The sequence below is a fragment of the Polypterus senegalus genome, chromosome 5, assembly GCF_016835505.1.
Source record: "Polypterus senegalus isolate Bchr_013 chromosome 5, ASM1683550v1, whole genome shotgun sequence".
Lineage (NCBI taxonomy): Eukaryota > Metazoa > Chordata > Cladistia > Polypteriformes > Polypteridae > Polypterus > Polypterus senegalus.
Window position 1 is genome coordinate 29,217,992 of NC_053158.1, and position 288,358 is coordinate 29,506,349.

The window sequence follows — 288,358 nt, forward strand, 5'->3', positions numbered from 1 at the left end:
AAGGGGAAGACAGAAAGTGAGGTCATAAGGATCAGGCACGTGGTCTTCAATCATTGGATCACACCCGGACGTGACATCAGAGGGGCCGGAGCTGGTAAGGTCTACTTCCATTGGTTCGGTCCCGGAAGTGACGTCAAGAGAGCCAGGTGGAATCTTCCGGGGATGGTCTACAGGAAAGGGAGACAAAGAGTCAGTGCACTCTGCCACATCCCGGCATGCCTCAGAACTGCCTTCACTCAAGCCCTTTATCTGCCTCCCATGCGCATGTGTGTGACAAGGCCCCTCCCTTAGCCCAGACCCGTCGGGTCGGGCAAATCTAACTAAGAGGTCGTGAACCCGAGAAAGAGCATCAGCGTTGGCATGCAGAGGGCCTCGGCGATGAACAAGCAAAAACTTATACGGCTGTAGGTCAAGAAACCACTGGGTGACCCGCGGATTCGACTCCTTGTGCAGAGCCATCCACTGTAGAGGTGCATGGTCCATGACAAGGGTGAATTTCCAGCCCAACAGATAGTACCTAAGCTGAGTAATCGCCCATTTAATCGCCAAAGCCTCCCTCTCCACCGCTGCATACCTGGTCTCCCGGTCCAACAGTTTCCGGCTCAGGAACATGATGGGGTGTTCCACACCATCGACACTTTGGCTCAGCACGGCACCCAGGCCTGTGTCCGAAGCGTCCGTCTGGAGGATGAAAGGCAAAGAAAAGTTAGGTGCCATCAAAACAGGTGCAGACATAAGGGCCTGCTTTAAGTCACCAAATGCAGCGCCTGTCTCCTCAGTCCATACCACAATGTTTGGGGCCCTCTTCTTTGTTAAATCAGTCAAGGGCGCCAATCTCTCTGAGAAACGGGGCACAAACCGGCGGTAGTACCCGGCTAACCCGAGAAAGGCTTGGACCTGCCGCTTGGTTCGCGGACGGGGCCATTTCAAAATGGCATCAACTTAGGAGCACTGTGGCCTTACGGTACCCCGACCCACCAGGTAGCCTAAAAATTTGGGCTTGTTTAATCCAAAGAAGCATTTCTTGGGATTAATCCGGAGCCCGGCCTCACCAAGTGTCCGCAATACCGCTCGGACATGCTGTAGGTGTTCCCTCCATGTGCTGGAATAGATGACCATGTCATCCAGGTTGTGCAGCACTGTATGAGTTAATAGACCGGAGCACTTTGTCCACCAGACGCTGGAAGGTTGCTGGAGCACCGTGTAACCCAAATGGAAGGACACGATAGTGCCAGTGTCCACTAGGGGTACTAAACGTGGTTTTCTCCTTCGCGGAGTCCATTAAAGGAACCTGCCAGTACCCATTTGTCATCTCCAGTGTGGTCAAATATTGAGCCGATCCAAGCCTCTCGAGTAGGTCGTCCATTCGTGGCATTGGATAGGCATCAAATTAAGAGACTTGATTAAGCTGACGGAAGTCATTGCAGAACCTCCAACTCCCGTAAGGCTTACCGACGAGCACAATGGGGCTGGACCAGGGACTATAACTTTCCTCAATCACACCTAGTTCCAGCATGCGCTTGATCTCAAGCTCCACTTCATCCCTTTTTGCCTCAGGAAGACGATACGGGCGTTTTCGGACAATAACCCCTGTCACAATGTTGTGCTCAACCAGGTCCTTCCAGGGTTTTCACTGACTACCTCCTGAACGGCCCGGATAACTGTTTCCAGCTACTGCCGTTGTCTGGGACTTAAGTCCGCACCGAAGTTAAGGCTGTGTGTGTGAGCGAAGAGTGAGCGGGGCTGGCCGGAGGAGGGATCGGGGTCCCTATCCTTCCATGGTTTCAGCAGGTTCACATGGTAAACCCGCTCCTTCGGCCGACGATTTGGTTGACTCACCAAATAGCTGACCAGTCCCTTCCTCTCCTTAACTTCATAGGGGCCTTGCCAATGGGCAAGCAACTTAGAGTGGGAGGTAGTCACTAGGACCATGACCCGATCTCCCAGGTGGAACTCCCAAAGAGACATGCCACGGTTGTAGTAACGGGCCTGTGCTGCTTGAGCCTCTTCCATGTGACTTTTAAGCAGAGGCCAAATCTTTCCAAATCTATCGCGTAACTGCGCGATATACTCTAATATGTTTGTAGAGGGAAGAGCCTCTTCCTCCCATCCTTCTTTTAGAATATCTAATATGCCCCGAGGTTGTCGCCCGTACAGTAATTCAAAAGGGGAGAACCCCGTGGAGGCTTGTGGGACTTCCCAATAGGCAAAAAGGACGAGGGGGAGGAGCTGATCCCAGTTCCTTCCATCCTCGCTGACCACCTTACGCAGCATTTGTTTGAAAGTCTGATTAAACATCTCCACTAATCCGTCGGATTAAGGATGATACACCACGGTCTTTAAATGCTTTATTTTCAGTAACTTGGCAGTCTCCTTGAATGTCTCCGAGGTAAAAGGTGTCCCCTGGTCTGTCAAGACTTCCTTGCGGATACACACGCACGAAAAGACCCCTAGTAATTCCTGTGTGATGGCTTTGGAGGTAGCTGAGCGCAACGGAATAGCTTCGGGATATCTTGTAGCATAATCCATGAGGACTAAAATGTACTTGTTTCCTCGGGCTAAGGGCTCTAGGGGTCCGACCAAATCGACCCCAACTCGGTGGAAGGGAATGTCAATTAAGGGTATAGGAACAAGAGGAGCACGGTCCCTTCTAGGAATTTGTCGCAATTGACACTCCGAGCAGGAAGCGCAAAAGCGACAAACCTCCTCATTGATTCCCAGCCAGTAGAAACAGAGCTTGATCCGCTCCAGAGTTTTCTCGGTGCCCAAGTGGCCACCTAGGAGGTGGGCGTGTGCTAGCTCACAGACCTGCCACCGGAAGGTACGCGGAATTAGCAGCAGTTTTCTCTCCTGCCCATCATGCATTGCTACATTATAAAGAAGGTCGTTGTATAATACAAAGTGAGGGCCCTGTGGCATCGACTGTTAGTGCGCTGGCCATTGACAAGGACCACTACATTTTTTGCAAATTTCAGGGAGTCGTCACTCCACTGCTCCCTTTTAAAGGAGGCCGGCGTCTCTCTAAATTGGAACCGCAAAAGGGAGCGAGGGTCTGCACCGACCTCAATGGGCGTGGTTTCCTCCCGCTCTGCCGTGGCTCTGGTGGATGATGACGTGTCAGCACGTGACGGCCCGGGAGTTGCCACATCACCAAGGACGGCTGCTTCGTCTCTCTCTGCCGGCTGATTACACGGCGTGGAGGCAGCTTGAGACGGCTCATCTCCGTCCATGACTAGGCCCAAGTTAACCCCGCTTTTGATATTAGGCCAGTCCCGCCCTAGTATCACCGGGTGTGGAGGATCAGGAAGGATTTCCACGACTACTTTTCTCAACTGATCCTCTGTATTTGATGACACAAGCGGCGGTCCTGTACCAGCGGGTTTCCCCGTGGACACAGGTTATACCAGCCTTAAATTTCAACCATTGTCGAGGTAGCACAAATCGGCGGGCAACAATGGAAATGTTGCTGCCGGTATCAAATAAGGCTGTGGTCTTGTGTCCGTTGACGATCACCACGCCAGTATGTGAGACCGCTAACGGATTAGCCAGAGCACACCAACCCCTCCTCGCCCTCCACCTGCATTCCTCCTTACCTCCAAGCGGTTTGCATGCCCACAGATCCGGGGACGCTGATACAAGCTCCGGGTTTTACAGGGAGGGGCTGGGTCTTGGGACGTACTCCAGCTGAGTTCGACAAAGGGACGGTTCTGCTCCCCCAGAGTGTGAGGCCGCCCTCTGTGTCCCCAGAAGCTCTATGAGCTCTGTCATGTTCATAAACTGCTTGCCCCAGACCGGCTGGGTGAAGCCATGGGGAAGCGCTTTCAGGAGCAGATAGCAAGCTACCTGCTCTATTATGTGGTAGGGCTTGTTCTCAAGCGGCCGTAGCCATTGCCCTACCAGTGCCCAGAAGGACCAGGCTTGTTTGAGGGTCGGCCACTCTGGGTCCAACCTCCACTTCTTTACTTTTTCCACCTGCCAGTCTGGGGCACCCCTAGGTGGTACTTGGGGCTCTGGTTTCACAGGAAGGTGGGCACTCTCCTCCAAGAGAGCATATTAAGCCCCTTTTATTTCCCCCCTCCAAAGCAGCCCACCTCTGTGAGCCCCTTCCGCACACTCCCTGGCCTCTCTAGGTTGCCCGGTTATGCGTGCCGGGAGCAGAGCCCGTACCAGGTCTCGCCGAACCACGGGACACCCTCCCTGTCTGAAAACTCGGCCTGGTACGATCCCACCTGGGTATAATGCAGGTCCTGTCCCCTTCTCCTCTGGGACTTCTCTATCCTGCCGGCTACGCCAGTGTCACAAAGCACACAATGAGACATATCAAAGTTTGGGGCAGCCACACGTATAATGTGGCATCCTGGCTGCAAATCGTCTTTTTTAAATGGTAGCACTGTTGTGCTTAAAACCGAGTCCAATACAGAACTGACGGAAAAGGGAAAAGGGGCAGGCTTTTAAAGGGGAAGACAGGAAGTGAGGTCATACGGATCAGGCAAGTGGTCTTCAATCATTGGATCACACCCGGACATGACATCAGAGGGGCCGGAGCTGGTAAGGTCTACTTCCATTGGTTCGGTCCCAGAAGTGACGTCAAGAGAGCCAGGTGGAATCTCCCGGGGATGGTCTACAGGAAAGAGAGACAAAGAGTCAGTGCACTCTGCCACATCCCGGCATGCCTCAAAACTGCCTTCACTCAAGCCCTTTAGCTGCCTCCCATGCGCACGTGTGTGACAACGTTTAATAGGCTTTTTCTTAACACCTCCCATTATCCGACATTTTCGCTTATCCAACGTTCTGCCGGCCCATTTATGTTGGATAAGCGAGACTCTACTGTATATAAATGTTATTTCACTATGCAATACACAAATGTCCAATTGGTGGCACTATAGCTACACACTATCAACGTAAGGTATTTGCAATTACAATTTCAATGTGGTAACGTACTGAAGCAGGTTTATATCCATATTAATACACAACATCTCTTAAAGATTTAATGCAATATCCCAATAATTTACAGGCTGAATCTGTATTAAACAGAGTACATCATCTATGTTACTGAATGGTATTAATGGGATCTACGGTAATAATAATAAACACTAAGTAATGTAAAATATTAACCTAACTACTAATTCAGAACAATTTTCTCTCTAACATTTAACACTTGACTTCTAAATATGTACATAAGAACTTACATTTGGTCAACAAAACCACAAACTTAAACTTTCTTTAGCGGCTCCAGTAGTTCCGGCTTTCACGAGATACATCTCACAAACTCACATGCTCACTGCACACTCCACGGTTTTCACGTGACCGTGCTTCAGCGCCTTAAAGGTACACAAACCTTTTTTACACAATGTCGTGCCTAACATGCTGTGTGGTGGTGTAAGAAAGAGCTCTGCATGTTTCTCCAACATTGCCACTCTGTCTGTGCCACTCTACAGTGATACAGTATATCTACTCCTGCCCTGTGCTTTTTGTAAAGTTCATTTTGTTGTAATTCCAGCTATACTGGACTTGCATGATGCAACCTTGTGGGCAGAGTGTGCACAACCCTAAACATCGATTAAGTGTGTTAGGATATTGAATTGATAGCTTGTCTTTTGGGGCTTCACCTTTCTCCTGTATCATTATTATTATTTTTATTATTTCCAGTTTTCATAGTTGTTTTTTAGCTTGTGCTGAAACTCTGCCTGCTCAAGAGCACAGCTGAAAGACCTGGGTAGGAGCACACAATCAGGATTTAGGTCAGTCCTGGGTTATGGGAGGCTGGTCAATGCCAGCTCAAAAAAAATATTTGGTGTTGATTACTGCCAACTATTCCAAGAACTTTGCTGACAACAGATACCATGCATATTACCCCTTGTTTTTGCAGAATAGAGATGTTGGGCAAGCGCTTTCAGTATATTGTTTGATGGGTCTTAGGAATAACCCCAGTAGCTCCTATGATGATAGAGATTACTTCAGCATCTGTTTTCTAGAGTCTTTTTATCTAATTCTAGAGCTGATAGTAGTGCTCCAATTTATGCTTTTCTATTGGACCAATGTTATTGTTTGACAACAATGAGATTAGATACGTTTTATTGGTAAATCGGTTCACAAAGAAGATATCTGGTTGGTTTGCATTAATCATGACTTTGGTTTCCACAGGGATCTCCCAGAGTATTTTGGATGAAGCATTTTCCAGATTTCTCTGTGCCTCTGAGCTCCATCTCCACCATTGCCTTGGCACTTGGGACTTTTTGTCTTTGGTTAAAATCCTGTGGATGTATTTTACCAAGTTATTGTGATGCCATAAATAGGAATCATTTGCCAATGTTTCCCAAGCACTGACAATATGATGAACAGTCTCGTCACATTTTTTACATAGGTAGCACAAACAATCTTCACCTGGTTGCTTGAGGATGTGCTTAATGTAATGCTTGGTTTTCACTGCTTGATCTTGGAAGGTGAAAATAATAGCAGGATGGACTGTCACTTTATCCAGGTAAATGACTTCTGCCTATTAATGTACTCCTTCTCAGCATAGTTTCAGAAGAGTCCATGCATTGGTTTCTTCTTCCAGTGATGGTCATGTTTTTGATTTTGTCATTACTTCACGTGTATACTAGCTATCTCCTCAGTTAATTGTTCACTATTATTATTATTATTATTATTATTATTATTATTATTAATTTGTAGCAGGGGTGTCAAACACAATTATATTAAGGGACAAAAATAACACTTTATATACTCAATGTGGGCCAAAAACTATCAACAAAAACTATCACTACATTTTCTTTACAGATAAGACAAACCGTTGCCTCTCTGCTCATCACAAATGCAGCTTCTCCCTTATGTCTCTGTTTAAACTGTTTGTTCTGTTTATCAGTTTTTTTTTGGGGCACTGCAATGGGTTAGGAAAGACTGAAGTTGGCATCAAGTGAAAAAATGATCTCAGCCATAAAGTTGAATGAGAACGGCACTGCAGACTCATAGGAGAAATTGTAGTTCATTGACTTACTCCTACATTCGTGTGTGTCATGATCAGGTGACACTTGATCAGCTTACAAAAAAACAGGTATAAACACGCTGGTGATGGATCACACAGACCACATTCAGAGTTGGTCAGAAATAGATGATCACATTTAACACTACTGGAAATGCAAATGTATTTTCTGTACACATACAACAATAAAAAAATCATAACAGCACCATGGTGCACTGTAGCAGTAGTAGGGTAAGGATGGCAAGTCCTGGTACCGGTGCAGCTAATAGTGGCACCAGCAGAGCTACTATCCACATCATGAGACTGTCACATATTTGGCATCATGATAAAACACTAAAGCTCTTCATGGCAGTGTAGCATGTCACCCTCTCTTTAATTTTTCTTGATGGATCAGTTTCCATCCTAACTACAAGTTAGTAAAATACAAATTATATTAGCACATGCAAGGAAGAATTTAATGGTGTGCTGAACTCTGTATGTGATATTAATCCAGCTTCATACACTTGCTTTGTTTCTGTTACATGCCATTTGGTATGGGATTTATAAAAGCACTTTAATGTTTGTGACACTCCATTTTGTTGGAATGACGAATGCATTGCATTTAATTACTATGTGCATTACAAATAAAAGTTAACGCTGACTTTGCTGAGGTCTGCTTAATTACTTAGATTTCAACCTGTCTTAGATGGGTAGCATAGCTAGTGAGACTATAAACCTGTAGACCTATAAACTTAGAGTTGCATAAACTTTCATACTTAGATGTACAATATGCATTTTTATAAACTATAAATGTGCATAGTTTATTCCTGTGGTATCTCAATTGTTTCTGACTTTAGGCGTACAATCTATACATTAATTCCCATTACCAGCTTTGAAGCAGCCAACATATGTACCAAAATCACATATTGCTTCAGTCTGTTGCCGCTGTATTTAAAGTTTGTCACTGAGCTTTATTTACGCTCAATGAAAAAGTGAATTTAATTGGAAACAGCAGTCTTTTAAACATTAATAGAAAGTCTTGGTATGGTGGCTATCTGAGAAATAAAAGTGTTTTGACAAGTAGCTTTTGCAGCAGTAATAGTCACCTCAGTAACAAAATTATTGAGAGTTTCAATTATTAATCTGTGCCACTAGAAGGTAATGGAGGTTGTAATATATACTGTAGGTGTTTCCAATCTTTGTTTAAGTTGTGAAAGCTTGGCGGCGCCAGTCCAGTCCAGATTCAAATAAAAGGAGTGTAGTACACAAATACCTTTTATATACAAGCAAAAAAAAAAAAAACACAAGCCATCTCTCCTGCCTCTCTCTCTCTCACAACCGCACTGCTCTCCTCCAGTCGAGTGTTGCCTTCCTTCCTCCCACCTCCGACTCACCTGAATAAGGCAGTACGGTCCTTTTTATTGAGGACTGGGGAGTATTTCCATTGCCAGGGATGTTGTCCATTGGAATCACTTCCGGGTCTCACAGAAGTCCCACATAACATGGAGTACATCTCCTTGCAGCGCCCTCTTGTGGCACCCACATACCCCAGCAGGACGCTGCTGCCAAACTACAATACCCGGCATTCCCTGCTGGAGAGATTAAACATTGCCCAGAAACAGTCATTCCCTGACCTCCTCTTCTCTCCCAGCCATGAAGGGTGCTACACGTATTTCCAGATGGTATGTCTGTCCATCCATTTGGGGAGCTTTGTCCGGTTACGACACCCTTCTCTTTCTCAGCCAGGATGCCCAACTCCTTGCTGGGGTGCCCGTCCATCCCGTGTGCCACCTACACAGTATATGTAATGACAACCAAAAAGTTAAAGTAGGGTCAATAGTTTTATATTCCCTTGAAATTTTGGGGATTTTTTTCTAGGATTTTTGTGTGCCTTGAATGAGGTTTTAAAGTGTACCTTCACGATCAGCACTGCTGCCTCACAGATGAAGAATCTTTTTGAACCCTGGACCTTGTTATTTTTTGTGTGGAGTTTCTTTGCTTTCACTCTGACTGGAATTTTTCCTCTCACATCCCCAGAGATGTGCAGGTTACAGTTATTGCCAACTCTAAATTGACCCTGTGTGAGAGCCTGTCCACAAATGGTTTCTACAGTACAACCAGTACTGCCAGGATACACTCTGGAGACCAAGGCCAGAATTAAGACCCCCCATGGGCCTCCACCCAACCACCACAGGCAACTGAAGTAAAAATTCCAAACTTATATTGGGTCAGCTTCACCTTTCTTTTTTGCTCATCAGTGTAAAAAAACAAATTCATGAGTGTATCCTCACCTCCATGGTGTATCGACTTCCTTCAGAGAGTGCAGTTAACAAACTTCAATTGAATATTTTTAAAATGCCTATGCTACTTTGTGGCAAAAAGGTGATATGTAACTGAGCGTTTCCATTCCCATCACTCTTTTGCTCACATATTCATTGTCTCTCCTCATCATATGTCCATATTACTTCAACCTACTTTCCTGTACTTTCTTATATATCTCACCCACGTTTGTTGTACCTCTGATTGTCTCATTTCTTATTCTGTCCTCTTTTGTACTTCTACACATTCATCTCAACATTCTCTTTCTGTCACATCTAACTTCTTCTCTTGCGCTTCCATTACATTCCATGTCTCAGCTCCACACATTAGGGCTGCTCTTACCATTGTGTTAAAAACCTTACCTTTAACCTTTGCTATCATTCTTCGATCACACGATACCCCTGGTACCTTCTTCCAATTGTTCCATTCACACTGCACTCTATGGGTTATCTTGGCAACTAATTTTGCATCTTTGGCTACTACTGATCCTACATATTTAAACGTATCCACTCTTTTCAGTAGCTTCCCCTGCAGGCTAACTTCTGAATCCTGATCCCTTTACTTATATTAAACAATTTTTATGATATAACCTATCATTTTATTTGTCCTTTTAATTGCTTTTGTACATTGCTTGGTTGATTAAAATGTTGCGTCAACATATACCTTTAAATCCTTTTTAGAGTTTGCTTTCTGTATGACAGTGTCCCCCATCTTATTATTACAGTTTATGTGATGTTACTTTTTCCCACATGTAACACAAATGCATCAAAGTGCATTTTCCATGTGTTTGCTCATGTTCTGAACGTTGTCCATGTCTTTCTGAATTCTTTTTGCTGCCTCCTCAGTGTCTGCCATCCCTTCAAATTTAGTCAAGTTTATTAACTTGCCAGAATTAATGTCAATAATATAAATCACAATAAGTAATGGTCCAAGGACAGATCCCTGAGGCGCTCCACTGATAACCTCGCTCCATGTGGAGCATTCTCCTTATCTGTACTCTTTGTCTCCTGCTGGTTAACCAACTTGAGATCCAGGTTTGTAGGTTAACTCTGATGCTTAAAGCGTCTAGTTTCAGAATGAATCTTTGGTGTGGGACTGTATCAAAGGCTTTTTGAAAGTCTAGATAATTTATGCTGTATGCTTTGTTTTTGTCAACTGTTCTGGCTACATCTTCAAAAAAATGTAAAAGATTAGTCTGGCAGGACCTTTCTCTCATAGACGCATGCTGGCTGCTTTTTTGAAAATTATTTCAATTAGATAATGTTGTAATTAATCTTTTATTATGATTTTGCAAAGCACAGAAGTAAGACATATTGGTCTGTATTTACCAGGATACACTTTGTTTCCCTTCTTGAAGATTCACGTGACCCAAGCAAGTGCAAAAAAGTCGCTACCATGCTGCTGTTGCCGGTGTGTAACGTCAGACAACAGAATAAGCTGAGAAAGCTAGTTTTCTTATTCTAAGACCCTTATTTGGTGTTTTTATTATAATTTCTGACTGTTCTTCTACATATTTTGCCTTTATTCAATTTTTCTTCAAAATCCCAACAATTGGATGAGCACACTGATACACAGACACACGCACACAGACGCTTTTCCCTTTATTAAAGTAATTTGTACAGCAGCATTTTCATAATTTCGAAGATGACTTCAAATCTATCAGTATTGTAACAAAATTAATTCATTTCTGCCCCCTAAGAAAAGCCTCAAAAGTACTGAATTGTGTTTAAAATAAGTAATTTCTGGCATTTTATTTATGTTTATTCTTTAAAAAAGTTTTGATGGCACTAAATTAGTTTTAAAAATACTAACAAATAATGAAAACTAATATCAGTTTTGTCTTCAGCAATACTGGTAATTAATCTTCTACTTTACTTACCTCATCTTCTTCTGTTGCAGGAAGAGGGTCTCAAGGTAACTGAGGTACATTTAAAAAAAAACAGGATAATACAATTTATTGATAAACAAAAGGATTATAGAAATATTATATCTGAATGCCCTATATATATTTTGACATATAAGGCTGGACACAGACAGACTAGACATATAAAACATATAACATATAGGCTGTTATTTAGGGTTCTAACTTATCTTGGCACAGATAAAGAGTTTTACGATACCAAGTCTTTATGGATGATGTCCAATGTTGTGTTGAGTTGTTGGAAGAATCTTCATGGATTGGAGTGTAGTCTTTCTCTTTGCTGAGAGATTTTTGTCAGTGCTTTGCTGTTGGTTCCTCAGCTTCAGAGGAAGAAGTTAATTGCTCATTCTGTCCCAAGAGTTTAGGTGCTGAAGTTCTCTTCTTGATATCACGGCTTCTCAGCCTTGTCAGACTACTGCTACATAACTTTGGCTTGGCAAACTTGGTTTCAGCTTCAGATCCACAAAGATAAGAGTTTGTCAAATTTGGCTGTCAAAGGAAGAACAGCTCATAGTTTTTATTTTCAGAGATCAGGGTTCAGAGGTTTTCAGTCATTTTGGAGAGTTTCCCCCTCCCAGAGAGAATCCCTAGGGAACTTAGTGAGTGTCCTTCTCTCCTGTCTTACTTTAAAAAATGAGGTGAATGTGGTTTTAAAAGAAGGTTGAATCTTCTCCTTATTGGAATAAAGTCACTTGCAGTTACAGAATCAGTGTCTTCTAATAGGCGGGTTTTCTGTCCATTTTAGTTGTCATCTCTTGCATTACAGGCCTTTGTCCTTGCCTGAGTCCGGTTCGCACCTTATTACTTTAGAAGTCTGCAGAGGGGCCTGTGGGGAAATGTCAGTGCAACTTTGATTTCCACCTTTATTATCAGATGAAGTCCAGGTAGATCCTGGTACAAGCTGGAGTTCAGTTACTTAGTTTGGAATGGAAGTGGGGGTTCTGTGCAGCTGGACATTTGCCTCCATTTTAAATCTGCTTTCTTAACAGGCCTGGTGTGCCACAAAAGCCTAAAAGAATGAGCAATGTCCTACATGGTTCAGAGGTCAGAGCCTATCTTGGCAGCACTGAAGGCAATGTGGGATACTAAAGTGTGGACAGGCGCAAGGACATCTCAGCCCCAGAGAGCCACTCTCACACAGGGCCAGTTTGGAATTGTCAACTGACCTAACTGTACTGTTTTGTACATTGTTTTAAATGCATTCTATAATAAAATATTAATTGAATAGAATAGATGGATGCATACAGATATTACAATACTACTTTACTTTTAAATATTAATTGAATATTTAAAATACTAACTAATCTAATTTATACATTTTTATATTAACAAATAATTATACTGAGCATCTGCATTGGTTATGTGAACTACATTATCATGCAAGCAGTGAAATGTAGTTTGTATAATTATAACTCAGTCTTATTTAGTTGTGTAATTAAAAGGGAAATATTTAAATTAAACCTCATCTGACATACATTTCAGCTTAGAGGTTTCAGATTTTGTTCTTATACATTGCAAATCTCTTAACATACTGCCTCTGGTCCTTTGGAATATCAGTATGGCCACATTTACTTTTGCTTAACTTGTTTAATTTTTCATCGTGGGTCATACTGTATGGTTAATGACTGTTAATGCATTATTTTCTTCTTGAAAAAAATTAAAATGTATTTATTTAATCAGATTTTAATATAATTTCAATTAGCATTACTTGTTTTGATGAGTTGCTTTGTATTGTTGTGGACATAGCTGAAACATTTAATCAAGTCATCCTAAGGCTATACTTAATTAATTTGCTGCATGAATATTTTTATGAGATGAATCATATAAATAATATTAATTGAGTTTTTGAGTGTGCTTTGAAATGATTTTGCTTCGGAGATTTTTTACCATGTTATTCATAAAGGTTAATGAAATTAACTTTGTTTAAAAAGTGGCTTGAAGCAAAGTCTTAAAAATATTTGCATTTCTTTTTGTTATCTGATCATCTGTTCATGTTTTATGAAATATGTGTGGACATGTTGGACCTGGACACCGACAGGTTGACACAGAATGTCTTAAAACACACACGTTTATTCACAACCACTAACCCCAGACAACACACAATGTACAAATCACCAAAACTCAGTCTTTTATGACTCCTCACTGCTTCTTCGGCCGCCTCCAACTCCTCACTGGCAAGCTCCGTCCTTCTCCCACCTGACTCCGGCTTCCTGATTGGAGTGAGGCGGCCCCTTTCAATCAGGCCCTGGATGTGTCACAGGTGGCCCCTGATTAACATCCAGCAGCACTTCTGGATGTGTCGGAAGTGCTGCATATTCAAGTCCAGGGGCTATCCAGGTGCCCCCTGGCGGTGGCCATGATGGAGCATAGGGTTGAATCCCCCATCTCAGTGGCCCCCGTACAACCCAGGGGTGCTACCCCCTTGTGGCCCAGGGAAAACAGTGCCTTCCTTAAGGTATTTCCGTACGTCCAGCATCCCGGTGGGGCAAGGTCCCTGGACGTCTGTCACAGATGTAATATAGATTGTATTACACTTATGCACATTTTTTCTTTCAAAATGGCATCTGGTAGAGTAAAGGAAAGTGTCTAATTTGCTTTTCATTTCATTTTAAGTTTTATTGGAGCCAGCCAGCTGACAGGGCACTATCGAACAAGTAATGAGGAGCTCTGTTAGTGTTAGGATCCGGTGGAATGTAAACAGCTGTAACTATGAGAATAGTAAGCCCCCAAGGTAAGTAAAAGGGCCTGCATATTATTCTTAGATACTCCAAATGGGGGGAGAAGTGATTGCCAATGATCGTCATGTTGGTACACAAGCTATTATGTAAGTGAATGCAAACTTCCTCACTATTACTTTTGCTAGAGTCTTTCCTTCTGTCCCAATGGAATGCTGTACAGCCTGCTATGTCTGGTATAAGCAAATTTAGCCACTCTCTGTGAATAATAAAATGCAGCAATCACTTACGAGTTTGTGCTTGGAGATCTGTGGATTTAATTTGTCCATTTTGTTGGTGATGGATCTGGTATTGCCAAGAAATATACTGGGAAATGATGGTTTATACAGATGTTTACTTAGCCTTACAAGTACACTGTACTGACATCCACACTTTTGCTTCCTGTATCTTCTCCGCCTTCATCAATTAACTAAGCCAACAGCAACCCGTGGAGAACGCGGTGTCCGTGCTATTTCCTCTGGGGTGTCATATGAGTGCAGAAATTTGCCCATAACAGGCCTAGTTGTACTGAAATCCAATTTTTATAAGATCTAGGCAACTATACTTGAGATTTGCCAGGCTGAACTTAACAGTGACAAACATACATATAACCTAAAATACACATAATGAGCACCAAAAGGGAGAGTGTAGATCTGCTGTGCGTGCCACCATGAGAATTCGTGTTGTTTTAATTACCCAATAATTATCCAACCCTCAACCACCACTTTTTTTCATAAATATACTTTGATTGAGCACAAAGGCTTCCAACATTTTTACTAGAGAACAAAGGCTTTCACGTTCTAACAAACTTTTTAGAAATAGACATGAGGTAAGCATATATTTATACAGAATATATATATACTAGCAGAATACCCGCGCTTCGCAGCGGAGAAGTAGTGTGTTAAAGAAGTTATGAAAAAGAAAAGCAAACATTTTAAAAATAACGTAAGATGATTGTTAATGTAATTGTTTTGTCATTGATATGAGTGTTGCTGGCATATATATATATATATATATATATATATATATATATATACACATCTATACACATATATATACAATTATATATATATACACATATACACACATACATATATATACATATACATATATATACACATACTGTATATATACACACACATATATATACATACTGTATATACAACATATACATATCTACATATATACTGTATATACACATATATATACAAATCTACATATATATATCTACATATATATATATATTAGGGGTGGGACTCGATTAAAAAAATTAATCCAATTAATTAGAGGCTGTGTAAGAATTAATCTTGATTAATCGTATGTAATCGCGACACGTAAATTTGCCCCAAATCGCAAATGTTTTTTTTTTTATTTAAAACGGTTTTAGTGGGCTTACAGAATCAAATAATAGACATGGACATGAATATTGTAAACTGAAGCTGTTTTAATTTCTGAAAAAAAGCCTTTAAACTGCATTTGAATTCAAAACAGAAACAAAAATATCATCCCTGGTTAAAATTGGGCAGACTTAAAAATAAAGTGGTAGTTTAAGTACTTTAAGTACATTTGCAGAATAGTATTGTCTTTAAATAATAATAACCAAAATTTCACCATAAAGTGCAGTTTTTCTTCTTAAAAAAATAAGTCAGAAACATAAAAGGTAATTTGACCAGCTTACTCTTTAAACTCTGAGTAACATTAGCCAAAATTATTTTGTACATTAGGCTAAAACAGTGTGATCATTGAACATTTTGTAATTAGATGTATTTAGAATTACTAACGGTCACGGAAGTCCAATGATCCCCAGTAAGAGCCACAAAGTCCGCTTTCTGTAATGCATCTAATTTTGCTTGCTTTTCAGTGTGCACAAAACCATGCTTTTATCAAGGCTTCGCTCGGGAAGTCGAAATGATCAGTCGTAAGAACGCGCTTTATTCCGACTCTAACATTTTTGTAGCTGTGATGTGTGCATCAGTGTAATGGATGTACCAGGAAATCATGCATTGACAAAAGTTCCCGTTTGCTTGGAATTGAAAGTGTGATTAAATCGTTATTTTTAACGCGTTATGGAGTACATGCATTGAAGCTTCTCAGCTGTGCTTGTGCTAAGAAAGGGAAAATTTTAAAAATAACGTAACATGATTCTGCGTTAACCTAATATTTTTTCATACGTCCCAAACCAAGGAGATGCGAAGGTAAAATGAATCGGGTAAGCGCGTACATACTCAGTACACCCCCTCTCGGGAATCGAACCTCGAATGTCGGCGTTAGAGGCGAAGACTCTACAATTGCGCCACAGCGTGTGGCTTGTCTATGCTAAAGTATATATTGTAGATCGGGGTATATATATACATTTATATATATACCTGTGTATCGCAGTGGAGAAGTAGAAGTTATGAAAAGAAAAGGGAACATTTTAAAAATAACGTAACATGATTGTCAATATACAGTAATTGTTTTGTGAGTGTTATTGAATGTTGCTGTCATCAAGGATTTGATTATCATTATTTCTTTCAATCAGGCTCGTATTTGTAGGATGTGTTCAAGTTACATTCCGTGTTTGTCAATCGTTGTAAAGATAAGAGGTTTCATTCATCGATTAGTTCCTTACTGCATCAATAAACAGCTCGTCTTCCTTTTTATCTGTGATGTGACAAACTGCATGCACGGGTTTTTTTTTTACACTGTCTTCCTTTAGCAGGACATTCACTTTTTCCACCGTGTGCTTTGTTTCCGCAGTAGCTGCACTTATGAATATGATTGTATGTATAAGACGCTTCATATTTTTTGCTGCCTTCTCAATTGTGTAATTGGTTTTGTTCAGCACTCTTTGGAACTGTTGCTTTTGTCTGTGCACTGCGTCAGTTCACGTGAGCCGCTTGGTGTTCTTGCGTACTGGTGCCATCTCGTGTAATGTCAGCTAAGACCCGGCACTTAAAACTTTCTCTCGCAGTTTCAATGAGTTTGTGCCAAACACCACCCTGACCATCTCATCTTCCTCTGCATAAGCACAGTCCATCACACGTGAATATTTACCGGCAGTGTTTGTATTGGATTGCCGCTGATGGACGGCCTTATATGGGCAGGCACTAAATTACAAGCGCTAGTGGTAGCCTATGAACTTAATTTAATATAAACTTACGGTTCATGCCGTGCTTTGTTTCCGCAGTAGCTGTACTTATGAATATGCTTGTATGCATCATTTGCTTCATAATGTTTTTCTGCCTTCTCAATTGTGAAATGGCGTTTTGTGCTGATCGCTGTTTGGAGTTCTTCCTTGTGCTCTACGTACTTACGTAGGAGGCGTGATGATGTCACGAAACTCCGCCCCCCGCCATCTCCAACTCAAGACTCCATTACATTATATGGGGAAAAATAGCTTCCAGTTATGACCCTTATGCGTAGAATTTCGAAATGAAACCTGCCCAACTTTTGTAAGTAAGCTGTAAGGAATAAGCCTGCCAAATTTTAGCCTTCTACCTACACGGGAAGTTGGAGAATTAGTGATGAGTCAGTGAGTGAGTCAGTGAGTGAGGGCTTTGCCTTTTATTAGTATAGATTTACTAAGGAGTTAGACCCCTGCTTGCTTCGCTTGTCAGGAGATGCGGTCGCTCCTCCGAAACCCACTCTTAAACAGTGATACAATAGGAAACAAATACAGTTTTTTACCTCCTCTTTGCTTGATCAACTGCTGGTTTGCTGCTGCCGTGCCGTGTGATTTGCATCTCGCGCAGCACTTCGAACATTTGAAAGCCTGTACAGCAGCTGTCCTTCTGTTTGTCTTTTATTTCTGTCACCAGGCATGGTTAAATCTCTTGGCACAAAGTCTCATCTCGTGGGTCTTGAGTTCTTGATATTTTTTAGTTTATAATTTAAAAACGGAATAAGAATCTGAAAATCTAACAACATCACATTAAATTTCGATAAACTCTGAAAAGAATGATACGAAACATATACATGTAGGTTTTAAAATAAGCCCAATTTAAAGCATGACAACAAATTTGACATAAAAGGGTCACATAAAATTGTTGCACAAAATCGTTGCACTTTTAGGCTTCAGATTTTATGTATATAGAGTAGATTAAGGGAACACTTAAATCATACATCAGATCTCAATGAATGAAATATTCAATTGGAAAATCTTCACTAAGTAATACTTTGTAATTTGTTGAGAACAAAATGATGGAACAACGGTTAATGGAAACCAAAATCACCAACCCATTATGGGCTGGATTCAACATCACACCAAATATCAAAGTCAAAAATTGAAATCACAAGCTGATCCAACCTGTGTCAGTTTCATCACAACAACTCATAATGTGACTCAGTAATGTGTATGGCCCCCCACGTGGCTGTATGCACTGCTGACAGTCTGATCTTGCTCCTGATGAGATGGCAGGTGGAGTCCTGGAGGATCTTCTCCCAGACTTGGATCAGGACATCAGGAAGGTTCTGGACTGTATGTGGTGCTACTTGGCAGCATTGGATGCACCAATAAATAATGTTCAAGAAGTTCTCAGTTTGGTTCAGGTTTGGGTAAGGTGTGGGCCAATCAATAACATCAATACCTTCATCATTCAGAAACAACTCTTACATACTTCTCTGCCACTCCCGACTTTCTTATACAATAACGCAACTCCTCTCGAGGCACCATGTGATTTGCTTTCTCCTGGTCCACAAAGACACCATGCAACTCCTTCTGGCCTCCTCTATACTTCTCCATCAACACCTTCAGACAACATTGCATCTGTTGTGCTCTTTCTTGGCATGAAATCATACTGCTGTTCACAAATCATCACCTCCCTTCTTAACTGAACTTCCACTACTTCTTCCCCATAACTTGATGCTGTGGCTCATCAACTTTATCCGTCTGTAGTTACTACAGTTCTGCACATCCCCTTATTCTTAAATATCAGCACCAGTACACTTCTTCTCCACTAATCAGGCATCCCCTCACATTTCCAAAATTCCATTAAATAATATGGCTAAAATCTTCACTGCCATCTCTCCTAAATAACATTAACTAAGTAAATTGATCATTTGTTTCAGATTTCCACAACTCTTTGTGCTTCCAGGCTTTAGTCTTGCCTTTCATTTCCACTGGCATACCTCAAGTATGTGATTTGTTATTTAATTTAAAGAATTCTTCTAGGCCAACTTTAGTGATTCTTTCAAGAACCCTGGATTAGGTCCCCACGCAGCCTCCTCAGCTTGAGACTAAACATGGTTAATTTCGTAGGGCTTTCAGAGCAAGGAATGACATTACAATACATAACAAACATGTTTAATATTATTCAGGGTTGTAGGTGTGGCAAAGGGTATTCTAATGGTGTTGGTCACAAGGCTGGGTCCAGACCATAAATGCAGCACACATACATGCACACTGTCACAAGTGGCCAATTTATAGTCGGATTAACATTTGCAGATGTAGGGAGGAGAACTGGAATACCCAAAGAAAGACCCACAATTTCTAAACCCCATACTGATATAGAATAAAAGAATCTTTATTAATGAGTCAATAGCAGTAGCCACTGTGCCATTGTGCCACACCAAACGGCACTAGATCATTAGTGTTACTGATACAAGTAGAGTCTCGCTTATCTGACATAAACTGGCCGGCAGAATGTCGGATAAGTGAAAATGTCGGATAATGGGAGGTGTTATGAAAAAGCCTATTAAACATCAAACTATGTTATAATTTTACACATTATGAATCTCGGTTCATGAAACATCTCTGGACACGTACAAATCGGGTTATGAGCAAAAAGTTCGCCAAACTTTTGCATCTGTTCACGGCCACACACTAGGTATACAAACGAGCCAGTTTCCCTTTCGGTTTGTGCGGGCTGATGATTTCCGCACGTGTTCAGTCTCTCCCTGTGTAGCAACACACACACGTGCGCGCACACACACATGTGTGAGAGAAAGAGAGACACACGCACACATACACATGCACGAGAGAGACACACACACACGCAAGAGAGAAACACACAGGCGCACGCACACACAGCAGAGAGAGAGACACAGGTGTGCACACACACACACACACACACACACACGAGAGAGAGAGACACACGCGCACACACACGCCAGAGAGGGTTGGCCACTTAATACGAGTACACTGTAATCAGGTTTTACAACAAAATAACAGAAAAATTTAACTGAATAAATGAACTTAGCAACTAAAAATAGACTACGCTCACGCTCACAACTTGCAGTTCTTGTTGCTGATTGATGAGTTTTATTTGGGGGGTTTTTTCGGTGGGACGCCGGATAATACAGAATGTTGGATAAGCGAGACTCTACTGTAATTTCAAAAATGGATAATAATAATTCTTTACATTTATACAGCATTTTTCTTGCTATTCAAAGTGCTTCAGTGAGTGGGGAGCCACTTCAACTGACACTAATGACACTAATCATCCACTTAGATGATGCGACAGCAGCCATTTTTGCACCGGTATGTTCACCACACATTAGCTGTTAGGTTGTGAAGTGGTGGGAGAGAGAGACAAAGCATGATTAAGGGACCAGAATGACTAGGCCAGGTGGGAAATTTAACCTGGATACAACCTACTCTTTAGGGAGGATGCCCAGGGAACTTTTGTGACCACAAAGAGTCTAGACTTCAGTTGTACGTCTCATTCCTAAGGACGGTGAAATTTTTACAGGACAATGTCCCTGTCACTATACTGGGGCATTGGAATCCACACTCGGACCACAGGGTAAGAGCCCACTGATGGCCTCACCAACACCTCTTCCAGCAGCAACCCAACCTTTTCCTAGATGGTCTCCCATTCAAGTACTGACCAGGCCTGAATAGGCTTAGCCTCAAGTAGATGACCTGTTCTGAAGTGAATGTGGCATGGCTACTTGCCGTGTGTACTATCTAGTAGTTATCATTACTTATAAACCATAGCGTACTTTGAGATCTCAAGATACCGGCCTACTTAAGATTCCACAGAATTAATAAAATAACTGTGGGAGATGGAGCTTTTAGTAACAGGGCCCCGAAGCTGTAGAATGATCAGCCTGCTAATTCACTTTCAGCTTTTAAATCCAAGCTAAAGACTTACTACTTTAGTCCAGCATGACTAGAGCTGCTGATTAGCTGTGCATTTCTGTTTGTTAGTCATTTGTACAGAAGAATAAGTATCGCGAAATTTTTAAACCATTCTCTGCTAATCTCTGTTTGGTATCCTGATGTCTCTCCTGGTGCCACTATTCTATTGTCAGGCTGTTTACCCGCATTTGGAAAAATCAATTTGGAGACTGTCATCAGATTGGACATCCAGCACAGACTCCACTATAGAAAACTTAGGAGCAGGTAGGCGGCCAAGACGTTGATTTCTTCAGACAGGTGACTTTATTTTTGACATTCTGTTTTACAAGTTTAATCTCCACCGTTGACATCTGCCTATTGTTCATCATTTAATTCATGACGAGATATTGTTAGTTTCCACTCATATTTTAATCAGTTTTAACCTTGTTGGGGTTTTAACAATTCTGCATTTATATGTGTACCAGTTCTGTATTTAGTAATCAGTGAAGAAAGCTATGCAAAAATAAGTTGTATTGTATTGTAGTAGTTAGTACTGTGGGATAGAGGCCATTCCATGGATTAATTTGATGTTAAACTTAATGGCATCATCATATGCAAACATTAGAAAGGACAACTTTTAATTATGCTTATGTTTTATTGTAACTGGTTGACCTTAAGTTGAAACAGAAACATTAAACGAACAGTGATAGTAATAATAGCTGTGCATGAAATGAAAAGCAAAGTACTGTACATACTGTAATAACATGTGGTTTTTCTTGGCCAGAAAAATTTGTGCAGCCATTCATTACTTCATCCGTTAGCCATACAAATGGTTACTGTGGCAGGAACAAAATTAAAAAGACAGAATTAATGAGCACAACTTAATATCTTTGATATAATTATTCCTCATGGCCCTGCGGATAATCATTGTGTACATCAAACTCCGGCCAAACGGGACAAGAATCATAACCTCATGAAAATTTAGACAGGTTAATTTTCATTCATTGGAGTTTCTCAAATAATAAATCCTCTCTCCTGAAGTGGGGTGAACAGTTCATTTAGAACTCTTCTCAAAATTGCTACTGACACTGTCTCACTGGCTACTACAGCTTATGTTAGAGAACTACCCTGTTTAATTGCACTGTTTTGTCTTTGCATAGATAAAACAAGGCTACAAAATGTCCCGGTGTAATTCTTCTCTGAAGAAATTGTCAGGCAAGAAGATTAGACAGCAAATCATTACTCAACGATGTCAATTTACCCATACTCTGCATTAATTGCAGCGTTAACTCTGTGATTAATTTACACAAGAATCATTGCCTAAAGCATCTCTAACTTGCGTATATCCTTGAGGTTTTGGTAGCATACTATAAATCAAGCCTAGCTTTCTTATGTATTGAAGAATATGAAGCATTGCTGCTTTGCTTGGTGCAGGCAGGTTAAATTCCCATCCGTTAATCTGACATGCAGTATATGCAAACTGGATTACCTGTCAGAGTGGCAGAGGATTATCAAATTTAGCCAAGTCTGGAGAAAATGTAATGTCTGCAATGTTTATATGAGGAGTAATTTGGGGCAGGTCGTCATTAGAGTGGAGCAGACAATGTAAGTGTGATGTTGCCAGTCACCTATGCACCAAAAACCTGTTAATCACTAGGAAAAGAGAAATTCGTAAACTCTCATATTGAAGGAGTCTTGACATGCATGGATAATTGGTAAATTTGTATCAGTTAATTAACAATCAGATGACATTACCTGTCACGTTTCACACATTTTTATTGCCGTGTGGATAAACTATGGCCCTTTGTAAGGAGGGATTTTATTTTAGAAATTTGCCACAGAATATAAAGGCAGATGTTACAGCGACCATATCTCAGTTATGCTACTTGCTCTATCAATCTGCCGAATACTGTAATCCATTTGCTGAAACCAGTTAATCCAATAGAGGGTTTCTGGGAGACAAAGTCCAGCTCAGATGTACACCAGGCACAAAATGGGAACTGTAATAAGGCACAATCACACAAATATATTTTAAAAAATAAGTTTAAAAAATGGTAAAATGTGGTGTATGTGACTAAAAAGGTATATATAGACCCCAATAAATTACACATTAAGCCTTGTATGAAATAAAACATTCAATTACAGCGGATTCAGAAAGTATTCAGACCATTTCACTTTCTGCACACTTTATTGTGTTGTAGAATTAACTTTAAATGGATAAATTTGTCATTTTTGCCCATCAATCAATCTAACTCAATAATCCCTAATGGCAAGGCAAAATCATGTTTTCAGAACGGTTTACTAATTTATTATAAAAAAACAAAAATTGCAATTTCACATTCATATAAGTATTTAAACCCTTTGCTGTGGCACTCCAGATTGTGGTCAGAGGAATCCATCCATTGTCCAACCCGCTGAATCCGAACACAGGGTCACAGGGGTCTGCTGGAGCCAATCCCAGCCAACACAGGGCACAAGGCAGGAACCAATCCCAGGCAGAGTGCCAACCCACCACAGGACACACACAAACACACCAAGCACACACTAGGGCCAATTTAGAATCGTCAATCCACCTAACCTGCATGTCTTTGGATTGTGGGAGGAAACCGGAGCGCCTGGAGGAAACCCACGCAGACACGGGGAGAACATGCAAACTCCACACAGGGAGGACCCAGGAAGCGAATCCGGGTCTCCTAACTGCGAGGCAGCAGCGCTACCACTGCGCCACCGTGCCGCCCCCCAGAGGAATCCTGTTTGCTTTAATTTTCCCTGAGATGTGTCCAGAGCTTGACCTGCGTCTACATGTGGCAATTTGAATTGATTGGACAGGCACACAGTTGTGTATAGAGCGTGCTACAATTCACACTGTGAGTCAGGACAAAAAACAAGCAGTCTAATGAGCTCATTGTAGACTTCTGAGATCAAACAGTGGTAAAGAATGGATCAGGGCAGGGGTATAAAACTATTTCTAAAGCTTTGAATAAATATGCCCTTTGTAAAGAGTGATTTTATCTCGAGATTTGCCAGGCAGGTGTTACAGTAACCCAGTTATTGAGCACAGTGGCCTTAATAATAGTGAAGTGGAAGTTTGGAACCACCAAGACTCTTCCTAGATTAACGATCAAGAAGTGCCTTGGTCAGGAAGGTGACCAAAATCCCAACTGTCCTCTGCTGAGATGGGAGAAATTAGTCAGTAGGACAAGCATCTCAGCCACGCTCCATCAATCAGGTATTATGGTAGAGTTGGCTATCTTCCTGCTTGGAATTTGCTTAATGGCATTTAAAGGACTCTGAAAGTATGAGGAAAAGATTCTTTGGTCTGTGGAGACAAAATTTGAACTTTTTAGGCAAAACTCTAAGCACCATATCTGGAAATGACTAAACACTGCTCATCGCCCAATTAATGCCATCCCTACAGTAAAGCATAATGGTGGGTACATCACACTATAGGGGTGCATCTCAGCAGCGGAAGGGAGACAGATCAGAATTGATGAAGATGGGGATGAATCCAGCCAAATACAGAAAGGTCCTTATAGAAAACCTAGAGTCTCTGACTGGGGTGACCGTTCACATTTCAGCATGGCAATGCAGTGAAGCAAAAAGCCAAGATAATCCTAGAGTGGCTTTGGGACAAGTCGCTGGTGGGCCAGCCAATACCCAGACATAAACCCCATTGAACATCTGTGGAGAGACATGAAGATGGCAGTTTACAGAAACTTCCAAATCCATTCTAGCAGAACTTGAGACTGGGATATACTGCTTATATCCAGGTGTACAAAGATTGCAGACTTTCCCAAGAGGACATGAAGCTGGATTTGATGCTAAAGCGGCTTCTACAAAGTATGGAATTAAGGATATGAATACTTTTACTGTATGAATACACAGTATATATGTGTGTGTGCATGTGTGTGTGTATATATATCTACTCTATATGTATAAAATCCTATGCTTAAAAGTGCAACGATTTTGTGTGTTGTTTTTATAAATCAGGCTTATTTTAAAACCTACATATACTGTATATATTTGGTATTATTCTTTTCAGAATTTATTGAACTTTAATGTGATGTTGTTAGATTTTCAGATTCTTATTCCATTTTAAATTATAAACTATAAAATATCAAGAACTCACATCCTGCGAGACAAGACTTTGTGCTAAGTGATTTAACCACGCACGGGGCCGCAAATAAAAGACAAAGAGTAGATGACAAAGACAGCTGCTGTACAGGTTTTTAAATGTTGGAAGTGCCACGCGAGATGCAGATCACATGGCATGGCAGCAGCAGCAAGCCAGCAGCTGATCGAGCAAAGAGGAAGTAAAAAAAACTGTATTTGTTTCCCATTGTATCACCATTTAAAAGGGGTATGTTCAGCCCCCCTCTTCACAACACGAGTGGCAGAAACGCAAAGTGGTTGACGCATAGCGTAGGACCAGGGGGTTGGCAAGCGGAGTGAGCAGGGGGCAAACCCCCTAGTATATATATATTGTAATGAGCAGCTGGGATGCTTACCAGGCTGGGACACCTCCATAAGGGAAGGAACAGGGGAAGAAGCTTGCATGGGGCAATACTTCCCCCGGGACAACAGAGGGCAGCCCTCTTGGCATTCTACACTGCCATGGAACTGGGAAGTTTAACCCTGCTCTGGCCCATGGACACCGCCAGGGGGCATCTGGAGGGCTGCCGTCACACCCAAAAGTACAGCCAGAAGGTAATCATGAAACAGCTGGAGCACTTCCAGGTCCTCTATAAAAGGAGACAGCTGCCACAACTCAGAGGCCAGAGTCAGGAGGAAGGCAGACTGAGCTTGCTGGGAGAAGAGTAGAGACAGCTAAGAAAGAGGAAGAAGGGACTGGGCATTGTGGTGAATGGTGCACTGTGTGTGCTGAAAAGAAGCAGAAAAATTAAGGTGTGTTGTGTGGCAAAGTCGTGGTGTCTGTCTGTAGTCCAGGCTTCTGTTACAATATACAGTGGTGTGAAAAACTATTTGCCCCCTTCCTGATTTCTTATTCTTTTGCATGTTTGTCACATAAAATGTTTCTGATCATCAAACACATTTAACCATTAGTCAAATATAACACAAGTAAACACAAAATGCAGTTTTTAAATGATGGTTTTTACTATTTAGGGAGAAAAAAAATCCAAACCTACATGGCCCTGTGTGAAAAAGTAATTGCCCCCTGAACCTAATAACTGGTTGGGCCACCCTTAGCAGCAATAACTGCAATCAAGCGTTTGCAATAACTTGCAATGAGTCTTTTACAGCGCTCTGGAGGAATTTTGGCCCACTCATCTTTGCAGAATTGTTGTAATTCAGCTTTATTTGAGGGTTTTCTAGCATGAACCGCCTTTTTAAGGTCAAGCCATAGCATCTCAATTGGATTCAGGTCAGGACTTTGACTAGGCCACTCCAAAGTCTTCATTTTGTTTTTCTTCAGCCATGCAGAGGTGGATTTGCTGGTGTGTTTTGGGTCATTGACCTGTTGCAGCACCCAAGATCGCTTCAGCTTGAGTTGATGAACAGAAGGCCGGACATTCTCCTTCAGGATTTTTTGGTAGACAGTAGAATTCATGGTTCCATCTATCACAGCAAGCCTTCCAGGTCCTGAAGCAGCAAAACAACCCCAGACCATCACACTACCACCACCATATTTTACTGTTGGTATGATGTTCTCTTTCTGAAATGCTGTGTTCCTTTTATGCCAGATGTAACGGGACATTTGCCTTCCAAAAAGTTCAACTTTTGTCTCATCAGTCCACAAGGTATTTTCCCAAAATTCTTGGCAATCATTGAGATGTTTCTTAGCAAAACTGAGACGAGCCCTAATGTTCTTTTTGCTTAACAGTGGTTTGCGTCTTGGAAATCTGCCATGCAGGCCGTTTTTGCCCAGTCTCTTTCTTATGGTGGAGTCGTGAACACTGACCTTAATTGAGGCAAGTGAGGCCTGCAGTTCTTTAGACGTTGTCCTGGGGTCTTTTGTGACCTCTCGGATGAGTCGTCTCTGCGCTCTTGGGGTAATTTTGGTCGGCCGGCCACTCCTGGGAAGGATCACCACTGTTCCATGTTTTTGCCATTTGTGGATAATGGCTCTCACTGTGGTTCGCTGGAGTCCCAAAGCTTTAGAAATGGCTTTATAACCTTTACCAGACAGATAGATCTCAATTACTTCTGTTCTCATTTGTTCCTGAATTTCTTTGGATCTTGGCCTGATGTCTAGCTTTTGAGGTGCTTTTGGTCTACTTCTCTGTGTCAGGCAGCTCCTATTTAAGTGATTTCTTGATTGAAACAGGTGTGGCAGTAATCAGGAAATTGAACTCAGGTGTGATACACCACAGTTAGGTTATTTTTGAACAAGGGGGCAATTACTTTTTCACACAGGGCCATGTAGGTTTGGATTTTTTCTCCCTAAATAATAAAAACCATCATTTAAAAACTGCATTTTGTGTTTACTTGTGTTATATTTGACTAATAGTTAAATGTGTTTGATGATCAGAAACATTTTGTGTGACAAACATGCAAAAGAATAAGAAATCAGGAAGGGGCCAAATAGCTTTTCACACCACTGTATATGAAAAGTTTGTTAGAATGTACAAGCATTGTGCTGTAATAAAATTGTTTGAGATGGGAGAAAGAGCTCTTCAGAGCAAAGTTATGTTCCTAATTTAATGTTTAATGAAACTCATGATATATTACATATTATTGTATTATTTTTTATTCTTAAACTGAGTTTTTGAAATTAACATGAAGGAATTTAGCATTTTGTTTCTATCTTTTCTTTTTTGGATGCTTCAAGAAGCTATTGAGTTTACAACAATGTAATGATATACTGCATGTGTATCGATTTTATAAGTGGAAGGGCAATTGAACTCTAAATAATGTATTACATATATTTTGTTCTGTGTTGACTACTGCACATCTGCATATAAGATCTCATTATTTGAATAACAAACCACAGAGACATCATCTGGCTTTGCAGATTACTCATAGGGCCAGTTTACACCTAGTGGCTCCTGCCGATTAAATCTGTGAGTGAAGAGTTTTCCTGCACCTTCTATACTTCATACACACCCAAATGTACAGGAATGTTTCAGCTTTACAACCACTGGGAGGTAGTGTGTAACAATAAGTGCATGCGGTAAGCAAGAGAAAAATATCCTCTGAGAAAAAAATACCTGGACAGATCTTTGATCTAAATCTGACTGCCTGAAGAAACACCAAATTCATCACTTGAGCATGCAATGATGTGAAACACATGTGGGATAATATTGAAGGAGCACTGAATTTATATCCAATGCATGGGTACACACAAGCTACTTAGTCTTTGGTTACCCAATTGTGCATGGTGAGTGAGATGACCTTGTTTCGGGATACAGTAGCATCTTAAATTACCCAGCCAATTGTGTGCTTTGTTTGTACTGTATGTGACGGCTCACTCATTGAAATATCTCCTATAATTGATTTCCTTTTTTTAATTTGATTGCCTGGAGGAGAAGTCAATGTTGGCCTTTGTTGTGTTTTAAGCAAAACGTAAGAAAAAAAAGTAATCACTCTTTCATTGTTCATTTAATTACTAGATACTGAATGGAGGCAGGAAATGGAATCTGGTGGCCGGGGTGCTGTTACTTTAGGCCACAACATTGCTTCTTTCAGCTCAGTGTAAGGCCCGGTACAAATCACTTAATCTGCTTGTTCTCCAACTATACATATAGTGAGACACACACACACACATATACTTATACATATATATGGAAGAGAAGGTCTGTGATAAGGTTTGCATATTTGTAGCTAGAAATCCACAAAAAGAGGAAATTAATAACATATCTTAAAATAGTTTTTATTCCTAAGCTTTCGACTCCTACCAGGAATCATCATCAGAGGAACAAGATTAGAGCAAATAATGAGGGGAGGGTAGGTGGATGTGGTGGGGGTTCGTCGGGGATTAATTAGGTGGGATTCAGAGGCTGTTGGTCATAAAGTCTTATTTATTATGTATATGTTCTTCTTTTCAAGCCTGCATATGCTGGGTTCATGTCCAAATGTCTGTTAATGACGTTTTAATTGGATAGCCACATTTCAGCCAGTTCTCTGGCACTTTTAGTATTAGCCCTGAATTTTACTTGCACTGAGTCCCATTTAAATGTGTGTCCAGTCGAACTTGTATGTGTGTAAATCGGAGACTGTGGGTCCTTTCTTCTGACCGCATTGTGATATTCCTATATATGTGTGTCGCGTGTTTTTGATGTTTGTCCCTCGTATACAGCTGGGCATGAACTACATGGTATGCTGTAAACTGCTTTCTGTGTCTCGATTTTTTGGTTTAAACATTTAAAAAGACTTGTGCAGATTGTTTGTAGGTTTGTGTGCTGTTTCGAAGCCTGATCTGAACAGCATACATATTCTACCTTCTGATACCCTATGATGATAAGGAAATGTGTGTCCTTCAGGTTGGAGTCAGTCGTTTGCTGGGGTCTCCGGCTTCTCCTATGTAAGCATCATCTGATGAATGTCTTTGGGTAGCTGTTTGATGTGAACAGTTGGAAAAGACAGCGCCTTTCATTCTTTTTAGTTTCCTTGGTATATAAACATTTTGACCGGCATCCCAGCTAATTCACTGTCCTTGATGGCAGCACTGGTCGTGCAAAGATAGCTCAGCAGCTCCTTTGCTCCGTATTCCTATGCTTAACACCGGGTGCTGCCCGCTAATACTCTCTCAGCTGTGAGTTGACTCTTTGTAAAAACAGTAAACCAATGGCAAAGAAACACAGCTGCCGGATTAAAAACCCTAAATATACTGTACAGCCGACATTACAGAGACCATCATGAAGAAATCACACAATCTCTGTCCTTTTACAGATTTAAAACAATGAAAACAGATGGATGGAAGGATGGGTGCATGAACAGACACCAGAATGTGACAGACGTGCCATCAAAATACGTCCTGAAATGAAGTTTCCTGTTCACTTCATTGTCCTGCAGCCTGGAGTCGCTAAAATGCTTATGGATGACGAAAACCTTCAGTAACTTTAAGCCATTTTCAATGCTTAGTTTGTGTTTTATATATCCAGATTTTTGTGTAAGAAACGGAATCGACCCATTTCCGAGTGTAAGCAAGTTTTATCCATGAGGATGGTACTTGATGTTACAGCCATTTTGTTATCACTCCTCATTTTGAAAGTCAATCTTGATTTTAATTTTTCTTCACCAGTGATGCACTCTGTGTCAGAACTTAGTGCTGTTGTACCACACTCAAAATTGTGGGCACTGTAAATGCATGGGCATGCTGGGCAGTTGCCCGGGGGCTCCACGAGTATAAGGGCCCCGTGCTAATTTAGGTATGTTGTGACTTGCTGAGTGGTTGTGTAGGTGCACTGCTTTGCCCAGGGACCTATAATGCTGTTAAGATGGCCGTGACTGTAAAGCATTGCTGGATCACTTGAAACAGTTAGAATTTAACACCAGTAATGTTTTAAGCTTAAGAAACGTGCCAATTAAACATTTTTGCTGAAGCAGGTGTTTGTGCTTTTGTTGCATGTTGTGGTACATTTTGAATTTACTATTTGGTGTTTGTATGATAGTGACAGGGTGGTGCAGTAGTTAGTGTTGCTGATGTATGGCTCCTGTGGACCAGTTTGGATTCCTGACCTGTCACTGCCTGGGAGATTGTTGTGTTCACATGAGTGCTTCTTCCCTTTGAATTCCACTTTTTTATCCAAAGGCATTTATTTTATTATAATTTATTATAATTATACTTCTGAAATCTCCTTATATGACTGCGTGTGGGAATTCTGCTGAGTATATTCAGTAATGTGCTGATCTCAGATCCAGGGTTGGATTCTAACTTGGGATTAAAGACAGGCTTTGGCTGTCTGTAGTCCAAAAATTAAATTCAGTAAATGCATGGTGTGGCCTGCAGAGGTGTGGCTGCCTCCCAAACCCAACACAGAAAGATGTGGGACGCAAGTTCAGGGCACACAATTTTATTTTTCCTCTTCTCCCCGTGGGATACGCCTTCCCCCATTTCCCTTGTATTCAATGCAGTCACAAGCATAGCACGAGACCCAAAACACACTTCTCTTCTCCGTCCACCTTCACTCCTCCTGGCAAGCTTCACCCCCTTCCACCCAACTCTGGCTCTTGGAGTAGTAGCTTCTGGCTCCTTTTATAAGGAACCCAGAAGTGCTCCAGGTGCTCATTGGTCTACTTCCGGCAGCACTTCCGGGTGTGGCTCAGCAGCAGCTGCAGCGCCCCCTGGCGGCGCCCACAGAACCTAACAGGGCAACACCAAACTCCAGCTCCCATGGAGCCCTGCAGGAGTCTGAGGCACTGCTGCAACCCAGTGGCGTTCCACCTAGTGCTTTGGGGGAGGTAATGTTCTGGATACGCTCCCTCATCCTTCCAGCACAGAGGTGTCCCAACTGGGGAAGGGGCCCGCCCTTACGCCACAATGAATAAATTGAACGTATGTTAATTTTTCTTTTTTTTTTTGTTCAAATCTGATCTGAAACAAGGTCCCTCCCGCTTCCACCAAGCAACTTCATAGGCAAAAGTTTTAATGCTTTTCTGTCCATCAGAGGCAAAAGAATTACTCTGTGAAATAAGAATGCGTAACAAACACTATTTCAATTAGCAAACGTACAAAAATCAAACACCTCTCATGTAACTAATACACTGATTTTTATGTTCAAGTTAATATCATAGATTAAAAGATCCTTTAGAAAAATTAAGTGAAACTTTTGTTCTGTATAGTTTATGTTTAGAAAACAGAATCACCTACAGCTCAACATCAATAAGATAAAGGAAATAATTGTGTGGATTTAAGGATAGTCAAGCCCACTCTGCCCCAGTTTTCAATGATAGTGAAGATGTGGAAGTGGGGAGGACATAAAAATAAATGACACGCTTGAGTTGAATACTAACAGGGAGGATGTATACAAGAAGGGTCTGTTTCCGGAAGAGATTGAGCTGGTTTGATGTATGGAGGACACTCTTACATATTTTCTGCCAGCCTATGGTGGCCTGTGCCATCTTGTATACTAGGGAAATGGCATAAGTGCATGAAATGCTAACAGGCTAAATAAACTAATTAAAAATAAACAGTTTAATCTTGGGAGTCAAGCATGAACAGAACTCACTCAGGAGGCTGCTTACCATCTGGAACAATGAGTCTCACCCTCCGTATGAGGGGCACCTTTAGTCTTCGTCTTCTTCCATCTGCTCCCGTTAGGGTTTGCCACAGCGGATCATCTTGTTCCATATCTTTCTGTCCTATGTATCTTGCTCTGTCACACCCATCACCTGCATGTCCTCTCTCACCACATCCATAAATCTTCTCTTAGGCCTTCCTCTTTTCCTCTTCCCTGGCAGCTCTATCCTTAGCATCCTTTTCATATCCTTAGCATCCTTTCCAAGCATCTCTCCTCTGCACATGTCCAAACCACGCAATCTCGCCTCTCTGACTTTGTCTCCCACTGTCCAACTTGAGCTGACCCTCTAATGTCCTCATTTCTAATCCTGTCCATCCTCGTCACCCCCAATGCAAATCTTAGCATCTTTAATTCTGCCACCTCCAGCTCTGTCTCCTGCTTTCTGGTCAGTGCCACCATCTCTAACCCATAAAACATAGCTGGTCTCACTACCATCCTGTAGACCTTCCCTTTCACTCTTGCTGATACCTGTATGTCACAAATCACTCCTGACACTCTTCTCCACCCACTCCAACCTGCCTGCACTCTCTTTTTCACCTCTCTTTCACAATCCCCATTACTCTGTACTGTTAATCCCAAGTATTTAAACTCATCCACCTTTGCCAGCTCTACTCCCTGCATGCTCACCATTCCACTGACCTCTCTCTCATTTACACACATGTATTCTGTTTTGTTCCTACTGACCTTCATTCCTCTCCTTTCTAGAACATATCTCCACCTCCCCAGGGTCTTCTCAACCTGCTCCCTTACGCTCAGTACAGATCACAATGTCATCAGCAAACATCATAGTCCATGGAGACTCCTGTCTAATCTCCTCTGTCAATCTGTCCATCATAAGAAACAACTGTGTTGCTCCAAGAAGCACTATGTGGGGTCACTTCTACTCTTGGCCATCAGGCTCTATGTTCAGTCACCCATTGGCCAAGGTGGTATTATTTCCTTTGTGCTGAGTAGTACTAAGCTGGTCTAGCAAATATCTTAACGGTCAGTAATGCTGTGTGCCAACACACTGTGCCCAGGACTGACATTCTGTACTGGAAAACTGTAACTGATAAGTATGTGTAATTCTAATCGCTTTTCACCCAGTAAACACCTACAATTTGCTAATTTACTTAAGGATAATTCTTATTATATGCATATTGGTGTACTGTTAACATATTTAAGACTATTATAATTTTTGTTATGTATATATTTTTGCCTTTTAATTTCTCATGCTGTAGGCCTAATTATGTCATTTGCTTTGAGATTACTGAAGTATCTATCTATCTTTTACATCTATCTATCTATGTTAATCTATTCAAATTATTTATTTATTTAACTGAGGCAAAAATAATATGAAAGGGTTTCATGATGAAATGTGCATTTGTTTCTCTATTTTTCATTTTATTGTATTCATTTCTTTCTCTTTAGGGAAAAAGAATAACAAACAAGCAACCTGGTAGTAAAGGTGTGCAAAGCTGGAAGAATCAAGATATGCAAAACTGCATTTTCTCTCAGTGACCACATGAGGGGGCTATGGCCCCTTGAGTAAATATTGGTCACTCAAGTACTTTGAGCACATTCATCAAATTTATTGGTAATTACCTTATACTGAGTTACTCAATTTAGGATTACCATTATAAACATATTTTATTGTGGGTTCTGTTTGTATGCAGCCAAGATGTATCATATTATTTTATTTAAAAAGTACACAGTATCTCTATACAGTTTTTGTATAAATTCTGTATACTTTTCTTTTGCCTTTGTTATGAAAATGTAATGGTGAATATCATTATGCTATCCATTATCCATTATCAGATCCCACTTAATCCAAATTTAGTTGTACATGTGAGCAAAATCCTAGCCAAGAACCAACATTTCAGATATCACCAAGTGTTTAGGGTGGCACAGTGGTAAAGAGGGCAAGGTTGGCATGTTTCTTCCAGGTGCTCCGTTTTCCTCCCACTGTCCAAGACATCCAAGTTAAGTGAACTGGCAACACTAAATTGGCCCTGGTGTGTGTGTGTGTGTGTGTGTGTGTGACTGCCCTGCACCCTATGCTAGCTGGGATAGGATCCAGCAACCCTGGTTTGGATTAAGCAACGTAGAAAATGACATGACAGGACAAAGCATTTAGGTCCTGCGACTTTCCGAAAAGAGTCGACTTAAAGGCATATTTATTGCATGTGCTCCAGAAAAATTTAAATTTTCAGTAACCTAACCTCAATAGAGAGCAATCAAGTGTAATATTGTAGTACAAAAAGATAAACCTTAACTCAGAAATATACTGTGGATTCAGAAAGTATTCAGACACCCTTTCACTTTCTGTACCCTTATGTTGTAGATTTGATTTTATATGGATAAATCTGTCATTTTTACCAATCAACATACACTTAATAACTCATTATGACAAAGTAAAAACTTGTTTTCCAAAATGTTTGCAAATTCATTAAAACAATCTCTTCTTCATTGAAGTATTCCAACCCTTTTCTATGGCATTTTAAATTGTGGTCAGTTGCATCCCATTTGTTTTAATTCTTCTAGAACTTGATTGGTGTCCACCAGTGGCCAACTGAATTGATTGGATGTCGTTTGGAAAGGCACACAAAGGAAAAGAAGAGGAAGGAAGAATATCGGAGACAAGAGAGACAGAGAGCACAAGTAGAATCAGGCTGGAGACCACTGAATAGGAAAGGAGACAAAGTGGTCAGGGATGACCCGAGGGGGCATTAGGGAAAAGGTGCTGCAGGAGAACAACATTCCTGTTGAGCTGTGGAGGAGTACCAATCAATGGCTGCAGAGACCTGTGGTGACTGATGTAGGTGACAGGAAGAGGAAGCCACGCTTGGTGGGTCCCATGAGATCCAAAAAGAGGTCACTGGGACAGAAAGTGGCATCTCAGCCCTGCTGGGTGAGCATTGGAGACAAGAGAGAAGCATTGGGGAATCAATAGAAGAAGGATGATTCTGATTTTTTACCCGTTTTTTTAACTATTCATTGGATTTGTTTATGGGTTTCTATTTCTTTTTCATGTCATTTGAATTTTTATAAACATTTATTTATTGCAAATGATTTTTGAATGCACTGCCCTTTATTTTTGAACACTGCTTTATTTTATTAAAATGCACTATTGCACTTTATAACTTATTGTTCTCCCTTTTACTTGCACTAGTCCATGCCCGATAATGGCTATCGATGTCTTGGGAGATGGAAGATGCCCATGGCTGTAGGCCCCCAGGGCATCGCCCACCTGTGTATATAAAGTCCTACAATTCACACTACTTATCAGGCCCAAAAAAGAGCCATGAAGTTCAATTCACTTTTTTGTGATATATTTTTTGTGAGACAGATCAAGGCAAGGGTATAACATTTGTCAAGTGAAATAAAAAGTTTGTATCCACTAAGCCTCTTCCTAGAGTTGGTCATGCGGCCAAATTAAGTAACCTGGTAAGCCTTGGTGAGAGAGGGGACCAAGATAATGCTCACAATAAAAGAGCTTTGGAGATGGGAGGACCATCCAGAAGGACAACCATCTCAGCAACATTCCATCAATCCTTTGTTTATGGTAAAATGGCTAATGGAAGACACTCTTTAGAACATTAGAAAAATTTAGACAAAAAATGCCATTCCACCCAACAAAGCTTGCCAATCTTGTTCAATTAATTCTTGCAAAATAACATCAAGTCAAGTTTTGAAGGTCCCTATAGTCTTACTGTCTGTCGCACTACTTGCTAACTTATTCCATGCCTAGTTGCTTTTCTATGGACTTTTTGTTTAGTGCTGTTATGTCCATTTTTGTAGCCTGGAGACCAAAACTGCCCACAGAACTCCACATGAGGCCTCACCAGTGTATTATAAAGCTCGAGCAGAACCTCCTTGGACGTACTCCACACATCAGGGCTCTATATATCCTCACATTCTGTTAGCCTTCTTCATGGCTGCTAAACACTGTCGGGAAGTTGATAGTGACAAGTCCATGATGACTCCTAAATTCTTCTCATAAGTTATACCTTCTATTTTCAGACTTCTCATTGTGTATTCAAACCTAACGTTTTTACTTCCTACGTGTAATACTTTACATTTACTTGCATTAAATTTCATCTGCCACAAATCTGCACAAGCCTGTATGCTCTCCAAGTCCCTCTGTAGTGATTTAGCAGATTTGAGATTATCTGCCAATCCACCTAGCATGGTATCACCTGCAAACTTGCTATTTATATTCCAATCCAAATCATTTATATATTTTAAAAACAGCAGTGGCCCTAGCACTGACACCCCCGGGACACCACACTTAACTTCACTTGATTCTGATAAGGTTCCCTGCACCATAACTCTCTGCTTCATGTGTTTTAACCAATTCTGCACCTATCCACACACTACACCCTGAACTCCCACTTCGTTAAGTTTGATGTTCTGCATCTCATGTGTGACCTTATCAAATGCTTTCTGGAAGTCAAAAAAAGAAAATAATATAAAATGCTCCGCACTGATCATACCCTTTTGTTGCTACCTCATAGAGTTCTATTTGTTCTGAACTATACTTATTGTCATGTATTCTTATAAAACTTGTAAAAGGGAAAATAATGCTAGGGAGTTGTAGTCAAAATAGTTTCTTTACTGCAATAACTGTAATTGTGTGGCTTTGACAATGATTTGTACTGTATATCTTTACACATTTTCTAAAGAAGTCAAGTAAAATGAATGCACAGTCTCAAACCTGATCAATCTAATTCAGGGTCTCGGTGGTAGCAGAAAAGTACTTGCTAGTATGGGCATAAAGTAAGATAGGGTGCCAGTCCATGAAAAGGCACACATTCACACTGAGGCTGACACAGAGTCACCAAATAAACTAACCTGCACGTCCTTTGGGATTTGTAAGAAAAACAGTAAAAAAGTATCCAGAGAAAAAAGCCATGCAGATCACACAGAATGTACGTCTCACTGGCTTTACCAGCCATTAAACAAATTTAGTGTTGTGTCCTCTGCAGTGTGAAGAGTGGCACTAGTTTAAGGAAAAAGGAACAAAAGTATAAGGAATAAATGCTTGCCATTTTGTCCATTTACAAAGTGCAGAGGGACAACTTTGCTGATGATATGAGCGCATTCTGGGAGCGTCGCGGCGGGTCTCGTGTGGAAGTGGAAGGACGGCCGCGCCATTGACAGGCAGGGATGGCGATGTCCTTCTTCCACTCGTGCGCGTGCCTCCCGCAACCTCATGACGCTAGAAGAGTAAAAGAAATTGCGAAGCGCCTTCGTATCGGCTTGCCGCGGCTTATAAAAGGGATCTTGTGTTGGCAATTGTCTGGGCAGTAGCTCGGGGAATGAAAGAAAAAAAGTGCTTCCTTTCAGTTTTCGGATGGAAACGGAGTGGCTTCTCTCGCCCCACGCAATTTACTAGAAAAGTGCGAGTAGCCGGTGCGCGCTCACGCGCATAGCTGTACCGGCCTTTGAGACGCGACTGCGCTTCTCTCCTAAAACGTCAGGGGTATCGAACTGCAGACCTGGTGGGCCGCAATGGCTGCAGGTTTTCATTCTAATCCTTTTCCTAATTAGTGACCAGTTTTCACTACTAATTAACTTCTTTTCCCTTCATTTTAATGGCCCTGTTTTTAAGGATTCCATACTTTGAATTGATTATTTTCTTCATTAAATGATAGCCAAACAGAAATGAGACGTGAAACGAGCCAACAGATGACCAGCTGAACTGGGGCTTCAAACTCCAACCAATTTCACTCCAATCACTTTTTTAATGAGAAGCCAATTTTTGCTGTTAATTAAACCCATTATTTAATTCCATAGCTTGTTGCTGCTCTCATTCTGCCACAGCAGAAATTTCTAAAACTGTTGATTTTTCTGCTTTTTTCTAAGAACGTCGTCAAAATGTTTAGGTGACTTGAGATGATCAACCTTACTGAGACGCTCACCTTTCTTAATTTACAGATATTGTGTGATGGGCACAGGTGGCGGCTCGTTTTGTGTCCCATTACGATTTGGCTGCTAATTAAGATAAAAGAAACAACAAAGGGGCCTGTGTCAAGTTAATTAAAACTAAAGAAAAAGAAGTTACTGTGGTGGGCTGGCGCCCTGCCCGGGGTTTGTTTCCTGCCTTGTGCCCTGTGTTGGCTCCAGCAGACCCCTGTGACCCTGTAGTTAGGATATAGCAGATTGGATAATGGATGGATGGAAAAATAAGTTAATTAGCAGCAAAAAGTGGTTACTAATGAAGAAGATGGTTAGAATGAAAACCTGCAGCCAGTGCGACCCTCCTGGACCAGAGTTTGACACCTGTGGTGTATATCAGGGGTTCTCAAAATCGGTCCGGGGACCCACCGTGGATGCAGGTTTTTGTTCAAACTAGTTTCTGTTTTTAATTGGACTCCTGGGCTAATTAAGTGAACTGTTATTTCCCAGATTCTGTGTTTTGGGATCAATATAGAAATTAGAAAACTAGGTTTGGTAAAAATATATATATATATTAAAATGTACTAAGCAGTTTATATGTGAATAATTTATTTTTTTCTTTTTAACAATTCTAATTGTTGTAATGGGCGGTGCAGTGGTAGCGCTGCTGCCTCGCAGTTAGGGGACCCGGGTTCACTTCCCAGGTCCTCCCTGCGTGGAGTTTGCATGTTCTCCCCGTGTCTGTGTGGGTTTCCTCCCACAGTCCAAAGACATGCTGGTTAGGTGGATTGGCGATTCTAAATTGGCCCTAGTGTGTGTTTGTGTGTGTGTCCTGCGGTGGGTTGGCACCCTACCCAGTATTGGTTCCTGCCTTGTGCCCTTTGTTGGCTGGGATTGGCTCCAGCAGACCCCCGTGACCCTGTGTTCGGATTCAGCGGGTTAGAAAATGGATGGATGGATGGAGATACAATGAAGGGAGCAAACTGCACAGATAAGAAAAGAGAGTTAAGCATTTAAATCAACAGCAACAACAGAAATAATTCTAGGTTTTTAAAAATGTAAAGATCATGCTGCTGTGCTTTTCTGAATGTAGAATAAGGGAACAGAAAAAATACCAGCTAATTAAATGAGATCAGTGTTATCAGTTGTTGTCACTGAAGCCACAGTGGACCCCCAGGACTGAGTTTGAGAACCCGTGGTCTATAAAAACATCAGCCAAGAGTAGCATTTTGAACCCAGGATGCCAGATCTATGAAGCAGCTGTTCCAACCATTGTGTCATCAGGCTGCCCTCAAAGAATATATTTTTAAAATAAAAGACCTACAATGCTTCTGATTAACCACAGCCTATGACACCTGGACTTCTTTACACAAAATGAAGAAATGGTAGTTAGAGTCTCCCCTACTAGATGCTTAGAATGCTCATGAAAGCAGATTTATGATTTTAAATATACAGCACTGCTGCTCCTACAGATGTTACAAGTGTTTTGGAAGTATATTTTTTTGAAGGCAGTACATTAAGTTGTCTGCTGTGGCATCTTTTGTGTCACTCATCTTGCCAGTTTCCATTCTGCCAGCTACAAATGTGTTCTCGCATCACTGCCTGAAACAGCAATGTCTTACCTCTGTTCAGGTTTAGTTACTGTCTGAAGACCATCTCCGGGTGTTGTGCAGCAATAGTCTGTCTTCCTTGTCATGATCTTAAACCAAAAGCATTGCAAAATTAGTTGTCACTTATAAAAGGTCATCTAATGGACTGTCAAGTTGCTTGTTTTGAAACCAAAGCTTTTTTTCTCGACTCAGAATCACTATACCATCACTTTCCCTCAGTTCTTCTACCTCCGCTTTTAAATGAAGCACCTTAAGAGTAAGCAGCAGTACCATTTTTGCTGTACTGTATGTTCTTTTTCCATTCATCAAATGCTAATGTCATCCAAGGAGCAATCTGGTTTTTAGAAGAGGTGTTTTTGGCGTGCCCTGGTGTCATTTAGGCAACAGGCAGAGCATCTACACTAATTAATGTGGGATGCTGTTTGCATTGATACAGAGAATTTTATTACATTACAGAAAGTCTGAAAGGGCATTATACTTGGATTTCTATTGTTATGGACCTCTAGTATGGTGTTGCTGCATTGCACCGTCTTCAATACGGAAACAGTTGTGGCTTCTGCAACTCTGTTATTGATGTTAAAATATGTGTTCATTTAGGTATGACATAACCAACATTTACTGTACCTATAGAAGACCAAGTAAATTACATGTTGGATTAAAAGCAATGACCAAAATAAAAGCAGACCTTCCTTTTTAAATATTTTGATATATCCTTATACACTTCCACTTCCTCCTTCTTCTTCTTCTTTATCTTTTCCCACTTCTATGTAGGGTTGATGTGTTTGATCAACCTTCTCCAAACAGCTCGGTCCTGCACCTCCTCCCCATTCAAGTCCATTTTCCTTCAGATCTTCTCTTATTTCATCCATCCACCTCTACTTTGGCCTCCTTTGGTTTCTCTTCCCCTATACTTCCATTCCCATCACTCCTTTGTCCACACATCCATTGTTTCTCCTCATCACATGTTCATTCCTCTTCAACTTACTTTCCTGTACTTTCTAAGACATTTCTCCCACTTTTGTTGTACCTCTAACTGTCTCATTTCTTATTTTGTCCTTTTTAGTAACTCCACACATCCATCTCAACATTCTCATTTCTGCCATATCTGCCAAATATACCACATATTTTATCATTCCAACAGATGGTGCATCACAAACATTAGCAATGCTTGTATAAATCCCATGCCAGATGGCATTTAACAGAGACATTTGTCATTCCAACAGACTGTACACCACAAACATTTGAGGTGAAGCATTTTATTACTACAAATGACTTTGATGCACCATCTGTTGGAATGATAAATGCAATGCATTTTATTACTACATGCATTATTAAATACATTCCAATAGATGGTACACTGGTAATGCTGAGGTCTACATTAATTAGATTTCAGTCATCTTAGATGGGTAGCACAACTAGTTTAATACGCAAATTCATAGTAATACAGCAACAGCATGCCAAGTTACTTCACTTATTTAGATACCTCTGACATAAAAATGTTGTGGATTACTGATAGTAAGCAAGCCAGTCAGTAGTTTACTTTGCTAGGATGCAGGGCTCTTGGTAAAGGAAATGTTAACTTCTTGTGGCTGGCATGGCGCTGTGGGTGTTGTGAGTATTGTAAATATTGGTATAAATATCTTTAATAATATATAAGGATACTACTATATATACTACTGGTCAAAAGTTTAGAACACCTCCGTTTTTTTGGAAATGCATGCAGTTTAATGTCTTAATGTTTCATGAAATCAAGGCATAGAACAAATTAACAATGGCAAATAAAAAAAGTCAAGGAATTATTAAGTGCATGAAATGTTGTTCACATTTTTGATTCTTCAAAGTAGCCTGCACCTTTTGCTGATATAACAGCTAAACTGTGGCAACTCTTTTGATTCAGAATGCCAGTCACTCTGTGCAAGTCACCAACTTTGCCTCCAGCAAAAGAACCCGAGACCATCACACTTCCTCCTCCATGTTTGACAGTTGGTGTCACACTGAGGAGATCATCCTTTGCAAGATGGTGACCCTCAGAAACCTGTCTTCTGATTGGCTTATGACTTTGGATCTGCCAGATCTCCTCCTATCAGAGTTTCTTCCAGTTTCCAATTGCCTTTGGATTCTGTAGGACACCACTGGACTCACTGACACCTTCATTTTTTTTTTCAGTTTCTCCAAATAAAAGGCTTACACTTCTAACAGTAATATGTCTCTCCTTCATTTCATTTTTTAATTGTCATTTTCCTTAGAATATTGTCCAAGTAGTACTTCAGATGTTTTAGTAACAGAGTCAGTTCCATCTCTGCATTAAGACAGAAAGAGGGTTTTTAAGTAATAAACAGAAGTTGGTACACCTGTGCAAATTGTTTGCTTCAACTTGCAAGGTCCCGAACTACAAGATGCCCACTGTCTAGTCTGGTGCCAACCATGTCACCACATGGGGTGGCACATCTCCCTGTCCATGCCTTTACTGGCCTCCCAGCCAGGTATTGTTCCTTACCCCATTCCTGCCAGGATCCCGCACATGAGCATCGTCCATCACTCTGTATATAGTCAATTGTGACAGCAAAAGCACGGCGCCAAGTTTTATGTTAATTTATATGAAAAAAGAATAACAATAAGAATAAAATTTAGAAAAGGCTCCCCTTTTAAATACAGTATTTGTTATAGTGTGCAATTATATATTCAAATTTATTTTCTGCATGAATGTTCCCAGAATTGTGCAACAATTTCTTATTACAGTGAAACTCAATTCATTTTCTGAGCCCCATACAGTATTTCCCCTTCCAGTATGGACTGGCGGCAGTGGCTGCTGATTTCTGTTCCACCCGATTTGTTAATTAGCGAGCTGATTCTACTGTTAAAGGAAAAAATCCTTTTAATTGCATGCCTCTTTCAGCTCTATCTGCAGTCTCTGTAATCGCTAAAGTGTTACTTATTTCTGTTTGAAACTTAAGGAAGATATTGATTGAAGTTTCAGATTGTAATGGGAGTCAGTTCAGTTTAATTTTAATTATATTTAAATTGTAATTGTAATACGCTTTAGATTTTAATGGAAGTTAGATTTTAAGTTAAGTCAGTCTTTTCTAGTCTTTTATTAAACATGAGGCATAAATAGCAAGGTAGCCGACAAAGGAGATTAATTTCATACCATTTGCTCTTGTGATTTCCTTTAAAACATAAACTGCGAGAAATATGACTCAGCAGATCCAAGAATTGAGGGGTAATAATCCAACTCTGTTCTACTAAAATGTCTTCACGACACTGATATACGCACTTAAAAATAAAGGTGCCAAAGTAAGTCTTCAGAGTGATGCAACAGGGGAACCAATTTTGGTTCCTAAAAGAACCATCCACATGAAACATCCAGGAAAAACCTTTGTTTATTTAGATCATGAGATAGATAGATAGATAGATAGATAGATAGATAGATAGATAGATAGATAGATAGATAGATAGATAGATAGATAGATACTTTATTAATCCCAAGGAGAAATTCACATACTCTAGCAGCAGCATACTGCTAAAGAACAATGTTAAATTAAAGAGTGATAACAATGAAGGTATAAAAGACAGAAAATAATTTTGTATAATATTAACGTTTACCCCCCCGGGTGGAATTGAAAAGTCGCATAGTGTGGGTGAGGTACGATCTCCTCAGTCTGTCAGTGGAGCAGGATGGTGACAGCGGTCTGTCGCTGAAGCTGCTCCTCTGTCTGGAGATGATCCTGTTCAGTGGATGCAGTGGATTCTCCATGATTGACAGGAGCCTGCTCAGCGCCCGTCGCTCTGCCACTGATGTCAAACTGTCCAGCTCCGTGCCTACAATAGAGCCTGCCTTCCTCACCAGTTTGTCCAGGCGTGGGGCGTCCCTCTTCTTTATGCTGCCTTCCCAGCACATCACTGTACTCACCCCAACCGTCTGATAAAACATCTGCAGCATCTTATTGCAGATGTTGAAGGACACCAGTCTTCTAAGGCAGTATAGTATATGTATGTATGTATGTATGTATGTAAAGAGCTTCTGTAAAACGCCAAATTTCCCACTAGGGACAAATAAAGATCTATCTATCTATCTATCTATCTATCTATCTATCTATCTATCTATCTATCTATCTATCTATCTATCTATCTATCTATCTATCTATCTATCTATCTATCTATCTATCTATCTAGTTTGGGTTGTTCCCTTTGAAAGCAGTGGCAATGCTAGACGTCAGGCCCCACAGTAATGTAATCATCACTGGGACCTGCGCGCCCCTTCAGATCGATTGTCAATAAACTGAGCCACAAAAAACTTCAAGGGGCAAACCCTGGCACAGCTCATTGCTTGTTCTCCCAATTGTTTCCATGCCCACCCATGGCTTTAAATTTTCCTCAAGCGATTTTTACCTTGGTTATTTGGACTCACGAAACATGATTGTTTTATCGAGCCTTTGTCAGGGAAGGGGGGTGTCTGGGGGGCAGCGGGGTATAAAATAAAAGTCCCCTTGCTGTGAATGGCCTCTGGGTGCGCACCTAGAATGCCATGATGGTTGATATGCCACTGACATTAGGTAAATAACATAAAGAAAATATCATTTTTGGGTGGAGTATTCCTTTAATCCTGCCAAATGTAGTGGGCTAATATTTCCAATGAATTCTCTATCGAGAAAATAAAACCAAATTAAGAATGTAAGAGCCAATCTTAGAATGTTTAATGTTAATGTTAGAATTGCATAATTTCAATAACTTTGTCATAGTTACTTAGTGAGAACTCAAGCAAAATGACACCTTTTATAGGCTAACAAAAAAGATTACAATATGCAAGCTCTCGAGGCAACTTTATATGATATTAAGATGTAATGATTCCATCTTGCCTGAAGAAGGGGCCTGAGTTGCCTCGAAAGCTTGCATATTGTAATCTTTTTTGTTAGCCAATAAAAGGTGTCATTTTGCTTGACTTCTTACTACATTCATAACGGTTAACACGGTACAACACCCTAGTAGCATAGTTACTTTGAATAGATTATGGTATATGTAGCCTTTTACCCCCTTAAGTTAACATGAAATAGAACTTTCTTAGCTGTATCTGTAAAAGTGAGTGTTAATTAAGCCAGTTATTCAGCATGGACTGTTAGATAAATTTGCAAATAGCAGTTTGGCAAACAGTTTTCTGTTTTTAATATGAACATTTCAAAGTTTGATCAAACTCAGAGAAACATGAAACAAGACAAGTAAGCCTTAAACAGAACCTTTTTTAAACAAGAACTTTTCATTTCTTCGATATCGATTTTTCCTCTATTTTTGGGTGAATTGATTTGCTTCAAAACTTTACTAAAACTTTTAAAACAAAGATATTTGGTCTGTGGAATTATTTGAAAATGTGTCACACTACTGCCAGAACTGTCCTATGAAGTAAACTAAAAGCTGCAAACTAAAAGTTTGGTAATTTGGGACAAACGCAGCCACAAGGAGGCAATCCACTTTTCTTTTTCTAACATTCAAACATAACTTTATATACAGAACATTTCCTTCTACATTGAGGTTAACAGCAGTAAAAACGGTTCTTACAAACAGAAAAGAACATTTTTGATTAATTTCAATTATCTTACAAAAATATTGACTGCCTATAAAATAAGTGATTTCATTACAAATAAATTATCCATGATTTGAATATACATTTCATATATACAATTATTGCAACAGTGCATGCTTTTTTAAACTAAAAATACAGAAAAGGTTTAAAGACGTACCAATGATGGGCAATTAGAGGGTACTTAAGAAGAAAACCTGCTAATAACAGCATTAAGTGTCTTGGGAGACATCGGACCCTCCTTTGGGTGCCATAAGTCAGGTGCACTCAAGCTTTGGGGCACTTGGAGTTTAATGTATAAGACTACATTTTCAGGAATATAAATTATTAGTCAATTCCACATCCTTTACATTGAGATGAAGCACACCATCATTTTTTCCTTTTTTTGAAAGCATTAGCTAAAAAAATGTTGATTTGATTTCTTCCTTGTGCCCATTGCTGCCAGGATAGGCTTTGGCCCTAAAATAGCATTAAGCAGGTTTAGCAAAGTGATACACGTGTTTTTAGTGTATTCATGTACATTATTTATGTTTTCAACTGTTCCCCATAACTCCATTTTCTTGAATCCACCATTCCATTTTCTGAATTCGATTTTTCGAGGACGGTAATGGGTGCAAGGAGAAAATCGTCCATGGTCTGAGTACAGTACCACTGCAGACTACGCATAACTAATATAACATAACACAACATTCAATAACATGACTCTTCACATATTCCAATTAAAAGAACAATAAATAAATCTAAGGCAATGGTGATTACTATACTATGTTCAGTATTATTCCATATAGTTTGCTTTTGTGGATTTAATTTCATTCTTTTTCAGTCTGATTGCTCTAATTTGGTCATTTTTGAGTTTGTTTCCACCATATTTATTAAAGATTTTGTTTTTTTGTTTAAATCCATAACTTCAGTGTAAATGTATGGATTTAGTTTTCCACTTTATGAAAAAAAATAAACACATCAACCAACACAAATGATACATTGATTGGGCAAATTTCATGCATGTGTTTTAAAGTTTAAGCAAAGAAAATCTACACAAGTAATAAAATAAGTATTCTTTAAGCAGATCCCGTATATGTCAATTGTAGAAGTTTGTTTAAAGCCAGTGCAGAAGTTTACAATTCAAACTGCGTAATGATTCATTCATACATTAAAATCTAAATCAAGCATCACAACAACTTTTAAAAAATTCACATTAAATTAACAAAGGAGCATCCTCATTTGTTTTCGTGGACCCGGAAACAAAGATACTGAAATTTGTTGATTGTCTGGTCTTTTGAGAAATTGTCAGCCATCCTGAATCAGTCGAGTCCTGAGTGTAAATGGTCAAAGTTTGGCACTGGATCCTGAGGGGTTCTGCAAATATTGTTCGATCATAAGGCTTTCTGTTTGGAAAGTCCAGAGATCAACAAAGGCTGAGTGGTAGGAACTTTATACTGGTCTTGTCCAGATCCCTGTGGCGGTGATGGCAATGGTGTTTCTGGTGTAGCTGTGCAAACATAAACAAGAAAAAAAAAAGAAGAAAGTAAATGGAAATAGCATAGCCATGTTTGCCAACACTGCAAAAAATGTATATACAAAAATTAAATGAAAAAAACTTTAAATGCTTTTATTTAGCAAAAATATCTGCAAGTGGGGTAAACAAAATTACTTGACAAGGTTTCTTAAAGTACCATATATATATGCAGATAAGTTCTCCCGTAAATAAGTCGGGACTTGATTTTACCGTCTATATTTATGGTATTTTACAATGTCAGTCGTATAAGTTGAGTGCGGAAATCTCACGCTATTGGTCCAAGAGATTATGATATGCTAACGCCCACCTGAGAGAGTAACCATGGAGCACACTGTCATTTTTTTTTCTATGTATTGTGCTTATGTGACCACACGGTAATACACAAACTATTCTGAAGTGACATTTGCACTGATTCGTTTTTTTTTGTATCTTACACCCTCATACCCCTTTATCGTAAGACCATCCCTTATCTACGATGGAGTGTTCGATCAGAAGAAAATATGAAGTTGGTTTTAAATGAAACATCATTGAAGTAGCAAAAGAAATTGGTAACTGCGCCGCTGCAACAAAATTCGATGCGTCTGAGAAACTTGTGCGAGATTGGAGGGAGCAAGAAAAAAAAAAATGAAGTGTCGTATTTTTGAACAGGCGTATAAGTCGGGGTCTGATTTTATGATTGATTTTTCGGTTTTCAAGACCTGACTTATACGTGAGTATATACGGTAAGTTAAAATATCATAAATACAACTGTTTTGATAAGTCAATAATTCTTACAATAAGGAAAACAAGATTTAATGTCATGATATGAATACTTTTTATTGCAGTGAAGTCAGAGGGTGACTCCATATGTGAGCATATGTATGGTTCTCCTTGTGTGCCCGTAGTGAACTGTAAACCTGTCTAAGATTGTTTCATGGGCTGTTTCAGCAGGAGTAAGGTAACACTTTTTTTTTTTTTTACAATTTTACATCCCCTAAATAAAGTTATCCACTTACTCCTGCCACTTCCTAATAGACAGCAATTTTATTCTGATTTGTTCAGAAATCCATGGATTTAGATTGCTTTCTTAAAGCTCTCTTTTTATTTTCTATCTTCCCAATTTACTGATTCCGCTCATCCTGATCTAAAGTTTTGCAGGGAACCAAAGCTGAATTTGCCAGCATTGGAGCTAAACAAAGGAAGAAACTCTTGACAAAGGTGCCAAGCCGTCCCAGAGCAGGTCAATCCAATGTGACTCCTTCTCACCACTCATATAGTCTGCAGTTCATCTAACAAGCACATCATTAGTGAAGGACAGCAGGGAGGTGAGGCATGGACCCGTGCCTGGATGGAATGCAAAAGAACCGTTCAGGAGTTGGTATGGACCTCTGCCAAGATGTGACACCAAAAGGATGACTGGAAGTACGAGGAGGCCACACAGTGGATGGAAAGTTAAAGACTTTTGGAATGTAAGGCTGATCTGCTCAGGTCACCAAAAATATCTTGATGGTGTTCTTAGAAAAAAGGAAAACAAACAGTTTTGGAAATGTCTGCTGTGGCAAAATGATAGTAGCAACAAGCCATGAAATGAATGAATGGGTTTAATTAACAACAAGAAGCGGCTTCTCATTAAGAAACTGGTTGGAGTCTGAAGCCCTGATTTAGCTAGTTATCTGTTGGCAAACTTCACCTCTCATTTCTGTTAGTCTGCCATTTAATGAAGAAAAGAATCAATTCAGAGGACTGAATAATTAAAAACAGGACTATTAAAGTGAAAGAAAATGAAGTTAATTAAAATGAAAACTGGTCACTGATTAGGCAAAGGGCTAGAATAAAAACCTGCAGCCACTGAGGTCCACCAAGATCGGAGTTGGACACCCCTGTTCTAGATGAACTAAGCAGTACCTGCTCCTCTAATTTTGACCACACATCTGTCACAGAATCTTCATGCACTGTTAAGAAGCAGTAGTCATATACAAGTTTTGCACAACTCTAGGACTGTGATCTGGGTCTTGAAAGAAGGTCTGTTGTTTTAAATTTTGTAAATGCCTTAATGTTCAAACTGGCATCCTGACTGAGATGGAGAATGATGCCTTACTCAGCCAGGAGGACATAATGGAAGAACAGCGTTGAGCCAGGGTGCTTTCTGATCCCTTTCCCATTCAGGGTAAACAAATAATGGACAGACTAAGTAAGGTGGTAAACACAGAACAGTTCATTCCTTCCTATGAGAGATGGCAGTGTCCTTCTCAAATTGTCACACTTCAGACACAACCAGGGTTGCATGGAACGAGGAGTTCAGGAGCACAGCCCTGCCGGGGTCCTTGGATGTCACAAGAGGACGCTGTCAATTGGCTGCTTTCTGCTTGACACAGAAGTGCTTTGAAGCCAAATCAAAGAAGGCAACTCAAGGCACTTAGGGGGTCAGAGTCAACAGACAGGGGAATAACACTCATCTGGAGGACCAGAAGGAGAGGGAAAGGACTAAACATGGTCTTTACTTGTGTTGTTGTGGTCATGCCAGCTTGCAAAGGTTCTGTCTTTTAAAACAGCAAGACCTGTCTATGATTTGATTGTGTCTGGGGTTTGAGTGTTATATGGGACACAACTGTTATATGTTATTTTATTTTAGAATATTCGGTAGAAGATATTTTGTAGAAAAATTTAAATTTAGACTTTGAAAAATTATATTTGTTATAGGTTTGATTCCTACAGCACAAGCATGTTCCTTTTTAACACATTAAGCTAAATGGAAAAAAATATCATACAATATGCTGCTTCCCCTTTTAAGTGAGTTTAGCACACTTCTAATTAAAAGACTGGGGTAGAGAGCATCTGCGAAGCACTACATCCCCTGGGACGCTACAGGGCAGCCCTCCTGGGCGGCTGAGGCACCACGGATTCCTGCAGGGCACGCTGGGATTCAGAGTTTGGCACAGCCCTTTTTGGTTCTGTGGGGGCTGCCAGGGTGAGCTGCAGAGCCCTACAGTGGACTTCCATCACAATTTCGAGTGATTCCAGGTAATACTGATGAGCTACCTGGAGCACTCCCAGGAGCTGAATAAAAGGAGCTGCCTCACTCCATTCGAGGAGCCAGAGTCGGGAGGAAGTGGACGAAGCTTGCTGAGAGAGGATCGGAGGCAGAGAGAAGGACAAACAGAGAAGAAAAAGACTGTGCTTTGTCTTGTGGTCATTGTGCTCTTGTGGGGAACGAAGAAAGTGCTTCCCCAACTATAAATAAAGGTGTGCTGTGTGGCAATTTGTATCACTCTGTCTGTGTCGGGGTTAGAACGGCTGTATGCGCCCAGGTGGTCCACAGTGTAAAGAAGCCATATTCATTCATATTCTTTAAATACTTATCCACGGCTGGGTCACAGGGCAGCCAGAGTCTAATTCAGTAATCATTGGCAGGGTGAGTGCCTGTACAGGGCACCAGTCCCCTGCAGGGTGAACACACAGGCGCACACATCAACATTCAAATTAGCACCTCCAATCCACCTAACCTGCATGTCTTCGGACTGTGGAAGGAAACCAGAGAACACTGGCACAGGCACAGGGAGAACATGCTAACACCCCAATGGAGCATCAGGGTCTTGAACCCTGGTCTCCTTTTTGCAGTGCTGTGCCAGTCTAAGTGAAATCTAATAAACTTAAAATATAAAAAAAGAAATATCAAACCAAATGCACCAAAATATGCATATTTACTTTCTCTGTATTTTTAATTCCTGATTCGAGCTGTTCCCATTAAGCAGCAATCTGAAAAGTCATGCACAACACAAGGTGGGCACAATGGAGAACCTTTTTTCTGTCCCTGCTTTTGCCTAATGACATACTACAAATAACTCAACTTAATCTAAAATTACACAGCTATGTGATACACAAGGTTCATTTTTTTTTTTTGTTTATATTCCTGCAATGGGAAGCCACAAGTCTGCCTTGTATTCCCAAGGTTGGCATATCACTGATGCCACAATCAAGTATGCCATGTAGTCTGATTCCAAATGGTACCTTTAGGGAAAGACCCATCTGGAAATTCTACTGATTAGAGCTTCATGACAGCGTGAACACCACAAAAAGAAAGTCAGACAGATGTTTGTGCTCCAGAAGCCGGCATCATTATGAGCACATTACCAAACACCCTGAAAAGGCAGGAAATCTTCTCTTGAAATGCTAACAAGAACTTTCAGAGAACTTCATCCACAGGGACCAATACATTGCCAGCAAACGAGTCCTTGACAGCATTACAAAAAGAATCAATGCCGTATTGAACGCTGATTGTTAAGTGTCCTAGAATCTAATAAGGAAATATAGAACAATAACACAGAAAATAACTCACAAATCTGTTCGGCGTGGACAGGCGCCGGTATTGTACTCAGTACAATGGTGTGGCCTGTTACAGGATCCTGGGCCAGCTGAGGATGCACTGGGTGATGCAGATGAGCTGTCTCATTAACTGACCCTGTAGAAACAAAATCAACAGCAGAATGTTAAACATATTAAACCTTAGGCACTTTTTAAATAATACAGTTCAGTTCTTTATACACAAAAGTGTAACAATGTTAAAATTATGAGGCTCATGCTGTTTTAATAATGATGCACTTTATGTCATCCATATGGTCAAGAGATGAAACCAAATAATCCCATTTTAAGGTGAGGATTCTATAAATGCTCACACCCGGCCAGTCTATAGTCACCACCTTACCTAACAGGTGCCTCTTAAGTATGTGGAGGAGAAGTAGGGTAACCAGTGTCATGCATGCGTGTCTGTTGATCACCATCCTGACTCATCCTGGGTAAGTGGTCCCACTCCGGAACGAGAGGAAGCTCTGTCATTAACGCTTTTGTCTCTTTCTTTCCCTGTAGCCAGGAGAAGTCGCCCAGTGGGGGCAATTGACTCCGCCACTTCCAGTCAGAGGAAAATAAAAGCGAGATGCTCACAGAAGGTGGCATCTCATTCTGGAACCCATTTTGGACAGAAGGAGCTTCAAACCAGACCTGAGCTGCTTAATGATACCCTAGTTGATGTTTTGCTATTGTGCCATCGTGCACTGTTTTAGTTTCAAATCTCAGTTTGTTATTAAACACGGGTGGCACCACAACATTTCTCCAGTCCAGTTGTCATATCTCACAAAACCACAGCAGAGAAAGCCCCACACAAACATGGAGAGTCACAAACTGTGACTTTTGGCAGTATCCTAGTATCTGGTGCTGCATAGGGCATACGTGTAAAGCTGGGCACAAATACTCACCCAGACCAAGGTAGCAGTCTGACTGCAAAACAAAGAGTGGACATGCAATATCATGTTTTTTTTTCTAAACAATGGAATATTTTTCTTAAGATCTGAACAAAACATGAATGTATCCCAAAGATAAACATATACCATAGTGTTTATCTTATTGGATTATGTATGATGATTGGATTGTGGGGCACTTAAGATCTTGTGTGTTAAGTACATTTTATTATGTTATTATTATTATTATTATTATTGTATAACATGCTACATGTTATGTTATTATTATGTTTGGATACACAGGACATTTTGCAAAAAGATACAGGAGATTCCAAAGAACAGGATCAAATTATGTTAGGCACAGGGACAGCTATAATAAACTCACAACCTCTGAGTAAATGGATGCCCCAATGACATCTCACATCTTTTCATTTTGGATGCAAGGACATTTTTGTCATCTGGATGAATATAAATAACTAGCTGTGTAAGCCTGTGCTGTAAAAAGCCCAGGGTACTAGAAACTATTGAAATCGTCAGAAAAAAAAATTGAAATGTAGAGATGTCAGGTAATTGAAAGGAACTACTCTGTGCATCTCTCTCCTAGGAGGTTTCATTTTGCCATCATGCTTGCATCGCTTGTGCATTAGCAGATAAGTGACTTTGTCTTTTTTCTGAGCTTTCGTTTTGCCAATGTGCTCGCTTCACTTGTGTATTAGTGGCAGGAGGAAAAGTAAAAGGGATACCGTTTTGTCGATGTGTTCGCCTTGCTTCTGTATTAGCAGCTAAGCTAGTGACTCTTTCTTCAGAGGTTTTGTTTTGCCAACGTGCTTGCCTCACTTGTGTTATTAGTGGCTAAGAAAGTTTCTGTATCCTCTGAGGTGTAGCCTTTACCCTGACTCCACCTCTCACTTTCAGTCCAGACATGCAGAAACACACACTTCCATGTGTAGATGTTTATATATATAAGATAAGCTGGTTAAGTTTGCAGATGATACCAATATGATGCTAGGTGGATTTACAGATAACTTAGGCTCTGTTGAATCATTATACAGGGACTTGGATAGCATCTATGCTTGGTCATATTTGTAGAAGATGAAATTTAATGTAAGTAAATGCAAAGTATCACATGTGGGAAGTAAAAATATTCGGCTTGAATACATAATGGGACATCTGAAAATTGAAAGTACACCTTAAGAGAAGGATTTTGGAGTCGTAGTGGACTCGACACTATCAACTGCCAGAGAGTGTTCAGAAGCCATTAAGAAGGCTAGCAGAGTGTTAGGTTATATAATATGATGTGTGGAGTACAAGTCCAAGGAGGTTATGCTGAAGTTTTATAATGCACTTGTGAGGCATCATCTGGAGTACTGTGTGCAGTTTTGGTCTCCAGGCTACAAAAAGGACACAGCAGCACTAGAAAAGGTCCAAAGAAGAGCGACTAGGCTGATTCCAGGACTACAGGGGCTGAATTATAAGGAAAGATTAAAAGAGCTGAGCCTTTATAGTTTAAGCAAAAGGAGATTAGGAGCTGACATGATTGAAGTGTTTAAAATTATGAAGGAAATTAGTCCAGTGGATTGAGACTGTTAGTTTAAAATGAGTTCAACGATAATATAGGGACACAGTTCTAAACTTGTTAAAAGTAAATTTTATAGAGACATTAGAGAACCATAGATGCATGGAATATGTTACTAGGTAGTATGATAGACAGTATGAGTTTAGGAACTTTCAAAACTCCACTTGATGTTATCTTGGAGGAATTAGTGAATAGTGGTCTGAAAGGCCTGTTCCTGTATAAAATTTACTAAAGTTCTAATGCAAGCATACATCATTAAGTAAGCAAGAAGCTGTTGAAGCTTACTTCATTAGTGATGTTAGTTGTGCTGTTGCTGCCAAAAATGAAAAAAAAAAACAGTTGTGACTTCAGTACTGAAAATGTGTCTACATCACTCATTTACTTTGACACAAAGCAACGTAAAGCAGACGTGCAATAATTCAGCCAACACCATTACACCACTAGCTGATACACATGATGCAAAATAGGTGTACATTTGTATACACATCATACAAGTTTGCATCAGATATTATCATTGTAGTTATCATGTGTTAGCAAGCTTTCCAGGAAAAAAGTTACATTTTATTTTCTTAAGATTGCAAGAAAATTATTCTGTTATCTCAGGAAAACAATTAAAGAAAGCAAATGATATTGCACTTCATCGAGAAAATAATTCCATTGTCTCAAGAAAACAATGAAAAAAATATCTACTGTATATTGCATGTCCTCTTTCAACTTCCAGCTAAGAACCACATAAATACTGGAAAAGTATGTGAAATTCACACATACACTAGCCATACTGGAAGATATTTTTGACTTTTCTTCTATGTACTTCAGTGTTCCTTCTAAGTACCAAGGAGTTGAATATTTAGATTCTCTGGTGAAACTGACCTGATGTTAGTGATGATGGATGTGTGCATGATTGTGTCCTCTCATGAACACGATGCCCTGTTCAGGGTGGGTTTCTATTCTACTGGGATGAGCTCCACCTTCCTGTAACCTTATAATTGGATTAAAGTTCCGAAAATAGATGAATGGATACATAGAAAGATGGTAACTTACATGTTTATCAGATGGACTCACCACACAACTGAGGAAAGTCCTCTTATATTTACAAACCTGTCAAGTTTTTTTTTGACTCAGTTTGAATTATGAGTTAACAGCTTAAAGATATTTAACTGTTTATAGCACAAGCACTTTGTAAATAGTTAAAGGTCCAGTTAGCATTTCTTTGGAAACATGTTTGTTGCAGGGAGATGCACGCCATTGTAGCGACTCCCATATGGCATTTAGTTGCACTTTGACAGTGGTTTGTCCTGGAGCAACAGTTCTGTCCAGAGGCCTATGGTCTGGGGATAACAACACCATCATTCTGCCGGTAGTCTGCTGTTATGTGGGGAGCGTGTATGGTTGCTGGCATACACATAGAGGAGCAGAGAGCTGCAAAAGCAGCAGAGAGAGAGAAGACCTCAAGTGCACGTCTGAGGAAGTTTGAAGAAGATATAGTGAGTTCCTACTGGAAAGAGGAGTTGTAGCATGGCTAGCATCACTATGTGAACAATGATTGGTGGAATCAAAAAAGTGTCACAGGGGATTGGATGCTGAAAACCCTAAGGCCTGTGTGGAGGCTATGGGGTCACCTCAAACAGCTGATCATTTGAGTAGCAGAGCGTATAGCGCAAGGTGCTTTGGAGTTGACACCCAAGTTACATAGTGGAATGGAGGCACTCTCTGGGGAGGAGAGGGAGTGAGCTGCGTTCTTGTTTGGTTGTCGGATTATTTAATGTTTGTTTTTTTCTTTTTTGATTTCTTTTGGAATGACTTCTTGGACTGTTTTAAATATTTGAAGAATGAAAATTTTTTGCTTTATTTTCATTGCAGAGCTCCAAATGTAATTCTGGATATATTTGTAAACAGTCATTTTTTTGCGTTTATTATTTTTGTCTGTCATTGCTGAAATTGACTGCTTTAATGATTGCATGATAGTTATTTTTGAGATAATGTGAGAAGGCAATTTCCCCTCGGGGAATAATACAGTATACCAAATATCTATCTATCTATCTATCTATCTATCTATCTATCTATCTATCTATCTATCTATCTATCTATCTATCTATCTATCTATCTCTCTATCTATCTATCTATCTATCTATCTATCTAAGGTGAAGTATTGGCTCTAAAGATATGCGCTGGTAGAAGATTGCTTATTCAAATCCCGTTACTATCAGAATGAAATCACATTCAGCTAAAAGGGTGAGTCCCTCCTAACGTCCTCTCCTATACCTTTTCCTTTTGACCCCAACTCTCTCTTCTGTTTCTTTTTCCGGTTTCTTTGTGGTGGCGGCCTGCGCCACCACCTACTCAAAGCATCATGATGCACCAACATTGGGACTGAAAGCCAGAAGTCTACGTGACCATCATCATCAGGTCCTTCCATGAAAACCCTAAATACAAAGAGGACTGTTTGACTTATGTTAGGTAGATTGCCCAGAGGGGACTGGGCGGTCTTGTGGTCTGGAACCCCTACAGATTTTATTTTTTTTCTCCAGCTTTGGAGTTTTTTTTGTTTTTTCTGTCCACCCTGGCCATCGGACCTTACTTATTCTATGTTAATTAATGTTGACTTATGTTTATTTTTTATTGTGTCTTCTATTTTTCTATTCATTTTGTAAAGCACTTTGAGCTACATTTTTTTGTATGAATATGTGCTATATAAATAAATGTTGATTGATTGATTGATTTTCCTGTAGCAACCCAAGCTTTTCCCAGATGGTCTCACATCTAAGTAAGGGCCGGGCCCGAATAAACAGCTTCAGGTGGATGAACTTTTATCAAGCACAGGTGGCATGGCTGCTGATTTAGTAGCTTGATATTGCATTTTAGTTGTAAATATGATCAAAGACTCTCTGTGAATGGAGCTTTACAAGAATACATTATATTTAAAATGTAGTAAATTTAACAAATTCTAAACTACCATTTCTGTTTTTTAATATCTGAAAAACTGCAGATTTTTTTTTTAATATGCTTCAACCTAATTTCTGGATGAACTTTTCATATCAGTTTACAATGATTAAGTATTAGGTGGTAGACAGGGTTGTAGCTCTGCTGCCTTGCAGTAAGGAGACTGGGGTTTGCATCCCGGGACCTTCTTTGCATAGAGTTTGCATGCTCTTCCTGTATCTACATGGGTTTCATCAGGGTGTTTAAAGTTTTCTCCCACCATCAATTCTAAATTGTCCCTAGCAGGTGCATATGAGTGTGTTCCCTTTTTGATGGACTGGTGCCCTGGTCTATTTCTACCTTGCACCTTATATTTGCTGGGATTCTTTTTAAATTCTATCTATCTATCTATCTATCTATCTATCTATCTATCTATCTATCTATCTATCTATCTATCTATCTATCTATCTATCTATCTATCTATCTATCTAATTAGAGTAAATGTTTGTCATTTTACTATAATTCAGTAATTGCAAGTGTTTTAAAGTAGAAAAAAAATCTGATCTATCCATCACCCTCCAGGAGAAAGACAACTGGTATAAAGTTCTAGCGTTGAACTATATAATTTTAGTTAGTCTTAAGGGTGTGTATTATAAACCACATGGAGTGACAGTACAAATAACGAGATGATATACTCTGAAAAGTACACGTGTCACATGAAGTCGTACTATTGATCCTGGATAAGACTGATATTATACTAAATTTAGGTAATGTGGTGTTGTGCATAATGAAGCGAACTCTGAAATACAAGGTTTCTCATTGAATTCCCACATGTGACCTATTGTATGACCCTAAATATGTCACTTAACCTCCTTGGGTTCCAATTATAAAATAAATACATGTAAACAGTTGTACACAGCAGTTAAATGCAAACAGACTGAGTCAATATGAACATTAATTGTTATATTAAAGATCTGAATATAATATATGTGGACTCATGCGAAAACCTAATCTGGAGCATTGTCAACAATGGGAATACTTTGATTTGGATGATAGCTCTCTGAATGCACCAGATAAACAAGACTAACATCCCAGTGGTAATTTTTAACTAAACTAAGACTAATACCAAAGAATGAATATCTGATTAAATTGACACAGCTGGGTGGTGTCAAACCTATCGTTAATGACAGGTCAAAGGTCAGGTAGCGGTCAATTTTCCACTGACAAAAAATAAACAAACAAGAAAAAAGGTCCAGGTGCTCCTAGAGGCCTGTCTAATGAGAATCGCTGGAATATGATATCAGCATTAGCTGACGCCTCACAAATCCGGTGTCGCTGCTCTTAAGGAAAGGTAGATAGCCCAAGAGTTATTAGAGCTTGGAAAAAAAATTACCAGATTGCATGGGTCAAAGCCAGACAGATAAACAGAGTATAAATGTGTCAAGTCAAAGGTGAAACAAAGGTCAAAACCAAAGTAACTTGACATTACTTCTACTTGTTAAGAAAACGGACTTTAGCTTAGCAATGTGTTTTTTTTTTCCCAAAAGGAATATCCACTGAGGGATTCTAAAACACCGGTCATTCCCATATTTACAGCAGAAGTATTGTGACTCACGAGCAGTAACCAATGTGACAGTGGCACCTAAAAGTGATGTTGCATAAAACAAAAAAATATAAATTAAGTGGAGATGAATGCTGATGCTGATGAATTTAATTTTATGTAACATTTGAACAAGATGCATTTCCCATATTTAATAATAAAACTAAAAACGATCAATGTTCATAAAAACTGTCTTGTCTCTGTCTACCTAGAATTTTCCCGTTATCTCTGTATCTGCAACGACTTTTAAGTTTGGAAACTGTAACAACACAGAACACCCGTCGACAATATGTGCCCCATACACAGTAACCCGTGAGACGCCTAATGCCATACTTAACTCTGTTTCAAAGCTTCTCTTAGCTGGTGCCTAGTCAACTTCATGACTCCTAATCTGTAGAACTCAGTGTGTCCGTAAGGCCATATTGGTTATAGCAAGAAATTGCCAAAGAAAACCACATTTCACTGTTGATGTCCATGTTTTTACTATATTTTCTTTTTGCCTTTCCTATTTTCATTTGACACATTTTTATATTTATAGATTCTCTTTTTATCGGAGCTTATGTCCAGACCTTTCCCAGCTTTTCGGATGTTTTGCTAGGTTTTACAATTTGCATTTAGGTCATCCTATCTAGCACTGCCATATCTTATTCCTTGGTGCACTAAAGGCCAAGCTACTCATCTTCTCACTCACTTTTGAACATGGAGAATCCATGTTTCGGGTCATAAGTGGCTGGAGCCAATTCTAGTATTATTAATTCTAGTATTATTATTATAAAGCAGGCAACAAAGGTTTTTGATGCTTCGTTCCTTTGTAGTTAAGGGAAGGCTAACTAATCAAGTTTTATTATTGATTTACTGGTTGCTTTCTAATAAGAATAGGAGTTCTTATTGCTGGTTTTGGTGAATTTTGTAGCCTAATTTTAGTTCAAAACAGACCTCAAAATGATGTTTACTCAATTATGTTCACCTCATTTCTAAGTCCCTTTGAGTATAATTGTCTGCAAAATGAATAAATATGAATGTAAATTAATTGGGAAGGGTTTATGTCCATCATAAGGAGCAATTATGCACACACCCATATATAAGGCCAATTTAGACTCTCCAGTTAACTGGATTCACACAGGTGGAAAACCAGAAAACCGGGAGAAAAAAACCCATTCAGAGACAGGGGAGAAAATTAACACTGGACAGAGGGAATGCTCTAGCATTCTAGAGAGCAAAGTAATGTTGACCATTGTGCTAACATGCTGTCCCTCTATTAAAAATTACCATATTGTAGATTACTATTCAATAAATATATATCTATATGTTATACAGTATCTGCCGAATAATACATGGAGTACACAACATGTGTGTTGCCGTTATTGGGGCTTGTCAGGTGTATGCACCATTGCATCCCATTATGGGGATGAAACCTCAGATGTCAGTGCCTGAGGCAAAGCCTCTGATGTTGCGTCACGAATGATGGCTCACTTATTTGACAGAGTGAAGACTGAAGTACTCATTCCTAGCTATGAAACGCAATCTGATTATTTGGGTGGTTACCTGCCAGGTAATACTTGTGGTTAGTCGGCCAGTCGGCAAATACTATATAACATATCTATGATCTGCTTCTTGCAACTGAGAGGACGTGGAAGATGTTTGCCTGAGAATATATCTATATATCTATATATGTGTGTGTGTGTGTATATATATCAGGGATGCCAGGGGCAACGACCCGGCCGGGACACCTTGAGGGACCGGAAGAGAGTATACGCCCGCCATGGATCATGTGGGGGCCGTCATCCTGGTTGGTTTGGGGGCCACGGGTAGAGGGCTTGGAAGCCCAACCCTGTAGGGACCCGTGGTCACCGCCAGGGGGCACCCCAATGGGGACCCTGGACCTCAGCACTTCCGCCACACCAGGAAGTGCTGGGGGGAAGAAGAGAAGGAATACCTGGAGAGCTTCCGGATGAACAGCCAGCATTTCCGCCACACTAGGGTGTGTCCAGGGAGGAAACACCTGGAGCTCATTCGGGATGATATAAAAGAGGCAGTCTCCCTTCATTCGAGGAGAGAGTGTGGAGGCGGCCCGAAGAGGAAGGTATTGTGTGGCCAGGACTGAGTTTGGGGTTTGTGTGCACTTGATTATTGTAAATAGTACTTTGTAAATAAACGCATGGTGGTGGATTACAACATGTCTGTCTGTCTGTGTCTGGGCTGCATCCACAATATATATATATATATATATATATATATATATATATATCATGTCATGGATGTGTGTCTGTGAATCACCCTTCTAACTCATCTTTGGTAAGCAATCCCACCCCAGGACAAGAGGAGGTGCTGTTCTAATGCCATCATCTTTTTCTTTTCCTACAGCCAGAAGAAGATCCCCAGTGAGGGCAAGTGACTCCATCCCTTCTGGTCAGAGGGCTATAAATGTGAGACACTCACAGAAGGTGGCTCCAAACCAGACCTGACCTGCTAAGACCCCCTGACGTGGGCAGTTACATTTTGTTATTGTGCCATTATGTGCCATTTTTGTTTAAAATCAGTTTTTTCTTAAACAGGGTAAACAGGTTGGCACCCCAACATTTTCCCAGTTCAGTTGTCATATCTCACATAACAACGCCAGAGAAAGCCCCACACAAACATGGAGAGAACGTGCGAACTCCACACAAACTGTGACTTTTGGAAGTATTATCGTACTTCACCCGGCCACTACATACACATATACCCCAAAAGAAAATGCAGCCGCCACACAGACACCAATCAGGTTCAGGATTCATGCTGAAGACACTAGATTTATGACACCTTGCTAACCTCTGCACCACCTTAAAATATAATTTGGCCTGCACCATCAAATTCATATATGTTTATGTTAAAGTGACTTACCTCCAAGAAGCATTTCCTGTAACAAGTTGTCGATTTTTACCATTCCAAAGAGCTTGACAAACTGAATTTGCTCAATCATTTGCCAAGTAATGCTCTGCAGTGTTGGCAGGAGCAGGAGCAGCTCTCCAAATCTCCCTCTGGAATCATACTGCCGGTCATTGATATAATCTTCCAAGCTGACCTGCACCTGGTATCTCATATGTTTTATTTTGTTGGGGTTACTAAAACTCTTAGCATCTGAAAAACAACAAATAAATGGAAATAGGAATGTTTCCATACCAGTCAACCAAATTCTCCTCAGTTAATATGCAATATTAATATCCATTACATTATTCATTCATTTTCTTAATCTTGACTAAGTATTAACGGCAAGGCAGGAATCAGCCCTCAGTGGGACGGCAGTGGACTGAAGTGCAGACTTAATATGGGGCCCTTTGGATTAGAAAATTGACCTGACATGGATGTCTTTGAGATGTGTGAAGGCAACCTGAGTACCTACACATGGATAGACAGCTATTTACTGTGCCACCCCACTATTAAATGAAACTAACATTTTTTTTTTGAAATTCTAAAATAATATTTGTTACATTTAAGAGTCTGGTGTATGACTTTAAATGCAGTTCATGTATAGCAGCAGTTTCTCATGAAATGGTGTATGCGATATTAGCATGTGCATGTTATTACTAGGATAATATTCACCACAAAGCAAGACAGTGTTACGTTCCCAGCTTTATGAAGAATTGTAAGAAAGGCTTCAATCTACAGTATATTAAAAATATAATGCATTCTATATAATTTCAGAATGTGTGCTCACATTTTCATTTTTAGATTCATCCACATATAATGCAAAAAGCTCCCATTAGCCATGTCTGTTCATCTGTCCGCATGAATCATCTTGGCTTCTGGTGCACACAAAATCTACTGAAATTTGTCACACTTATTCTTCTAAGGTCTTCTGGACAGTTCAATTTTTGTTGCGGTATCTCAAGCACAGTGTGCTGTACATGATTTTTTAATTTAAAAAATGACAGTTAAAAATGATTGATGAATTAGCAGCTTATCTATAAAATGAAAACTTATCTTAAAAATTTTGAGAAATTCTGTGGGACTTCAACTGTGACTTACTTTACTGTTTCAACTTTACCATGATAGCGGTTACCTCAACTTGTATGTTTTTCTTTTTTTTTCTTTTATTCCTTCAACATCCACATCTAATGGCAAAACAGTGAAACACCTGCAGCCATGCAGACTGGAACAAGCCATGTGGCTGCAGGAAAGGGTATGGGGTGGAGTCAGATGTAGGCAGGGTTGGATAACTGACTATTTCCATATAAGAAAGGTATAACATTAAATGTGCACTAATTTAAATCACTAATAGTCATATAGTTTAGTCAATATGGTAGCAATGATATTGATGTTTATGTTTGGAAAAGTAAAAAATGCAAATAATTTAACTTATATAGAAATGTAAGAAAGATGGTTCAGTGACACTTTTTTGTTTTATTTATTGTATAGCCATACCATGTGCACTTCAGGATAGGTCATCCAACTCAAGCTAAGTATGTTCAGGCCCGGCCAGTAATTAGATGGGAGACCAACAAGGAAAAGCTTGGGTTGCTGCTGGAAGAGGTGTTGGCAATGCTAATAGGGGGCACTTACCCTGTGGTCGGAATGTGAATCCCAATGCCCCAGTGCAGTGACAGGCACAAAGTGCCATCCTTCATATGAGACATAAAACCGAGATTCTGATTCTGTGGTTAGAAAAGATCCCTGGGCATTCTTTGTAAAGAGTAGGGTGTATCCCGATGTCCAGGCTTAACTGCCCATCACGGCCTGGACATTCTGGTCTCCTAATCATCCCCTGTCTCTAAATGGCTGTCTGTCTCAGCACTTCACCACCTAGTAGCTCATGTGTGATGAGCGTACTGGCACAAAAATGGCTGCCATTGCATCATCCAATTGGATTCTGCACATTAAAGGTGGTAGACGTGGCGCCCAACTCAATGAATCTCTTTGAATAGTGAGAAAATCGCTAAATAAATCTAAAGAATTGTTATTATTATTAGTAGTAGTAGTAATAGTAGTATTTGTATGCTACAATAACTAAAGCTGCGCCTTTTTTATTTCCGGTACACTAAAAACAAACTATAATCTAAAGTTTATAATAATTCAACATTTCTCTGACACTATGATTTATCGGCAGCATTCCAGAATGATTCTATGATGTTCTGATGCTGCCAACAAATTTTAGATTGAGGCTTCAGATTTAAAATCTTTATCTGGTACTTTTTTGAAAAATCTGGTTTATGAGTTATGAATTACAGTTAGTCACAAATCCTCTACATTCAACATCTAACAACAGCACTTGAATCATTTCATCATTTGAGATGGAATCTGCTGTCTATGAAAACAATTTTCAATTTTAGCCAGATGATATTATAAAAAGACATCAAAAACATTTTTGTACACTATTAATATATTCTGTTATCGCTGTTATTTTTGAATATGATAAACTGTTAGAAAAACATGTAATAAACATAATTCTAAAATAAACACTATGATGAAGTGACTACAAAATTTTAAAGTGTACCTGAATATTACACCATGTGTATATTGTTTTACTTGCTACCTGTTAGGCCAAACATGAATGTGTAACTGTATTTTACAGCTGAACAATTTATGTCTGTATTATTTCAAACTAACACGTTTTAAAAGCCTGTTAGGTCTATACATCTTCCAATAATAAGTCATTAATAAATATTATAATACATAACATATTATTAGCTCAAGTACATTCATAAAGTTATAAATTTCATTAAATGATAATTCACATACTGGTAACACTTTAAAATAATCTCGCTAGGCATTAAGAATTGTGATACAATGCCTAATAGATTATTAACTGATGTGAATTGAACACTTGTAAATTTCATTAAATTTAACAACTTTTATTGATAAGTCATTAACTAACATAACATTTCTTTACATCATTACAAATGAATTACTTATTAATTATAGATTTTTTACAGTACCTAGTTTTAAATTGAAACCATTTATCCATTGTAAAGGTTTGTAGAGATCTGTTATCAAAAGTAATAAAAGATATTATCTAAAGCCACCTTACAAGCGTAAATAGCAAAACAATTACCTGGGTCAAAGAAAACAATCGCCTTTAGAGAAGCATACTCATTGTCGTCAATGAGAATATCTTGAAACGGGACAACCAGTTCATCCAAAATCCGGTTTGCCACACGGCTTATCTCAATTTCAGGACAATTTCGATGGATTACACAATCATTACCTACAGGAATGGACAATTAAAATTTGATTACTGCATATTCTTATGGGTTACTTTGAACCAATATTGTGTTACAAAACATTGAGTAACATCATGAGATATGGTATATGTTCAAATATAATGTTTAACTTTTATGCATGCATATATATATATATATATATATATATATATATATATATATATATATATATATATAAACTGCTCAAAAAATTAAAGGAACACTTTGAAAACACATCAGATCTCAATGGGAAAAAGAAATCCTCCTGGATATCTATACTGATATAGACTGGGTAATGTGTTAGGAGCGAAAGGATGCCACATCGTTTGATGGAAATGAAAATGATCAACCTACAGAGCCCTGAATTCAAAGGCGCCCCAAAAATCAGAGTGAAAAATTATGTGGCAGGCTAGTCCATTTTGCCAAAATTTAATTGCAGCAACTCAAAATTGTACGCAGCACTTTGTATGGCCCCTGTGTTCTTGTATACATGCCTGACAACATCGGTGCATGCTTCTAATGAGATGACAGATGGTGTTGTGGGGATCTCCTCCCAGATCTGGACCAGGGCATCACTGAGCTCCTGGACAGTCTGAGGTGCAACCTGGTGGCATTGGATGGACCAAAACATAATGTCCCAGAGGTGTTCTATTGGATTTAGGTCAGGAAAGTGTGGTGGCCAGTCAATGGTATCAATTCCTTCATCCTCCAGGAACTGCCTGCATACTCTCTCACCACATGAGGCCAGGAATTGTCGTGCACCAGGAGCCACTGTACCAGCATAGGGTCTGACAATGGGTCCAAGGATTTCATCCTGATACCTAATGGCAGCCAAGGTGCCTTTGTCAAGCCTGCAGCGGTCTGTGTGACCCTCCATGGATATGCCTCCCCAGACAATCATTAACCCACCACCAAACTGCTCATGCTGAATGATGTTACAGGCAGCATAATGTTCTCCATGGCTTCTCCAGACCCTTTCACTTCTGTCACGTGCTCAGGGTGAACCTGCTCTCATCTGTAAAAGCACAGGGCACCAGTGGTGCATCTGCCAATTCTGGTATTCTATGGCGAATGCCAATCGAGCTGCATGCTGCTGGGCAGTGAGCTCAGGGCCCATTAGAGGACATGGGGCCCTTGGGTCACCCTCATGAAGTCTTTCTGGTTGTTTGGTCAGAGACATTCACACCAGTGGCCTGCTGGAGGTCATTTTGTAGGGCTCTGGCAGTGCTCATCCTGTTCCTCCTTGCCCAAAGGAGCAGATACTGGTCCTGCTGATGGGTTATGGACCTTCTATGGCCCTCTCCAGCTCTCCTAGAGTAACTGCTTGTCTCCTAGAATCTCCTCCATGCCCTTGAGACTGTGCAGGGAGACACAGCAAACCTTCTGGCAATGACACGTATTGATGTGCCATCCTGGAGAAGTTGGACTACCTGTGCAACCTCTGTAGGGTCCAGGTATCACCTCGTGCTACCAGTAGTGACACTGACTGTAGCCAAATGCAAAACTAGTGAAGAAACAGTCAGAAAAGATGAGGAGGGAAAAATGTCAGTGGCCTCCACCTGTTAAACCATTCCTGTTTTGGGGGTCATCTCATTGTTGCCCCTCTAGTGCATCTGTTGTTAATTTCATTAACACCACAGCAGCTGAAACTGATTAACAACCCCCTCTGCTACTTAACTGACCAGATTAATATCCCAAAGTTTCATTGACTTTATGCTATACTCTGATTAAAAAGTGTTCCTTTAATTCTTTTGAGCAGTATATATATATATACACACACACAGTATATAAGGTTGCCTTTAGGGGGCATCTCTTGACTCCCTATCCTTTCACACATCTTTACCAACACAGTTTTGGTGCAAACACAATTGTTTTCTTATTACAAATTCCTTTCACAGGTTAATTCCATTTAATAGTATGCACACCCCTTTCACCTCCTCTTCTTCCAGGGCAGCCTCCCTTGACTCCTCTCCCAGCGCTCACTCTCCATGTGAGTGGAGATGGCCCCTTTTTGGCAGGGTCAGACTGGAGCTCTTTCCTGCAGCTCCTCCTGGTGGCCCCATGGTACCCAGCAGGTCAGTCCCACTGGACTGCAATTCCCAGCATGCCCTGCAACCCTATGAATAGGCTATATATACTTTTTAGACAATAATTTGCTTCACCCTCATGTGTTTACGAAGTAGAAAGAAAACTGTCAGAACATAGGAAAGGCATGAAAACTCCACACAGACAGTGACGAGCTGAAATCCCTAGAGCTGTGATGCATATTTATTTTATTACACACAATAAATAAATATATGTATTTTTGTTACAAAGCTAAAATGTAATTCTGTAGAAATCAGAAAGGTAGTGTTTAAACATACAGTAAAAACAGCTATGGGAATGTCATGAAGTGTGTTCGGGGTCTTGGCGGATTAACGCACATGCAAGTAGTTTTCAAAACTATGCGACTCAGAAGTTGAGGGTGTGGGTAAAAGCAATGAGCAGCCATGGAGATTCATGGGAAAGGTGCTATATAAATAAAATGTATTATTATTATTATTAATGGGGAAATGGTCTGAGTAGTCATTCATGTGTGGAAGACAGAATGGCTAAAATATCCCACAGTAGGGCTCCGCAAATCATTTAGTGTATCTGCATCCACAAGGAGTGTAAAACAGAACTGAGTAGATTTGAGAGGGAAAACAGACAAGAGGTACGATTACTGGTGTGAGAGACAGAAGGATGGAAAAAGCAGCTTGACTGGTTATTGTTTTTTAAAAAGCCAGCAGAGACTCTGAAGTAGCTACAATGTTGCCCATTAATCTGTGGAGTGGGCAAGCTGAGGGTAGGTCAGTGGAGTCAGTTGGAGGAAGGAGTTGGAAAACATGGCAGCATCTGGTAGATGGGAAGGACAACCTGGAGACTGTTGAGGTGGTACAGTTCGGAGTCTGTTTGATGAATTGGAATGCAGCAAGCTGCACCATAGGACAAGCATAGCGCAACTGCATCTATTGAAGGACAAGGAATCTTGGGAGTTGTAGACAGCCCCAATTAGGGTCTGCATGCTAGACCATGTGAAGGCACAGGCTACATAGTTGAGGACTCCCAAAGTCGTGATGGGGACTGGAAATGGTAGGAAAACAAACCAAGGTTTTATCTCTCCACCACTTTGGATTTCAAATTATTTATTTGGTTTCATGCCTTTCACTTGAGCACAGTTTTAATGTATTATTTATTGATAACTTTAAACTGCACTGAACATTGACTGCAAAATTTTGCACATTTGCACTATCAACTGTAATTGTTTTCCAATTGCCCAAGTCCATCTTGGTGAATAACTGTGGAATTCCAGCTTGTATGCCAGCTGTGGACAGCCCGGGTTTCACAGAGTAGCACAACTAAACTCAAAGTTAGATTGTTGTTTTAGTCAGATGTGTTAAAAGTAGACTGTAGTTAAGTAAAAAAATTGCTTGAAAACACATCCAAGCAAAGGTCACAAACTAACCCTGAAATAGTTTTAATTGTTTAGGTTTCAATAATGAAAAAAAAAATTCTTATTTACCAAGCAACAGGACATCTTTAAACGGGGTAGATCTCTTTGCTACGCCGAGGACTAAATGTTCTCCTGCATGTGCTCTTAGGAGGCAAACCTAAAAACAGAAAGCATATTTACATGATCTGTTACATTTAAATAAAATGCAAAAACAGTGCAAACAAAACAACATGTTCTTGTCATACTATATGTAAAAGATTCAGTATCATTATTTGATTGGTTGAAGCAATTTATAAAAGCACAGTATTGCCCTTAAACTTTGAACAGTGCCTCTCCTTGCTTTGTAAACGACATTGTGAAGGTGTGTTCCATGGAAAGACACTATACACTATAAATGAATCACATTTTATTCTATGTAGCACTATTATGCATCATCACAAATACTTTACAGAGGTAACAAAACTACCTAGTATTAAATATATAAACTAAACAGACTCCAGCTGAACATTTTATAAGCGGACATAACAGATTTAAACATCAAAAATTGTAATAAGCTATGCAAATCAAAGACTGCAAAACTGGGTACAACAGCAGTGCTATTTAACTACAAATCCCAGCAGCCCCGGTAGTACTTTGCCATCGCTCACTTTTGGGTGTTGCTGCTGGGTTTACTGGATGAAATAAGGTGTGGTAAGAATTTTAAAGGTGTGCCACAAGAAGTTAGGAAGAAAAAGTCAGTTCTCCATCTTTTGTGTTTCCACCCAACATCCTACCTCTTGATTACAAACCCCCGATTGGATTACACTTTCTTTCTGGATTTATGTTCTTGTCCTGCGCCCCTTGTTTTTGTGAACTCATCTGGGTTGGTAAACGTCTTCGCCTCGAGAGCTTTACCAGCTTCTACAGAGCTTCACGCAACTACTGGAACATGGTAGGACAAAACCTTCATAACATTCAGGGAACTGTTCACTTGGCATATCAATTTGGTTTCACCATCATGTCATCTCTGCAACCAGACTGCTTGTGGACATTATTGTGAACTGTATTGTGTTTATCATTAAGAACTTTGTGCTCACTGCTTTGTAATTTGTATTGCATTTGTTAAATAATTATAGCCGTTGGGGAATTAGGGAGGACTTTTACATATACGTTAGTTGTTCAATAATCATTTTTTTATTTAGTGCTGCCTGCTGTGTAATACTATAAAATAATAATATAAAAGATATTCCTTAAAATGAATAATTACCTGATCATCTAAGGGCAATTCACAGAATGCTGGGATGTATTTTGCCCATTCCACTAAAACCAAAAGTTGCTGCTTCATAGATTCACAGATATCACTGAGAGTGGCTATTTTCTTTGATGAAATATCTGTGGATACATCTGGGCTTGGCACACTGATCTGTAAAGAAAATGATAGAATGTTAAGCTCATGCTGCGTCACTGATGATGCTTTTGTTTTTCAGTTTATATTTGTATTAGCAGGCAAATGACATACATGTCAGTAATTGCAATTATACAGAAATATAGCATAGCTCTACTTTATGGGCAGATGGGGGTGGTCTTGATTTGTCCCCAATCTAGGATTAAATATGTACAAAAAAGACTGATTTTATAACAAACAGAATGAGCAAACACAATACACAAATGAAGAAAGGAGAAACAAATAACCTGCGTCCTCATAAGCCTCTCTGCATAATTAGGGTGGGGTGCCTGCGGCATTTACCCACAATGTACTACAGTGTACCAAATACTCGCACTTGTAATCTCCTGTTACCTCTTTCACCAACTCTGGCCTGTTTTACTCCCGTTGCCTGTGCTCTTGCCAAACCCTTCACATCCAGTTGTATAACGTATGACACAAAGGCCCTATTGAACCTCAGCCAAAAAGTATTTCCAGGGTCCTTCTCAGAATCACTTTCAGGGCAGGGGCTACTCTCACTCTGGGCCAGAGAAATGCGGACAGAGTTTCAGTTTTCAAATGTATCTCTGCTGCTCCCAACTGTGCTGAACATCATTGTTTTTGAAGTGCCTTCCTAAGGATGGTATTACAGCTAGCAATAAAGGTTGATTATACAGTGTGTTGTTAATGATCTGCTTTGTGATTATGCAGTTAGGCAATTGGATTGAAAGAATGGTGAAGACCACATAAACAATTTGTTGAAAGGTTACTTTACATAAAAGGCAAGTATGAAAGTATAATGGTTTAAAAAATGAGCAAATTTGAATAAGGTTCAGGTTCAGGTTGGGGAGCATGCACTGGTGCAGCACGTTGCACACAACGAAACAGCTCAGGATCCTGGTTGGCAACTCCTCAGGCAGACATGCAGTTCAGTATTCACTCTCTGGAACTGACTGTCTATCTACCGCAGCCAGGTATTATGTGGGAAAAAGCCATCCAAAATCTTTTTAAGCTTAATATCTCTGATCTTTCTAAAATAACTTAAGAAGACCATCACACAGTCTCATAAGATGCCCAAAATTGTTTGTTCCCGCAAGTCAAAACATTTTTTATCTTCTTTTATTATTACTTTTTTGCCTTATTCGTTTAACAGTAATTCCTGACTCCTTCATCATTCCTTTATTAGTAGTACTGCTAGATATCTTAGTGACATCAGCAATGACAGGCCCAGCCTTAAGACATGTTCCTGTGCTCTTCGGAAGTGCTTTTCAACAAGAGGTGTCAGTTGGTGTTCAAGTGAATGATCAAACAGTTGAAACTACCACACAAACACCTTGTTCTAAGTGGAATGATTGTTGAAAGACTTAAAGAGATACAAAATGTATATCGCTGACAGATAAATGGATAAAGTAAAAACTACAGGATTTTGCTCATACACTGGTAGGTTTGTTCTTGTTTTCCCTTGACAGTTTATCATACACTTTCTCCACATTTATTTCATTTCCAAGTTTTTTGCAATCTTTGTTCAGTATGCACAGGGACAATTGTTGTGCACATAACCATGTTATCAGACTTACAGTGAAGTGTATAGTGTCATTTGGGTCGACAACACTTAGAATTATGGATTTATTTTCTGGCGAATTTATGTTAGTTTAATTCATAGCAGTGCTTTTATGCCTTTGTGGAAAAATGGCAAGAAAATAGCAGATGAAAAAAGTTCCTATTGCCGATGCTGATCCCTAGCCTCAGAGCCACCACTCCAGCAAAAGAAAATTTGAAAAAATACTAACAAGGTCATAACCAAGAAGTCAAAATGATCATAAATTACAATCAAAAAAGAGCCAAAAATCAAAGTCAAAAGAACTTTGGATAGGAGTCAAAAAAAAATCAAAGATCAAACAGCAAGAAAATCGAGCACTAGACTCATTAGTAAGGATTACATCCAGAAACTTAGACGATGATGTTTCTACACTGTCATAGTTTTAACTGTCAGTGTTGTGATATCACACAATCAAGCGATTGTCAAACCCTCTCAGAAACGTTAAACAAATAGTGATGCCGAAGAAAATGGCAGTGTCTGTGCTGTTGTTAAAATGGTGAGAAAAAAATATTATGTATTATGCATTAAGTATTTGAACAAAACATAATGTGTTATTATCAGGCAAAGATGCTTGTGAGAGGTGTTTTGATTGCAATAATTAGTCAAGTAGAGAAAAGCCAAATGGCTCTAAAACTTCTAAAAAGCAAGCAGAATGCATATTCAGATGTTAAGGATCAGTAAACTCAGACATCTCTGTGGAAAACGTTTTTTTTTAAAGATTTTTTTCTGTTTATTTGTTATGAATATTCTTAGTTTTATTTTCATGAACATGACTATATGTGTGTTTTGGATGAATTCTTTATTGTGAGGAAGATATTGGTATTTTAAGTCTGTCACACCCCCATTTGGTTACTTTGTTGGTAAACTGCTAGAACACAGTGGACGGTTGCTACAGAATGCCTCTGAAGAAGCACTACACATCCCATCACGAAGGCTCCACTATGAAACCCAGCAGAAAAATTCAGCTCTTTGCCCAAGATTACGGATTTAAACCATAAACAGGAGCTCATTGTGTACGTTATTCTGGTTAAGGACTCATAGCTTTCATAATTCAGTTCATAGTTTTTTTTTGTTTTTTTTTTGTTCTGGTGATATTCTCATAATTGTGGTTCCAACCCATGTCATTTTTTGTTTTGATTTTACTAACAGTTTAGCCCTCTAGATTTTGCTTTGGATAATAAAACTTGTATACTTTAGATAACTGCTTTTTTCCAGTCACATCTCCCACACCAGATATTTTCACCACATTTTTGGTTGCTCACAATTAAATCTGTGTACTGTATGGAGAGAACATTTGAAGTTAAAAAAAGCAGGGTTAGGGTTATGTTTCATGGAGGAAAAGTGGAGTAACAAGCTTGTGGAGGCTGAAACCATTGTAATGGAGATTCTACTCGGGTGTAAGTAAGTTACAATTTTATAGATGCGTAGTAAGAGACAGCAATTACACAACTCTTTAAATTCTTAATACAACAGAGGCTAGCTTTTTCCTTCCTAAAATCATGATAAAGTCATGACAGTGGCAATTCTCCTAGACATCTGGGTTCATGGAAGCTCATTTCAACTTCTTCAGCACCTTAAATCAGTGGTTCACAATCTGTGGAGCGGACCCCCTAGGGGGACGTGAAGTAACAAAAAGGGGGGGTGCAAAGATGTGAAAAAAACAAAACAAGAATCAAAAATATGAAAAATACATCTATTGAAGCCAAAACAAATTAACTTAAACTACATTCTGATACTAGAAAAAAAATATAGAATTAGATAGTCGGACCTCGCTAAGTCGACCTTCCCTAAGTCAAAAACCTCCCAATGTCGAATTGCTCGTTAGTCCCTGGCCGAATTCCCATAAAACCAATGTATTTGGATCTCCTCAACTCAAAAACTTTTCAGCTCCCAACCTCCGTTAGTCGAATTTTCTATGGCCTTTGGGTTATTATTCTGAGGCTACATTTCAGAACATGTGGTCCAGAAAACCAAGAAAAGGGACGCAAAGTCTTATCTTAATGCATTCCACAAGGGATTAAGTGACTCTCTGAGGGTAGGACGTCTATTTTGAGACCAAAAATGTCCGAAAACTAAAGGGAGTGGTTGGAATAATCTGCGTCCCTTCGGTGCTCCATGAGTCATAACCAACCGGGTGGCGTCTGGAATTTCCAAATTGTCTCAAGAAAGACGTTTTTAACCCATTTTCCCTTCATCTTTGTCAGTCTCTTGTCGGGAGGAGCCTTGAATAGTGTGTGCTTCTCCATAGTCTCCCGTACGGTATGTGGCCCCAAAATGGCAATTGGTAAGCGTAAGCTTAAAACGTTGTCAATCGCGGAAAACGTTACCGTCATCAGAGCCGTCAAAAAGGGTGACAAGAAGAAAGCGGAAATTGCAAAGCAATTCGGCATTCCCACAAGTACGCTCTCCACTTTTCTGAAAGAAAAAGAAAAGATTTTGAAACTGTACAGTGAGAAATCATGTGGCCATCAGAAGAGGATGAGTGAATGTGAGTATCCCGTCATTGAACAATGCGTTTTGAAGTGGTTTGTGCAACCGAGGAATAGGAACATTCCTATTGACGGGAAGCTTTTGCAAGCAAAAGGAGAAGAATTTGCTAAAGAGCTGGGACATTCAGAATTTAAAGCCAGCAATGGTTGGCTGGACAAATTCAAGAAAAGACACGGAATTGTGTTTAATAGGCTATGTGGCGAAAGTGCACAAGTGCCAGAAGAAGATTGCAGTCATCCATCCATCCATCTTCCAACCCGCTGAATCCAAACACAGGGTCATGGGGGTCTGCTGACGTCCTGATGACGTTTTCAATGCACCAGATCTTGAGGAAAATGTGTTTCAGTCCATTGGCGAGATTGAGGAGATTGTCGAGCGAGATGCATCGGCACATCGACGCCAAACAAAGTTAACAGACTTTTTTCTCTAAAGGTAACCTGTTTCATTGCACTGTTCGATAGTACATACTATCCGCAGCGCTTCCCGATTCATTTTGCCCTCACACCCCCTGTGACGGACGAGGCTGATTTCGCACCCCCTTGGTTTGAATAGAAGTATGAAAAATTATGAGTTCATATGATATCATATGATAGTTCATAATACCCATGCAGCACTAAGTGTGCGTAAGAGCGGAAGTCATCCGTTTTAACAAGCAGCGTAATGGATAAATAAATTAAGATTTTGTACAAATAATGTTTTTCATTTTTCTTCCTCGATGAATTCTGGCACCCCCAATCGGGAAGCGCTGATGTACCGGTATGTAGTCTACATGTATACGTATAAAATGACAATATAATAAACGGTTATACTGTATAATAATTAAGCTGGAAAAATAATGTCCTTGATTAACCCGCACCTATTACGCTGTTTTCCCTTACTCGTAAACTCTGTAAGTTGAATTTTTTTTCGGGTCCCTTTGAGTTCGATTTAGCGAGGTCCGACGTTAAATGTTGATAAAAGTTGAGTAGGTATAATAAAATATGCATCTATGATATATCATTAATTAAAAAAGAACAAATTGGTAATAGTGGCCTCCTTTCAAAACAACGTTAGGGGGGCGTGATTAAAACTGTTATGAAAACTCAGGTCGCAAATACTTAAAGGCTGAGAAATGCTGCCTTAAATTCAAAAGCCTATACCACTTGGACATGTTTCATTTAAGCTAGATGACCTTTAAACTACTGGATAGGTGTATCTGTAGGACAGTTGATAGCTTATTTAACAAAATTATATGATAAAACTGTTCTCATTCATAACGTTTAACAAATGGAGATAGAGAATATTAGTGAATATTCACAAAAGTACAAAAACCTCATAATAAAAAGCAACAATGCTGAAATTATCAACAAGCTGAGAAAAATCTAGAGTATAATATTTTCATAATTGAATACTATAAATAATATACATAAGAAAAAACAGTGTTTATGTATATCTCCAAAATAATATGACATTTTAGAAATACACAATACTCTTTGTATCTAAGTATATAATATAAATGAATTGGGTGGTTCCATAAAATATGGCTGAAAAGAAAAGCACAAAGTTTTGGCTGTGTTCATATGTAAAGCTTCTTACAACAAATGAGAGCCCCACCTTAGTGTGAATATCTTGTATAAATCAGAAATCCAAAGGCCCAGAGACAGGACTCAAAGAGTACTTTAAAGATCTTGCCATGCAGAGAGATGATTAAGAAAGCAGGATGATATTATCAATAAAGGCAAGAAAAGGGTCACTGCAATAGCTCAAATATAAATTGTGAACACCAAACAAACAGTGGGTTAGAACAGGGGGGAATTTAGAGAAGTAATTGCTGGTTGTTTTTAACTCCGTATATCAAAACAGAAGCAAGAAGGGAAGCCTGTCTTGACTTGATATGCTTTAATAATCAAGTCAGAATTTAGAACCCAAGGATTATTGAACTATTAGGATCCAGTGATCATAACGAGTTTCAGAATGTTTTGGCAGAGCAGATCAGGGAAAAAGAGTAAAACTATCAAATTTAATTTTGAAAAGGTAAATTTCGAACAGATGTGACAAAGCCTTATGGGAATAAACTGGGATGAACTGTTAGGTGTTGAAACAGTTGACAAGCAATAGGATACATATAAGGGAACACTTCACACAATCCAGAACAATTTTAAAGTACAAGTAGAAATCAGTAGGATAAGTAATAGATCTTCATAGTGTGTGACAAAGGGGATAAAAAATAAATTACCCATAGGCCGCTCTGTAATATCTAAATGAAAAATAACAATAGAGTTTACCATAAGGTTTATGACAGCAACTAATAATTAAAAGGGAATACATAAATGGTAAAAGGAGTTTACATGTAGGCTTACATACATTTATATTGAATGCAACGTATTACAGATGGAAAATATAATTCAATATAGGCACCTCCACCTCAGTAATTTTTTTGGTGACATTATAAAAAGTGGCAAATGTATCTCCTACATTCTGCATTGTTTGTGTCTAGTATACTGTATATAATTTGCTTATGTTAAAATTGAAGATAATTCAAAAGGCTTTACCAAAAGCCAATATGATAAAACTGTCCTTATGCTCAGTTGTCAGTTCTTTATACATCACAAATAACTGAAGAAGGACGATATTATTGAGCTCTTACATCAAGTCACTTCAAATCTCAACAAGTGATGATTGTATTATAGGATGTCTTCTGCAATTCATAATAAATGATATCTGCATAAAATTTTAAAAACATTGCATCGGAGCAAAAAGGTTCCAAAACACTATTGGCCACATTTTTAGATGATAGAGCAGTTCATTACATTTTGGTGTACTTGTAATAGTGGAAGTGTAGATAAGGACTGGCAGATAATGATATAAAAAGATATAAAAACTTGCTTCTTGCAGTGGCAGTTAATTGTACCTCCTCATATTCCGCATGTGCAATCTCCACAAATGAGCTCCATTTTTTGCAGGGTGGCAGCAGACAAATTTCTTCATTCTTTATTTAAAACATTAGAACAATCTAGACAAGAACAGGCCATCTGCCCATTAAGGCTTGCCAGGCCCAACAAAACTCGCCAGTCCTTTCCACTTAATCCTTCTAAAAAAACATCAAGTTGAGCTTTGAAAGTCTCTAAAGTCTTACTGTCTACCACACTACTTGGTAGCTTATTCCAAGTGTATATGGTTCTCTGTATAAATAAAAACTTCTGAATGTTTGGGTGAAATTTACCCTTAAGTTTCCAACTGTGTACCAGTGTTCTTGATGAAATCATTTTAAAATAACAGACTCAATCTATTTTGCTAATTCCATTCATAATTTTAAAAGTGTCAGTCATGTCTCCTCTTAATCTTCTTCTACTTAAACTGAAAAGGCTCAGCTCTTTTAATCTTACCTCATAATTTAACCCCTGTAGCCCTGGAATCAGCCTAATCGCTCTTCTCTGGACCTTTTCTAGTGCTGCTATGTCCTTTGTGTAGCCTGGAGACCAAAACTACCCACAGGACTCCAGGCGAGGCCTCACCAGTGTGTTATAAAGCTCAAGTATAACCTTTGTGGACTTGTACTCCACACATCAGGACGCTATATAACCTCACATTCTGTTAGCCTTCTTAATGTACGTCCTTTATTTATGGCAGCACATCACTTGCATGACAATGAGATAAATGTTATGTTAATCACATAATGTAATGTGACAAGTATATTTAATAATTATTATGTCATTGTGATTTATGATTTAATTGTTTGTGTAAATGTATGGGTACTTTTGTGCTACACTTGCATATTCACTTACTAATTTTGCTTGCATATACTGTATACCTGCATATAAAATCATTTTATGCTTATACTGGGAATATGAGACATTATATGATATGCAGAACATTTGTACTGCCATTTGTTTTTTATTTTATACCTTGACCTCAAAAAGTAGCTGACAGTTCATCTGAGCCGTTTCAGAGATCAAGGAATCCTGTGATCACATTTGTTGCTTGATCTGACGCATCTTTAATATCATTATAATTAAAATACGTTTCCTGGCAACACCAGTTTGAAACACTTGTTTCGATGATGGGGTGTCATTGTTTGGCCAGACGGTCAGGAGTGTGCAATGCCAGACATCACAATCGGGACTGTAAAAAAACTTCAGCGTCGTGAACTTCCTGGTTTATCCAAGTTTATGGATTCAGCTTATAAAAAATCTCTAGCATTATTTCTGTGCACCATTTTGATCCCTGGTTATGAACACTTTTGTGTCTTTTTGACCACATCTTTCGGTTTATGCTCTGGTCTATGTGTATATCCTGGTTTTCTTTCTACGCTCTCAGACCACAACTTTGATTTTGTACACTGAGCTTGTTTTTTAGATTCTGGACCTCATGGAAGTTGTCCTTGAGTAGTTGATACATTTCCTTTTCTCCTGATTCCATTTTCTTTCAAAACTACTGCCATCCTGTACAGCCAGTATCATTGGGATACATTTTTAACGAGGGACCTTCTATGAACAAAGAACAAGATTAAAATGAGTCAAGCTACTTTCCTTTGTTTTGTTGGAATTATATTATAAGCCATAAATGAGCAAGAATATGTCATTTTTTATTCAATTCAACACAATTGTGTAAATTTTATTGTGAAATGATTAGAATACCATTCTATATTATTTTTTCTGATAAACGTCACATTTTATCATATAATTAGGTGATGTTTTTCTTATCTCTGTAAACTGTTTGATAATTATTAAAGGTGGTCATTCAGCTTTATGATATTTTTAAATTAACTTTTTATTGTGATAGAAGCACTATACATTAGAAAAACAGCTTAACACAACAAAATAATTACTGAATAAAAAGGGAAATATAACAAATAAATATGTATTTAAGCAGGATATTGTAATAAATCTAACCCTGCATAATCAAATATTTTAAGCTTTACACTTGTTCTAAGAGGTATGTATGGCTGTTTTCACAAAATACAACTGTTGAGAGTCCTTTTCGTTCAAATTTTCATTTTTCATGTAATAATTAGTCATTTTATCTTTGTTTTCCCTTTCTGGTTTCTTGTGGCAGCACTCTGCACTAACTTCACCTGGCCTAAATACAATGTAGCCCCTTTCATTTCTAGAAAAGATTAAGTAAATCCTGCTGTGATGACACCTGCAGAACCGAACATCTATCCATCCATTTTCTTAACCCACTTATCCAGGGCAGGGTCACAGGGAAGTGAATCGTCAAGAACATTTAGTAAGTAAATGTTTTATGAGTGCAGAATGCCTTGGAAATCCTTGTGTCACACACGTTTGCATGGGAGGCAGATAAAGGGCTTGAGTAAGGGCAGTTCTGAGACATACCGGGATGTGGCAGAGTGCACTGACTCTTTTTCTCCCTTTCCTGCAGACCATTCATGAGAGATTCCACCTGGCCCTCTTGATGTCACGTCCGGGTCCGAGCCTATGGAAGAAGACCTTGCTGGCTCTGGCCCCTGTGATGTCATGTCCGGGCTCGAGCCTATGGTTGAAGACCCTCACGAGCCCAACCCCTTTGACCTCCTGTTTTGTTTTGGACTCAGTTTTGTGCACAGCAGTGCTATCACTAATCATCAATTTGCAGCCAGCAAAACAAATATATGGGTGGCTGCCCCAAACTTTGTGGAGTTTATGACACTTGATATTAATATTTTCTGCATGGCTTAAGAAGGATGGAGCTTTTTGTTTTCCTCTCCTCCCACATACGTCAGAATTGGAGCTCTGTAAGTATCAGAGACTCCAGAACTATCCATCCATCCATTATCCAACCCGCTGAATCCGAACACAGGGTCACGGGGGTCTGCTGGAGCCAATCCCAGCCAACACAAGGCACAAGGCAGGAACCAATCCCGGGCAGGGTGCCAACCCACCGCAGACTCAAGAACTACCTGTGCTAAAATATAATTTATTTACCGCCACCTCCGTCACGGATTTTTCTATTTATAATTTTTATTTATTTTTGTAATTGTAATATTTTTGAGCAACACTCTTTATATTAAACGTGCTATAGAAATATTGTAATTGTTATTAGAAGAAAACATGACCATATGCTATGCAACGTGTGATAGCAGTCCTAACCAATAAATTAATGGAGTAAAACTTCCTCATTTCTGATTCAGTGCATTTTTCAGACTTTTTTCTTATAATCAGATCATGTTTTCATTTCAGTTCTGCTTAACTTACTACAGTAAATTTGGATTCCTTGCATTTTTGCATGTTGAGATATGTAGGTCATGACAAATGGCAAATAAGTATTGTTTCTTTAGTTTTACAGGAGTTCAGTAGAATTGCATAACTGGCTTTTATAAGGTCCAGGTTAACTTTTAATTAGAGTGAAAGTGTGGCTGTGACTAGTTTGGTCAAATCAGTGTCAGATGAATATATTTTCAGAAGTGTAATCTTTGTGTCCCATCAGAGCATGAAATCCTGAAGCACATTCTCAACATCTGCCCAAAAACCCTGGCAGATGGTCACTACCACTGGCACCATGATTAAGTTTTCAAGAATAATGCAAAAACCTACAGCACAGCAATAGAAGCAACCAAATAATCTTCTCCTTCCATGACTGTGACCAACTTCATTACAACTGGAGAAAAGCTTCCTCCCAGCACAAGAAGACCTACCAGAATCTTGCTCACAGGTTGACACTGGAAAATGGCTGTGTATGTTTAAAGACAACTTATGTTTCCACAACACAATGCAATTCCTACTTTCAGACCAGATCTATTGCTACGGTCAAACTCTACAAAACACACCATCCTAGTAGTAGCTGACAGTGCCTTGAGAGGACCACCTTGAAGAAGCCTTTGAAAGAAAACTCTCCAAATACAAAGAGCTAACCACTCAGTACAAGCAGTCTGGATGGACAACAAGGTGCTTGTCTGCTAAACGTGTATGTAGGGGCTTCACAGCAATCAATAGCCAGAGCCCTCACCCTTTAAGACATTGAAGGACAGATAAAGGGAAGAGTCATCAATGCAGCAGAGAGGGCAACAAGTGGCTATGGCTCAACAGAACAGAATCTTGGACTCACTGCAAGTAGTTTTTTACCAGCTGGACACAAGCAGAGATCTCGTCAGCCCTTGCTAGGCCGCCTGGGTTAGGGAGGATGATGTTGAACTCCCAAGGATCCCAGGTCCTCTACTGAAGATGTGTCAAGCTCTAGCATCATAAGATGTATGCATACACCATCACATGTTTTGAAAAGAAAAAACTGGAAATAGTCTGAGCACTTTGTGTGTGTTTTCTGGAAGAAAAAAGGGGTGAAACACAACACCGAAAGCTGCCTGACTACGGAGGGTAACAAATTGTGTCACATCGATGCAATGTGATTTCTTCTTGCAGAAATTGCCTTCATCCCATACTTAGGACATAATTCAATTACTGAATCTTTGATTTTTTTAGTATATGTACATCAAGAACGTTTTTTACTGATAGACGTGTTTACACTGTATTTAGAAAGTACAGAGTGCATGCAAAATCTTATTAGTAGAGTAGTGAAGAATCAGTGACTCAAACGATAAGTGCAGTTTTATAATACCTTTATCATAAAGTAATTTAGATAAAAGTATGACAAACAAGTTGGATAAGTTAGCTGAGGATGGAAAATTAATGAATTTATTAGGAAAAACAGTACTTGAGAGTATTTTCAGAAAAGACACAGTAGTCAAAAAAAGCTCATAGTTAATCTTACATTTATGATGATTTCTCCCTCTGGCCCTGCACTGCACTGTGAAAATGTATTTGTGATAACTCTACGCAAATCAGAGTCTGAATCTCTAAACTGGATGTTGTCTGTTTTTCAACTGCATATTCTTCTCTGTCTCTGTGGTCTTCCCCCGTGTACCCCAACATTTCTCCACATCACAAAAGATGGGAATTTTAGGCTAATCTTTGGTTCCAAATTGGCTAAGTGGGTACAGCAATGAACTGGTGCCGTATCCTGAGCTGGTTTTCCCCTTGTGTCTGATGTTGCCAGGAAAGGCTCTGGCCCTCCTCAACCCTGAATTAGAATTAAGTGGGTTTATGTTACATTACATAAAAAAACAAAGTTATCTCATGGTCCCAATTTCATAACCCAATTTGACAGAAAACGAATCACCTTTAGGACGGTACGGTGGCACTTTGGTAGCGCTGCTGCCTCGCAGTAAGTAGACCAGCGTTCATGTTCCGGGCCCTCCCTGTGTGGAGTTTGTATTTTCTTCCTGTGTCTGCGTCAGTTTCCTCCCACAGTTCAAATAGACATGCAGGTCAGGTGAATTGGCGATCCTAAATTGGCCATACTATGTGCTTTGGGTGGATGTGTGAGTGTGTGTTCACCATGAGATGGACTGTCCAGGGGATGTTCCTGCCTTTCGCCCTATGCTGGCTGGGATAGGTTCCAACAGACCCCCATGACCCTGTTCAGGACTAAGCAGATTAGAAAAATGACTGACTAAATACTTTTTAAAACACCTTATAGGAAAAAATAATCAGCAACATCAAAACCACTAACTGGTCAAGTAAATAACATTGATTATCACATTAGAAGGGAACATGTCAATGGGGTGGAATATATTAGGCAGCAAGTGAACGGTCAAGTCTTGCAGGTGATGTGTTGGAAGCAAGAAAAATTGGAAGTGTAAGAATCTGAGTGACTTTGGCAATCTCCAAATTGGCATTTCTAGTGGGGTGTTACTGGTATTCAGAGGTTAGTACCTACCAAAAGTGGTCCAAGAAAGGACAAACAATGAACCAGTGAAAGGATCATGGGCACCCAAGACTCAAAGACATGCACGGGGAGCGAAGCCTAGTTCATCTGGTCTGATCCCACAAAACAGCTACTGTGGTGCAAATTGCTGAAAAATCTAATGCTGGCCATGAGAGAAAGGTGTCAGAACATGCAGTGCATCGCAGGTTGCTGTATATGTGGCTATGTGTAGATAGACTGGTCAGAGTGCCAATGCTGACCCCTGTGCACTGCCAAAAGAGCCTACAATGAACATGTGAGCAACAGAAGTGGACAATAGAGCAATGGAAGAAGGTGGCCTGATCTGATGAATCACATTTTCTTTTAAATCATGTGAATGGCTTGGTGCCTGTGCATTGTTTACCTGAGGAAGTGATGTCAGAAGGATGCACTATGGGAAGAAGGCAAGTCAGCTGTGGCAATGTGATGCTCTGTGCAATGTTCTGGCGGTAAATTTTGGGTTCTGGAATTCATGTAGATGTTACTTTGAGACAGGTAACACATACCTACAGTCCACACACACCCCTTCATTGCAGTGGTATTCCAGGAGGATATAATGTGCCCTGCCACATTGCAAAAATTGTTCAGGAGTGGTTTGAGGGACATGACAAAGAGCTCAAGGTGTTGACTTGGCCTACAAATTCCCCAGATATCAATCTGATCTAGAAGTAGGCAACTTGAGAGGCAACCCCTCCAAAGAGAAAGGTCAGCATACTGTACAGTACAGAAGGAAATCAACATTTTGTTCGAGTTTAGTTTACGTTGATACTTAGTGCTCCCTTTGTTCATCTCTGTCTCATTTGGCCTGAGCAATAAACACACCCTTTTGGGCACACATTCGAACTGTGTCAGGGTGTGGAAAAACTTTAGCAGGCAGAATCCTTCTTGCACTTTAAAATTACTTGAGAAACATGTGTTCTGTCCTTTTGACCTCTTAAGTAAATGCAAGCGACACTATTGAGCATGAAAATTCACGTTAGCAAACATGAGAACCGTTTTGATGTGAACAAGCCATTTAGCCCAATATAGCTTGGCAATCCCTATTCATCTAACTTTTGAACAATATAATACAGTCTAGTTCTGAAGGTCCCTGAAGTACTACTGTCCACTACAAAACTTGGCAATTATTTCACATATCTGTGGTTCTCTGTGTAAAGAAATCTTTACTTTAAGTACTACAAAAATGTACTGCAAAAATGTATCTGTTACTCATATACTGCTACGTAACAAGACAAGGACTCTGCTCTGTTGGTCCATTGAGCAAGGCCCTTAACCTGCAATTGCTAAGCACTTTGAGTAGTGAGAAAAGCGCTATATAAATGCAAAGAATTAATATTTATTATTATTAAGACCTTAAAAATGGCTTTGCAAAAGCAAAGCACCAGTAAAGTTTTTATTAATCTCTGTTCAGTTTGGCATATTAAGAGCCTTTGATAAATCAGTAAAATGACTTGTGAATATAAAGAATTCACAAATCTTATACTCAAGTAGGCAATATGAAGAGAAATATAAGAATGTCTCACTTAAACCACCTCAGACCATTCCAAAGTGCGGTAATTTTAGCAGGCCACATTGCAGAGATGAACAGCCACATTCTGAGTTACTAAGACCAAAAGAAGCATTTGTTACTTGCAGAAGATTACACTGCATGAGTAATAGATAGATAGATAGATAGATAGATAGATAGATAGATAGATAGATAGATAGATAGATAGATAGATAGATAGATAGATAGATAGATAGATAGATAGATAGATAGATAGATAGATAGATACTTCATTAATCCCAAGGGGAAATTCACATAACCCAGCAGCAGTATACTGATACAAAAAAACAATGTTATCAATACCTAAAGTGTTACCAAACTTTCTAACTTTTCTGTGAAATATAATCTTAACCAGCTACCATCTCTGCCACTCTACTAATTCCTTTTGTAGTTTTGAACATTTTCATCAAATCTCATTTTAGCCTTCATTTGCTGAAACCAAAAATATTCTACTTTTAGTTTCGCCTCATAACTCATACCATTGTACTCTGAGAATCAACCTAACGGCTCCTCTCAGGGCCATCTCTAGTGCTGTTATATCTTTTTTGGAATACAATGACCAGAACTAAACAGTACATTTCAGATAAGACACTACTAGTACATTTTTTTACCCTATAATTGAACTGCGCTCAGAATATGATGATATGTAACCTAATATCAAGTTTACCTTCTGAGAACTGTCTGCATGTGACTAGTAACTGTTCACCACAAATCCTAGTATTTCTTACAAGATTTCAAGTACAAAACCCCATATTCTTTATTCAAATCTAACATTTATACTTCCTTCATATAATACTTTACACTTACTTACATTAAATTTAATTGGTCACCCATCTGCACATGTCAGTGTTTCTACTGACAGACAAGATTTGCCTAGCTTAGGGTCATCAGCAAATTTAACAAGCTTGTTACATCATTTATATCAATTAAAAACAGCTGTGTCTCCTGCACTAATTTCTCAGGGACACCATGTTTAAAATTGACAAATTTCAAACTTTTTTCTCTCCAAAACCCTTTGCTTTCTGTGTTTGACATTCACTTGCCACCATCTACATAGTGTGTCTTGGTCTCCCACTGCTGTTAGTTTAATCAGAACCAGTCTTTGTGGTATTTTGAAAATGAATATAAATAATATCATATGCGCCTCTCTTGTCAAATGGTCTTATTGCTCTCTCATAAAATTCCATCATATTAATGAAACACAATCTTCTTCACCCAAAACTGTGCCAACTGTTCACTAACACACCTGCAATTGCTGCTATACAGAATGTGTTGCATAATCTTTCTGGACTTTCGGGAGATTGGTACTCTCCCTCCTCTCCCTCTTTACATCAATGGAGAAGAGGTTGAAATTGTTACCTGTTTCAAATACCTGGGGGTACATATTACAAAAGACCTCTCTTGGAGCTACTATATGGCCTATCTGGTAAAGAAACCCCACCAACGCCTCTACGTCTTGAGGAGGCTGAAGCAGGCTGGTCTGTGCCCCTCTGTTCTAACCTCCTTTAATAAGTATGTGGTAGACAGCACCCTCATCTCCTGTATTACAGTGTGGTACAGCAGCTGCTTGGCCGCAGACAGGAGAGCACTGCAACGGGTGGTTAATTCTGCACAGCAGATCATCGGCAGCAGCCTACCAGTATCGAAGACTTTTTCACGGTAAGGCCTCATCCTGCACATGGACCATTTGTCTCACTTCCATCAGGCAGGGGATTGCACAGCGTATGGGATAGTACTACAAAGTTGAGGAACAGCTTTTCTTGGATTCTTATATTAATGAATACAACATCACTAAATCTGATTGTAAACTCTGTGTGACTTATATTACACTTTGCATTTTGTTTCAGTAATCTCATGTAATATGCTATTTGCTACAACCTTTTTTACTTACTGCTAATTACAGGACATAATATTTTTTTAGCTATTGTTACTTTACTTATGTATTATTGTTATTTTGTTCAGTCTTATTGTGTTTATCTGTGATACATTTATCACAAAGCTTTGGAGGTTAAAGGGATATTCATGGGGTACTTTATTACAATGAATTTGTTATGTGGTTGTATGCATTGTTTAATTACTGGGACTTGAGTACTAAATTTAATTTCTGCTTATGGATTTTGGAATGACAATAAAAGATCCTTGATCCTCGATCTTTACCTTAACAATTGCTTCCATTCATTTATTTGTGATACACAATAAGCTCACTGGCTTATAGTTTCTAGGATTGCCTTTTTTATTTAATGGTCAAACATTTGCTAGTTTCTAATCTGTTGGAATTTCCCCATTGTCTAACGATCTCTGAAAAAAGTGCATTATGGGTTAATATACAGTATGTAATTAGTAACTTTCTTAAGCACTCTGGGAAAATCCTTGTGCAGTTAATCCTAGCACTTCAGTCTTTAGTATGTCCAAATCACTGAGTACTAATGATGACTAAACAGCACTAAATTCAGTTGCCCCGAATTCAGCAAAATCACAAAAATGTTTGGGGACTTCGCCGAACTCAGGGAAATGCATTTAATTCAATAAGGAAGAAAAAAACCGAACCAGTTTTGAGCGGATTATAAGAGTCCAATGGCCCCTTTCAGTGTCCCTGACAGATAGGGAAATGTCAGCCAACTAAGCTGGAACAATTATTGTGGCCAAAATGGTGACCTAAGTTGTGAGCCAGAAGTGCTAACCACCGTGCCACTGCACCAGTAGAATTAAATATCAGAGCGGTACATTTATTGCAGACAGAAAGAATGAATTTACTAACGCTTGCCCCCCGACAGATTTAATAGCAGGTACTGCTTTGTGTTCACTGCAACTACTAACAAATAAACACAACACTAAAGCACCCACACAACAGTCAAGGTAGGCGCATGTACAACAAACATACAAGGCCATACAAAAAGACATTACCGTTATGACATGAATGCACCAACACACTTGCCACCTCCTTCTACACAAGCATTTTGTGTTTAAACAAATTTGTAGATTTTCTAGTCATTTTTAGGTTCAGTGTTATATACTGTTGGGGGGACTTGCTTAGGGGTGGCTGCTATAGCTCTGTGATGTCATACTAGTCTTGTAAAGCATCATGGGGTGCCAGGTAAAAAAAAAAAATTCTGTAAGGATGGCTGTGCTGCAAATTTCCAGTCAGGTATTCAACAAACAAGGTCACAAGTGATTACAGTGTATTTACTGCGAAAAACACTACCAATAGAGTACCAATAATTGTTCTTTTGTCAACTGGGAGGTTACATGAAAACTACCGAAAGCATTTGCTATTCCAATTGGACTTTATTTAATTTCAGTCTCATGGTTTCTAATACACCTCACCTCCTCCTTGGCCATTCTGTTACTCCTTAAATATTTACTGCTAAAGAATCTCGTCATGTCAACTTCTGCATTGTCCATGATATTTTATTCTAATTGCTTTATAACTTCCCAGTGCCCATTTTAATTGTTGCTCTCATTTGCTCATAACCCCTATGATTATTAACTGTCTTGCTTGTGCTATACAGCTGCTTTTTTGTTTTACAGTAAATTAGGTTCAATTCAGTTTATTTTTCTTCACTGAATGTTGTGACAAGTTCTCAAGTAAAATGTAGATACATAGTTTACAAATTGCTGATTACATAATAAGTTCACATAAAGACAGATTTGTTTAAACAGACAGATAAACAAAGTAGTTTGAAATTCATAAACATAAATGGAGCGCAGCAATATATCTGTATGAATTAATTTTTGAACTATGGCTAGGTGACAAATGAGGAGAGGAAAACAGTTCAGTGCTTTCACGACTCTTATGTCGGTGCATAACCAATACTTAAATTGTTTGTTATTACTTAACAAAATTATTAATAAGATTCAGGTGAATAATTTACTTATAAACCCAAATGATATAGTACTCCTCCACAGAAGATACAGGGAGATTTACTCAAAAGAGGCTGCGGATATTCAGTAATAACTCTCGCAAGGATGAAGTAATCAGAATGAAACAGCGTGCAATGTGATCCTCAGTATATGTAGTTTCGAACAAGATGGGATGCTCCTGCGTTGGAGCAATGAGGTAGGCGCTGGACAGCACATCGCAACGTTTAACCTCCGTTTTCAACTTCTGGGTGCCTACCGCCTGTACCCCTTCAATCAGTCACTCGACTTCTCTTCAAGATGGTGGTGTACAGTATTAAGCAGCGCGTCTTCATGGTGCAAACCTATTGGGTCACCAATTCATTTACGCAATGTCAGAATCAACTGGACAATCGTGAGTAAATGGAAGGTTACTTCCAGCAATGTGTCACACATCAGCAAGGAGCATGACAGAAACTGAGTCTTTCTTCAGCAACAGGTTAGTTTCAAAGGGGCTTTGGCCACCACGGTCACCGGATCTGAGACCACCAGACTTCTTCCTTTGAGGTATGCTCAAAGGAAAAGTCTATTGGAATAAGCCTCGCACTGTGGAAGATTTGAAGGAAAACAATGAAGTAATTCCCCCTGAGATGCTTGCCGATACATTCAGGAACATGGAGCACTGCATCAAAATGTGTCTGGCAGAAAATGGAAACCACTTCCAGAATTGCATGTAATGCAATCGATTACACACACGTCAAGGTATATAGCGTAACATTTTGGTTCAGATTGCTTCATCGTAATGCAGAGTGAATCTCCCTGTACAATGAAAAACCTACCTATCATGCATGTTCTACTTTACTTTTACGTAATTCATTTTCCAATTTATATTTGACAAATATACAGTCATGCGCTGATTTATAGCAGACTGAGTTGAGGCAATTTATGTTTATGCTTGAAAGCCATTGGAAAACGATAGTGTAATAATGTTCTAGAAATTGCCAAAACCATTTGCAGTGGTAAATATTTAATCATTATTATTATTATTATTATTATTTCACATCGTATCATATATTTTCTGACCCATGGAGGACCTTTTAAGGTTGGTTTTGATCGGTGCTGCTCTACGTTGCTAATTCTTATGCATTTGGTCTAAAACACCTTCATTACAGAGTAAGGCTACAGAGTTAAAAGTTAAAGAATACGTACCAGTGACCCACACTTGATCGACACCGCCTTAACTGCAATGACAAGTAAACTTGGTGACCGACAAAATGCATGGCCGATTTGACATACAGCCAAATGGCCAGTCCCAAATGGAGCCATAAGTCAGAGCATGACTGTATTTATACTGTATTTGTTCTTTTATAAACTTGTATATAAAATATCGATTTTATCTTTTTCAAAATATGTCTTTACATTAATTTAACTATATCAACATATAACTACATCTACTTTTTATAAGGTCCTTGTACTGCAAATCATCCCTTTGCCTAAAAACGTAAGAGGATATACAATTCATTTTCACAAGAAACAAGTGACTTTTCTTCAGTAAACCCCATGCAAGGGTCCATTACTAATACATAGCTACAGTACATCTGCTTCCAGCCATATTAGAACAATTCAAGAACTGACAGCTTTGCAGTTTAAAGTTCAGTGCCTTAGCCGCCTTCATCACTGCTACGCTGGCCTGTGCAAAGTAACTCAAGGAAACTGCAATTTACAAAAGCTTCTCTAAGTGAAAGCACATTAATGAATCATCGAATAGACTGATTAAGGAAGGTACAGTGCCCAGCTGAGTCAGCTTGTCTGGAAGCACGCAGGGTGCTGTTAAAGACACATAAACCTTTAAGATAATAGTGCTAAAATTTACCTGCTGGGAAAGAGTCTCCGCTTGAGCCAGTGCAGTGATAGAGGGCAAGCTGTTATTCTCATATGTGCTTCTTCTTGAGCTTATACGATCTCTTTCATTTTGGACAGCTGGATAAAAAATATATTATGTTACTAATTAAGTAAAAATTGAAACAATTATATATATAATTAGCATAAGAAAAGCATGAATACGTAACAAGGCAGGTTAGCGTAAAAGATGTAGCACTGCTGCCTCACAGTTACTCTCTATGGGGAGTTTACATGGTGTCTCTGTGTTTTTCCAGGTATGCTGATTTCTCTCCCACATCCCAAATATGTGTGTGTCTGGTTAATTTGTGATTGTGACTTAGGGTTGCTTTTAAGGACAGTTTCCTGTCTTGGGTAAGTTCCTCTTATGTGTTCAGTGCTGCTGGAACAGGCTGAGGCTGCCAGTGACCCTTGATCTGGATTAGGAGAGTTCAACAAATAAGACAAATATACAGTTGTGAGTGAATATTCACCTTACTTAATAAGTTTCATTTGTTTATTAAATTATTATTATTAATAATTTGTGTGGCACAGTAGCACAGTGGTAGTGCTGCTGCCTCACAGCAAGGAGACTGCAGCTTGTGTCACGCGTGTTCCTTGCAAGGAATTTGTATGTTCACTCCTGTCTGGGTTTCTCAACGGTAGTCCAGTTTCCTCCCACAGTCCAAAGACATGCAGGGCTGGTGAATAGGTGTTGTCCCAAATCGGGGTGCGGGTGTTTGCCACTGGCACCATACAGGTGTTATTCCTGCCTTGTGCCCCATGGTTGCTGGGATACACTCCAGCTGCCCCGCAACCTTGCCCATGGATAATACGGGTTAGGAGAATAGATGGATGGATGAATGAATAATAAAAATTTATTACACTAAAACCTACTATATTATTGTATTTAGTTCACTGTATATTACTTTTTTTGTAATAATAGCAAACTTCATTAGAAAATAAAGGAAAGAATCAGCTTAAAACATAAAATACATTGTATACAGTATGTATTATAAGTGTTTGCTGAAAATATGTGATTTCTGAAATAAAGGAAACACTGGGATACAAATTCTTTCAAATTTTCAGGCACTTCTGCACAGTTGTGGCCACATATATATTTTAGAACTTACATGTCCTAGAATAGAATACAAATAAATGCCAAGTTAAAAATGAAATAATTTCACCATGTTCTTAGGGATTATTAATAAATGGGCTGGCAGTGACCATGCTTTAATTACAATAAACTTTTCTGCCCACCAGCAAAGTTGGTTGCAGCTACATTAAAGTTTTTGAATTTCCAGAACACATCAGGTCATACAGTAAGCTATTAAGCTTTAAAAATATGACCATTGTGAAATAAAACCTGCAAAAGTGAAAATAAAAGTAAGTACATTATTAAAACTGAATAAAATACTAATGTAGCGAGACAATGTTTATTTAGCTATGCATTTTCTTTACAATTTAATACATTTTTCATATATAATGCTGAAGTTTTCAAAAGTGAATGATTATTTATTTCATAGCTGCTTTTTTCTTTTGGCATTTTGACACAAATGACACGCCATAGGAACAGGTTGGGAGGCAGCGCTGTAGGCAAGTCCCCTAGATTACAAGACAACGCTATCGACAGACACAGTTGAATTGTCATGTAAATATAGACCAGGAGTTATTATTTGAGCTAAAAGTTATACTGCAATGACGTTGTAACATTTCTATTTTTAAATAATGAAGAAAAAAGAATATCATGGGAGTATGATTAAGGTAGCATATGAATTTGACATTTAATTTTATTTTCAGGCACTGCTGTAAATCACCCAGGGACATCTTAAATTCCTCCTGGCCTTAAAAAGTTTTGAACTTCCTGTCAGGTGGCTTTATGTATGTTTAATGTTGCTTTGAAATAAGTTTCTATTACGGCTGATAGGGGCACTTATCAAATAACCAATTGTAGGCAACTCTATCGATGACAACTGATACCTGCATTCATATGCACCTCTTCAGCTATGCAAACCAAATAAAGGTAGACATTAATGAAAGAGTAATGTATGTCAGATTGTCCAATATACTATGTTGGGAGCATGCACTGATACAGCCAGTTACTGAGAAATCATGACAAACCAACAAAAAGCTATGTCTGACCAACTGCTTTTCTTGGTGGATGTAAACAGGCATTCAAATTGAGTCAGCTTGATAAATATGGTTCATGGTGGGTCTACAGCGCAAAAATGGATGGTGCCCTTTTGTGTCTGCTAAAAAAAACCAAAAGGATGCACATGGAGATATTAATCAGCTCTCTGTTTGGTAAGTGACATCAAATGTCTGAAGTTATTGGAAAGCATGGACACATAGCTTACCATCAAGCTGTATTCAGAAGAACCAATCTACTGAAAAACCAAACAGTCAGATCTCAGTCATGTTGGACGGCAAAATGAGCAGTGAACATCAAAGAAAGTAGATATTTATGAAAGTCAATGGCAGAGGCCAAGCTCTACTGTAGTCGCCAGTGTAGTGGTCTTGGAGTGGACACTGAATCTGTGAACCCACAGGACCTCCTGTCTTTAATGAGATTACCAGCCAACCATAATAAAATAGTGAAACAACACCTGGAACAACGAAAACTGAAAAATACCAATTCTTGTCTATGACTTATAATACTGCTCGTGATTTACATGTCAAAAAGTATGAGCATTATGTTTAAGCATTCTCAAATATTGGCTTCTACTTTAGCGTTATTTCACAGGATTTATTTATTTAATCCAGTTATAAACAGAAACACTGGCTACACTTTGCTTTGAAATTAACACTAATTTGATGGTTTTATGAATTAGAATGAGAGATAAAGCTATACACTTAATATAAAGCAAAGTCCTTGATTCAATATATACCTCTATCTTGTATCTTTATTTACTTTAACCATTTTACAAGAAACCCTTTGGCCAGGGAAATATATAACATATATTGAAAATGAACAAGGCAGAAGCTTTTGTGACCAAATGTAGTAAGAAAATGAATGCAGTAATATGGTTATAAGCACATGCATCTGCCTCAACCATAAAATCTGTGCCCTGTATACGGGTTATCAAAAATGGAGATGCTGGTATTTGTTTATTACTATCTACTATGTTAAGAAGTACCTACTCACTGCATTAATTTCTGCATGTTGCGTGACTTAATGCTATATGGTGCTTGAGGAAAATTCAACTTTTTAAAAACTAAAATGTTATCCGTACATGGATGTAAGGGTAAACAGTGCTAAATTAAGTACAAACATCCATACAAATATACAATTTGCATTAAACAGAGCAAGTAACAACCGGACAATGCTTGGCAGATTGTTTCAGTGAAATTTTAATTTCTCCAAACATTGTTAGCAAAAGTGACACTAAGTTAAAAAAAATTCCACTGGATGGCCACCTGGACCCATAGCTTTTCCGTTCTGCCATGAATTTATGGCATCTCTAGAAGCATCAAGTGGTGGTATTTGTATTTTATCAAAAATAAAATCCTTGGCTTACGTCTATTCTTATTTACAATGCGAAACATTAAAGGATTGTAATGTTTCTTAAATATGTATTTTTTTTCTTTCTGCCCCCTAATTTTACATGCTGCTCTATTGTTAATCTCTATTACAGCACTGCTGGCAAACGTCCTGTTTATGTATTGGTTCAGCTAAAATTTAATCTTCCCTTTTTCCATGTTCATAATAACGATGACCCTGGAGCCCCTGCGGATTTTATTTTTTTCTCCAGCCGTCTGGAGGTTTTTTTTTTCTGTCCTCCCTGGCCATTGGACCTTACTTTTATTCTATGTTAATTAGTGTTCCCTAATTTTAATTATTTGTCTTTTTTCTCTTTCTTCATCATGTAAAGAACTTTGAGCTACATTGTTTGTATGAAAATGTGCTATATAAATAAATGTTGTTGTTGTTGAAACTAAGTTATTCTGTTTCTCTTCTAGTCATAAGATTAAAGAGGAGTGTTGCATTTGGTGATGTTGCATATTCTTGATCAATTTTGGAAAAACTCTTAATCTTTTATTTATCTATTAATCTACAAACTACGCGTACCTGTCAAAGACAGGTAATTTAATAAAATAGAACAAATCTAGAAGTATTTAATATTTGCCGAGTGCTACCTCGATCGTATTCACGAAAAGCCCACTTCTTAGACTTTGTCATTTCAAGGAGCCTGCTTTTTGATGACCACCAAGGGTAGATGGGCCTTCATTACCCACTGTGTATATTTAACAGATTTTACGATCTAGCCTAACTTTTTATTTGCCTTTTAAATTTCTTCTGCATATTACCTAGAAATTATCAGAATTTTGCATCTTGCCATTTTCATTAACATTTTACCTACATGTAGTACTTTGAATTATTTCCATTTTAAACTGCATTTTCCCAATTTTGCAGATTGTCTAGGTGTTTTGGAATTGTTTTTGCTGCCCCCTCAGTGTCTGCTACCTCACCAATTCCAATATCACATATTGGCTATATCACAATCTATGTCAATATAAATCAGAAAAAGTAACAATTCAAGGCAGACCCCTGAGAGACTCTAATGATGACCTCATTCTATGTGGAGTGTTCCCCCTTATCTGTGTCTCCTGTTGACTAACCAACTTGAAATCCAGTTTTATAAGATACAGTATCTCTGGTGCCACTGGCTTTTTCTTTCCAAATTATTTGTTAGTGTTGAATTCTAGTAAAAGCTTTTACAAAGTAATGTAAATTAAGTTATTTGCTTTTTTTTTTTTTGATTACTGAGCTGCTTGTTTGTCAGCATCTTTCTCTCATAAACTTTTCCTAAATGAAAATTATGCTTCTAATTTATTTCCTTTCATAGTTTCCATAAGTTTATATAGCATAACATTTGGCTTAATGGTCTTTAATTATTAGGGTCCATTTGGTTCCCTCTATTTGAAAGTGACTGTTTGACTATATTATAACTATATTTTTATTTTTATTTTTTTCTGTTTTAATATTTGAAAAGCCAGAGTTTGTTTTTACTTTAAATCCAGATTACCTTTTCTTTAGCAAATACTTAGTAATATATTTATTCAGCTCATTCATTGTTTGCTTCTGTTTTTCAGCAATTTCTTCTTGTGCATCTGTGTTTTTAATTTAATTCTTCTTTTTTCTTTTTGGAGTAGCACTGAAATAAACTGTGCATTGTTTCTTTTGGCTTCAATAGCAATTGTTTTTTGCAGTTTCTCTTTTGGTGTTATGAATTTTCTTTTTCTTTTTGTGATGCCCCCATTGTAGAGTTCAGTATTTGATGTTTTTACCTATTTGCACTGTTCTTTAATTTTAATGTCGTTGGCAATTATTTCTTTTTCTTGTGTGTATTTATTTAAATATTTTGAATCAGGGTGTGTGTGTAACTTGTATTCACTGCACACACATTCTGGCTGTGAATTTAGTTAACCTCCAAAGCTTCTGTGTTATGACTTGTGATGTGCCGCGTCATACAAACTGCCATGAAGAACTAAGACAGCAACCCCGAGAAACTTTGTTTGTTAACATTTATTATTAACAGGCTGAAATGTTAAGAAAGAAAACACAAAATATGAATGTTCAAGCTCAGTCCGTACAGTTTCTCCTCTTACAGTTTCACACAATGAACACTGGGAAAGGTTCACACCGATGACATAACACAACACGGGTATCAGATTAGGGAAATACAACAGGAAAACATACACCATAACGAATATAATAAGGATTTGGTGACGCTCTAAATGACTAAAATGAGTATTTTAGACACCTGTTACTTGTGCGTCAATGAAGATGGAACTGTGAGCGTGATGGAATACTGTTCTGTTCTTAGGTGACCTGTCTATTCTGAAAAAACTAAAAGAATGTGTGCTGGTGCTTTGTGAGATTTTCTTCATCAAGGAGATCTAAGATAGATGAACATTTCAGGAAGAATGTAAAATGTTACAAGATGGAAGGTTTCAATGACCTTATAGTGCCCAGCCTGGAATTTCTGGTATTTGTAACTACTACAATAGCTTTGAGTGAGGGACATTTCTTGTACAGGATGTCAGATATTAAAGAAATAAATTATACATTTTACAAAAAACAGAATTATTTGTCTTGCTCGCATGCAATGTATACCTTGTCCAATTATAATTTAACACAGTTTAATATAAAACTATATCATGATGATTCTACGTAAAACTGCTATTTAAGTTTCATATAGCTTGTTAACACATGATATAAATGGATGTGCAACATACAAGGTTCATTTTTTAATTTATTTCTGGAAGCTACTTATTCCAGTAAACAGTTTTTCCCATTGCTGGGAAAAGTCAAACAGGATGTCAGTCTAACACAGCACAAACTAAAGCCACACAGAGACAATTTAGGGTCCCCAATCAGCCTGACCTACAAGTTGTTTGTTGCTGAAAGAAACTGGAGTACTGACACCAAAACCAGCATTAAATGAACAGATTCAAGTGTCACCAAGTTGGGATATTTACCTACTTGGAGTTGTGAGCCGGCGTCATTAAAGAATATACCAGAATGTACTGTAAGCTGACACACAATTAAAAGAGAAATATGAAAGGCATTATTTATTATTCTTTGTACGTAGATTTATTTACCTTCTTTTTTCATTCCAGCCCGAAAACATTTGTGTAGTCTGCAAAATCTGCACTGATTCCTCTTGTCTTTGTCAATGACACATTGACGGTTAAACCTAAATGTCAAAATACATAAAGACAGCATGTTATGTTTTATTCTCATTAACAAAGCCAGACTTGAGTATGCTCATATTTAAATAATTTCTTATTCAGATTTCAAATTTACTGAGCAATTCTACATTTTGCTACTGAATAAATGTGAAAATAATGGCTCCTTAAGTTTACTGAATATTTACATTTGAGACTTCCTTAGTTTTTTTAATAACACTGGTCAACAAACATTTTGCTACTGGGATTCTTTCACCTGCACTTTAACAAATTTCACTTGCTGACTTCAAATCTGAAAACCGTTTTCGTCCAGCACATCCCATTTTTTAGTTATGATGTTCCAGGTCTTGGACAACTAGGCTGACTGGACAGTAAAGGCGATGTGTTTCAGCATTTAAGAAATAAGTTTGGTCTTGAGAAAAGTGAAGACAAAATTAAGGAAGATGTTTTTGTTGGCCCTGAAATCTGTGAACTGATGCTTAACGATGAGTTCAAAAGGAAACTGAAGCCAACTGAATCAGCACCCTCATTCGTGCAGGTTATCCAGAATTTTCTTGACAGTCACAGAGCAGAGAATTATACTGAGCTTGTGGAGAATATGCTGAAAGTGTATTAGCTTACGGGAGCCAGAATGTCACTGAAGGCGCATTTTTTACATTCTCATCTCGACTTTTTTTCCACCAAATCTAAGCGATGTCGGAGATTAGCATGGGGAAAGATTTCATCAAGATACAAAGGTGATGGAAAACCGATATCAGGGAAAATTCACTCCGAGCATGATGGGTGACTACTGTTGGTTCATGCAAAGAGAGACGGATGTGCAGTACAAGCGCAAAAGCAATTACATCAGACAACTTTGAGCACTTTTTGACCTCGCTTTTATATTGAGGTAAATTGACATTAACATGTTTTAAAGTGTCTCTGGTATCGTCTTCTAGATATTGTGTTGGTATGTTATATTGATATTCAAAAGTGTCAAAACAGCAATGATGTGTATCTCAAAAATCTGATGTGCTAGCTTAATTCCAAATTTATATTATGAAATCAGTGTAAAAACCTTAATAGAGAGCTGTTCTGAAGTTCCCAGTAGCAAACAAAAAATATTTTTTTAGACCAGTGTAATTTATTAGTGCTATACTATATTATTAAAGTAAAAGTAATATTACTATGAAATGTTTTCTTTATGATAAAATTGTATGTTCATACATTTTATCACTAAAGCATATTATATACATTAAAAACATGTTTTTAGCATTTAAAAATAACAGGCCACTGAAATATACAAGAATCAAAATCAAAAAACTGTTGATATATCATTCTTTTACGTTAATGATCAGTTTGTCAAAAAATGAAAATGTATACACAGATTAATTTATTACTCGAGTAAATTTTGAATACCTGCTTTTTAAGGTAACAGAAGAACACATTTGTCACGATAGACAAGCAGCTATGTACGTCACTGCTGTGTATGATAGATTCAATGATAGAGTCATGTGAAAAAGTAAATACACCTTCTTTCAGTTCTATAACTTTATAGTGTGGGCCAATGCTAATAGCCAGTCCACACCATATCCTAATATTAGATAAACCTAACCTTGAGGTAACAAACAAAACAACAGATTTTACGTTGTCATGTTTAATCAAAGAACAATAGACCAAAATACAGAAGGCATCTGTAGTACACCCTTCCTGCTACAGATTAGTTGATTATCAATAGACTAATGGCCTCTACAACAAAACAGAATCTTATCAGGTCGGTCTGAATTAATGAAGTTTGTGGTAACACCAAGTCAGGAGCAAATGAGATGTGCAGTTGTCTCAGAAATGCTGTCATTCTTTGCTTACCAATGTAGAAGTGGAAGTCTATTCTTTTCAAAACTATTTGAATCTATCATTCTGCACTGTGAACTAGTATATGATTTACATTTGGAAGCGTACCAGGCACCAATCTTCCAACAGGTGTCTGAAAACTTACCCAAAGATCAGACCATATGATAGTCCAAGTAGTCACATAGTAGGCAAAACTACATACAGGGATTTACAGGCCTTTGCCAATGTAATAAATGTTGTGATCCTAGGTCTTTATATTATCAAAAGACTAATCACGTGCGACGTTCATCGAAGGGGGACGAGGACAAAACGCTGCTCTCTCTCCAAAAAAAAATAATAATAAATAAATAACATATTGCAGCATAACTTAGATTTGTGAGATTGCATCTGGACAAACAAGAACGTTTCTATAACAATGTCAAAAAGCCCAAAATTGTTCTTTGGTACAGTATTTGTAGAAACAAAAAAAATACACACCACAAACACCTCATGCCAAATGTCAGGTACAATTGTAGAAAAGTGATGACCTGAAATGCTTTGGCAACAGAAACCTTTTTTATACCAAAGTATTCTAGTGAAATTTGAACATTATCTGTTCTACTTATGCAGAAAAGGCTTTATCATGCGAGAGGATAATGATCCTAAGCACTGAATCTACAACTAGAAAACTGAATAAAGGTTTTAGAATAGCGAAGTCAAAGCCCAGACCATAACTTAATGGAAATGCTGGGACATGACTGTAGGGGAGATTAGCTCAACCGAAGGTCCTGAAGAAACACCAATAAACAAAAGCAGCGTTATATGGACAATTGTAAGAAAATTCCTCAAATACGATATAAGAGACTAAAAAGCTAATACAGAAAATGAATACAATACAAATTATTACTGTTAAAGTTTGTTCTACAAACAATTGGATGATGGCAAGTACTTCCTTTTTTACATTTTGTCAAATCTGTTATACAGTATTTGGTTGGTAATTTAAAAAAATAATAAAATTGAACTGAAAAGGAGTATTTACATAACCATTTTTCACACGGCTGAATATACGTGGTGAATCCATGAATTTATTATTTTTCTGGGAAACTAACTATAAAACAAATTATAATACTGCCTCTGGCCACACTTGTGTATACTGGCAACACTTAATATATTGACGTCAAATGCTATTTTTATTTTCATTGCACCTGTATTAAAATATGAAATACCAAAGAAAATCAATTAACATAAAGTTGGTATTTGATCTTTATATACAGCAGGCTAGTGTTGGCTTTTTTTTTGCTTCCCTCTATAAAATGTTTTGTTGATGTATTATAGTATATTGTGATGGTGTCAAAATTGTAACTTGACTTTTGAATTGATTTTCAAATTTTATGCATCCTTAAAAATGATTTCTGATGAGTTACAAAGTGTTGTGTATGTGAGTGTCAGGATGTGAGATGGTGAACATGATTACTCAAAAAGAATCAGTATGAATAAAACCTGAGATAATTAATGGAACTGTATCATGCTAGAAACACACCAACTTGGAGAAAAATGACTGCGGTACACTTGCTCCACACAGATAAGTACTTATATCATAGGTATACAGTAACTGGTGAACAGTTTTCAATATATTTACGTCTGTTTTTTGACCACTTTCAGAATGATATCCCTGCGTGTGGTGTGCCTGTGTCAGCGTATGCTTGTATGTATGTGTCAGAATGTTATTCTGTGGACACAATAACTAAAAATGAATACAAATTTATAAGTGAACTAAATGTATTTAAAGAGATTTGAATTCATTCCAAGTATTACTTTCTTGCGGTGGGTTGGCACCCTGCCCGGGATTTGTTCCTGTGTTGGCTGGGATTGGCTCTAATAGACCCCTGTGACCATGTGTTAGGATATAGCGGGTTGGACAATGACTGACTGACTGTTACTTTATTGTGCGACAACTATTGCACAAATGAAAATGAAAATGCATATTTTATCGCCAAGATGTGATTCCTCTATTTCTTTCATTTAATTTCACAACAATAAAATATTAGCCTATAATACTTTACTGCACATATGACAGCTGTTTAGAAGGGACAGTCATGTGGAGGACACATAAGTTCATCTTCCAAACACTACATTTAACTAGCACCTTAAATGTCTTTATGATACAATTTTTATTCAGTTAAGAAGATATTGTATACCATAGCATCTGGTCAAAGTTTTGCCCTTTCTGTCTTTACTTACCTACAAGAATAAACATGGCTTTTCCTAATACTCCGGCGAAAAAAGCCCTTGCAGCCATCACAGCTTGATGCCCCGTAATGTTTGCCTGTTGCTTTGTCTCCACAAATTGAGCAGTGACTGTTCACCCCATTCTCCTGCAAACTCATTGTGCCTGGATCTGTTGAGAAAAATAAAAAGTTAAGTTAAAATGTGTCTGTTGCACCACAGATAACAACTGTGAGTCCAGCAAAACATTTTAGGGAACAGCAGAGTTGACTTGTTCCAAAAATGCTGAATGAAGCTATTTTGAGCTGCAGTACATCAAATACAAAAGAAAAAACACAATATTTCAGCCAAAATGAAATACACGTTTGATAAAGATGCTTGAGCCTTATTCCCTAGAATTTAATTGGCACATTTCTGAACTCTTTCCAATTACACTACGTTAAATGCAAAGTACAATTTGAGATTAGGATGTGTAAGTTGAATAAAAGAATAAAATGCAACATCAAAGTTATTAGAATATTAGAATAACCTAGATGGGAACAGGCAGTTCAGTCCAATAACGCTCACCACTCCTATTCCACTTAATTCTTCCAAAATAACCTCAAGTCTAGTGAAAAAGTTATAATATTAATATGTGTTTGGAACAATCTATATGAGATAATTTAGACACTAATGTAATTTAAATCCATTTGTAATCAAACTTTATCAAGTACTAAAGTAAGAAAAGTCATCAGGTTTTCATTCAAAATTGCATTTGTGACTACTTTGTGTTAGCTTAATTAGGAGACACATACTGTTTATACAGTATATATATATATATATATATATATATATATATATATATATATATATACTGTATATATATACACACACACACACATATACATACATACACATATATATTATATATATATAAAGAGAGAGAGAGAGATAGAGAGGAGGGGGTATCGGTAAAGGATGGATGCATTGTTTTTTTTCTATTAACTTCAGCATATTTTCCACCACATTTAAAGTTAAGATTAAAACAAAATAGCATAAGGTTAAACTGTTACTTTGCTTCAAAAACAAGACTTACTCCTAGCTAAATATTACCCTCCAAGCTGATAGGACAAGGGGATAGTGTCACACAGGATAAAGCATTATACAAACCCTTCTTTTCTCTGGATTTAATTTAATATGTAATGATAATGCCTATCTTGTGCTCAGTTGCAGTGATTCTTTTTGTCTTTCTTTTCTAAGCATACACAGTTGCACTTTAAAGCAAAGTCACTGCAGTAAAGACTGTCATTTTCATGAAATCTCACATCACCATAAAGTAATAAAATCTGTTAATAAATGCCTAAAACATCAAAACTAAGATACTAAAAACAAGTTAAGATGTGGAATTTTGCTCTGTCAGGGATTTTCCTTTAAAACAAGATAATAAAAATGGCTGGTTTGAATTATTTACTGTGAATATGTTTAAAAGAAATGATTTTTTAAATAGTCATAACTGTATTTATTTATTTTTATTTAAGCAAAGCTAATCTTCTTTTGCATTTATGTTCAATTTAATAAACCTGCACAAAATATAAAAAGTAGGAGTTTTCTGTTAACAAAGTAGGACAATCTGGTTACATGAATATAAACAGAAACTGTACATGTCTACATTTATGCATGTGTGTATACTGTAATATAGATAGACAGATGACACTATACTGTATATATATTATATTAGAGAGAGAAAGAAAGACATAGTACACACATGTCTATTTTGACTGGTATGTAGTAAATATATATATATATATATACATATATATATATATATATATATATATATATATATATATATATATATATATATATATATATATATATATATATATATATATATATATATATATATATATATATATATATAAGAGATAGAGAGATTCTATAAACCTATTTCAATAGATAGATGGATTTACAGATCTCTTTAACTACAAATCTTTATAAATATACATAAGTTATAAATATTATAGACTCTCTCTATCACTTATATATATATATATATATCTCTCTCTCTATCTATATATATATATATATATATATATATATATATATATATAAAAGAGAGAGAGAGTCTACAAACCTATTTCAATAGATAGATGGATTTACAGATCTCTTTAACTACAAATCTTTATAAATATACATAAGTTAATTCATCTATTTATATATATATAGCTGCTATGTGCTGAATATAAAAGTAGACATGTAGTAAGCAACCTTCATACTGTCATCTATACTACCATTTACATGTTGCTAAGAATAAAAATAATAGCAAAAGCCCAACTCTGGTACACTCACCACCTCCATAAAGAACATTCACATTTTCAAATTCCAAAGCAGTGTAACTTGGATCTAAAACTTCGCTGTAATTTGCCATCTCCATTTCCATTAGGGATTCATTCAGAGTCATCCTTGAAAGTAACATAAGCAGTTGTATTACACCGCCTTGTTCAGTAAGGCTTCAGCTCTTATGTTACTCTTTGACACATGCCCAATACAGAATAACCTGGAGTTAGATATTCCATCCAGAGTGGATTACCAGTTTAAGTTTTATGGGAGGAGCTACACGACTTGGGTATTTCTTATGGCTGTTTGTATTTTTTTTTTTTTTGACTGCTAATCTAACGTCCTGAAAGGCTCTGCTGATGTGTACATAATTATAAACCCGTAATCAATGTTTACAGTAATGACAGGGTGCCACTGGAAAAGAACTTGTAAAGTATTAGTTTCCTATCCAAATAATTCACAATACCAATAAATATATTTGAAACAAAAAAGATTGTTTTGTTTGCTTTATATATTTATTTAGTAGCAATGTGAAAGACATCTATTGGTAAATTTGTACTTACTAAAGGAAAAAAATATGGTGACACTAGATTTTTAGCAACTGAATTTTTTGAGGTATGCGTGTGCCAGACTATAGCTTACACATAATGAGTCTATCTATCTATCTATCTATCTATCTATCTATCTATCTATCTATCTATCTATCTCCATTTAAAAAGTAAAGTACAAAAATTCTCATAATATTCTCAAACCCACTTCAACTAATTTAGGGTCATGGGGGCCATAAACTATCCTGATTGCTCTAGGCAAAAGGCTGGAGCCAGAACTAGACAGGACACCAGGCCATTGCGGGGTACAATGCTGACATACAACGTCACTCACACAGAGACACAAGGAGAACGTGCAAATTGCACACAGATAATATCTAATAAACCAGAGGCAGAGCTTGAACCTCACAAATTGCTGTGCCACTATATAAGTAAAAATAATGTGATTTGATGTACTTTATTAATCCCTGAGGTAAAACTATCTTTTTCACATGACCTCTGGAGGTCAGAGTGCAGGGTCAGCCATTGTACAGCATCTGTAGAGCAATTTTCTGGTTAAGGGCTTGGCTCAAGGGCCCAATGGAGTAGTATCCCTTCTGGTAGTAGCAGCATTTTAACCAGCAACCTTCAACATACAGTCCAGCTCCTTAGGCTCAAAGCCACCACTCCGCCCTTAAAAACTGGGGCTTGAATCCTAATGCCAGGTTCTCAAGCAATGATTCTACCAGTGCGCTTCTCTAATTTTTGAGTTGAAAACTGGATGATTGTGTATGTCTTTACATGTAAAATTATTGAGTCAAATAAGGGTGTGCTTTCTTTTCCACAGGACAGTGTGTGACCCTTTGATTATTTGTAGAACTCTAGCTAAATTGGAGTTTGCCTTTGCATATACCATTGGGGGACAATAATAATTATTTACACTCTTCATTTTTAAGTTGGTGCGCTTTATGTCTGTGATGACAGATAGATAGATAGATAGATAGATAGATAGATAGATAGATAGATAGATAGATAGATAGATAGATAGATAGATAGATAGATAAGCCACTCTAAATACAAATATTGTAAGATTCATGTCACCCCTTTTAATACAGTATATGATTAGTTCTCCAATTTCAAAGAATTCCAATTCTGAACTAGACAAAAGCATACATTTAATAAAACAGAATGTGGATTTATTTGGAGTGAAGCCTCTGGAGTACAACGTCTTGAAATCAATGAAGAACATAAACCATTTTACAAAAAAAGCCTTTTTCAGCTTTTAAGATCACTATGCATTGTCAGCAAGATGATTCCAAACTTCCTGTGGGAAAAAATTTGCTATTGGGATGCCACTCCTTGGCTGAGTTCTGAAAGTTTATCTCTCCACTCATTTGTTCTGATAATGCACAGCAACTTTAGGTGTGTCACGTTAGAGACTTTAAGCATTTATTCATAACAAGAGCATTGCAACCTGCGATAAACTACCTAACCGAACAATGCTCTAGTATAACATACATCATATAATACCACAGTTGATGAAATATGACCTACGGCAAGAGAAATAAAGAAAACAAATCAAAAATTAATTGCTGAAGTGTTAATCGAAAGACGGATTCCCAGCTCTTCTCAGTTTAATAACCTTGTGGTTAAACACCAACAAAAGCAAACTCTATCTTATCTTAAACTCTATTAAATGAGTACATTTCATAGTAGTACTGCAATTTTTGCCTTAAGTACATATCAGGGAATGGGATATCAACTAATAAAATGTAATCTACATTCTAATCTACATCAGAGCTGCATCAAAGCATATTTTATGAAATATGAAGCCTAAGCATTAAACACTGTTTATTGTATGTAATGTTAAAAATAAATTCTCTTTATTGCTGAAAATCACAATTGATCTTTTTTGTTGTAAAAAAATGAAAAGATTTTCCGCTATTTATTTTAGTCATTGCATTCCATACTTTTGCAAATCTGAAAGGAGTTAAATTCTTAACAAGGTTACATTTTATGTATTGTTCATTACAACTTTGCAGGTTTCTGCTTTATTAGGCTGTGGGTAAAACATTGGCCAACTAGCCACACGATTGTTAGTTTAAATCCCACCACTAATCGATTCTAGTTGAAATGCAAGCGCTTTGAACGCTGATGATACCACAGATTCAAACTGGCAAGTTTCACTTTACTTGCTAATGTCCATCTTATATCATGAGTTACCAAAGGTTTAAACCACCACTTTCATTCAAAGTGAAATTCCACTCATATCAGGCTCAACTGGATTACTTTGTACTCCTTACAATGTTCATATAGAGGTGGTTTTACTTCAAATTGTTATTAACTAAATATTAAGCTTCATGTAAACAACAGATGGTGTCACAGATGGCCGAGGTTCTTGTCCGGCCGGGACACCTCTTCATTGTATGGACTGGGGGAGCAAGCCTGGTCAGGACAGTACCTTCCCCAGCAACACTAAATGGCAGCCCCCTGGGTTGCATCAGGGCCATGGGCATGGGACTTTGGAACTCAAGCCTGTTGGGGTCCATGGCCACCACCAGGGGGCACTGCATTGGATCCTGAGCCCATGTGGGTAGTTCTTCCGCCACACCCAGAAGTGCAGCCGGAAATGTGTCATCAAACACCTGGAGCACTTCTGGGTGGGCTATAAAAGGAGCCAGCAGCCACCATTCCGGGAGCCAGAGTCGGGAGGAGGGAGTCAAAGCTTGCCGGAGAGGAGTGGAGGAGAAAAGAAGAAGAAAAAGTATTGTGGTGATTGTGTTTGGCATTACCCACAGGCGAAAAAAAAACAAAACATTTATTTGTTTTATAAGTGGGCCACCCGTGTCTGCCTGTGTCGAGTCAGGCGTTGATATAGCACCTTTGTCACAAATGGTTAAAAAAGAAAAGACTAATAAGACATCAATGCATCCGGTAAGCTGAACAGTGTTTTCTGTTAATCACAATTAAATTTCATTTTTTAATACATTCTGTGGCACCGAAGAATGGTGAAATGTGGCAGACATGCACATGCAAGTATGAATTTTACAGTACTCCATATAAAATATGACAACACTAATACTACTATTACTACTTCTTCTACTATTACTACTAAACAAAATCACCTAAGCTGTGTTGACAGATCTCCCTCTGCCAGCTTGGCACATCTACACACTGCAAGTTTTCCCCATTCTGCTTTTAAAAACTGCTCAAGCTCTATCGCATGGGCTTTGTTAATGAGCAGCCCTTTTTAAGTCATCCACCAATTCTCAATTAGATTGAGATCTGGGGCCTCATGCATAACGCCGTGCGCAGAATTCGCACTATAACATGACGTAAGCACAAAAGCAGAAATGTGCTTACGCACAGAAAAATCCAGATGCAGGAATCTGTGCGTACTCCAACTTCCACATTCTTCTGCTCCATAAAACCCGGTCAGCATGAAAAGTAACGCACGTGCACGCGCCTGCTGTCCCGACCCAAATCCTCCCAGAATTATGCCTCTTTGAATATGCAAATCAATATAAATAGCCCTTAAGCTCAGTGTTCTGTGAAAAGACAATGAGAAAAGCATGGGGGGAAATAAGAATTTCAGTGAATACCAAGTGGAGGCAAAGATAAAACATACTATTTGTTGATTTAAACAGTGGTATAATCAACAAAAGGAGGTTGATCGAGTGACATAACATGTTGGAGAAACTCGAAAGCTGAAGTTCACAAAGTCGCACAGTGCAAAAATAAAAAAGAAGTTGTCACATATCAAAGTCGCCGTGAAAAGGCGAGTTGTAGCCCATCGTCTGAGCTTATTTGGGTACAGACAAAAAAAAATAGGCACACAGTGGGAAAAAAGCATGAAATGTCAACTTTAATCTCGAAAATTCCACTTTAATCACGTAGTTTATTTTGACATTAAAGTAGAACATCATACACTTCATCTTAAAACCATTTAATTTACTAGTTTCGCAAATCCCATCGTAACTAAAGTAGCATGTTAAATGCTTTGTTTTGTATTTGATCTTCTATGTGCTCTATGTGTGTGAATCATTACGTGCTTCCGTTCTTTCTTTTTCTCCGACAGGACACAGAATCCATTACATTTGTGATATTACAGCTCTCTGAATAATTAAAATACTGAAATGTATACGTGATATCATTTTCATGGTGATTGGAATGAAAGCATGTTATTAAACATGGGAACACGATGGCGCAGTGATTGTTCATGTCTCACACAAGATGCTGCTGCACCGTGTGCGAACTTCGATGAAATAATTTATTGTAGCAGTACTGTCTCTTTCAAACGTACTAACCACCAATTCCTATCCTTACTTTTCTTTCCCCAAATCGCCACACAATCAGCTCTGTAATAGACGTTAAGCCATCTGTAAGCTTACAATGACGGTTCTTCAAAACTTTTAAGGGACATTGAAATATCTTCATAGTATGTGTTTAATTATTCTATCCATCTATCCTTCCAGTGTTGCGAAAGCCTCAGCAAATATACAGCGCGAGGCAGGAACAATACATGAACTTGCTAGCAATACGGCACCGTGTCCTCACATGTTTAATTATTAACAATATAGAATTCTTAAATGAAGTTAAAGTTTTATCTGTATAATATAATCAACATATTTTGCTGCATTTCATCTTACAAATGATATCGCCATCATATGTAAATACGCGCTTTATAAAGTGGCGCAGGTTGTGTGATATTATAACTGTAGTGCAAGTTTACAGTGAGGTAATTGTACTTATAAGTACAAACAGTTCTACAAGGAGCAATTGATTGAGTGCATTTAAAGTTCTTGGGATGTAACTGTTTCTGAACCGCGAGGTCTGTACAGGTAAGGCTTTGAAATGTTTTGCCGTGGCTGAGGCAGTGTGTGCTTGATGCTGTATACCGATAATTCTCTTTCCAATCAGCTGCTGCTGTGATTCCCCACTCAGATACAGTCATATAAATACTCCGAGTGGTGCAGTGAGAGTAATGTGGAAAAAGATGATCCGCTGTGGAAACCCTTAAAGGGAGCAGCTGAGAGAAGAAGAAGAAGAAGATGGTGCAGTGAGAGTAACAACGCTAAAGCAGTTATGGTATTTGGAATATTATGGCTGTTCCCTGGACCATTATATTGTTACAGATTAATTACAATCAGATGCATTACACTAATAAACAATATGCGGTTAGTTTCAGTGTATGTATAAAGCCGCGTCAGGAATGTGGTTCTAAGAAATAAAGGGTAACCAAACAGGGACAGTAGCACTGCTTTGACGCTGGGTGCCACCAGTCTGCAAAACCGAGCGGAGAACTTGCGTACGACAGGGTATGAGGTACCGTGGAAAAGTGCATGGCTTTACGTCAAGTGTAGGTTTTGTACATCGCGATTTGAACATGGAAACATTCTTACGCAACATTTCTGTGCGTACACACCGTTTATACATGAGGCCCCTGGACTCTGACTCCCCCACTTCGGGACATTCACATTGCTGATTTGAAGCCATTCCAGTGTAGCTGTAGCTTTAGCTTTATGCTTGACTTCATCATCGAGCTGGAAAACAAGTCTTCTCCTAAGGCACAGGTTCATGAAGACAACATCAGGTTTTTCCTCCAGGGTTCTCCTGTATTTTGCTGCATTCTTTTTACCCTCCACCCTCATAAGATTTCTACAGCCTGCTGCAGAGAGGCATCCCAACAACACAATGCTGTCACCACCATACATCATGGAGGAGCAGTGTGTTTTTGATAATTATGGCAAACATGGCACTTAGTCTGATAGCCAAAAGAGTTAAATTTGGGTCTCATTAGACCATAGAACCTTCTTTCGATGTGCCTTCTGGAAAACTCTAGTCAAGATGTCATGCACTTGCTTGTGTGTTTTGGTTTTTTTTTGGACAGTGGCCATCTCCCATAAAGCCTTGACTGGTGAAGCACCTGGGCAGCAGTTGTTGGCTGTGGTTTCTCTAATGTCTTCCACTGTAGCTTGTAACTCTGAGAGATTCTCAAAGGTATCTTGGTCACTTCCTTGACTAGTCTTCTTCTTGTATTGTCAATCTGTTCTAGGCAGTTTTACTGCTGAGATGTTTTTTTCTGATTTACCTCCACTGCAAGACATATTTTATGACTTGTATATCTTCTTGTCGCCATCCCCAACTTGGGCTTTTTAATCAGTGTGGAGGGTTCTTTTTTTCCTTTTTGCATATTAGGCCATGTTACTGTCTTACCACGAATTGGACCTTCCAGGTAAGGTGCATTTATATTACAATCAACTGAATCTTCAGGCGGGTGATCAACATTGAACCAATTCTGTGAATTCTAAAGCCAACTGGCTGCACTAGTGATGATTTAGATGTGTCATATTAAAAGGGGTGAATATTTATGAGATCAATTACTTTGCATAATTATTTTTACAAATTGCTTAGTATACTCTTTTATCCAAAGCACAAGAAAATCAAGTAAATGTTAGATTGGTGGACTGTATGAGAGCAAGTGTTACAAGAGAAATCACAATAAGTACACAACTCAAACCCAATACAAGCTGATTAGGATTCCCTGGTTATAAAACCTAATATACCAAAAAAAGAGTCTCCAAATCTTAAGCATATTGAGAGAGACAGAATTCTGAATGGAGGTGAGCAGCCTGTTGCACAAGATAGGAGATACACATAAAGAGAGTCTGGATTGAGATTTGGTACCATGCAGAGGTGGCATCACCAGATGCCATTCAACAGCAGACCTAAATAATCAAGAAGGGGCACAGGACCTCAGAAATGTCTTCATATATTTACAGGTCTTCACCCACTGACTACATTGTAGGGAAGCATCAAAGTTTCAGTGGTGGGTGGGTATTTTTATAGGCCCTGTATATCAAAAATAAGTAGTAATTTAGAATTCCACAATAAAAATGACAGTGATGAATCATTTGCTTCGCTAATTTGTAATTATTCCCAGTCATATTTAATGTGCTGATATGGTATCTTTTTTGGGAAGATAAACTAGGTACTTGATCTAAACAGTATTGCAACTTTTGTCTGAAGAATTTGTTTCCACTTTGAATGCATCTTTGTTATATTTCTACTTCTACTAACTCTACTTCACACTTATTTGAAACCGTTTTGAAACTGCACTGAGCTAGATTAAGTACTTTCTCAGCAGAATAGTACTGTTTGTCGCAGATTACATACACATTTGAAGAAACATTTGTGTTGATTTTTCCCTGTTTCCACAAAGCAATCATTTTGTCATTGTTAATAATTCAAGAATGCAAAATGACAAAACATGTGTCATGTGTCCCTTGTATTATTTGATATATACTATATAACATGTTCATTATCTGCTTCTCGCAATGGAGATGGCAAGGTGGATGTCTGAGGTCTGGTTGAACAACCACAAGCGTTATCTTGTGGGTAAAATATCAGATTGTGATCAGACCATATGCATGCAGCACTCCGATCTACACCCTGTCAAGTAAGTGAACCAGCCACCGTGGCACAATGTCTGAGGCTTTGCCTTGGGCACTGATGTCTGAGGTTTGCTCCCTGCAAAGGAGGCAAAAGTGCGTACACCTGATGAGCCCCAATTAGGGTGAAACTCGTGTTGTGTACTCTCTGTATTGTTTGGCAGTTACTGTATAATATATATCTCTATGTATATAAAATCCAACGTCTGTCTGTCTCTATGTATGTCCACTTTTCATGAGAGAACTACTTAACGGATTTAGATCAGGGTTTTTTCTATAATTTGCTTTAACATTCCAGTTTATTTTGCAATTTCTCTCATTGTTCATAGTTCACTTGCAGTATCATATCATAGTTCTTTTGCAGGAGCGATATATTCACACTAATCCAAGACAGAGGCTGCAGGCCGAGGAGAGGGGGAAACGTGACGTCAGGAGTAGGGAGCTGGGCAGGGCCCTGCTCAGTCATGCGCCAGTCTCCATTGGAGTCGGTATACCTCCTGCCACGTTTTGCAGCATACCTTGCCTTCGTTTAGCTAGCAATACCTGTTTGTTTATTGATTTTTAAACTTTGCCCTGTTTCACTACTACACGAGTGGCCACGGGGGGCAGCTAGTATATATATATATATATATACATATATATATATATATACATATATATATATATATATATATATATACAATGGAACCTCGGGTCATGAACGTCTCAGACCACGTACAAATTGGGTTATGACCAAAAAGTTCGCCAAACTTTTGCATCTGTTCACGACCACACACTCAGGTGATGAACAAGCCAGTTTTCCTTCCGGTTTGTACGCGCCGATGATTTTCACACGTGTTCAGTCTCTCCCTGTGCATCGAGCGAGTGAGCAAGAGAGAGAGTGTGAGAGAGAGAGAGTGCAAGAGAGCGAGTGAGAGAGAGAGATCGTGACAAGGCAGTTAAAGAAGGCAGTTAAAGAATGCACCGGGCTTGTTTTTAAAGAGACTGCTTCGAGCATTGTTTTAATCTCGTTGTATTTAATGAAAAGTTTTTTCTATTGGATTTTGACCTCCACTTCACTTCTGTTTTTATGGGATCATTTTTTTATTGCAGGATTCTGAAAGCACTGCACTTTATTTAATTTGGACTTTGTTTTTGATTTTGTTTTTGTTGTTTTGTTGATTTTAATAAAAGCACTTGGCGCTTTTTGCACCATCCGATTGCTCCATTGTAATGTATTACTGTCGTGCTCATCTGTAACATTACCTATGGTGACGGGTTTAAGGGCTCCCGGAAGTGAGATGGGAGCATACAGTGAACCTGCATCGTTACAGACTTTACCTAAAAACTGTAATCTCCTCTCCATCCAGTTCCTCCTCACTTCCTTCATGCCAGAACTCGACTCATGCAAAGTTCGTTTTCTTGGTTGTTTATGGTTAGTTTTTGTATAAATTACGGATTTTTCAAATGTTCATTATTTTCCCTGTGCTTAAAAGTCATTAAAAAAAGTGTTTACAGAGAGCGGTTTGTAAGGCTATAGCATGAACTCTTGCAATGTTAGTTTTCTCTGTTCAAGGTTTTCTCAGTGGTATTCAATGTTTTTACATTTAGTTTACTATTACACTGTGCATTCTATGGTATAATTAACTATTTTCGTGCTTAAAAATCTTTAAAAAAAATATATTTACATACAGCTCGTATGGTCCGGAACGGATTAATTGTATTTACATGCAATCCAATGGGGGAAATTACTTTGGGTCATGACCCAAGGTTCCACTGTAAATAAACAGTATATACTATTGAAATCATCAGAAAAAAAATTGAAATGTAGAGATATCAGGTTATTGAAAGGAACTACTCTGAGTATCCTAGGAGGTTTTGTGTTGCTGACGTCCAGGCATCATTTGTGCATTAGCGGTTAAGCGAATTTGTCTTTCTTTGGAGGTTTTCTTTTGCCGGTGTGTTCGCCTCACTTGTGTATAGTGGCGGAAGGAAAAGTAAAAGGGATACCATTTGCCAATGTACTCGCTTGTGTATCCTCGGAAGGTGGAGCCCATAGCCCAACTCCACCTCCGGGCCAGACAGACACACACACTTCCATGCATAGATGTTCATATATATATATATATATATATATATATATATATATATATATATATATATATATATATATATATATATATGTAAGGGTGAGTTCAGGGAGGAAAATGTTGAAATACTGAGCATAAATAAAGTCAAGAGGCAAAATGCAGAAAGTCAAATTTAAAAGGACTACATAAAAATACATAAATACTACATAAATATAGGTACACACTGACCTCAGAAGAGTCCTTCTGTAGTTCATATTCTTGTTGTTGCAGTAGCCTGTGAAGTGTAACTAAAAAGCATATCACTAAGTGAGATTGGGGCAATGGTGAGAATTTAATATTGAGACATTAATGTGTTTTGAATATTTGTACCATGTTTTGTTTTCTTGAAATTATTTGTAATTCAAATTTGACCTTTCTTTTGTGTCATTGATTGTGATGCCGTGGTGCCTCAGGGCATCTTTCCCTGGCATCACTGCAAGCGTGTTTGTGTCAATTCATGATGTGATAGATGCCGTCTTATTTAAGAGTAAATTGCCGTGGATTGAATAAATGACAGACTTGTCTTGTGCCCCAAAGAAATTAATAAAACAAAAAAAAAACAAATCAGCTTTACAACAGCTGGTCTTCAGCTTTGGACTCTGGAATACATTTTCGCAAGCATTTGCCCAATTGTTTTCACCACAGTCTTTTTTAATGTTCTAATTCCTTATATAATAATTTAAACCCCTCTCAGATCACCTATGACAAGCACCCAACACAAAAGCTACCAATTCATCTCTTAGATTCTTGTCTTAATAGGAGTCAAGAAGAAACAGTCAACACGATCTATATAGCTGTTACCTGGAACTTCTTACCTGTCTCACTGTCCTTATCGTATCCCATGTATTCAACTCTAGAGACCTCTAATGATGGGCTGCTTTGTTGACTGGATCTGCTTTTACTTTCACCTTGCATTTCTCCTGTGTTTATGTATATTGTGGACCATGGGGGGGCGTACCACTCCCCAACCCCAACACAGACAGCCTGAGACACAAGTTTGACACAGCACGCTTTTGAATTCTTCAGTGGGGAAGCATTTTTCTTTTTGCTCCCCACTACATAGCGCAGTACAAAGCACCAAATACAAATTGTGATGTGTGAGTCCCTATCTTCCACCCCAAAACAAGAACCTGAGTCTCAGTACTTTAGCTAAACCAAGTTTATTCAGCTTGAAACAGACACAGCAATCAGGCGGGGTGTGGCCAGGTTAGTGGCCAAGTAATACAGTTCCCCGCATTTATAATGTTCCTTGCTTTACCTATCAACAGCAAGTACTTATAGCGCGACCATAATCGACTTCGATCTGCTTCAACTATAAGCCGGCGTGGTGCTCTGAACCTGTGGTTGCCCCGGCAAATTGATAAACTGCCTTCCATTGACGCGGTGATTGCGCTTCAGGACACTCTTCGGCGTGTTGTCCCATTGGGGGGAATTCCAAAAGAGTTCAGAAACCTTACAAATAAATGCAGTCCTTTCTTTCCTTCTTTCTCTTCACTCCTCCTCACATGCTTTGTCCTCCAGCACCCAACTCTGGCTCCCTGATTGGTTGTGAGGTGGCTCCTTTTATAGCACACCCAGAAGTGCTCCAGGTGTTTCTCAACCTTCTTCCAGCTGCATTTCTGAGTGCGGCAGAAGAGGTTCTTCCAAGGACCTAGCTGCACATGCAGCACATCCTGGTGGCAAACACGGAGCCCAACAAGGCTGTTCCAAACTATAAGTCCCGACATGCCCTGCGGGGATCTGTGGTGCTGTAGCAATCCAGGGGGGCTGCCCTCTAGTCTCTTGGGGAAAATAACGTCTCCAACGTGGTCTCTTTCTTGGTCCTTCCAACAAGCTGGTGTCCTGGCTGGGTAATGATCCTGGCCATCTATCACAATATTTTTCACTGTGGGCCTGGAGAACATTACTGTGTATGGATGGTAGGACAATAAAGCCACTTGACTTAATTTGACTTTACTTGAACCCCGTTTACTACTAATAGAAGCAAAATGCATCTCCTGGAACCCTTAAGGAGCCGCAGTAAGACAACAAATAATCAGTCCTAACTACTCAGCTTGCTAATAGCAATCAGACAAAAATATTAATTAACACTTTCACTTAAAAATATTATTTAATTGCATCAAAACCAATTGCAGTAAATATAAACAATACAAAGAAATGTATACCTTAGGTGAGTTCATGCATTTTTATTTAGCCCCATATGACATTTCCCAGATGGTCCAGCTCCTTAGTTACAGATTAAATTTCCTTAATTGAAAAAGACAAGAAAAGATGCTTCTTTTTCAAAGTGTTCAGTAGCAAACCACTAAGAAATAGAAAGCTTCATTTAAGTATCCATATATACAACTGATCAAAGCTCTTTACAAACATGTCAGAAAAGCAACAGAAAGCTGTATTTTTGCAACAAAGCAGCAACTTTAAAGTCAATTAAAAGGCAATCTCTCTGTCTTCCCCCTTCCCAACAGACGTAACTACCTGAGAAGTCAGTTTCCCAAAACACTGAAAATGGTACTGTGACTACAAGGGGTCGTTGCTGCACTCTAAACACAAACGCATTGACACAAGTCTTGGTGTAAACAGAAAGGTTTAATCTTGAGAATAACTTCACACCAGTCTCAAGAGGGCACCAGTAAATACAAAGCACTCTCCCACATCTTTCTCCTCTCCTCCAATCCTCCTTTCTCCCAAATCTGGCTCCTTTTATCTTGGACCCGAGGTTTACTTCTGGTGCTAGGGCCTAACCCAATGGAAGTACTTCTGGGTCCATGGTTGTTGGGAGATGGGCTTTCCTCAGCCTTAGCGGGACGTAAAGACACTGCTGGACTTTCTTGGATATGGAGCTGATGTTGAGGGACCAGGTGAGGTTCTCCTCCCTGTGAACACCAAGGAATTTGATGCTTTTGACGATCTCCATGCTTGATCCATCTATGTACAGTGTCCTGCTTCAACGACTTTCGGGTGTGAGTGCAACGGGACATCATCATGAAGTCTTAAAATGTAGAGATTGTGAATCCCTTCAGCTCCCCCTGACAGAGCATTGAACCCAACAGGGCTGCCACACGGGACTACATGTCCCAGCATGCCTTGCGGTAAGACTATGTGGGAATCCTAAACCAGAGAGGCTGCCTCCTAGCATATTGGGGAAGAATCTGTCCTGAATAAATTGTCTTCCTCATTCCTTTCATTATACTGCCCTCCAGTCCGAGTAAGGATCCCTGTTCAATCCCGGCCAAGGCACCAGTTCCTACATACAGTCCATTACAGTACTATTCATTACACGATTTCAGGGATAATTCCTATGGGAATCAAAAGCTGCATTTTCTAATTAAGCAAAACAATCTAAATCTTTGTTTTGCATTTCAGCGTTCCCAGAATGCACTTCACTTATGTTCAGCATTAGAAGACTTTCAGACTTAAGTCCATCCATGCATTATCCAACCCGATATATCCTAACTACAGGGTCACGGGGGTCTGCTTTAGGAAACAAACCCCAGACAGGGCGCCAGCCCACCGCAGGGCGTGCACACTCACACACACACACACAGCACGCACTAGGGACAATTTAGAATCACCGATGCACCTAACCTGCATGTCTTTGGACTGTGGGAGGAAATCCATGCAGACACTGGGAGAACATGCAAACTCCATGCAGGGAGGACCTGGAAAGCGAACCCGGGTCTCTTAACTGCGAGGCAGTAGCGCTAACCTCTGTGCCACCGTGCTGCCCTTCAGACTTAAGTATTTTAGCTAAAAAGGTTAAAGCATCTCCCATACACCTCTTTATTTTTGTTTTAAAAATATTTGTTATTCCTAGGAAAGGCATGACATCTTTCAACTACAACTTTTCGGTGTGTGTTTCGAATTTAGGCACAAAATTGTCATTAACACAAAAAAAAACTCTTTTATGGTACAAGCATTTTTTTGTTATTAGGACTTAGAAATCAAGACTATTTATTTTATACTAATAAGACAGCTAGAATGAAACAGGAATGACACAGCAGGTTTACAACTTTATGACACTTTCTATCCGATTCTTAAATCTCACAACTAAACATTATTCTATGATTTAATTAAATAGATTAGATTTCTTGATAAATTGAAGCAACTGTCTTGCAAACCTCTTTGCTGTAGAATCTGTCTTGTCTGCCCTGACCTCACTTTATGCAAACACACTTTGAGTGAGCCGAACGTTCCTAGTGAAGTAAATGTAGGAGAGTTCTTTTGCTGGAGCTATTATTCTTTATTTAATTAAAGACAAACAGTGAAACATCAAACATAATTTCTCATTTACAGATCTAATTCATTTCTTGTGTGGCTTTAACTATCTTTACATAAGCGCAGGACTGCTCAGCTGTTTCCCCCGAAGATCTTGATGTTCAAATACTTCAGCTCTCTGATAAAATAAAGGCACATACTCTTTACGCTTTGCAGTTGGCCTTGTCATTAGACAGGACTGCTTCAGAGTGCAACTGTTAATGTGGTTAGCACTTTCACCAGATGCTCGTTAAAGCTTTTAATTAGATGGATTAGCATAACCTGTCAGATGGATAATTGCTGCTCAATTATATACTTAACCCTGTCCGAACTAATTAGCTGCTGCTAATTGTTTTAGATACATCCCATATTATAGGTACATTACATTCATCTAACATCTGCATAAAAGATAATTATGATATTGTTCTCGGTAACCTCAGATTTATGCACCTGCCATTGCTCACTTTGTCAAAGGATGTATTGTATCTTTGCGTCTTAATTCCACAATAGTGTCAAAGCAAATGTAATTTATATTCTTATACATGGGCATCTGCTTATGAAAGCATTTGAGGGTTGTTTTTAGGCAAAATCTGGCTCACCGACACATGCATCAGTTCGTGTTAACATGGCTTGTATGAAATTTAATTAAGTTGAAGGGCTACACATGCTGTTTCAGCATTATGTATTCAAGGTTTCTTCAGTGGCAGGCTTGCATTTAATTTAAACAGCATATGTGTTCTTAAAGAAATATATTATGTATTTAAAGACATTAATTTTACCTGCAGTTCAGTTATTAAACTTTTACCCATTAACACTTTTCCAGAAAACAAATGTAAGAGTAATGAACAGCTGTTAGGAGAAGTTAGCATTTTAAGAAATTGCTGTCAGCTGCTATGTTCACCATTCTGCTAAAAGTGGTTCTAAATATGTATTATGAACATAAAACACTGGTAACACTTTAGTTTAGGTACTGCAAAATGCATCTATTACTCATTTACTGTTATGTAACAAGATCTTAACAAAGGCTTGTTTGGGTATTCATAACATTTACAAAGCCTCAGCAGGTCGGTTATTCATTTCTGTACAGTGTGGCATATTGACATGATAGTAAAATTACTTGTTAATATAAAGGACTCACAAATCTTATACTAAATATGCAATCTCAAGAGAAATGTGTATCAGTTAAGCCACTTCAGTCCACTCCAAAGTGATGTTTTCTTAGGAGATCACATTGCAGAGATGAATAAACACTTCTAATGCTTTGTAATCATTATAAAGACTCGAAGAAGCCTTTCTGTATGTCTTGTTATATAACAGTAAATGAGTAATAAATGCAACTGAAGTGTTACTGAAGCATTTTTATATACTGCAATCAGCATGGATTAACTATACTGTATTTAGTCTGATCTAAATTAAATTTCAATTGAAATAAATGAGGCAGCTTAAATACTTAACAATCCAACAAATAATGGCTCGTTTATACTTCACGTACGCATCATGGCTGCCACGCGTTTCCAGCGTTCATTTGACGCATCTTCTGCGCACATCCTCAGAAATTAATGTGACATATGCGTGAGTTGCAGTACCAGCAAAAAGTCGGGGGTGTAGTGATCAAGTCGGAACGTGACATTAGAGTCTATGTTTACTGCTTTGAGGATGGTACAGGATCGATGCGCCTGCTTCGATGTTTGATGAATGCTTCGATGTGGTCAAGATGCAAATGCATTCATGGTGCTTTTATATTCAAGCATTGTATATTCCCCATCAATACCTTTTAAAAGTTTCACATACCATCTTCTGTGCCATCTTTTGATTTTTTTTTTGTGCCTTCACAGCATCAGAATGTATGACAGCGTATTTGAGCCACAGAAAAAAAATAGGGACATGTTTAAAAGGTCTATTTTGTGATTAAAGTGGAAATTTCGGCTTTAATCTCGAAAATATCCACTTTAACATTGTACAGTAATCCCTCACTATATCGCGCTTCGACTTTCGCGGCTTCACTCTATCGCGGATTTTATATGAAAGCATAACTAAATATATAACGCGGATTTTTCGCGGGTTCTGCGTACAATGTGTCTTTTTACTTTCTGTACATGCTTCCTCAGTTGGTTTGCCCAGTTGATTTCATACAAGGGACGCTATTGGCGGATGACTGAGAAGCTAACCAATCAGAGCACGCAGTTAAGTTCTCCTGACTGAGAAGCTAACCAATCACAGCACGCAGTTAAGTTCCTGCGTGCTGAATGCTGTGTTAATCAGAAAGTCTCGTCTCGCTCATTCAGCATCAACGTGTTTCGCTGTGTAAAGAGTTGTGCTCTTTTGTGTTTATCTTTGTGCATAGTCAAGCCCTTCATTATGGCTCCAAAGCGATCTGCTACTGCTTCAGGGACCACACCCAAGCGCAAACAGAAGATGTTAACGATTGCCGAAAAGGTAAACGTTTTGGATTTGTTGAAGGCTACGATTCTTTTTATTTAAAAAGTAGGAAAGGAATATAAGATCTACGGCCGCAGTGTCCTTTTAACCAGGGTGCAAAACGAGTTGTAAGTGGATGTAATAAGGCAGTAGTCTGGATGGAATCTGCTTTAGGGATTTGGATTGAAGACTGACGGAAAAAGAACAACGGCAGTGCTACACAATCGCCTGAAGTGGCTCCTTTGGAAGAGCTGTAACGCTGTCCTTTGTTGTGCAGTAAAATTAAACTCATTGTTAACGAACAAGTCATCGTGTCATTGTTGGTGAGTAACCATAATTAATTTTCTACTTACAGTACTTAGTATATGTACGTATGTTTAGTGTCACTGTACACACATTTACTGTATACTATTTTTCTTGCATTGTACGTATTTATTGCTAGTGGCTTGTCTATCGTAATGGCTGTAACATATGTCGTATCGGAGACACTCTATATCTTTAAAATAATATTTAGGTTTTACTGTATATAAACAGTGTGTTTATATACATAATTTCAATGAATCTTACCTAATATCTAAGAGAATACAAAGGGATTATGCTGTATAACTCTGCGGGGAATATTTATAAACAGTGTGGGAGAGTTTATAAGGGCTTAAAATATATAAAAATAACCATACAAACATATGGTTTCTACTTCGCGGATTTTCACCTATCGTGGGGGGGTCTGGAACGCAACCCCCACGATCGAGGAGGGATTACTGTAGTTTACTTTATCATTAAAGAAGACCATCATAAACATAATCTTAAAACCGACCCAGTTGTCTTCCTCATGAACTGACAGCAACAATAGATCGCCACACAGAACACATTAGATTTATGATATTCCAGCTCTATGCACATTTAGAATGCTTAGATTTATGCTTGATATAACTTTCATGATGAAAGGTATTAAAATATGTGTGTTACATTTTACAGATAAATTGTTAACTTCATTTAAATAATGAATACTGATAATAATTAGTGCTGCTACCTCGCAGGGAGTCACGCCGCTAGTGTTCCCTGCCTGGAGTTTGCATGTTTTCCTGGTGTGCTTTTCAGTGTGCTCCGATTTCCTTCCAAAGACATGAAGGTTTGGGGATTTGGTGAAACTAAAATGACGCTAGTGTATGTGTGTGTGCTTGTGTTCACCTCACGATGAGCTGATGCCCCATCCAAGGATTTTGTTTCTGTCTCACGCCTGATGCTTGCTGGAATGGGCACATCCCCGGATTGAAGATTCATTTTGAAATGAGAACCCATTGGCATACCAGGTAACTGGATTTTAAGTTGTTTTAATAGGCCAGAAGGACCCAAGGCTGGTTTCTAAAAAACGTACCTAAGCCCTGGGCTTTTACAGTATAAATAAATATACTAATCACTGTGTACTGGGAAGACCTGCCATTTTGGATGTGCTCTGGCCCAGCCGTGTATACATCACAATTTGGTCCTTGTCAGACTCATTCAGTTTGTTACTATTGTCCATTTTTCCTGCTTCCAACACATCATGTTCAAATGGACTGTCCACTTGCTGCCTGATATATCCCACCCCTTGACAGGTGCCATGTTAATGAGATAATCAATGTTATTTACTTTACCTGTCATGGGTTTTAATGTTGTGGCTGATCAGAGTGTATTATAAACCAGGAAAGCTGGCTGGATTGTATTATTTTACATGTCAGAAAACATTTTGATCAAATTACAGTTTTGACAGTGAGTCACTTCAACTAGTCTATGCATAAATCATACATTTAGAATCTTTAATATGAATAAACATAATAAGAAATAAAAATTGTTGCCCACGTAACAGGAGCCGCTTTTAAAGACACGATAAACTGAATGAACAATGTGGAAGCATTCCTAGCCTCTCAGCATTTATTTTGAAGTCTCTGCCACTTTAGCCAAGCCCTCCAAACTCTGTGCTGCACCGCATTTATGTTTTTTCTAACATTAAATTAAAAGGTGCATTGACATGTGCGATGTTGGGCAAATACTTTCAAATACCCATTAATAAAGGTAAAGACCAGCGGTAATATTTACACACATTTTAAAAACAAATATTGTAACTCTGCCCTGTCTCTAGTCTCTTTATTCTATCCTTGGCTACAACATATCTTGTGATAGGTTGGCCTGCTGATAACCCCAGGCAACAATGAAAAAAAAACACATACACACAATCCAGTGCAGAGCTTTATTTTAGGCAGTGTGTGATTCATAACACACATTCTTTGAGAAATGAACAAAGGGAGTAAACAAGAAAGTATTAAAAAGGAATAAAGTTAAAACTGTTACCCCACAGGACCTTACTGTACATAACACTCAACCAGCTGCCACTGCTGCGCCATACAGCACAAGCTTTTGTAAGAAGGCTTACTTTAAATGAGCCCCGTTTGGTGTCACACACGGCACGCCACGGCCATACACACATGGCACGGCACGGCCATATCAGTTTATGGAATGAACTGCACGCTTAAGGCAGTTATAGAGGGCTGTCAGCCCCTCTCATCCCTCTCTTCTTAACACTAGAATTACCAGAGCCTACGAAAAATCTCGTAGATCCATCCCACCTTAAATCGCTTCGCACCTCTCCATCAGCATCTTTTGTCCATTAAATGTGTTGATAAGCAGCAAGCAGCCTACTATCACATTCCCCCACCGGAGCACAGTTTTCTCAGCTCAAGTCTGTTTACCTGCATGTCGGTTGCTTGGAGTTGTATAGAGTGAGAAGTCAAGCAAAATCACACCTTTTATAAATACTATAGTATATCGTTATTTGAAACACATGCATTTCATGAGTGTTCCATATCTACAACGATCTATGTTAACACATCGTTAAAAAAGAAATGTTTTTCATTATTTAGTAATAATTGACAGAAGTAAATAATGTAGACATGAAGTTTATAATGTGTGAAGCCTGAAGTCCATATATCAAAGAAACACTTTCACAAAAGGTACAAATATAACAGAACAAGTGCGCTTTTATTCAAAAATATAACTGCAGAAAATGAACTTGCATTAGGGTGCGATATTGACATGCATTTACTATGACTGCTATCGTGGTGCAATGGTATCAACAGTTGACTGGTAATCAAAACTTCACGGGTTCGATCCCTGACGAGTCCGTTTTGAGAAGTGAGCTGCTTTTACTCTTACTATTTTAGAATAAAAACATACATCTGACTTCAGTCTGTAACAGCCAGTGTAAATGCATGATACCTGTAAAGTAATGATACCTGTAAAAGTTTGCCGTATAAGCGCATCCAAAAAGATCCCAGACATGCTATAGGCGCCTGCCATCGATGGGTGATACAAGGAACATTATAAAGATCCTGCTACAATAAATAACAGCACTGTTGCTGTTTCAAGCTGAATAAAGCTGGTGTTGTTAAAGTACTGAGACTCAGCTTCGTGTTTTGGGGCGCAAGATGAGGACTCGCACTTCACAGCACACATGTGCGCGCGCGCACACACATACAGTCACAATGCTGTAGTAAACAGTATACGCTCGTACAGATGTTGACTATATGAGTGCGGCACACACTCAGACGGAGAATAGGAGACGATTGCCCTCAAGAGAAGAGAGAGAGACGCGCGAGCGAGAGAGATAAGGAGAGAGAGAGAGAGACGCGCTGCACACGAGCGAGAGAGATAAGGAGAGAGAGAGAGAGACGCGCGAGAGAGAAGAACCATCAGCTCAGCTGTGATCACATGACGCTCAGCAGACAAAGTGTATCCATACTACTCGTATTGCAAGACATCGCTCGTTTATCAAGTCAAAATCTATTAAAAAATTTTGCTCGTCTTGCAAAACACTCGTAAACCAAGTTACTCGTAAACCGAGGTTCCACTGTAGTTACTTCTGGAAAATTCAGCATACATACTCGGGAAAATGCAGTTTCCATAACACTGTGCTTTCAAATTAAATATCTGTTTCTCCTCCTCATTCACTGGTCAGGAGTCCTATTCTGAGCACATGACTTGATAACTGACGTGTAGATTATACAACACAAATCATTGCAAATCTGTTTTCTTTTTCCCATGAACATTTTCCACAATGTTTACCTTTGTATAGCATTGGTCACCATTGGGTTCTGTTATATCATAAACGGTTTTCTCTCCTTCTAGATGGACATCACAACTAATTGCATGAGGTAAGTAACAATTAAAAAATATCTTTTGGGGTGTAGTATTACTTTGATGAAATGACAGCAATGCCACATGGCTATTGTACCACAAAATAAAATATGCTAATGTGAGAAAGATTAAAAAAAATAATAATAATAATGAATAAATAAATAAAGATTAAAAAATATATATATATACGTATTGTATAGTCAAAATATAATAAAGAATATTAAACAGATTGTTGAACCTTACTATTTCTATATTCTCTTTCTGTCTGCCTCAGGAATAAGCTAATACTATGCTGAATTCTGCATTCTGCATGGTAGATATTGTGTTGATGGAGTAGTAAGCACTCCTGGGTTCAAATCCCGGCCTATACAGTTGCCCTGTAGCATTTGTACCTTCTCCCTAAGAACGTGAAAGTTTTCTTTCAGTACTCTAGCATCTTCCCACATTCCTATGACCACAAGTTGAGTTAGCTGACAACTATGAACTATCCTGAGGATGAATGAGTCTATTGTGCACTGGACTGAGTTCAATTCAGTGATCGCTCCTGCCTTTTTCATCTAATGCCTTCAGAAAAGGGATGAATGAATAAAAGAACCTATTTTGGTGGTGCACTTTCTATCGTTAGTCTTGAAAAAGATAAAAATGGCTGCATTTGACGCAGATGTTTTATGGTTGCCTTTTATCAGGTGCAATATGAAAATAAATGAAGAAAAGTTGGTATTAGGACACACTCTTTAGGACAGTTCTAGGCACTAAAGTGTAATTATCGACCAAACACCGAACATTGCTAAATGTGTATTTTCTCCAGGTAGTCAAGTTTCCACACAATAAAGAAGTGCATATTTGATCAATCTGAGTCTCTGAATTACCCAGTTATGTGTGTGTCCAGTGTGTTAGTTGGGAAAGAAAGAAGGAAAGAAAGAAAAATTCTAATGCTCATTAAAATCTTGTAATATTCATCCTATTAGTGTACACATGACATATTTGAGAACTCTGACTGTCTTGCACTGTATATTCTTCTAAAAGCATTAGCGCTTTTACTGCCAAGTTAAAGTATAATCGCCTTTTTCTCTTGTTAAACCCTAACATTCAATAACAAGAACCTAAAAGGTTATTTAAACTGATTGATTTTAAGGCACCAAGATTCATAAAAGAACAAAATGTGATTCATCCATTACTATGAGTTGGATTAAACAAAGTTTATCCAATTGAAATGTTCTCTTTTTTTATTCTAGAGTTGGGTTACTCGACTATGGTCCTGGAGGTCGTCAGTGGCTGCAGGTTTTCGCTTGAACTAAATTTTTAATTAGAACCCAGTTATTTACTACTAAAGCAAAATGTTTTTGGGGGTTTTGTTTTAGTTAATTCATTTGTTGCGATTCAAAACCCTTTATTCCCTATTTTAGTTTTATACAGCTGCATTAAGGTTTTAAGTGCTGCCTTGTTTATAAATATCTAATGTGACGATCCGGGAAATTAGAACAGGAGCACTCACAGCTATCAAGGCTTCTTCGATTTTATTTTGTTTGCTCGGTCTTATACAAAAATGGAGCACTCTCATTGACTCCACAATTTCGTGATTCTTCTTCCAGCACATCTCCAAAAAAAAACATAAAAACATCCACACCAAGGTGTGTCCACCACTTACAATTAGTAACCTGCCCGTCCAGCCCTCCTATTCCCTTAGACAAGGCTAGATAGCAGTGCCTGCACGTTACAATATATATATATATATATATATATATATATATATATATATATATATATATATATATATAATAGAGAAGGAAATGACCAAGATATAAATCTGTTCCAAACCACAAAACATATGGGTAATGTTCTTAGAAAGTGAAAATTCTATAATGTGATAAAGACTTGTCTTTGAAGAATGAAAGCACTTGCAAGCCATATACTGTAAATAAATACCAAGTTTCATTATCTTCTAGGCCTGGCTTCTAATTACAAAACTGGTTTGGAATGAAACCTTTACCTTTACTGACTGAGGACCTCCAGGACTGGAGCTCAGTACCACTGTTTTATATTTTTAAATTGTTATTTTCTTTGTGTGTGATCGCTGCATTAGTTAGTCGGGTTTGAATTGTGTGGAGTTTTCATGATCTCCCTGTGCTTGTTGGATTTTTGTTGGCTCTTTTCCACCAGGTGCTCTACAATTAACTGGCATGTCTATTGGTTTAGTGTGAGGCCTGGTGCTCCATCCATTGTCCAAAACTTCAGCCCCCATAAGTCCCCTTAAACTTAAACTTAGATTAAGCAGATTTGAGAATATTTGGCTATTTTTTGTGTGTTTTGCTTTTTACAAGCCCACTACTTTAAAATTACATTTAAAAATAATACTGATAGGCTTAATATAAAACGCGTTCAGAAAATTTAGATTTTTAAATTTCATACAATTGTGATTTAATGTTTAGGTCTGAAGAAGTGAAAAACTCTGGCAACCGCTGCCGGGCAACAAAAGACTAAGTAATCACAATGAAGCCTTGATGTAGTCAGCTTTCCTAATCTTTCCTATCATGTTTGCCACACAGATTTATATTGCTTTTATATTATCTGATTGTGCGAGGTCACGACCATGCTTAAACAGCATAGTTGTAATAAACTGTTTAAGAACCATTTAGGTGGTATTTTTTAGATGTCTCTCTTTTATTCAACAACCATATTTTATCTCTCTACATTTATAACACAAAATATAAAAAATCTTTAAGTATCACTGTTGTCTGCTCCCATTTGTAGTTCCACAAATAACTCCTCATTGACTGCTTCATGTTTACACATTGGGCAAGGCCACTAAAGAGGCTTAGAGGCTAAGAATCCAGACGTGTCACTACAAGGTCACACGGAGTCCAGCCTGCCTCGGGTTCTCTTTGTGCTCAGTGCACGGTACTTGGACTGTCTCAGGTTAAGTTATGGAAATCTTTGTGAAGTTTATTAGCATTACAATGACATACCATTAGACTATGCAATGCTTACTTTTGTGTTATATTTATTTGTATTCAGTTTTTTCTAATTTTCAGTTTTAATGTATTCTTATTAAACATACTTCCATGAACAGTGCCCTATACATAATTAATGACTATTTTAAGGAAAATGTGAAACACATTAACACAAGCATTACTTTGAAATATAAACAGAAAAACATCATGGAACATTGATAGCTAGATAGATAGATAGATAGATAGATAGATAGATAGATAGATAGATAGATAGATAGATAGATAGATAGATAGATAGATAGATAGAAAGTACTTTACAAATGGGAAAATGTAGCTTTTTAAAGAAACTCCAGAAATATTATAAGAAATAACAATACTAATTAAACATACACAAGAATTGCAAAAAAGACTCAAACTTCTGACTTTACTAAAGGAGCAGTCTCACTCTCAGTCTCAGACTAAAGGAGTACTATAAAGACATATTGCTGTAGGTATGAAGGAGACACAGTAATGACACACTTAAGGTAAATAATTCTTCGGCTAAAAGCACAGTGTCTTTAAAAATCTTTCTTTTTCAGTGTGGAATAGACGATTAACTATCTCTCTCTCTCTCTCTCTCTCTCTCTGTATATATATATATATATATATATATATATATATATATATATGTGGTCCCCAGTCGGGCTTGTGCCTCCTCCAGTCCGAGAGGCGTCCACCCTGGTTATGTGGTGGGCCTCGGGTAAAGGGCTTGGAAGCCTGCCCTGTAGGGACCCGTGGCCACCGCCAGGTGGCGCCCCAGTGAAGTGCTGAAGGGAAGACGACAGGGGACACCCGGACGGCTTCCGGGTGCGCAGCCGGCACTTCTGCCACACTGGGGTGTGGCCAAGACTGATTGCCGGGAAGCAGCTGGAGCCCATCTGGGTTCCCATTTAAGGGGCCGCCTCCCTCCAGTCAACAGTGGATGTCGGGTGGAAGTGGACAGAGCTGGAGAGAGGACGGGAGGCGGTCAATAGAGAAAGGCACAAAGGACTGTGTGGCCTGGACAATTGGGGGATCGGTGCAAGAGGCACTGGGGTTTGTGCACGTGACTTTTTTGTAAATAATTTATGTAAATAAACCGTGTGTGGTGGAGCCAACGATGTCCGTCTGTCTGTGTCCGGGTCCCAGTTCACAATATATATATATATATATATATATATATATATATATATATATATATATATATATATATATATATATATATATATATATATTGCAAGCAGCTGGGGGTGGTACCCAGCCGGGATGCCCAGGAGGACCGGAGGTGGACTTACGCCTCCTTCAGACCACGTGGGGGCGACTGCTTTGGTGGCTTTGGGGACCACGGGAACAGAGCTTAGGAGCTCAACTCTATAGGGGCCTGTGGTCATCGCCAGGGGATGCCTCAATGCCTGTGGAGCCATGGCCCTCACTTCCGCCACACCCAAGGGGAAGAAGACCAAGGATACCCGGAGTGCTTCCGAGTGCGCAGCCGGCACTTCCGCCATACCAGGAAGGGCCGGCGGAAGCTAACCGGGAGGCACCTGGAGAATGTCCGGGTGAGCTTAAAAGGGGCTGCATCCCTCCATTTGATGGCTGGATTCGGGTGAGGAGAAGGACAGAGTTCGGGAGGAGAGGAGTGGAGGCGGACCTAAGAGGCAAAGGCATTGTGAGAGGCCTGGGGCCTCATGTATAAACGGTACGTATGCACAGAAATGTTGCGTAAGAACTTTTCCACGTTCAAATCGGGATGTATAAAACGTACACTTGGCGTAAAGCCACGCACTTTTCCACGGTACCTCATACCTTGTCGTACGCAAGTTCTGCGCTCGGTTTTACAGACTGGCAGCACCCAGCGTCAAAGCAGTGCTACTGTTCCAGTGTGGTTACACCTTATTTTCCTGACGCGGCTTTATAAATACACCAAAACTAATCGCATATTGTTTATTAGTGTAACACATCTGATTGTAATTAACTTGTAACAATATAATGGTCCAGGGAATAGCCATAGTATTCCAAATACCATAACTGCTTTAGCGTTGTTACTCTCACTGCACCTTCTTCTTCTTCTTCTTCTTCTTCTTCTTTCAGCTCCTCCCATTAGGAGTTTCCACAGCGGATCATCTTTTTCCATATTACTCTCACTGCACCACTCTGAGTGTTTATATCACTGTATCTGAGTGTGAGTCACAGCAGCAGCTGATCGGAAAGAGAATTATCGGTATACAGCTTCAAGGACATGCTGTCTCAGCCACAGCAAAATGTTTCAAAGCCTTTCCTGTATGGACCTCGTGGTTCAAAAACAGTTTCATCCCAAGAACTTTAAGTGCGCTTAATCAATTGCTCCTTGTAGAACTGTTTGTACTTATAAGTACAATCACCCCACTGTAAACTTGCACTACAGTTATAATATCGCACAACCTGAGCCACTTTATAAAGCGCGTATTTACATATGATGACGATATCATTTTTAAGATGAAATGCAGCAAAATATATTTATTATATTATACAGATAAAACTTTAACTTCATTTAAATAATCTATATTCTTCACTGGGAGTGTCATGAAGGATAGAATAATTAAACATGTACTATGAAGATATTTCAATGTTCCTTAAACGTTTTGAAGAATCGGTGCTCTAAACTTACAGATGGCTTAACTTCTATTACAGAGCTGATTGTGTGGTGATTGGGTATTTGGGGAAAGAAAAGCAAGGACTGCAGTGGCGGCTACGCCAATATATATTGAATATAAAACAGAAAGAGAAAATAACAACACAGCTAAAAACGCAGCAACAAATTTCGGCAAAAGTTAAATGCTTGTGTCATGAGCACGAGGCGGCTATGCAGTGTTCACAAAGGACGTGGCCATCCACCGTGCATAAGCTACCTTACTGATATTGACGGGCGAAGGAGCCACCGAATCTTTCTCTGCCCAGGGCCGCCACAAGCCTAGAGCCACCCCTGAGTACTGCTGCAATAAATTATTTCATCGAAGGTCGCACACAATCACTGCACCGTGAAACTCATGTTTAATAACGTGCTTTAACTCCTATCATCATAAAAATGATATCACGTATACATCTCAGCATTTTAGTTATTCAGAGAGCTGTAATATCACGAAAGTAGTGGATTCTGTGTCCTGTCGGAGGAAGAGAGCCGGTTTAAGAAGCAAGTAGTGATTCACACACATAGAGCACATAGAAAATCAAATACAAAACAAAGCATTTAACGTGCTACTTTAATTACGATGTGATTTTAGAAACTGGTTAATTAAACAATTTTAAGATGAAGTTTATGATGTTCTACTTTAATGACAAAATAAACTACGTGATTAAAGTGGAAATTTCGAGATTGAAGTTGACATTTCGTGCTTTTTCCCCACTGTGTGCCTTTTTTTGTCAGTACTCTAATAAGCTTTCATATGACACTCAGACAGTGGGCTACAACTCGCCTTTTCACGGCGACTTTGATATGTGACTTCTTTTTTATTTCCGGTACTGTGCGATTTTGTGAACGTGAGCTTTCAAGTTTCTCCAACACGCTATGTCACTCGATCAACTTCCTTTTGTTGATTATACCACGGTTTATTTGAACAAATAGTATGTTTTTCCTTTGCCTCCACTTGGTATTCGGTGAAATTCTTATATTTTCCCCCATGTTTTTACCATTGTCTTTTCACAGAAGGTTGCGCTTAAGGGCGATTTATATTGATTTGCATATTCAAAGAGGCGTAATTCTGGGAGGAGTTGTGGCGTTACATAAAGCGCGTGCACGAGCGTTACTTTTCACGCTAATCGGGATTTATGTAGCGGAAGAACGTGGAAGTTGGAGTACGCACAGATTCCTGCATCAGGATTTTTCTGTGTGTAAGCACATTTCGCCTTTTGTGCTTACGCCATGTTATAGTGCGAGTTCTACGCACGGCGTTATACATGAGGCCCCTGGACTTTGGGGGTGAAAGTGGGTTGTGTGCTTAACTTTATTGTAAATAATAGTTGTAAATAAAGGTGTGTGGTGATTGAAACAGTGTCTACCTGTCTGTGTCCGGGCTGTTCCCCAATATATATATATATATAGTCACACACATGCACTTGGGAAAGCAGGCTCAGGGCTTACCCGAGGGCGGAAACAATGAGCGGGTTTTTTCAAAGTGCACTAACTTTTCCTCTCCTTCTCCTTCCTGGGAAACCAACATAAAATACTTCCTGCTTCCCTTGCCTAACCTTGCGGGATGTCGAAGTGTCTTCCGAGAAGATCATGTCTTCATAACAGAATAACCAGGGACAGGTACTGGCAATATTTTCCCCAGGACTATAGAGGGCAGCCCCCCTGGCTTCTTAGAAGCTCAAAACTGTCAGGAGGACAAAGAGCACAGCTGAGCCATCCTTAGCAGGACTGCTGGCACAACCAGAAGAGCTGCATGAAGAAGATCACTGGACACCTGGAGCACTTCCCAGGGCCCTATAAAAGGAGCTACTTCACTCCATTCAGAGAGCCAGGGTCGATAGGTGGATGACAAACTTTCAGGACGAAGAGTGGAGGCAGACCAGAAACAGAGAGAGAGAGAGAGAGAGAGAGAGACTGCATATGGTTTCTGTGCTTGTTGTACTGTGCTACACAGGTGGGAAATGAGAAAAAAGCATTTCCCACAGCTGAATAAATGTGTGTTGTGCTGAACTTAAGTCCTGGCGTCTGTTGTGTTGGGTGTTTGGGAAGCTGTGTACCACCTGGAGGTTATAATATCCATATATAAGTGAAGGTCTGTGATACAGTTTGCCTATTTGTAGCTAAAAACACATTCATCATATTAAAAAGGAACCAGCTGAATGAATACCAAAGCCACATCAACTCAATATTTTCTGCAATCCAGTTCACTTTGGAAAGAGAAATGAACCAACGCATCAATTTCCTGGATATCTCCATTGAAAGAGGTAGCAACAACACTTTGATGATGAGTGTTTATCACAAGGAATGTTGTGCAGACAAAATATTACACTTTTCTAGCAATCGCCCCTTATTGCCCAAATGGAATTGTGTTAACACATTGTTCAGAAAGATTTACACCCAATGTAATACAGAGGAAACAAAAAGAATGAAAGACACTATCTTTTCCATCTGTGCACATTAGATAGCTACTACTAGGCAGTTATCAAAAAGTGCTTACATAGGAGACGCCACAGACCTCAGCAAACGATCAACTCCAACCTGAACCTCTATTCCATCTGGCATAGCCTTCCTTATCATCATGGTGCATCAGAAAGTACAGCAATCATCCTCTCCAGATCAGGCATCAAAATAGCACATAAACCAGCAAACACTCTGCAAACAGTCCTTTTTAATGTGAAAAGCAGGAAATCAGCATCCAAGACATGGAACACAGGATTCAGTATACCATGCAATACATGCCAGGCTATATACGTGGGACAAACATCTAAAACACTTGCAACACATATACAAGAGCAGCACAATGCTGTCAGAAGGAAGGACTCTGATAGATATACACATACAAGTTCAGCCGGACAAAGGTTTAACTGGGACATGGTGCAAGTAAAATTCAAGGCTAATACTAAAAGTGCCAGAGAGCTGGCACAATTGTGGCTATCAAATGAAAATGCCATTAACAGACACTTGGACATGAACTCAGCATATGCAGGCTTGGAAAGATGAACATCCAAATAATAAAAAAAAACTCAACTCAACACTCTCCAAACCCCAACTTATTAATCCACCCCACTTGCCCCCCCCCCTTCCTTATTTGCCATATACTGTATTGCCTTTGATTCCTGAATGTCTAATCATTTTTCTCTGATGATGACACCTGGTAGGCATCGAAAGCTTAGGAATAAAGAAATATTTTAAGATATGTGACTCGTTTTCCACAAAGGGAGAAAATAAGTCACATATCTTAAAACAGTTCTTCTAGCTACATATTTATGTAAAAGTATTCATATATATATATATATATATATATATATATATATATATATATATATATATATATATATATAAAGCATTCAGAACTGTTCACTTTTTTCATATGTTGGTATGTTGCAACCTTATGCTAAAGCCATTTCTAAATTCATACATTTTGAATAAACAATTAATACATTCATTTTTTTACTGAAATATCAAATTGACACAAGCATTCAGTAGTTGGTTGAAGCCCAATTTCAGTGATTTGATCCTGTAGTCTGCACTAATTACTTTCTAGACAAGGTTCAGTTTCAAAGAAAACACACTTTCATCTGATTTTGACTGTGTTATGTGTTAGGAGTGAAAGGATGCCACATCATTTGATTAAAATGAAACTTATCAACCTACAGAGAGCTGAATTCAAAGACACCCCAAAAATCAAAGTGAAAAAATGATGCGGCAGCCTAGTCGAATTTGCTGAAATTTCATTGCAGCAACTCAAAATCATACTCAGTACTTTGTATGGCCCCCACGTGATTGTATGCATGCCTGACAATGTCGGGTAGGCTGCTCCTAATGAGATGACGGATGGTGTCCTGGGGGATCTCCTCCCAGATCTGGACCAGGACATCACTGAGCTCCTGGATAGTCTGAGGTGCAACCTGGCGGCGTCTGATGGACTGAAACATAATGACCCTCGAGGTGTTCTATTGGATTTAGGTCAAGTGAGCGTGGGGGCCAGTCAATGGTATAAATTCCTTCATCCTCCAAGAACTGCCTGCATACTCACACCATATGAGGCCGGGTATTGTCGTGCACCAGGAGGAACCCAGGACCCCACTGCACCAGCATAGGGTCTGACAATGGGTCCAAGGATTTCATCCCGATACCTAATGGCAGTCAAGGTGCTGTTGTCTAGCCTGTAGAGGTCTGTGTGTCCCTCCATGAATTTATCTCACCATACAATCACTGGCCCATCACCAAACCGGTCATGCTGAATGATGTTACAGGGAGCATAACATTCTCCACGGCTTCTCCAGACCCTTTCATGTCTGTCACATGTGCTCAGGGTGAACCTGCTCTCATTACAGGGTGCCACTAGGGGACCTACCAATTTTGGTATTCTATGGCAAATGCCAATCGAGCTTCACGGTGCTGGGCAGTGAGCACTGGGCCCACTAGAGGATGTCAGGCCTTCAGGCCACCCTCATGAAGTCTGTTTCTGATTGTCTGGTCAGAGATATTCACACCAGTGGCCTGCTGGAGGTCATTTTGTAGGGCTCATCCTTGTCCTCCTTGCCCAATGGACCAGATACTGGTCCTGCTGATAGGTTAAGGTCCTTCTATGGCCCTGTGCAGCTCTCATAGAGTAACTGCCTCTCTCCTGAAACCTCCTCCATGAACTTGAGACTGCTGGGAGACACAGCAAACCTTCTGGCAATGGCACATATTGATGTGCCATCCAGGAGAAGTTGGACAACCTGTCCAACATCTGTAGAGTCCAGGTATTGCCTCATGCTACCAGTAGTGACACTGACTGTAGCCAAATGCAAAACTATTGAAAAAACAGATGAGGAGGGAAAAATGTCAGTGGCCTCCATCTGTTAAACCATTCCTGTTTTGGGGGTCATCTCATTGTTGCCCCTTTAGTTCACACTTTCTCGGCCCAAAGATATCTAACTATGGCATGTTGTTCAACAACGATGCAATCCTGTAGCAGAACATTCATATTCATTTAACACTAGAATCCCTGAAGCCTACGAAAAAACTTGTCCCTGAAAGGACGATGCCCAACCCCTTGCTGCATCCAAGCGGTGCCATCTTTCGCCTTTACGCCTGGCACAGCTGCGTTGTTCTTATGTATGAGTGGACATTTCTTGTGGGGTGGGCTCCTGTTCTCTTTCTCCGATGTAGAACCCTCATACTTATCTGAGTTCACCTCTGTTATATCCATCCATCTATTATCCAACCCGCTATATCCTAACTACAGGGTCATGAGGGTCTACTGGAGCCAATCCCAGCCAACACAGGGCGCAAGGCAGGAAACAAACCCCGGGCAGGGCGCCAGACCACCGCAGACCTCTGTTATAGCACGTCTTAATTTGAAAACAGCAGTGTCAGATCAGGGGGAGCGTGAATGTGACTGAGAAAATAAAACTGAATGAAAACAAAATGCTAACCTTTACAAGTACCATACATTTACACCGGCTGTTGCAGACACAAATCAAATGTATGCTTTTATTGTATACTAGTAACAATAAGAGCAGCTCACTATTTAAAACAGTAATTCTGGGAAGCACCTGGAATTGAACCCACAACCTCTTCATTAAAGTCAGCAGTTCTTACTGCTGTACTATCAAAGCAGTTGTGGCAGTGTTATACTATAAACTGATTTCTTTTTTGTCAGTTATAGTATTGAATGAAAGCATGCTTGTTTTGTTATACGTGCACCTTTTGTTACAGTGTTTATTTGATATTCGGACTTCAGTCTTCACACATTATATACTTGATGTAAAGTTTCTGTTTTAGGTATGTGTTCAACACATTTCATCGTACATTTACAGAGATCTTTGTAGACACGGAACACATTGCATGCATTCCAGATAACAATATATTATTTACCCAATACAACTCCAGGCACCTCACACTCAGATAAACAAGACTTGAACTGGGAGAACATTTTGCCCGAGTTGAGCTGCGGCGGTTGGGGAATGGGATAGCAGTCTGCTTGCTGCTTGTGCTGATTGGCAAATTTACAAAACAAAAGACGCTAATGGAGAGATGCAAAGAAAATTAAGGTGGCCCGGGATTATGAATTTTTTCGTAGGCTTCAGGGATTCTAGTGTTAACCTTGGCTTCACCTATACAAACGGCAGAGCTCTGTCCTGTGTGTGTTTCACCTACCCATAAGCCATTGTAAACGTGTGGCATTGTGTCAGCTTCTTGTGGTGAACTTACCGGTCCAAGAATTGCTGCCATCTCATCATCCAGGTGAATGCTATACACTGGTGGTGGTGAAGTTGTTCTCCACTGTCTATGTAAAGTGTTTTGAGTGAGATGGAAAAGTACTATATAAATATAACTAATTGTTATTATTATTGTAATTAAAACATAGCACTGTCCATAATAAAAAAAAAGTGGATTCTTTAATGACATGGAAAAATTTTAGCATCTTCAAAACACAGAAATAATTGATTGCAAACCTTAGGAAGTAAAAGAAAAAAGAAAAATACAGAAAAACCTCAAAAAGGTGTATAAAGACCCTGACTATGACAGACAGAAGTACAGTATTTTGGAACAATACAGCATTTTAAGTGAGGGACACGAATCCAGTAATGCAGAAAACAATTCTGTTAAAATCAGCTCTTTCCAGAAATCTTTTTTTGGCTGAACATGCAGTCATTTGCCAATCTGTTAAAAGGTTATAAACACATTTTTTTCTGCATGTCACTCTGTTAACCATTAACTGTTGTTCTGCTCAAAAATCTTAAGCCTCATCAGAGGCATCATGTCTGCCAAGTGGACTATTCAGCTAATCTTGATAGAAGTGAGTATAAACATCTCCATCAATTGGATCACTAATGTGTCTGCAGTTGTGAGGAAATCCAAATAATTAGTGGTTGATGTTTGACTTTTCATTGTTTTACATCTAAAATATATGTGGGGGTTGGAGGGTGGAGGGAGGCCTCGGCTCTTATAGAAAACATAGCATAGTGACTAAGACATTAAATGATCTGAGCAGTAAATGATTCCCAGCTGCTTTATTAGCTGTCCAAACACAATGTAACATAACATAACATTTTCAGACTCACTTTATCCAATTCAGGCTTTTGGGAGCCCTTGGTACAAGGTAGGAAAGAGTCCTGGACAGTTCACTTTTGGAGTGGAAAGACACTCATGCTACACACAAACAACCTCTGGAGACATGATCTGAACTCAGAATTATGGATTCACCAGCCATTATACACCGTGCTGCAAACAAGAATAATCTACTGGACATTTATTGTTTTATTGTCATTATTTTCCACCAGCATTTAGATTTAGGCGCATAAAAATGAGTTGATGAAAAGCCTTACAACTCATTTTTGAACTACATTGTTGTTTGTGAAACACAACATTACTGTTAATGTGGTCATTCCGATATATTGCTTTATGTGGAAACATTTTCCATCCTGCCATTTATTGAACCTGATCACAGGATCATGAGAAAGGTGGGCAAGAGGACAGTGAGTCAGCAATAGGCATCAGCAAACTCTGAGGAGTTTGTTTCATGGTGAGTTTGGCAAAATCCTGTAAATGTTCAGGAGCTTTGCCAAACTCAATAAAATGAGTTGATATCAATGGGCAAGGAGAGATTGACCTGGTTTGAGTGGATTATAGTGATGTATTGGTCTTTTAAGTGCCCATGAGGACTAGGGAAGCATCTACCAAGTATGTTGAATGGATTATTGTGACCAAAAATGTGACCTGAACTGTGAGGCAGCAGTGCTAACTACTGCGTCACCCTGCCTCAAACAACAAAAGATGCAGAGAGAAACACAACAAATGGCCACAAACCAGCAATAAGTAAAAAGGAAATTATCATAGCACTGACAAAGATCTAATCTTTGAGGCACTGATTGGCCATGCCTTGCAGAATGAGATTAGCTTATTCCATTTTTTGAAGTCCTGGCTTCATGAAGCTGGAACCTCTTTTTTTCTCATCTCTTTATGCTGATGCTTCACACTTTATTCTTCCATCAAAAACATAGAAAAATGTCAGGACCTACAGAGAATGCAGTTTGTTGTGTTTTTGTGAAATGTGGCTAAAAACTAGCATTCCAGATACTAACGTGGAGCTACCAGGGTTTAGCACAGTTAGAGCGGACAGAGGCGCAAACACCTGCGGGAAGCGGAAAGGAGGAGGACTCGCTCTCTATGTGAATACAAGGTGGTGCAACTCTGGACATGTAAATGTCGAAATCTCCCCTTGCTGCAGGGACATCGAACTGTTGGCTGTAAGTCTGCATCCCTATTACTTGCCCAGAGAGTTTGGACACGTCATTGTTGTTATTGTTTACATCCCTCCTCGGGCAGACGTGGTGATGCGGGTGACATCACCCATGGCGCTGTTGCTAAACTACAAACACAGCACCCTGAGGCGCTTGTGCTAATCTCTGGAGACTTTAATCATGTGAAGCTGGACAAAACATTACCTGCCTTCTCCCAGTATGTGGATTGTAACACTCGGTGAAACAGGACTATTGACCTACTGTATGCAAACGTTAAAGACGCATACAGCACCACCCCGCTGCCTGCGCTTGGGAAAGCAGATCATAACCTGGTTCTGCTTCAGCCTCAATAGAAACCAAGAGTGAGGGCACTACCTACAACTACACACTCATTTAGGAAGTGGTCCCCTGAGGCAGAGCAGGCTCTGAGAGACTGCTTTGGAACTACGGACTGGGATATCCTGCAGGGATCATATTGTGAGAACATTGAAGAGGTTGTTGACTGCACTTCTGACTACATCAACTTTTGTATGGACATTGTAGTTCCAGTAAGAACAGTACGCTGCTATGTTAACAACAAGCCATGGATTACAAGTGACATCAAGGGCCTTTTGAACCAGAAAAGGGCTTTAAGAGGGGGTGATCAACATGAGCTCAAGCTCATGCAGAAGGAACTCCGAGTCCAGCTCAGGGCGGCGAAAGAGCAGTACAGGAGAAAGCTGGAGCAGAAGTTGCAGAATAACAGCATGAAGGAAGTGTGGGATGGGATGAAAATCATCACTGGCTTCAGCTCAAAGCGGGGTGTCATTCTCACCTCAGAGTACTGCATCCTCCACCCATCCTTCTGCTGATACCAGCATAGGTGAGACATCCCCACCCACATACAGCAGCCCAGGTAAGCAGAGAGCTGAGGAGATTTTGTGCCATTAAAGCAGTGGGTCCAGATGGTGTATCACCACGACTGCTGAAGGCCTGTGTGTTGGAGCTGGGGAGTCCTCTACAGCGCATCGTCAACCCGAGCTTGGAACAGGGGAGAGCCCTGAGGCTTTGGAAAACATCTTGCATCACCGCAGTCCTAAAGGTATCACGTCCTGGTGAGCTAAATGACTTCCGGCCTGTTGCTATGACGTCACATGTGATGAAGACCATGGAGAGGCTGCTGCTTCACCACCTGAGGCCACAAGTCCAACACGCCTTTGACCCTCTGAAGTTTGCATACCAGGAGAAGGTGGGAGTGGAGGATGCCATCATCTACATGCTACACCGATCCCTATCCTACTTGGGCAGAGGCAGTGGTGCAGTAAGAATTATGTTTCTGGACCTCTAGCACCTTCAGCACCATCCAACCTCTGCTCCTTAGGGACAAGCTGACAGAGATGGGAGTAGATTCATACCTGGTGGCATGGATCATGGACTATCTTACAGACAAACCTCAGTATGTGCGTCTCGGGAACTGCAGGTCTGACATTGTGGTCAGTAACACAGGAGCGCCGCAGGGGACTTTACTTTTTCCGGTTCTGTTCAGCCAACATGCATCGGACTTCCAATACAATTTGGAGTCCTGCCACGTGCAAAAGTTCGCTGACGACACTGCTATCGTGGGCTGCATCAGGAGTGGGCAGGAGGAGGAGTATAGGAACCTAATCAAGGACTTTGTTAAATGGTGTGACTTAAACCACCCACAACTAAACACCAGCAAAACCAAGGAGCTGGTGGTGGATTTTAGGAGGCCCAGGCCCCTCCTGGACCCCGTGATTATTAGAGGTGACTGTGTGCAGAGGGTGCAGACCTATAAATACCTGAGAGTGCAGCTGGATGATAAATTGGACTGGACTGGCAATACTGATGCTCTGTGCAAGAGAGGACAGAGCCGACTATACTTCCTTAGAATGCTGGTGTCCTTCAACATCTGCAATAAGATGCTGCAGATGTTCTATCAGAAAGTTGTGGCGAGTGCTGTCTTCTACGCGGTGGTGTGCTAGGGAGGCAGTATAAAAAAGAGGGACACCTAACGCCCGAACAAACTGGTGAGGAAGGCAGGCTCTATTGTAGGCACAGAGCTGGACTGTTTGACATCTGTGGTGGAGCGACGGGTGCTGAGCAGGCTCCTGTCAATCATAGAGAATCCACTGCATCCACTGAAAAGGATCATCTCCAGACAGAGGAGCAGCTTCAGGGGCAGACTGCTGTCACTGTCCTGCTCCACTGACAGACTGAGGAGATCGTTCCTCCTCCCCACACTATGCAACTCTTCAATTCCACCCGGAGGTGTAAACATTAACACAACACAAAATTATAGACTATTATACCTGCCTCACACTCTTCACCTTGCATTTTTAACTTGCACTGTGCTTTTATTGCTCTTTAATAATTTTTTTATCAGTATACTGCTGCTGGAGTATGTGAATTTCCCCTTAGATAGATAGATAGATACTTTATTAATCACCATCTATCTATCTATCTATCTATCTATCTATTTTAAATTGTAATGTTATCATTTTTCAGGGTCTCATGTGTTTTCTGACTCTGGGAGAGAGAGGGGGATAAATTCTTTAGGGTTTGTTTTGACTTGCTGCTGCATTGCATGGCTAATTGTGCAGGCTCACTGAATGCACGTGTAATTAGTCACGCAGCATGGTAGCCAGCATGGAATTATCTGCAGAGCTTATCCATGGGATTAGTCAAGGCACAGATCTGGGGAAAGCTGTAAAACATTTCTACATCTTTGAAGGTCCCCAACAGCACAATGGCCTCCATAATTGTTAAACTGAAGAAGTGTGGAACAACCACAACTCTTCCTAGAGCTGGCCAGCTGAGCAATCGTGTGAGAAGAGCATTGGTAAGAGAAGTGACTAAGAACCCAGTGTTCACTCTGTCTCAGCTCCAGAGAACCTTTGTGGAGATGGAAGAAACTACCAGATGGACAACAACCACTGCAACACTGTACCGATATGGGCTTTATGGCAGAGGGGACAGACATAAGCCTCTCCTACAGTAAAAGATACATGGAAGCTCCCCTTAGAGTTTGCAAAATGGCATCTAAAGGACTCTCAGACTGTGACAAACAGGATCCTCTAGTCCAGGGATCTCAAACTGCAGTCCTGGAGGGTCGCAATGCCTGCAGGTTTTCATTCTAACCCTTTTCTTAATTAGTGACCTGTTTCTGCTCCCAATTAACTTCTTTTGAATTAATCTTAATTGACTTACTCTTGAAGTCTCAGACCCAATAATTGTTTATTTTTCTTTAATTATCAGCCAAACAATAATGAGATACAAAATGAACCAAAACATGACCAGCAAACAGTGTCCATCATACAATATCTGAAAATACTGGGTGGCAATTTCAGGAATGTTGATTTGCTCAAGTCCCCAATACATTTTACCAGTGCTCTAAGAAAAGTAAAGAAAAAAATCAACACTTTTGAAAATGCCTGCTATTGTACAATGAGAGCAACAACGGGTTTAATTAACAACAAGACTCGGAACCTAATTAAACAATTGGTTGGACTGATATTTGTTGGGTCTTGAAACCCGAAAAATCGATCATAAAATCAGGCCTTGAATTATACGCCCATTCAAAAATACGACACTTAATTTTTTTTTTAAATCTTTTTGCCTCTTTCAATGTCGCAGCAGGTTCTCAGACACATCGAATTTCTTTCAGCAGTGTAGCTACCAATTTCTTTTGCCACTTCAATGACTTTTAATCTAAATTCAGCTTCATATTTACTTCTGATCGAAGGTTCCATTGTAGATAAAGGATGCTCTTATGATAAAGGTGTATGAGGGTGTGAGATACAAAAAACAAAAAACAGTGCAAACGTTGCTTCGGAATAGTTCAGAAATTACCATGTGGTCACGTAGACACAGTACATAAAAAAAGGCAGTGTGCTCCATGGTTACCCTCTCAGGTCGGCGTTAGCATATCATAATCTCTTGGACCAATAACGTGAGTTTTCTGCATTCGACTTATACAACCGACATTATAAAATACCAGAAATTATATGGTAAAATCAAGCCCTGACTTTTTGTTGGCTCACTCACTTCACATTTCACTTCTATTTAAGGAAATGAAGCAATTCAGAGGAATGATGAATAAATTCTGGGGAACATATCTTAAAAAACAAGTCAAATAAAATGATATCAAAAGAAGTTAATTAGCAGCAAAAACAGGTCAGTAATTAAGAAAAGAGTGAGAATGACAACCTGCAGCCACTGCTGCCCTCCAGGTATGGAGTTTGAGATCCCTGCTCTAGTCTGATGAAACCAAGATTAGTATCATGTCTGGATGAAACCAGATGGTAATGCATGGTGTTTTTAATGTGATGCTATGGGGGTTTTTATCAGTGGCCGGGACTTGGGGACTAGATAGGGTTGAGGGTCTCACACATTCACGTCAGTAGATCACTCTCATCTGCAGTAGGGACTACAACCCCAGGTGGACAGGGGGTGCTGCTGCTAACTATGTCCTCTTCTTTTCTTTCCACAGTACAAAGATGACACCACAGTGTAAGTATTTGACTGTGACCCTTCCATTCTCCCAGTTTTGGAGGGGTCACTCTGTAAAAAGAACACACCACATGATGGAGTTCCTATCTAGTGACCAAAATGATGCATTTCAAACCTAACATCAGCTTTTAGATTTCTGGAAGCATTTTGCTCCCTTCTTACATCACAATGTGCATGTTCATTTCAGTTTTTCTTTTGATTAAAGGGGGCCATTTGGGTTAGCACCCCGACATTTCACCTTATGGACTTGCAGTACCTTATTTGATCTCAAGGGAAAATGAAAAGAACAAAGTACAGCAATGTCTTTCATGAAAACCTGCTCCAGAGCACTCTGGACCTCAGATTTTCCAAAAGGTTCACCTTAAAACAGGACAATGACCCTAATCACAAAGCAAATACAACAAAAGAGTGGCTAGGTGACAACTCTGGGAATGTCCTTGAGTGGCCCACCCAGAGCTCAGACTTAAACCGAATTGAACTCTGGAGAAACCCAAAATAGCTGTTCACTGAACTCTCCATCCAACCTGAGAGAGCTTGAGAACATCTGCAGAGAAGAATGGCAGAAAATCTCCTAATGCAGGTATATAAATACTGTCATGTCAGACCCAATAAGACTGGACTAGGCTGGAATCACTGCCAAAGGTGCTTCAATGAAGTAAAAGGTCTGAATAATGGTGTCAATTTGTGACTTAAGTTTTTTATTTTTCATAAATTTGGAAAAAATTCTAAAATCCTGTTTGTCATTGTCATTCTGGGGTGTTGAGTATTTGGTTAGGCGAAAAAATGAATTAAAATTATTTTAGGATAAAGCTGCGACATAAGCAAACACTGAAAAAGTCACATGATCTAAATAGTTTCTGAAGACACTGTATGCAGATGTAGCGCTAACAACTGCACCATCATGCCCTCATTTTAATAAGAATAGACCAGAATTGTAATGTGTGTAAAATGTGTCTGAATATTTAGTCCTTCGCCTATTCAATCACTGAATCCTCTTTTATATGGTCTCTTTTACAAAGTATACAATATTTTACAGGGCAACTCATCATAATTCATAGTGGCATGATAAGAAACATCCATCTACTTAGTGTAAAAATAGACTAGAGGAGGCTAAGGTCTGTCTCACCAGCAGAGCATGCAAGGCAGGACCCAACCTGGATCAGATGTCAGTGCATCTAATGGCAACATAAGGAAGTAGAAGAGTTTAAGGAATCATGTAAGAGATAAAAAGTGGGGTGATATGAATGTGAACGCAGATGAAGCTTCAGGAACCTGTCGAGTCGATACGAGTCAAGCAATACGGTGTTTCGGTGTCAATAGCTTTATAAGTCAGTAACAGAGATCTGAACATAATGTGATATTGAAGTCAGGGTAGTCGATGGGACGATTGAGTTTGGTCCATGCAGAATTTTTAACTTTTTATAATATATGAAAAATTTGTGCATGAAGACCACTGAAAAGTGGAGTGATTTAATCCAATTGAGAAGTGCCAATGGTATCATAAATTAGGTTTGCATCAGAGAAGCTTAACCAGCTAGATGCAATTTTCTGCTAAAGTTTTGCATTTTTACTTTTTTTTTAAGTTCCTATACTAAGTATATGATCTCAAAAGGGCTCTTCATGTCCTTTTGAATGTCTTTAAGCACATTGAGTCAGTAAGATGGTGATCTGTATTGGAGATAAAAGGACTCTTCAAATTTATTTTCAAAAACTTTCAAAATTATTTATTTTAATATCCCCTATTCTGTCATACAGACCAGTCCAGCTTTGTGAGCTCCCAGCAAATGTTTTAAATCTTTGTACTTTTTTACTACATGAAATGAACCTTCAGGTCAACAGATGGCACTGTTTCAGTGAGTGAAACGTGAGTTTGTTGGCATACAGTGTATTAGAAAAAGAATCCTTTATATCAAGTGTAAGAAAAAGGAGAATCTTTATTAAAACTTTTAATTAGTAGGTGAGAATTAGCTGTGTCCATTAATGTAACAGATATATAAATACATTTGATTCAGAAAGTATTCAGACCCCTTCATTTTCTGCGCAGTTTATTTTTTTTTTTGTAAAATTTATTTTAAATGGATAGGTTTGCCATTTTTCCTGTCAATCTACACTGAATATCCCATAATGACAACGTGAAAACATGTTTTCAGAATGATTTTTAAATTTATTAAAACTCAAAACCTGAAATGTCTAATTAATATAAGAATATAAGAATTCAGATTCTTTCCTAAAGTTGTGGTCAGATACATGCTGTTTGCTTTCATTCTCCCTGAGATGTGTCTGGAATTTGACTGGAGTCCATCTGTGACAAACTGAATAGATTGGACATCATTTAGAGAGGCACACATGTATCTGTGTATTGAAGGTCCCACAATACACGCTGCACATCAGGAAAAAAACCAAGCCATGAAGTCCACAATAAAAATGTGATGAGGCATAGATCAGGACAAAAGGATAAACCCATTTCCAAGAGCATGGAACATAATGGCCTCAATAATTGTGAAAAGGAAAAAAGTTTATAACCACCAAGACTCTTCCTAGAAGTGGCCATTCAGCCAAACTGAGTAACTGGCCAAGAAGGGCTTGGGTCATGATGGTGACGAGGAACCCTATGACCATTCTAACAGTGCTGCAGTGACAGGAGAACCTTTAACAGATGAATGCAAAAAGTGCAATGCACTATCTATCTACATGTTCTCAAAAGGGAACATCAATTATAAATACAAGATGGGAGACACTGTTCTAATGGAACCAAGATCTGAAAAAGGATTTCTGGGTTTAAGCAATGTGCAGAAGCAATTAAAAAGGAAAATAAAATATTAGTATATTGTTAAACTGTTTTATATGAATCAAGGCATGTTATGCTTAGCCTATATAATGCACTATTAAAACAACATCTGGAGTATTGTGCACATTTCTGGTCTTCACGCTACAAGAAAGACTTCGCAGCACTTGAAGCCGTGCAGAGGAGAGGTACATCCTGGGACTTATGAACATGTCGTACTCTGGCAGATTCAAAGATTTAAACCTGTTTAGTCTCAAGCAAATGAGACTGCTTGGGGACCTGACCCAGGAGTTCAAATTTCTTAAAGATTTTGATAAAACAGATCCAGCAGAATTCTATTAACTTAAGGGTAAGTCATGTACATTTAAGACTAAAGCCAGAAAGAACTTTTTGATGCAAAGAGTTTTGGGAACCTGAAACAGACTAGTGAGGCACTGAGGTGAAGCAGAAACCTTGACAACCTTTAGGATGTATCTGGATGTGATATTGGGACAGCTTAGCTATTCACTAAACAAACAAGCTTGATGGACTGAATGGAGTCCTCTCGTTTGACAAATTTCTTATGTTCCCTGTGTGATGCGCCATTTTTTACTTTTTATTTGCTTTGCGCAATTGTAAAGAATTGAACCCAGCTGACTGCTGTCTGCCCTTTCTTTCCAACTTATATGACACAACACAGAGGACAAGCAGGAAGCAACATCTTTATGTTTTAGAAAGGTAAGCACAGACACCAAGACTTGCCATGAAAGAGGGAAATGTGAAATATGACAAGTTCAGAATTTCCCAGGTAGGGATCTAGAGGAGACTATGGGAGCTTCCCTTTTCGTTGCATAGTTTGTAAGGGAAAGAAAAGGCCAAAGACTTATTGGATGGCAGCTAAGTTGGCCTTTTCAATAAGACAGGAACTCTGTCTGATGGCTATCCCAACAACTTTCAAGACAAGTAAAACAAAATAAGATGGCTCGCATTATATCAGTTCTTAAACAAGACTGATGATCTAATGAATGCTCAACAGTGAATGTGTTGTTTCTAATGCATTCTGTAAAGTTTACAATTTATTTTTTTTCCCTATTGCAAAGCACAGAATGTGTTTGGCCTAGTCAGCAACACTGAACAGCTATTCTGCTAGAACAGGAAAAACTAGCAAATGTTTTAATGAAAGGACCAGGAGAAGAGAGGTTGTCAAAAATCAAAGGGGTGGTCAAAAGAACTGACGCCAAACCCCAAAACAAAACCAAAAATAAGTCAAAAATTTGAAGCCAAAGTATCTTTACCCAGAAAATAGTTTAGAAAATCACATACACACAAAATTGGAATGAAGGAGCATTTAGTACCTGAGATTTTAACGCATTACTTATTGAATTTAGGCTTTTGAAGTAATACCTTTCATCTTTAACTTCAACTTTTAGGTTCTGTTCAGGCTTTCCTATTAGTATTGATGTCTTTTGGCTTTGACTCATACAGTATCTGTCTTAATAATAATAATAATAATTCTTTACATTAATATAGCGCTTTTCTCACAACTCAAAACACTTTACATGGTAATTGGGATCCACTTCAACCACCGGTAATGCATAGCATCCACTTGGATGAGACTCCAGTCCTCTCACCACACGTTATCTATTAGGTGGTGAAGAGGTGAGACAAACAGCCAGTTAGAGATAGGGTATGATTAGGGAGCCAGAATGAGTAGGCCACAGTGGGCAATTTAGTCAGGGCATTGGGTTACATCGTTCTCTTTACAAAGGATGCCCAGGGACTTTTTATGACCACAGAGAGTCAGGATATATCTCTCTATATATAAAATCCAACATCTGTCTGCTTGTCTTTATGTCTGTCCGCTTTTCATGAGAGAACTACTTAATGGATTTAGATCAGATTTTTTTCTAGAATTTGCTTGAACTTTCCCGTTGATTTTGCAACTTCTCTCATCACGCTAAGAATCATAGTTCGCTTGCAGGAGCAATATATTCACACTAATCCAAGACATAGGCTGCGGGCTGAGGTGAGGGGGAAGCGTGACATCAGGAGTGGGGAGTCAGATCTATCTCTGCGTTTTGGAGTGTACCTGCCTCCACTTAGGTAGCAATACCTTTTTTGTTTATTGATTTTTAAAGTTTGTCTTGTTTCACTACTACGTGGGCAGAGGCACAGGGGATGGCTAGTATTATATATGCTCGACAAGAACACTTTGTGTTTTTTTAAGCTGAAGGGTAGAACTGTAGCATGTCATTTGCCAGTTGCTACCTGTGCAGTTGTGTGTCGAAGAAAAACTCCTGTTGAATAAACTTTTGTGTCTGTTCCTGCCTCTTAAATAAAGTTCTTCCTTGGAAACCCTGTCTCTTGTGCAACTCTATGACCCAAGCTTGACTCTCTCTCTCTCTCTCTATATATATATATATATATATATATGTGTGTGTGTGTGTGTGTGGTGTTCATAAACTGCCTATCTTTCTGGAATATTTCAACAGAATAGACGCAACCAGCTGAGCTCACTCCAACCAGCCCCAACACTCCTGTGTATGATCACTAGCAGGGCAGATTTTTCTGAACTTTCCTAGAAATAAAAACCTGGCAAGCAATTTTATTTTGTATTCACTGTCATGTAGAAGTAGGCAAATAAGAGGCCTTTTTAATCTAAGAGTTCAAACTAAGGTGTGAAACATAACACTGCAGTGGCTGAAGCAAAAACCTGAAGGTTCTGGGTGGTACGCTCACTCCAAAAGGACTCCAAATATATCTGAATTATTGGGCTGATGATAATTTAGCAATTAATTTTGTATTTGCTTTACCATATTATTTGTTCCTCATGACATCAAGGCATGGAGCCATTTATGGATAAAAAGGCACCAGGGACCTGGTGACCAGCTTCAAAGACAGCAACAGAAAAGAATAAAGTTTCCTGTTATCTTCTGCGGGCCATTTACATTTTGGTAAACAAATGAATAAACACAGGCCGCTTGTGATCGGTTGGTAGGATTATATCAAGCAACATTCATGAGAGAATATATTTTAGAAATAGTGCAATGGTGCAATGGTTAGACTTTCTTCCTCACAAATCCACTGTCCTGGGTTCAAATCCCTCACTTATTCATTGTGTGGGGTTTTACACAAGGTACTCCATTTTTTCTGGCACAACCCTAAAGACATGCTTCTGAAGTCATGTTTATTGAAGAAAACAATAAATTTGCCTTGACAGTGGCTTCGAGATTGATAAGAATAAAAAAATGGTATGGAATGCAATCATACAGAATCAAGTACATTAACTTATGTAATGTTAATTATGTACGCAAATGTAGAGTAATATGTACGGGAAGTTGAAATAACTTGAAACTAAACACATTGGGTCAAATGAAACAAACAAGCTGCATAGACAGAAAGCTTGGCATAGAGATGGCTTAATGCCTTTACAGATCTGTTGTGGGTTGTGTGTGTTCATTTCTTTCTCTTCATCATCCAGCATGTGGTTTGGTACAGAAAACAAGCTGGCAGCTACCCTCACATATAAATTTCTTTGACAGTGTTTGGGTAACAAGTGTGTGTGTGTGTATCTCAGTGTATGCATTTATTTAGTGCCATGACTAATAAATGACTGCAGAAATGCCAAATGCAACTTGTTTGTAGAAGACAGGTCAATTTTTTTCAGAAGTTATCTTTGTCCATAGGTCTGGATGTTCAAGGTGTATGTCTAGGAATCTGCTTGTTCTAAAATATTGTATTTTTGGTAGAATACAGTCATCCAGAAGCTCTACACAACTCAAAAACAAAGATTTTCAACATAAATTGTATTTTTCAGATGTGAAAATCAACTTCAGTTTTCCACAGACAGACACACATACAGACACACGATAAAATCAATGTTTCTTGATATTTTGAACATCACAGAATCCGAATCTGAACAGTGCATAGCAAATTTTTGACCCCATCACCAAACTTCCACTGAAATGGAAGTAACAACACATTGAAAACACAGATAAAAGGCTGACTGTTGATTCTAAACTGACCAGCTTTGACTGTTAATGTGACTAAGTACATAAATTGTCCTACAATCAACCAGTGCCCATCCTAGGGTTGCATCCTGCCCTGTGCCCAGTGCTATTACATTAGGGTTCCCATGAACCTTAACTGCATTAAGTGGGTGTGAGAATGTCAGGTCAGGTCAGGTTAGGGAGCATGCACTGGTACAACGTGTTGCCGCACCCACACCACACAACGAAACAGCTCAGGATCCTGGTTGCCAAATCATGTTCTGAAACAGGGCAGGGTGGTTAAGTGGATAAAGCTTTGGACTTCAAACACTGAGATTGTGGGTTCAAATCCCACTACTGATACTGAGATGAGCAAGTCACTTCACCTGGACTGGGCTCCAATTGGAAAACCAAAAAGAAATGTAACCAATTGTAAGTCACATTGAATAAAGGCATCAGCCAAATATGTAAATGTAAATGAAACAGGCATGGTGACAGTACTGGGCTTGAGTAGGCCTCTGTCCGCCAACTGTGCTCATTGGCACACCCTGTTCTGTAGAGTAGCTTTCTTTATTTATTTTTCAACAAGTGAAGTTAACCTACAGTATGGCATTATACATTTTAATATACATCTCCCTTATTTAAAATATCAATTAATTATAAACCTACAGAGTAAAATCGTCTGTTACTCACTATAAGATTTAATTTAACCCTTAAAAATTATTTGAAAAGTATATATATGGATGTTGAGTTTACTGCATACATCTACCTAAAAAAATGGTTGACTTTAATTTTCACAGTCATATCCACTTAAAACATAAAGCTGGTCTGTCAACTAGTAGTTGACTAATTTTACTGATTATGTAGGTACTGTATGTCCTATTGGATGGAAATGTGAACAAGGCAAGATATGCTTGAACAAGGTCTCGACAAACAATACTTTTGGGTTTTATTAGCAAAAGCATAGGAAGAGAAACATTTCACATTCTGAGGTCGGCACTGAAACTACTGGTGATGCCTTAATAGCAAGTGAAAATGTCACCACTAGTTGTGCTAACTTTAGCGATGGGTGCTGGAAAATTTCTGTTAATGTTGATGTCAAAGGATCAGCCAAGGTCACAGGTTCGTCTGATAGTCAAGAATCGCCACCTCAATTGCTACTAATGTGTCCAGTTTCTGTTGAAGCCACACAGCTTTGCAGTTCATTGGTACAACAGACACAGTATACGGCTGGATTATCGAACATCGAAAGACAGATTTTTTTTGCCAACAATGTGCACATATTTTTGTGGTAAGTTAATTGAGAAGAAATTCACTCCTAGATTCAGAGGCTAAAAATGAGCAGATCCGGGATGTTCAAAACATTTGTCAAGTGGAACTCGAATGATAGCACTTTGTAAATATACAGATTGCAAGAAATTCCGTAACCGTTGCCAAAAGCGAATCCGTTTGTTTACGGTTATGTAATGTTACTGTTCCAAATTATAACATATGGTACTTGGGCATTTGTGCCTTGTGATGGGGTGGTGCATCATACGGATGATCAAAAGGTAGTCAGTCAGTTTATTTTCACCATTTTTATGTGTACTTAACTTAGTGTTAACAAAAATGCATTCAAATTAGATGGTATAACTTGTCCTTTATGACCTCAAAAATTATAGATTTTTTTAAAATGAATGTATAGTTAACAATAATAAAAACAAAATTAGGTCCACTTGTGAAAATTTTCGGCACATCCATTTATGGAATTACGTAGAAATGTTGCTTCTCGTTGGACTTTCTTGCAACATCTTTGATACTATGGATCAGAAAATGAGTGGGTGGATGATTTACACTTTATTTTTTAGGAAATATCTAATTGCAGAAAAAGCAAGACATGAAACTTAAAATAAAACGAAATGCACAAAAATATCTCTGTATCTTATCTCTTGAAAAGAGAGTGACAATATTCAGGATATGCTGCAATTCTTTTCTGCTTTGACCCTGGGAAATGTTTTCCACCTTTATGGATGTAATCTGTGTCTCCATTTTGTTACACTTAAGCATCTGAAGTCAGTCTGCAGGCTATTGTCCTCAGCAATAAAAAGAAGGCTGATGACTTGCCTGCAATAAAGCAATCATATTCCTGCTTGTTTGTTTAGTTGTGTTGCTTTAATGACAAGACCTTTGTACCTGGAGATACCTGGACTGATTTTTTTTCTCAACTAAATTTCCTCGTTACCACAAATTATAACATGGCATTATATTCTCAAGGTCGGTTAATGTAATTCAGGACCATGGCATGCCGGAGGTTATCCCAGCAGAAATGGGTGCAAGGTAGGATCCAGCCCAACACAGACACACCAGTTTGGACACAGAAACACACAGGACTGTGTGTAGATTCGCAGGAGGACAGCCATATTACTCAAAAGAAAACTCACAGAAACATGCAAACCTAGAATCCATGTGGAAGTAGCGCTAATCACTGCCTCGTGACACTCACTTAAATTATAACAGCTGTAAAAATATAATAGGAACTCTCATGGAAACAACATTTGTGTAAACTTGCACAATTCAGGCTCTGTATTAGAAGTAAAGGATGAAGGAAAAGAATGCTGAGAGGGAATTTAAAGAAATAAAAACAAAACTATTTTTAAATCTTGAACAAACATTTTCTTTGACGATATTCATCTACCTTTGATGTTCAAACCCATTTCTTCTGTTGTGCCCATAACAGGAACTCAGAAACAGCTTGGCTAGGCCATAGCCCAGCGTGTCTCCGTGGCTTAGGATTTCTAAGCGGCCCCTTTCATGAACTCGCATATCTCGCATACTGGCACAGGGCTCACTGAGCATCCCCTAAGCTGTTACTGAATGGGCCAGGAGATGAGTGAGTTTTCATACGCCAGTACTAAAATTGTTTACTAAGCTTTAAACTTTCATTGTCAAACACAAATAACAAAGCACAGAGGTCGAAATGTAAGCAAAGTCGAAAAGGAATTTCCAAAGTTTGAGTGTAACAAAGACTATGAACTGTAACAAGAGTATCAAAAACTAAATGCTCTTGACTATGATCTTTCAGAATCAAATTTGTAATCTCGGACTAAGGGCTGATGCATTATGCTGACGTTTTTAGCTCACATTCGCATGGCGCCTCCTGAAAGATGACAACTCATAGTAACTGTGACGGAATCCCTTGAAAAGTATTACGACTCAAAACTGCTGTTGTGACAAATGACAAAACTATCTTTCTCAAACTATAGGGTAAATTTGAAAAACATTTAAAATCACATTTGTTGAAAATTAACCTTTGTAAGTAAGGATAGCATGTTCATAACAGGAAAAGTGAAAAAAAAATTCAACTGATTTGTAACACAAATTAATTAATTCAGTCATACACAGGGGTCCAGCTGTTGTGTGGCATCTGTTGATGAAGAAACATTTTGCTGACGATGCTCTGATTAGGGGCTCTCGAGAGACTCAGCGAGGAGTCTGAGTGTCTGGGCTTGCAAGCGTCCTAGTTAAAAACCAAGATCCAGGCCTTTAATGACCTTTTAGGCACAGCCGTCAGCAGTGTGTCTGTCTATGGAGAGAATGTCGACCTTGTCAAGAGGTTTACTCTCCTTGGCAGTGACATTCATGCCTCTGGTGACTCTTGCTATGAAGTCAGTAGACAGATTGGGAGAGCATGGGGTGGGTCATGAGGTCACAGGAGAGGGGTGTGTGGCGCTTTCAAAAGGATGAAGGTCCAAGTCTTTAGAGTCCTAGTGCTTCCTGTCTTGCTATATGGTTGTGAGACATGGATGCTATCCAGTAGCCTGAGATAAAGACTGGACCCCTTCGGTACTGTGTCTGTTTGGAGAATCCTTGCGTACCGCTGGTTTGACTTTGTGTCAGATGAGCCGTTGCTCACTGAGTCCCACATAAGACACATTATCTGCATTGTGAGGGAGCGTCAGTTATGCCACTACGGACATGTGGCACGAATCTCTGAGGGGGAAACCGCTTGCAGAAAAATACTATACCAGTGCATATTCCCCAACCTGACCTTACCAAGTCATGCACAGGTTGTTATTTTTTAGTGGCATATAAGGGCCCATTGAAGAGGAAATGATTCTTAGAGAATGATGTGAAAATAATGTTCTTTAAAAACATAACTCTTTTAGTTAAAAAAACATAACTCTTTTAGTTAAAAATGCTGTTTTGTTATTTATCGTGTTCAAACAGGGGTGTTAAATTCAGATCCTGGAGGACCCTGGTTGGTTTTTGTTCCAGTTACAATTATTAGGAACACCTGTACTACTTATCCATGCAATCATCTAATCAGTGGCGCAATGCATAGAATCGCACAGATACTGTACAGGTCAGGAGCTTCACTTAATGTACACATCAAACATCAAAATAGGGAAAAAATGTGATCTCAGTGATTTTGACCATAGCATGATTGTGGTGCCAGGCAGGCGTGTTTCAATATTTCTGTAAAAGCTGAACTCTGGAAATTGCACATAATGCACAACAGTCTCTGGAGTTTACTCGAAATGGTGCAAAAAACAACAAAAAAAAAAACACATCTAGCGCACGGCAGTTCTGTACATTGTTGGTGAAGGAGGTTAGAGAAGACTGGCCATACTGGTACCAGTAACTCAGATAACCACCCTGTACAACTGGGGTGAGCAGAAAAGCTTCTCAGGATGCACAACATGTCAGACCTTGAGGTGAATAGGCTACAAAAGCAGAAGGCCATGTCGGGTTCCACTCCTGTCAGCCAAGAACAGAAGGCTCAGGCTGCAGTGGCCTTAGTTTCCAAAACTGGATAGCTGAAGACTGGGAAACATAGAGTGGTGTGATGAATCTCAAGTTCTGCAGATTTTGCATCAGAAAACACGAGACTAAGTCTCAGTACTTTAGCAAAACCAGCTTTATTCAGCTTTAAACAGGAACAGCACGGTTATTTATTGTAGCGGGATCTTCCACTTTCTTATATACAGACACAGCAATCAGGCAGGGTTGTGGCCAGGTTAGTGGCCAAGTAATGCTGTTCCCTGCAGTTATAATGCTCCTTGCATCACCCATCAATGGCAGGTGCTCATAGCGTGGCTGTGATCTTTTCGGATTTGTTTTCGAGGCGAGCTGCTACAGATATGTTATCTTCCACAGATGGCGGCAATAGCGCTTCAGGACACTCTTCGGCATGTCACCCCGTTGGAGGAGTCCCAAAAGAGTTTAGAAAACTTATAGGATAGTTGGATCAGAATTTGGCACCCAAAAGCATGGATCCATGTGCCCAACTGGCCTTGTGTCAATACTCCAGGCTGGTGGTGGTGATGTAATGGTGTGGTAAATGTTTTCTTGGCATAATTTGGGCCTGTTAATATTAATGAATTATTGCTTGGATTCCATTAACCTTGTTGCTGACCATGTGCATCCTTTAATGGCCACAATTTACACAACTTCTAACGGCAACTTCCAGCATGATAATGTGCCAAGCAACAGTCATCTCAAACTAGTTTCATGAACATGATATTTAGTGGCCTTTCCAGTCAGATAGATAGATAGATAGATAGATAGATAGATAGATAGATAGATAGATAGATAGATAGATAGATAGATACTTTATTAATTCCAAGGGGAAAATCACATATTCCAGCAGCAGCACACTGATAGAAAACAATATTAAATTGAAGAGTGATAAAAATGCAGGTATAACAGACAATAACTTTATATAATGTTAACGTTTACCCGGGTAGAATTGAAGAGTCACATAGTGTGGAGGAGGAATGATCTCCTCAGTCTGTCAGTGGAGCAGGACGGTGACAGCAGTCTGTCACTGAAGCTGCTCCTCTGTCTGGAGATGATCCTGTTCAGTGGATGCAGTGGATTCTCCAAGACTGACAGGAGCCTGCTCAGCGCCCATCGCTCTGCCACGTCATCAGATCTGAATTCAGTAGGACACCTTTGTGATGTGGTACAGTGGAAGATTCACAGCATGAATGTGCAGCTGACATTTCTACAGAAATTACATGTTGCAATCATGTCAACTTGGACCAGTGGCTCAAAGGAATGTTTCCGACATCTTGTGGCATTCATGCCACAAAGAACTGAGGTTGTTTCAAGAGCAAAAGGAGGTGTTACGTGGCATTAGTATAGTGTTCTTAACAATGTGCTCAGTGAGTTTTCTTGTCACAGCACTCAGTGACTGCACCCAGTGAAATGCACTATACAAAATAATAAATAATCTGACTCTCTTCATAAGTAACTAAATACTATGGCTAACGAAACATATTACAAAGAATTGATTTTAGCTAGGGGCAGAATGGTGACAGAGTGGTAGCACTGCTGCCTCGCAGTAAGGAGACCTGGGTTCACTCCCTGGGTCCTCCCTGCGTGGAGTTTGCATGTTCTCCCCGTGTCTGCGTGGGTTTCCTCCGGGTGCTCCGGTTTCCTCCCACAGTCCAAAGACATGCAGGTTAGGTGCATTGGCGATCCTAAATTGTCCCTGGTGTGTGTGCCCTGTGGTGGGCTGGCACCCTGCCCGGGATTTGTTCCTGACTTGCACCCTGTGCTGGCTGGCTCCAGCAGACTCCCATGACCCTGTCTTAGGATATAGTGGGTTGGATAATGACTGACTGACTGATTTTAGCTAACATTTTTTAATTGTTCCATTTTCCTTTAACTCTTTCTGGGCGAATGTCGAATAAAGTCGACATTCAGGGGCAGAGGGTAAATAAAGCTGAAAACATCCTCATCGTTACGTTATAGGTAGACCCTTTTTGCTAGGAGGACTGTTAGACTTGTTGACTTGATGTCGAATCCCTATGTGTGAAGCGTAGACTAAACAACATCTAGAATGGCATTGACATCGGACGACTGAGCAAAGCGAATGCGCAAATCAAAATACTCTGCATATTTATTTTTTGCATATTTTTGCTGAATCGGACTCTGACTTATTGAACTCCAATTTTGATGCAAGTAATCTGGAGATTGAAAACGCAAATCATGAGCCTGCTTCAGCTGATCGGTCCACAGCTGATCATATAGCTGACGTGCCTACGGCAATTTTCACCCTGGAGGACTACACAGATCAGTGGGAGGCAAGCTGGGTACTGGACTTCATCAAACGACACGGCATGTTTGTGTTAGTGGACACTACAGATAACCAGTCACTCCACTACTTCAAGCTGTTTTTTCCAGAAAGTGTCTTTCAGATTATGAGTGATGAGACAAACAGGAATGTAATAAGTATGTGAATTTACATACTGTAGAGGCTCATGGGACATAAAACTGAGTGACATTTGTCATAAACAAGTATTTTATGTTGATTTATGCCCAAAACCATTGTTCTGTGTGCTTTTAGATGAGTGTTTTAGAAAAATATTGAGCCCTGGGGAAAAAAAAGCTAGCCTTACAAGAGTTATCAGATGATAATGAGAAGACAGCTGTATCAACAGATAACAACATTAGCCTGATCCCACTTGCACCTTGCATTCACCTGCATCTATCATAAAATATCTGTATGGGTAAAATATTTGAAAAGAAAAACGTTGAAGGTCTGAAAAATATTGATCTGCTCTGGTTCACAAAACATTTAGTAGTGGAAATGTGTGGCATGGTAGAACGAGGGCAATAATCTAACACAGACTGGTTGGAGTGAAAATGATGGCCCTCCAGGACCATTTGAGACCCTTGAGTTATCTTGTCATCTCTTTCCTTGGTTTATGTCTCATTATTGTTTGGCTGCTGGTAATCAATTGTTTTCAATCTTAAAAAGCAGCTCAGTTAAAATTAAGGTGATAGAAGCGTGTACCATCAGCAGCAGTAATTGGATACTAATTAAAAAATCGGCTGAAACAGAAACCCTCCAGGATGTGAGTTTGAACATCCCTGTGTTCAAAGGCAGTTTACCATATATAACATGGGTTTGTCTAAAAAGACATCATTTAAAACCAAAATCATATATTTAATACATTTCCTTTGTTTCCTAGTATTAAGAAGCTAAAATAAATTAATCCATTTTATTATCAAGGGTCACTGGATCGTGGAGTCTAAAATTAATCAGTTACAAACAGAGCAATGGTTTATCATTAGGCACATTCATTTACACAGCCACACTGGGCAAATTCATAATTGTCAATAAACATAAAAGCGAGTGCTGGGACTGTGAGAGGAAACTGCGTCCCTGGAGGAAACGTGGCGAGAACACACAGTGCACACCAGTCTGGAATCAAACAATGTGAGGCAGCAGCCCTGCCTGCTGTGTGGCCATGCTGCCTAAAAGTAAATGATAAGATGTGCAAACCTTCTAGATGAGACAACATTAGGTAATACAGTATATGACATTTCAATACATAAGGAATATAAGCTCAGTGTTAATTTGGGAATATACAAAAAGAGGAAAAGTCTAGCTTTTCAGCATACACCTACTGTACATCTCTGTAGGATATTAAAATGCCTTTTAAATGTTTAATTCCTTCTCAATGACACCATTTTTTCTGATTTAACTAAAATAAAAGGAAAAACTTTAATATTAAGGTATTGCCACACAGACTCAGAGTCACAGTTTCTATTAGATCATTGGAAAATTTTTGATGCAAAAAGGCTATTCAGCCAATCATAGCTCGCCATATGCAAATGGATATCGTCTTCCTGGCTCGACCGAGATAATCAATACCACTCCAGGACAAAAGGAGGCTCTGTAGAAGATGGCCAGAGAGCACAGCCAGACCTGGTTGTGACACTCAGAGCAGGCCCCGTTCCTTCCAGTTGGGATTCCATATAAAATGGAAGGCTCTGGATGATGGCATTTCAATTTGCAATCAGGAGTCGACACCAAATGAGCTCACATGTGAGATCTGATAGCTAGAAACTAGAACAGAGAACTCTGTGTGGGCTGATTTTGTGGTTAGCGTCCATTTTGTTGTGCCATTGTACACCCTTTTGTTTTGTTTTGTTTGGTAATAGTGGGTGAACAATCCAATATTTGTTGTATTCTTCTTTAAGTGACTTTGCTATGAATACTTGGCTGCCACAAGGCTGCTTTTCATTTGTTAACTTTTCTCACACCTCCTCTTTAAGTTCTCAAAACCAAAAAATACAGCAGCAGTGCATCTAGATATTTATATGAGTGAGAGATTTAAATTTTTGATTTTTAATAAATTTCAAATGTTTCTGAAAATATTTTCATTTTATCAGTTTAGGTAAGTGAGTGCAGATTGAGCGGCAAAAATGGCAAATATATTAATTGTAAGTGACAGACTGAATGGGCTGGGTTCAGGAATGATTACCTGCCTGACTGGGTGGCCATAATGGATAGTCCTCAGTTTCTGTTCCATTTGAGATGATCGAATAATAGAAGGACAACGGACTAGTGGACCTTTTTGTTTACCAGCATGAAAGGAGGCAGTGCTCCACTGGCTCAAACTCAGTAAGGACACTTGCATGGTTGCCTGGGTATTGTAGTCCAGAAGGACAATACTGTCAGGGTCGAGGCATCCTGACAAGGAGTCAGGAAGATCCCTTACCTGGACGGGAGGCTCTGAGTGAACAGAATAGCATCCTGGCCAAGAGAGGGAAAGATGTCACACCCGAACAATGCTACCCTAACAGATGAACTGACATCCTGAGCAGAAAAGAAGATCTCTTACCCAAGAGGGAAGCCCCAGATAAATGGACAGGTGTCCCAACCGGACATGTGCATAATACTTTCCCTAGCTGGGATAAAAGAAGGCAAGGAAAGACCATTTTAAAGGAGTGCTTATTTCCCCTAGGTGCTAGCAGTGCCCATTTGGGGACCAGCAAGGAATGCCAGAAATTGTAGTCCGGCAGCAAAGTCCTGCTGGGGTCCATTTGTGCTGCAAGAGGGTGTTGCAGGGAGAGGTGCTCCCAACTGTATCAGACTTTCGTATGACCTGAAATTACTTCCAGTGGTCCAGCATCCCTGGCACCGAAAGTGCTCCTGTGTCCTCAATAAAAAGGACCACACTCCCTTATCCAGACAAGTCAGAGCTGGGAGGAAGGAAAGCAACACACGACTGGAGGGGGGGGCAGTGCGGTGAAGAGAGGAGAAGTGAATTGTGGAATAATAACTTGTGCTTGTTACTTCTGTAAGTATTTTGTAATAAACCATTCTTTATTTGAACCCAGGATTGTGATTGTGTCTTCATGTTTGGGTTTTGGACTCACTGGAACCCCTGTTAAATCACACCTGGAATGCAATAACGTGACGTTGCAAGTCCTCCCAGGTCTAACACAGAAGGATCCATTCTGATTCATAAAAGAGTTAGAGTTTGGAGGCTGTGGGCAAAAGCTCATGTGGAGGAGTGAAAAGAGATGGAAGAAAAATGGAAGGGGGCTTTATTAATGACAACTATTGTGTTGGGTTGTTAAAGAAAGCCTGTGAATGGGTCTCTGGGTAATAAAAAAAATGTGTTTGGTGGAGTTGTGTCTGGTGCTCAGGACTCTGTGGCGACCCCTTGTGGTCACACCATTTAAAATTAAACTTACAGCACAATAAAGTGTGCAGAAAGTGAATGGGTCTGATAACTTTCTGAATCCACTGTATTCAGGTCAATGACCTGGGATTACAAGAAACGGACAGATGCTGCCAAGTCACCAAAACACTGCAGGCTGCCATAAAGACTTGAACAAGAACTGGCAGAGCACACATTGCAAGGTCTAGTAGATTTTTATATGATGCCATACTTTGAAGTCTGTTATTTATTTATTTTCCAGAAAGACTTTAATGCTGCAATAGATTTGTAGAAGCTCATGATCTAATTCCCTACTGTTGAGGGCTCATTTGAGCCCTCCATCATGTCTTTATGTCCCAATGATTTTGATAATTTACACGTAATTATGCATGTTGCCAGGCTTTATCAAGACATATGGAATATGTCTGTTGCACTTCAATTTAGGCTGTCAGAGAGTCAATGAATATGACACCTGTGGTAAAAACAAAGTTATCAGAAGTGCCCTAACTTTTAATAGTATATTTTACAATCTTAGTCACAACACCGACTACAAAATAATCATTCTCAGCATGCCAACATATTAAAACCTATCACTGTGAGACAATGACTCAGAGATGGCTTTATGATTTAATGTGTGTCCATACACGCAGGGTGGGCAATTTCACAAGCAAAATTACTTCTACTGCTACTAACAAGTATGCTCATCAAGTATGAAAAAAGAAGTAAATTTGCAGTAAATCTGAAGAATGTAATTAATAATGCTAATTCTGTCATTATTGTTTTAGTGGAGATGAATATATGGCATAATTTATTAGTATATGCAATAAAGTGTGAGTAGGAATTGATAGGGTTTGCATGTGTCCTGCCATTCTGCAGAGACTTTCCTTTATGGTTAAGAATACAGTGATCCCTCGCTACTCCATCGCGGATTTTAAATGTAAGCATATCTAAATATATATCACAGATTTTTAGCTGATTTGCGGATTTCTGCAGACAATGGGTCTTTTAATTTATGGTACATTCTTCCTCAGTTTGTTTGCCCAGTTGATTTCATACAAGGGACGCTATTGGCAGATGACTGAGAAGCTACCCAATCAGAGCACGTATTACGTATTAAATAAAACTCCTCAATGATATACGATATGCTTCCAGGTGCATCGCACACTTAAAAGCTCTAGCAGCACGTATTGATTTTTGGTTGTTTGCTTTTTTCTCTCACTCTCTTCGACATTCTCTCCTCCTGATGGAGGGGGTGTGAGCAGAGGGGCTGTTTGTACAGAGGCTGTTTGCCTAGAGGATACCGACACTCCTCTCAAAAATGCTGAAAGACTACCTTCACATTGCTACCTTTTTCTTGCAGCCGCTTTATCGCGGTGCTTCGCATACTTAAAAGCCCAACAGCTCATATTGATTTTTTGATTGTTTGTTTTTCTCTCTCTGTCTCTCTCTCTATCTGACATTCTCTGCTCCTGACGCGCACTCCTTTGAAGAGGAAGATATGTTTGCATTCTTTTAATTGTGAGAAAGAACTGTCATCTCTGTCTTGTCGTGGAGCACAGTTTAAACTTTTGACTAAAGGGTGTTCTTTCATCTAATAATGTTAAAAAATGTATTTAGAAGGTAAACAGGTTTATTATGCTCTAACTGCGAAAATATTAAATTAATAAATAAAGAATCCTACTTCGTGGAAATTCATTTATTGCAGTAGAGTCTGGAACGGATTAACCATGATAAACGAGGGTTTACTGTATAACTGTGCGGAGAATATTTTTAAACAGTGTGGGAGAGTTTATAAGGGCTTAAAATATATAAAAATAACCATACAAACATATGGTTTCTACTACGCAGCTTATCACCTATCGCGGGGGGTTCTGGAACGCAACCCACGCGATCGAGGAGGGATTACTGTACTTATTGTAATACCTACTTCAATGATGATGAATATTTGACATTGCTTTACTAAGCCCTGGGCCTCTTGATAAGCCACACCTCTTTTATAGCTTGTACTCTCTGCTTCATGAGTATTTTAACATTAGTACATCATGACATGTTTACATTTTATTCACCTTCTTGTTTACTCTTGACCTAAACAGTCTGAAGCTTTAAATTCAAACAGCCAATGCCTCATTCTATTTCTTCATTTTATGTGCAGGTGCAGCTGAGTCCCTTATGACGAAGACCCTGTGTGAAAGAGCTTGAGAGTATTGATGTGTTGATAAGATATTCAAGTAAGCATTTCACTGTACTCTGTACAACTGACAATAAAGTTGAACTTGATTACTGTTCTAAGCAAAAGGCCATACGCCTGGAGGTATTCATTACGGTATTCTATTGAACTACTTGCTATATATCTGGCTTTGCTCACCAGTAGTTTAAGTACTATGTAACTGTGCTACGTATCTGACAGTACTTTTGGCTCATGTTTCAGCCTGGCTTAAATGTAATTTCACTTGTTTTGTTCATTTTATTGGTCTTTATTGTGCATATGTTTTGTAGAAATGTATTTAGTTATGTGCCCTGTCTCCTTAAGATAGTGTTTAGGGAGAGGAGGCACCGTAATGATTCATTTTACTGATCTGATTTTTTCAAACTACCTGTTTAAGAAAATTAGTTCATTTGATTAGTTTGATTCATGTTTTCACTGATTGGATTCGGAGCTGGTGGCAGTAAAAAAATGAATTTGCATTGCAAATATGTAACTAAATAACTTAAATAAATTATTTACATGCTGATAACTCATATTATATGTCACTATCCTGTTCATGAGCACAAAGCATGACAGTTAAAATGCATAATTAAATTAAGATGACAGGAATCAAATGAATGAGAATCGTGTGCCTCATTCTCGGTTAATGATTCAGTACGGAAACCAAATGAACAAAGATCAGGCGATTTGTTCTCGGCTAGTGATTCAGTTCACAAATCAAATCAATGAGAATCTTGTGACTAGTTCTGAGGTAATGATTCAGTTTGTAAATTAAATCAAAGAGAATCCTATGATTTATTCTTGGGTAATGATTCAATCTTTGAATCAAATGAGCAAGAATCATGCTCCTCATTTTCAGGTCATGTTTCAGTTTGAACTCAAAAGAATCAGCGATTGATGCATGATGTGTGCAGTCAATGAACCATAAAAAGTGTGTGTTAAAGTAAAGTTGAAAGCAAATAATTGTTAGAAAATAGAAAAATAATGTTATAAGCTTCATTTTGTGTGACTAATCTGATAAATGTATAACAGGACATACTGCAATCATATTAGGTATATTTTCATATTCTCGTTAAAATAAATAAATCAACTAAAAAACAAACTACAAAACAACAATAAATACATTCTGTTATTAATGTGTTGTTACAGTTTATACTTGTATGATGAACAAGAGAATCATCAGAGACAGCATTCTTGTTTGCTGGGAATGATTCAGTCTGAACTCAAAAGAATCATAAGAAAAGTGAATGAGAATCATGAATCTGATGGGAGGTACTAGCACATAAATTTTAAGCACGTACCTGCGAAACGAAAGGCGCTGATGACATCACACATGCACAACAGCAGTCCTGTTAAGAGGTGCTCAATCAATAAGTTCAAGCTTGCAAATAATTTGTAGAATTCAGTGAAAGAACTGTTTGGAAATTGTCTAACACTGCTTCAGATCAGCAATGAGGATTGTAATGTAAACCTTTTTGTGAACTTTCTTTTAATTTGTGGATTGGGATTTTTTGCTTAGGTTGCTTTTATTGGCAAACCCTGTGTTTTGTTTCTTTTTTAAGCTCTCATTTTCCTTTCTAAATAAGAAATCTTATTTTGAAAGAGCCAGAGGTTTTACAATTTTCTCTCCCTTTTTCATAAATTTTTGGTTCAGAAGATTATTAAAGATTGTTTGGTTGTTGGATCATTCCTATGTAAGCTAAAGCCTTCTTAACTTTGTCCTGGGCCTAGCTCTAGATTTAAAGAGATTTGGCCTCCTTTTGGCATTCGGTGACAGAATTTCATAACAATTTGCCAGTCTTGGCAAGAGCAGGACCATCTTGACTTTGTCCTTAGCTGTCTTCTTTTATATTTCTATATGTTTCCTCTCAAAACATATTACAATTTTATTTGTTATCTTACCTTCAGCTGATACAAAACTCTAACGTAACAGTGCTCTCTCAAACTCACAGTACTCAACACATGGTACCTGTTCTGTTCAGTCTTCGCTGGCTCCCTTTGTCTTATAAGATTGAATATAGAATGCTGTGGCTAATCTATCAACCTTAAACTGCCTTGTTCTGAACTACTTTAGTATCATCCTGCATCACCAATCGCCAGTCCACTGATGCTGGCAGTCTTGTCAAACTAACCTGTGTTCTGTAGCTGACAGCACCTTCAGCTTTACTGCACACACACTTGGATGGCCTCCCTAAAGTAATTAGGCCTGCTGACTCAATTTATTCTTTTTAAAGGGGATTTAAAACTCATCGTCTCTGAAGGCATTTAACTTAAATTCACATTCCTACTCCTTTTCATAGTTCATCCCTCTGTCTGGGTCTTATGATGGAACCCTTTATTGCAGTTTATGTTGTTTGTTTATTGACTTTTTGCACTTCACAATTTAATTCTTTTTACCGTGTTCTTGTGATAGTTTGGTGTTTCGTGTATGTGTGTTTGCTTGGTATTTTGTGCATTAATGCGGATTTTTCTTCAGCATTTTGATTGAGCATTGCTGTGCTTCTATTCCTAATTTGCCCTGATAAATGTACTGAGCAGGAAAGCTGCTATTGAATTAAAAGGTTTTATCAAAATAAAAAATATTTTGTGGTACTTCAGTTATTACACGTATGATGGAGTAAACCTTGGAAACTTCCTCTAGAAAAATGCATTAGAAATTAATTTATCTTTCAATAACTTTGGAAATTTTAATATGATGATTTAAATTCTATTTTAACAATTTGCGGCAGTTTCGAATAAGTTAATTTGCCTGTTATCCAAATGTACCAGCAGTGGTAGATTGTGACCAGCCAACTGGATGGGAGTATTAAAGTAGACTATGGCATTTATGGATCTCTCTGCGTTAAACAAATATTTCAGACAGAAATAAATAAATGAATAAATATGAAATAAATAAATACACATGAAATTAAAAAGCATATTGTGAAATGTCACAATAAATAAAAAGGAGCATGAAGTGTAAATAAATATGAAAAAAACATGTCATGGAATATGTTTTTTTTTTTGTTCCTTATTTATTTAACACTAGAATTACCAAAGCCTCGTAAAAAAACTCGGAAACCCGGCCCGCCTTAAATCCCTTTGCACCTCTCCGTCAGTGTCTTTTGTCTTGTAAATGTGTCGATAAGCCCAAGCAGCCTGCTATACCATCGCCCCATCCACACACACACAGAGCCGCAGAAACGGCAAGAAATTCTTCCAGTTCAAGCCTTGATTATCTGGAAGTGAGCTAACTGAGTTGTATAGAGTAAATTATTTCATGTGTTTTCCGTGTCTACAACAATCTTTGTAAACACATCATCAAAACAGAAACGTTTTTCATGTTTTAGTAATAAATGACAAAATGTAGACATGAACTGTATAATGTGTGAAGACTGAAGTCCAAATATCAAATAAATACTTTCACAAAAGGTTCAAAGACAATATGACAGCTTCCGTGGTGCAGCGGTAAGAACTGCTGATTTACTGACTTACAAGTACTATAAATTTACACCCGCTGTTACAGACACAAATCAAATGTATGTTTTTATTGTATAATATTAACAACTGGAGCAACTCTTTACTCAAAATGGTAAATTTATGAGGGAGCCGGTTTCAAACTCATGACCTCTGGATTATAAGTCAGCAGTTCTTACCACTGCACCACAGAAGCTGTCATAATGTACTTGTACTTTTTGTGAAAGTGTTTATTTGATAATGGCATCATTTACCACTGGTACATTACCAGCAACAAGATCCTGGTAAGAAATGGTGCAAAGCAATTGAAAGACATTGTAATACACGTCGCTGGACTTGTGGCATTCTGAAACTTGATGGTAAAAGAAAAAAGTGATAGGTTGCCCAAGACATTGTAAAATAATGTTCAAACAAATCTTGAAAAATCTTTGGAATCATGAGGGAAGAAGCAGAAACCCATCACAGCTAAAATCTCTGTAGAACGAGCAATGGGCTCAGTTTTGTGTCTGACCAAGAAGAATAAAGCAATTGATAGTATCAAATAACCCCTGAGGCAGTGTGCTGCAAGGAAGTCCAAAGAATGCATCTAGAGATTTCTTGAGGATGTTTGGCTTGACAACTACCATATGAAATCCAACTGCAAACAGAACCAACAAAAAATGTCAACTCTATCAAGAAAACGAAGAGATGGGAGCTTCTAGAGGCAGTATGTTTGAATCTGGAGTCCATTCACATGGAAATCTTTTTAATTAGTCAGTTAGTTTTAATAAAGAAATAAGGCTTTCACTAAAAAGATTTATCACAGTGATTTTCAAAAAGTCTTAATTTCATAAGGTTTATTTCTACTTATATTAGAAATGCTTGAAAATGTCACCAATGCTAAGAGCATGTCTAAGAAGCATCAGCTGTGAATATAATCAGCTTGCCAAGCAGCTGAGACTCTAAAACAGAGCCAGTGTAGACTTGAATCTTGAATCGTATACAAGACAAGGGGACAAATACTGACATAACATTCTCAAATGTCACAGGAGGCCGAAGCCTATCAAGGTAGCACTAGGCGCAAGGAAGGTAATGGCTCTGGACAGGACATCAGTCCATCACAGGGACCATTCACATGCAGCCATTCACCAATTAATCTAGACTACGCATCTTTAATGATGTTGGAGGAAAACCAGAGAACCCAGATTTAGTAATGCACAGTATGCTAGATCAACCAGTATACCAAATCAGATTCTTCTTCTAGTATGGCTTTAATAGGAACTGTTTTACAGGTATACTAAAAATTAATGGAAATGAGTCAGTACATTCATTTTTAATGAATTTACCAATCAAAAAATGGCACCTGCTGGAGCCCACCCTCTTAACTTTGATGATAGAAATGACCGTTTTCTTTTCATGACTTATTTCATGTTGTGTGTGGAGTCACTGAAATAAATCAAGAAAATAACTGAATAAGTGCATAAAGAAAAAGCAGCAAGAAACATATTTTTTGACACATGTAAATATTTATGATCATATTTCATGTTATTATTTCGTTATTGTCACATATCACGGTATTTTTTTTATTTGCATATTTATTTATTTAATTTTGTCTGAAATATTTCTTGTCTTTTTGTATGGACTTTAACAGTATTACCCAGTGAAGAATCTGCTTTCTTTAGTGTTGTGCTTATTTGGTAGTAGCGGCAGTGAACAAGCAAACGTGTCAAAAAAAAAAAAAAAGTACTTTTTGATTTGAGAGAGGGGAATAACTGCCATTGACTCTTTTGAAATAGCAGAGTGATAGTAAGAATTTCATCAGGCCAGTGTGCATAATTAGTGGTAGTACATTTATTAAAAAATACATTTCTGTCAGAAAAGTACATATAAATACATTATACCCAATATCTACTGAAACTAACTCTATCTGGAAGAAAAACAACACAAATGCGGGAAGAACATGCAAACTGTACATGGACAAAAATGACAAGCATGTGTTTTGAAGGGAAGAAGCTGGATCCATGAGGAAACCACGCTAAGCACTGTGCCACATGTCCAATACATTATCATCTTTAAATGCTATAAATGATTCACAATATGTCAACACTAAACCACCATAATATTAACTTGGGCATCTAATCCTGCATCAAACTATGAGACAGCTGAGATCTTCTGACACAAAGTGTTCTCCACATCCCAAATGTTTAACTCACACTTTTATGAAACATTCTTTTAGTATGCAGAGTTTTGCTTCCTGCCTGATCAATGTTGTAACTACATTTCTCACATTCAGAGTCTGAAATGGATGACAGTAATCTTGTATTACGCTTTTAGTTAAATTTGCTTATTTTATCAAGGTCTGCACTTTTCCAGTATCTACATAGTGTCCATCAATACTACATTCTTGTTTTTATTTGAACTATTGCATTAATATCAGCTTTGTTTACTTTGGCTTAACCTTGCTTACTTACAACAGATGCCTTATGATGATAGCGAATGATGATAATAGTGCTGGATACAATACGGATTAACTGACTAAGTACATTGCAGTGGTCCACAACTGGTCAGCTTGCCCCTGTGCCAATGTTTCCACCTTAATTTATCATCATTCACCTTGCAGCACGTGTGCTTTCAGCTATTGCATTTAATCTGTTCAGTGAGCCATTCCTGTCACGTTCAGCCACTTCCTGTGTAGCTCCTGCTGCTCTATGGCTCCCTATAATGGAGGACCAGCCTTCTTTATTATCACTCCAGCAGAGGAAGTAGAAGAATCATCTTCCATAAATGTTGTTTGTCTCTAAGTGACGAATCGCAACGGGCAGGTGAGAGCATAGCGCAAACAAACACATACTTTACAAAGCAAATGACATGAACAAATGTGAAACACTTGGCCTTTGTTTTAGGCACTAATATACACTTAGTAGATCCCCATAATGCTTTGAAAAATTTACAAATAATACATGTAGGAAAACTACATACTAGGCAGACTCTGCCATACATGCGTCAGAGATGTTTTTAACATATAATTAATTCTCAAAATTGTTCCATACTGTTACATACACACTCTACACTGAAATGCATGCACTCTACAGTGAAATACATATTCAAAAGACATTATATCTCAGACATTGTATTAATGTATAAAAAGTGAAAAACAGAATATGCATTCCGTACTAAAACTGAAAACTGGCAATTTCTATCGAAACACTCTACAGCAGGGGTTCTCAGACTCAGTCCTGGGGACCCTCTGTGGCTGCAAGCTTTTGTTCCTGCCAAATTCACAATCAGTGATAATAATTGATCTCATTTAATTAGCCGGTCTCTTCTCTTCACGTATACTACATTTGGAAAAGCACAATAGTATGATTTTTACATGTATTGAATATTTTTAGGTATTTCTATTTTTTTCAATATCTTAAAATGCTTAACTCATTTGTTTTCTATTATTTCAACCTTTTTCTGTGCATTTTGCTTCTTTTGTTGTATCCTAATAATCACAATTAAAAAGAAGCAGAGCAGACACTTGGGAAAACAAAACTGAATGATGAACGACTCCAACTACTTTAGTGTCAGACCAGCTACTTAGTAAATAATAGATTAAATAACCAGAAATCTAAACTAAGTTTTGTAACTTTTACATTGACTCTAAAATACAGAAACTGTGTATAACAGATCACTTCATTAGGCTAGCAGTCCAGTTAAAAAAAGAAGTTGGTTGGTGCAAAACCTGCAGCCACAGTGGGTCTCCACAACCGAGACTGAGAACCACTGCTCTAGAGTGAAATACGTACTCTCTACTGAAAGTAAACACTCTCTAGTAAGATTTTAGAGCATGCACTCTGTTGAAACACCTAATCACTATAATGTAATGCAACACTCAATATTTAACACCAGAATTACCAGAGCCAAAGAAAAAACTCGTAAATCCGGCCCACCTTAAATCCCTAAGCGCCTCTCCATCAGTGTCTTTTGTCTTCTAAATTTGTCGATAAGTAGCAAGTAATCTGCTATATCATCACCCCCATCACCTCAGAACTGGCAAGTTCTCCCAGTTCCTGCCTTGATTGATTATCTGGGAGTGAGCTACCCACAATTGTAAGGGAAAATAATTTGATGTGTGTTTTGTGTCTACAACAATCTATGTAAACACATTGTTAAAACAAAAATGTTTTTCATGTTTTAGTAATAAATAATAAAATGTAGACACGAACTGTATAATATGTGAAGGCCGCTGGTCAGATATTAAGTAAACACTTTCATAAAAGGTTTAAGTATGATATGACAGCTTCTGTGGTACTGTGGTTAGAATTGCGGACTTATAATCCCGAGATCGAAACTATCTCTTGACCAAATTTACCATTTAGAGTAGTAAGCTGCTCTTTTTGTTAATATTATACAATAACAGCATACATTTGATTTGTGTATGTAATAGCCAGTGTAAATTTATTATTAGTATTTGTAAAAAGTAGCTTTTTTTTCACTTTTACTATCTCAGTCACGATCACAATACCACACTTTTTATCTAAAACTGGGAATAAGTGTAGCTGTGAGTGGTGTTTTGAGACAATGGAACTGGAAATTCTCTGATCTGGAAGGATAAAAGCCAACACGCAAACGCTGGTGAATCTGCCTGCTTTGTATCTTACCGTCACTTGATTTTTTTTATTCAGTTTTATTGAGTGTTCCTGCTCATGCTGAATTAGTATGCACCTTGTGGTCCATGATGTCAAAGCCGCACTGACAAAAAAAAAAGATGCATAGGTATATATGATATTTGGAATAACTCATTTTATGACCTGTATAGTACATTTCGGAAAACATTGTGGCAATGATGCAACATTAATCACATTATTCATATTCATTTGCGTAACATCTTGCACTTGTAAACAGTGACAGCGTTTATTTGTTTTTTTCGATCTTGCCAGTGTCCACTTTTGGGTGCATGGGGTTGTTTCTTTTGTACTCCAGGACATGCAGAGGAAAGAACAGTACAGAGAGGTCAGTTCTCATCGTCGCAGTAATGCAATATTATTTGAAAACGAACTGCGTCAGATCAGCTGCCATTGTATGGCATATCTAAAAGTTAGCTTTTTTTCAGTTTTATTCTCTCAGTCACGTTCACGCTCTCCCTCGCACACAGGTGGCCGGTTGCTTGTGCTATAACACGATTGACTTTGTGGCGATCAACGCACATGTGCTGTGCAAGGCATGCATGGGGGCCACTGAGAAAAGAAGAGAGTTCTTTGCTCACCTTGCAGAGGAGCTTTGTCATCGCTTCTTACAAGAAAAGGCGATGGATAAAGCAAAAGAGGATGCAACATCGACAAGCTTCTGTTCCAAGACCGCCATTTCCCCAGCCCCTTCAGTGTAATAGTAACCACAGCACAGAGAGAAGTGTGTACATTGCAACAGGTACACACGTCGTAAACATAGAAAGGATGGCCCTTGGTTGTGTGTGAACTGTTAATGATGATTGCATATCGTGCTCAACTGACCTCTCTGTATTATTCTTTCCTCTGCATGTCCTGGAGTACAAAAGAAACACCACCATACACCAAAATGTGGAGACTGGGCAAGATGGAAAAAAAAATGTGGTCACTGATTGCAAGTGCAAGATGTTATGCGAATGAATATGATAATAATATGAATAATGTTGCATCAGTGCCACAATGTTTTCCGAAATGTACTATACAGGTCATAAAATGAGTTATTCCAAATGTCATATATACCTAAGTCTGTTTTTTTGTCAGTGCAGCTTTGACATTATGGACCATAAGGCATATACTAATTCAGCGTGAGCAGGAACACAATAAAACTGAATAAAAAAAAATCAAGAGACGGTGAGATACGAAGCAAGCAAATTCACCAGTGCTTGTGTGTCAGCTTTTATCCCTCCAGATCAGAGAATTTCCAGCTCAATTGTCTCAAAACATCACTCACAATCTACAGTTATTCCCAGTTTCAGATAAAAAGTAACTGCGTCAAATGTGGGGCTGTGCTGTTTCGTGACTGAGAGAGTAAAAGTGAAAAAAAAAACGCTAATTTTTACAAGTACTTTAAATTTACACCGTCTGTTATAGACGCAAACCAAATGTACATTTTTATTGTATAATATTAACAAAAAGAGCAGCTTACTACTCTAAATGGTAAATTGGTTTCGAACTCACTACCTCAGGATTATAAGTCTGCAGTTCTAACCATAGCACCTATCATATCATACTTACACCTTTTTTGAAAGCGTTTATTTGATAGTTGGCCAGCGGCCTTCACATATTATACAGTTCATGTCTACATTTTGTTATTTATTACTAAAACATGAAAAATGATTCTGTTTTAATGATGTGTTTACATAGATTGTTGTAGACACAAAGCACACATCAAATTATTTCCCCTTACAATTCTGGGTAGCTCCTTCTCAGATAATTAATCAAGGCAGGAACTGGAAGAACTTCTTGCCCGCTCTGAGGCGGTGGGGGGGATGGTATTGCAAGTTGCTATAAAGTACACTTAGTGTATGTATATATATATATATATACTGTATATATATATATATATATTGTCGAGGATGCCAGGTGCCACGACCCGGCTGGGACACCTTGAAGGACCGGAAGTGGGCGTGTGCCCATCTGGGATCACGTGGGCGCCGCCTTCCTGGTTTCTTTGGGGGCCCCAATGCCTTGGGGACTTGTGACCTTAGCACTTCCGCTGGAGGAAGTGCTGGGGGGAAGAATTAGATTAACACCCGGAGAGCTGCCGGGAGAACAGCCGGCACTTCTGCCACGCTGGGCCGTGGCCAAGAGGGGAATGCCGGGAACCACCTGGAGCTCGTCCGGGAGTGTATAAAAGGGGCTGTCTCCCTTCGTTCAGGGCTGGTCGGGTGGAAGACGGACGAGGCAGAAGAGAGAGTGGAGGCGGCCCGAAGAAAGGCATTTGTGAGGGCAGGACTGTGTGTTGGGGTTTGTGCACTATTTGGACTGGGTCTGAGTGACCATTTATTGTAAATACTGTAAATAAAATACGTGTGGTGGTGACAAACAACATGTCCGCCTGTCTGTGTCCTGGTCGGCTCCACAATATATATATATATATATATATATATATATATATATATATATATATATATACTGTATACAGTATACAGTAGCTTGTGCCTCCTCCAGACCGCGAGGGGGCATCCGTCCTGGTTATGTTGGGGGCCTCGGGTACAGGGCTTGGAAGCCCAGCCCTGTAGGGACCCGTGGCCACCGCATTCAGGCGGTGCCTCAATGCCTGCATATCCCTGGAGTCCAGGACTTCCGCCACACCAGGAAGTGCTGGGGGGAAGACGACAGGGGACACCCGGACGGCTTCCAGGTGCGCAGCCGCACTTCCGCCACACTGGGGTGTGGCTATGACTGATTGCCGGGAAGCAGCTGGAGCCCATCCGGGTTCCCATATAAGGAGCCGTCTCCCTCCAGTCAGCAATGGATGTCGGGTGAAAGAGGACAGAACTGGAGAGAGGACGGGAGGCGGCCAGGAGAAAGGCATTAGACTTGTGTGGCCTGGACATTTGGGGGAACGGTGCTGGAGGCACTGGGGGTGCACGTGAGCACAAATTTGTACATATTATTGTAAATAAACGGTGTTTGGTGGAACTATGTTGTCCGTCTGCCTGTGTCCGGGTCCCAGTTCACATTATATATATATATATATATATATATATATATATATATAGCATTTGTAATGTAGGTAGATATCATTTTGACTTGGTCATTTTAAAAGTAGCTCGCAAGCCGAAAAAGTGTGGGCACCCCTGCCTTACAGTCTTTGAGGATGGACTCCACTGTGGACTTATTGAATACAATGAACATGGATTGAGACAGAGGGGATTTACTCAAACATATAAATTGAAGGCATTGGTGAGTCTTTTTGACAAAGACTGTGATGTGTTTTAGCCATATTACATTATCATTGAAAATAATATTTTAAATCTTCTGGTCTAAAATCTATCTGGTTACAGGGGTAGATATGGCTGCTTTTTAAAATTCAGTTATTTGAGTCTTTCCCAGTTGTTCATATGTATTTTTCCAGTTACTAATGTTCTGTTTTGTGTTTTCTCTTTCCAGTATCTTATGGTGATTTTCTGTAGTACTGTCACCTGGCCAAAGTGCTCTGAAGTTGTCTCTGATGATGGAAAGGATGAGATATACTACCACTATGATAATGCCCACAGCATTGAATCATCTAGTAGTTTTCAAGTAGATAATATTGAATTATCACATTTAAGTACTGCAGAATACAAGGTGGGGTTACATGTCATGTTGGCCTTAGAACCCACAGAGCTTTATTTTTTCCAGTAACAACACCTGCAGGAGTTTTTATTTTTCTTTCCTCCATGGTTGCCTGATCATATGCATTTGTTATCAAGTTGGACACTGATGTTTGGCATTGTAGCCAGTAAAGAGTTAAAACCTAGCTGAATAAAAGTGTAATTTAAGCTAAATTCTCTTAAGGATTCTTCTATTTCTAAACATATATTTTGTTTTAATGTAATTGTATATTACTATTTGTGAATCACGTTGAGCTACACCTTTGTATGAAAATGTGATATATAAATAAATGTATTTTAGATAGATAGATAGATATACTCTATTTGTCCCCAATGGGAAATTATAACGCTACATAAGCTAACAGAAAGAAAAATCTATAAATAATAAAACAAACAACAACCCCGTAAACACAAGAACTTCTGGCTTGGAAAGCAGGGCTAGCGTGTTGTGTCCGAAAACAGAACATGCTGTTCGATGTTGGTTCAGAATTACTCATTGATCTGTTGCTGAGTTTAAAAATAAAAATTAACAGGATGATGCAACTGATCCTAGGCAGAAATGTGGACAAATTCAGTCAGTTTTTAATAGTCTGCATCACACTTATTGGCTTTAATTGTAATGTTCTCACATCTCCAGACCCTCTCTTGCTTTCATCATTCTGCTTGATTCATATCAGATGAAAACTTTCTTGCATTAAATAACATCTGAAATACGTTTACACTCGTTGTCCACAATAAACAAATGCCACAGTACCAGGCTCAGTCTGTGACTCGCCATTAACACATAAAAGTTCATCCAATTTACTTACAAGTGATCGAACATTCCACATTTATGGAGACAGGTCAGTTCTTACTTTTATTCTTGCACAGTATTCCTTCTATCTTTGTACAAGCTGCTTCTGCAATAAGGTGCAATAGTCAGTGGTGATCGCAGAGCTACCAGCTGAGTAAGGGAACATTTAATATTTCCCTATGTGCTCAGAGTTTCCTAAATTCTCTGATGTTATAGACATTGGTAGCCATCATTGGTAGCTGTTCTGATTCTTCTGAACATCTAAGTGATAACATTAAAGTTCCTACCTCATCCAAAAAGCAGTTGATACAGGCTGACTGCTCGGGTCTGCTATGACAGCAGCAGATCTTCAAACAAAAAATACATTTAAAATCAATAGTAACATGCCAGAAACCACATCTTAATATAATCATTAATAATAATTAAATAAAAAGATTTAAGACAAAAGAAAGTTGTTCCAAAAAAAGAAGAGAGAGACAGAAAACTGCTTGTGCAGCACCCAATAGAAAGAAAAACAGATAAACTAGATAGTGAAATGCAAACTGTCTATTCTCAGATATCTCTTTCAAATTTTGTGTGAGATGTTGCCTTAGAAAACGTCTTTTACTGAAACGTCTTCATCATCAAGCTGTAGTAAAGGTACGCACATACAATGGATTCAGAACGCCTTCACTTTTTTTAAATGTTGCAGCCTTGTTCTAAAATCATTTAAATTCAGTTTTCCCCACATCAAGCAACACTGAATACCCCAGAATGAAAAAGCAAAAAAAGCATTTTAGATATTTTTGCAAATGTATTTAAAATAAACAACTTAAATACCACAATGAATCAAGTATTCGGACCCTTTGCTATGACACTTGAAATTTTGCTCAGTTGCATCCTATTACATTGTTGAAATGTTTTTACACGTTGTTTACACTGTCACACATACATGTCAGAGGGCCCCCTCCATGTTCCTCACAGATTATGTAGTTCCACCCCTGAATGAGAGGGAGTGCGGTCACTAATTGTTTTGTGTTCCTTTTCCACCACCACCAGGGCAAATGACTGCGCTCCTTCTGGTTGGGCCATAAAAGCACAACTGCTTAGAAGGTGGCATCACTTCACAACCGAGCAACCAAAGACACAGTCTATAACCTGAAGAAACTAATAGAAACAAGTCGGCCCCACATTAATTGGAACATTTCTTCTATTTTGATGCCATTGAGCATTTGTTTTTGTTTTCCTTTAAAGTAAATGGGGATGGCCAGGTTGGCGACCTAAGTCTGTTATTCCATTTGGATGGCCACAACATCACATTTAAATTAGATTAAGAGGTGACATGATTGAAGTGTTTAAAATTATGAAGGTAATTAGTACGACAGATCAAGACTGTTATTTTAAAATGAGTTCATCAAGAACACGGGGACTCATTTGGAGACTTGTTAAGGGTAAATTTCACACAAACATTAGGGAGTTCTTCTTTACACAGAGAGCTATAGACACTAGGAATAAGCTATCAAGTAGTGTGGTAGACAGTAGGACTTTGGGGACTTTCAAAACTTAACTTAATGTTTTTTTTAGAATCAAGTGGATAGGACTGGAAAGCTTTGTTGAGCTGAATGGTCTGTTCTCATCTAGACTGTTCGAATGTTCTGAAATTAGTTGGACTTGATTGATTACGAAAGGACGAAATCAGTTTATACAAAGTCACACAACTGACAATGTGTATCAGAGCAAAAATCAAGCAACGATCGATGTAAATGTAGAATGACAGAAAATGCGAGAAATACAAGAAATGCCAGTGAATGTGCCACACACATATCCTTCAACTAAACAGCAGGGCTTGCAGAGCTTGTCAAGGTATCGTGCAAAGTTCCGTTTGCGATTATGTTACTTGATGGTCTATATATGAAAAACATTTATATGTTACTTATATAAACGCCACATCAAATGTTGCTTACCTATATTTATTTACTTATCTTCCTACAGCGTAAAGTCACAAGTAGACTGCAGAGCTTCCTGTGTTTGATCGACATGTGCATGCTGACAAAGTACATATACAATGCCACTCCTTATTCAGGAAAAGATGAGTTACAAAAAGTGCTTCCACCTGGAGCTATAGACTCTTCAGTACGCGAGTGACTCTCCATGCTAGTGTTTAGACACGGAACACACATGAAATGCATGTGTTCCAAATAACAATATATTATATACTCTATACAACTCCAAGCACCTCACACCCAGATAAACAAGACTTGAGCTGGGAGAACTAGCAGGCTGCTTGCTGCTTGTGCTGATTGACACATTTACAAAACAAACGATGCTAATGGAGAAGTGTGAAGGAATTTAAGGTGGCCCAGGATTACAAGTTTTTTTGTAGGCTTCAGGGATTCTAGTGTTAAATTACGCTCTGGAGGACACCAGGCATTACTCATCACCCGTGCAATTATCTTCTAATGGTTTAGCATGGCGATGGCAGTATCATGCTGTTAGTTATTTTTCACTGGCAGGGACTGGGAGACTAAACAGGATTTAAGGAAAACTGAATGGAGCAAATTACAGAGACATCCTTAATAACAACAATCTACAAAGTGCCCCCGACTTCAGACTGTGCTGTAGTTTCACCTTCCAACAGAACAATGTCTCTAAACATAAACCAAAGACAACAAGTTGTAGCTTAGAAACAACTATGGGAATGTCCTTGAGTTGCCCAACTTGATCTCAGACTTGAACCCAATTTACCATCTCTGTGCACATGCAATCAGGCACAGGATTCAAATCCAGGAGGCACCATTGCTATCTACTGTGGCACCATGGCACTACTTTAAGAAATTTTACTTAAGCTATTTGTATTTTATACGTGGCTTCTATGATATAATATGATATAAGTGACTTCTGAATGTATGATATATATATAACCATGGACGTCGCAGAGGATATTTCGGAAGCGGAGCCAACCGTAGATGTTTCCGGTGTGATCAACTCGGCCATTTGGCAAGAGAATGTCGCTTGTCTCCAGCCCAATCAATGGAAGTTGGACTGGCCAATGTTTGTTGCTCAAATATTACATATTCTTCAGATGGAAAAGATGGATTGTTAATCCCGGTTAAATTGGGGGGCAAAGAAATCTCAGCATTGTTGGACTCAGGAAGTGACCTTTGTATCGTGAGACGAGACTGTCTTGATGAACAATGCCTTAGAAACTGTGAAAATACGCTGTGTACATGGTGATGTTAAAGATTATCAGACATTACTTCTTCGTTTAACTTATAGGGGTCACCACTTTAAAGTTTGGTCTGCTGTTTCAGACTCGTGCCCATGGCCATTACTCATAGGACGGAGAAATGTCCTTTTTCCTAAACTGATTAATAAATGTCAGGGACCAGTAGTCCAGTCCACTAATGAACTTAATGGGGGGGGAGAAAAAGAAAACCAAGACGAAGAACTGGTAGCGCCCGGGGAAAATCTAGAGCTCAATTTAGATATTGAACCCGATCTCTCCAGTGAGACAGAGGAGGTCACCCCCGACAATTTTCCAGAATGGGCTTTTCCTTCTACATCTTCCCAGATTGCAAACGCCTCCGAACACAAACTGAGCATTAACGAACAATCAGATTTTGTGCATTTGCAGCATACTGATAGCTCATTAGAATATGCATTTAAACAGGCTCGCTCTGCCAATTACTCTTATTATGAAGAGCGTGATTCCGTGGGCGTGAAAACCCCGCACTTTATAGAAAAGGACGGTTGCTTTTTCAGAGTGATCTCAGATCATTTAAAGGGGGAATTTATTGAACAACTGGTTGTACCTGAAGCACATAGGGAAACTGTTTTGCATCTGGCACATTCTCACATCTTGGGAGGGCACCTCGATGCTGACAAAACCAGAGAGCGGTTATCAAAACGATTTTATTGGCTTCATATGGGAAAAGATGTTGAACTGTTTTGTACTTCATGTCCAGACTGTCAAATCGTCTCCGCTTATAAGCCTCCTCGGGCTCCCCTTTGTCCTATGCCAATTTTAGAAGTTCCCTTTCAGCGGGTGGGATTAGATATTGTAGGCCCTCTGCCTAAGACTAAGAATGGGTACCAATATCTGCTGGTGTTGGTTGACTATGCAACACGATATCCTGAAATGATCGCCCTGAAAAAGGCCAACTCCTCGGCTGTAGCCAAAGCTCTGTGTGATATTTTTACTCGTATTGGTATCCTTTGAGAAATCTTAACTGATCGAGGCACACCTTTTACTTCTCATGTGATGAGACAATTGTGACAGCTTTGCTATTAAAAAATTGAGTACCACTGTTTACCATCCACAAACGAATGGTTTGACTGAGCGATTTAACAAAACTTTGAAACAGATGGTCAGGCGAGTCGCTCATAATGATCCTACAACCTGGGACACTGTCCTGCCTTTTGTTTTGTACGCGGTGCGAGAATCACCACAGGCGTCTACTGGCTTGAGTCCGTTCGAGTTTTTATTCGGCAGGCGGCCGCGAGGCATCCTGGATGTTGTATGAGAGGAATGGATAGGAAACGAGAGAGCAGCTCAAGGACTAAGCTTTGCAGATCGGCTAATTTCGTTGCAAGAGAGAATTTCTATGCTTTCCTCTATTGCTGTGGAGCATCGACAACAAGAACAGGGAACTCAGAAGCGTCTTTACGATAGACGCAGTAAGCTCCGTGAATTCAAACCTGGTGATCGTGTTTTGGTACTGGTTCCGTCCGACCCACACAAATTCTTAGCTAAATGGCAGGGCTCCGCCATTATTGAGGAGTGTATGAGTCCAGTAAATTACAAGGTTAGAATACCAGGCGGGCGCAAACCATTCCAGATTTTACACATTAACCTCTTGAAGGAATGGCACGACCAACAAGAGGTTAACACTTCCTTGGCTGCTGTTTCTCAGACCGATGTTACCATTGGTAACGATCTTACTGACACGCAAAAGACAGAACTGTTATCTTTGATAGAACGGAACACTGATGTCTTTTCACATTTACCAGGCAAGACTAACATTACAAAACATAAAATCACCACTGAACCTCATGTTCACGTACAGATGCAGCCGTTCCGGATTCCGGAAGCGCGACAAAATATTGTGCGCGAAGAGGTAAAAAAGATGCTGACACTGGGTGTAATTCGTGAAAGTAAAAGTGACTGGTGCAGCCCAGTCGTATTAGTCCCAAAGCAAGACGGTTCGGTTCAGTTCTGTATCGATTTCAGGCGCTTGAATAAGGTCTCTAAATTCGATGCTTATCCGATGCCCCGTGTCGATGAACTATTGGAAAAATTGGGTCAGGCAAGCTACATCTCCACACTAGATCTCACGAAAGGCTATTGGCAGGTGCCTTTAGAGGCTAGCAGTTGTGAGAAAACAGCATTCGCGACTCCTGACGGACTCTATGAATTTACAAGACTTCCGTTTGGTCTTCACAGGGCAGCTCTAACTTTTCAGCGTATGATGGATCAGATCCTGTGTCCTCATTCTGAATATTCTGGGGCATACCTTGATGATGTCGTGATTTTCAGCAATGATTGGTAAACACACTTAGAGTTGCTTCAAGCTGTTCTTGAAAGTTTGAGACAGGCTGGCCTTACTGCTAACACTAAGAAATGTAAACTGGGCATGCCTGAGACTCATTACTTAGGCTATTCTATGGGCAAGGGTTTACTTAGGCCACAGTTAAGGAAAGAAGAAGAAATGCTTGCTTATCCGAGACCAAAAACACAGAAACAGGTATGCGCTTTTCTGGGGCTTGCTGGTTACTACAGAAGGTTCATTCCAAATTTTGCACATAGAGTTGCTTCCCTTACAGAAGTTACTAGAGGCAGGAAAAACCGACCTATCTTGTGGACAGAAAACTGCAAACGCTCTTCTTATCCGGTTCTAAGGAACCTGGATTTCACAAAGGATTTTGTCTTGCAAACAGACGCAAGTGCATTTGGTATAGGCGCAGTCCTGTCACAGATTTTTGATGGAAAAGAACATCCCATCACATATTTGAGCAGGAAATTACTTCCTAGGGAGCGTAATTATTCTACAATTGAGAAAGAATGCTTGACAATTAGGTGGGCTGTGGAAGCGCTTCGCTATTACTTGTGGGGGTGAAACCTCACTTTGGTAACTGATCATGCTCCACTTCAAAGGTTGTACAGACAGAAAGACACAAACTCTCGCCTCATGAGATGGTTTCTGGGAGTACAACCCTACAGCTTCACAGTGAAACATCGACCAGGTTCTGAACACATCAACGCAGATGCATTATCACGACTACATGAACCTGAACCTGGTACAGAGATTTGCTTGATTCACGAGAATGTGAATAAAGCTGAGGGGGAGGGTGTAAGCTGGAGGGGTGATCACACCCCAAGAGGACACAGACACCCCTGGGAATACCCCTGAAACACAGACTACCCTCGCATTGCTCCTGACCTTCTCACTTGTGCTATAACGCGTAATACAAGCCTCACGCGATACTCTTAACTTAAAAGCCTTGTGCAGCACCTGTAAGTTTTGGAATTGATTGTTTTGCTTTTATCTCTCTCTCTCTCTCTGACATTCTCTGCTCCTAGCGGAACTGTCATCTCTGACTTGTCATGGAGCACATTTAAGCTTTTGAAAAAGAAACAAATGTTTCTTTGCAGTGTTTCAATAAAATTCCTGTTTTCTACAACCTCCTGGGTCTCTGTGCAAATCTGTGACCCAAGTGTGACAAGATATATATATATTCAATAAAAATTAGATACCATCAGCATGCATTCACTGAATGAAACCATTAAGTATATAGCATACACATTTCAATATGGAGTGTATGTGTTTCAGTAAGGCATGTGTTAAAATACTGCATGTGTTTCAGTATTTCATTAATTAGTATCCAATATATAAGGCCGAATGCACATTTTTCCGGTTTGCAAAACCAGTACCTTTGAATCTCTGCCATACTTTTTCCATTTGTACAAAGGAAGACCACAGGCTATGTTTCATTCTGATATTTCTCCCCTTGGGGAATAGTTTTTACTGATGGCACGTCACATTATAAAAGTGCCCCAGGAGGTATTTTCGGGACCTGGCGTAGGTCTGCCAAGTTGCTCCTCACGGCAGGTTTAGCAAGTGAAATTTTGGTTTGTGTCAAAAATATTCCCCCCAGAGAATACATTCAGTGTATGCACTGTATGTCTCTGTATGGTGCAAGTGTTTAACTACAGAAGGAGAGCTCTTCAGTGTTCAGGGTATGGATTTCACTACAGAATGTATTTATTTCTTATTCAGTGAATACATTTCTGCAGTATATACAGTATGTTTCACCACATAATGTTTCTGTTTCAGTATCAAGGATATGTGATATGCTATTGTGTGCATTATATCCTTGAAGATTGCAGTGTTTAAGTCCATTTTCCATTATAACCTTTTTAGGATCTTAAGCTCTGTAGAACTGGTCACATAACAAAAAATCAACTCTGGACTGGATGCCACTGGATATATTTTAACCACCTATTAACTTAATATTTGGTTGTTTGGCATGTAAAAGGAAATGTAAACACTGAAGAACAGTCAGATACTAGGATAACTTACAAAGTCCACATGGAAAGTGACTTGGCCAGTATTTGAATCTATGAACTTCAAAGTATCACCACAAAGTTATTTTCATCAGTTTCATTATATACATACACAGAACACAGAACTTGTATAACACTAAGGACTAGTTGGATTCTTGTCTGTGGTCTGGAGTTTTTTGCTTTGCATATACACACAGATCAACCACATCATTAAAACCACTAACAGGTGAACTGAAAGACATTGGTTGTCTTGTTTCAGTGACATTTATCAATAAGTGGGATATACTAGGCAGCAAGTGAACAGTCAGTTCTTTCAGGTGATGTGTTGGAAGCAGAAAAAATGTCTGAGGGCAAGGATCTGAACGACTCTGACAAGAGCCAAATTGTGATAGCTAGACGATTGGGTCAGGGCATCTCCAAAACAGCAGGTCTTGTGGGGTGTTCCTGATATGCAGTGGTTAGAACCAACCAAAAATAGACCAAGAAAAGACAACCAGTGAACCAGCAACAGAATAATGGGCATCCAAGGCTCATTGATATAGTGAAGGCCAGAAAGTCTGGCCAGATCCCACAGAAGAGTTACTATAGCACATAATTCTGAAAAACGTAATGCTGGCCATGAAAGAAAAGTGTCAGAATACAGAGTGTATCAGAGTGATGTGCATTAGGCTACGTATCCGCAAACCAGTGTATTAGAAATTTAACTTCTTATTAAAGAAAGAAACGTCATCTAACAGGACAAATCAGTAATCAGGAAGGAGAAAAGATGTTCATTGTATCTTTTAATCACTCCTCAGCAAAATGTCTTAGAGGGAGCATTCTTCAAAAGCGGTCTATTACACCATGGTCAGAATGATCAGAATGGCTAGAGAAACAAAGAATAGAGGTTAATTTTATAAACTAATGAATTTACATACAGTGTCAATCAATGCATACATTTTAATGTGGTTGGTTCATTGGTTTACACCCAAATGACTTAAATAAAACTCCATTATATTATATTCTGGTTCTTCTTTATACCATTGAGTTGAGCCACCAGCCTTGAACTTTCTGTGGATATAACAACTGTCCATTCTGGTTGTTTACAGGACATCTGCTGACTTTTTAGTCATCTCTTAATCATCTTTCATTACATTTTGTTGTTCATGTGATCTTTATCAGATTTCTGACATTTATTAACCCTTTATGCTATTTCTTAAAGATGAATGCTATGTTCTGCGGTGGGCTGGCGCCCTGCCCGGGGTTGGTTTCCTGCCTTGCACCCTGTGTTGGCTGGGATTGGCTCCATCAGATCCCCTTGACCCTGTAGTTAGGATATGACAAGTTGGATAATGGATGGATGAATGCTATGTTACCCTAAAATTATTCTTCCACACTAGTCAGAGTGTCCATGCTAACCTCTGTCCACCATTGAAAGTGCCTACAATGGGCACATAATTGTTAGAACTTGACCATGGAGTAATAGAAGAAGGTGTCTGGACTGTTGAATCAAGGTTCCTTTTAGATCATGTCCATGGCTGGGTGCATTTGCGTCATTTACTTGGGGAAGAGATGGCAGCAGGCAGGCTGATGGAGTCAGTGTGATGCTCTGGGCAGTGTTCTGCTGGGAAACCTTGGGTCCTGGCATTCATGTGGATGTTACTTTAATTTGTACCACCTACTAAAGATTGTTGCACACCGTGTATACACCATCATGGCAATAGTATTCGCTGATCACATTGGTTTCTTTCAGCTGAACATCACGCTCTGCCACAATGCAAAAATTGTTTCGGAATGGTTTGAAGAACATGACAAAAAGTTCAAGGTTAGGACTTGAACTGTAAATTCCCCAGATCTCAATCTGATCGAACATCTGTGGGTTGTTGGATCAAGTCTAATTTATGGAGGCCCGAGGTTACACGACTTAAAGGATTTGCTGCTAATGTTTTCGTGCCAGATGCCACAGGACACCTTCAGAGGTCTTGTGGAGTCCATGCTTCCATGGGTCAGATCTGTTTTGGTGGCACGAGGGGGACCTGCACAATATTAGCCAGTTGGTTTTAATGTTGTGGCTGAGTTGTGTATATCCTGTGAATAGCTTTGTTAAAAAAGAATTAGTCTCAGACAGCAAAATGAGAAATGTCTTTCAGTTTTGAATGCATTTTGTGTGAATAGCAACCTTGTAGAATCTGAAAGCAGTACAAATCCAAGTAAAATGTAAGGAATTACACATAGAAAGTAAAAACGTTAGATATGAATAAACCTAGGAATCATAGTGAACTCATCACTCTCAAGACAATGTAGAGAAGCGATCGAGATGGCAAATGGGGTGTTAGGTTATGTATCATGATATGTTGAGTACAAGTCAAGGAAGGTTATGTTTACGTTAGGCCATTTTTGGTTTCCATATTACAAAATAGTCCAGAGAAAGTCCGGAGAAGAGTGATTAGGCTGATTGAGGTCTAACAGGTATGAGTTATGAGTGACAAGTGAAGGAGTTGGACAATTCAGTTAAGGTAATGGAGATTAAAAGGTGATTTCATTGAAACGTTTAAAATTATGAAAACAATTAATACTGTGGATCCCAACTTTTCCTTCAAAATAAATTTTTCAATAAGAACACACGGACACATTTGCGAACTTGTTGATGGCTGATTTTGAATGTTACAAAGTTTTTTTTCACACAGGATTTGAATACTTTTATGAATGAGACTTTTCAGTTTCTGATTGTTAATAAATGTATAAACGTTTCTGAAAATATGCTTTTACTTCATCATTATTGACATGCATACTGAAAAAATACATTATATGAAGTATGAGAAAATAATGTAGTTTCATGTAAATGGGTAGGTGGGATAGGATGGTACAAGGGTGGAACAGTGTATTAGGGAATGGAGTTCAGAGTTTTTATACAATTCACAGTTTTATGTGCAAAAATTGTTCTTAATCACGATCCCCATTTGTAGAGGTTTTGGATAGAGGAGAGAGACCTATGGTGCTAAATGCTGAAACTATGTATTTCTTAGTGTTATCAACAGGAAACTTACTTAAAAGTACAGAAAATACTTCCCTGGCATTACTTGTACATGAGATATACTTTATCAGAAAACAAAACTTTGAAAATATTGCAGAGAGCTCCTGCTTTTTCCGTAGTTTAGCAGCAGCTAAAACATTCCAGTAAAGGAGGAATGTTTAAATTTGACACAAACACAGACTCTATCACACATGAGAAGTTATCTGTCAGTGAAAAATTGACTGTCCTGCCTTTACATTTTGTATAATAAGGCTTTGTTTTGGAGTACCATCAGGTGGAGATTAATGAAAAATGCCTCAGGGTGTAAGAGGTTTAAAGGTTCTTTTGCCGGAACTCCAGACCAGGGGTGGCTCTGTTACCTGATGCCTTTTGAATGGAACATTGACAGTCAGATCATCTATGATGCCAGTCCCATCATCCACCCTCTAATACCCACCACTTCTTGCCTGGGCCAATTAAAATTAGCCCTGACAACATCTGTAATTTAACTCATATCTGATAAGATGGTCTCATGTTTCTTTTGTTGTTTAAATTAACTATCAGTTCTACAGGGATGACTTTGGTGTCCTAACACTTCATGATCTTCTGTTTTCATTTGTTACAAATATTTAAATATTTTATAATAAACAAACAACAACCCACCCCAAACAAACATAAGAACTTCTGACTTGGCTAATGAAGAACTGCTGCTGTCAATAACAGAATTGCAGGTGGCAGTAAGATGGTGAGACCTGTCCAGATGTACCACAGGTTTACATTTAAAGGGATTAACATCTGAAAACAGCAGGTCCAGCTTGCTGTGTCCACGAAAGGAACATGCTGTTAGAAGTCTGTCAAAACACCAGGGTTCAGAATGACTCACATTTGTTCACAATGAAAGTGAATTATTTCAACAGAATGAGGTAACCCTCTCCTATTCTGCAATGTGGATGAATTCAGACTGCAGCTCAAAGTCTGTATTGCACATTTCAGCTGTAATTGTAATGTGTTCATTCGCATGCTACAAAGTTTTTCTTCACACAGAGAAGCATTGACACATATTTACAAATAAATTACTAAGTAGCGTGATGGCAAGTAGTACTTTAAAGATCTTGAAATCGTGACTTGATGTTATTTCGGAAATATTGGCAAATAAGATCGACAGGCTTGTTGGGCTGAATGGCTTGTTCTCATCACAAATGTTCGAAACCCTGTTTTTCCTTATTATTGGTTAAATATTTATTTAAAAGGTAGTTAAATTTTGAATTGATTACTGCTTCTTAGATTAGAAAACAAAACATCAACTTTACCGCTTCTCAGTCTCTTCTTTAACACTAGAATTACCAGAGCCTACGAAAAAACTCGTAAATCTGTCCCATCTTAAATCGCTTCTTAAAATCGTTCACAGCTCTCCACCAGCATCTTTTGTCATCTAAATGTGCTGATAAAAATCAGGCTGCAAGCAGCTGGCTATTCCATCCCTCCATCGACTTAAAACGTGACAAACTTCTCCCATTTTTGAGCATGACCTCTACACACTACTTGTGACTTTAGGCTTTAGGAAGTAAGTAAATAAATAAAGGTAAATCGTGTCATAAAATGATTTCTTCAAAAGGTCGAATGTTATTTATTTGGCACGGACATGCTCAAAAAATACATGTGTAATGCCACAAAAAGTGCCTGCTGACACTTTAGTATGCAAGCAATGGTATGTTCATTCTTGCTCCGATGTAGAAGGGAGCTGAGTTTACCTCTGTTACAGCGCGTCTATGTGAAAACAGCAGTTTCAGATGCGGGGGTGGGGTGTGTTTGGGCTCGTGAACGTGGCTGAGATAATAAAACTGACTAAAAAAAAAAACCAAAGCTAATCTTTACAAGTATCATAAATTACACCGGCTGTTACAGACTGAAATCAAATATATGTTTTTATTCTAAAATAGTAAGACTAAGAGGAGTTTACTTCTCAAAACGGAGTGGTGCAGGATCGAACTCACAACCTTTTGATTCCCAGTCGGCAGCTGATTCTATTGCGCCATGGAGGCAGTCATAACAACTGCCTGTCATTGTCACATGTTAAGGCGGCTTTTTGTTTCTCCAGTTATATTTTTGAATGAAAGCGCAATTGTTGTGTTAGATTTGTATCTTCTGTGAAAGTATTTCTTGGATACTTCAGGCTTCATACATTATATAGTTTATGCCTACATTTTGTCATCTACTAGTAGAATATAAAAAACGTTTCTGTTTTAACAATGTGTTTACACAGATTACTGTAGAAACCGAACAGACATGAAATGCGTGTGTTCCAAACAATGATCTATTATTTCCACTCTAAAAATCTACTTCACTCCCAGAAAATCAATCAAGGCATGAGCTGGGAGAAGTTTGTGCAAGTTCTAAGTCGGTGGGGGGATGGAATAGCCAGCTGCTTGCAGCCTGATTGTTATCAGCACATTTAGATGACAAAAGACGCTGGTGGAGAGCTGTGAACGATTTTAAGAAGTGAGTTAAGGTGGGGCGGATTTACGAGTTTTTTCGTAGGCTCTGGTAATTCTAGTGTTAAGGTGTAGTAAAAGGAATCAATTATCTGAATGAACTAAAGCTACATTAAAGTCTCTAATGCCACTGATACCAGGTAAGGTATCATCCTGAGAGGATTTTTTAACGTTTGTTCTAGTTTTGAGTTAAATCTTGTGACATTACTGCCCCAATTTAGCATCAGCACAACTCGCTCACATCTTTAAACAGATATCAATAGTGTACATTACTTATTACATGAGTGTGATGGCATGACCAGCTTTCAAATGACTGTATACATTAGGGACATCACCAAGGTGGCAAAGGGTCCTCCTACAGACCTCCAGAAAGAACAACAAATCACACTTGTCTAACACATACTAGTATGGGAAGCCAAGGTTGGGTATAGCACCATAAGGTCCTCTTAAGTATGGTATACCAGTAACACAATGAGCTATGGCAGCAATGCAGAAACGAGAGACTCACGACCCTAGAAAGAACAGTACAATGATAACCTGAGATGCCAGATCAAAACTAGGTTAATAGGCACTCAGTGCTTAGAGACAGAGAGAGTGACCACACAGCACTGGCAAAAGAATCGGTGGCAGTGGAGGGTCCCTTCATATGAAAGAATGGACCAAAGTACCATGTTAGAGGAGAGACAAGTGCTATAGAAATTCTAGAAGGAGGTCTGAGAACCTCTAGAACCCTAGTGGAAAAATGTTCATGAAAATGGACCAAACCGTAATGTCTTTTTAAGAGAGGGGGCAGCTTTAGTGCTATGGAAACTGAGGGCTCAAGGATGCAGGAGGAATTTGGATTTTGAGGCTTACAGGAACATAAATCATAAAATAGTTGCCTTTGAAATGTTAGGTCAAGAAGAAATCTATAAAGCTGCTATGCATTTTATTTTTGTCTTCTCAAAATGTATTGATAATCTTTACAGAAAAAAACTTAATTTCTGCAAACTTTATTGTTTACCAGAATTAATTTTAAATGGATAAATTTACCATTTTTGCTCATCAATCAATAACCCATAATGACAAAGTAAAAGCATATTTTCAGAAATGTTTACAAATGTATTAACAATCAGAAACTGAAATCTTTCATTCATAAAAGTATTCAAATCCTTAATTCAGTACTTTGTAGAAGCCCCTGTGGCAGCAGCTACAGCTTTGAGTACTCTTGGTCTCATAGCTGGAAGTCTCAACAAGCTTTGCACACCTAATTTTCTGTAGTTTATCCCATTCTTTCTGGCAGATCCTCTGAAGGTCCCTTAAACTGGACAGGAAGCATCTGTAAACTGCCATCTTCAGGTCGCTCCACACATGTTGTATGAGGTTTAAGTCTTGGCCACTCAGTAAGAAAATTGTCCCGAAGCCACTCCATCAGTGTCTAGGCTGTATGCTTTGGGTCATTGCAGTGGCGAAATGTAAACAGTCACCCCAGTCTTGGGTTACGTGAACTTTGAAGCAGGATTTTTTCAAGGACATCTGTGTTTGGCTGCCACCACCATGCTTCACTGTGGGGATGGTATTACGCAGGTGATGAGCAGTGCCTGGTCTTCATCAGACATTGTGCTTGGAGTTCTGCCCAAAGAGTTCAAGATTCGTACCATCAGACCAGAGAATCTTTATCCTGTTGGAACAGTCCTGGTGGTTCCAAACTTTTTCCATTTCACAATTATTGAAGCTATTGTTCTCCTGGGAACACTCAAAGCTTTAAACCCTGATCTTTGCCTCTCCACAGTTTGAAGTCTACAGAGAGTTCCTTCTACTCTACGCTTTGATTTTTGATCCTGATGTGCAATGTGAAAAGTGGACCTTCTATGCACAGGTGTGTGTCATTATAAATGATGTTCAATTGATTCAATTTGCCACAGGTAGACTCCAATCAAGTTCTAGAAACATCTCAAGGATATGTAAAGCAAACAGAATGGACCTAACCACAATTGTGAGTGCCATAGCAAAGGGTCTGAATACTTCTATGAAAGAGAACTTCCAGCTCTTTATTTTTTATACATTTGCAGACCTTTCTGATAACATGTTTTCACTTTTTCATTTTGGGTTATTGAGTATAGATTGATAGGCAAAACGGCAAATGACTCCATTTAAAATTAAATATACAAGCACAATATAGTGTGCATAAAGAGAAGGTGTCTGAATATGTTCTGAATCCTCTGTAGCTACAATATTTCCAGATGTCCTCCATTATCTTTTCTCTAACATTTACAGGACAGACTAATATTTCTCATGTCATGCTACTGGTTATTTTTATCTCTTCCTGCTTATTAAGTCATATATGTGATAATTAGAAAAGAAAGCAAACAAATGTTAGTTTATTTTAACTTGTGAAGACTACAAATTAACATTGTTATAAATTAGAATTACAACATTATGTCCTTAAGAAAAGGGCTGAATTTAAAGTTTACAGTTCCTTATTTGAGTTGGATTTCAGCCTCTCTCTGAATTCTTGTTGTGCTACTCACAAAGAAACCTTGAAAAGTTAATAAATGCCTTTACCAAGATGGAAACTAAGGAAAAATGCTATGGCCTATTTTTCTTGTACAATTACCACAAAGGTAAACATGTACGAGAAAGCACTCTGCATCTGATCAACAATGAACCGGTCTCTTGACAAAAGGAAAGGCAAATTATTCAGAACTCATTGGTATTGATTTCAAATACTGTACTACCAGTGAAATCCATTTCCTGAGACACTGATGAATAAAGAGATTAACAAAATGTCACAGCTGAATTTATTACGGGTAGCTCAAAACTTTGATACAGCATGATTTTTTGAATTTATACAGGTAAATATATTATTTATACCTAACTGGATTGGAAAAGACTTGAAATCTCTAGGTAAACTGGATAACACTAACAACCATATAAAAATGCATAAAAAATCTGAAAACAATATTGGAGAAAATATCTTATCCATACATTCTAATCCTCTAGGCAATGCACAGTGGAAAGTTTAAAAAATGGTAAATAAAATGTATATTTTTATATAATGTAAACTATTAAACATTCACCACAGAATGTTATATTCAAACTTTATAATGTGCTGTTGAGACCACATCAGTACGGAATGCAAAAAAGACATAGCAGCTCTAGAAGCTGTCCAAAGAAGAGCAACCAAATACTGTACATCCTGGGATTAGATAAGATATACCTTATTTGTCCCCAAGTGAAAATTAAAACTTTTTTCCTCAGAATTCTACACATAACATCCCATAATGACAATGTGAAAAAAGCTTACTTGAGGTTTTTGCAAATTTATTAAAAATAAAAAAACGGAGAAATCTCATGTACATAAGTATTCACAGCCTTTGCCATGAAGCTCAAAATTGAGCTCAGGTGCATCCTGTTTCCCCGATTTCCCTGTTTCCCTGTTTCCTGATCGTCCTTGAGATGTTTCTGCAGCTTCATTGGAGTCCACCTGTGGTAAATTCAGGTGATTGGACATGATTTGGAAAGGCACACACTTGTCTATATAAGGTCCCACAGTTGACAGTTCATGCCAGAGCACAAACCAAGCATGAAGTCAAAGGAATTGTCTGTAGACCTCAGAGACAGGATTGTCTTGAGGCACAAATCTGGGGAAGGTTGCAGAAAAATTTCTGCTGTTTTGAAGGTCCCAATGAGCACAGTGGCCTCCATCATCCGTAAGTGGAATAAGTTCGAAACCACGAGGACTCCTCCTAGAGCTGGCCGGCCATCTAAACTGAGCGTTCGGGGAGAAGGGCCTTAGTCAGGGAGGTGACCAAGAACCCAATGGTCACTCTGTCAGAGCTCCAGAGGTCCTCCGTGGAGAGAGGAGAACCTCTCAGAAGGACAACCATCTCTGCAGCAATCCACCAATCAGGCCTGTATGGTAGAGTGGCCAGACAGAAGCCACTCCTTAGTAAAAGGCACATGGCAGCCCGCCTGGAGTTTGCCAAAAGGCACCTGAAGGACTCTCAGACCACGAGAAACAAAATTCTCTGGTCTGATGAGACAAAGATAGAACTCTTTGGTGTGAATGCCAGGCGTCACGTTTGGAGGAAACCAGGCACCGCTCATCATCAGGCCAATACCATCCCTACAGTGAAGCATGGTGGTGGCAGCATCATGCTGTGGGGATGTTTTTCAGTGGCAGGAACTGGGAGACTAGTCAGGATAAAGGGAAAGATGACTGCAGCAATGACCAGAGACATCCTGGATGAAAACCTGCTCCAGAGCGCTCTTGAACTCAGACTGGGGCGACGGTTCATCTTTCAGCAGGACAACGACCCTAAGCACACAGCCAAGATATCAAAGGAGTGGCTTCAGGACAACTCTGTGAATGTCCTTGAGTGGCCCAGCCAGAGCCCAGACTTGAATCCGATTGAACATCTCTGGAGAGATCTTAAAATGGCTGTGCACTGACGCTTCCCATCCAACCTGATGGAGCTTGAGAGGTGCTGCAAAGAGGAATGGGCCAAACTGGCCAAGGATAGATGTGCCAAGCTTGTGGCATCATATTCAAAAAGACTTGAGGCTGTAATTGCTGCCAAAGGTGCATCGACAAAGTATTGAGCAAAGGCTGTGAATACTTATGTACATGGGATTTCTCAGTTTTTATTTTTAATAAATTTGCAAAACCTCAAGTAAACTTTTTCACGTTGTCATTATGGGGTGTTGTGTGTAGAATTCTGAGGAAAAAAATGAATTTAATCCATTTTGGAATAAGGCTGTAACATAAAAAATGTGGAAAAAGTGATGCGCTGTGAATACTTTCCGGATGCACTGTATATATTTTATATGTATATATATAAGGCTTGGGAAGTTTAGCATGTTAATTTTTGCGATTTATGTTGCTTGGATAATGTTTTAAAAAATATTGTTGCATCCAGGGCTAGCAACGAACATTATGAAACAATAATACAAAAAAGTTAAGTGTGTACCTAAAAAATTACATACACATCCAGTACCATATTTATATACCACCTTTAAATAGATTATGAAATGAAATTTTCATTTTTAAGTTTTAAAACCATAAAAAATGCATACAAAATCTGAAAACAATACTGGAGGAAATATCTTTACAATCCATTCTAATCCTCTAGGCAACGCACAGTGGAAATTTAAAAAATGGTAAATAAAATGTATATTTTTATATAATGTAAACTATTATAACCACAGAATGTTATACTCAAACTTTATAATGTGCTATTGTGACCACATCAGTACAGAATGCATTTTTGGACATGAGGCTGCAAAAAAGACAGCTGCAGCTGCAGAAGACCAACCAAGTGCATCCTAGGATTAGATAAGATATACCTTATTTGTTCCCAAGGGGAAATTAAAACTTTACAGCATCTCAAGAAAAGAATATATATATATTCTAAATATGGTATATATACCGAATTTATATACTACTTTTAAATAGTTTATTAAATGAAATTTTCATCTAAAGGTTTAAAATTTTGTCGCTCACAACAATATGCCACACATCAATACATAGTACTGGTGTTCATCTTCTTGATTTATACATACTGACATAGGTGCAGGGGTGTGGGGTTTCTGGCAGTCCTAGTGCAATGCTAGAGAAACCTTGCAAAGGTAGAAAGTATGCTCTTTTTTTATTTCATGTTTCTGTAAGAAGATCGAATCAATAGCATAACACATAAGTGCTAAATAAGTTATCTTTGAGTGGCACTAAAACCAAAACAAGTCGTTAGTACCTCTGTATTTAACTTGCTAGTCTACCATGTTGCTTACAGTGATGACTGCACTAATAAAATGACACAATTCTATGAAACAGAACTGTAATGATTATTCCTACCCATGATTCCAGTTTGCAATATGCTTGCTTGTTTATGCAAAGAATGGAACATAACCATCCAAGTAATGCACGGTGTCAGTTTTTAAGCGAGATAGCAGCTATGAAGATCTATTTTATCATGCCAGTGGCAAAGGTGTAGGTAGAGCAGTGTTTTCCAACCACTTTTCTATGGTGGCATGCTTTTGTAACCCAAAAAATCCCAACGTACACCATGAGTCCACCAACCACAAAAACATTAACCGAAGGGGTAAGACAAGGGGTGGAAAGAAAGCAGCTTGGAAATTGCCATTCAGAGACACAGAACTTGTGTAGAGACTAATCATTAAGTCGATGGTGATGAACAGTTGAGGATAGTATTTGAGGAGTTTTAACACAAGTTTTAATGTGTGCCTATTTAAGTGAAGCGTATTCTTTCAATTAAATCAGTCTTTAGTAGTGCATTCAAAGTCAACAGTTGTTTTGATTGTTTTTTACTTTCATGTGTCTGTATCTCATATGCTATTCCAATTTGACAATTAATACATTGGCCTAATTTCCTTACTGCCTTCTTTGCAACTTGCCTTTTCGGAAGGCATTCAAATTCAGGTTGAACTTGCTGAAGTAGATTTTTTTTTAAAGTTCAGGTTTCAGGTCATTGTTTAAAGTTAAATTATGCCATTATTTTTTTTTTTAATTCCTTTGCTTTGATTGAGGGGACTGTGTATTGGTGTGTTGGTGCTGATGATTGTGCACTTTAAAACTGCAAATAAACCGGATGTGGTGTTGAACCTGTGTCCTGCCTGTGTGTGTCCAGGTTAGGGAAGCTGTATGCGCCCTGCTGCCTCACAGCATCAATCAATAAATTCCCAACCAATAGATTTCAACCAATGCATCGAACCCTCCCACCAACCAAGCAAACGCGAGCTATAGGCTGAAAACCTAGTTATACCACTCTTCTGATTTTTCGTATGCTCTCACATATTACTTCACAAAACAGCAGAAAATATAAGTGATACATCAGCATTCATAGTAGATTCACCTGATCAGAACAAGTCCAAGCACAATATTTTACGATGCATCAGTCATGAGATATCCTCCAAATAGGAGGAGCCACGAGGCGACCTTTGGCAGGTACCACCTCACATTTCCATGTCATTAGCTCTGTCTTCAATAGGTCACACATTCGCAAACTTTATTCCATTGGATTGTAGCAGCTGTGATGTCTCTAACAATATGTAGATGTCCATATATATACTGTATATATATATATATATATATACACTAGGGGGTTTTGCCCTCTGCTCGCTTTGCTCACCCAAACTTTAGACAGGCACAGTTCACATGTCTGGGAATGCCTCAGAGGTGAAAAAAAAACTGCCCTGGCATTACTTGTACATGAGATATACTATATCAGAAAACAAAAATGTGAAAATATTACTGTGAGCTCCTGTTTTTTCTGTAGTTTTGCAGCAGCTTCTAAGTAAAGGAATGTTTAAGTTTGACACAAACACAGACTCTTTAACATATGAGACGTTATCTGTCAGGCACCTCTTCCTGCCTGGGCCAATAAAAACTGGTCCTGACACCATCTTTGAACAGTCTGCAATTCAATTCATATTTGAGAAGATGGTCTCATGTTTCTTTAGTTGTTTAAATTAACCATCAAATATACAGGGATGACTTTGGTGCCCCAACACTTTATGATCTTCTGTTTTAATTTGTTACAATATATAAATATTATAATAAACAAACAAAAGCCCACCCCAAAGCATAATGAAGAACTGCTGCTGTCAATAACAGAATTGCAGGAGGCAGTAAGATGCTGAGACCTGTCCAGATTGTAGCAGTGCCACTATCAGTTAAAACTGCATCTCCCAGGAGTCCCTGCAGGGGCTTTTGGGGTCAAAGGTGGCCATGGGGTTTAAAAGGAGGGCAGGTGTTCAAGGGAAGAAAAGGTGGGTTTTTTTTTTGCTATTGTATTTTGTTTTCTGTTTACCTGTTGATTAAGCCAAATTTAGTCTTTGTGTCCTGGATTGTCTTCTGATCAGAACCTTCTTTTAATTCCACACTCTAGACTCAAGCGTAGAGGTGACCGTACTTTCTCGGTAATTGGGCCTCGTCTTTGGAATGATCTGCCTATTGAAATCAGAATGGCTCCTAGTCTGATTATTTTTAAATCTATTTTAAAAACACATCTGTTTTCTCTGGCTTACTAGGCTTTATTTTGCCTACCTAGATGTGTGTATGTGTAGATATATGTATATGTATAGATATATTTATACAAATTATTTTTATGTGTTTCTGCTGTGCTTCTTTTGGCTAAATCGTATATTTCTATTTTATGTTGATGTTTCTAAATGTACAGCACTTTGGTCAGTCGTGTGGCTGTTGTAAATGTGCTATATAAATAAACTAAACCTAAACCTAAACCTAAACCTAAACCTGTCTACCTGTGTGCTGAGAACTGATATTGGATTCATTGGTTTCTCCACAAGAAAAGGAGCTCTCCTGAACCATCCAACCGTCTTCATCCTTACAGTGTCTACCGGTAGGACTGTTTTTTCATTCCCTTTCAGCGTGCAGATCTCTGGATTCACTATCGTCATCTTTCATTGCATCTGGTGTTGTTTCCATGGACTTTGCTGTGTGGAGTTGTTTGTGTTTAGATGTTTAATGTAATATCACCGTAGGCGTACAGGGATGGTATTATTGTTTTCATTTATATTATTTAATTTCATTATATTCTTTAACGGCGGCACAGTGGTACGGTGGTAGCGCTGCTGCCTCGCAGTTAGGAGACCTGGGTTCGCTTCCCGGGTCCTTCCTTCGTGGAGTTTGCATGTTCTCCCCATATCTGCGTGGGTTTCCTCCCACAATCCAAAGACATGCAGGTTAGGTGGATTGGCGATTCTAAATTGGGCTGGGTGTGTTTGTGTGTGTCCTGCAGTGGGTTGGCACCCTGCCCAGGATTGGTTCCTGCCTTGTGCCCTGTGTTGGCTGGGATTGGCTCCAGCAGACCCCCGTGACCCTGTATTTGGATTCAGCGGGTTAGAAAATGGATGGCTGGATATTCTTTAACTGTTGTTAGTTCCCAGTGTACTTTATTTTGTCTCTGTTTTTGAGTGTGTGCGTGTCGGGCCAAGGCTGGGAGTGTCCCTGGGATCTCCTCTACAAAAATAAATAAATTACCGTCATATTGACAATATGAATCTTAGTGGCACCTGACCACTACAAGATGTACCACAGGTTTACATTTAAAGACATTAACATCTAAATACAGCTGGTCCAGCTTGCTGTGTCCACAAGAGGAACATGCCGTTAGAAGTCTGCTCCATTCAAAGTTATCTGGTTGAAGACACCAGGATTCAGAATGGCTCACATCTGTTCACAATTAAAGTGAATTATTTCAACAGAATGATGTATCCCTCTCCTATTCGGCAATGTAGATGAATTTAGACTGCAATTCAAAGTGTGGATTACACATTTCAACTGTAATTGTAATGTGTTCATTTTTTAGTATATTTTATTGGCATATGTCTCCAGACTTCTGCGGTGGTCTGGCGCCCTGCCCAGGGTTTGTTTCCTGCCTTCCGCCCTGTGTTGGCTGGGATTGGCTCCAGCAGACCCCCGTGACCCTGTAGTTAGGATATAGCGGGTTGGATAATACATGGATGGATGTCTCCAGACTCCCTCTTGCTTTTTCCACTCTGTCTAATTGTAACCCATCTGGGAATTTTAGTCACATGATATTGTAAAATTGCAATAAAAACAAATTTTATTTATGCTACTAGTACCTGAAATTACATTCTGTTATCACTGTTGTTTTTGAAAATGCAATAAAAATAGCATGAAGCTATGGGAAGTGATGGTTAGCGAGCAGCAGTATGGTTTCATGCCAGGAAACAGCACTATAGATGTAATGTTTGCTCTGAGGGTATTGATGAAGTATAGAGAAGGCCAGAAGGAGTTGCATTGTGTCTTTGTGGACCTGGAGAAAGCATATGACAGGGTGCCTCGAGAGGAGCTGTGGTATTGTATGAGGAAGTTGGGAGTGGCAGAGAAGTACGTAAGAGCTGTACAGGATATGTAAGAGGGAAGTGTGACCGTGGTGAGGTATGCGGTAGGAGTGACGGATGCATTAAAGTAGAGGTGGGATTACGTCAGGGATCGGCTCTGAGCCCTTTCTTGTTTGCAATGGTGATGGACAGGTTGACAGACAAGATTAGACAGAAGTCCCCATGGACTCTGATGTTTGCTGATGACATTGTGGTCTGTAGCGATAGTAGGGAGCAGGTTGAGGAGACCCTGGAGATATGCTCTAGAGAGATAAGGAATGAAGGTCAGTAGGGACAAGACAAAATACATGTGTGTGAATAAGAGGGAGGTCAGTGGAATGGTGAGGACGCAGGGAGTAGAGTTGGCGAAAGTGGATGAGTTTAAATACTTAGTATCAACAGTACAGAGTAATGGGGATTGTGGAAGAGAGTTGAAGAAAAGAGTGCAGCCATAGTGGAATGGGTGGAGAAGAGTGTCAGGGGTAATTTGTGACAGACGGGTATCAGCAAGAGTCAAAGGGAAGGTCTACAGGACGGTAGTGAGACCAGCTATTTTATATGGTTTGGAGATGGTGATACTGACTAGAAAGCAGGAGACAGAGCAGGAGGTGGCAGAGTTAAATATGCTAAGATTTGCATTGGGTGTGACAAGAATGGACAGGATTAGAAATGAGGACATTAGAGGGTCGGCTCAAGTTGGACGGTTGGGAGATAAAGTCAGAGAGAGAGGTGAGATTGTGTTGGCTTGGACATGTACAGAGGAGAGATGCTGGGTATATTGGGAGAAGGATGTTAAATATAGAACTGCCAGGGAAGAGAAAAGAGGAAGGTCTAAGAGGAGTATTATGGATGTGGTGAGAGAAGACATGCAAGTGATGGGTGTAACAGGGCAAGATGCAGATGACAGGAAGATATGGAAGAAGATGATCTGTTGTGGTAACCCGTAACGGCAGCAGCCGAAAGAAGAAGAAGAAAACATACTGTAAGATTATTTTTTTTTTTTGGCCACCACTACAAACAACATGGGTAAGTAACATATAAAAAATGTAATTTTTGGGTGGAGTATTCCTTTAAAGACTCAGACATGATTCTCTTAATTGTAATTCTGTCTCCTGGTTTTACATTTTAACATAAAGCAGGCCTTAGAAGCTGAGGAGTCAGGCTTGGATTCATTTATTGGGATGAACTTTCATATTATACTGTTTAAGCATTAATACCAAATTAAATATAGAAGTAGTATCGAGTCACAGATATACTAATCTTTACTTCAGATTCTTAATCAAGTTTAGTAACATTTTTAACCTAAATTAAGTATTTAACAGGTTACATTTAATATTCATATGATTGTGGAAACAAAAACTTCACTATCTGTCCTTTGTGGATTGCATAGGTTTGCTTTAAAGTGTGGAAGGTCATGTTGAACCTCATGATAATAATATAGTTTTAATTATCACTTGTGTCTCTTGTTAATGAAACCATTTCAGATAATTATTTGATTACAACAATCTGATAGGAATCTTATCAATACATGTCTATTAAAAAGAGCACAGCTTCAAGATTTATTGACATAATGAGAAAATCAATATTACTGTGAAAAAGACTTTTGGTGAAGAAGCTCCTCTCAAAAGTGTAAAAAGTAAAAAATTGTTTAGCAGCACATTTAAAAGATAACCAAACCGTCTCTATAAATAGAATGGCAAAAATGTGAACAATGAATGTATGGACAGAAAGTATTTAGCAGTATAAGAAAGCTTTCCATAATGTGCTCTTTATAATTACACATTTCTCTGATGAAATATTAATTCTGTTGTTTTATTTAGAATAATATCCATCCCAAAAAATAAAAACATAAAATATGCCTGAAACAGTTCCATTAAATATTAGAATGAGTTGGGAGTTTGTTATGGGTTTGCGACATTAGTAGTAGTAGTAGTAATATTGTCACACGTACTGGTAAAGTAAGAGACTGATTTGTCAGCTTCCACAGCTAGCAATGTCCACAATATACAGTATCTCCTCATATTCATATTCCCAATATTTGCATTACGACAGATGTCAAACACAAGCTACAAGATCAAGATTTTTTTTTTAATGTTGCAAATATTGGAAATGTGATAGACCCCACACATAATGACAGATTTCTTCAGTTTATAGTCCTCAGCCTGTCTTCAGTTATTGCAGCACACACACACTAGAACAAGGTTCTCCAACTCTGAGATAGAAAGTGACTGACAGGGAGGTCAGTGGCCGGTTTTAAATGTTCACCGCATCAACCATTGGGCTTCAGACACGTTACGCGGTGAACCTGCCATCTTGCAGCTGCACCGGTGGGAGACACCAATCCCTGCCTGCATTAACAGAGTTTTGGTGCACAGTCCCGTTGGGGGATTCTCAGGGTCTCCAAAATATCACAGGTGTTCTTAGAAAAAAGAAAATCGACAGTTTTGGAGCACCAACAAGCTATGTAATTAAATATCGACAACAATAACTGGCTTCAGATTAAGTAATGGGTTGGAGTGAAATTGATTAGAATTCATTGGCTCTGATTTAGCAGGTCATCTTTTGGCTCACTTCACATCTCATTTCTGTTTGGGTGCCATTCAAGGGAAAAAATGATGGAATTCAAAGGTCTAAATCTTATAAAAACCAAGTCAATGAAAATTAAGGAAAAATAAGTTAATTAGTATCATAAACTGATCACTAATTAAGGAAGAGTTAAAATGAAAACCTGCAGCCACAAGTAGCACTCCAGGATCAGACTTGGAGACCACTGCACTATAAGAGTAATTTAAAACAGAACATTACACAATTTAGGTTTGCACTCATGATTCAAAGAGTGTCAGAAGTTAGGATCTCACAGGATTTCTTACAAATAAAACCATACATGGTGAACAATAGTCAAATGCAATTTTACTGTGATAGTCTGTACGTTATTTTGTAATGAGAATCCCCCCAAAAAATTTGGATGACTGAGGTGACACGGTCAGCAGGGCTTTTTCATCTCGCAGCAAGTTAGAGGTCAGCTTGAACTATTGTCACTGCTACTATGGATTTGTATACCCAGAACGATATTAGTGCTTGGGCCTTCTAAATAAGAATGCACTATGTTACAGGCTAGAAGCAAAAGATGCTGGTTAAAAATTGTGATTTAAATTTCCTTATTCTTATTTATTTCAGAAGATCTTCCTTCTTCCATTTGCCATTGGGTATCTTGGTCCATTCCTAATGCTACAAGATTTTAAGTCGTAAATATATGAATGTTTAATATTTTTGATTTGAACTTGGGATGGCTTTAACTGGACTGAGTGTATATCTCTGGGAGGTTAATATTAATCATTTCATACTTCACATTACAGAAAAATCTGGGAAGATAATCATTTAAGACCTGTCTGAAATTGGGATTGTGATTGTCCGAAGGGATGAATCTAGTACAGTGGTTCCCAAACTCGCTCCTGGGGACCCACTGTGGCTACAGGTTTTTGTTAAAACCAGATTCACGGTCGGTGACAATATATCAATAACAACTGATCTCATTTAATTATCTGGTCTTTTTACTCTTCTCTTATTCTGCATTCAGAAAATTGCAACAATATGTTTTTTTAACTTTATAAGACATTTAGAAATATTTCTGTTTTTTTTCTAAAGCTATAAATGTTTAACTCTCTTTTGTTGTTTTCCAATTATTTTCCCCTATTCCTGTGTAGTTTGCTCGCTTCATTTAACCCTAATAGTGACAATTAACAACCAGCATAGCAGAAACCCAAGATAATGAAAGCAGCAACAACTTCATTGTCAGACCCACTAATAAGTAAATAATCAATTAACACTAGAATTACCAGTCTACGAAAAAACTCATAGATCTGGCCCACCTTAAATCTGTTCGCGCCTCTCCGCCAGCGTCTTTTGTCATCTAAATGTGCCAATAAAGACAAGCTGCAAGCAGCTGGCTATTCCATCCCCCACCGACTTAGAGCGTGCACAAACTTCTCCCAGCTCAGGCCTTGATTATCTGGGAGTGAAGTAGAGTTTTAGAGTGGAAACAATAGATTGTTATTTGAAACACACGCATTTCATGTGTGTTCCGTTTCTACAGTAATCCGTATTTTATCCGTGTTTATTTTTAAAACAGAAATGTTTTTCATATTTTAGTAGTAAATGGCAAAATGTACACATAAACTATATAATGTATGAAGCCTGAAGTCAAAAAATCAAGTAAACACTTTCACAAAAGGTTCAAGGAAACCACAACAGCTTCTGTGGCATAGCGGTAAGATTGGCTGACCTGTTAACAAGGGTCCATGGTTCGATCCAGACTGCCCCAGGGATCTGACGCTGTTAGTTTTATTTGAAACTGGGAATAACTGAGATGTGAGTAGTGTTTTGAGACAATGGAACTGGACATTCTCTGATCTGGAGGGATAAAAGCTGCCTTCTTCATATCTCACCGTCACTTGATTTTTTTTTATCAGTTTTATTGTGTGTTCCTGCTCACACTGAATTAGTATGCACTATAATGTCTATGATGTCAAAAAAAAACAGAGACATAGGTATATATGATATTTGGAATTATTCATTTTATGACCTGTATAGTACATTTCGGAAAACTTTGTGGCACGGATGCAACATTATTCATATTCATTCACATAACATCTTGCAGTTTGTAATCAGCGACCGCGTGTTTTTTTTTTTCACGATCTTGCCATTTCCCACATGTTGCTGTATGCTGTTTCTTTTGTACTCCAGGACATGCAGAGAAAAGATTAGTACAGAGAAGTAACTTCAGCACTATATGCAATCATCAGATCCAAATGTTAACAGTTCACACATGCAAGGATCGTCCTCCCTTTATTTACAACGTGTGTACATGTTACAATGTACACACTTCTCTCTATGCTGTGGTTTCTATTACACACCTGAAAGAAAGAGACAATATATGTGAAAATATCATCGCACTAATGCAATATTATTTGAAATGAACAGTATCAGATCGGGTGTGAATTTATGCTGGTGCTGTTACATGCGAGCTATAGCGTGTCGTTATGTGATCCAGATAAATAACAGTCGAGCTATAGCACGTCTTTATGTGAAAACAGCAGTGTCAGATGTTTGGGTAGGATCGTGAACGCGACTGAGAGAATGAAACTAAATTTAAAAAAAAAAAAACTAACCTTTACAAGTATCATACATTTACACCAGCTGTTACAGACTGACTGAAATCAAATGTATGTTTTTTTTCTAAACTAGTAAGAATAAAAGCAGCTCACTTCTCAAAGCGGGCTCGTCGAGGATCAAACCCGTGAAGTTTTGAATACCAGTCAACAGCAGATTCCATTGCGCCACCAAAGCGGTCATAGTAAATGCATGTCAATGTCGCACTCTAACGCGGGTTGTTTTTCTGCAGTTATATTCTTGAATAAAAGCGCACTTGTTCTGTTATATTTGTACCTTTTGTGAAAGTGTTTATTTGATATTTGGAAATCAGGCTTAACACATTATACTCTTCATGTCTACATTTTGTCAATTATTACTAAAACATGAAAAACATTTCTGTTTTAACGATGTGTTTACTGTACATAGATTGTTGTAGACACGGAACACACATGAAATGCATGTGTTCCAAATAACGATATAGTATTTATAAAAGGTGTAATTTTGCTTGACTTCTCACTCTATAAAACTCCAAACAACTGACACGCAGGTAAACAGACTTGAGCTGAGAAAACTATGCGCCCGTGGGGGATGTGATAGCAGACTGCTTGCTGTTTGCTGCTTATCAACACATTTAAAGGACAAAAGATGCTGACGGAGAGGTGAGAAGCGATTTAAGGTGGGACAGATCTTCGAGTTGTTTTGTAGGCTCTGGTAATTCTAGTGTTAAATAACCAGACACCAGGAAAAGCAGAATGAAAAATAGGTTGAAAATACAGTTAATGACTTAAAAAAAAAACCTTCATATTCCCCATATAACTGCTTATTACATTTTAATTAAAATTTACCAAACTTAGTTTGTAATTTCTACATTGACTCCAAAACACAGAAACTGGGAAATAATGGCTCACTTAATTAGGCTAAGAGTCCAATGGAAAACGGATGTTTTTTGGAACAAAAACATGCAGCCACAGTGGGTCCCCAGGACCGAGTTTGTGAAGCACTGTGATGGCATATTATTATCCTGTAATAAGAACCTATCAAAAAAAGCTAAACACTTTCTACTAGTGTAAATTAGTTAATAAAAAAAATTACTGATGTTATTTTTGATATCACCATGCTCAATTTCAGTTTGTCAAAATGAAAACTCATAACATGCAACAAAACACAAAGTTCCAATGATGGTCACTGAAATATGATTTGGTTCGCACATGCGAATATGAGCAGACACCTACGAGACCTGCTCCTAGTTAATCAGATTTTTCACGAACCTAGATATTAACACAAAACTATACTATGATTATATTAAACTATGATCAACTGGCAATGGAGAAGAGAAAACCAAAGTACCAATTTACACAGAATACATCTGCACTCGGTAATCAGAAATTCAATTTCTCTGACAATTCATCGCAACAAAATCAAATGCTGAAGGCAGTAGCAAAACAGAATGAAGTTCTGATGATAATGACTCATCCACTCTAGGATTTGTGAGGTGTGACAATTTAATTCCCAAAATGAACTTGTAGAAAAAATGTGTGTGTATTTGTGCGCTAGCAGCTACGGTCACATCTTCTCCTAATCTCCTTCCACAGCCATGCATTTAGTTAGACATTGCCATTGCTGGAAACATACTTGGAACTCTATTTTTGGTATACCCTTGAGTTCCTTTGTTAAATTATGCTGGATATCACAAATGTCTGAAAATTGTTGTACTTTCATTGAGGTTTTGGGAAACATCACAAGGGGCTTTTCGAATGTCTGGTGAATTTGGTGGATGATTCAAATGATTTCTTAGATAGGATGTTGCAGACATTGAGTAAATCATGGCTTGGTGTCATTGTCATGATGGGTGACCCATTTCTGGTGTTGTTGTTCACATCTTCTCTCCCATCCTTAAACCTCTTATGCCACACAAAGACCCCTGACTTTTTCATAGCATCCTCATTATCTGCCACTTTCAATAAGTCATTGAAGCCTGGGCGACACTACTTGGCTGTCCTGGGAATTAAATTGTCACACTTCATATGACACTTTTTAACTTTTATTTCTAATTTTATTTAAAGTCTTTCAGAGTGGCACATGCAATGTCATTTTTTTTCTAAACCCTGTTTTCTCATTCTTACATGTACACTTTTTCAAAAAATGTATCCTTGTTTTAGTTAGGACACCGTTAGGTATTCGCACCTGTCGCTCAAAAAGTCATACAAATTTGAAAAATCTGAAAATATATAAACACATACAAGCAGGCATTTCCAAGCTGACTTAATCCAATTCAAGTTTGTAAACTGCACACACACACACACACACACACAAATGGTCGGGCTCCGGGTTCAAAACCTGGAGGCTAGATCTGACTAGCAAGTCAGCTAACAAGCAAGTTTTATTATTGTAATAGTTTGATAGCTTTAGTATGTCATAGTTTTACTATTGTACCACTAAATAAATAAATAAATATCATACACAAATACATTTTTAACATTCAAAATGACACAATGTGTCATGTTTTTAATCATGTTGTTCAGACCTCATGTTTTCATATCTGTAATTTTGGTATTCAGTTTGCTTTGTTATGTGGTAGTCCTTTTATTTTTTTTTCTAATTTTTGAAATTTCTGTTCTCGCCTTTATTTTACAAAAGGTTCTTATCAACTGTTTAAATGAAAACAATCTATATCTTGAAATTCATCTGAACATCATTTTATAATAGCTAAGGATGTATGGCACTTTAGACACACACAGGTTAAGAGGCCTGCTCAGAATCACACATTGGTGTGTTCAGGGATGGAATACAAACAAAGATCCATTACCTTCCTGAAAACGCCTTTCCAGACAAGAACTGTGAAAAGCAGGATTGTATCCCATCAGTAACAGGCCCTAGACATGTAATTATCTGAAGGCAGCAGGCTTAAAACAATTAAATTACAGGTAAAAAAAATAGGTCAACAAATGCTTAACACCATTGTAGTGAGTTCCAGGAAAATGGAGTTTGGAGGAATCAGAAAATGACCTGCTAAGGAGGAAGAAGACAGAAAGGCACGACGGGTGTATTTTGTTTCAAAATAATAACTACCCCCAATCCTTAGGAACAGAGCTAAAAATTTTAAAAGTTGTGATTGTTATCTTTAATTGGCAAAATTAGAAAAAAAAAATTTTTTAATCTAAAAATCTAAGTGGAATTTGTAGATGACTGTGGAAAAAGGGGAACTGACATAGTTAGATAAAGCCTATAATATTAAAATCTCAGACTTCTGTTCCACTCATTTCTTAATAAATCTGAATATGTTTAAAAGTATATTAGGTATTAATAGTGTAAAAATACACAGAGGATATGAACTGCAGAGAATATTTAACAGCTCATCCATTTTCTTTTATATTTTGGCACCTTCAGTAGTTCCCCTTTCCAATGTGTTCATATGATTTACATGTAGTGGATTTGTAAGAACAATATACTGAATGCGATAGGCAAATATGTGATGGAGGGTGCTCTGTTATTGTGACAGGCATGAGAAACAAAGCATATACAGTTTTTTTTTTTTTGGGTGCCATGGTGGCACAGTGGGTAGTGTATCACATCACCACTCCAGGGGCATTAGTTGTATCCCAGTAAAAAAAAGTCAAAGGAAATTGTTCATTATGTATGTGTAAATGCATTATTTGTAAAAATAATAATAAAAATGTGCCTTCACTACAGATTTTCAATGGAAACAGATTTGTTCCAAGTTTGATCTTTTTTCCAATATACTGTATTTTAATTTATTTAGGTGAATGAAACAGATGCAGTAGTCTGAGATAAACATCCCCTACCACTACAGACATACCCTTGTGTAAGCTGTACAGCGACACAGCCATTGCATTATATATATATATATATATATATATATATATATATATATATATATATATATATATAAAGCTAAAACTTTTAAACTAAAAAGAAAATACACAACTGCCTCCCTCAATTCAGCAATTTCAAATTTAATCTTTCAAATTCCTAGTTTAGATTGGCAATATCAATCCACCTCAAATTGAAATGCCCTGCTGTCAGAAAACAGGGCAATCAAAAAGCATGCCAATAGTCCAAACAGCCATAGACTCTCATTTTTTGAGGTCTTATAATTTAAAATAAACTCAGTATAAAGACAGAAAATGGTGTTTCCATTTAACCTAAATCTTCACATTTATAAAAACATGTAAATGATTTCATGATAATAGCATGGATTCCTATGGAATATAAAGTGCATAATAAAGTAAAACACTATATGTAGAAATAAAATCCCACTCTATCTCTCTCTCCAGTATATATATATATATATATATATATATATATATATATATATTAGACAGAGAGAGTGGGATAAACAAATAAACAAACTGTATACATATGTATATATATATGCATATGCATTTCAAAAATCCTATAAACATACAAATAGTTTATATATGTTTACTATATACTGTATAGAAACACAAATTTGCACACAAATAGAAAATGCATGTTTATTTTTATTACACATTCATAGAGTTAGTAGGTTTATGTTGTATATGCACAGTTGCACAAATATTATATGCAGTAAATATGTAAACTAGCACCAAATGCAACACACACATACAGTATATTACACACCTATAAATAGTGTGTATATATATAAAATATGTGCAAATGTATGTAAAAAAGCGCCCATGATTTGTCTTATAATACAGCTATATACAAAGGTGCGTACATATTTCTGAGATACACAAGTATGTTTGTTGTATGTACAAGTCAAGAACCTGTTGCTGTTCACAATGTTCCACTTTAAAATACAATTAAAGCAAAGCCCACTTTGCAGTACTCAGCATCAACACCACGTATGATCTCTGCTTTCTGTGTTTATGTTGAGATCTGAATATTTTCTAGTTTCTGTATGAGATTTACTTAGCCACGTGATGAACACAGTCCAGCGTTAACAGCTCCATTTCAGATATCATGAATAATATCGGCCATTGTGTCAGCATTTAAATGAACGGCAGGGGTGCATTCATGTTTAAATATATGTATGTACGCACAGATATACATTCATAGACAGCCAGAAAGCGCAGGAGCTGGTGATTTATTTCTATTTAGAAAAGTAGATACACTAATCTTACCTTGGTCAAAAATAAAGGATTCTCTTTCTTGTAGGTTTAATCATTCCTCCTTTAACTAAGCCCACGTTCTCCTGGTAACCTCTTTTGTTACTATTGAGTAGATTTTAAAATTGACTCCTTTTCAGATCCAGTAATTTAAACTTTAAGAATAAGTTACCATATGGTATACAATGCAAGGATAGACCCACTCAATGGCTGGCGACAGGGTAGCCTGTCATTAGATCGATTTGCTAAACAAACTGAAACTTGGGTGGGGATGTTAAACAGTAACTAGCCTCAATAAAAAAAAAAAAAGAAAGCTATGTCAACTCTTATCTTGTGCAAGCGTCTTAAATCAAGTCAGCTCTGAGCAGCTGTCCCACCTTACCCAGACATAATTTTTGACTTAATACAAGAGAATAATCATTCTTAGAAAGAAGTTGTGTTTTTATTTTTTTAGACTTTTATTTATTTTACTATTGTTTCGTTTTTCTCTGTTCTAATCCATAGTTCACTCATTCTGCTGTCTGTTTATAATATGCAGGCTGAAATGAAATTATATTTTGTCATACAGGAATAAGGCCACATGTACTATTATATTAAAGTTCTCTGTATGAGCCCAGTCTGCGTGGGTTTCCTCCGGGCGCTCCGGTTTCCTCTCACAGTCCAAAGACATGCAGGTTAGGTGCATTGGCAATTCTAAATTGTTCCTAGTGTGTGCTTGGTGGTGTGTGTGTGTGTGTGTGCCCTGCGTTGGGCCATGCCCAGGGTTTTTTTCCTGCCTTGCGCCCTGTGTTGGCTGGGATTGGCTCCGGCAGACCCCCGTGACCCTGTAGTTAGGATATAGTGGGTTGGATAATGGATGGATGGATGTATGAGCCCATCTACTTATCCATCGTTAAAGCCGGCTTCCTCATGTTCTTTGTCTGGAGGTACAGAGCCTGTACTAGAAATGTCAGACACAAAACATTTGAATCATTAACACACACACACACTCTCACAATGAAACAATTAAAAGTCACAAATTAAATCAATTATTAAATCTTTTGAACATCAGAACCTTTTATACGGATCCAGGAACTATAGTCCCAAAGCAGGAACACTGCTGAATGAGACATGGATTTATGACAGACCACACTCACAATGGCCTTGAGCATGGGAAAGGCGCTATATAGATATAATATATTATTATTATTATTATTATTATTATTATCAATGGACAAGCTAACCTAAATATTAATTTTCTGAAAAACCGATCTGTCAGCTGCTGGGATTTGGGAAGTTATGACTTATCTGAAAAGCATCAGGCTCAAGGAGGAACCATCGCTGAATTGAAAGTGTGTTCATTACCGGCTATATTCACACGAGGCTAATTTGAAGCCACTTGTTAATGTAACATATGCATCTTGGAGATTTGCAAGTTAAATGGTGTATCCAAACAAAAGCCTTGAGGACATGGGGGCACAAGTGCACTTCAACCAGACAACAAACACTAGTTCTCCATAGCTGTGAAGTGTTAATATTAACCACTAGTCCAACAGGCCATGCCTTCCTTGCATTATTATCTATTTTTATCTGTTTTTTAAGCATACAGCCTCTAATAAATAAAGCATGTTACTGCTGTTAGAGCCATTCTGGCAAAATATGTGCTTGTACCATAACATTTAAATGAGGGTAAGAACATTACAATATTTATATTCAAAAAACGCAGCCGGCAACAGGTGATGCAAGGGAGGCCCTTCTTCTTCATTGGGTTACCTCATGGCACTCCCTGCAAAGTTAACCAGCATACACATACAGTATGTTTGTATGTGCAATCTATTAGAACACATTATGGCTCAAACAGAGAGCATTTGTTGTCTCATTCGATACAGTAGACATACAACTTTTAAAGTTTTTCAAATATTGAATGAATAAAGTTATTCATTGAAGCATACCGAAATATGCTATGTCATCCCATGATTTGCAATACTAACATGTTTTCATTGCTGAATTTCACCTCAGGTCAAATCAGGTCCATATCTCTAAACATACTAATGAATATTACTGAGCAAATATAGATTTTTGGGTAGCACAGTGATTGAGGTCAAGTATGACACTGGCTAGGGAAACTTCTGTGTTTTTTGGGTTTTCATGTACACCTAATGTTTCAGAATATGATAATTCATCCGAATGTAGCTAACAATGGACTCACCAGCTGATACGAGTGCTTTCATGAGCCTTGCTAGGAAATAGGCAATACAGAAAGTGGAGCAAACAATGTATTTATCTCAAACAGTAGGTACAATCTTAAATTAAGACAAAACAATTAAAGGAAGAAACCAAACAATAAATTCTGATTAGAATGTATATTAGACGTATAAACGAAAGACCTGTGTGTGTGTGTGTGTATGGAGCAGTCCGCTGTGCTCACGCTCAGCCACAGCCAGTAGATGGCGCTTGCATGCACTTTAAAATTTTTTCAGCACTTGCATGCACCTCACTTCTCATTTAACCCAAGCAGACAAACTCAGGTTTGTGGTACATTAAGTGTTGTACGTTCACACAGCGAGCAACCGTACGTTTCCAGCTTGTCCCGCTCAGTTTGTGCCACAGCTGCACTCGACTGCACATCCGTCTCAAACAGCTGATGCTTCTGCAAGTTCACCCATATAGTAAAACTGCTAGGGAGTCTTCAGGTTGTTTTTTGTTCTGAAGACCACACTCAACTAGTTAGACCTGTGTGTGTATGGAACAGTTTGCTTTGCTCACACTTAACCACAGCCACTAGATGGCGCATGCATGAACAAAATCAAAACGAAGCAAACGCTGCAGCTCAACAACGTGCAAGTGAAACACCTCAGTAATGGAGGGCAAGGCATAAAGTTTTCACTAAAAACATCTGGAAGTATTTTGTTGACACAAAGATTAATAGGACTTATATGCCAGCGATACGGCTAAGATATGGCATCCCCAGTGTCTTTTTACGAAAGCCAGTGGTTTAGGAAGCACAGGTGGGTCCACATCCTCTGCACTGGGTAATTTTTAAGTCTTAGCTGATGCCTGTCTAATTTTACGAATTTAGTAAAACTGCTAGGGAGTCTTCTGGGGTTTTATTTTTGTCCTGAAGACCACACAGAGCTAGTTTATTATATTTATTTATATATATTGTCAGAGGTGGCATGGGGCGTTGCCTGTGTGAGGAACAAAGGGTGCCAGGTGGTGGTGTCCAGGCAGCGTTTCCACCCCTGTTTATTTGCAGGACTGGGCCCTGGAGCTGCAGGAGTAGGACCCACTTTGGGGGTAAGTTGCCCACGCGGAACGAGCCTCTCTGCCTGACTGGTCATCGCTGGTGGAGGGGCAGTGTCACAGGTGGCTGGGGAGGCGACCCGGCCTCCCCCAGACCACATGGGGGTGACCGCCCTGGTGGCTTTGGGGACCACGGGTACAGAGCTTTGAAGCTCAGCCCTGTAGAGGCCTGTGGTCACTGCCAGGGGGCGCCCCAATACCTATGGAGTCCTGGACCTCAGCACTTCCGCCACACCCGGAAGTGCTGGGGGGAAGAGGATCGGGGACACCCGGAGTGCTTCCGGGTGCGCAGCTGGCACTTCCGCCACACTGGGGAGTGCCGGCGGAAGATTGTCGGGAGGCACCTGGAGCACATCTAGGTAATTATAAAAGGGGCCCCCTCCCTCCATTCGAGGGCTCGAGTCAGGTGAAAGAATGATGAGGTCTTGGAGGAGAGGAGAGGAGTGGAGGTGGCTTGAAAGGAAAGGAAAGCATTGGTTGTGAGACCTGGACTTTGGGGGACTTTGGGGGTTGTGGTGCACTTGTGTAAATAGACCGTAAATAAACGTGTTGTGGGTGACAAAATGATGTCTGCCTGTCTGTGTCTGGGCTGTGTTCCACAATATATATTACTTACCCCATGTAGTTTGCAGTGTCAACAAAGAAAAATATTTAATCTCGTGCTTTCATGCAGAAATGGGAGAAAACGTTTATAATGTAATGCAAGGATGAAGGACAGGATGCACCACAGAGCCCCAAACACTAAACATGAACACACAGACATAGTCTCAGTTTCAAATAAACAGGGGTTTATTACTTCCGGGTTATACAGAAGTTCCAAACAGTAGGGAGTATAACTGGACTATAATTCCCTACATTCCCTGCTGGTGCCAAAATGGGTAATGATGTCCAGGGCTGCCACCATCTAGCGTACAGATGGAGACAATAACCTTTCATAATATTGGCATCCTTTACAGATAAGATTTCCAAATCAACTCTACCCGGGATGCCAATCCTCAGGTGTTATCCCTCACACAAGCTAATAGGGATCAATGCTGAATAATGGCAATGTGAAAAATGTCCATGGAAAAATAAAAAAAATTGTCACAATACTCATACTGCATAATCCACAATCCATCATTAAGTTGTATGTTCAAAAAGTGCAAAACAAATCCTAATCTGCTAAAATATTATTAAATGGGTTCACTTCCTGGTGCCTCCCTGCGTGGAGTTTGCATGTTCTCCCCGCGTCTGCGTGGGTTTCCTCCGGGTACTCCTGTTTCCTCCTACAGTCCAAAGACATGCAGGTTAGGTGCATTGGCGATCCTAAATTGTCCTTAGTGTGTGCGCTTGGTGTGTGGGTGTGTGTGTGCCCTGTGGTGGACTGGCACGCTACCCGGGGTTTGTTTCCTGCCTTGCGCCCTGTGTCGGCTAGGATTGGCTCCAGCAGACCCCCGTGACCCTTTAGTTAGGATATCGTGGGTTTGATAATGGATGGAAGGAAATACCCAAAATTTGAAAAAATCAAAGTTGTTACATTCACAATTATCACTGACTTTTGCGAGCTCTTTGGATATTAAATGTACATAACTGCCCCAAACAATTTAAACCCTGTGCAGTTTTCTATAATGGCAGATTTTTGCACACTTTATTACAATATCAACTTGCACCAATTTAGAGTATCAGAGGAGCATTTGTTTTTGGCAGGCTCATGGTTTACATGGAGGTGATATTTACACCAATTTAATCAATTTTGTCATTATTGGCTAATGTGAGCAGTTGTCCTAAAACTTCTGAATCAGTGTCACTTTTTCACAAGGTTTTGATTTATTGATTTAGTTCTATGCACTCTGTTTTCCAAAATTGTATTACCTGGTGATTATTTCCTTTGCTTTATGGATCCTTTAACCTCCCTAAATATAAAACACACATTTATTTTGGTGCAGTTCAAATATTGCTTAATGTATATACAAAATGTAATTCACTTCAGTTTCCACAGCTTCAGTCACAAAATCAATAAATTCCCATCCTCAGACCTTTTAATTTATCTCTTGCCTTAGTCTTCTAAAGCTGCATTGAAAATTGTTGAAGTAATTTTAGTAAAACACATGAACAAATACCTAGCATAATTAAATCCTATTACCCAGGTAAGTACAATTTAGTTTAAGGCTGCTTAGTAAATAAAGATGTTTTTTATGGTATTATTAATTAAATAACACCACTACTTCTCGGAGTATATTATTGTTATGTATCCTTATTCTTTGTCGTGATTAAAATATAATATAACATACCAGCCACAAACTCACCTAATTTGGTGTCATGGAAGCTGAAAAACTGGACTGAGGCAGGAACAAGCCTGGATGAATCATCTGCACATTGGACTGCACACTGAAGCTCACACACATAATCACATTTGACCCAATTTATAACCTGCTTGTCTTAGAAGAAGTGGAGGTGTTGGTGGAGTACCCAAAGAAAACCCAAGTAGACACGGGAAGAACATGCAGAGTCAATGCAAAGGGCATGTAAATCAAAGCCAGGGCTCTGAATCCATGAAGCATCAGCATTATCCGATTCACTACTGTGCCACCTCTAGCTAAAATATCTCCTGGTAAACAATCTAAATCATGACATGTCACTCATTTATTGACTTAATGAAGGTTGTCTTAAATATATTAATTTACTTCTAATGACATATATTTTCTACCAGTTCTCACTTTCATCATAGACACAGTACCCTATTAACAATAGAATAGAAGAAAACGTGTAATCCCGGCCCACCTTAAATTCCTTCGCACTTCTCCATCAGCGTCTTTTGTTTTGTAAATGCGTCGATCAGCACAAGTAGCAAGCAGCCTACTGTCCCATCCCCCACACCGCCAGAGCTCAACTTGGGCAAAAAATTCTCCCACCTCAAGCCAAGGCTCCTTATCTGTGTGTGAGGTGCCTGGAGTTCTATAGGGTAAATAATTCAGTATATTGTTATTTGGAACACGTGCATTTCATGTGTGTTCTGTGTCTACAAAGACTGGATAAGTATAGGATGAAAGGAAATGCAAGAAATGCTGAACACATACCGAAAGCAGAAAGTTTTTCCATGTTATACTAATAATAACATGAAGTGTATAATGTGTGAAGACTTTAGTCCAAATATCAGATAAAAATGTGTGCTTTTATTCAAGAATATAACCAAAAGTAAAAAAAAAAATCATTCAATTTACATGTTCTGTCAATGAGTTACAAACCCAAGCTCAAATGTTAATCGATAGAAAACTAATACACCTTCCTGGATGGTGCAGTGGTATGAGCTGCTGCCTCATAACTGAAAGGTTGCTGGTTTGAGTCCCGGCACTCTGCATTGTATAGTGTGGATACAGTTAAGGCAGAACAGTAACCAGACCACAAGGATTAACAAATATTCAAGTCATAGAACAGCAGACTATTGAAAAACAGAAGGAAAAATTAGGAAATGGGTCAGCTGACGTCAATAGATAGATAGATACTTTATTAATCCCAAGGGGAAATTCACACAAACGAGTGTTTTCAAAACCAGGAAAACAAGCCTAAGAAATGTCTAAATCTAAAACATGGACAGAAATCAAAGCAGAGGAAGAGGTCTGCTGTAAGTTTGTAGTTAATTAATTTGAAACCTAAAACACTTTAAATAGCACAAGAAGTAGCTAACCTAAATATTCTCACTACAGTGACGCCACTCAATTACCTAGTAATCAACAGTTGCATCATTACACAAAATATCAGCACCTGTAGCACCAATAAAATGGCATTGTTGGTAAAATAAAAGTAAAAAATAATTAATTTACATCATGTCATAACACAAATCCATAACATAAGTAACTGAATAATTGAAATCTGTTGTAAGATAGAAAACAGATGGAATATTGTAAAGGTTGGGGACCACCACATACCTTATTTAATATAACAGAAATAATGAAAAGAAAAAGATTCCAACAAAAGCATGGACATCTTTCATTCTCTGTAGCCAAGATGAGGGCTTTATGAGAGTTTCTCCTCTAATGTTTTCTCCATTGAGCTTCTTGCTCTGTGTATGTGGTTTCCCAATTGAACAATGACTTCTGGCACCAACATTCCTTAAATAGTCCCCAAGACAGAAGAGGCGGGACCTGCAGAACAAAGCTGGAAGTGACATCAGCGCTCATCTCTGGACTCCTCCTCCGTTCTACAGGTGAGAAACAAGGAAGTGGTACTAACTGTGAAATGCCAAGCATTTGAGTTGGCTGACTTATTTTTACAGAGATCTGCAGAAGCTCCCAATGTGCACACAAGCAACACTTTATGTTCAGAAATATAGAAACAGGTTAGAAAAATGGATCAGAAAAATTTACTGAAAGCAGGAAATTTGCATATATGAAAAATTATACAACATAGACATCCATTGACCTTCAAATTAATGAGATTACTAAAGAAGTAAGCTTTCTGTCAGTATGAGTCCTTGCATTATTTTAAAAGAAAGTGCAGAGCCTAAACTGAAAGCAGCTCATCTATGATATCAAAACCCATAGATGCATGAATAATCTTGCAAATGTTTTCATCAGCAACTGCCATTAAAACCAGAATGCTAACATGGAAATTGTAATCATCCCATCTGATGCAAAAGATCTAGGCTAGGTGGTACTCATGGAATCTCACAAGAATTTTTTAAATAACAACAGTAGGTCACTGAAAATGTGCTACTGTATATAAGAGTCTTTATAGGTCCTTACCTTGGTTCTCTTCTTCAGATTATGGTCTTTGAAGCCCCAATAACGTGGTTTCATGAAGGGGATGTTGGTGATGCTGTTGAATTCTCTACTCTTGTTAGAGTATGGGTATCTTCTTGGTATTTCTTCCTGTATATTTCTTGATTTTCTTTTCCTCATCATCTTAAGAATCAAGTTACAGGGGAGACTTTAAGAACTGCTAACTACACACAATAGGTGATACTACCAGTTGTGGCAGCCATCTGATGCATTAAAGGGTGAGCTCAAGCCTCAGGAAGTTGCTGAGGGATTGTTGGAGTTTTCTCCCTTGTCTTGTTAGTTTGTGATTTCTACCTTTCTAGTTTATTTCTCTGGTTCTGGGTTTTTTGGGCTTTACAGTTCACTTTTTTAATGATGAACTGTAGAACTTCTAGAACTGTAATTCTGAAGTTAGTTGCAGTTACAAAATAAATTATGGAATTATCAAGGTTTAGAGTTTTGTTTTGGCCTTTGAGGTCTGCAGTTAAGTATTTTGAGTTTTGTTGGCCCTTTCACATTAAGTGCCTGTTTTTTACGACTTTCCTTTTTTGGTTAATTTTAACTAGCATCTTTTTTCTTGTTCAATTATTGATTACTCTGTATCTGCCTTTTTATTTGTAGTATTTGTAAATTCTGGTTATTTTCTCTAGTAATAAAAATGTATAATTAGTTTAACACTTACTTCATAGTTAAATGCAAATGTGTAGCAGGCAATTGTGTCTTAAGGGTCAGGTGTTTTCCTACCTATTTTGTGTGGTCCCTTAAAAGAAAATTGCAAGAGAAAGTAATATGAGTGCACATCATAGCGACTGAAGTAGGGGACGCATGTTAAAGAGTGTCAGAGTGCAAATGAATGGGCAACACAAAGTCAAACGTCTTAAGAGTGTAGCAGCTTATTGAATTTTTAGAACTCAGATATGAATCAACATATGCATTTTACTGATGGAACCATTACAAAAAGTGCCATCACAATGTGCAAATAATATTAATGAACAGTATCCAAACTTTTTAAAAATCTATTAAATCAGTACAGTAAATAAACAAATAAAAAAACTATGTGGTGGATGGTTGGGGTCCATGCCTGGCGAGGAAGCCCCTGCAGCATTTGTTCCAGGGGAGCAAGCATGGGAGGCCCAATACCTCCCCTTGGGCACTAGATGGCTGCCTCCCTGGGTTGCAGCAGTGCCTCAGACTCCCGCTGGAAGTTGGGTTCCACAGACGCTGCCAGGGGATGCTGCAGTGGGAACTGCTGGGCCCTTCTGGGCAGTAGTTTCACTGCACCTGGAAGTGCAGCCGGGTGTCGGCAATCAAGCACCTGGAGCACTTCTGGGTGCCAATTAAAAGGAGCCAGCGACCACCACTCAGAAACCAGAGTTGGGAGGGAGAAGGCAAAGCTGCCTAGGAGGAGTGGAGGAGAATACTTTAATTTATTAGTGTTTTGGTGTGTGCTGTGCTTGGGGCTGTGTACTGCCTGTGGGACACGTAGAAGACGTGCGCCCACAGGTGAAGAAAAATAAATAGTTGTTTATTTTATGTGTGCCTCCGTGTCTAGTCTGTGTCGGGTCGGTCGCCTATATAGTGCCTTTCACAACTGATAGATATCAACATATTTCAAATAGTATTTATCTTGATTTAGCATTTATTTTTGATTTTATACTAATTCTACTTGGCTTTTAAAATAATTGAAAAGCCATTTTGGGGGCTTTAGAAGTCATTACATTAGTGATGCATTTTTAATGGTGTTTAAAAGTAACAACTTGTTTTCATTATGGGTGGGCACCCGTAGTTAAGGACGCATTCGCAAGTTGCCAGGAAATTTCTATTGGAAATCGCACCAAGTGACATCATCAGCATGACAAGTCATAGGCTAGCAGCATGGAGGTGTCATTGTCCAAGTATGTGGATGCAGCCTAATATGTAGCATTTTTGTTTGAACATTTAGAATCATTTTTTGTTTTGGACTCTTTTCTGTAGATGTATGTAGATGTATGTCTAACATTTTGGCTTTGGATCTGTTCACTACTTTTGGTTTCTGACATTCTTGTGGCGATTCTCTACTTACTAATGATCCAAGGTGTGTTATTAAATCTTGTCTTAATAGCTTTACTCTTTTTTTTTGTTCTATCTTTTGATTCTATCCCTTTTCAAACCAACTGTGACTCTGTGTAGTCAGTGTAATATCAGTGCAGTTTAAATTAGTCACAGTTACAATAACTAGAAAAAAGTGTGCAAAGAGTATGGGCAGTTTAAAAACTTATAGACCAAATTACAACAGTGTGGCAATGGGGCACAATGAAGTGAGATGAATTATATATATATATATATATATATATATATATAGAGAGAGAGAGAGAGAGAGAGAGAGAGAGAGAGAGAGAGAGAGAGGGAGAGAGGCTTTTAGATCATCATTTGGATGTTAAGATCGATGAATTCAATAGCACAGAAGACGTTACAGTATATGGAGACACTTGTGAGGTCCTAAGCTCCTTCTTGCCCACTCAGGTCTGCTGATGAACAGTGTCTGGTGATGCCACCTCCATGTGACAACAAATTTCAATCCACACACTTTTCAGGTAAAGCTCCTAGCTGGTAGAATAAGCTGCCCGACTCCTTTTCGAAATTCTGACTCCCTTAATGTGTAAACTTGTGTTTAAATGATGCTAGCTGTTCAATTTTTATATTGAAGGGATTGTAACCAGCCTCCATTTTATTCTGAGCTCTTCACTTGTGGTGATCAATTTTGTACCCTTGTCCTGTAACATTTGTCCTCAAACAGTCCTCAGTTTAATAATTACTTGATAACGTTGACCTTTTTTGTAACTTGCTTTGGATAAAGGCATCTGTTAAGCAAATAAACGTATGTGTAAACGTGGAATTGTAGTTTGCTTGAAAATTTCAAAAAAGGCCTTGAAACAGTAAAAATGCCACAATCAAGAGATATTAACTTTGTGACGGGTTTCTGGTGGTGAGCAATGTAGATGCACATTCTGGAATGTTGGCATAAACAGAGTTTTAAATTGTTGGTAAAGTTTTAAAGACCATTGACATTTGACAAGAAACTAAATGATCAGTAATAAAATTCAGGAGTGGCCAGCTCCAATCATGGACAGCCGTAATGGCTGCAGGGTTTTTGTTCCAACCCAGTTGCTTAATTAGAAGCCAGTCCTCACCAATAACGGATCTCATTTGATTTCATGGCTTATTAGTGCTTTAACTTTACTATGTCAGTTCATTCTTAAATCATAGATTTTCTTTTCCTGTCCAATGATTTGAAGCCTAAAACGGATGAGTAATTCTCAGTTCTTCACTTTCTCTAAAGTTTCTTTCTGAGTACTTAATTAAACCAAATAGTTAATGATGAATACACACGGGAGGAACTGGAGACAAGCTTGATGTAGAACTGCTGGTTCCTTTGTCGTTTGCATCTTATTGCTAATAAGAAGCAGCTAAAACAATGGATAGATACAGCTGTAAGTAATTAATGGTTTAAAATCTTAACAAGCAGGACAACTAAATTGAACCAGAAAAATGTCACTTGAGCAATAAGCGTTTCATCAGCAATGAAGGAATTGGGTTGGAACAAAAACCTGAAACCACTACAGTCCTCCAGGAACGACGTTGCTCAGCCCTGATATAACAGGCCTGAGTCTTAAATAGCAAATAAATTAAATGAAGTTAATTAGTAGCAAAAAACTAGTCAATAATAAAGAAAATGGTTATAATGAAAACCTGCAGCCACATGGTATAATAACGCTATTAAAAAAATACAGTAATGGGGATAAATCGAAGGCCCTACAGTTTAGATTTCTCATTAGCAATTTTTCAAAGATTTCCTAAAATAAAAAAAAATACTACTAATCATTTGGGTAGAATTCTAAATTTAAATCTCAATTTAACTTGACTTGTTTTCAATTCTACTTTTTGTAAAAATTGATTGATTTGCATGGAACGATTGCAATAAAATTAATAAAATCTCAAAAATAAATGAATAAATCTCAATTGTAATGGGCCCCCTGAATTTCTTTTATTGCTGGAAATAACAAATATTTTGAACCCAACCTAATGCCTTTTTAAAGGCACAAGCTTGAAAGGGCTACGAACTCTAAGAAATCAAAGGCACACCCCTAAAATAAAAATTATTTTAAGAAACTGTGATGGACTGGTGCTTTGCTCAGGATTGTTTCCTGTCCTTGCACCCAGCACTGCCAGCTGGGCCCATCATGACCCTGAATTAGATTATGCAGGCTAGAGAATGAGATGAAATGACATGAAATGTACACTCACTAGCAGATTACAAAGAACGCTGTACTGAGCAGGGCCTGCTTTTGCTTTTGTTCATGGCATGGATTCCACAAGATGTTGGAAATATCACTTTGAGATTCTGGTCCATATTGAACACGATTGTATCACGCAGTTTCTGCAGACTTGTCAGCTGCACATTCATACTGCAGATCTGTTCTACAACATCCCACAGGTGTTCCCTTTCAATTCAGATCCGGTGCCTGGGAAGGCCACTGAAGAACACTGACTTCACTATTGTGAAGTTGAAACCAGTTTGAGATGACTTTTGCATAGAACTTTATCATGCTGGAAGTAGCTCTGAGAAAATGGGTAAATTTTGTCCATGAACACTTACTCATGGTCAGTAACAATACTGAAATAGGCTGTGGCATTCAGGCGATGATTGATTGGTATTATGTGCCAAGAAAACATCCCTCACACCATTCCACCACCAGCCTGTACTTTTGACACAAGGCAGTTTCATGCCTTTGGTGTCAAATTCCAACCCTACTATTTGTGTGCCTCAAGAGAAATCAAGATCCATAAGACCAGGCTATGAATTAGGTGTCTTCAGCTGTCCGATTCTGGTGAACCTGTACCCAATGCAGTCTCATCTTTGTATTTTTTATTAACAGGATTGGAACCCAACATGGTCTTCTGCCACTGCAGCTCATCCACCACAAGGATCAATGCATTTTTCATTCTGAGATACATATCTGGTTACCACAGTTGTACGGAGAGGTTATTTGAGTTACTGCAGACGTTCTGTCAGCTTGAACCAGTCTGGCCATTCTCCTTTGACCTTTCTCATCAAAAAGGTGTTTCCATCCACAGAGCTGCTATTCACTGGAGTGTTGTTTGTTTTACACACCATTCTCAGTAAAGCCAAGAGGCTGTTGGGCATGAAAATCCCAAGAGATCAACAATTACAGAAATACCCACCTGGCACCATCATCATGCCACTTTCGAAATCACTGAGGTCACATTTTTTCCCTATTCTTGTGTTTGATGTGAACATTAACTGAAGTTCTGAACTGCACCTGCATGCTTTTATGCATTACACCGCTGTGACATGATTGGCTTATTACATAATTTCATGGATAAGCAGTTGTACAATTTTTCTAAAATTTGTTCAGTGAGTGTATAATCCTCAATATAAAAATATCAAATGTCATTGTTTGCTGTGATTAAAATAAATAACTCAAATAAAACTTTTCAGTTCCAAAGTAACTTTTAAAAGAGACAAACATAGAAGTGAAGCATTCAACCTAATAAAGGTGGGCTTAACAAACCTTATAGTATAAGTATCCCAGGTAAACATAATTTGAGATTAAAGTGGTGAATGAAGTTGTCGAACTTTCTATTAACCTTCAATATGATGCATCTGAAAACTATACAAACATCAAGTGTAAGAATAGATGCTGTTCTGATGTAAGTGTAAAATTAAGTGTGTTGTCCTTGGAAATTATCTCTGTCTTGTTTGCACTGAAAAGGCACACCCATGTGTGTAATAACATAGACTTCTGTAAAAGACTTCCGCATCTTATGTGTTATTTCTTTTCCTTTTTCTAACATTAACAACGTGAAGAGGAATTGTTAAACGATGAATGCAGTTCCCCACTGATGCACCCCAGACTCCTCCATACCCCAGATTTACTTCTACTACTTCTACTGCTACTACTACTACTCCTAAATTTGCTTGTCTGATGAAAGGTACTATTCCCAAAAAGCAATAGGTTTAAAATAAATAAATTGTATTGGTGTTTAACAACATTGAAACGATCAAAGAAAAAGAAAAGAAGAAGTTTCCACAACTTCAACAGATGTCCATTTGTTAAGAATGCAATGCAAAAACCAGACTACTAACATAAAATGATTTACAAAACAAAATACAGCTACCATTTTAAAAAAAACAACTAATCTATTTTAGGGTTGTGACAGGCCAAAGCCCACACCAGCAATAACAGGCCAAGACATTACATTACTCCACTTCAGAGGATATTCACACATCCACACTTGCTGTATTTCATGGAAAATGTAGCTAACATACAGTATGCATATTTAGGAACTGGGTGAAAAACCAGACTACCTGTTGTCAGGGATGCCAGGGGCCATGACCCGGCCGGGACGCCAGGAGGGACCGGAAGAGGGTCAGAGCCCTGCCTGGATCACGTGGGGTTTGCCTTCCGGGTTGCTTTGGGGGCCACGGGTCAAGGGCATGGAAGCCCTTCCCTGTAGGAGCCCGTGGTCACCGCCAGGAGGCGCCCCAATGCCTTGGGACTTGTTTCCCAGCACTCCCGCCACACCAGGAAGTGCTGGGGGGAAGACTTTGGAGGATGCCCGGAGAGCAGCCGGGAGGACAGCCGGCACTTCCGCCACACTGGGGCGTGGCCAGAAGAAGATTGCCGGGAACACCTGGGGCTCATCCGGGTCCTCTATAAAAGGGGCCGTCTCCTTCATTCGAGGCTAGAGTCGGGTGGAAGAAGGACGAGGCAAGAGGAGTTGTGGAGGCGGCCCGAGAAGAAGGCATTGTGGCCAGGACTGAGTGTCATTTGGGGTTTGTGCACGTGATTAAGGTCTGTGTGACCATTGGACTGGGTCTTTGTGACCATTATTATTATTGTAAATATTGTGTTTAATAAACGTGTGGTGGTTTTAAACAACATGTCCGCCTGTCTGTGCCCGGGTGCCGTTCACATCTGGCGTAGTCGGCAGGATGCTCCGCCTGTTTCAAGGCGGAGACCTGATCAAAAAAATATTGTTGTGGACGGCCCGGTGCAGCAGGGGACCCCACCCACATACCGCGGGTGCTGCGTGCACACAGCCCCGCGGGGTAAAGAAACCCCACGGACCGCCAGGGGTCCGCAGGAAGGCCATATTTCCCTGATGCGGGCGGGCGTACAACAAGTGCAGCGGTCTCCAACGAGCGCGCCATTGCTGGAGGCGCCCGGGATGGCATGGCGCCAAGAAAGGCCACGCCGAGGAGGTGTCCTCGGTTTGACGAGTCCGGGGAGGTGAGTTCCCTGCCTAGCACGCCCATGGGGCCGGGCGTGTTTTCTTTATTGCAGACAGGGACTTCCTGGATCCACGTCAGTGGCAGGCGCATGCTGGTCTGCGGGGCTCCGGCAGCACAGCGGCAGCCGCGAGGGCTGCGGAGGAGGAGACGCTGCAGCTCGAGAGGCGCTGGCAACAGCAAGGCTGCCGGCAGGCACGTCGACGCCGCAGAAAGGGAGCCAAGATGGCCGCGGAACAGAAGTCCCTCCCCCTGAAAGGCACGCGATTGGACGGTGTGTCTTGTGTGCCCGCCGATGACTGTAGAGAGGCGGGACCAAGGAATGTCCATCACGGGCAGGGGGGAGACCCGATTGGGCCGGAGGAAAAGGCCCACAGGAAGTGGCCGGCGCCGGAGGCTGACAGACAGGTAGGCTCGCGCCGGTTAACTTCCTGTCTTTGCCGGCTGCTCTGGCGGAGCTGGGGTTGTCCCTTCAGCCCACAGAGCAGCGTGTGTTACAGATGCTATGTGCCCTCCGGCTGAGGTGCTGGAACTGGAGAGGAAGGCGCCGCGGCGCTGAGAACGTTTCAATCAACAACGGGACGGCGCGACGCTGGAATCTCCAGCCGGAGAGGTACAGCGGAGACGGTGAGTACAGCCGACTCCGTACAGCATGCGGGAGGGTCTGTTGAAAAAGGCTGTGATGATAACGATCAGTTCCGAGTAAGCAGCCCTCCGACAGGAGGTGCGGCGCCGCGGGCTGTATGCGCGGCGAGGGGGGAGTCCGAGAGGACGCTGAATGGACACGGGCTGCTAAGTGCCCCGGGTCCTAGCGCCCTCCGCCCCGAGTCGGCTGCGGTCTTGCGCCGCACTATAGGGACGCAGACGGGACAGAGGCGCCTTTTCTTCCATAAGGAGTCTCAAACCGTCATGGCGTCCCAGAGTGAACGGAGGAATAAAGGGCTGGGTGCCGATTCCTCCGATATGATGGGGACGCAGACGGGACAGGGGCTCGTGTTGGTTAATACGGAGTCGCATACCGCCAAGGCGTCCGAAAGTGAAGGGAGGATTAAGCGGCTGGGTGCCGCCTCCAATATGGTGAGACGCGTTGCTGGGTGCACGCGTACGGCTGGCTGCCCTCTGGGGGAGCAGAGGGAATCCCTGAGGCCGGCGGAGAGAGAGCAGGCGGTGCCGACGGCTCCATCATCGAGAGGACACGGAAGCGCGGAGAGGGTGCCGATCAGGCAAGTGCCGGGCGATTGAGGGGAACGCTGCCCGTGCGTGGCACGAGCTGGGTGCTTTGGCAGCGGTTCTGCCCCTGTGTTCTCTTTTGTAGGGACGGACCCCGGGCGAGCTAAAGGAGCCCCTTTGTGGCGGAACAGCCCTCTGATGTCGGGCCGTCTGTGGGATGATCTCTGCGGTGTGCAGGTGCCTCACAGCTGGAGGAGCCTACGGGGGAACGAGTGGCTCGGAACAAAGGGGCGTGGAGGTCTCGGAGGGGGTGCCGATCGAGGAGGCCCCGGGGTGCCGGTAAAAGGGGGGAGCACAACCTGTGCGAGGCGCAGGGATGCACCATGGGTTGGTGCTCGGATTGTGTCTCCGCCCCTGTCCCTGCTAGGAGTGCGGGCCGGACCCCGGCTATCCTCGAGTGGTACCCGCTTCGGGGCTCTGCTGCCCTCGCGGGACGGGTCGCCTACCCACAGTGGTCTTCGCTGGCTGTGGGGCACTGTCAGGGATGCCAGGGGCCATGACCCGGCCGGGACGCCAGGAGGGACCGGAAGAGGGTCAGAGCCCTGCCTGGATCACGTGGGGTTTGCCTTCCGGGTTGCTTTGGGGGCCACGGGTCAAGGGCATGGAAGCCCTTCCCTGTAGGAGCCCGTGGTCACCGCCAGGAGGCGCCCCAATGCCTTGGGGACTTGTTTCCCCAGCACTCCCGCCACACCAGGAAGTGCTGGGGGGAAGACTTTGGAGGATGCCCGGAGAGCAGCCGGGAGGACAGCCGGCACTTCCGCCACACTGGGGCGTGGCCAGAAGAAGATTGCCGGGAACACCTGGGGCTCATCCGGGTCCTCTATAAAAGGGGCCGTCTCCTTCATTCGAGGCTAGAGTCGGGTGGAAGAAGGACGAGGCAAGAGGAGTTGTGGAGGCGGCCCGAGAAGAAGGCATTGTGGCCAGGACTGAGTGTCATTTGGGGTTTGTGCACGTGATTAAGGTCTGTGTGACCATTGGACTGGGTCTTTGTGACCATTATTATTATTGTAAATATTGTGTTTAATAAACGTGTGGTGGTTTTAAACAACATGTCCGCCTGTCTGTGCCCGGGTGCCGTTCACACTGTAAAAAAATGCTGAAAGAGAATATACAAAACTCAAACAATCAGTGACTTGGCTGAGGTTTGAACTGAGCATCCTGGAGCTGTGAGGCAGTTCCAGTAATTAAGGAAATTAAAGCTTTGCTGAAGGGTCATAATGTTGAATTATGATTTTTTTTAATTGAAACTAGGGGGCTCTGCCCCCTGCTCAGTTCACTCACCCACCTCTGGGTTTGGTTAACCGGATTTACAATTTAAAGAAATTGTTATTTTCACAGGAATTGTTACATATGCATTATTTTCACTTTTACTTTAAAACTTTTGTAAAAACAATTTTTGTCCTTTAATTTTGGCCCCTGGTGTGGTTAAATCTCTTTGTCACAGGACATATAACACTGCTCATGTTGTGAAGGTAGGGGAGGGGGGGGTTGGGGGCTGAACGCACACTAAGGAGCTGCATGTCGATCATTTAAAAGCCTGTACAGCAGCTATCCTTTTGCCACTTTGCGTCTCTGCCTCTCGTTGTGTGTTAGGGTGGCAGGGGGCGGACTGAACGTACGCTAAGGAGATGCAGTCAGATCATCTTCTGGCTTGCTGCTGCTGCTGGCGAGCTGCATGTTCTGCTTGTCGCTTGTCATTGTTTTAAGACCTGGGAGTACATGAAGTGTGTCTAACAAAAGCATTCCAACAACTGCTACATTAGATGTCCGTGAACTTATTTTAAATTGTTTTTAAGTAGTGCATGACGTACAAAAGTCACCGTCTCACGGGTTTTGCGTCCTAAGATTGTAATGCCTTGTCTTGCGTGATGTCAAATTGTCTCTCTGAGAAGATCACGTCTCGATTGCTTCGCACAACCCCCTCGGAGGCACGCTACGCTCCTGCCACTACTCGTCTCTCCCACTCGTGTTGTGAAGGGAGGGAGCTGAGTACTTGCTAAGGAGATGTGGACAGATCAGCTGCTGGCTTTGTGCTGCTGCTGCTGTGGTGCATGTTCTGCTTGTCGTGCTGTGCATCGATCATTTAAAAGCAGCTGTCCCTTTGTCTCCCTGCCTTGTCTCGCATGATTTTAAAGTGTCTCTCGCAGGATGTCAAATTATCTTCTGAGAAGATCACGTCTCGTCTCCCGCCCAAGTTATTCCAAGATTTTTTTTTTATAATAGAGAGATGAGATTAGAGCTTTAACTTGGCGATAGAACCATAGATTTTGTCACACACACAAACTTCAGGCATGTTTCATGAGTTTAGATGTGCCTTTAAATACAGAGAAGGATTTTTGTTTGCTTTCCAGAGGATTGCTGATGTCACTTCCTTGATGAACAACTGAAGACCCTCCCATTTCACTTCCTCCACTCCATAAACCAAGTGATACTGACCATCACTGTCATTTAACACCTACCTTCTGACCAGTACAGAGGTATGTGAAGAATCTATATTGGCTGTCGAAGGAGCCTCATCATGTCAGTACTGACTTGTTTTCCTTTGAAATGATTATTTTGCAAATGTTTACACGGTTATAAAACCAGAGCAGACATTGATTGAGAAAGAGCAACAGCGCATTAGTCACCTAGCCAAATGTCGTAATTTTAGAATTATTATCACTCTCAGAAAAGTCCACAATTTTGGACAAAGCCTACTGTCACCATCTTAAATGGCATTATACTGGAGACATTACCCATTGCAACTTCCAGGATCTGTATGGTATGAGTATCCAACTTTAAAAAAATATTGTCAGTATAATAAATTATTCTTGTGAAATACATCTATACATGTATTCATGGTTTTTAATATAAAGAAACATATCTAACTAAACACTTTTAGTCTTCACAGCTTTTGTGAGTCCCATCATTAGCACACCACTTCTGGTTGCTGAGGATTGTTATTTCAAATGTCACAGGGACTTGTGTCACAGACACAACATTTTAAATAGCATCTGTTATCCATGATTAAGGATAAAAGCAGAGATTTGTGTATGTTTCTTTTTGAATTCTGGTGTCTGAAAACTCCATGATCACATTTTTCATTTCTCATTTTGGCTTTGGTGATAGATTGAGTGTCATTTGGTCACTGACCCATTTCTTACTGTTGAATAAGATTCATCTCCAGGGGTCTAATTTGTAAAGTTTGCATACGTACAGAAAAAAGCTTGAAATGGGTTTACGCAACTTCCCATTCAAACATTGGGATTTTTAAAAGAAAACTTGATGGGAGAACATGCGTATATTTATAGCAGCTTTGACCCATGTGTAATTAACATTTTGGAGAAAGTGGAAAATAATGACACCTTTGATCAAACAGGGAAATTAAGTCAAACCAGCTGAATGACAACTCACATGAATAATAATTCATATCCCCAAAATATTATAAGAATTTGCATTGATTGCTTGGAGTTTACCAAACAGCATTTAAAGGGCTCTGAGTGCATGAGAAAACAATCTGATGGAACAAAAAATTGAATGATATGGAAATCCAAGAATATGTTTGCCCAGAACCAGTCACTGCTCATCACCTGCCTTGTTCCATCTCTATGGTAGCATCATGCTATGGGGTGCTTCCCAGTGGCAGGAACAGGGAGACACCTCAGAATTGAAGGAACAATAACAACAACGGGCGGCATGGTGGCGCAGTGGCTCAGTGGTAGAGCTGCTGCCTCACAGTTAGGAGACCCAGGTTCACTTCCTGGGTCCTCCCTGCGTGGAGTTTGCATGTTCTCCCCGTGTCTGCATGGGTTTCCTCCCACAGTCCAAAGACATAGTGGATTGGCGATTCTAAATTGGCTTGGAGTGTAGGTGTGTTTGTGTGTGTCCTGCGGTGGGTTGACACCCTGCTCAGGATTGGTTCGTTCCCTGTGTTGGCTGGGATTGGCTCCAGCAGACCCCTATGTTCGGATTCGGCAGGTTGGAAAATGGATGGATGGATAACAACAACCTTTTCATATACTGGATGTAGCTCAAAGTGTTTTACAAGATTTCAAGGAAATAGTTACAAACAAGGAAAAGCTAAATAAAATTAGATAATAATTATAACAAACACATAATTTACATATAATAGATATATAATTAATAGAAAGTAGAGAGTTTAGATATAGAATTGTTTAATAAGTTTCTAAAGATGAGTCCAATGATAAGGTCAGATGGCTGGGCAGAACAGAAAAAGAAAGGATGAATGCAGTCAAATACAGAGAGTATCTGCTCCTGAATGCACATGACCTTAGATCATGGGGACAGGTCACCTTTTAGCATGACCAAGACCTGAATCATACAACCACAAGATAGATAGATAGATAGTGTAGGATATTAATCTCACACAAGACAAAAATAAAGAGTTGGGGAATGGGTCCCCATATAATGTCCAGCGATCTTGACAAAAAGATAATGTTAATAAGTTAATGGTACAATACAGATGATGGTGAATTTAAATAGAAAATGGCGACCAGAAGGAAGTACTGATGGAAATGACGTCACAACTGCGCAACCGGAAGTGACGTCATTATGAGGCGACCGAAAGTGGTGTCATCAGGGGCGACCAGAAGTGATGTAGGCAGAAGTGACATCATCGGAAGGTGTCCAGAAGTGACGTCGTCTTCAGGGGTTGGAGGTGGAAATGATGTAACAAAAGAGGAGCCATTTTGGGACTTCAGGACTGTCAGTGAGTGAGTTTAGATACTGTAGATAGATAGATAGATAGATAGATAGAACAAACTTTGTTTGTCCCCAGGTATGCAGCTTAGGCCCCTTCTTCAATCAACTTGTAATCATTGTAATAACTGATTACAAGTTGCCTGAAGAAGATGCCTAAGCTGCCTCTAAAGCTTGCATATTGTAATCTGTTCAGTTAGCCAATAAAAGGTGTTGTTTTGCCTGACTTCTCATTGCATCCATTATGGCTAATATGGTACAACACCCTACTACTACGAGAATTACTCAAGAAAACTTAGAGCAGGAATTGCAGCCAAAGGCGCTTCTTCAGAGTGCTAAATTAAGGGTCTGAATTCTTACATGAATGAGAGATTTCAGTTTTGATTTTTAATAAATTTGTAAACCTTTTTGAAAACATGCTTTCACCTTGTCATTATAGGTTATTTAGCGTAGATTGATTGGAGAAAATGGGAAATGTATCCATTTAAAATTAAATCCACAGGACAATAAGGTGTGCAGAAAGTGAAGTATCTTGAACACTTTCTGAATCCATGGTATTTATTGTTTGTGTAGAGTCTTTAGGGTAGGTTGATTATCGGCTCCAAATTTCTAAGAAGAATGGAACTGATTTATTTATTCATTCATTCATCTTTTGATTTTCCTTATTTCAGTGTGTATTGCTTAGTGAATGCTGAGTATGCTTACAGCACAGGGCACATAGCAAAAAACTGGTTCACACAGTGCCCATTTAGTCACTCACTCACTCAGTCACACACTCTTATATACCGCCAATTTAGAGCTGACAAACAGCCTGTTCTGAAAACGCTACACAGCCAAGGTGCTTATTGTACCCAGGAATTTTTAGCAGTGCAATTACTGTGCACCATTCTTCCTCTTAGTGCAACATTCAATTATCATAATGAATATAAACTCAGGTATAAACTATTACACTACAATGTTGTATTCCTTAAGATGACTTATATTAACAGAGGGGACTGGGCAGTCTAATGGTCTGGAATCCCTACAGATTTTATTTTTTTCTCCAGCCGTCTGGAGTTTTTTTTTGTTTTTTCTGTCCACCCTGGCCATTGGACCTTACTCTCATTCTATGTTAATTCTATGTTGACTTATTTTATTTTCTTATTGTGTCTTTTATTTTTCTATTCTTTATTATGTAAAGCGCTTTGAGCTACTGTTTGTATGAAAATGTGCTACATAAATAAATGTTGTTGTTGTTGTTATAGCAATATAATAATTAGTACCACTATGATGACTCCCAGTGTTGCTTAAGGACCAACACAAAGCATATTTGTTTGCAGACTGTTAGAACATTTTAACTATCATTCTGTAATATAAATAATTTACTCCCAAAACCTTGATAAAATATGTCTTGGGGCAGCATTCAAAAGAAAAATTAATGAACATGTTAATTTGTAATATCAGAGCAATGAACCATGAAAAATATGTTCAAATCTTTCCCTCAGGAAGCAAACTTAAAATAGACAATAATTTAAGAATGCTAACTTAATTTGCTGAATAGCTTGTTTGTTAAATAAGCATAATTGAGTCACCACATTGCTAAGTCATGTACCTGTATTTTTCTAAAATGTACAATTTCTAAAGAATATTCTGGCGATAGCTTTGTCAAGAGAGGAATCAATACCTGACCATTGCAAGAAAATTGTAAAACAAGCTAAATCAGAACAAGGCAAAAAAGAAAAGTCACTGACACACTATTGTGTATTAATTTGGTCCCAAATTCAATTGTAGAAAACACTGAGCTATCTAGTGTCCAGTTATCCGGAATTTCTCTTTAGTATCACCATTATGCAATGTTCAGTAGAAAGTTGTCCAAGTTTATTGAAAATCTAAGTGTTTCCTGTGGAATTTGCATGTTCTGCTTGCTCATCCTTTTTTTCAAAGTCTCTAGTTTCCGTCCATATATTTTAATGTTTATTCTTTTAATTGGATAACATTTGGAGACAAGTTCTGGTTTAGTGTAATGTGCACGCACAGGCTAGTAATGGTATTACAGCACCTGCAACAGACAATAAACACAACATCTGTCTCTTTGATTCCAAAGATGTACGTCAGGACACACGGTTGTTGAGTAGCCTTATAACTTTAAGGTATAAAACTGTTCCTTAATCTCATGGGCTGAGTACCAAAGCTCTTGTTCCATTTGCCAGAACAGAAGAGAGAGAAAAGTGACTGGGAAGGATGACGAGGTGTCTGATAATACTGTTTACTCTTCTAAGGCAGTAGGTGTTATTATAAGTTCCAAACAGAAGGGAGCACTGTTTTCCAGTGGTAGTGTGAGACGGTTTTATTGTCATTGATTATTGAAGTGTCAGTGTTTCTGACTTAAATCGGTTAAAATGTTCAGTAGTATGAATTAAAGGAAGGAGTAAGGCATTGTATTGTTTGTAAAAAAAAAAAAAAGGCAGATAATAGACAAAAATATGTAGAGTAAAGAATCAGAGAAATAAGTGAAGGGCAGAGCATATGCCAACACTGGAAAAGAAAATAAGAGAGATGCAAAATTGCAAACCAAAAACTAAAGTCAAAAGGCAGAGCTAAATACCAGAACCAGTAACCAAAAAATCAAACGAATAACACGTTGCTTAGCTTTGTCCAATCCCAGATCCAAATTGGCCATCACAACAACCTTTTAACCAATCACCAACAACACCCAACATCATGACATTAGAGGCCACACCCCTAGCAACCAGGACCTGCATCATGATGAGTGAAACCAGAAAATGGCCTTCCCACAGTCTAAAAAAACTGGTGCCCGAAAAGACCTTAAATAAAAGTCAATTTCTAAATAAAGATTCTAATCAAACATACAATTATATTTCTTAAGTGTATAAACCCAAGAAATAACACCAAGATGAAAAAACTTCAGAAGTAACTTTAATCATGAGATGCTCCTTCTCGACCACTCAGATCTGGTGATGAATGGCATCTGGTGATGCCACTTCTGTGTGGTATCAAATCTCAGTCCAGACTCTTTTCATGTGTTGCCCCTGGCTGGTGAGATTTGAAGCCCAACTCCATTAAAAACTCTGACTCCCTCAATGTGTTCAAGAAGCATTTGAAAACTTTCTTGTTTGGTGAATTTCTGTCTATGTGATAGCTGGAAGGTTGTGTAAATCTGGAAATTGTAACTAGCTTATATTTTGTTTTGAGCTTTTCACTTTTCATCATTGTTGTGCCCTTGACCTGTAACACTTGTTCTCAAACAGACCCCAGACAGTTGACCTCTTTAATAAGTAATCTTGGGTTAAAGTGTCTGGTACACAATCTACAACATGCATCAGGTAGAATTAATATTATGTAAAACATTGTTTCTCAACCATTGGATCACAGTCATTCTTCCTTTATTAGCGAAGTCCCAGCAGCTGAAGACTCATTATTTTAATATAGTATACTCTTTTTAATAATTGTAGTAGTTATTGTTGATTGGCCGATACCAGTAAGTGTTTCTCATTAACTTTCTCTTCTCTATGTTTTGTGGTGGTACTTGGAGTGATTTGTGAGTGGAAGATTCATCATAATCAATGATGAACCAATGGGTGACACAGTGGTGCAGCGGTAGTACTCCTGCCACACAACAACAAAAACATTAGTTTCGTTCAGGTGCTCCAGTCTCCATCACAGTCCAAAAATATGTTGGTTAGTTGATATGTATTTGTCAAATTGTCCCAAGTGTGTGTTTATGTTTCACCCTTGTACTGTACAGTATGTGATGCTTGTTTGGATAGGCTCCAGCTTCCACATGACTCTTCCCTGCATAAGTGGGTTTTGAAGATGGATGCATGGATGGACCCATTTACAAAATTTTAAGGTATTCTGCTGGAATCCTTGTCTTGGTTTTCAGTTTTAGATGTGCCAAGTGTACACTTTTTAAGCCAAGAATTGGCTGATTTGGGAATAAAACTGGATAAGGGCACATCAAATATGCTGCTAAAGTTCTTTATATTTTGGATTCTACAAAATGTTAAGTAATTACATATTAATTACAATCACAGACAAGCTGTGCCTTCACTATTTTTTGTTACAGGGTACCTTATTAATTATATGCACTTTTCGGATTATTTTGTTTGGGTTGGCTGTACATCTTTCCCTTTGCACAAGTGGAACTGTGGTGTGCCTGAAAGCAGGGTTGGAAATCCTCATTGGTTCGTCAGAATCATGGTACAGACTTGCTGTTGTAATTGGGAGTGGACGTGACGGGTGTCCGTCTACTTCTTCCTGCTTAACATTTGTATAAACACTTTGAACTTCTCAATTTATTCAAAGACACCTCTCTGTGATAAAACACTGTGTCCATATTGTTCAGAATGGATTCCTGCCCCTACTATACCTTCAGCTCATAAAAAGTGGACCACAGCTCGCTGCTCTTCTTTGGTGCAAATAGAGAGCAGAGTGGCCATGCTTACTCCTCAACTGATTGATCAAAGTCAAAACGTTGTCACTGTGACCATAGACACACCAGAGAAAGCTATACAGAAACCCTAAACAAAATGAGTACCGAAGCGCAGATCATTATTAACTTACCCTCATAGTACATAAACACGGTTTACAGGAATGCCTCATGATCAAATCAAAACAAATCAAAGTGCACTGTATTTGCCACACACAAATTACTCATACAGTACAATATGTAGTGAAATGCTTTGTTGCTCAACTTCAATGCATGTGCCTTTAAGAAAAATACAAAAGGACAATACAGTAATCCCTCACTATATCACGCTTCGACTTTCGTGGCTTCACTCTATCGCGGATTTTATACGTAAGCATATCTAAATATATAACACGGATTTTTCGCTGCTTCGCGGGTTTCTGCGGATTTCATATAAGGGAGGCTATTGGTGTATGGCTGAGAAGCTACGCAATCAGAGCACGCAGTTAAGTTCCTGTGTGCTGATTGGCTCGGTGACGGAGTGCAGAATTCGATTCCGCTGCGTTAACCAGGAAGTCTTGTCTTGCACATTCAGCATCAGCATGTTTCGCTGTGTAAAGAGTTAACTTTTGTGCTCTTTTGTGTTTATCTTTATGCATAGTCAAGTCTTTTGTTATGGCTCCAAAACGATCTGCTCCTGCTTCAGGGGCCGTGCCCAAATGCCAACGGCAGATGCTAACGATTGCCGAAAAGGTAAAAGTTTTAGATATGTTGAAGGAAGGGAACAGCTACACCACTGTAGAACGCCATTACGGCATCAATGAGTCCACGATTCTTTTTATTTAAAAAGAAGGAAAAGAATATAAGATCTACGGCCGCAGTGTCCTTTAACCAGGGCGCAAAACGAGTTGTAAGTGGATGTAATAAGGAGGTAGTCCGGATGGAATCCACTTTAGGAATTTGGATTGAAGACTGCCGGAAGAAGAACAACGGCGGTGCTACACAGTTGCCTGAAGAGGCTCCTTCAGAAGAGGCTCCTGTAATGCTCTGCTTTGTTGTGCAGTAAAATTAAACTCATCGTTATTGGACAAGTCATCGTGTCATTGTTGGTGAGTAACCATAATTAATTTTCTACGTACAGTACTTATTACATGTACGTACGTTTAGTGTCACTGTACACACATTTTACTGTATACAATTTTTCTTTCATTGTACGTATTTATTGCTGGTGGCCTGTCAATCGTAATGGCTGTAACATATGTGATATCGGAGACGATCAATACCTTTAAAATCATATTTAGGTTTTACTGTATATAAACAGTGTGTTTACATACATAATTTCAATAAATCTTACCTAATATCTAAGAGAATACAAAAGGTTTATGCTGTATAATTGTGCAGGAAATGTTTATAATAGTGTGGGAGAGTTTATAAGGGCTTAAAATATATAAAAATAACCATATGAACATATAGTTTTTACTTTGCAGATTTTCACCTATCGCGGGGGGTTCTGGAACGCAACCCCCGCGATCAAGGAGGGATTACTGTAACAATAATATAGGACTTTATAAACATCAAAAAGCATTAATATAATTGACCCTGTGTTGGGATATAGAGGGTTGTAAAATGACTGACTGACTGAAAAATAATAAATAATAACTAAAAAAAAACTTATCATTGTAACAATCGCCCTATAAGAGGTGCGATCGGCACACTTCACCAACCGAAAGAGGAAGTGGACGATGTTTGAAAGATAGATTAGCATTAAAAAATATTTGGTCCTTGACCCCTCTTCCCCTCTTTCCACACCCACCAATACTTGAGTAGTTAAATTGATTAAATAAGCAAGTGTATTGTAATCCAGGATCCAATGTTTATGCATTTACATGTAAGGTGAGTGGGTGCTTGTTAGTAATCCGTTTCTCCCCGGACTCTCTCCAAGCCTCCCTATCCCCAGTGGCCAAATCTTAATCCCCAGTACGAAACACACACAAAAGAAAAGGAAATCAAAAAGGAGAAGGGTAAAACATAGTCTGTGTGAAACGGTGACGAATCCGGTCGTAAAGTTCTCATTGCAGGATGTAGGAAAGACAAATAGACCTCAGGGAGAATATGGCTGCCTTCTTGCTATCCTGAAGAATTTAAAACATGAGTCCAACTCACCAATGGCAGCACCTGGAGAACCACAGGTCCATATATCGAAACCTTGTTGCTTCTTATCTTCTGAGTGGGCACCCACAACTAGCAGACATCCCTGGGTGAAGTGTGATCATGCTGTCTTCTTAGGTGTAGATAGCTGAGCTCCTTGACTTCTGCTTTACTCCCTTTTTCTTCTTTTCCCGGTTACCCATTCCTCTTAAAAAGGAAAGTTTCCCGCGGAAACATCCATTTCCTGCTTAGGTCATCATAGCAACATAACGCCTGCTCTAGGCAGCTGGAATCCTTACCAGACGGGGTCCTCCCAGACTTAGTCGTCATCTATTATGCCTGAAGGGATATTTCTTTATCATCATCCAGACTCTTTAATATAGTGACAGCAGTCCAGAAAAACTGATTGTATAGCCGTGTAGGGTTGCTACACCGTAAGTGAATTAACAATAGTATAATTCTAGAAACTTAATTTATTCAAGATTCAGCTCCTCCTCAGTCTCTCTGAACTGGACTTCAGACAGCAGTATCCTCTACCTGACCTAAGCACAGAACAGAGGCCATTGTTGGGATTGTTTGGGTGACGGATAATTTTCCTTGCCCTAATCTGACATCACTTGGTGTAGATGTCCTTGAAGTTTCAGATTGTACACTTAGTGATGCAACCGCACCACTCTCTGCAGAACCTGCATGCTGTTCCCAAACCCAGGCCGTAATACTTCTTTCCAATGGTGTATGTGTAGAAGTTCTTTAGTCATTGTGAGGTGTCTGTGGTGGAGAAGATACAAATTCAATGCATAGTATTGTGTTAAAGAAAGATTTCCTGTTTTAAACCAGTTTACTTCAGTTAACGATACCAAGTAGCATATCGATATATCGTCACTCACAAGGCAGAATCAATCAATCCTACATCAATCAACAGTGCATTGGTTCAAGATTCAAAAGTATTTATTGTCATTTCATCCATATACAGTAGTACAGCATACAGTGAAATGAAACAATGTGCCTCCAGGACCATGGTGTTACATAGAACACAGGACAACGAAGAATCCCCGGCACATAACATAAAGACACATAATATATAACAAGGTGCATGTGAGTCAAATGTGCAAACATATGCAACCATGTGCAACATTGCAGAGCCCTACACATATATTAGATATCAGATCGTCCCATGAGTGTTCAGGAATCTGACTGCTTGGGGGAAAAAAACTGTCAACCATTCTGGTGGTGAGGTCCCGAATGCTTCGGTACCTTTTTCCCATTTGCAGAAGTGTAATAAGTGAGTGTGAAGGGTGTGTTGGGTCATTAACAACGCTGGTGGCTTTGCGGATGCAGCGTATTGTGTAAATGGCCATGATGGAAGGAAGAGAGACACTGATGATCTTCTCAGCTGTCTTCACTATCTGTTGTAGGGCTTTACGATCCCTGACCATGCAATTTCCAAACAAGACAGCGATGCAGTTGCTCAGGATGCTCTCTCTATGGTTCCTATGTACAGTAGAATGTTGTTAGAGTAGCTGGTGGAAGATGGGTTTTTCTCAGCATACGCAGGAAGTAGAGCTGCTGCTGGGCTTTCTTGGCTAAAGATCTGGTGTTGTAGGACTAGGTGAGGTTCTCTGCCAGGTGGACACCCAGGAATTTGGTGCTATTGACAGCCTCCACAGTTTAGACGTCAATGTTCAGTGGCTGATGATCACTCTTAGTCTTCCTAAAGTCAACAATCATCTCCTTTGTTATTGTCTACATTCAGAGACAGGTTACTGGCTTTACACCAATCCGTTAACCACTGCACCTCCTCTCTGTATACTGACTCACTGTTGTTGCTGATGAGACCCAGCACAGTCATGACATCGGAAAATTTTATGATGTGATTAGAGCTGTGTGTTGCTGCACAGTCATGAGTCAGCAATGTGAACAATAATATACAGAGCACACAGCCTTGAGGGGCTCTGGTGCTCAGTGTGGTGGTTCTGGAGATGCTGTTTCCAATCCTGATTGACTGAGGTCTCTCAGTCAGGAAGTCCAGAATCCAGTTACAGAGGGAGTTGTTCAGTCCCAGCAGCCTCAGCTTTTCCATCAGCTGCTGAGGAATAATCACGTTGAATGCTGAGCTGAAGTCGATAAACAGCATTCAAACGTATGTGTCCTTATTGTCCAGATGAGCGAGAGCCAGATGGAGAGTGGTGGCTATTGCATCATCTGTTGAACAGTTCCGGCAATAAGCAAACTGCAGGGGGTCCAGTAAAGGGGGGCAGCAGAGTTTTGATGTGCCTCATGACAAGCTTCTTGAAGCACTTCATGATAATGGGAGTGAGTGCAACGGGATGGTAGTCATTGGGGTTGGACACTTGTGACTTTTTTGGCACGGGAACTATGGTGGTGTTTTTGAAGCAGGTTGGGACAATGGTGGTGCTCAGGGAGATGTTGAAGATGTCAGTAAAAAACATCTGCCAGCTGGTCTGCACATTCCCTTAGTTCTCTGCCAGGAATATTGTCTGGTCTTGCATTGCAAGATACACTAACTGGAATGTCCACTCTCGGCTGAAGTAGAGTTGCCAGACTGGGTTTTCTGAACATCCCTTAAACGCAGAAGGAAACTGAAGTACCGACAGTAAACCCATTTAGGTTCAATGAAAATGTGCAAATTTTACAAAGCCATTGACTGGGCCAGGATTTGGAATTTATAGAGTTCCATCATACCACTCCAAATCATGATTTGTGTCTGTATTTAAAATGTTAGTTCAAAATTAAGCACATTTTCTGGAAGGTACATTAAATGAATTATTTTCATTTGATTATGTCACAAATTATTCTGTAACAATAAGGTACAAAATGGTATGACAAAGCAAGAGAAAAGGACCACACTATAGATTTAATTAAATTTTTTATTTATTTATTTTTCAGCATATGAGTTTCATGTGTTTGTGAGCAGGTATACACTTTGGGAACAATTTAGAACAATTTCTCATCTAGACAAAAGTTGACGAATTCCATTTTTTGCCTAAAACTGCTGTTACACTCAATTTACGCCCAAATTTGTGTGGCACACAGTTGATAAATGAGGCCCATTGGGCAAGATCCACTCATAAATAAAAGGAAGGTCAAAGTCTTCGGATATAAGACAGATGTTCATATTTTTACTGTTGGTGCATTTTTCAGTCTTTGACCAGTTCCAAATATTAACACTCTAGATGCTTCATGAGAATAGTGTTGTGCTTTCCACAGTTAATCATAATGGACAATGCTCAAACAAATGCTCACCTTCATTTTACTGAGGCCGGCAATCCATCCCTGAGTAGTTATGCCTTCCTAATGGTCATCTTTGTTAGAAAAATGATAAACAGGATCTACCCCTTCATACAACAACTAGATAGATAGATAGATAGATAGATAGATAGATAGATAGATAGATAGATAGATAGATAGATAGATAGATAGATAGATAGATAGATGAAACATTATTTGTCCCCAGGGATACATTGGGATTTTTGCAAAAGCTTTTTAAATAAATAAATACATAAGCAGGTAATAGATAATATATATATTTATACCCCCACTGTGGTATAAACTCACACAAGAATGAGGAAATTAAAAAAAAGAAACCTTCTGACTTGCCTCTCACAGTCACAAATGGTGAAGGAAAAATCCACTAATTATTAAACAATTAGGTGCACCATTTGAAAGATGGCATTCTTTAGTTTGTTTGCATTAATGGACTTTACTAAAACAAATCTATGCACCTTTGACAATAAAGTATTTATTTATAATAGATTAAATCATTAGGGCAAGGCAAGTGGGTTTCCGAAAATGAATGAATAAAGGAAAAAATGGCTATTATTTTGCATACATTAAAATACAAGCAGAATATAAAGTCTTATCTCACTATGACAAGTTATGGACAGTAACATCAGTCAGAGGTTCACGTTGTATTGCTGGTTCAGATTTAGCCATTTGCAAGCTTAACCCTTTTTTACTTTAATTAAATGAATAAATCTCATGATTTTATGGTTTACTTTTGATGTCGAGGACATTTCTGCTTGAAAAGCACTATTTAGTCTTCTTTCCGAAAATGTCTTTACCACCCCTTCAGCTAGCTTAGTTATTTTTTCACATGTGCCTGTATGCTGCTACTCTAACTAAAATTTTACATGTCTTTTTCTTTTTTTTTAACTTTTGCAAACATGATTTCAGTGTAATCGATTTGCTACTCATTAAATGTTCAATTCATTGCTTGGTTACTACTACTCTGTTTTATTGTGGTATTATGGCGACCCCTGCAGGTTTAATATTATAAAATCAGAGAAGAATCAAAATAGCTTTTAAAATTGGTGTTTGCATTTAATTACTGGAACAGTTGTGTTTGAGACTTAGTGATATTATGCTCTTTTCATTTCTCTTTTTCATTATTTATTTATGTATTCACTTATTAATTCAGAAACAGTGGCCAACATTTTCAAGACATTTTACGTTCATACAGCCATAATGATGTACAGTACTGTAGGCAGTGATAAACAAAAACGTTCAAAGTGCTAATCCTGTATTTTTTGACACCCTGGAGGTTGTGCATAGTAGGAGATTATGCATCATGAAAAAGCGTAATCAGTGAAGGATCTTCAGTTTTTTGTTTATAGCAGAATATGGTTTGACCTACGACTTAGAGCAAAATCTTTACGGCTGGATCCTTTCTCTCACAGTGCCTATAAAAATGTATTCACCCCCTTTGAGGTTTTCACAATTTATTGTAATGAAACAATGAATCACAGTGGACTTAGTTTGGCTTTATTGACATTGATCAGCAGAAAATACTCTTCAGTGTCAAGGTGAAAACAGATCTTTGCAAAGTGGTCTAAATTAATTACAAATACAAAATAATTGCTTGCATAAGTATTCACCCCCCTACATATTAGTATTTAGTAGATGCACCTTTGGCATCCATGACACCCTTGAGTGTGTGTGCTCAGGTCTCTCTCTACCAGCTTTTCACATCTCAACCACTGCAATTTTTCCGCATTCATATTTGCAAAACTGCTCAGCTCGGTTAGGTGGCATGGAAATTGTGATAGAACAGCCTTTTTAAAGTGGACTGAGAGCTGGACTCTGACTTAGCAACATCCAAACCATTCACCTTGTTGGATTAAAGCCATTCCTTTGGGGGTGGTTGACTAGCTAGAAAGCAAATTGTCTCCTAAGGTGCCAGGTTTAACTCCAGGATTTCCCTGCATTTTGCTGCCTTCATTTTATCCTCACAAGTTTTCCAGGGCCTGCTTCAGGGAAAGAATCCCCACAGCATGATGGCACCACCACCGTTGTTCATGGTGGTGATGTTCTGATTTTAATAATGTGTAGTTATTGGCTTACACTAAACATGGTGTTTAGTCCAGTGGACAAGAAGCTCAATGTTGGTCTCATCCAACCATCGGACTTTCTCCCAGCTGACTTCAGTGTCTCCCATATGTCTTCTGCATACTCTAGCTGAGATGTCCTGTGTGAGTGTGTGATTGTTTTTTTAAAGTGGCATTCTTTTTGTTACTGTTGTATCTAGACAAAAAAACACGTTAGCAGGTTTTGCCCAAAACGTTCTTCTTCTTCCTTTTATTCTTACTTTTCTTTCCAAAAACCCCCAGTTCACCACACCCCTTTATTCCCATCCTGTCCATTGTCTTTTATGAAATCAACTATCTACAAAACCCTTCAAGAAACACAGGGTAAAATTCTGGACATAACAGCCACTTTCCCACACAGCTAGAACTAGGGCAACAGTTTTGATCTGCAGAGTCTCTCCAGACTCAGTCAGTGTAGCTTGTAAGTCATTCAGAGTTCTCATAACCTCCATTAATCATATTCTTCTTGCACAACCAGTCAGTTTTTGTGGATGACCTACTCCCGCAAATACTCTGTCCATTTCTTAATTTATTGATTAACTGATTTCACTGGATATTCAGTGACTTGGGTATTTACTTGTCTCCATCCCTTGACTTGTCCTCTTCACTCACCTTTTCACAGAGTTGCTTGGAGTGTCTTCATGTGTCTTCTGTGACATCTAATGTCAGTTGGCTACGCTATTGTTGTTTTAAGTGTGTCATATTAAAAGGGGTGAATTCTCATGAATTCTCAATTACAAATATAAAGCACTCTCAGTGCTTTATATTTGTAATTACCATATATATTCGCATATAAGTCGGGTCTTGAAACCCAAAAAATCAATCATAAAATCAGACCCCAACGTATACGTCCAGTCAAAAATATGATATTTATCTATTTATTTTTTTTACATCTTCCTGCTTCCTCAAATCTCGCAAAGGTTTCTCAGATACATTGAATTTTGTTGCAGCAGCGCAGTTACCAATTTCCTTCGCCACTTCAACGTCTTTTTATTTAAAACCAGCTTCATTTTTTCTTTTGATCAAACGCTCCATTGTAGATAAGGGAAGCTCTTACAATAAAGGCGTATGAGAGTGTGAGATACAAAAAACACAAAACAGTGCAAACGTCGCTTTGGATAGTTCGGGTATTACCATGTGGTCACGCAGGCACAATACATAGAAAAAAAAGGCAGTGTGCTCTGTGGTTACTCTTTCACGTGGGCGTTAGCATATCAGAATCTCTTGAACCAATAGCGCGAGTTTTCTATATTCAACTTATACAATCAATATTATAAAATACCCGAAATTATACTGTAAAATCAAACCCTGACTTAAACGTGAGTATATACTGTATTTTAGATCACTTTGTTGAGATCTGTTTTCATGTTGACATTAAAGATCCTTTTTCTGTTGGTCAGTGTCAAAAATCAAAATTAAACACACTGTGATTCAATGTTGTATAATAATAAAACGTGAAAACCTCCAAGAGATGAATATTTTTTATAGGTACTGTAGATGGACTTTGAAAATGCTACAGTGGGCTCTAGCAACTTTCTTATTTTCCTTCCCTTACCACATGCGACATTTACAGCTATTCAATGGAAAGTGAAATATTAAAAATGAATATTTTAAATAGTACCATTATATAGTGGTATTTATCTTAAAGGATTTATTAATTTACAAATAATTTTCTTTGTTTACTTTATTATGTGTGTTCATTTTCTTGTGATGGTCACAGTGGTGACCCTCTTTATGATTCGGACCAGACAATCTGATGCATAGCAGCAATGCTTTGTTGTAATTCCCAGATACATATGTCCAATAATGCTGAGCAATAAAATCTGATGCTAAGATTTACACCGTCTGAAGATGGTGATTTATTTATTTATTTTATTACGGGACCCCAGGAACAGACCCAGCCTTGACCCGGCATGCACACACTCATACACAGAGATGCTGATAACCAGTTCAATGTCTTGATTAATAATAAACATAATAAAGTATACAGTCAACAAATAAAGAAGTAACAGAAGTAAAGAAATAACAATTATTAAACAAACAATACGTAGGCAAAAGCCCTCACCAATTACATACACTAAATAAATTAAACTGAACGAAACAAAAGACTCTGCTCAGTAAACAGTTAACACTAACAAAAATGTCTAGCACAATCCTGTACATCAGGTGCAGATGACAATGTGTGGAATGAAAAACCCTGTGAATGAAATGTACAGTTTTGTCCTACCAGGTTCCAGTTGTAGCATGAAGATTTGGCATGCTTGGGAGTGCTCTTCAGATGGAGATGTATCCAATGAAGAAGAAATCTTATGGACAAGCAGGCACAGGACAGCATATACAGTACATCCAGAAGCAATTGTTATCCATGGTGGTTGTAGTTGTAGTTGTAATCCAATCGTGTGTGTGATACATAGAAACAAATGCAGACAGATGATCGCGATCCCCTCGGCATCTTTTTGTTTCCTTTTAAAGAGGCCACTTAATTATCCTACTTTCCTGCAACCCTTGTGGCCTCTGCATTTACCCAAAAACGTAGTACTGCCTGGTCTGCTGGGAGTTATAGGCAATCAAGTAGCACTGCTACTACCCCCTGTCACACACGTGCGAGTAGGAGGCAGCTAAAGGGTCTGAGTAAGTGTAATAAAACATCTGACCAGGGGGTGGCAGAGTGCGCTGACTGTTTTTCTCAGTTACCTACAGGCCTTTCCCAGGAAATCCTGCAAGGTTCGGGCGCCTCAGAAGATGTCACTTCTGAAGCCGGCCCCTTTGATGACGTCACTTCTGAAGCCGGCCCCTTTGATGACGTCACTCCCAAAGCCGGCCCCTTTAGTGACGTCACTTCTGAAGCCGGCCCATTTGATGACGTCACTTCTGGTTCCGGCCCCTTTGATGACATTATTTCCTCTCCAGACCTTTAAAGCCTCCATCTTGGGCTACTATAGCCAGTTCTGTTGTGGACTCTATTCTATGCACATCATGCTTCAAAAACATAAACTTTTGCAGCTGGGAAAAACAATATACGGGGGGCTGCCCCAAACCTTTATGATGTCTTTGGCGTATTATTATCACACCCCGTTTGAAGTCACTCACAGGACAAATTTACTACATTTTGAAATTGCATTAACTGGTTTCTCATGATCTGTAAAAGCAGTGTTTTGTTCAATTGAATTTATTTTTTTGATTGGGGCCTTGAGCAAGGCCCTTAACCTGCTCCATCTTGGGTAGGACGCTAATCTGCATCCAGCCCTGCAAGCAGGTCCACCAACTTGCAGGGAAAACCCAGGGGTTAGTGGCTGGATTGGCACTCTATCCACTGTAAAAAACCTCACACTGTTCAGTGCTGCACTTGGATCTCAGTATGGGAGGTTTGTCATGCGGTGGGTGCAGCAACGTGCTCTAATCAGTGCATGGTCCTAACCTCCTCCTTCTCCTCCTCTTGGATTTATAAGTCCAGTGTATAATACACTATTAAAATTATTATCATTATTATTTTCATTCCACTCTTCTTTATAAGGGTGAAGAGGCAACATGCTGAGTTAGATTTGCCAACTTGTTTTGGCTGCTGTTGTTTAGTGTTTGTAATAATTGGACCTTTATTGTATGTTGGACTGTTGAATTAATCAGATAATTAAACAATTTAAATACATTAAGCATTAAGCTTGGTGAGGTTTTTTGTGATTAGGATGAGGACTCTAGAAGTTTTAAACACCTCTTAGCCGACAGAAGGCAGCACATTGAGTAAGAGTGGGAGAGAAGTGACTACATCATACATCAGAGAGAAACAGTGGGATGTCAGCACCTGCATGCTTGGCTGCATGCATGGCTTAGTAGGCCTCCCAAACCTGACCATCAAAGTGGTCCTCTACCTGGGTCATAACCTAATGCAGGTGCTCAGCCTTTCCAACTCATATTGACAATGTATGTGCATTCAAAACCTTTTCTAAAAAGAAAAATAAAGCCATATATATAGTTGTATTACCTCACTGAAACTAAGTCTCATGATGCAGCAGGTCATAAAAGGCCACATTAGGGCAGCCCTGGAGTCTTGACCCTATAAAGCCAGCTAAAGGCTTATGGGTAGAGGGACACTAGACTGATGTCCAAGGAAAGTCCAGAATTGAAAAAGACAGAAAATCCAATTGATTTTATAAATAACTGACCTAACCCACCAGATACACAGGACAGACCCAGGGAAATTGTAGGTTTGCTGCTTTTTATTTTACTTTAAAACTTTAAATTCCTATATTCTTTTGCTTGTGTTCATTTATTTAATAATTTAACTATTGTATTTATTATGGATCCAGGATAGAGGGTTTAAACACTCAGGTACTTGTTTAGGCTGTCTTGTAGGATTGCTATTTTACCATTTACTTTTGGAAGTTTCTATACTCCTGTGTTTGTCTTCATTTACAGTATTTAATAAATTAACTTTTACATTTGCCATGGATCCAGTATTTTGGGTTTAAACTCCCAGACACTTGTGTAGGAAGTCTTAATATGTTCTTCCCACATCTCTATGAGTTTCTCAATTTTTATCTCATATTCCACAAGATATTTGGCAAAACAAATGATCTTATGATTCTAAACTAGATGTATTCATAAATGGACCTTGTAATGGAGTGATACCCTGCTCATTATCAGCTTGGGCCCAAATGCTGCACCCATTAAAGGGATTATTTAGGTCTGATACTCTTATATTACACTATATAAAAAGAAGCAAACATATAACATGTCTGGGAAATTTACACACACCTTTGGTTGTATTTGTCAAGTACAATTAGAATGTCCTGAATATAATGTTACTGAGGAAGTTAATCTAATGGTAACTGTAATATCACTGACGTGATACAGGAATGGCTCATTAAACTAACACAAACGCACCCTACACCAAACAAGCTCTTTGTGAGTGCAGCTTGGCACAGCTCCTGCGTTCATATGGATTAACTGCATCAGGGATATTCAAAGAAAAAATATTCTGAATCAAAAGTACTAAAGTGTTGTCTAAACTGAGATGGGCCCCTGTGTTCACAATAGATCATTGTTTCTTTGTTGCATCTTGGCTTAATTTTGATACATGCTTATAATTTAGTGTTGCCAGTTTCGGTCAAACTCAGGTAGTTGCCTTACTCATTGTGCCACTCAGCTACAGAATTCACTTAGTAAAGATTGTGTGTAGAATTGCAAGACAGACTTTAGTTTGTACAAATATTTCAACTATAGTATGTCTAAATGTGGTAATTCTAAAGTCAATAAGTAGTTCATAAAGCTGCCAAGTAATTGCATTATTATATGTATGTGGTCTATCTGTACCTTCTCCTTGACCAAGAAGACACAGCAGCAATTCCCATTTCTGCACTGGCTGAAGAGGGCAAGCCTTCCATGCCATATCTTTGTTACATTCTATTGGCATCATGACCTCTGTTGCATCACTGCCTGGTACAGAACAGTAATATGTCTGATTGCAAGTCCATACAACAGACAGTGAGCACTGAAGAGAACATCATCGGGATTTCTCTCTCTTCCATTATGGACATGTTCACAAAGTGCTGCATCTAAAATCCACAATATCTTTTTCCTGCTACCATTTGGAAATAGGTATCAGAATCTGCAGACCAACACTGCCAGGATGAATCACAGCTTCTTTCCACATACAGTCAGGCTCCTGAACACAATTCACAGGTTTGCACGCACTTCAGTAACTACTCACAGAAACCTAATTTCTGAAATGCCACGTAAACACTTACTCTGATTGAGAAATCGGATTATTGGCCTCTGAGAAATCTGATTAAGAGAGAAAGAATTCTCCACAAATATTCCAATTATGTGGCCATATAAACCCTTAACTGGGCTACTGTTAAGGATTTTGTAGTCTGCGCATGAACATTGCACTCTGTTAGCCTGCACATGTATTTGCTTTGCACACGCTTTCAGAAGCCACAGACAGAAACGTTCTTAAAATATATTTCCAGAGGCAGACACAATCACATTATTCTTTCAACTGGCTGAAATAATTTCTCCCAATATTTAAGAAATAACTACATTTGTGTAAATGAGCTGAATGTAGAGTGCTAAACTCAGCAACATAATCTTAAGAACAGTGAGGTAAAATGTTAAAAGAAATGTGTTAAGTAGTCTTTTCTTTTTAATGTAATGAGTAACCTAACAAATACCATATCCCAACTGTGTTATTACGAGGGTCGTTCAAAACGTTTCTGCACTTTTTTTAACTCTATTTATTCAAAAACAAATTTACATCACTATTCTACATAATCACCTTCCTTTGCGATTCAATTTTCCCAACATCATACCTTTTTTAATGCCCACCTGCTACTCCACCCACCTTCACCGATCCCAACGAAAATACGAAAGTGCTGAAACTTTTTGAACGTCCCTTGTATTACGCCAGCTGCACTGGGGTGAGGTGAGAAGCACACCTACCAGACCCTTTGCAGGGCTCAATCGCACAGCCAAGCAGAGTTTCCACCACACAATCTGTTAACAGAAACCTATTAATCAATCATTTTAACTAAACATTTTTATAAAACACAAGAAAATTATCTCAGGCCTCATGGTTATTTTTGGATTCACAGTAACCAATGATGATGTTTAACTCTTTTTTTGTGCAGTTTAATGACGTCTGAGCCTTTCACCAAAGGAGAACTGTAGAAGATTAGTTATTAGTCACGGGGGCAGCAGCTTAAACAGAGAGGCCCAGACTTCCCTCTCCCCGGTCACTTCTTCCAGCTCTTCCGGGAGAATCCCAAGGCGTTCCCAGGCCAACCCGGGGTCTCCTCCTGGTTGGACATGACCGGAACACCTCACCAGGGAGGCTTCCAAGAGGCATCCTGATCAGATGCCCGAGCCACCTCATCTGACTCCTCTCGAGGCGGAGGAGTAGCGGCTCTACTCTGAGCCCCTCCCAGATGACTGAGCTTCTCACCCTATCTTTAAGGGAAAGCCCAGACACCCTGCAGAGGAAACTCATTTCAGCCGCTTGTATTCGCGATCTCGTTCTTTCGGTCACTACCCATAGCTCATGACCATAGGTGAGGGTAGGAACGTAGATCGACTGGTAAATTGAGAGCTTTCCTTACGGCTCAGCTCTTTTTTCACCACGACAGACCGATGCATAGCCCGCATCACTGCAGATGCCGCACTGATCCGCCTGTCGATCTCACGGTCCATTCTTCCCTCACTCGTGAACAAGACCCCGAGATACTTGAACTCCTCCACTTGAGGCAGGATCTCTCCCCCAACCCTGAGAGGGTACTCCACCCTTTTCCAGCTGAGGACCATGGTCTCGGACTTGGAGGTGCTGATTCTCATCCCAGCCGCTTCACACTCAGCTGCGAACTGTTCCAAAGAGAGCTGAAGATCACGTAAATTTTGGTAAGATCATGTAAATGTGGATTATTAACAAACAAGATTTCTGCGTTAACTGGGTATTGAGTGCATGTAAATGCAGATTGTTACCCCCTGTTCCTGCATGTACAACCTTATCACAGGCTCATATCTAATTGCTGTTCTTTTAAGTATTCCTTGTCCATTGTACATGTTCATTGCTGATTGTTTTTTCTCAATATGATGTCAGTTTATACAGATATTGTTTTTTGTTTTACATTTCCTTATGTAAAATTGCCCACCCCTTTGTATTATTATATTGTTTGTCTAAATAGTGATCTGTAGCCATGGGAAATGTAATTTCATACCACTGTTTAACATACCAAGGTTATGTATTATGAACTAGAGAGTTCATAAGTACAATAAGTCGCAATAATGACTCAGGATGCCCAAAAGAGGAGGGAAAACCATCAAACCCCAGGTAGTAATGACAAGGCAAATTAGAATATTTATAAATAAAAACAGTTATTATTCAAAAATGCTCTGTACCACAAGGGACAATCCCACAACAAATAAAGTCCCAATACACAATACTGTACAAAGAGTAGTTGAAAAAACAGAGCAAAGGGGACAAAGTTCCAGAAATTTATGGAAGCAGTAAAATAGAAATCTAACAACACTCACCAATGCATTCAATGGACCACAAGGGACTGCGGGCTTTCCTCAGCCTTTACAGGAATATGGGCAGTCTCTAGTCAGTGATGGGCATGTGACCCACCTCTTGGGCAACCACTCACAAAATACATGGTACATAGAAAAGGATACTTTGACATAAAGAAACTAAATAAACAACAATGTTTTAATTCCATCCAGGCCTAAGTCACTTGAGTCCTCAGTGGACTATGAATGACTGAGTGTGTAAATGAAGGAAAGAAGCATTTAGTGCAATGAAAAGTTAGGAATATCATTGCTCTCCTAAAGAATTGGCTTAATAGGGTTAATGAAGAGATGAGTGACATGTGATTCCCAACCTGTATTTTGAAGTATTTAGTTTCCAGTCAAGTGCTTTAAGTCTGTTTTATTACCATATATCAGAAGCCCACTGTTTAATATGCTGTTGGTTTGTAACACTTTTGATGTTTTGTCACCATGTTTATCAGAACTGTTAATGATATGTTTCCAGTGAAGAATATCTAACAGGGTCCCCAGAATTACTGATGGACTGGTAAGAAATATTTTTGTGTTTCTGTGGCCTCAGGCAAATTGATATCCTCTCAGCTAACTAAATGCTTGTCCTTTTGGTCCCCCATCTTGAAAAACATAGGCGAAAATCAGCAGGAGAACAGCTATTGCACTGGTGCTACTTTATCTCTGTTTTGACAAGGTTCTGCCTCATTTCCTTATACATAAGAACATAAAGAAAATGTAATGATACGAATAGACCATTTATTCTATTGTAGCTCATCAGTTTCCTGTTTATCTAATGGTCCTCTGAAAGAATGGAGCCTATTTTTAAGGGACGAATCATTCTGACACATGCATTAACAGGTTTGCATGTTATAACCAACCCTTCTTTTTGATTTCTAGTTGCACCAGCCTTCTGACTCCTGTATTTTTAAAACATATTTAAACCGTTTTATGACAGCACAGATGTGGTTATCTTAATACTGTAAATTAAATATGGAAGGCCATTTTAAAAATTTTGTATAGACTTTTCCCTTTCATTAACAAAATCAAATTCAGGTCCATGGTGGCACTGAAGTCCTGTCTTTTAGTATGTTGTAAACATAGGCAATCATCTATCAGCTACTTTTAAAATATCTTATTGTGGATTGAGAAAGTATTCAGACCCTTTCCTTTTTTTAATGTGTTATAGATTTAATTTTAAATGAATATTTTGCTATTTTGGATCATCAGTCTATTCTCAATAAGCCATAATGACAAGGTGAAAACATGTTTTCAGAAAGGTTTTCAAATTTATTAAAAATCAAAAACTGAAATCTGTCATTCACATCTGAATTCAGTACTTTGTAGAATGCCCTTTGGTACTAATTACAGCTTTGAGTTTTCTTGATTAAGTCTCTACAAGTTTTGCTCATCTGCATTTGGGCAGTTCATCCCATTTGTTCTGGCAGATCCTCTCATGCTCAACATTGATTGGATGGGAAGTGTGCATTGCCATCATCATGTCTCTCTACAGATGTTCAATGGGGTTTAAGTTTAGGCTTTGGCTGGGCCACTCAAGGACAGTGAAAACTTGTCCTGAAGTCACTCTGGAGTTGTCTTGGCTGTATGCTTTGGGCCATTTTCACTCTGAAATATGAACTGCTGACCCAGTGTGAGGTTGCATGCACACAAGGCAGGTTTTCTTCAAAGACTTTTGTTTATTTGGTTGCATTTCATCCTTCCATTAATTCTGACCAATCTCCATGTATTTGCCGCTGAGGGACAACCAAATAGCATGATGCAGTCCCCACTGTGCTTCACCGTAGGTATGACATAGTGCTTGGTATTCTGCCCAAAGAGTTCAATTTATGTCTCACTTCACCAGAGAATCTTTTTCCTCCCACTCTCAAACTCAAAGCGGGCCGTCATATACCTTTTACTCAAGAGTTGCTTCTGTCTATCCAGTCCACCATAAACGCTTGATTGATGGCGTGCTGCTGAAATGGCCATCCTTCTGACAGGTTCACCCATCTCAGCCGAGGACTTCTGAAGCTCTTTAAGAGTAATCATTGGGTCCTTGGCCACTTTGCTGAACAAGGCCCTGTTATTCAGTTTGGCTGGATGGCACATTCTAGGAAGAGCCCTGGTGGTTCCAAACTTCTTCCATTTCACAATTATTGTATCCACTGTGCTCCTGGGAACACACGAAGGTTTAGAAATGGTTTTAATCCCTTACTCTAATCTATGCCTCACCACAATTTAATTATTGAGGTCTACAGAGAGGTCCTTAGTTGTCATGGTTCAGTTTTTGTCCTGATATGCAGTGTGACTTGTAACTTATATACACAGATGTGCGATTATTGATTGAGAGGCTTAATGAGAAGCAAAATATTTTGCATAGTCTATTACTATGCAGTGCTCACACCCCTGGTCTAACAGGTGGGCTGCCCTGTGCACTTTTCCATAGTAATATACCGATGTTCACTCTTTTAACATCTCCATTATCTATGACAAAACATCTGCAGCATCTGCCTTTGAGGCTAAAGAAGATGAAAATGTTGATGTTACTGATGACTATGTGTGTTTAAATCGGGATAATATGCAGAAACATGAATGAGAATACAGTCAAGTGTGTGTTAACTAAGCCCAAGTCTTCCATCCTCCCTGCACCCAAGTCACCAGTCCTCACTGCCATCTCAGTACCTGTTCTCACCACAGAGTTCCTTTGAAGTACCAATTCCTGTGTTTTTTGGCTGTCACAAATGAATCACAGGCACCCAGGTATGCTGTCTCACCTATTGAACCACCTATTGTGTTATCCTCTGCAACCACTGCTAAGCCAGCCACTCCTGTTTGTGCTTCTTCCATTTTTTCTCAGCTATCAGTTCCATTATTTTGTGACTCTTCAACTTTGTTTTATGGTTGTCTTTTTTGAATCTCATTCTCCTCTATATACTAGAATAATAATGGACCCATCTACTCCTGTTTCTGTTGCCTGAGGTTTTGATATCCTACCTACACTTTTTTCATGCATGATATAAATAAAATATATTATTATTATAACCACCCTCCTCTCAGAGCACTAATATACACTTGCATTTGCCAGAGGTCAACCAGACCTTTCAGGCATTGAACTCAGCTTGTTCTTCAGCTGAGGACTCATCCAAGAATGCGGGCTGTGCAGAGGAGAGTCATCTTCAGGATCTCTTTCATGCTGACTCTACACAGGAGTTTGTCTCTCTGCTCTTGGAATCCAGTCATGATGGTTCTCAGAGTGTCTATGACTACTGGAGTCATATCCATCTCAAGGTCTTTATACTTGATAATCTTCTCTGGCTTCTTAATCATTCAGGACCGTCACATCATGACTTGCTCTTCTTGTTGTGGAAATCATTGTCTGGCTTATTGGTGGTGATAGTACAGAATATGGAAATGGTTTTGATGAGTATGACGAGTCAACAACCACATCTGGTATATGCTTGTACCATTATGCCCATCATCGGATCACCCAGCTGTTGACATAGTTCCCAGTGTGACATTCAAAATATTGCTTCGGGGCTAGTACACAGCATCTGGACGCTAAATCACTGATGGTCTCCTCAGCTTCACCACACAGATGGCATTTGTTGTTGAGTGGTGTGTCTATGATATACATCTGATGGTGCTGGGTGTTCAAGGCCTCATGTTCATTGGTTATGATGAGGCTTTCTGTTTCCCCCTTGAAAGCTGCACTTTGAAGCCATGAGTGTGGCAGGTCCTTGTTGATGTGTGACCTGTCCAGGTTGTTGAAGAACTAGTAATGCAATGGCTTCTTTTTGCAGTGCTGCATCCTCGCCTCCATGATCTTGGACTTGAGTAACTACTTGGTTTTTTCGCTGCTAGCACTAGTAGTCTTGGTAAAACCATACCTTTTAATGTCTTACGGCCTCACTTCACAATGGACTTGCACTCGTGCAGAGCTTGGTGATGTTTGAGCAGCAGTCCCGAATGCCAGCTACTGGTTCATTATTTATTATTATTATTGACTGAATCAACCAGGCCAACATCTGCTGATCAGCATGAGCCTTCAGTTTTATTTTCTACTGCCATTCATAAATCCCCTACTTCTGATAGAGAGGGTGTCTCTGAGCTGTTCACTACATTCACAGTAGGGGGCACTATTTTGCCTTTCACCATGTTCCCAGGGGAGGAGCATAACATTGCTGTTCGCCACACTTCCAGAAGTGAGTGCTATGGAGTTTATGCCAGCTTCGCTACACATATTTCTATTACCAGGATGTCTCATAGCTCAGCTACTGTCCTTTAATGCACACACCCTTACTGCCAATTTGTTACCTTCTTTCCATCCATTATCCAATCCACTATATCCTACAGGGTCACGGGGGTCTGCTGGAGCCAATCCCCACCAACACAGGGTGCAAGGCAGGAACAAACCCTGGGCAGGGTGCAAGCCCACCGCAGGGCACACACACACCCACACACCAAGCACACACTAGGGACAATTTAGGATCGCCAATGCACCTAACCTGCATGTCTTTGGCCTGTGGGAGAAATCCGGAGTACCCGGAGGAAACCCACACAGCCTCCTTTCCAATATGCTTTTATAATATTAAGGAAAAGGTATGTCAAAAATTCTACACTAACTGCAGATTCTATTTCTAAAATAGCAGACAATTAACAGAGGAGTAAATAACAAATGTTGTTAATACCTAACTAGGTAATTTTTACCTGAATGGTTCATTATTAACTACTTTAGCTCTTTGTATATAGTATTTAGAAAAAAGTTTATTTAAGTGGCTTGTTCCATTATCTACGGGAACTGGTTGCTCATTAACAAATCAGAGTAAACTTTTCTGGCCCTCCAGGAACAGGACTGACCAAATAAATAAATTAATAAATGCAATTACTTGTGAATAATGTAAACCAAGCATTATTACTTTGGCTGATACCATTATCTAATTCAAGTTACAAATTAACGATATACCTTATATACATATTTATTTATTTTTCTAATTATGCATCCTTTTATCTATTTATAATTGTGCCACCTGTAACACTTCAGGGTTACAATGTGTGGTGTCGTCGTGGAGTTGTGCAGTAGACTGAGGGCTGACTGGAGAGAGACAGCTCAGCTGATGTCACCAGGAAGCACTCCGCCAGTTCTTGCACCTAAAGTAAAGGGGAGTAACACTTTTAGTTTATGCTGCAAAGGTGGTTGATTCTGAAAGGCAGAGACTGTGGGATTGTGGCTGGTCACCAGCTGTTATTACAGTGCAAACCCACAAACTGAGAAGGCTTGTCAGTGTGAGCCCAAGACAGAACATTTGGTGTAGTTGGCAGCCATTGCACTGTGGTGGGAGTGGAATTTAATATCAGTAAGGAGCCACGCAGTAGACTGAGGGCTGAGTAGAGAGAGAGAGTTCAAATAATTTCAACAGGAACTGCTTCACTTACAGCTTGTGTGTGTGCCAAGAGTAAAGGGGAGTTACACTTTTACCTCATGCTGACAAGGAGGTTGCTTCTAAGGGTCACTGAATCCTGAGGTTGCGGGACTGTTGCTGATGATTAGCTGTTATGATAATGCAGATCTACAAAATGAGAAGGCATGTGAGGTGTGCGAGTGTGTGCCTGTACAGAACACTTGGCATAGTTGGTAGTCTTTGCACTGTGGTAGAGGTGGAAAGTAATGTCAATGCATAGCCACACAGCACAGTAATAGCTGATTAGAGAGAGAGAGAGAGAGAACTCAGTTCATGTCAACAGGAACTGCTTCAATTACTGACTGTCCTTGCGCCTAGAGATAAGGGAGTTACTACTTTAGGTCAAACTGACAAGGATGATGATTCTGAAGGCCATTAGTATCCAGAGGATGCATTTCGAAGCTGTACACCAGCAGTTACCACAGTGCAAATCTGCGATCTGAGAAGGCTTGTGGCATGTATGTGTGTGAACGACAGAATGCAAGAGTTACTTTACTCTTATATTTTATGTATTTTTGTGTTGCTTCTTATCTGTGTAGCACTTGAGTTAAACTGTCGTGAAGAGGAGAAAATGGTGCTCACTGAATTCATTTAACACTGTAGAATAGCAGATCCCCTTTCTGTTTACAACAAATAGAACTGACTGCACTGGAACAACAGTCTATCTTCTCATTTCAGCTTATTATGTAGAAACAGCAGAAAGAAACAAACAAGGAAAACATTCTCTGTGGAATAGCAGAAGAGAAAAGGGCCAAGTTGACAAAATGTGACATGTATTGATTGTTTAAGGGTGTCATCTTGTAAATAAAATGGAAGTTGGCGGTTCATAACAGTTAAGCAGTCTGCAGATTGGGTACACATGTGACAACTAACATGTAACTCAATCTCTACTTGTACAGATCTTTACATTCTTATATTTTCTATGACTTTGTCACTTTTACACAGGATTGTAATTTTTCTTTGTTTCATAAAGTGCCTGGTAAAGGTGCATGCTGTTAATAGCACTAGAGAAAATAAACATCGATTGATTGATTGTTTTAATTAGCAGGGCTAATTTAACAAAATACACCTTAGGTAATCCATCTCCTTTATTTAAATATTATCTAATCAATAGCATGAGGCACTTTTATTCTGTATTCCCTGAACACATCTTTGTTAAAATAAAGAATGAGGTTATCAAAAAGTTTGAGCCTAAATCTAAAAAAAAGACATCCTGTGGCTCTAATGTTGTAATTAGCCAAAAGTAATCTCCAGTGTACTAAAATATGCAAATTACAAGTTTCTGTAATTTTTGATTTGTACTGTATGTTTTTTGTTCTGGAACTTAATGAACATGAGTGATCAAAAAACATATGTTGTGCTTTTGTTCATTTTCTGAACTAGGAAAGGATAATCCTGTATAAAACAATGATCAATACAATTTTATATATATCTCTCTATTATAATAAAAAAAATCCTGGGACAAGATGAGACTTTTTAGCCTGGGACAAGACGTGACTTTTTCAGAGAGATACTTTAACGTCCCACAAGACAAGACTTTGTGCCAAGAGATTTAACCATGCCTAGTGTTGGAAATAAAAGACAAAGAGTAGATGACAAAGTAGAAAGTCATAAATAATTCAAAAACATTAACGCGATACACATGCAGAGCAGGTTAGAGATAATGAAAGTACTAAAATTCAAGTCTCAAAAAAATGATAGTAAAGATCACTTTAACGCTAACAAATAGAAATTATTACTCGGTGAAATAACTGATCAGCGAAAAGAGATTGAATATATTGTTCGGATTTAAACTTTAAGTTGGAGACTTGTAGATCATCTAATTTGTGTTGCCATCGGGGAAAAGTAGTGTTTCTTCCCAATGAAGAGGCATATCCACGAGAATTAAAAGATTTGTTGTTTGGTGAAAGTGAAATCCACATATGCTAGCGGCAGAGACGCTAAGTGGCTGGCACGTAGTGCAGGCCGGTGGGGTTGATGAGCAAAGCCCCCCAGTAAAAAAATAATTAAAAAAGCGAATGGGTGATTAACACTACTTCCCTACTAACCACACATAGTACAAACCATGCCACACACAGTGTAAGTATAAAAGTATTGTTTATATATTTGTAGTTCAGTAATGAAAATATCACATAAATATCACACAGATAACAAATAACCTTCGAGCAACGCCCTCCTCAATACATAACCCATACAAAAACACCACAAAAGTAAAACACACAATCAAAAACAACCAATTGGTAAGGAAATAATGAAAATTTAATCAAGACAAAATCTGATTATATGGAATAGTGGACATAGAAACTATTTGTCAAGATAATAAAGAACTGAAAAAAGTTCACTATATGAGTAGGGAATACTCTAGGCATGCAAGTTTTATTCCAAGTGATCAAAAAAATCCTGGTGACTTTGCCATATTAGGTTGACTTTTCGACTTGTACTTTACTCCTGTTTTCTTTTCCACAAAACCACCAGTTTTCCATTCTTATCACCACTGTATTTATCACTTCCCATTTGTGCCTGGAGTCTTTGTGGACTGTCCCCTTACTGACAAACGCGTTTCCAATTGGTCCTGTTCTGTCATTATTAGGGCTGCAGGCATCGTAGGCAATCAGATGATTAGAAAATGCACATGTCAAAAGAAAACAACAGGTGCAGACATACAGTGGAACTATTTATTCCTATGACCATTGTTACAAACCTTCCATATTCATTCTTGTCTCGTCAATGTGTTCCAGAACTAGTCTGCTTGATTTGCCATATCAGGATGGGGGCTGCAGAATCCCATTGTGGCATGACATCTCTCAAACATACCCCAAGGTCTGGCCCTCCTTGAACACTGAGAAATTATCTTCGCTAAGGTGTGAATTGTAAAGATAGTTGAAGTATGGCGTATGAGAGATATCAGACACCATCAGAATTAGTTATGAGTCATTTACATCCAATAACAATCAAACTGTAGCAATGCCTGTGCATGCTTGGCACCAGAATGTTGAATGCTGAAATGATGCCTAAGGGTTTAGATGGTTGAATCTGCACCACTAAACAAAATTATTTTATCAGGCCTATGCAATCCTCCTCCTATTCAACACTCTGGGTCCAGTGCTGTCAAATATAGGCATTGGTACTTAGCAACCCTGGACTGGATTAAACTGGTTCAGTAATGGATGGATGACAAGCTGTTGGAGATGACCTACCAGTCCATTGTGGCCACTGTTCTGAACTGCAGCCTGCAGGGAGGAATAAAAAAACAAAAAAAGTCAGGAAATACAAGTTTTTTAAATAAAACGAATAGAAATGCAAGGTGCATTACATGACTCGCCTTGGCCTCATTAAAGGCATTGACAGAAAAGCTGATACGGTAAAAATTAAAGGCTACTAGTTCTTGGTTTATCGTCCTTCAAAAATTGTGCTCAGGTGCATCCAGTTTGCTTTAATTCTCCCTGAGATGCGTCTAGAACGTGATTGGAGTCCCCTATGGCAAACTGATTGGACATCATTTAGAATGGCACACACTTGTGTATATAAGGTCACACAATTCACACTCATGTCAGCACAAAAACCAGGCCATCAACATCAAGGAACTGCCTGTAGACCTCTGCAATCAAATTATGGTGAAGCATGGATCCAAACAGGGAGATAAAACCATTTCTAAGTTTTTCAGTGCCCCCAGGAGCACAGTAGTCTCAAAAATTTTGAAGTGAAAGAAATTTGAAAAGGGCGACCATTTCAGCAGTACTGGTAGAGAGGTTAGACAAAAGTAACTCTTGAGTATAACTCATATGAAAGTTTAAGGAACTCTGAGAACATAAGGAAAAGATTATCAATTGTGACAAGACACAAATTTAAGTCTTTCGGCCAAACTTTAACCACTATTACTGGTGAAGACCAAGCACTGCTCATCATCTGCCTAATACCATTGCAACAGTGTAGCAGGGGGGTGGCAGCATCATGCTATGGGAGTGCTTCTAAGTGGCAGGGACAAGGAGACTGGAAGGATAAATGCAGAAAAATACAGAGAGGTCCTTGAAGAAAATCTGTTCCTGAGTGCCCGTGACCTCAGACTGGGGTGATGGTTCAACTTTCAGCACAACAATAATCCAAAGCATACAGTCAAGATAATGCTGGAGTGCCTTCAAGAGAAATCAGCAAAAGCCCAGACTTAAACCCCGTAGCATATTTGTGGAGAGACCTGAAGATGGTAGTTTTCAGATGCTTTGTATTCAATCTATCAGACCTTAAGAGGTCTTGACAGGGGCACACTTCCCAAATTCAGGTGTTCATAGCTTGTAGGGAGTTACCTAAGAAGATTCAAAGTTGGACCCTCTAAAGGGGCTTCTGCAAAGTACTAAATGAAGGGTCGGGATACTAATACAAATGAGAGATTACAGTTTTTGATTATTAATACATTTATAAACCTTTTCAAAACATTTTTCACTTTGTCATTATAGGTAATTGAGTATAGATTGATAGGCAAAGGTTCGAAATTTATCCATTTAAAATTATATCCACAACACAGAGCAGAAAGTGAAGGGGCTTGAATATTTTCTGAATCTATCTATCTATCTATCTATCTATCTATCTATCTATCTATCTATCTATCTATCTATCTATCTATCTATCTATCTATCTATCTACAGTATCTATAAAAGAGGGTAATTGCATGTCAGACCAGGGAGTGGCACAGTGCACTGACCCTTTCTCTCTTCCTTCTGAAGACCACTTATGGGAAATTCTGCTGTACCCAATGACACGACTACCAGTTCTGGGCTCCGGACCCGATGACATCACTTCTCTTACCCGGCTTTTAAAATTTTGTCTATTATAAATCGGTTCAGTTGTGGACTCAGCTCTGTAAATAGATACTGTTGATTTTTGTCTTTTCTTACAGACAAATCTTCAAGTATACAATGGGAGCTACCCCAAACCTTTTTATTGTGTTCTTATATATGTTCTCATATCATTTCACACTATCTATCTATCTATCTATCTATCTATCTATCTATCTATCTATCTATCTATCTATCTATCTATCTATCTATCTTTTTTAGCATGGATGATGGTGACACCTGCCATTACAAAACAGTTTCATGTTTCCTTTTAATATACTCTGAAAGTGATTCATATACCGTACTTTTTTCTCCATATGTAGGTGAAAAAAAATAAAACTTGCAGACCCTTTCAGGATACTAAGCTAGAGTCTTTAGTCAGAACAGGTCACATCAGTAATGTTCTTATAACTCCAAATGTAGGCATAAAGAAAAGCTTGTGTTTTTAATTCGTTGACAAAAGAAAGTTGAAACTCATGAACCAAGGAAACAACCAGAGATCCTGCATAGGGTCAGTGGCATACAATGGAGTCTGCCCAGGCCAGTAATGAGGTTATAGAGTATCATAGAGTACATGTCAATTTTTTTTTATTTCTTTATTAACTGAAGGTTTTATGCCATCAAAGGTCAAAGACTTTGAGATGTTTTCATGTTCTTGTCTTTTATTCTCAGTTTTTCTCCACGTTTTAGAGATGTACATGTTAGGTTACCACCAACAAGACACCATGCTCATAAATGACTACCTGAAAACTCCAAAATGCTTTGCCTATCGGTTAGAATTGAATGGTAACCGTCGGCGCCTCACTTGGGAGGTGACTCCAAGGTCAATCCATGAGGACATTTCCATCATAAGCATGAACAGTGACAGCCTAATCTTCGATGCAAGCATTGCAGAGCTTTTTGAAGCGATTGGCAGTTTGGAGATCAGTGTGATCATGTCAGTGTGCTTAAGGAGGTGCCCATGTTTTCTGGCTTGACTCCAAGGATTGACCTGCATGTGGAAACTCGGATGTATACAACTGAAAACCTTTCACTGCAAAGCAAAACTTGTACAAATATCTGGACACATTTAGAATAGAAACATGAGAGTGGATTGTGTAGCTGTCTGTCCTTTAGATGAGTGAATGTCAGCAGTTCTGTTTCTACACTCAGATGTTCATTTGGCACCATGTGCTGCTGTCTTTGTTTTGGTTTTTTTAAATTTTATTTTTCGGTTGGTTACTATTTTGTTTTTGTTTATTTTTCATTATATAAATTTGACTGAGGTTCGCAGGTGGTGCAGTGGTAGTGCTGCTGCTTTGCAGTAAGAAGATTGTGGGTTCGCTTCCTGGTTCCTCCCTGTGTGGATAGCGCTTTGAGTACTGAGAAAAGCACTATATAAATGTAATGAATTATTTTTATTATTTAAAAAAATGGTTTGGGGAAAGTTAAGTGTAGTGTGGGGGAGGTGGGATAGTATGTAGGGGCTTTTTGGTTTAGTGGCATCCAGTAAACCTCTGAATCCTTGCAACCTAATAACTACATTAATGTCAGTGGAGTGTGGGGGTCTTGTGATGGACTAGGGTCCCATTCTAATGTGACTCCCAAAGCACCACGGATAGGAGACGTCTTTCTACAAGTCTGATGTGCATACTGTGAGCTAAAAGTGACTGGAGGAAAGCTCTAACAGCTAAAGAAAGCTGCTGTAGAAGTGTAATGTGCTTAGTCAGGACATTTCTATATTCATGGCAGTTCAGTTTATTTTTATATAATGCATGTTCAGAGCGCTGCAACAAGTTCAAAGGTAAAATACAATTATAAAGTTTACAAATTATTAATTAGATGATGTCTACATATAAGATACAGATTTGTTTAAACACACAACATAACAAACTAATTAACCTCTTATGCCTTAAGGGGTTTTTGGCATTATTGCACTTAAATTACAGACCCAAAAATGAAGGTCTAATATTCTGATTATGTAATAGAGGAGCTGCAGATGGCAGCAGAGTAGTTTGTATAGCACTTCAAGTTTAAAGAAAAGTATGTATAAACTGAATAAAAATCTTCGTCTGTACCAATATCAACTGCAACCCCAATTCCAAAAAAGTTGGTATGCTGTGTAAAATTTAAATAAAAACACAATGAATGGCAAATCTCATAAACCCATATTTTATTCATAAGAACACAGAAAACATTTTAAAAGCTGAAAGTAAGACAGTTTACTATTTCATGAAATATATTAGCTCATTTTGTATTTCTTGCCAGCAACACATCTCAGAAAAGTTGGGATGGGGGCAACAAAAGGCTGGAAAAGTAAGTGGTACTAAAAAGAAACAGCCGGAGGAACATTTTGCAACTAATTCAGTTAATTGGCAACAGGTCAGTGCATGATTAGTTATAAAAAGAGCATCTTAGAGAAGTAAAAATGGGCAGAGGTTCACCAATCTGAAAAAACTGCATCTACAAATTGTGGAACAATTTCAGAATAATGTTCCTCCACGTAAAATTGTGAAGACTTTGAATATCTCATCATCTAGAGTGCGTAACGTCATCAAAAGATTCAGAGAATCTGCAGAAGTCTCTGTGTGCAAAGGAGAAGGCCGAAAATCACTATTGTATGCCTGTGATCTGCGGGTCTTCATTAAAAACAGGCCTGATTCTGTCATGGAAATCACTCCATGGGCCAGGAACACTTCCAGAAGTCTTTGTCTGTGAACACAGTTCACTGCAAATGCAGGTTAAAGCTCTATCATGCAAAGAAGAAGCCATATGTGAACATGATTCAGAAATGCCTTCATCTTCTCTGGGCCAAAGCTCATTTAAAATGGACTGAGGCAAAGTGGAAAACCGTTCTGTGGTCAGACAAATCGAAATTTGAAATTCTTTTTGGAAAACATGGACACCATGTCCTCTGGACTAAAGAGGAGAGGGACCATTCGGCTTGTTATTAGCGCTCAGTTCAAAAGCCTGCATCTCTGATGGTATGGGGGTGCATTAGCGGCTATGGAATTGGCATCTTGAACATCTGGAAAGGAACCATCAATGCTGAAAGGTATATACAGGTTTTAGATGCAAGATATGCTCCCATCCAGACAATGTCTTTTTCAGGAAAGGCCTTACATATTTCAGCATGACAATGCTAACCCGCATACAGCATCTCTTACAACAGCATGACTTCATAATAGAGGAGTCTGAGTGCTGAGTTGACCTGTCTGCAGTCCAGACCTTTCACCAATTGAAAACATTTGACGCATCATGAAAAAAATACAACAATGAAGACCCAAGACTGCTGAGCAGATAGAATCCTATGTCAGACAAGAATGGGACAACATTCCTCTCCTGAAGGTCCAGCAACTGGTCTCCTTAATCCCCAGACATTTACAGACTGTTATTAAAAGAAGGGGGGATGCTACACTGTGGTAAACATGGCCCTGTCCCAACTTTTTTGAGACTTTTGCTGCCATCAAATTCAAAATGATTTTCTCTGTTTAAATGTTTGATATGTTTTCTATGTTCTATTGCAAATAAAAAATGGGTTTATGAGATTTGCAAATCATTGCATTCTGTTTTTATTTACATGTTATACAGTGTCCAAAACTTTTTTGGAATTGGGGTTGTAGACAAAACACAAACATGTGCTGCTTTAGGGGTTTCTCTCCAAAACAACTAAAACAAAAACTGACATTTTATGACTCACAACCCTGGAATCAATTTTCTTTTGTGCCCCAATCTGTCAGCTGCCACTGTGCAGAGTTTAGATGTCATATCCTATAGCATTATAAAGTTGTTTGTCACTTCTTTTGGAAACATGTTGTGTCCCTCTTTGTAAACTTTTAGTCTCTTGCACGTAAAGAATCTCCCAAAACATGTATTGCAATTGCAGTTGTATATTTTTTATTTTTTAGAACACAAATAAAAAGACACACTACAGGGTAGGATTCAAAAGTAATGAGCCTTTGTTCAAAAAGACAAATTTATTGAGCAAATCGGTACAACTAATTAATAGTCTTCAAAATAGGCACCTCCTGCATCAATACACTTTTGTAGGCGACTTTTCCATGACTCGAAGGCGTCCAAGTAGGTCTGTTCCGGGATGGTTGCAAGGGCTGCCTTGACATTTGCTTGGATGTCCTTGATCGAGTCGAAGCGTTTTCCTTTCAGCGCTGATTTTAAGCGCGGAAACAAGAAGAAGTCAGAAGGCGACACGTCCGGATTGTAGGGAGGCTGGGGGACCACAGGAACATTCACCCGGGCCAGGTAGGCGCTCACGATGAAGGCGGTGTGGCTGGGCGTTATCGTGGTGAAGCTTCCAGCTGTCCTTGATATCCCTTCGCTTGCGCGCGACGCTTCTTTTTAGCCTTTTCAGGACTTCCAAGTAGTAAGCAGCATTCACGGTCTGTCCTTGCAGGACAAACTCGTAGTGGATGATCTCCTTCACTCCGAAGAACTTGATCGCGTACCGTTGCTCTAACGAACATTCCATTCCGCCTTGTAACGTACTACCGCACAGGGGTTCCCGTCAAGGCCGATCCTATGGTAGGAGCTCCATTGCGTTGTGAAGCCAACACCCACCGTCGCCGTCGCTGGCAAGTGGGGCGCGCCGCGAGGTACGTTCACGTCAGAACAAAATGAGGCTCATTACTTTTGAATCCTACCCTGTATATATCACTCTGAAGCAACACGTAACTAATTCACAACTCTGTATTTATAATTATGTACTCTTACAAACCTTTACCTGCGGTGGGCTGGAGGGCTGCCCAGGGGTTTGCGCCCTGTGTTGGCTGGGATTGACTCCAGCAGACCACCATGACCATGTGTTAGGATATAGCGGGTTGGAAAATGACTGTCTGACTGACTGACTGACCAACCCTTACTGTGCTGGATTACTTTACCAACAGAGATATGCCAGGCTAACACTGTAGAGCAGAGCTGTTCAATTACAAATTCAGTTGGGCCACATTTTAAAAACCAAAGAATTTAGCTGGTCCAGACATTTTCAGCAGCTGGTAGGCTGCAGGTAAAAACAAATCTTAAACCAACACAAATGTATTGAAAAAGAAGTAATATTTAGTCTTTGTTTCACTTTTAAATTTGGTCACATCTTACACAGGCACTTCAAAAAGTGCATTAAAAAATATAATCTATGACTGAACAGAATCTGAGGTAGTAGCAATACTTTGTTTTCACTTTTGAAATAAAAAAATATAAATTTTGGTCATATCTTATCCAGGCTCATCTCAAAGTGCATAAAATTTTAAAAAGTGTGCAATATCGGCAATTACATTTGTTTCCCTTTTGAAATGAAATCGATATTTTGATCATATGTGATTGGACGTCAAGGCTGGGAGACTTTCAAGAAACTGTTGTTGTTGTTGATGTTACCATTCGAACAGTACTCTAGCAGTCCACTCTGCATGCGTTAAAAAATATAAAATAAAATAAAAACTTGTAATGTTTTCATATGAAGGGCACATTAGCTGAACACAATGAGAATATTATTAGGAGTACTGCTGCTGGGCATATAAAACTGATCCCTGTGTGCTGACCACACAGTACTTGCAAAACTACCTTGCATGTATAATCAGCCACGTGCCCAGCAACAATCACAAAAGAACCCTTAAAGACTTTATGTTTTGGTGGGTCATTTTTTATTAAGAAGGAGCTGAAATATGGAAGGTGAATGGCATTTTTATATGTTTTCTGAATTGCTTAATGCTGTCTTTGTAATGTTTTGCTAAGTGTCAATTGAGGTTTACTCCTTGTGGCTTTTTTCAACCGCTGTATTAATCTGTACATGCAACTTTGCCATTTTCCTAAAAATTGGAATTTTGTTGGTGTTTTCTAATTGTTGTCGGTGTTGTATGTTGTTCACTGCAAGATAAGTTAGTTCATGCTCTACAGACAGATGCAAAGAAAGTCCTTGCAGGCTACTGCATTGGGTTTCGTTTAATCTTTTTTTCTTTTTTGTGTATCATTAGTTCTTGGTAGAAGAACTCCACAAGTGTTTTCTTTCCCATCTCTAATTAACTAAAAAACATACAGTTGGTAATTTCAAAAACATGTGACCCAATGACACAATGTAGAATTTTAGCATATTCAATGTTTAGCACATCTTGATGACTAATTTTTATCTATGCCAGCTGCCTATTCAAACAAGTCAACAGTGCGTTGCTGCACCCAATACATGATGAAACAACTTTGGATCCCGGTTTGCAACCCCCAGGCAGACACGAGGTCCTGTGCCATCCACCGGAAATGACCCTCAATCTGCCGCAGGCAGGTGTTATGTGGGTGATCCCTTGGCCTGGTCCAACCACTCGGGTCCCCAACAATGAGGATCTTACAAGCCAGATCACCATCGGGGAAACACACCACATGGCTGTAGTGCCGTAACTGACACTCCCTCACAATGCAGGTAATGTGCATCATTTGGGACACCATGAGCAACCACTCATTCGACACAAAGTCAAATCAATGGTACCCAAGGATTTCCAGAGAGACACAGTACCAAAGGAGTCCAGTCTTCATCAGGTCACTGGATAGCATCCATGTCTCGCAACCATATAGCAAGACAGGAAGCACCAGGACTCTAAAGACTTGGACCTTCATCCTTTTGCATAAATATCAGGAGCACCACACACCCTTTTCCAGCGACCTCATAACCCCCCATACTCTCCCAATCCGTCTTCTGACTTCATAGAAAGAGTAATCAGAGACATGAATCTCACTACCAAGGTAAGTAAACCTCTCAACAAGGTCAACACTCTCTCCGCAAACAGACACACTGCTGATGGCCATGCCCAAGAGGTCATTAAAAGCCTGGATCTTGGTTTTTATCAGGACACTCACAAGCCCAGACGCTCAGACTCCTCACTCAGTCTCTCGAGAGCTCCGATCAGAGCCTCCATCGACTCTGCGAAGATCACGGCATCGTCAGCAAATTCAAGATCCGTGAATCTTTCTTCACCAACAAATGCCCCACAGCCACTGGACCCCATGACCTTGCCCAACACCCAGTCCATACAAGCATTGAACAGAGTAGGAGCAAAAACACACCCCTGACGAACCCCAGAATCAACTCCAGAATCAGAGTGGAGGTAGAACCTCTGCGTTTATTCAAACAAATTTGTTTAATTCAATTATAAGTTCACAGGGCGCCATAACAATACAGGAACTGAATTTGAATCGGTTGTCAGTTTTCCTAAGGATTCATTCATATGTATATACATACTTATTTTTTCAGGAACAATATAGTATGGTCCATTGATGCAATTATTTCCTAAATAAATGCCAAAGGGGAGAGGGTCCATCAAATCCCTGGCCACACAAAAAGTCAGGGAGTGGGGGATTCAAGAACCTTTTCTTATAGTGAGCTTTCCTTTGGGGAAACCACAGTAATGTGAACAATAGTTATGTTTTGGGTTGTCTTCATTTGGAAAATATGTAGGATCTCACATTTTTAAACAAACTGGGAAATGTACGCAAGGCATGACATTCAGAAGCATTCGGTGACTTGGGTCACCGAATTAAAAGTTGGAGAATTTCACATTGTTTCAGTTGTTTCATCCACAAGTCATTTATCTCATTTTTGTTTATTCAAATTTTTTGAAACAATGAGTCATAGTAAAAAAATTATAATAGAAAATCATTACATGTGTTGATAGGTTCTGCATTAAACACTGGCTTTTTAGCAATACTTTACAATGTCCTGTAGTTCAAAATGTACCCTAAATAGGTTGTGGTGGCTCAGTAGCTTTCATACACAGAAGATTCCAATTCAATTGATTTAAAAATGGCATCGGTTGATGCGTTTTAGTGATGGAGGGTCTATGGCTAACTGTTGTTCAAATTTCTTAAACTACATTTTTGAATGTATACCCAATAGGGTAGTACTCAATAATCATCATACAAAATTATAAATATAAATACAAAATGAACAATACTAGCACAAAGTGGAGTGAAACAGAAGTTTATTGTGTTCTTTCCAGAAACAAAAAGAAAAGAGAACAAGGCGTCACAAAAACAGCTTTTTTCCTAAGCCCCTGCAGCTTCCGTTGTGGTTTTCCTTTACTTCTTTAATAACACATTTAACTTATTACATATAAAACTATTTACAATATATTATTCAGATTTACTTAGCCTTAGCCTTACACAATAAAAATATTCTAACTTTAGAATTTTATATATTCTCAACAAAAGACTAGTAGACGAGTAGAATACCTTTACAGAAACAAAAAGTAAAGAGAACAGGGCATCACACAAACAGCTTCTCCCCTAAGCCTATTAAATAATATATCAAATTGATTACAAATTATTATAAACTATTAATCTGTATATATATAAAATCCAACGTCTGTCTGTCTGTCCGCTTTTCATGAGAGAACTACTTAACGGATTCAGATCAGATTTTTTTCTATAATTTATTTGAACATTTCGGTTGATTTTGCAGCTTCTCTCATTGCGCTATGTTTCATAGTTCGCTTGTGCAAATCTGAGAGAGAGAGTGGGGACCTCCTCACTCATGCACCAGCCTCGGGTGTTCCTTACCTCCACTTAGCTATCGAACGAAAGAACTACTTAACGGATTAAATCTGGCTTTTTTCTATAATTTGCTTGAACATTCCAGCTGATTTTGCTGCTTCTTTCATTGCACTAAGAATCATAGTTCACTTGAAGGAGAGATATATTTGCACTAATCCGAAACGGAGGCTGCGGACTGAGGGGAGGAGGAAGCATGACATCAGGAACGAGAAGCCAGGTGAAGCCCTCCTCACGGCCCTGTTTCACTACTACGTGGGCGAAGCCATAGGGACAGCTAGTACAAAATTAATAACATAGGATTTAAAATAAAATTTAAAACCCAAAATATACACATGGTCATGTCATACATCGCACCGAATTACACTGAAATGCTGGTCACCGCACTAAAAGAGTAACTAATAACATTTTCTTATTTTTCAAAAGTAAACATACAAAAACCACATATAACAGCTTGGGAAAATGCATATGATTTAATACACACTCAAGTGTTTCCAAATAATGTACATAAAAAATAAAACAAAAACTAAAAAAGCTTGGGGAGAGCTTGAAACACAACTTTCCTCTGCAGCATTCACTATGCTTCTGGTGGCTAGCAGAGAAACGCAGTGCATGCGATCTGTGAGGTGTAGCATTAATTAGTGCCTGCACAACAACATAGGACCAGTATGCTACTATTTACAAGAACAATTGATTTCGGGGAAGTTCTTAACTAAAACAAAAAAAAAAAATGACAAAAGACAGATTACACGCTACATCTCTATGGTGAGGTGCATACCAGGATCAATTAAATATGATTTTATGTGTATAAAGGCGATTACATGCATTGAGCAACTGCACGGGAAAAAAAAGTATGAATGAGGGAGCAAAATCTTGAAAAAAAAACCACAAAAATTCTTTTTAGTTAGTTTTGTGTTTCACAATTGTAAAATCGGAAGCAAAACAAACTTTGGTGTCAGTTTTGCAAAACTGTATATGAATCGAAACTTCCCTGTTTTGCTCATTACTAGTTGTCGTGGTCAGCGCCCAAATTGCTCCTTCTTGGGTGGTATCCTGGAAAAGGCATGAGCTGAAACATGTTATGACAGGGATTTAATCTGATGTCTTGCTTTTGAAGTCAATTTGATATGTAGATGGTGGGATTAACAGAATCAAGAGTGGAAGCTACAAATTTCGTTCAGACTGCTGCAAAGTTTTAGGTCTTTATTAATAAATGGGTTCAAAAGCCTGGCAGGGATACATAGGAGGAGCTCTATGAGGACAACCCCAGGAGTTTTATAGGCGAGGTCTGGCTTTGAAGCGAATGTGCAAGTAGTTTCAGAGGGGCTCTCATTCATTAGTTATTTTATGTACTTTGTGCTATTACAATGCCTTGTGTTTACTTTTACTTTGTATGTTCTTTCATTTGCTAAAATAAACACCCCTCATTATCTATCTAGGTCTTCTTTAAAATTTCTAAGTTTGAATGAGTGCCCTACAGTGCCTATTATAGGTGACCGTCTGTGGTACACTGTTTAATAATTTATATTTAGTACATTTACATTAAGAAATATTATTATTTTACTTTTAATCAATGCCTTTATTGTTCTGAGTCAAACAGTGAATCAGAGGTGGAGACTGAAGTATCAGCGCTGAGGTTTAAAGTCCAGCTGCTTAGCCACTACATCACTCTGAATACCTAAATACGTGTAAGAATCTGCGCCTGAGTTCATTTGAAAAGTGCTATACAAAGAATAAATTGAACTGATTATCATTCAGTTCAACAGAAACACTTCTTAACCATTCTACAGGGTGGTCCAGATCTAATTATGCAGATCCAGATCGTCCGGATGACTTTGATTTATGCGGGGACGATTCCAGTTCGGTGCAAAGACAATTCTTCATGTCGTCAGTTCGAACACTACTCGATGGTCCTGGATTTTTCGGGTGATTTTCTATGTAATAAACTTAATAAGTTGTAGCGTAATGAAAATTGCATAATTAGATCTGGACCACCCTATACAATCCACTACATTGCACTTATAATTTAAAAACAATAACATTTTGTGTAACACAGGTTGGTCTTCAAGTCTTTGTAACTTAGCTAGTCAGGAATGACTGGCTGCAGTAGGTTTGTGCTGTGTATTGTCATATTCACTGTAGCCATAGCACATATCTGAGTGTATATGTTTTACAGTCCTTCCTTTGTGCTCAGCAGGTGCCTAATGATTTCTGTGGTATATCTGTCGTTCTGCAATGTGCACATGATAAGTGTTCAGTTTAACTAGTTATAAAGGAATTAGGCATACCTATCATAAGAGACCCAGGAATGATGAATGTTCTTAAGAATAAATAACATCCTGAGAGAGTATTGTAGAACAATATATACAGCTGGCAAAAACCTAACTCAAAAATTAATTGCTTTCTAGATAACATAAATCTTCTAAAAAAAGTAGCAATCTGAAATAATGAATTTATTGTAGTGCTGTTCTTGTACAAAGTAACAATGGATTCTTGCTCTTTACGTTGCTCTTTTTGTTAGTTCACTGTTCTTAGAAGGTGTTGCCACACTAGTTGGAAGTCATGTGACTTTGGCAGGCTTTTTTATAGGCTGCCCCGCAGCTGCTTATTCAGTGATGGAATGCCAGCTCATACTGTTGTTGACTCATCCTCAGGCTGATGCAACTTGTCAGCTCCATTACATAGCCTTTACAAAGCTGCTCTCCCCAGCGCCCACTTCTAACTTCTAATGCCATAAACACTATTCACAATACTAGAATAGTCTTGTGGATGGTGACAAAGGTATATTGCACACTATGTTGTCTGATGGCTCAACATAGATTTTGAGTTTTGCATTGTCCAGCAAAGGTGTATCATGTTGCACTCTTGTCTGGTGATCTGTCCACTGTATGCATGCAGATGTACCTCCCTGTGTGGAGCTGCAGATGTAACAGTCTTTTGGCTGTCATTTTTCCTGAACTGATGCTGAAATCACCGTTCCAGGTCCCAGATCTCAGCTTTGAAATACTACATCCTTGGCTCTCTGTAACATCAATACATGTATATGATTTGACTCATTCTTTCTCTGTACATTCCCATTGTCTGCCTTTCCTTGCGCTACTCTCCTGGAGTCTGAAGCTCCAACGGTGGCCGTGCGCTTATGCCAATGGACCTTAGCAGATGTAGAAGAGGTGTTAGAGCTGTTACAGTCTCTTAGGGGTCTTCCTTCCTGTACTGATGCTGCACATACACATCTCCGGTAGCTCCTTATAAAAGCCCAGCAAGTGCGTTTTGATTCTCCACTGCACTCAGCACTTTGCTGAATCAGAGTGTAGGTCTTACTCCAGTGCTAGCACCAATTTAGTGCTGCACCAGTGCTCACTGGAGCCAGGCTTACATCACACTTTTAGGTATCTCACTCTCTTTAGAAAGATGGCTCGCTGTTGCTACACTAGTTGGAATTCACTAGCTGGAGCTCTGAAGCTGCTGAATTGATGTTTGTGGTTTGCACTGATACAATACTCAGTCTAATGAAACTTTTTATTGTCGTTACATGATTAAAAAAAGAATTTCATGATAAAATAATAAAGCTCAAGGACAAGATGGTTATGGTACCAAATTCTTCCATAATATTAGTTAGAACATTTCTCCCTTCATTGACATAATGACAGCTGACATGTAGCCTTATCTTCCTGTTCATACTTGACCACAGTGGAATAAGGCATGGTCTTCGACTTCTGCTGCACATCTGCTGTGTAAGTAAAGACTTCTCTCTTTATTTCACTGTTAATTTGTGTTTTTGTGGTCCTTCTTTTTACTTGAATACAGTAAGTCTCACTATTCTCTACTTAGGTCTGTTATAATGTACTGTAGGTGGTTTTGTCCACTCAAATGCTGGCCAGTTCAAGTTATTCTTTATTGCAACATTCCCTGTATACTCTAGAGCAGGGCTATTCATATACAAATTCATCTGGGCCAGATTTCAAACCAAGACATTTAGCTGCGCCAGACATGTTCAGAGGCCAGTAAGCAACAGGTAAAGACAAATTTTAAACCAACACAATTGAATCTATTGAAAAAGATGTCATTTTAGTCATTGTTTCCCTTTTAAATTTGATCACATCTAACACAGGTACATCAATAGTGCATAAGAAAACGATTAAAAAGACAATCTCAGGTAGTAGCAATACTTTTTTCCACTTTTAAAATAAAAATATAAACATTTTGGTTGGGCGGCATGGTGGCGCAGTGCTTCCCAGGTCCTCCCTGTGTGGAGTTTGCATGTTCTCCCCATGTCTGTGTGGGTTTCCTCCGGGTGCTCCAGTTTCCTCCCACAGTCCAAAGACATACTGGTTAGGTGCTTTGGCGATTCTAAATTATCCCTAGTGTGTGCTTGGTGTTTGGGTGTGTGTGTGTGTGTGTGTGTGTGTGTGTGCCTTGCCTTGGGCTGGTGCTCGGCCTGGGGATCTATTCCTTCCTTGGGCCCTGGGATTGGCTCCAGCAGACCCCTGTGACCCTGTGTTAGGATATAGTGGGTTGGACAATGACTGGAAATGAGCTAGGCACATCTCAAATTGCTTAAAACCTAAATAATGCAAAGTATTAGCAATAACATTTGTTTAGCTTTTGAAATAAAATACACATTTTGGTCATATAATAATTCTTTATATTTACATATTGTTTTTTTCACTACTCCCAAGTGGAATGCAAACCCATGATCTTTTTACTGCAAGGCAGCAGTGCTATGATTGCACCACTGAATATATATGACCCAATCACATCACAAAGTGCATTTAACAGAATAAAAATGAATTATCAGCATCCTCAAAGCTATCAGTGCACAAACCCATAACAATTGCTAACAGTAACTAACACACAACATCTTTGGCACACTGAGGGAACATAAGTTGTTTTAAATCACCACGTGTGTTGATATTGTGACGTGTCTCGCTACATCATGGGCTGTGGGGGGCGGAGTCTTCGAGATAATCACTTTGTGAGGGCTTGGGGCACCATCTTAGAGAGACCTGAGTGGCAGGATCAGGGTGAGAGGGAAACCAATGGTAAAAGAGCAGGAAGAGATTCCCCCAGAGATGGGCTCCTTCGACAGATCATCACAGTATCATAGACTCCTGCCACCACTTCTAGACACTCAACAATGCACTGCACTGTGGGTTAATGTTGCTAGGCTACGTGGAGTATTGCATTCATTGGCACAACTGTAGGAATTTCTGAAGGCTGTTTTTCTCTGCCTTTCTGGGGCGATCACAGGCTGGGCCACACAGAGGTTGCTTCCAGGCTGCATGTGGGCCACGGGTTGCCATTTGAATTGGCCAGCACTAGAGATTGAAGTACATGAAAATTCCAAGTGTACGGTTCTTTCTGGGATGATTAAACTGCCACTTTCAGTGCAATCAGTCATACCAAGGTCAAAATCACTTAAAACACATTATATTTGCTTCCCATTCAAAGGTCTGGATAAACAAAAACTAAACTTTTTGACCACGTCTGCATACTTTGTATATTGAAGCCTCTTGGGTGGTTGTTTGGAGCAGAAGGATGTTTCTGTTAACAAGCAGTTGACCTTGATAAAGTGATCACTGAGTGCAACCTCCTGCAAGGAAGTTTTTTCTTGTGGGTCTCTAACAGGCATTGCTTTGGTTATCTCCCAGCCAGAAAGCCATTTGTTTGGTTGGTAAATGCATATGAAATGGTGCCACATGTGCACAGTACAGTAAAAGTTTTACTTGCATTTGGTTATCAACATGTAATACATCACCACAAGTGATTAGTGAACCCCATCAAATTTGCTTTGCCTCATTTGACGAAAATGTAGAAATATTTCATCTAACTCTGTGAAATGCATTGAAGTCACTGGGGAAGGAGAATTTAAGCACATTTTGATTTGGATTATAATAATGCAATGGTATTTTAAGTGTCAACAAGGGCTAGGCAAACATCTGCCAACTTTTATAGCCATTAATATGAACTGAACTTTAAGGCACCAGTACTAACCACTGTACAATGGTGCCTCCCTGAGTCTACAAATGTCCAAGCCCTTTATCTCTCTCTCTGTATCTAACCAAGAAGCTAACACTATAAATAAATAAATCCAACAGAGCCTGTGATGTTAGGAATGAGCCTTATATACTTGGGTGGCTGACACTGCTACTCGCGATCTGTGCTGCATAGTGAGGAGCTTAATATGCTCGAACCAGCAAGGAAGACACAACATACAATGCATCTGTGCAGAACAGCAAAGTACTTTGGTGCAAGAATGTACCCCTGAAATGAAAATACATCAGGTTTTTTCTTTTTGTTTTCTTTTTGTTTTAAGTGCATGTGAGATGCAAATCCGGCTGGTGTACCAAGCAGGTAGTGACATCATATACTTGTTTAAATGCTATAAATCAGGGGTGCCCACACTTTTTCAGCTTGCGAGCTATTTTTAAAATCGCTGTGTTAATCGCTTTGGTGAATTTCATAAATCAACACTAGTGGCTACTCTCTTTCATTCTCTGAGGATGAATTGTGAGTAGAACTACCTCACCTTAAACTACTGTCTACCTTATCTGAACAAATCGCATAATACAGTTTACAACACCACCATTTGAAGACATGGCAATTTTGAAAAAATGATTATAAATAAAAAATAAAATAAAAGTAATAAAGGTAAATGTGTTTTATCATCCATTTAATAGTTATAGCAATGACTTTATTAATTTATTAATAATATGAGGTAATGTCTTGACATGAAAGAAAGGAATGAAATTAGCATTCTGACAATACTGGTGGTAGCTGGCCAGACCAACTGTCTTCTTCTTTGACTGCTCTGCAATGCTGCTCCACTCTTCTGCGGCTCCATGCACTCCTGGATACTCCAACGTGTGCCTGCATGTATCCGCCATTGGCTCAGCCTCACTCCACTCACCTTGGGTCAGAAGCACCACCATTGAGAAAATCCAAAGCCAAGATCCTGTCTGAAGCTTGGCAGTAGCCACGCACCCAGGCCAATGGACTTTGGCGAAGAAGGTGTGACTCTGAAGTGCTTCTACATAAGTGTCATTTTTTCCAGCCCCCAAACCTCGACTATTTGGACCAGACTCATACTCGATTATCCCTTCAAACTGCCCATAGACACTCGAGAGTTATTTCTATCTTAGATTCTTCTTTCAGACATTATAATAAGATGACAAAGTGAGCATTCAGCCTCCAAATCTAGTAGCATCATGTTAAGTCATCCCTTGCTCCATGTATAATTTTATTTAATTTAAAAAGATATGAAAAGTGGCTCAATGGTCCAACTAAAAAAGACTATAAAAGGATATGTGAAAACCAGCATAGAGATCATGTGACAAATCTGAAAATGAAAAAGTAACACTTAAGTCCTAGGGATTCTAATTAGACTGTATGCAGTAATTGAGAAATGCAGTAATAACAGGTAATTAATGAATGTGATTTTTATGTATTGGTTTTGATTTGTTTTCTCCCTGTTGTATTTTCCAAGGTAGTAATCTTGTGTTATGTCCACCCTTACTAACTGGTCCAAAGCAGCCCACAAGAGAAGCTATAAATAGTTACTAATTAATGAGAAATTGCATAAATATTACAGCGCATGTAGTCCCTTTAAAACAACATGGGCTGGGACTAATTTTAAGAAATCACTTTGGCCTCAGTAATTTTACACTGCTGACCAATTCCTTTCTTCATAGGAGAAGAGACCAGACTGACATGAACATGGAATAAAATGGCAGATTATTAGCTGATTAAAGTCCTCAGGTCACATTTTGTTCTGATTATTGTCGCCTAATAGCTACAATTTAGCTCTCATTATAATGTTCCACGTTTTCAATCGGTCTTTGATAATTATTCTAGCCTGGCCTACCACATTAGTAAATCCTATTCAAATCCATCCATTAAAGCTGATATTTACACTTAAAAGGCACGACTCCCGCTAACAATGTCTTAATGAGGTTGAAGTTTATGACCAGAAGGATTTTGGTTTTACATCCTCCCACACATGCTCAAATACATATGTATTATGGGTAACATTGTTATTCTATTCAGTAAGCTATTTTGGAAAGATCTATCTTTAATCTGTCCTTGATGTCTGATTTCATTAAAGAAAAAAATAATACTGGACACTTCTCAAAAACTTGCCTCAACAACACAATAATGAAAGGCATACTTTACTTACCACACATGTATTCTGGCAACAAGATTTTTAATTCAGTTTGTGAAAAACAACCATAAAATGTATAAATATATCACAGCCTTACACAAAAAAAAGTCTTCTGCCGATTTGACGCATATTTCAAACATGGTGTGAAATATGGGCTGGGGTTCATGGAGAATGAGATCTCCCTAATTAACCATTTAGAACCGCTGAAATTCTAAAAATAATTATAGTAGGCAGTCACTGATTTAAAAATTGAAAAAGATGTTATTATGGCATAAATCACTTAGTGCCCATAACTGGGTTGGTAAGAAAATATGCTCAAATACAAATTTTTAAGGTTTTTCTTTTATTTTAGCCTGCTTCACCCTCGAAATGGTGTGCTACTGCCTTCCGCCATCTTAACTAGAGCTGGAGCGCTTGGCTGTGGCAGTGTGGTAAACCCTTTTTTGGCGCACGATTACATTAATTTGTATGATGAATTAGCCATTTTAGATGGAAACAAAGAAATTAAGGTAAAGTAAATTCTTGATTTATTCTTAAAAAAATTAAACAGAAAAATGAAAATGGACCGAATCAAAAAATTTCAGGTTAAAGTTTTCCTGATATTGAAGCTATGACGAGTAGTGATGAGTGAAATGATTTGTGCGAAATGGAATTTTTAGCCAAACTCCATGCGAAATAAATTGTGTTCCACTTCCTGCAAAATTCAGACAAGAAGAAAGGCATTTAGTTTCTGTCTGGAAATGTTTTAATGCATTCATTTTGCATGTGTCTATCCGTCATTTTAGCACCCAAAGTGTGCATATCCTCAGCTAGGATAGATAGATAGATAGATAGATAGATAGATAGATAGATAGATAGATAGATAGATAGATAGATAGATAGATAGATAGATAGATAGATAGATAGATAGATAGATGGATAAGGCAGTTGTTAGATAATGGCAGGGGATTTTGCAGCTGCAACTGTCAGTATACTGAATTTTTGTGTTAAGGAAACACTGTAATGAGCAGGATGATGTGTTTTATTGTGTTATTGTGTGATGGTGCATTTTAGGGTGTCTTCATGTAGAAAATATGTAGCATGTCACATTTTTGAGAAGCTGTATTACACTCATCTATGATAATGTGAATAAGAGGCCTAAACAGAATTAATAGTGTGCGTCATTTATTTAACTATCTTTGTTTGTATTGTACACAATGTACTATAATCACAAAGATATTTAATACATAAGCAGCCCTATAGATGGAAAACTAGAAAACATTACAGCCAATTACAAATCACAAAGTTATGCAGAGTGTAATTCTGTAAACGAAAATAGACCGAGTACCATAAAGAGTTTGGTAATGTGGAAGGAAAAAACCCAGAGGAAGACAGGACAAGTTCAATCAATTAGATTTTTAATCAGTCACAGATGAACAACAACATTTATTTATATAGCACATTTTCATACAAACAGTAGCTCAAAGTGCTTTACATAATAAAGAATAGAAAAATAAAAGACACAATAAGAAAACAAAATAAGTCAACATTAATTAACATCGAATAAGAGTAAGGTCCGATGGCCAGGGTGGACAGAAAAAACAAAAATAAAACTCCAGGCGGCGGGAGAAAAAAATAAAATCTGTGGGGATTCCAGACCATGAGACTGCCCAGTCCCCTCTGGGCATTCTACCTAACATAAATGAAACAGTCCTCTTTGGATTTAGGGTTTTCACGGAAGGACTTGATGATGAGTACCTGGATTCTACGTTGCAAGGCAAAAGAGCAAAATTACATTTTTTATATTGGCTTTTTATACATTCTTCTTCCTCCCCCTTCCTCTTATTTCTTTAAAAATAAACATAACGTTGTTTACTTAAGCATTTTATTTAAGTACGCTAATGGGTCATTTACACTTATTTTTTTCACTTGTCAGATAGACCCTAAAGAAGGAAAGGTCAGCTGTCTTGTGTCAAATAGACGCATTCCTAAGAAACTGGAAATTGTCCTCGGTCATTTTACGGCACCGTCTTATGACAGACGCCTGGATGAATAACCTGCCATTATAGCTAAACAGCTTTGTCAGCTACTAACCCTTAGTAGCTAGCAAGAAGTTCATTTTTCTTTCACTGTAATGGCCAGGTACTCCATTTAATAACAAAACAGAGATTAGCAGAGAAATGAATCAGAAAAGTAGAATGTCTCGGATCCTCAAAAGCTCCTGTCTCATAGTTATGCACCCTACATGAGAGTGGTCCAAAATTGTCAGTGACTTTTGGCGCAGCAGTTGCTTAACCAGCTCCTGGAGTAGAAGAACAGAGTCCCTCGGAAGTAATTCAAAGTGATGTTACGGCCTGTCCTAGGGCTCATCCCCTACTCTGGGGCAAAGAGAGAAGAGGTGATTAGTGCTGATTTCACCCCTAACCTGTGGTTTGTGTTCTTGCAGCAGTTGGACCTTTTAGATGCCTTCTAAGCACTCGAGTACAACACAAGAATTACACTACAGAGTGGACAATTCACTCCCTTCCTCTGTGAAAAGTAGGAAGAAAGCCAGGATGGATTATATGTTTTATGCAGCTAGAAAAAGGAATAAAAGTAAACATGGAAGTGTGAAGACTTAGGCAGAAACTGTCATATTTTCATCCCAAAAACCCTTTAAACCCACTAGAAACTCAGGAGCAGTTTTGAATTTTGTAATTGCAAAATCACTTGAAAAAAAATGTTAGTGTCAGTTTTTCAATCTATATACAAATCAACTTTATCTGTTTCACTCATCACTAATGTTAAGTTAGTCAGACACTTCTGAACTCCTGCAAAAAAAGTGTGCATTTGTCATGAAAAGTGGATTTTCTGTGTGATGTTGTTGAGATTTACAAGGTAGTGTGGCTTTTATTTGCACATTACACATCAGTGAAGGATCCGATTTATTTACTTAAGATAATGTATACTGTAATTAAGTGGTGATCCATTCCTGTAAGTACTTGGGGGTCCACATTGAAGACATTTTTGAATGGTCTCAGAACACAGAGGAACTATATCAGAAAGAGCAGAACAGGCTGTTTTTCCTTTGCGAACAGCACTCCATTAATGTGGGAAGGGACATCCTTCATATCTTCTACGACTCTGAAACAACACTTCAACAGAGGCACACCGAATCATCAAACTAATTAAATGGGCAAGTTCAGTTACGGAAAGCACTCTGGACTCCTGGAGGTCGTAGCAAAGGGGAGAATTAAAACAAAACTGAATACCACTAAGAGTAATTCTGTACATCCTCACTGAGGACGTTCAGCCAATGATTTATTCAGCAGAAGTGTGTGAAGAAACACTAAAGGGGGGTCCTTTATACCAACAGCAATACGTCTGCATAATTCCTTACTGTGACTGCAAGTTTAATGTATGTGTGTATTTATTTATTTTTATATCTATGTATTTATCTGCGGTGGGCTGGCACCCTGCCCGGGCTTTGTTTCCTGCCTTGTGCCCTGTATTGGTTGGGACTGGCTCCAGCAGACCCCCGTGACCCTATAGTTAGGATATAGCAGGTTGGATAATGGATGGATGGATCTATCTATCTATCTATCTATCTATCTATCTATCTATCTATCTATCTATCTATCTATCTATCTATCTATCTATCTATCTATCTATCTATCTATCTATCTATCTATCTATCTAAGAGTATTGTACATAGCTAACTGTGTATTTCATAGCATCAAAGTAAGATTTCCATGTTCAGCCAACAACAGAACACTAACAGGAACCCATGATTAATGTGGGTATTTAACATACTGGTTTGAAGAGCGTTTGGGACTGAGTGGACAGTGCTATCTTATAAAATAGACATTTGTGAGTTTTTTAAATGTTCCACAATATAAGCCCAGCATCAATTTGTAAAGCATGCATAAGAAGAGAAGTCTGTTTCACCAGGTGCTCTCAGAATAACAAACAAACCAGGATTAAAGGATCTAACATTGCTATTAGTAATGTAGGGGACAGACACTCCAGAATAAAAGAAGGAGTGAGATTGTTGAGAGCCTTCTATACAATGAAGAATAGTGTATTTTAAAATCAATTGTTATGGATACTAGGAACAGTGAAAGGTGCTGAGATTTTCTTTTTAAGATTCTTGCTGCTGCATTTTGAACTAACTGCAGCTGATTTATGCCTTCCTTACAAAGCCTGTTAAAAGTACACTATAATAATCTAAGTGGCAAAAAAAAAAAATGTTATTTTTTCACGATCAGGAGATTAAACTGTATATAACAAAGAAATTCTTCATAAAGTTTTAAGCAAAATAAGTCCACAAGCACCAGTAGTTTAGTGTTTCATTCGTTTACTTAGTTTATTATTTTTTTATACAGTGCACCCAGATCATAGAGATATTTAAGACGTAGACAACATTATAGATGGAAAAATGATAAAACATCAAAACCAATTACAAATCAGTAAGGATATGATGAAATGTACTACGGCACTCAGATCAGTTCCTGCCACTTTCACGGGTATCTATGACAACTTCCTGCTAATTTCTTGCTAGAATAATCAACTTCCTGTTGAATGGTGGTCAGCAAACACAATGGAGCAATCAATTGTTCTGCTGTTCTCTCAAAAATCAACACAAACTGATCATGGCATATGTTACACAATTAATATCATTTAAAAAACTTGAAAAGGGATACAAATATTTGCATGAAAATTCTTTTCAGCTGTGAAGGTAACTGCTCTCTTCTTAATACTATTTTGTTAGCTAGCATCATATGCCATTCTAAATTATGAATGGAGCAATTTTCATTAATCCTTTGTTCTTTGTATGAGATTAGTCTCAAATGTATTGAATATGGAGGTAGAGGTAAGATGCATGTGATTTGATTTGATTGTGATTTGATATCTAGTCACTGTGGTTGTAATAATTTCTGTTACTGAGTAAAAGTATTGTATATCAGTATTAAATTTACATTAGCACTTGACTGCTGATTCTTTGTTAGGCACATTAAGTTGCACAGTGGAGTTTTAATAAAAATTACATTAAAAATCATTATATTAAAATGCGTAGGCATACCTGATGAAGGATGTTGTGCATAATCATGGTCTGTCAACATATCAGTGTCACACATTTTTTCTGTGTCGTCTCTTGCATTCCGAGTGGCACATCAGAAACAACTTTAAATGACAGTGAAATCGTTCTGCACGCAGGGGACATAATGACTTAGGATGCTGGAAGTTTGGTGGAACTTACAGTGACATTTTTACCTTCATTTTTCCTGTTCCATGAATGTTCTTGTTACATTTAGGTTTGATTAACTTATTCAACTGTCAAGTGTGTATTTTTGCTTCAACTGTGCACTCGATATTTTCAGTTTGATATACAAATTAGTTTAGTTGTTGTATTTGCTTCTTTGCTGCATCGTCCAAAACTAAGGAGAAAACAGCAGGCAAACACTGATCTGTGAAATGGACAAATTATAAAAATTGTTACGTCCTTGGCAAGCTGAGGGAGGTATGCAGCTTTGATTACATGCCTTTTCATTTATTCTATAAATTCTATATTCTATATTTATAAGTACTGTATGTGTAAAATATTAAAAATGTATGTTTACGTTTTCCTTTTGTTTATAGTTTTCACCGTGCTTGTGGAAGTGTAAGGTTAATAAACGGATATAAAGTTTGGGAAGTAAATAACAATAAAAGCACCAGTTTGGGACTCCCTGCATCTTGATTTAAGAAAACCAGTAGTTGCTACAACAACATGCCAAAAATCATCTCCCAGACAGCTCATACACAGAAAGCCATCTTTGTTTCCCCTCTCCCCAGCTGTTCCACTTAAAGCAGGATGAGACGGTGGCAATTTTGAGATGCATATGATATTTTCATGAAGGACAGTCATGTATATTTATATAAAATCCAATGTCTGTCTTTCGGTCTGTCTGTCTGTATGTATGTCTGTCCTCTTTTCATGACAGAACAACATAATGGATTTAGATCAGGTTTTTTCTATAATTTGCTTGAATATTTCAGTTGATTTTACATCCTCTCTCATTGCACTATCATAGTTCGCTTGCGGTACCAATTTATTAGCACGAATCTGAGAGAGACACTGAGTAGAGGGGGGTGGTGCCTTCCTCACTCACACGTGAACCTTGGAGCGTATCTTACATCCGCTTAGCTAGCTAACGAGAGAACTGTTTAACGGATTTAGATCTGGCTTTTTTGTAGAATTTACTTGAACATTCCGGTTGATTTTGTGACTTCTGTCATCATGCTAAGAATCATAGCTCGCTTGCAGGAGTGATATATTCGCACTAATCCGAGACAGAGGCTGTGGGACAACGGGAGGAGGAAGCATGACGTCAGGAGCCGGACAGGGCCCTCCTCGATGTCTTGTTTCACTTTTACGTGGGCAGAGCCACGGGACACAGCTTGTTCTCGATTAAATGAAGATTATGTACAAAAGAGCTATCTCGATTAACGTCCAATGCTGAGATATTTTTGTCTTTGTTGAAAGTAGTACAAAAAGGAACTCTACCAAAACATTGTTGTGATATAACCGAAAATGCCAGATCCCAGCAAGCGAATGCTTACGAGTTTGTGAACCTGGAATTGTAAAAGTGGTCTATGATTACCTTCCTATGTGTGATGGAGGAAAACTGGAGTATCCAGAGAAAAAGCAGGAGACAAGCATGTGAAAACTTGACAAACACAGTGCCCCAAATTCTAAACCTGGCAGCATCACTAACCATTGTACCACTGTAATAATGATAGCCCACCACCGGAAATATTTGCATTTTTGGTGTGGATGTTGTAAGCAAAATAAAAACAGCAATACAGTATATGTTATAGGTCTGTAGCTGAATATTATTCCAATTTCATTCATTAAGTGGCATATTTACACATTGCTTTAAGAAAGGTAAGTCAATAAAAACAGCTTGCTCTTTTTGACTACCACTGATTGATTCAGCCTGTGTTATTCTACATAGTTAATGTCATGCTCTCGTGTATCGGGAACAGCCACATTCATAAACTTTAAAGTGTCCACTAATGAAATTGTCACCTGTGAGTCTAAGATGTTTAAGAGGCACTGGCAGTTGTCGAAAGGTGTAAAATATTTGGCCATTTCGGTACACTTGAAAGCGACAACTGAACAGCGGCAGCATCAACTCACATGCAGATCCATAGGTGAAGGGCTTAAGCATTTCACTCTTCTAGTGCTCCTGTGTAGTATAATTATCTCCTGTACCATCATCAGTCCACACCTTGAACCTGTCCCAGTCATTCAATACATAAGACACAATGTTCCTCCGGATATCAAGAGTGAGCCTGATACGGCAGTGCAATATGTAACACAGAGAATGGAAAAGATAGGTGCCATCTCCGGGCATGGAAACCACTGGGTAAGTGACAGTTCTTTGATCGATGGTGATCACCTCGATAGACATGTTAATGGGGGTACAGTTGTAACGATAAAGGAAATGGGTACCTGAACAATTTAAAATAAGTCTAAAATACCTAAACAATAACTATAATCATAATAAACGAACAGTAAAACAGCGGGGAAGCCGTGGATTAAATAAAAAGGCTGTAGTTATCAGCAGGGAGACGTGAATCCCGTGGCGAAGCAAGGAAGGGAATGTAGAGACCGGAGCGATGGACGGCCTTATATAGGCAGGCAGCCAACAATGTGGGAGGCGTTGGGATGGGGGACCAAACGCCGCCTCACACGGTGACCGAGCTGCAGGCTATGGACGTATATATGTACGTAAGTAGGATTGTTAGCGTTGGGAACCCGCATACCAAATTTCTTGAAGATGGGCCCATATGTAACAAAGACCGTTGGAAAGTTCAATATGGCTGCCGACAGTGGCGTCATACCACTGAAATAAGTACGTACATTGGTTTCAGTTAGCGCAGGGAAGCCGCCTACCAAATTTTGTGAAGATGGGGCCATAAATAAGAAAGTTCAACATGGTGAACGTTGTCAACCGTTATGACTGTTACGTGTAGAATTTCGATGAAATGAAAATGAAACCTGCTTAACTTTTGTAAGTAAGCTGTAAGGAATAAGCCTGCCAAATTTCAGCCTTCTACCTACACGGGAAGTTGGAGAATTAGTGATGAGTGAGTGAGTGAGTGAGTGAGTGAGTGAGGGCTTTGCCTTTTATTAGTATAGATTACAGTTTAGTAGGTCATTACTATCACGTGTACAATGTGCACAGAACTTCTTGCTTGTATGTGCTATTCAACATGCAACCCGTTACAACTCTCTGGCGTTATGATTAGTAAGTAGAAATACCGTACTTTGAAACATTTCTTCCTTTTCTGAAACAATCTCAGAACAAATACATGCAAATACATGACTAACAGAAACTTTTTACAATAGCAGAGATTGCATTTGACTTGTGGTATCCTTATGCTTGAGTGTGGTGCTAAAGTAGCTTTCTTGTATCATTTTCAGCTTCTTTTCGTAACCCTGGTTAGACATTTCAATTAATGTGCACAGTAAAAATCTATTGAGTTACTGGCTGAATAATTAGACATGTGGGATTCATGGCAACTGCCTGAATTAAGATATTGATTTATTAATCCTTGCTTCAAATATTTATTAAAAAAGGAAACATTAATTGGAGAAAAAAAATAATATGAGTGTCCCTGCTCCTGAAATGCCAGCACTTAGCAGTGTCATAGATTAAAAAAATTCAAAGTGCTGTGCTAAATAATAAAAAAAATTAACCAGGTGTGTATTGCTTGACACCTAACTACCAAAGATGAAAAGATTTCAGAAATGTGCGTTGCTCCTTATGGTCACTTTAAACATTTTAAATTTTTATTTTTTTCTCAGTTTTCGTACATGTCAAACTTTTGTTATAGACCTAATCACATTTTACGGTTTTCACTAGCCAGAATTATTCTGATATTAAAACCTGTCTGCTTTATATCAGATTTTCTATATTATTATTATTATTAATATTATGTTTGTATGTATGTATGTATGTATTTATTTATACAAATGCTAACCCATGCATAGCATAGTGAGTGGTAAAGTAATTCAAAAAATACTCAAAGCCCTTATGACAATCTTGAACTCTCACATATCATTTAATTTTACAGTAAGCAGCCAGTGAGGATCAACTGCCAACTTTAAAGCAGACGAAGCCACAATTGTAATTCTTGGTCAGTCTGAGTCATGGCAGTGGGGTCACAGCCTAACCACCGTGGAGGCTCAAACACTTTTATATATTTTTATTGCTGCACAGTCAGCTGAAATGCAGATTAAACAGGAGTTGATTCCATGACATGTGTTTCCTTGTGAGCTAAGATCCAAATACATTCGAGGATTTCTTCTTAATTGAATTGTGTGTCTTGGTAGATTTCATTAAAATGTATACAGCCCTGAAGAGATGATGCAGCAGAAGCAACTGCTTTGTATTCTGTAAGGAAGACAAGTACTAGTTACAAATCTGCTATTTTGAATACATGGTGTTTGATATTAACAGGCATGTTATACAAAGATATCTTTCCAAACGAAAACCTTAAAAAATACTTTGGTGAATACCAGCTACAGTAGATTTACACAAATAATGCAATACCATATTAGTATCTGGAGCAGAGGCAGGCTGGGTGACAATATTAGGTCTGTATAGGGATTTTAACCTCAAACCTTTATGGTACTAAGCCGTACATCTTCATTACTGTTGTCTAGGAAGCTACAGTTGCTATGAAAGGACAAAATGAAATGGCTTTTTATCTTTGTTGTCAAGTTTGATATAATCTAGAGTGCTCCTTATGGAAGATTTCTGTCCATCCATTGATTTTTTGAGCTCCCAATTTTAATTACAGGTTTGTGTGGACTTTAGGCGCACTCAGGACATGAGTCCAAACTGAAATGATGACCAGAGAGGCCAAAGAGCTAAGGAAAACAAGTAACAATAAAATTCAGAAATAACAAGAGCATTGAAAACATATGATAAATCCAGGGGGTAAACAACAAAACATACACCTCCTGGCCTAACTAAACAACAAACATATCCGGTCGGCTTTCCTGCTGTTGTAGTCTACTCTGCTCACCTTCACAATAAATCTCACTCCTTTCCCAGCCCTCAGTCCTCTGGGCTAGAATCCATTAGCTACTTCCCAATTCTCTGCTTCTCTAGAAACCGACCTGAGGGGACCAATGGGAAGCCAAATAATACAATCAATCAATAGATAGATAAAAATAGATAATAAATGTCTATTTCTGCAGAAATAGCAAATTAAAGAGTGAAAGTATTTAGTCTATGACATTGGGAGTAAGCATTAGATAGTCAAAAAAGATCTTCCTAGCACACTGTGGAGGAATGAGCCCCTGGCTAAACGTGCTCCAAGATAGCACCTCCTGGAGGGAATGGAGGATACTTTTTATGATGACATCCAGCTTTACCACCATCCTATTTTCCACAACAGCTTCCAGTGTGTCCAGGATTAGCTCTGTGATGGACCAGGCATTCTTGATAGGTTTCTTGAGGCATTGTGCATTGTTTGAACTCCAGTCGATTTCTCATAAAAAAATACTCTGGCTACTATGAACTCGTAGAACATTTCCAACAGCTTGCTGCACAAATCAAAAGTCTAATCTGAGTCTATTCAGGAATTACAGTCTATCTGTCTATCTGTCCCTTCTTGTACAGTACCACTGTGTTACCATTCCGTTCCAGTTTACTGTTTATTTGAACCCCCAGGTTATTGTATCTCTGCACCACTCCCATGTCCTCCCCCTTAATAGTAACTGGTCTCAGTGGCTCGTTGGCACACCATAAGTCCAACACCAGCTTGTTTGTCTTGCTGATGTTGAGTTTCACGTGACTCTCCCTGCATCACAAGCCAAAGTCTTCCAAATGCCTGCTTTACACTGACTTGTCTCCACTGTTAATGCAGCCTATGATGGAGGAGTCATCTGAGAATTTCTGTTGGTGGGAAGCAACGGTGTTACATTGGACGTCTGTTGTGTAGAGAGTAAAGAGGAAGGGAGACACAACAGCTCCCTGAGGTGCTCCACTATTACACATTACCATTTCTGAAACACAGTCCTTGAACGTGACAAATTGCTGTCTGTTGGTCAGGTAGTCCATGATCCGGGAGGTTATGGGAGCATCAAGACACATAGTGTTGCGCTTGTACCCCAGTTGATGAGGCGGAATGGTGTTAAAGGCTCATGGCAAATTAAAGAAAATTATACTGACTGTGGTGCCGGCTTTATCCAAGTGTGAGTAGGCTCTGTGGAGCATGAATGTCAGAGCATCCTCCTTACTTATGTGTGCCTGATAGGAAAACTGCCTGTTCCTTAGGTTTTATTCATTCCTGGTAATCCTCTATGGTCTTATAATAAACAATTTTAAACATTCCTTAAAAACCACTTACCTACCTGTCATTCGTTTATAGGAGTTTTTATCCAACAGCATTGGGCGCTAGGCACAAAATGTAGAGCATATGCCAGTTGAAGATGAGTAAATCTTTATTATTAATATTCCCATCTGTTTTGTCTGGGTAGAGTTCTATATTACTCTACTTTCCCCATTTGTATTCTTTTACCTGCAGTCTTTGTCAGAATGCCTCAAATCCCATAGACTTAGCATTATTTCTTAGGTATTGTACAGTACTTTATAACTTCTCTCCACCTTCTCTTTTACATCTATAACCTCAGGAAATTACACAGAGTAAAAGGACAAGCTGGAGTTAAGTTACATAATAATAACAATAAGCAAAGTACATTTGAATATTGGCAACCATACAACCTGATAAATGCTGATGTGTAATTTCAGGCAGCACACAGACTTGCAGTTACTTTAAATGTCTCTAGTTATATTAAAGTCTTATATAGTCTCTAGTAAAGTAGATAAAGTATTATATAGTCTCTAGTATATTAAATAAATATAAAAAATATAAAAAATTATAAAAATATAAAATATAAAAAAGCCCTCTTTAAAGCTCGCTCAGAATACTATTCTACATTAATAGATAGCAATAATAAAAATCCTAGGGTACTTTTTAGAGCAGTGGCTAAATTAACAAATGGGAATTCAGATCAACAGTGCAAAATACCAACAGATATTAGCAGTACAGACTTTATGAACTTCTTCAATGAGAAAATTAAAAATATAAGATCCCAGATCTCAGCATCACAGTACAAACCAAATACTAGCTTAGCAGACCCTGCCGCACATTGCATTCAGCACTTTAATAATTTTAATCCTGTAACTCACCAGGAAGTCTTAACTTTAATTACTAAAATGAAGCCCACTACTTGTTCCCTAGATCCAGTGCCAACAAAACTAGTAAAAAGTGCAATGGATGTTCTTGCAGCGCCTATTCTAACCGTTATCAATAGTTCATTACTGCATGGCACCGTACCTGATGCACTAAAAGTGTCAGTCATTAAACCTTTACTTAAAAAGTCAGACCTAGACCCACACATACTAAATAACTATAGGCCTATTTCAAATTTACCATTTCTCTCTAAAATACTAGAGAAAGTAGTCGCCAGTCAGCTTCAGTCACACCTTACGCATTACAATTTATTTGAGAAATTCCAGTCTGGCTTTCGACTGGTCATAGTACAGAAACGGCACTAACACGGGTTGTAAATGACATTCTGATATCCTCTGATGAAGGAAATTCCACTGTAATTATGTTGTTGGACTTAAGTGCAGCATTTGACACCATTGACCATTCTATTTTACTGCACAGGCTAGAAAACGATGTTGGGCTTACAGGCCCCGTGCTCGCTTGGTTCAGTTCTTATTTATCAAATCGATTCCAGTATGTACAGAAATGTGCAGACAGTACTCCATCATTATACACAGAAGTTCAATATGGTGTCCGCAGGGCTCAGTACTGGGACCTTTACTGTTTTCACTTTACATGCTTCCACTGGGATCTCTCATTAGGAAACATAATGTTAATTTTCACCTGTATGCAGATGACACCCAGTTATACCTTTCATTTAAATCAAATGAAGTTTCTCCGATGTTGTCTTTAATTAGTTGTGTTAGTGAATTAAAGGAATGGATGAATGAGAACTACTTGTCTTTAAATACAGATAAAACAGAGATGTTAATTGTTGGAGGGAATGACGCTGATCACAGCAATATTTTGTCATCATTTAACTCAGTTGGAATCCCAATTAATTTTACTGAATCAGCCCGCAATCTAGGAGTTATCTTTGACTCTAGCATGTCATTTAAAGCGCATATTACAAAGTCGTCCAAAACATGTTTTTCCATCTTAAAAATGTTAGGAAATTAAGGCGCTTTCTAAATAAACAGGATTGTGAGAAATTAATTCATGCATTTATCTCTAGTAGGATTGACTACTGCAATGCGGTGTTCACTGGCTGTTCAAACTGTTCTCTATACAGCCTCCAGTTAACCCAAAATGCGCTGCAAGAATTATTACAAGAACAAGAAAATATAAACACATAACTCCAATTCTTAAATCTTTACACTGGCTCCCAGTTAAGTTTAGGGCAGATTTCAAAATCCTCCTTTTAACATATAAAGCATTAAATGGCCAAGGTCCGCTTACTTGTCTGAACTTATCATGACTTACAAACCTGAGC

The 288,358-nt window shown here is 39.1% G+C and overlaps 1 protein-coding gene across 4 annotated transcripts; it reads right to left on the reverse strand.

Moving 5' to 3' along the window:
* Nucleotides 1-44,780: 44,780 nt before the first annotated feature.
* hnf4g (hepatocyte nuclear factor 4, gamma) lies at nucleotides 44,781-206,828 on the reverse strand. 4 transcript variants are annotated; one of them, XM_039754411.1, is made up of 11 exons: nucleotides 206,630-206,828; nucleotides 173,746-173,805; nucleotides 99,907-100,063; nucleotides 95,770-95,864; nucleotides 89,159-89,265; nucleotides 68,939-69,094; nucleotides 67,762-67,849; nucleotides 64,070-64,222; nucleotides 60,922-61,158; nucleotides 51,052-51,174; nucleotides 44,781-46,709 (listed from the first exon to the last, which is right to left on the reverse strand). In XM_039754411.1, exons 3-11 carry the CDS (start codon nucleotides 100,050-100,052, stop codon nucleotides 46,594-46,596), a joined length of 1,221 nt encoding a protein of 406 aa, XP_039610345.1. In that variant the 5' UTR covers nucleotides 100,053-100,063; nucleotides 173,746-173,805; nucleotides 206,630-206,828; the 3' UTR covers nucleotides 44,781-46,593. The 4 variants fall into 4 exon arrangements, with proteins under 4 accessions (XP_039610345.1, XP_039610344.1, XP_039610347.1 ...); XM_039754410.1 differs by lacking the exon at nucleotides 173,746-173,805; XM_039754413.1 differs by lacking the exons at nucleotides 173,746-173,805; nucleotides 206,630-206,828 and adding an exon at nucleotides 102,220-102,319.
* Nucleotides 206,829-288,358: the final 81,530 nt, after the last annotated feature.

What these genes read in the sequence shown, in the direction of transcription:
- hnf4g (XM_039754413.1), bottom strand. Translation starts at nt 102,310, where the DNA reads ATGGAAATGGAGATGGCAAATTACAGCGAAGTTTTAGATCCAAGTTAC. An exon ending in AGCCATGTTTATTCTTGTAG is followed by an intron (nt 95,865 to 99,906) that starts GTAAGTAAAGAC and finishes TTTGACATTTAG; the next exon opens with GTTTAACCGTCAATGTGTCA. An exon ending in GGCTGGAATGAAAAAAGAAG is followed by an intron (nt 89,266 to 95,769) that starts GTAAATAAATCT and finishes TTTTTTATCCAG; the next exon opens with CTGTCCAAAATGAAAGAGAT.